This window comes from Pogoniulus pusillus, chromosome 17, assembly GCF_015220805.1.
Source record: "Pogoniulus pusillus isolate bPogPus1 chromosome 17, bPogPus1.pri, whole genome shotgun sequence".
Lineage (NCBI taxonomy): Eukaryota > Metazoa > Chordata > Aves > Piciformes > Lybiidae > Pogoniulus > Pogoniulus pusillus.
Genome location: NC_087280.1, coordinates 17,632,088 through 17,915,983, shown reverse-complemented (window position 1 = coordinate 17,915,983; position 283,896 = coordinate 17,632,088). Strand labels below are relative to the sequence as shown.

At 48.5% G+C, this 283,896-nt stretch overlaps 5 protein-coding genes and 2 long non-coding RNA genes across 14 annotated transcripts in view; 2 read left to right on the top strand and 5 right to left on the bottom strand.

The window, feature by feature from the left end:
• LRRK1 (leucine rich repeat kinase 1) overlaps positions 1 to 92,781 on the top strand; it is a 94,797-nt gene extending 2,016 nt beyond the window's left edge. Inside the window, exons 1-34 of one of the 7 annotated variants that reach the window (XM_064157987.1) lie at positions 501 to 1,060; positions 1,438 to 1,633; positions 25,748 to 25,911; positions 26,776 to 26,947; positions 30,874 to 31,053; positions 31,646 to 31,794; positions 41,051 to 41,277; positions 41,791 to 41,918; positions 42,183 to 42,346; positions 43,459 to 43,596; positions 49,121 to 49,233; positions 50,671 to 50,747; positions 54,335 to 54,464; positions 54,999 to 55,111; positions 55,978 to 56,192; positions 58,186 to 58,350; positions 60,742 to 60,914; positions 63,152 to 63,272; positions 63,527 to 63,686; positions 64,273 to 64,549; positions 67,603 to 67,774; positions 69,465 to 69,628; positions 70,924 to 71,063; positions 72,546 to 72,795; positions 74,226 to 74,392; positions 75,483 to 75,680; positions 76,362 to 76,639; positions 77,435 to 77,629; positions 78,461 to 78,612; positions 80,168 to 80,285; positions 81,509 to 81,625; positions 88,169 to 89,004; positions 89,561 to 89,662; positions 91,415 to 92,781. In XM_064157987.1, the coding sequence (XP_064014057.1) occupies positions 1,567 to 1,633; positions 25,748 to 25,911; positions 26,776 to 26,947; positions 30,874 to 31,053; positions 31,646 to 31,794; positions 41,051 to 41,277; positions 41,791 to 41,918; positions 42,183 to 42,346; positions 43,459 to 43,596; positions 49,121 to 49,233; positions 50,671 to 50,747; positions 54,335 to 54,464; positions 54,999 to 55,111; positions 55,978 to 56,192; positions 58,186 to 58,350; positions 60,742 to 60,914; positions 63,152 to 63,272; positions 63,527 to 63,686; positions 64,273 to 64,549; positions 67,603 to 67,774; positions 69,465 to 69,628; positions 70,924 to 71,063; positions 72,546 to 72,795; positions 74,226 to 74,392; positions 75,483 to 75,680; positions 76,362 to 76,639; positions 77,435 to 77,629; positions 78,461 to 78,612; positions 80,168 to 80,285; positions 81,509 to 81,625; positions 88,169 to 89,004; positions 89,561 to 89,662; positions 91,415 to 91,592 (6,000 nt within the window). In that variant the 5' untranslated portion in view covers positions 501 to 1,060; positions 1,438 to 1,566 and the 3' untranslated portion in view covers positions 91,593 to 92,781. Of the gene's footprint in view, positions 1 to 500; positions 1,061 to 1,417; positions 1,634 to 2,283; positions 2,661 to 19,267; positions 19,337 to 25,747; positions 25,912 to 26,775; positions 26,948 to 30,873; positions 31,054 to 31,645; positions 31,795 to 41,050; positions 41,278 to 41,790; positions 41,919 to 42,182; positions 42,347 to 43,458; positions 43,597 to 49,120; positions 49,234 to 50,670; positions 50,748 to 54,334; positions 54,465 to 54,998; positions 55,112 to 55,977; positions 56,193 to 58,185; positions 58,351 to 60,741; positions 60,915 to 63,151; positions 63,273 to 63,526; positions 63,687 to 64,272; positions 64,550 to 67,602; positions 67,775 to 69,464; positions 69,629 to 70,923; positions 71,064 to 72,545; positions 72,796 to 74,225; positions 74,393 to 75,482; positions 75,681 to 76,361; positions 76,640 to 77,434; positions 77,630 to 78,460; positions 78,613 to 80,167; positions 80,286 to 81,508; positions 81,626 to 88,168; positions 89,005 to 89,560; positions 89,663 to 91,414 lie in introns of those variants that run through there. The other 6 variants (XM_064157990.1, XM_064157991.1, XM_064157989.1 and 3 more) reach the window with 6 other exon arrangements.
• Positions 92,782 to 101,137: 8,356 nt separating this feature from the next.
• CHSY1 (chondroitin sulfate synthase 1) lies at positions 101,138 to 191,121 on the bottom strand. The gene is made up of 3 exons (XM_064157982.1): positions 190,859 to 191,121; positions 179,725 to 180,220; positions 101,138 to 104,828 (listed from the first exon to the last, which is right to left on the bottom strand). Exons 1-3 carry the CDS (start codon positions 191,119 to 191,121, stop codon positions 103,236 to 103,238), a joined length of 2,352 nt encoding a protein of 783 aa, XP_064014052.1. The 3' UTR covers positions 101,138 to 103,235.
• Positions 190,281 to 194,786, top strand: LOC135183131 (uncharacterized). The gene is made up of 2 exons (XR_010305417.1): positions 190,281 to 190,887; positions 192,144 to 194,786. It is a non-coding gene; the product is annotated as an uncharacterized LOC135183131 (long non-coding RNA).
• Positions 194,787 to 202,336: 7,550 nt separating this feature from the next.
• On the bottom strand, positions 202,337 to 209,506 carry SELENOS (selenoprotein S). The gene is made up of 6 exons (XM_064157984.1): positions 209,385 to 209,506; positions 209,059 to 209,193; positions 206,718 to 206,824; positions 205,309 to 205,398; positions 205,132 to 205,210; positions 202,337 to 203,238 (listed from the first exon to the last, which is right to left on the bottom strand). Exons 1-6 carry the CDS (start codon positions 209,467 to 209,469, stop codon positions 203,159 to 203,161), a joined length of 576 nt encoding a protein of 191 aa, XP_064014054.1. The 5' UTR covers positions 209,470 to 209,506; the 3' UTR covers positions 202,337 to 203,158.
• Positions 209,507 to 209,828: 322 nt separating this feature from the next.
• Positions 209,829 to 215,894, bottom strand: SNRPA1 (small nuclear ribonucleoprotein polypeptide A'). Its single transcript, XM_064157983.1, has 9 exons — positions 215,723 to 215,894; positions 214,925 to 215,072; positions 214,385 to 214,463; positions 213,990 to 214,036; positions 213,278 to 213,380; positions 212,605 to 212,684; positions 211,075 to 211,150; positions 210,567 to 210,660; positions 209,829 to 210,021 (listed from the first exon to the last, which is right to left on the bottom strand). The coding sequence occupies exons 1-9, from the start codon at positions 215,802 to 215,804 to the stop codon at positions 209,963 to 209,965; spliced, it is 768 nt and encodes a 255-aa protein (XP_064014053.1). The 5' UTR covers positions 215,805 to 215,894; the 3' UTR covers positions 209,829 to 209,962.
• Positions 215,895 to 221,444: 5,550 nt separating this feature from the next.
• Positions 221,445 to 264,421, bottom strand: PCSK6 (proprotein convertase subtilisin/kexin type 6). Its single transcript, XM_064157981.1, has 21 exons — positions 264,228 to 264,421; positions 257,509 to 257,613; positions 251,997 to 252,107; positions 250,534 to 250,677; positions 249,787 to 249,863; positions 248,983 to 249,071; positions 245,337 to 245,509; positions 240,407 to 240,619; positions 237,696 to 237,796; positions 236,060 to 236,163; positions 235,489 to 235,606; positions 233,904 to 234,092; positions 233,521 to 233,657; positions 231,129 to 231,308; positions 230,446 to 230,548; positions 229,696 to 229,892; positions 229,172 to 229,259; positions 227,132 to 227,223; positions 225,529 to 225,658; positions 223,558 to 223,670; positions 221,445 to 223,138 (listed from the first exon to the last, which is right to left on the bottom strand). The coding sequence occupies exons 2-21, from the start codon at positions 257,518 to 257,520 to the stop codon at positions 223,041 to 223,043; spliced, it is 2,469 nt and encodes an 822-aa protein (XP_064014051.1). The 5' UTR covers positions 257,521 to 257,613; positions 264,228 to 264,421; the 3' UTR covers positions 221,445 to 223,040.
• A 1,705-nt stretch (positions 264,422 to 266,126) lies between these two features.
• LOC135183125 (uncharacterized) lies at positions 266,127 to 276,845 on the bottom strand. 2 transcript variants are annotated; one of them, XR_010305416.1, is made up of 3 exons: positions 276,812 to 276,845; positions 269,044 to 270,166; positions 266,127 to 267,169 (listed from the first exon to the last, which is right to left on the bottom strand). It is a non-coding gene; the product is annotated as an uncharacterized LOC135183125 (long non-coding RNA). The 2 variants fall into 2 exon arrangements; XR_010305415.1 differs by lacking the exon at positions 276,812 to 276,845 and having other exon boundaries at positions 269,044 to 272,270.
• Positions 276,846 to 283,896: the final 7,051 nt, after the last annotated feature.

The following is a 283,896-nucleotide window of genomic DNA, read 5'->3' as shown; positions in this document are numbered from 1 at the left end:
ATGTGTGGAGGGAGCGATTGAGTGCTCCACAGCTCAGGCACCTGCATCCATCTGGAGCTGTGACCATCCTGCTGCAAAGGGGGTATTTAGCTGTGATGTGCAGGTGAAAGAGCATGCCAGGGTGCCCAGCCCAGGTTTCTCAGCCCATGTTATTATTTGCAATATGGCACCCAAGTTGGTGCCCCGACTGCAGGGTGCAGGGGCATGCGCAGCACTTGGTATGTGAGGTCTTTTCCTGTTGCCAGGCACTATAAAGTAGGGGTCAGCAGCAGCTAAGTTTTGCCTAGAAACAGCTGATGCAGCGTACTGTGGTTATTAAAACTGTTGGCTGCTGGTTAAAACCCTCTGTATAGAGACAGGAGCAGAAAGCTTACTGGAGGGTGGTGATGGATCAACACTTCCCTTGGCCTTTGATCCCAGCTCAGGCAGCCAGCTGTGCTCAGGGAGAGTTAGGGGCATTCTTGGGCCTTGCTGGCTGAAGTGGGAGGTGAGTTACATGCTCTGCTGAATTAAAGCCTCCAATCAAAACTCGACATCAATTACCAGACATGAGAAAAACTAATAGGAGTCAGAGGTGAGGGTCACCGTGTTACATCTGGGAGGCATTAACTGACTGAAACTGAAAGCAGAATGTGAAGGAGGGCTGATGGTGCCGGTTGGGCACATATTGCAAATTCACCCCTAGTTTTAACCTCTCTGGAAGATGCATTAGAGGGGAGAAAATTAGAGCTGTGGAGCTTTGAAGAGGAAAGGAGCTGGAAATGCCGTGAGAGACTCAGCTGTGCAGTTTTCTGCAGGCCATTACGCAAGACAGCTCAGAAGAAGCCAACCTTTAAGAGCTCCTAAGGGCCTGATTTGCCTCCCTGAATATGTTTGAAGAAGCCTGACGCTCCTAGGGTGTTGGAGTTCTCTAAAAGGACTGGGCAAAGGGGAAAGGAGCCAACGTGCTTCTCTCAGCCCTCTTTTCTACAGAGGATTGTCTCAGTAACCCCATCAGTATTCCTCAGTTTCTCACAGTGGAGTCCTACAAGAGCCACAGTCTTCCCGGTGGATGGGAAAGGTTTGAGGCTGCATTTAGGACTTTTCCAGCTGCACTGCATGGTTTCAATGCTCTGCCTTTACACTTGCTTGTGGAGAAGCTGAAACTGCAGCTGTGATCCCCTGCCCACCCCCCACGCCCTCTGCTCAAAGACTGAGCAGCTTTGGTGGCGAGAACTTGGGAACATTCTCTTTCTATAGAGGAGACATTGTTAGTCTCTGTTAATTCACGTTGTGCTCTCATCAAAGCTGTTGTGAAAATAATTGTATTGATGGGATGAGAAGTGAATGTCTGCACAGCAGTGTGGGACTGCAGAGGAATAGGCTGGCCATTTCTCTGTGAGAATAATGACAATTTTTGCTGCTTATTTTTAAACAGAGCAAATGTTGTTTCTTCAGGATGGTGCCCGCTAGCAGTCACCCTGCTCCTGCCTTTGCCTGATGGTGCTCGTTCAGCTTTGACAACGATCTCCGCTTGGAAGTGCTGCAGGAAGTTTGTCTGTTGGAGCTTCACAACTGCCACCCAGAATGTACTGGTGTGTGGGAACTGAGGAATCCGCTGTTTGCAGAGGGAGCAACATGGATCCACAAAATGGTAAAGTGGAGGATTTCTTTCCTTTCCTGCTCAGACTGGGAGCAGAAGGTTTTGAGAGAACTCAGTAGCCAGCTGCCACTGAGCTTTGATGAGGTTTAAATGTATGGAAGCTCTTGGAGTGATTTGAGCCTTAGTCTTTCAAAAATCTGTGGTACAGAACAAGGGATTTTACTTCTAAGGAGAACGGTGTTGAACCAGTCAGATGATAGGAATAGCATTCCTCTGAAGCCCAATTTTCCCCAAAGGCCTCCAGAATTAGTCAATATATGTCTCACATCTCACCAGCTCCTAAATATGGTTTACAAGATCTGCGCTTTTTCGGCGTGTGAATGCAAATATGTTCCCAGCTACTGATGCAGCGTGTGTTCAGGGGATGAAAGCTGCTGAGATCAGAGCATCGTTTCCCAGCCTGCACAGATATTAACCTGCTCCAGTTTCACTGTCAGCTTTGATTCAGTGCCTTGCAGTGATTTATCTCTGGGCTAGATGAGAAGGGCTGTGTTTACGTAACGCAATAAATCCAGAGGTGGAAATTTCTCTCTCAGAAAGGACATATGCTTCAGGTTGCTTCCCCTTAGAGTTGTGTGTGTGGGTTTTGGTTGGTTTTGATTTTTTTTTGTTTGGTTGGTTTGTTTTTTTTTCCTCAACAGCCAAATTATTTTTGGATGTTTTTTATCTCTGAAGCCCTCACCTCCCAGGCACTGCTACGCTTCTCTGAGTCAAACTCCAGTTATGTTTCTGCATCAAGAGAGAGCCTTCTGGTTATTGTATAACGGTATTCCCCCCTTGCAACAAGCAGTTCATTAGGAGGCAGCATCTGCGTTTTCAGTGTGGGATGAAGGTGTGTTTGACGCTTTGTAGTGAGTAAGCAGGCTTCGGTGGAAGCTAATGTTTTTGCAGCCTTATTTTGGGTTTTATCAGCAACTATGAAGCAAAACCTGATAGTTTATTCAGAGGCCACCTTCTCTTGTTTGAAGACATTTCTCATCAGCGTCACAGGGAGCTCTGGGAACTCTTTCCTCTCTCCGTATGTATTCTGCCTGTTCTGTGATACTGATTTTGCTGTTGGTTTTTGCCTTTGTTTCTCAGCATTGTCTCTATCATAATCAGGAGCATTTGGTTCTTGAATGCTCTTGAAATTCTTTAGTTCTGTCTTCTGAGTTTGTCTCTGGAAGAAATTATCTTCACTTGAATACTAGGCTACAAACCACGGGAAGAGTTTTAATCTGTGCTAATGATTTGCAAGTTTTAGGAGCTGCTAAATTTTTTGTCCTGCAATAATGATTTGAGAATCTTTTCTCACTCTTTAAAGATACAGCAAACAAATAAATGTAGTTTAGTAGAAAAGTGGAAAAGATTTGATTTTCTACACTGTGACTTCAGTTTTTCTTCTGAGAACTTTATTGTATGTTTCTGTTATGCACATATATTCAGTTTATTTAGTTAAACAGGTTAACTGGAAGCAGACAAATCTTACTGATGTAACTCATCTGTACTTACATCTAGCATGTTTTATTTGATAAACAACATTGGCAACTGGCAAAGGGATCCTGGGAAAGCTTAAGATCCAGGACTAGTGGATTTGCTCTTTATTAGCAGACTGTACATGTTTTAACTCATTCTTCTTTTGGGCTTGTTTGAATGCTGACAAGAGTAATTGTCATTAGCTAGCTGGTCCACTCCCTGAATCAGGTGGTCCTTGTTCTGTTGCACAGCCCAGGCAGGACCGAGGTGACTCACTCAGCCTCCGCGTTTGAACCCATTGTTTTCATGCATCTATTAACAGCCTGGGTGCAGCCTCCTGCCCCCATTCAGTGGGAACCACTGGGAAGGGAAAGCACAGATCATTTCTTTAATGCCAGTGACCTCATTAGTGCTCGAAGAGCTTGGAGTCTCTTCTTTGGGCTGGAAGGACAGATGTGTGGATGTGAGTGGGTTAGCAAACAGCTCTTGGCTCCCCCATGGGTCACTTCGGCCAGTGCAGCGTTATGGCCAGCACAGTGCTGGAGGCACCTTCCGGGTGTACCCTGTGCACCCAGTGCCTTGATCATTTCAGAGCCTTGAGATTTTCAGGGCTTTGCTTTCCTGACAGCTGTACATTTGGCCAAGTCCTCACATGGAGAGTAGATTCACTGCATCATTGACTCTAGTTAGAGAAGATACGATGCAAGGGCTCACTTTGCTGCTCGTGTCTCCCCTTGGCTGCAGCAGTGATCTTGCCAGGATCCCAGTAGGATGCCCACTTACCCTGAGAGCCGGTGAACTGTTTCAGAACTGGACCCTGTCTGCCCTCCAGGGATGGTGCTGGGCTTGACTCTGTGATGCCAGTGAGTGCTCACAGGTACACAGAAAGGATTTGTCACTGGAGTGCAGAGCAATGCTCCATTCTGGGTGCAGTCAGCATCTCCCCTGCCTCCTCAAACCCTGCTTCTCCTCTCCTAGATTTGCTCAACTTGCCCTAATTAGAAGAAAGAAAACGAGCAGAGATATGGGGGCGGCTGCAGTCTCTCATGAAGCACAGGCTTTGGGGGATTTTCAGCCTGATTAAAGAGCTCTACATAATGCAGTGGAGGTGACAGAATGTGAATCTTGTAGAAAATACAGTGGAAGCCTGAAGATACCACTATATGAATGCCTAGAAGAGAATAGAGATCCCTCTCCTTTCTGTGGGCTTGTTGGTTTATTTGAATCTTAGGAAATTTTACAGCTAGGATTTAATTCTCCTGTGAGTTCCTAGGAGGCAGTTGGGCAAAGACACAGAAGAGCTGTGATTGTCTCTGAAATGTCAGGGTGCTTTTGTTAAAGAGCTTATCTCTCTTTTACTGAGAATGCTGTTCAAAGTCGTTCATCTGCCACTTGTGAGCATCTCGGAGGTGGAATTGGATTATCTTTCAAACATGCCAGAGGAGGTCTCTTCTCTCCTGCTAAATCTAGAAATGAGCACGGAAAAGGGATGTTATCTTGTAATGTATATAATGTTACATAACTAGGCACAATGGCAGTGGTAGTTGTTTGAAATTTTGTAGTAGATATCCACTAAATGAACCTTCACAGCTCTTTTTTTGTGGCAAATCTGTTACAAGCCAGTGAGTTTTAACTGTCCAGGTCTATACCTGTGCAGCATGCCTGGAAATCATAGCATAGTTTGGATTGGAAGGGACCTTAAAGGTCATCTAGTTCCAACTCCCCTGCTGTAGGCAGGGACACCTTCCACTAGACCAAGTTTCTCAAGGCCCCATCCAACCTGGCCTTGAATATTTCTGTGGACAGGGTGAGACCTAACTGTTTAAATAAGGGTGAAACCTAAGTATTAATATAAGGGAGCAAACAAGTAAGCAGAATATAATGATCTGAAGAGCATTTGAAGTGAACCAGATGCTCTTTAAGTTGTGCTTCAGAAGCAGCTTCAGCTGCTGACCCTGCAGTTCACAACATTTTCTGTTCTATCAGAAAGAAGCTACCCGCAACAGTAGTGACCTTTGCAACCCTGTCTGGGCCATGGCTTAGCTCACTACTGAGTCAGAGGGAAAGCTGCTGCCTGCACCACTGCTTCCTGAATCATAGAAGAGCCTCCAGTGCAAGTGCAAGGAGTTTAACTGGGAGAGTTAAAGAGTTGCTTTACCAAGAGGGATTGCTCAGGTGCTGGTGCAGTTTTGCCTGTAGAGTTGCACAGTGGGCTGAATGGTGACAGCCTGAGGACAGCTAATGGCAAATGACACAGCTTATTCTCCTGGGGCATCACTTTGTGCCTCCAGCATCACTCCTCTGTTTGCATAAGGGCAGGACGTTTGCAAACCTGCCCAAAGCCTTGTGGTGTGGCAGTTTGGGCTGGTGACAGGACTGTGGGTGGAGGGATGGAAACTTTCACAGACTCTGCCCTTGCTTCTCTGTGTTGTACTTGCTGGATAAGCCAGGCTGGCAGTTTGGCAGAGTGAAATCCACTTACAAAATGAAAATCCACAGGAAGAATTTGACTTCTTTGTGGCAGTAAAGCAGGCAGAGCGCACTTGCTCCTGCGTGTGCACATACATGGCTTCTGGATGAGGTCTTTGCTGTCCAGGGGTCTTTGGCTGTCCAGGAAGGTGGTGGAGTTGCCATCCCTGAAGGTGTTCAAGAAAAGACTGGATGAGGCACTTAGTGCCATGGTCTAGTTGACTGGCTAGGGCTGGGTGCTAGGTTGGACTGGATGATCTTGGAGGTCTCTTCCAACCTGGTTGATTCTATGATTCTTTCCTTGTAGTCCTGCACAGTTGATTTTGTTGTCTTAAATGTGAAGAATAGCAACTTGGATTTGGTAGTTTGAGTATCTTGTAAATCTTTCCTACTGAATAGAGGAGGAAAGGAAAATCAGCATTGGTAGCACCACAGATATCACTTTGTTCCTTGTGGAATCGCCATGTAAACCTTAGAATCTTTACCTCAGCTGAGCACACAGGGCTGGCAGATGGGTCTTGGGGTGTGTTAGTTCAACCTCATCTGTGCCATGTGTGCTGTATAAGAGGGAAGAATTACTCACAGCCTCTGTCTTGGCTTTTCCATCCACACATTACCCTGTAGCAACATTACCCTGAGTCTGCCGTGACTGTGGCTGGAAGAAGGAAAAGGAAAGCATCTGTGAGCTGATCTGAGCTCACAGAGCTCTGGTGACCTGCACAATGTGATGGTTGCTTGAAGTTCTCTATAATAAGACTAAATGAACCTTGAAGGCTTTCTGGTTTTCATCCTGCTCATTAAGCTGCAAGTTAATTTGAGTCCAAACAGCAAGTTGAAAATACTCTACAAGCAAAACAAAAAGCCCAACAAGAGTGAACGCTAAAGCAGGTACCTTCTATCAGTTAGCCTTGCTGCATAATGCCCTGCAGAAGTAGAAGTAGGAGATGCTAGGCAGGAATAGGAAGTACACTAAAGCAGTAATAGGCTTGTGTTTTTCAACCTATTTAAGTCTGCACTTCATGCAGAAGTGATGCAATCTCACATGGGGCCAGGAGCGAAGGCGGAAGGCTGCTCTGCAGCACAAAACCTGTGCGCCTAAGCCTGCTTCTCCTGCGCACGTACTGCACCGTCCCCCCCGAGCTGAGCCTGCCTGTCCAAAGAGAGCAGTGAAGCTGGGGCAGCCACACAGTTAGGTGTCTGATTTAAGACACTGAATGGGTTTTTCAGTCTGGATGCAAAGTGCTGGGTTTCAGATGGCTCTTGGAGTGACAGGATGAGGGGTAATGGGTTTAAAGTGGCGGAAGGGAGGTTTAAACTAGGTGGTAGGAAGAAGTTCTTTACAGACAGTGAGGGTGGTGCTGGCACAGGTTGCCCAGGGAGGTTGTGGAGCACAGAAGCACAGAATGTGATCAAAGATCACATTCTGTGCTTCTGTGCTCCACAACCTCCCTGGAGGTGTTCAGGACCAGGTTGGATGAGGCCTTGATCAACCTGTTCTGGTGGGAGGTGTCCCTGCTATGGCAGGGGGTTGGAACTAGATGATCTTTGAGGTGACTTCCAATCTAAACCATTCTATGAGTCTGTGATTTTACCACAGAGACAGACAGAAGAACCACTTGGCTTTGCTGGAAGCAGGAGTTCAGCTTGTGGGTGCTGCATCCCTCTGGAATCAAGGTGATACAAAGGTGCAATTGGTTCTTAGTAATGCCAGGACCAGCTTTTTCTTGTGAAATACTATCAGAGCCATCCTGCTCTTGACCTCGAGGACTGTGTCAAGGAGGACAGAGCCACTGGGAGTGCCGGTGGTGCTTTGCAGACCTTGGAAGCTAATTGAGCAGAGTCCAACCTGAGAGGCAGTTTGATTTACGGGCAGCAGTAAACCCCTGATGTGTATCTGAGCTGTACCTGGCCCTATCTGCAGCCATACAGCTTTATTTTTCCACCAGTCAGTTAAAATGTGTTTGTGGTTTATTACATTAAAATGTAACTCATGGCACCTCAAGCCTAGAGAAAGCAAAGAGAAGGTGGTAAAGGAGGTCCTTTGGCCTTAGAACCTATACACAGGGACTCAACACTGGTCAGGCCACACCCTGAGTACTGTGTCCAGTTCTGGGCCCTTCAGTTCAAGAGAGATGTTGAGGTACTGGAATGTGTCCAGAGAAGGGTGACAAAGCTGGTGAGGGGCCTGGAGCACAGCCCTGTGAGGAGAGGCTGAGGGAGCTGGGGGTGTGCAGCCTGCAGAAGAGGAGGCTCAGGGCAGACCTCATTGCTGTCTACAACTACCTGAAGGGAGGCTGTAGCCAGGTGGGGGTGGCCTCTTCTGCCAGGCAAGCAGCAACAGAACAAGGGGACACAGTCTCAAGTTGTGCCAGGGGAGGTCTAGGCTGGATGTTAGGAGGAAGTTCTTCCCAGAGTGATTGGCATTGGAATGGTCTGCCCAGGAAGGTGATGGAGTCGCTGTCCCTGGAGGCGTTGAAGCAAAGCCTGAATGAGGCACTTGGTGCCATGGTCTAGTTGATTGGACAGGGCTGGGTGATAGTTTGGACTGGATGATCTTGGAGGTCTCCTCGAACCTGGTTGATTCTGTGATTCTCTGATTACTAACATGTGCCATGAGGTAGTCCTCAGGTGAGGTCAACACTGTGGTCGTGGAACCATTCTCCTGCATTTCAGTGGGAAGAACAATTGATAGTGTTCACACCAACTCAGTGCTTACCAGGCCTGTAACTGATCTGCTGTTCTCTCAGTCACGTTCCAGGCCGTTTCATACTTGCATTAAAGAATGTGCTATGAATTTACATGGGTTTTTTTTTCCTTCAGTCCTCTCCAAAGCCTACAGGGGCCTTATCCCAAACCCATTAAAGTCTTTGCACTGACAGCACAGGCTTGGGATCAGGTCTTCAGGGATCCTTACAGCATTAAGTCTGTGGTTTGTTTGTTTTTCATTTCTCTGATCGATAAAGGGGCTGCCAGGGCTCTGCTTGGCAGAAGGCAGCTAACTGGGGAGGAAATGTTTGCATTGCAGATGAGGGGGTGGGGGGCTGGATTTTTATACCATTCTGCTCCCAGTCTGATGTATGGGTGAAGTCTGTCACTTAATAGGTTCCCTTTCAGCATTTACATCAAATTAGGCTGATATTTAATTCCTTTCCTTAATCCAAGTCTGTGTGCTAATTAGTGGGTCAGCGATTGCTTATTTGCATGATTATGCATCACCACAGCAGCAGCCCTTTTATGTTAGCTGCTGACAGTTTCACAGCAGAAGTGTGTCCATGCTTTGAATTTGTGCCTCGCTCTTACTTAAAGGGACAACTTACAAAAGAACTCTTTAAGTATTAGGGAAGGGCTCTGGCATTTAGAAAGTCTTCCTGCAGCCAGAGGGGCTCTGGGATCTGCAGCTTTTGCTCTGAGAAAAAACCAAGGGTGCTTTCAGAAATGACAGACTGCCCTTAAAAAATGTACAGCCACATGCAGGCAAACTCAGTGAGTCAGATCATGACTCTGAGATGGAGTCAGGAAGGACATACTCAGCCATGGTAAAATATGACAGTTGAAAAACGTTCTTGCTGAACAGCAGCCAAGTTGATGTAGTGAAATCTCAGAGGTTATGCTGCAGTCCTTGCAAATACCGAGCCCCTCCCAGTATGACACTGAGCATGTTGGAAGAGAAGGTAAAACAAATCACTGAGGCTTTGTAGGTTGAGTATTTTTTGCAGGCTCTTGTGTACCTGCTGGTGAAGATGCCTAAAGAGCCTTCTCTTGACATGGATGGTCATGGAGATGGGATGTGTTGTTCCAGCAGGTCTAGGGATGTTCTTCTCCCCTGCCTTAGTGAGACCACACCTGGAATACTGTGTCTGACTTTGGGCTCCTCATTTCAGAGAGACAGGGAACTGCTGGAGGGAGTCCAGTGAAGAGCCATGAGCATGACTGGGGGACTTGAGCATTTCCCCTGTGAAGAGAGACTGAGCAACCTGAGGCTGTTTAGTCTGGAGAAGACTGAGAGGGGATCTGATCCATGTCTCTAAATATCTGGGGGATGGGTGTCAAGTGGGTTGGGCCAATTTCCTTTTGGTGGTCTGCAGTGATAAAATCAGGAGCAACAAACTGGAACATAGAAGGTTTCACCTCAACATGAGGAGAAACTTCTTTATGGTGAGCATGACACAGCCCTGGAACAGGCTGCCCAGAGAGGCTGTGGAGTCTCCTTCTCTGGAGGCTTTCAAAACCCACCTGGATGCATTCTTGTGTTGACTGCCCTATGTGATCCTGCTTTTGACAAGTAGGTTCGTCTTGATGATCTCTGGAGGCCCCTTCCAACCTTTAACATTCTGTGATGATGTTCCTGAGAGGCAGACAGGACATGCCATGGTGCTGCACAGAGCAGTGGGAATTCTGGTGCAGATCCTCTCTTTTTTGGCTCACTGTCTCCACTTGGGAAAGGCAGCAGATCTGTGGTGAGCTTCAGGACGTTCTCAGCCACAAAGACAAGCTCCGTGTTGTGTCACCCAAGTGTGAGGGAAAGGGTCAGTCTGCTACAGGAAGGGTGGGAGGAAGACCTTTAGAGGGTGAAAGGAGCAGGACCTGAGCTTGGGAGCTGGAAGAGCAGCTTAATTTTTTTAATTTTCTTTTTAAATTGTTCAGGTTGGCAAAGCCCTTCAGGATCAGCAGGTCCAACCTAGACCCCTACTCTACAAATGCACCTTAAACCATAGCCCTAAGCACCACATCCAAACAACCTTTAAACATACCCAGGGCAGGTAACTCCACCATCTCCCTGGGCAGCTCATTCCAGTCCCTGACTACTCTCTCCATGAAAAACGTTTCCCTAATGTCCAATCTAAACCTCCCCAGCCTCAGCTTGAGGCCATTGCCCCTTGTTCTGTCTCTGGCTACCTGTGAGAAGAGCCCAGCAGCAGCCTCTCCACAATGTCCCTTCAGGTAGTTGCAGACAGCAATGAGCTCTCTCCTCAGCCTCCTCTATTTCAAACTAACCATCCCCAGCTCCCTTGGTCGCTCCTCATAAGATTTATTCTCCAGGCTCTTCCCCAGCTTTGTTGCCCTCCTCTGGACCTGCTCCAGCACCTCCACATCTCTTGTATTGTGGTGCCCAAAACTAAACACAACACTTGAGGTGTGGCCTCGCCAAAGTCAAGTCCAAGGGGACAGTCACCTCCCTACTCCTGCTGGACACAGCATTTTTGCCATTGGCCTTCTTGGCCACCTGAGCACACTGCTGGCTCATAGTCAGCTCCTGTCTATTACAGCCCCCAGATCCCTTTCTGCCAGGCAGCTCTCCATCCACACTGCCCCAAGCCTGTTTGGGGTTGCTGTGACTCAAGTGCAGGACCTGGCAGTTAGCCTTGTTGGAACTCATCCCATTAATGTTGGCTCATTGATCTAAGCCTATCCAAGTCCATCTGAAGAGCCTCTCTACCCTCATTTAAATCAACACTGCCACTTCACTTGATGTCATCTGCAAACTTACTGATGACACTCTCTATGCCTAAAATAAAATGCCATTTCTAATAGTCAATATATGGCTCCTACACCTAAATGTTGGCATTTGGGATGCTGCTGAGGAAAGCTCAGTCCCAGGCTCCCCACAGCTCCTTTTCTGTGTGTAGTTGAAACTCATGGAGAAACAACGAACCGAAGCAGTGATTCAAATGAGAGGTCTGGATAAATTTAGCTCAAATATTCTTGGTATGTTTGTGGTCACTGTGGAAATTACATCACTGCTTGCTTTAACGAGCAGAATATTGCTTGGAAAACTGGCATGGCTGCCTGAGAAGAGCTCCACATGCAATCTTTAAAAAGCATGTATGTCTTTGAAATGGCTTCACCTGCAGTGTGATGGTTTGGGTGTTACCCACCCCACCCCCCCACACACTTAAGAAGATCACCCAGACCAGACTCAGCCACTCTGGAGGTTGAAGAATGAGGCTTTAGCTTAGCACAACAGACAAGCAGGTATTTGCAATATCTACAGCTATACACAGACACAGACAAGTTAAAAAGGTAATACAGAAACACAACAGCCCTCTCAGAAACCAGAGTCCCCAGGAGGGGCTCCCAACCACCCTTCCACCTTCTTCCCACCCCTCTACCTTACCCCAGATTTTGCCTGACGTTCAAGGTGAATTTGGAGGGTTGGCCAGTGGGGTTAGGAAGCTGAAGGATTAGTCAGGTTAGAGAGAGAGAGAGAGAAGTGCAGCCCCAAAGCCAGAGAGCAAACTCCCTTATCTATGTTTGTGTTCTTGCTTTTATACATCTCAGCAAGCCTATGAGTGAAGTAGACATCACCATCGTTTCCTTCTCACAGCCTATCATCTAATTCCTGTCACTAAAATATCCCAGCTAGGTTCAAACCAGCATAGCCACCTTTGTTATCTATGTTTGTGGTCTTGTTTTTCTACATCTCAGCAAGCCTATGAGTGAAGTAGACATCAGCATTGTTTCCTTCTCACAGCCTATCATCTAATTCCTCTCACTAAAATATCCCAGCTAGGTTCAAACCAGCATAGCCACCTTTGTTATCTATGTTTGTGTTCTTGTTTTTATACATCTCAGCAAGCCTATGAGTGAAGTAGACATCACCATTGTTTCCTTCTCACAGCCTATCATGTAATTCCTCTCACTAAAATATCCCAGCTAGGCTCAAAGTAGCTCATGCAGTTAGTTAGGTTTAGGGTTGTTTTATTCCCATCTTGGTTAAGGAGTGTTTTTTTTTGAGCAGGGGTTGTTGCTGCTTAATTGAAAAGCCACAAGGTTTAGAGCTGTATCAGCTCTGCACTGTGGTTATCTACTTCACATCAAAATCCTGTCTTGGGAGTGAGCTTTAAGAAGAGTGCTGGTAATTGATGAAGACAAGACCTCCTCCAGAATCTGCCTGCGTGGCTTTCTGTCTTGCACATCAAAGAGCCTTTGTAAATGCTTTTATTTTTGCATCAAGCAGGAGCATTCTTCTTTTTTTTTTTTTAACTAATGGACAGGATCCCTTTTCACATCTCACACTTGGCTTGAAAAACAAAAAATCCCAACTCCTTCAGTGGGCTTGGAGTTATGGTTGTGTTTCTCCAATGCTTTCACACCGTGGCAGGGTGGGGATAAAAGCAATCACAGTGCTTTGTGTGGGTCAAGCCAGGTTCTCAGATGCAGTGGATCAGAGTTCTTCGTAGGCTGGTGGGAAGGGGGTGAAACATGCCTTGCCTGATTTTGCTGCCTACCTTGGGGCAGCTGTCTAAATAAAAGATGCTGTGGGCTGCAGTAGGCTCACAGCATGTTCCTTCAGTTCTATGAGAGCCCTTGTCCTCCCTGCACTGAAATGAATGCTGATATTCCCAGATATCAGGAAGGCAAAAGGGAAATATCTCCTTATTCCCCCTCTCTCCAGTGCAGGCATTTCTGCTGCTTGTAGCTTTTGTCACAAGTTCAGGAGAAGGTTTTCTTTTCTTTGGTAGCCCCCATTAAAGCCTTGGCAGCAGCCTGAATCAGGAGCAGCACTGCTGGCTGACAACAGAGGTCTTCTCATCAGGCTTTTTCTTCTGCTCCAGACACAGCTGTTAAGGTAATTTTCCCTCTGAGATATTTTGTCCCAGAAATCAACATCTTGGAGGATCTGCTCCTACTGGCGTGGAAGCTGGTGGAAGTGCTCACATGGAGTTCAGTAGGAGCTGGAGTGGAGCCTCACTTTCTCCACTGTTTTGATTGTTGTTGTTTTTTTCTTTTCCAGACTTTCACATTCATCTCTTTCCTCAGATGCTCTTTCCCAGCTCTGCACTTCCCTTGGCTGTGCTGTTGCCAGATTTACCCATTCAACTCTCTTGATGCCAGCCATATCCAGTATCTTGATAGCACTTTTTTTCCCTCTGCATGCAACACTTTTACCTAAACTGAGCTGGAGTTATTACTGTCTTGGTGACAGATGAGAAGTGAGGACAGCAAAGGTCAGGCATTTTCATAGGCTGGCAGACACAGCTAAAGCTGCACACTGAACTATGTCTAACATGTCCTAAACTTCGGGGTTTTTGCTTGAGGTGTTTACCCCCTCAAATCCTCCAGAAGCCTTTTTCCCTCAGAAGTGTCTGCTTTTCCCTAGACTATCAGTTTGGTTAATAAAAGGTCTTGTCTCTACAGTCTTCCCTCCAAGCAGCCCAGGAAGCTGGTACTGTCTCATGTTATGACCATTAGTGTGTGGTAACTGGATTAACGTCTGCACACATGTAACATTGGAGCACAGGCTGTGGGACTGGAAGGAGCTTTTGGGTCAGTGTCCTGGTGTCCCACTTCTGAAGCTTATGCAAGGCCAGTTTCAAGTGAGCTGACTTGTCTGTTGCATTTGGTTTTTTCCAGAGGACTGCTCCCAAGCCTCATTTTTCCAATGTTTTAAACTTTCTTCTAATTGGCAGCCAGAATGTGTTCATTCCCTGTACAGAAACAGCTCTTCTCCTCTTGGTGTTTTCATGGTCAGCTCTCCCATCCCTGCCCAGCCTTTATTTCTCCAGCAAGCCAAGCTCTTTCCATCTGTAGCTTGAAATTAGAGCATCCATTTCTTCAATTCATGTTCTCTCCCTCTTCCAGATTGTCCTGCTCTTTCTTGAACGTGATAAACTGGAGTTGTGCAAGGTATTTTACATGCCTTTTTAATGTTGCTTTTCCTTTTTCCCTCCTCTCTGTCCAACCTTTCCAAAATCTTTGTGTGTCCAGGTTCTGTAAGAGACCTGCTGTGCTCCTTGGGGAAGGGAGGAGGGACACTGATGGCCATGAATTGACAGGAGATATGCAAGATACCTTCCATGTGTTGGAGGCACTGAAAACTTTCTGTTGTGGCCCAAGGGGACCTGCTGGAGCAACTCTAAGCTTCATTTTACGACTTTGATGAGCTGTCTCTCAAGCCCCATTGGAACTTGGCTTTCCTGGTAGCATCCATGGAGTTTCAAAGGGCTGGAGAGACAAATGTAGTGTTGGAGTATTATAAATAGTTTTTCCCTTCAGGAGGGTGTTTATATGTGTTGCTGAAGTGAGACATTAGCTTAGGAGCTGCTTCTCTCAACTGAGACAGCTGTAGAACCACTGTGTCTTTGGTGGAGTCAGTAGAAGACCAAAAAGATCTCAACAGAGACCTTGGGCTTGTCCTCCCCTCTTACACACAGGGAGTGCCTCCCTGAACTCTTGCACATGTGGCCTCTTCAACTTGGTGCTGAAAGCATTTAACTTGAACTGCATGTTCAAGAAGGATGTAGCAGAAGGAAGCTGGGCATGAGGCGGTGCTTCCCAGGTGTAATTAATTACTGTTTTTAGAAGAATAATGAGCAAATAATTTCTTTGAGAGAGAAAATTTTGATGCATAGATTTCCTTTTTCCCCTTATGATGAAAGCCTGAACATTAGAGAAAAGGAAGTTTCAGAAGAACCCAATGTTAGCCATGGAATAATATTTTATGAAGTCTCAAATGAAATCCAATCTTGGGATGGTTTCATGGCTATAATATTTGATTCAATTGGACAGGAATGGTCTCAGTGGAGACAGTTTTCATCATTTAATAATCCTCTCTTCTCAGCCATGCCTGAAAATGAACAGGAACAAAATCCCAAAGTGTAGCTGTACTCTGCAAGCTTAATGTATACCTTCCAATTTAACATTTGGAAGCAAGAGTGGCATAGCTGGCCCTGCATGCAAAGGCATATTTCTGAATGAGTCAGGCTGTAGGATTGGAACCAAATCACTGAGGCCAAAAGACAAAAATAGAAATTCTCACATAGAGCTGAGTCATTTGTATTTTCAATACAGCAGTTGGCTCTCTGGCCATTTGGAGCTCTCTTAGATCCCTCAATCCCTTTCCCATGGGGCTGGAAATTAACACCATCAATATTCTCTGTGGCCTTTGCTGCCTCTTTGCACCCTAAAGAGAGAAGGAGGAGATCCAGAGCCTCCTCCTTCACTGTGAGAGCCAGTCTTTGCCCTGTGCTTGATGGAGGTCAGCCCCATCCCATTTCTGTGTCTGCCAGGGTTGATGGTGCCTTCATGAGACAGTCTGGCCACTGAGAAATGTGTTGTGGCCGCTCAGTGCTCTCCCTGCTCTTGCAGATTGAAAGGTATGAACACGTCTAGGTGCAGTTGCTTGAATCTGAGACTTGTGCTCAGGGAAGAGAGTAAAACCAGCACTGTCATCAGCAGCAGCCCAGTTCATCATGCTGGTAAGCTGGGGGTGGCAGTTAGTGAAGGACTGCCTGTTTGTGTTTGGTACCTAGTCACTCAGTGAAAAGCCAGAAGGAGAGGGAAGAGGGAGGCAGCATCTCCCTATCTGTTTTGAGTAGATGCCATCAGTTTGGGATCTGGAGGTTGTCTTGGTGTTAACCTGTTGCAGGTAAGGAAGCTTTATAAATAGAGAAGGTGAAACTGAAGGTGGGGTGTGGAGCAATGGGAGCCTTGTGTGCTGGTGTGCCAGGCCAGAGAGGGATTCTCTGTACACAAGAGGCTGGCTGCAGCCCCCAGAGCCTGTCTGGGAGGAAGGAATGTCCAGACAGGTGCTGGTGAGCTGCCTTTGCTCAGACTCTGCAGTGAGGATTGCAATCCTGCTACCCCTCTCTCAACCAGCATAGCCCAGTGCACTGGACCATCACATGGAGTAGCTCTTGTCCTTTTCTCTTGATAGCTGCAGGTGTCATTAGTGACTCTGAGGCTACTTTCTGTTTTCTCACGTGATTTACCTGCTGGCATGGTGGTGAGGTGAGAGTCAATCTGTTCTCCCAAGGAACAAGTGATAGGACAAGAGGAAATTATCTCAATTGCACTGGGTGAGGCTTAGGCTGGACGTAAGGAGCAATTTCTTCACTTGATAAGGGTTGTCAAGTCTTGGAACAGGCTGCCCAGGGCAGTGGTGGAGTCCCCATCCCTGGAAGATTGAAAAGCTGTGTTGATATGCTGCTGAGGGACATGGTTCAGTGGTGACCTGGCAGTGCTGGGTTAATGGTTGGACTGAATGCTCTTCAAGGTCTTTTCCACTCTAAACAGTTCAGTAGTTCTGAGGTGGGTTTGCTCTGATGGTCATATTCCAGTGTGCATTTCTTTGTGCTCTCTCTAAATTTGTTGCCTTGTAGTAGCTTTGTGTAGCCTCTTTTGTACTAAAGTGAAATAGAAATAACCAGCTTGGGTTCACTGCAACATCTTGGGCAGTGAAAATAGGTTCTATAGTCCCAGGGGTCTGGGAGACACATGCATGGACACAGGAGCCCTCTCAGATCTGGTAGAACTTTTCAGCCCCAGCTCAGTGCTGTGCACATCAAGACAGAGCATTGGGCCAGGCTGCCTGGAGAGGTTATAGAATCTCCTTCTCTGCGGAGGTCCCAAACCAACCTGAACAATCCTGGGCAAGCTGCTGTGGGTGACCCTGCTTTAGCAGGAGAGTTGGACTAGATGATCCCCAGAGGTCCCTTCCAGCCCCTGCCTGATTCTATGACAGACAGACAGACAGCTGTCACGCAGCCATTCAGGCATCCGTGATGCTGCCCACTGAAGGCTGCTGACTCTCAGTGTCACCAGCATTTGAGGCTTTTCTCTTCCCTCATTGTCCTGCATGGTGGAGAAATGATGGTTGTCAATGTGGAGCTGAAGCCTTTGGAGGCCTCTGTTTTTCATAACTCAGTTCCTGGAGCCCCTTAAAAAGGGAGGAATCCAGAGCAGTTTTCCATTTGGGACTTAATATTTTCCTTTCAGGTTTGCATTAGCAAATGTGTTGGGTTTTTTTTTCCCTGCAGGTTCAGTGTGCTTCTAAACAGAAAACTTCCAGTGGCTCTGGTGACAAATGATCACTTTGCATGGCTGTCCCCACAACTGTCAGCCTGGCTTTTAGGAGGTCCTGTTAGCTTGCTGGAAGCTGTTTAATGCAGATCAACACTTTGCGTGCGTGGCACTGGCATGTAATAATTCCAGATTATGCAACAATAATGGAAAAGATCCCTTCAGTCCTGGAGGTTTTGCCTTTGAAGCAGTCTTCTGTGTTTCAGATCTGGTCTTTTGTGGAGTTCTAATTGGGGTAGCAAGCATTGATTAGAAGCCCTGGTGTAGATGCGGCTGTCTTTTGCACTCAATACATCATCTTCTGCACTGCCTTGGCAAGCACATCTTAGTGTTGAGCCACTCCTTTAATTAGCTGCAGTAATGGGTGTTTGGAGGGAAATGGAACCACAAAAATCAGGCAGAAAAAAGTCATGTGGAGGGTCCCCACTGTCCTGTGAAGCTGGCACATTTTGCTTGTTGTGGAGAGATACTAATCGGGGTCAGGGGGACGTGGCCCAGTTCTGGTGCGTTCGCTCCAGTGGGGATGCTGAATGTCCCAGACAAACCATCTCGTCACTTCTCATTTGGATTTGTCGTAGTTTTCTCTTCTTGTCTTCTCACAGCAGGGTTTAAAAGTGGTTTTGATCACTTCTGAATCCTTCTGGGGACATTTTATGGGAGAATCACTTGGCCCCTATGCATTTTGCCTCACCGCGAGGACAAGATGGAACAGGATGTAGGCTTTTTAAGGCCAGGCTGGATGTGGTGCTGGGCAACCTGATCTAGTGTAAGGTGTCCCTGCCCATGGCAGAGGGAGTGGAACCCCCCTTGAAGTCCCTGACAGTTCTGTGATTCTGTGGTTCTATGATTCTTGCTACAGAACTCTGCCTGGTTCTGGGCCAGGTTCTATGGGCTATGGGATTAAATGGAACAATGATATGTAGACAGGCAGGGAGAGGAACTTCCTTTCTAGAGACAGACTTTAGTGTCTTTTAAGGAATGAATGAATGAACAAAATCTTTTAACTTATATAAAGCATAATAATAAAAGAAACCTTGCTTTGAGGTTTCAGAGAGGGAATGCCAAAGGTATCTCTTTCACAAAGCATTCTGACTGATTTTAAAATCTGTGGTTTTTTTTTTTTAAGTGAAGAACAGAGGGAATCATTTTGGTTTTGGGTTTTTTTTTTTTTCCTAGTTTGGGATGGGAATTATTTTTCAGTATCTCAAAGGATTGAAATTCTTTCTTACCCGCCCACGTGGAAAGTGCAATGTAGGACAGATCCATCATCCTTGGAAATCAGAGGCTTCCAGTTGGCTGTTGTGCAGTTCATCAATCTGAAGTTTTTCAGAGCCAGAGAAGGCACAGGAGTCTGGTGCAGAGGCTCAGAAAGAACCTGGCTTTCTCTTAATTTTGCTAACCAGCTTGCCAAGGCATCTGTAGAGTCATAGAGAAAATTGTTCAGCAGCACTCAATGAGTTTTTAAGTTTAGGGAAGGAGCTGGCTTGAAGTGTTCGAGCATATTTTAGAACTCATCTCTGCCCCATTTTTTCTCTTTGCTCTCTGGTAGAGCTCAGCGATCAAAATGGCAAAAGATTAAGCTGGTGAAGGTTAGCTATAGCCATCTGGTGCTGTTGAGGAATTAATATCTGAGCTCAGCCCAGAGAGGCAGCCGCCCTGCCCACCCCCCCTCCCAGCTCCTCTCTGCACCAGAGGCTTGGGTTTCGCTGTAATGGGACATGGAGATGAAATTAAGTGTCAAGGCTCAGATGTAGCAGTTAATCCAGACAAAGAAGCAGCCAGCAAGCCAAAAGCCACCGCATCCAGTGGCTGCTGCCAGAGCTGCTTGTGCTGGAGCAGACAGAGGTGGGTGGCTAGCAGTCCAAGGGATTCATAGCTTGCCTGAGAATTGCTGCATGGGATGCTGTGCTGAAGTCATCATCTCGATTTGCTGCTGGCTCTGCAAGTACCTGTACACATTATGACAAGGTCAGTGGCACTTTTAAGGTCTTATTATTGTTGTATTTTGGTTTGCAGTGACTTACCTTCCTGCCCTGTTTTGTCTCATTTATATCTTTCTCTGCTGAACAAAGATACCCTGGGCAGGTGCTGAACAGCTCCTACCTTATTATCAGGGGTACTGATGTAGCACTTACAAACCTTGTGAGGTTCCATGTCAGAGACAGAGATGCAGTGATTTGGGATAGAAAGATGATGATGATGATGATGGTCTCTACAGTGTGTTCTTTTGTTATGTGGCTGTTTGCTGATTCACAGCATCCACCTGCAGACCCTCACCTTTTTTGCTGATAATGGCCTGCTGTCAGTTTAGACATTTTAGGGTTTTTTTTTGTTTCACCTGCTGTAACAACAAGGCCTGACACAGGGTGTGACCCCACTCACCTCTGAAATTCTCATGGTACCCTTTAATTTACTATTAATAACACAGATGTTTGTTTTGTTTCCCTGAGCTGGCACAGCAGTCTGTTGCAGCTTAAAGGTATTACTCTTACAACCTTTGACAATAGAATATCTCTGCTTGGTTTTATTTTTAATGATAACCTCTGTTTGCATTACAACACTTTGGAAAGGAAAATTGCCTTCAGCCTTTGTGAATGTGCATTGTCAAACAGTGATGTAGAGCCAGCTGTGCAAAGCACAGAAGACAGTTCCTAAATCTGTGCAGTCTAAGAATTAGAATCACTGTTTACAACCAGGCTCCCCATGTTGCATGAGCAAGCCCAAAAATAAAGGTTCAGTATTATTCAGCATCAGCATTGCTCTCATATCCCCAGTTTAAGAGGGACAGGGGTCTGCTGGAGAGAGTCCAACAGAGGGCTACAAGGATGATTAGGGGACTGGAGCACTGCCTGATGAGGAGAGGCTGAGGGACCTGGGGCTGGAGAGACTGAGCGACCTGGGGCTTTTGGACTGGAGAAGAGAAGACTGAGAGGGGTTGGACTTGATGATCTGTGAGGTCTCTTCCAACCTTGGTGATACTGTGAGAGGGGATTTAATCAATGTCTATAAATATCTGAGGGCTGGGGGTCAGTGATGGGGGGACACAGGCTCTGCTCACTTGCTCCCTGGGATAGGACAAGGGGCAATGGACAGAAGCTGCAGCACAGAAGGCTCCGCCTCAACACAAGGGGGAACTTCTTGGCTGTAAAGGTCACAGAGCACTGGAACAGGCTCCCCAGAAAGGCTGTGGAGTCTCCTTCTCTGGAGACTTTCAAGGCCCAGTTGGATGTGTTCCTGTGTGACCTGAGCTAGATTGTGTGGTCCTGCTCTGGCAGGGGAGGACTCATTGGTCTCTTTGGGTGCCTTCGAACCCCTAACATCCTGTGACCATGTGATATCTTGTTGTTCAGGGCTATGTGCAAATGAGGTGATCCTGTTATGGCAGCCACAAATTGCTCAGGTGAAGAGTGTGAGATTTGTAAGATTAGAGCCATAGGCAGAGTCTCTTTGGCTTTTGGCCCAGGTCTTTGCTACGAATGGCTGATGCACGTGTTGGCAAAACTTCATTCCCAGCCTATGTGAATGCCAGTACTGATGATAGTTCAGTCATACATCTTGCAGGAAAAAAACCCAGTCTTTAGTCAGTAGAATGTAGTTCTCCTCATTTATTTTCTCCTTCTGGTGAGTATAAATTAAGCTTATAAAGCATGGTGCTTCTTATTTCCCACTTGCATTTCAAAGCTCAATATATCATTTACTAACCCACAAGGAAGTCTGCTGTGAGTTGGGTGATTAGGTAGGTGAGATGCTTGGCTTTGCCATGGATGGTTTCTGTCTGTATTGAGAACTTAGAGTTGGATGGTTCACCTCCTCTCAGCTTTTGAAAGCTCAAGCTCACTTGGACAGAGTGATTGAGTACAGCTGCTGGTTGAGGGCCTGCTTGTTTTATCACTCTGTATCTCACCAGTTCTGCTCTTCTCAGACTGCAGTTGGTTCAGTTGCTAGGTCTTTTTTATTATGCTTTATTTGGGGAAGACCTAAGGCAGCTTTTTTCTTCAGGTCTGAGGCAGGAGATCCATTTACCCTGCAGACTGCCATAATAGAAATAAAGTTTAATGACAGTTACTTAAGAAACTTGGATGATGAGCAGCATTGTCTTTCTGCCAAGAGTATTTAAGTATCTTGGTAGATTTGCCCTGATTCCTTGCATTCTATTAAGCTTTTATTGATTTCTACTTGATGGATGTTCAGATGTCAAAACTGGGCAGTTTTGGTTAGATTAGCACAAGTTTGCTTAAGATAAGACTAAAATTGAGTTTAAGGACTAAAACTGATTAAACTGCCACTGAACCCTTGAAGCATATAAACTCCATGAAGTCAGCCTTTTGTGGCCTTCCTATTCCTACAGAGCCCAGAAGTCTACACCTAACACCCATGAGCAGACTGGGATGGTTGGTGACCAGCCCATATTCTCCAAAGAGTGGTGAGGGTAGCAGTGCTTGTAACTGAGCCATTGCACTACAGAGAACTTGGAGAAATTTTGAGGGGCCCAAAAATGCAAGAGGAAGAATGACACATTAGCCAAGTGCTTTTGTGAAGTAGGCATTGAGTAAAACACAGAAGTGGTCTTAGGATTAGGGTCTAGCTTGATGACTTCCTCCTTCCCTCAGTTACAACCCTGTGGTTATTCTTGTGCTTGTTGGCCAACTGATTTGGGAGTCCTCCTTGCAGGAAAGCTCCTGCAGGAGAGGTGGAAAAGCCTCCTGTAAGGAGAGCTCTGGTTTGTAGTATTCATGGGAGCTTGGCCAGAGGCCCCTCTGATAGATGAGGAAGTGACACTGAGACCTCCCAGATCCCAAATGAATCTCTGATCATGAGAAACTCATACCTCCACCTTGTGTGGTTGTGATTGATGCAGAAGAAAGGTGACCTCAGTCAGATCTTTGGCAGAAAGGATGTACCTTTACATCTGGAATGGCTGAAGATGTGGGTCTTGAGTGGTAGTCCCCAAAATCAGGGTTGAGGCTGGAAGGAAGTAAAGTTTGTCTCTCCTATCAGCATTTCTTAGGGACTAGATGAAAGTTGCTGTGCTCTGTCAGCCCTGATTTACAGGGCTTCCTGCTCAGCTTTCCAGCTGTTTTGCATCTCTGATGTGAGGCACTTTTTCCTCCAAGGGGAATTCCAGTGCTTCTCTCTCCGTTCAGGATTTCGTCAGAGGGAGGATGCATGTTCCAGTAACTCCAGTGTTTGTTTGGATCTCTACTTTGTTTTACTTAGAATAGAATCACAGAATCCTTTTGGTTGGGAGCACCTTTTAAGATCTTTGAGTCCAACAGTTAACCCAGCACTGCCAGGTCACCACTGAACCATGTCCCTCGGCACCATATCCACACAGCTTGGAAGCCCGTTCAGGGATGGGGACTCCACTAGCTCCTTGGGCAGCCTGTTCCAGATCTTGACAACCCTTTTGGAAAAGAAGTTGTTCTTAGTATCCAATCTAAAGCTTAGTTGTTCAGTTCTGGTTTGTTTAGACTGGAGGAGAACTGCTTTGCTTTAAAGCTCTCTCTTCTATCCCCTTTTGAACTATTACTTTCTTAGGAATAGTTTTAATTTCCTTCCTTGATAATAATACACTGCACCAGTACAGGCTGGGAGGTGATCTGCTGGAGAGCAGCCCTGTGGAGAGGGACCTGGGAGTCCTGTGGATAACATCCATGGCACAGCAATGTGCCCTTGTGGCCAAGAGGACCAATGGGATCCTGGGGTGCATTAGGAAGAGTGTGTCCAACAGATCAAGGGAGGTTCTCCTTCCCCTCTACTCTGCCCTGATGAGACCTCATCTTGAGTACTGCCTTCAGTTTTGGGCTCCCCAGTGTAGGAGGGACAGGGATCTTCTGGAGAGGGTCCAACAGAGGGGCCACAAGGATGATGAGGGGACTGGAGCACTGCCTGATGAGGAGAGGCTGAGGGACCTGGGGCTGTTTAGTCTGGAGAAGAGAAGACTGAGAGGGTTCTAATAAATGTCTATAAATACCTGAGGGCTGGGGGTCAGTGATGGGGGGACACAGGCTCTGCTCACTGCTCCCTGGGATAGGACAAGGAGCAATGGATGGAAGCTGCAGCACAGGAGGTTCCAGCTCAATGCAAGGGGAAACTTCTTTACAGCAAGGGTCACAGAACACTGGAACAGGCTCCTCACAGCGGTCTCCTTCTCTGGAGACTTTCAAGACCCATTTGGATGTGTTCCTGTGTGAGCTGAGCTAGATTATCATCCTGCTCTGGCAGGGGAGTTGGACTTGGTGATCTCTTTGTGCCCCTTCCAACCGCTAACATCCTGTTATCCTTTGGTGTTGTGATGGTTTGGGTGTTACCCACCCCACCTCACTTTGGAAATCACCCAGACTAGACTCAGCCAGCTCTGGAAATTTGAATGAAGCTTATATTTAGAGCTTAGCACAATATACAAGCAGATATTTACAGTATATACAGTTATAGACAGAAATAGACATGGTAAAAGGTAATACAGAAACACAACAGCCCTCCCAGAAACCTGAGTCCCCAGAGGGGCTCCCAACCGCCCTTCCACCTTCTCCCACCCCTCTCAACCTTACCCCAGTCCCAAGGAAGAATGGAGATTCGGCCAGGGGGTTAGAAAGCAAAGTGGATTAATCAGAGAAGGCAGAGAGGCTAGAGCAGCTCAGGCTGCTGTTCTTATACATCTCAGCAAGCCTATGAGTGAAGTAGACATCAGCACTGTTTCTCTTTCACAGCCTGTGATCTAATACTTCTCACCAAAACATTCTAGCTAGCTTCAAACTAGAACAGGTGTCCATTAAAAAGAGACTTAAGTAATATGCAGTATTCTTGGAGATCCCTCACAGGGGAATGGTCTTCTCTAAAAGCCTGGACCAAGTGCTGCATGAATTTCGATTCCCATGTGCCCCCTAACACTGGAGAATTCTGAAGGCACTGCACCTAATGACATGAACTGAGATGCTGCTTATTCTGCTGTAATTTAACACCACATTCATCTGCCTTCATTTCTGCTGCTTGTCCTTCACACGCTGTGCATCATCTGAGGAAGGTTATTGATGGGGGCACGTTTTTAATGGCAGGAATCTCTGGAGCCGTCTCCTGTGTCTGAGTGATTTGAGCTTGATTTAAATAATTGATGAGCAGAATTGGTGATTCAGACTGCATTATTCAACGATGTTTACTGACAGTTATAGACTGGTCCAAATTTCCTTCCTTTTTTCCCAGACTTGCATGTCATAAGTGTCTTGTTAAAAAAATACCTTTCTGAACACCTGTGAAAATCTGTGGGCTGAAGGGCTTTGTTTAGTCAGTGGCAAATAGGCAGTAAGATTAAGTTTAGCAGGAAAACATGAGTGTCAAATGGTCTCATTTTCAAGTGAAAAGTGCTTCTTTTGTCTGCACTGAGTGTTTTCAGGAGTGAGCCTGGGCATCTTTAGGTGCTTGGGGCCCCATCCTTGGAGATATTCAAGGGGAGGCTTGATAGGGCTCTGGGTGACCTGAACTAATTGAGGATGCCCCTGCTGACTGCAGGGTGGGGAGCTGAACTAGAAGACCTTTTGAGGTCCCTTCCAACCCAGACCATTCTGTGATCTTAGTTGTAATTCAGTGGCTTTCCTGCAGCTTTCCCTGTCCTGGTGGTTGGGATGGTGGATGTGAGACTTCATGGCTGCCACTTCATAACCCACCCACCACAGGCATCTTCTCTAATGGTTTGCAGTTTTTAGTCTTTGACATATAAAATCTCTTCTGGCTCCTAACAACATTTAAGAACAGCAAGTCTAGCCTAGGAGGCTCTCCAGGATTGATCAGGGTGGCACCTGGCATGTGGCATTGATCTACTTTTATTCTGTTTTCCCAGACTAAAAATCTTCCTAATTTCCTCTCTTTCATGATTATTGAGGCGTACAAAGCTGTGCTCGAAGGCACTGTAGAAGTGTAGTGGGGCTTTATTGGGCTGTTGCCAGGAGATGAAGTGTGTCTGAAGCAAAGCTAATAATATCAGAATTGCTTTGCAGGTCCTGCAGACTTCTGCTTCTTTGGAAGTACCAGAGGTGCCAGGCTCATGTAGGCACTTCTCTTCGCTGGTTCCTTCTGCAGGAGTTCGAGTGGGGCAGCTGCTGTGCAAGCTCTCACCATCCTTTGGAAACCACCTCTGGGAGCAATTGGGGAACTTGCTGTCCCTTCTAGTTTCATGCCCCTGCTGGAAAGTACTTCAACATGTTATCACTTTCTTTTATTAGCTAACAAACTGTTTCTCCCTCTTTTTTAATTGTGTGCAGTAAATACTCCACTGAAAATGATTCACCTCCTTGTTTTCCTTGCCAGGGTGCACCGATGTTGCAGCTGTGCATGAGTAGTAAACAAACATTTCTTCCTGATGCCTCTTTCCTACTTTTCCTGCAGGAACTGTGGACATGGGTGGCAAACAGTCCACAGTCAGCGAAATCTCCATAATTCAGGCATCTGTGACAGAAAGCGTTCAGGATGCTTACAAATCTGGAGATGCCAGTAAGGCCCAAGAGCTGATTAAGTTATCATGTGAGGAGACTGCACTACAAGTGGAAAAGGTAGGGTTAGGTTAATTCTCTTTCTCCAGTGAAACCAAAATGCCAAGCTGCTGCCTTGCATCGTTCTTCATAGTGAAAATCCGTGCAGTTGTGGTGGTACTCCAGGGTCCCAGCCATGGCTGGCGGTGTGGGGCACTTCAGAAACATGCTCAGGGATGCTGTTTGCTCTTGAAAGCACTGCTCAGAAGGATAGGACTGAGCACAGAGGACTAGGCACAGGAGGCTGTGCAAGGATGGATGCTGGTGCTGTGGTCACCAAAATAGGGAAATATGTTTTCCCCATAAAAAGGAAGCAGTTTGTAGGCTTAGCAGAAAATATATTCCCCCATCAGTGCCAAGATGGTTAGCGGCCCCTTGGAAAGCCTTTGCTGCTCGTGTTTGGACCTGTGTCCTCTGCTCCAGCTTCTACACTGCTCTGCCTTCAGAGCCCTCATTTTAAGCCTGCTTTTTGCACAGAGCTTATCTTGGTGTTTTGGGAAGGTACCTGCACATCATGTCCAGGTGTATCAGCCATCTCCAAATCAGGAAACACCACACCTCAAAGCAGAGCTCGGCAGATGCTTGTTTTGTTTGTTTCTGAGTCCATGAAACGTGGATTTACACTCATCATTCCCTGCCTTGGGCACTTTTGTGGTGAAGCCATACAAACAAACTCTAAAGCAAAAGAACAACAAATTGGTATAATTAATGTATCAACACCAAACATTAAAGTGGCTCCTAGTGTTGGTGACGTTCTCCATTGACCACAGTGACAGTGGGTGTGTGCATTTGCACGGCACAAAGAAATGCTTGGCTCTAGAAACACTCTCTTTCTCTGCCTGCTCCCTTTACAGAGACTTTATTTTGCTGTGTTTTCTTCCCCAGTGTCAGCTTTTAGGCATTGCAGCAGCGTATGGAGATGTGCAGGCAGTGAGGTATTTACTGAAGGAGGCATTAGTGGTGTTACCAACAGAGCCTAATGATGACAATGCAGCTGTGGTGGCTGCTTACTTTGGACATAAGGACGTTGTGAAAGAGCTGCTGGATTCCTTGCATGGTAAGCCTGTTGGGTTTTGTTGATAGAATCATAGAGTTATAGAATGGGTTAGGTTGGAAAGTACCTCAAAGATCATCAAGGGGGCAAGGGTAGAGTTGTGCACCTGGGAAAGAACAATCCAGTGTATCAGTATAGGTTTGGAACTGACCTGGTGGAGAGCAGTGAGGGGAAGAAGGACTTGGGAGTCCTGGTGGATGGAAGTATCACACACACAGAGTATCACAGTATCATCAGGGCTGGAAGAGACCTCACAGATCATCAAGTCCAAGTATGCTCATGAGCCAGCAGTGTGCTCTTGTGGCAAGGAAGGCCAGTGCCATTCTGGGGTGTATGAGAAGGAGTGTGATTAATTGGTTGAGGGAGGTTCTCCTTCCACTCTACTCTGCCCTGGTAAGGCCTCATCTGGAGTATTGTATCCAGTTCTGCCCCCCCGCCCCAGCACAAGAAGGGCAGGGAGCTGCTTGAGAGAGCCCAGTGCAGAGGCACAAAAGTAATTAAGGAAGTTGAACTTAAGAGGAGAGGCTGAGGGAGCTGGGGCTCTTTAGCTTGGAGAAGAGGAGACTGAGAGGTGATCTCATCAATGTTTATAAATATGTAAGGGGTGAGTGCCAGGAGGATGGAGCCAGCCTCTTCTTGGTGCTGCCCAGTGACAGGACAAGGGGCAGTGGGTGGAAGTTGAGCCATAGGAGGTTCCATGTGAAGCTGAGGAAGGACTTTTCTCCCTGTGAGGGTGACAGAGCACGGGAACAGGCTGCCCAGGGAGGATGTGGAGTCTCCCTCTCTGTAGATATTCAAGAACTGTCTGGATGCATTCCAGTGTGATCTGCTCGAGGTGATCCTGCTCTGGCAGGGTTGGTGGATCAGATGAGCTTTTGAGGTCCCTTCCAGCCCCTGACATTCTATGATTCTGTGGTTCCATGATCTAGTTCCTGCCCCCTGCCATAGGCAGGTACATCTCCCACTAGAACAGTGTGTGCTGCAGCTTCAAGCAGGCTTCCTTAGGCTTTTTTCTTTTCTACATTCCGTGAATGTGGCTTCATGCCTGGAAGGATCCCATCCCTGTGTCTGAAGAAAACTACCCCCAGGAGGGGAAAAACACCTCCATAAAAAATACTCCACATTTGCATTTGGAAGTGGAGGAAGATGCCATTGAGGCAATTCATTCTCATCAGCCCTCACAGCTGGGTGACATCCCAGACCCCACAGAGAGATGAGGGGATTTTCAGGCAGCAGCAGCATCCCACTCTGCTGATCCCAGCAGGCACAGTGGTGCTGGGAGTGAGAGTGCAGCATGCCTGTCTGGCGAGTAATGCTTTGGGTGCACAGCTGGCAGCCTGCTCTGTACTCTCTTCTTGTGACAGGGGAATTCCTTCTTAGAATCATTGCTACATTTTAGTTACATTATTATTTTATATCAAAACAGAGGCATTTGTACACCCAGGCACAAGTTTTAATGCAGCTGTGGGGGCGAGGGGAAGAGCATTACTCAGAGTCAGGACCAGGAACTGACTGTGAGTACCCTCTTGCTCTCTTGGTGTACTGTAGGCTTTGGCAGCTGCTTCTCATTGGGTTCCTCTGTGGATTCAGGGTCATAGAATCTCAGAGTTGTTTAGTTTGGAAGAGACCTTTAAGATCATTGAATCCAGCTTTTAACCCAGCACCACCAGTTCATCACTGAATCATGTCCCTCAGCACCACATCTACACAGCTTCTAAATCCTCCACCACTGCCCTGAGCAGCATGTTCAAGAAGAGACTGGATGAGGCACTTAGTGCCACGGTCTAGTTGATTGGACAGGGCTGGGTGATAGGTTGGACTGGATGATCTTGGAAGTCTCTTCCAACCTGGCTGATTCTATGATTCTAACTCTTTTGGGGAAGAAATTGTTCCTTATGTTCAACCTAAACCTCACCTGGTACAACTTGAGGCCATTTCCTCTTGTCCTATCACTTGTTACTAAGGAGAAGAGACTGATCCCCACCTTGCTCCAACCTCATTTCATGGCATTGTAGAGAGTGAGAAGGTCTCTCCTGAGCCTCTTTTTCTCCACACTGAACAACTCCAGTTTCCTCAGATGCCTCTCAGATGCAGTGGTCCTGCTCACCAGCTAAAGCAATCACTGCCTTGACCTCAAAACTGTGCAGTAACCACAACAGCTAAGCTGGGCCACTGCAGTATTTGGCTGGAATATAGCCCTAGGTCCTCACTAAAGCAATGTGCTTGCCAGTGACCTCAGTGAGAACGGGAATAACCTGTTTGGAAACCTGCTTATTTGATGCTCTCTTAAACTGTTAAAACACTACCAAGCCAAGAAAAAAAAGTTCCAGTTTAAGGGAATGCAATTAAAGATAATATTTCTTTCAGCCAGAAAGGAGGCTGACAATGCTGGTTTTGTAAGCTAGGAGTAAAAATTGAATTATATTGATATAATATTCTCAGTAGTGAAAAATGACCTGAGGAGTTTCTGCAAACTTAGTTTAAAAATCACCAAATTGCCTTGTTCTGGGAGGTCAGAGGAGCAGCTTTCAGAAGGGTTTTTTAATGCAGGACTTTAGATTTGTTTTATTTTTCACCCTGGAAATTTTCAGGGAAGCCAATCACAGGGCTCAGGAATAAACTGTGTGAATTTGCAGTTTGGCTAATGCACTGCAGCGATTCTCTCTGGCTCCAGGTGAGCTTCTTGTGGTTTACAACTGAAGTAAAACCTGGGTGGGCTTTTTTGCACCATACAAGGGGATAATAATTCTCTCATGGATATTTTATAGCATGCACAGAGTTATGCAGACCTAGAGAAAAGCACTGATCTGCAGGCAAAACATCAATTCAGGAAAAAAACAACAACCCCAAAACCAACCAACCAAACAAGTTTAGGGATAAGTAAAACATTAGTTAGTAACATCAGAATGTGATATTTTACTTTCTTAAATGACATTTGTCTAACTTCACTTTGAAATTACAGTGAAGGATTCATCCCTAATCAGATATCTCAAGGAGAAGTGAAACTTTTTGTGGGAGACTTCAGGGTGCAGTAAAAACAAAACTAGAACAATTACTTTGTGTTGTCTGAAACCTCTGATTTTGTCTTATTCATCCACTAGCATGAAAAGCCAACTGATTTTTGCTGTTCTTTGTATCCTCTCTCATGAACTTTGAAGTTTCCTGTCTTGGGTGTTTGGATCTGATATCTGTTGGATCAGGCTCATTGCCTCTGGATGCAGAGAGAGGGCTGGTCATCTCTTGCCACCTCTCTTTGGGGTTAGATACTCTGGTAGTGGAGTTGGACTAGATGATCTTTCCAGGTCCCTTGCACAGAATGACAGAAACCTTCAGGTTCAAGATTCACTTTAAACCAAATCCCTAAGCACCACATCCAAACGACTCTTAACCACACCCAGGGTTGGTGACTCCACCACCTCCCTGGGCAGCTCATTCCAGTCCCTGACCACTCTCTCTGGAAAAAAATTTTTCTTAATATCTAATCTACACCTCCCCAGCTTCAGCTTGAGGCCATTCCCCCTTGTTCTGTCTCCAATTACCTGTGAAAAGAGTCCAGCAGGAGCCTCTCCATAATGTCTCTTCAGGTAGTTGTAGACAGGTTGCAACCTCTAAAGTTCTGTGATTCTGTGATTTTTCTGCTGGTTGCCCAGCAGGCGTCCTTAAAGCCTTCCACTGTTCCTACCTTATGCATGCTTAGATTAGGGACAGTCAAAAAAGTTCACCATTTAGCTGGGTAGCTAACAAAAAATAGTTCAGCAAAGCTGAAAGCTGTCTGACCAGCTTTGGGCCCTTCTCTGACACACTCTTGCAGTGTAGTCTGCTGGAGCTTCACCCTGTACCTCCCCTTGATGTAGCCATTATTTGTGATGACTCTTGCACATCACAGCCTGATGGCATTGACTCAATCAAATGTTATATCTTTTCTGTAGGTCCTAGTACTTGCCAGCAGCTCCTGAACTGGATGCTGGCCATAGCTTGCCAGCAGGGACATTTGGACATAGTCAAACTCCTGATTCGTGTGTACAGTGCTGACCCAGAGAGCTGTGCAGTCAGGAAGAACGAGTTTCCAGTGCTTATCCGGTTGCCCCTGTATGCTGCTATAAAGGCAGGTGTGTATCTGCATGCTTCCAAACTCTGCTTGTTCTCTGCAGCCTCTTCTAAAGAACAGGCTGAGTTGCTCATGTCTAGGAAGGTATCGGTGTGAACTGACATGCCTGGAGCTGTCCTGGGTTTCCAGTGAGATGAAATAATGTAAAAGTGACTTTGAGTCCTAATTGGATTTGAAGCCGAATTTAAGTTCAATTATTGTAAATACTGAAGAGCTGAATTGTAAACTCCTAGGGAAAAAAAAAAACCCTTCAAATATTGGAACCTTGCAAGTCAAAGCATTATTGTTATGGACGCTCTGGCACAGAGGCTGAGTAGTTTACACTTCAAAGCACAGCTGTGTGTATAGTTCAATAAGACAGGGGGGAAAAAGCAAGAGCCTGGGCCAGTGCTTTTACATAGTGTCTTTGCTGTTTCAGTTTGAGCAAACTAAACCCTATCACTGGAGGGAACAGTCCTTACACAGTTCAGTTTCTTATTTGCACGCCCCCGTGGGAGTTTTCAGAAGTGGTTGTTTCCCAGGATTTCTTTTCAGCTCCTTGTTGGTTCATTTACATGAGAAGAAGAGAACACAAAATTTGCTTTTCTCTACAGGGAATGAAGAGGTGGCTGTGTTTTTGTTACGGAATGGAGCTTTCTTTTGTTCCTACATCTTGATGGATAGTCCTGAATCCAGCAAGCACCTTCTGAGGAAGTATTTCATTGAGACGAGCCCACTACCAGGTAGTGCTCCAGCAAAACCAGTAAGTAGCCATTTATCTCTCTGAAGAGATGCTCTTTTAAAGGAGCATCATGTTAATAGTTCATACTTGTCTTCACCTACCCTGTAGCTGGTGATTCTTCTTCTCAATGGAGAGCTTTGTGGTTTGCTGCCCATTTAGAGAACAAGCTCTGAATGTGCCCTTACTGCCAGTTGCTGATTTGCAGCATTGGGCATTTGGGTAGCATCGTTGTGAGTGTAGTGGCTTCCACTTGGTGATTTTAACAACAGTGTGTGAACCAGGCACATCACACACAGAATCTCAGCATTGTGGGGGTTGGAAGTGATCTCTAAACATCGTCTAGTCAAATCCTCCTGCTAAAGTAAGGTCACCTAGAGCAGGTTGCCCAGAATTGCAATGTCCAGATGGGTTTGGAATCTCTCCAGAGGAGGAGACTCCACAGCCTCTCTGGACACCCTGCTCCTATGCTCCAGCACCCTCGAAGTAAGGAAGTTTTTACTTATGTTGAGGTGGAACTTCTGTGTTCTAGTTTATGTCCCTTGCCATATATGCTGTGGAAAGGAAACACTGACTTTGTGCTCAAAGTCTTCCAGGAAAATAGGCACTACCACAGGCTTCTTCTGTTACCCCAGGATAATCACTTCATTTAGACTTCCCTTGTGCTTTCTGGTTGCAGGCTAATGCCACAAGCTCTGTGCTGTCCTAGAGTATTAGCATAGTGCATTGCTGAGGATGTAAACCCTTCTCTCCCTCTGCATCTAGCAGCCTAGATACAGCACATGCAAATGGGTTCTTCTGGCTTTTGCTTAATGTGGAGCATTAGTGGAGTGAGCTCACATCTGCTCAAAAAAATTCTTCCCTACTGCAGATCCTCATTAGGAGGTGGTTGGTAGCCTTCACTGGCACTTGCTCAGGACAGGTCTGGCTTTCTGGAGCAGCATGGAAAGTATTGGGTGTGACCAGGTTATGTTAGTTGAGCTGCATTTGTCCCACAGTGTGAGGTTTTGATGGGACACAGAGGCCAGCAAAAAGCCATCAAAGCCTTCTTAGGTTGGTAAGACCTCTTTTCACTATGTAGCCTACTACTTACAACCTTTTGATGATGTTGGTAATTCCTTTCCATCTCTGTCTCTTCCCCTGTAAAATGAAGAGATTTTAACTCCTCACATCTCCCAGCTGTTGGAAGGCTTGATACATGCTGCTGCTGCTTTGAGATCTGCAGATGAATGACATTGTTTTCCTGCAGGGTATTGTTACATTTCATGATTATCACTTATCTTTGTCTAACTAGGCTATATTCTTCATTCTCTCAATCTCTGTTGTCCAAGTCTCCTTCAGTCAGAGCTGAAAAATGTCTCGAGGCACACACTGTTACAGCTTGAGAGGGAAGCATGTAGTATTTTGTAGTATTGCAACTGTTATCCAGGCATTTTTCTCCTCAGTGTATATATTAACCAACACTGAATGCATCAGAACCCTTCCACAGTGACAGTTTTCCTCAGGTCACAAAGATTTTGCAGTGAAAAATGGTGAGGGAAGTATTTTGTTCGAGGCTCTGTCTGCATGAATCCCCTTTGCCAGCTCAGTATCTCTTTGCTCAGCTCAGAACATCACAGGGGGTTGATTCTACTTTGGTGTTAAGTAAAAATAAGCAGAGAGGTTTTCATAGTTTTACAAACTTCTCCATTCTCTGTTTTCTTGCCAATACCCTGTCTCACTGGATTCCCAGTGATGCTTTGAATGCTAGGGGCTGCAGGCCACGTATGCGAGCTTGACTTCATTATGTTCAATCAGCAGATGTAGAGACCTCCCTCTGGGATTCTTAGTTTTATTGGCAGGTAAACAAAATTAAGCTAAATCCTAGATGTTTCTGGATAAAAGCTGATGAAACCACATGGCTTTTAGAGTTAAAAAATCCAAACTGGATAATTCAGCTTGAATAAACTTGGAAGAAGTGCTTGAATTGCAGGGAAGAGGTCTGTTTTCCATGTGAACTTGCTGGCAATATTTAACTTAGCTGCTGTAAAAATGACTCAGCTTTGCTGTTGTCACACCCTGAGTGAGATGTCTTTAAACATCAGCTAATTGCCTGGTTTAAAAGAAGGAAAAATTATAAAAGCACAGACCCAGAAACTTGACCTTAATTCTCTCATAGCTGCTTCTTTTTAATATATTTGCTTAATTAATGCTTTCTCTTGAAATTCATTTTGACAGACTGGGCCAGATTCAGGAAGTTTTGTCCTAGTTTGTCTGCAGAGCTCAAGTCCCTGGGAAGTCTCACAGGGATTCACACCCTGATAGATGTCTCACAGGTCTCACACACTGGTAGTTTTTTTTAAGAGAGAGCTTCATGGCAGCTGCAACCAAGCTGCCCCAGAGCCATTCTCCTATCTCACAAGATTCACCACTGTGAGTCTTCTTGTGTAAGTGCTGTCATGCATTTTGCACTGGGAGGAAGCAAAAGTAAAAAAAAGGGTTGTGTGGAGACCAGCAGCCAGCTGGATGTCAGAGAGTCTCCTCTTGGACAGGGCAGACTGAGCTCTGATCATTTCAGAAGGAGCCCAGAACTTTAAAAGGCTTTGTCCCATCCGTGGGATTCTTAAGTGAAAACACCACACAGTTGATTTCACAGTGGTGAATGCTACCAGCTATGCATAAAGTGTGGTCAGAGAGTTCGGTTTAGCTGCCACACCTTCCAGGCAGCCATCCTGCTGTGTGCAGTGCTGCCTTGTCTGAGACAAGAGGAGCTACATCTCATTTTTCTGATATCTGTTTCTCCTTTTCTGTTTTTTTTCTGGCATAAATGTATCCCCACAGCAAGGCACTGTCGTAGCGAAGCGAGGAAGTGCTCCTGCGTTACAGGAAGAGGTAACGCCAGAAGATCCCCTGCAGTTAAGTGGCTGGGCACAGATTAGAATAGAATCAGAGTGCTAGGAGTTGGAAGGTCTCTGGAGGTCATCAAATCCAATTCCTCTGCCAAAGTAGGATCACCTAAGGCAGGTCTCACAGGAACACATCCAGATGGGTCTTCAAAGTCTCTGGAGAGGGAGACTCCACAGTTATCATAGAATCAACCAGGTTGGAAGAGACCTCCAATCTCATCCAGTCCAACCTATCCCCCAGCCCTATCCAGTCAACTAGACCATGACACTAAGTGCCTTATCCTGTCTCTCTGGTCAGCCTGCTCCAGGGCTCCATAGAATCATAAAATCAACCAGGTTGGAAGAGACCTCCAAGATCATCCAGTCCAACCTATCACCCTGCCCTATCCAATCAACTAGACCATGGCACTAAGTGCCTCATCCAGTCTTTTCTTGAAGACCTCCAGGGACGGTGCCTCCACCACCTCCCTGGGCAGCCCATTCCAATGGGAAATCACTCTCTCTGTGAAGAACTTCTTCCTAATATCCAGCCTATACCTCCCCTGGCACAACTTGAGACTGTGTCCCCTTGTTCTATTGCTGGTTACCTGGGAGAAGAGGCCACCCCCCACCTGGCTACAATGCCCTTTCAGGTAGTTGTAGACAGTAATAAGATCACCCCTGAGCCTCCTCTTCTCCAGGCTAAACAGGGTTTAGCATCCTCACAGTAAAGAATTTTTCCCTCATGTTGAAGTAGAACTTCCTGGGTTCCAGTTTGTGTCCACTGCTCCTTGTCCTGTCACAGGGCATGACTGAAAAGAGCCTGGCACCTTCTTGATGCTTGCCCTTCAGATACTTATAAACATTAGTAACATCTGCTTTCAGTCTTCTCCAGACTCAACAGCCCCAGGTCTCATCCTTTCCTCATCAGACAGATGTTCCAGTGTCTTCGTCATCCTCACAGCCCTCCACTGGACTCCCTTTAGTAAATCCCTGTCCCTCTTGAACTGGGGAGCGCAGAACTGGGCACAATACTCCAAATGTGGTCTCAACAGGGGAAGGTAGAGGGTGAACAGAACCTCCCTTGCCCTGCTGAGCACACTCTTCTTATAGAATTGTACAATAGAATCATAGAATGGTTCAGGTTGGAAGTGACCTCAAAGGTCATCCAGTTCCACCCCACTGCCATAGGCAGAGACACCTCCCACTAGAACAGGTTGCTCAAGCCTCATCCAACCTGGCCTTGAACACCTGCAGGGAGGGAGCAGCCACAACCTCCCTGGGCAACCTGTGCCAGTGTCTCACCACCCTCACTGGAAAGAACTTCTTCCTAAACTTCTTCATGCACTGTCAAGTCTAAACTTTGATAGGTGTAGGCATCATGAAGGTAGATGTTAATGTTCCAGTATGTGCAGTGGGAGATACTCTTATTTTTCCCATTGCAGACCAGAAATGAGCTTAAAGTGCTGCATTTTCCTGTTCTGCCAAGAATTTTGTACAGAAGCATACAAATCTACATGTATGTGTGTGGTTCTCCTCTGATTTCTTTATCCACTGCCTAATCTCAACAGGTAAAGAAATCTGCAGCAGTTCCACTCAAGATTTACAGCAGCATTACTGATGGAGGAGTTAGATCACTGTCCTCAGCATATCCTGGCTGTATGAAGAGCAGGGTTCTGTTTGGGCATGTCATGGCATGTAGGAGAAATAGCCAACAGCCTTTTTTAATCACCTTCCCAAATGGTCTCAAACCTAAGTAAATACTTTTTGTATTCACAGTTCATTTGCCCAAGACCCAGCAGGGTTTCTTGCTTCTGCACAATTTCCAGTCCCTTGCCCTCCTCAGTGCATCCTCTGACATCACTGCAGTAGAAGATTTCCATTTAGTTTTCGAGGCTTGTGTTGAGAAATCCCTTTTTGGCAAGTGAAGGGAGTCTGCAGAGGTTTTCCTTGCCCTTCTGAAGAGCAGTAAGCCTCCCAGAGTCAGGCTGTGCCCAGGAGCTAGCAGCTTCTGAACGCCATGCTGTCGCCTCAGCCCAGAGCTCACCAGCCAGGGGCAAAGGAGCTGACCGCCGGCTCTGTAGAGTTCAGCATCGCAGACCTTTGGCACCAAAGAAATGGGGTTTTTTTGGAAGATAGTGGGGATGATGAAATGTGAGTTGGGGAGGAAATCCCCTCTCTTTGTGGCATCACTGTGGGGCTTTCTTTCACTTAATTACATGCTCAAAGCCAAGTAAATCCCTAAGGTAACTCCACTGACTTTGGTCCACTGTCCCTAAGTCAGATGAAGGGTTTGGCTGATCCCCTAGCTTGCAGCACTCAAGTAGAAGACACATTACCAGTCCCTGGCTCTGGATGAGGAGAATCTCTGAGTGCAAGGATATTCACAAAGCTGCCTGGCTGACAGGGACACCTACCCCACAGCATTCATAGCAGGTTTTGGATTTCACAATCTGGTCTGCTGTTTTAGAAGTCACTATCTGAATACTGCAGGTATCTTTCTATCACATCAAATACCCGGAGGCTGTGGCTCTGCATTTTTGAGGTAAATGATACACAGCATTCTAAATGCAAAGGAGAGATGAATATCAGTCTGAAATGAGAGGCAGCAATGATGCATGGCCTTGCTTGCACCCACTAAAAGCAAGCTGTAGATTCTATTATTACTCCACTGGTTGGTATGCTCAAGGACAAGTACTTTTTTGTACTGGAATGAGAGCCTGGGCCCACTGTAAAGAGAAAAAGAGGAAGAACTGAGAGAGGGAATAAGCACCATCAGTTCTTTTTTTCTCATATTTATTGGGAGCAGTTTAAGCAGGAAGGGAAAAAAGGGAGCTGGAGTCTGTAGTTTGTTTTTAGTCCTGGCTTCCCTGAGAGGAGAGGAAATGTCACTGTCCCATTAAATGGACTAGCAAACAGATTCTGGGTAGCCTGAGATAATGACTGGTGTCATGCAAGAAATTTGGGGCTCTGGAGACTGAATTCAGGATTTCAACAAGAGCCTGCTTTCTCCTGTGAGGAGGGAACCACCTGAGCAAGCCAACCTTCCAGGCCTTTGCTCCCATTACTGCTGGAATTTCCAATCCCTTAATGGTTATATACATCCTCTGTGTGACTGCAGGCCCTCTGGATAGCCTTTTGCTTGGAATGTTTGCCTGGGATTTGGGCTGTACCTCTCCATCTTCTTTCTTCTGTTTCTTTAGGTACAGTACAGTATGTGAATAACTCAAGGAGTTGGATCTCCTGGTCTTGGATGCTTATCTTAGGAAAGGTCTCACTTTAGATCAGATGCTGAAAGATGTTTAAAGAGAAGCAGACAGGAATCAGTAGTACTTGAGGGTTTTGTTGTAGTGTGGAGTTGGTTTCCTGCATTACCTGGAGGTAGGGATCTGGCTCCTGTTAAGTGTCTGGGCACAGATGTGCCTTTCCCCAGTGAGGTTTCCTCATGCTGGGAAGTTCTTCCAATTTCTTGGCATCAGTACCACATCCCTACATCTCTTCTGAAGTGTGGGGTGGAAATGGGAGTCTGGCCTGTGTGTTTATACTCTCTATCACCATAAATGCTAACAGAGTGCTGTCCAGTGATGCCAGCAAGCTCAGTATTGAGCTGTTACATGAGAAAAGGACACTACAGAGAACTACGTAGAGAATGTAAAGGAAGAGTTTGTAAGCAGGAGGGTGGTAACTATACAGACTTGTTCAGGGGCAGTGTGAGTGCTCTGCAGTGTACCTCCCACTAGGTCCTTGTGCATTTTGCAGTAGCAGTGGATACTCTGCCTAATTTGATTTCTTGTTGCTGCTGCCTTGCTGCGTTTTATGGGAGTGCCTTATGGCATGCCAGGGAAGACAGCTTTAGACAAACAACTTGTGCTCTCTGCCTTGGTTTCCCCAAGTGATGCAATGGGCAGAACATTTCCATTCCATTTCTACAAAGTGCCACCGTTTGTGCTTACCTTTTACTCCATTCTCCTAGGCGCTTAAACTGTGTCATCTCCATTACTCAGAGTCCTGAGTCTCAAGTCAGCATTTGAGCTAGACCTTTGCTTCCCTTTTCTTTCTCTCCTTTCCCAAAATACATCCATTTTAATTTTAAATTTGGGGTTAAAAATCCGAAGTGCTAAAAATGCTGGGCAATTGGAAAGCAAATTCAATTTGCTGTCAGGTCCTTGCTGCCTCCTGGTGGAGAACTCACTTCGTTGAGGCTGACTTTGGGATGAGCTATGTCTGAAACACCGAGGTTATGAAAACGTTTTGTGAACAGCAGATTGAAAAAGAAATGCCTGGTTTGGAGCACATCAGAACGCAGTGAGATGATCTTGAAAACGAAGCCTTAGGTTGTTTATTTGCATTGCTGACCATTACACATTCCTGTTTGCTTCTGTCCAAGCTGTAGCCTGAAATAAATAGTCCTGCCTTCCATAAGAGCCTTTTCTTTTCTTCAGAAGAGGATAAAATGACTTCCTCATTTTGCTGTCTAAAGCAGCAGAACGTTTTCTAGAAAGGAGGCAACTGCCAAAATCATGTCTCTCAGAACCAAAAATATCTTCCCCTGTGACGCTGAGCAGATTTCTAGCCTTCAGAAATGCTTTACAAGAGGGCGTTTGCCTTTCCTTGCCTTTCCCAGATGTTCCTTTGCAACATCTCAACCTTCCCCACAACAGTCTGGCTGCTTGTTCTTGGAAGGTTTAAGATGGAAGAGCAGTGCCTGGGCAAATATTAATTATTCCAGCAACAGGTCTCCTCCTAGGAAGCCATTAGTATGCTCAGCAGGTCTGTCCCTGACCTCTCTACAGATGCACAAGCAATGATCGTAAGTATTTCAGAGCTGACTGCTCCACAGGGGTTTATCTGGACCTGCCTGGCCTCTGTGGGTGTTGATAATGCCCTGGAGATCTCAGCAGCCATGTCCAAGAGACAGTGAGATTCTGAAATCTGGACTTAAGATGGTTTTGATGATCTGTGCGTATCATGCTGGTAGTGTGAGATGTGGATGTGTCTTGCAGGGCAGGGAGCCCAGCCCCATAGAGATTCACTTGCTGGATGAACAAACCACTAGGGTCTGTCTGCCCCCCGGGATGGGAATGCTGGGTTTGGGCAAGGCCAGTCAAACCTCTGTGGGGCTCCACTTTCTGCAGCTGGTGTATGGACTGGTAAAGAAACCCAGGTCCTTTGCTTGTACTTGCTCATGGTCTTTGAAGAGAGATCATGGAGCAGCTCTATAGAATCAACCAGGTTGGAAGAGACCTCCAAGATCATCCACTCCAACCTAGCACCCAGCCCTGTCCACTCAATTAGACCATGGCACTAAGTGCCTCATCCAGGCTTTTCTTTAGCACCTTCAGGGACGGTGCCTCCACCACCTCCCTGGGCAGCCCATTCCAATGCCAATCACTCTCTCTGTGAAGAACTTCCCCTAACATCCAGCCTAGACCTCCCCTGGCACAACTTGAGACTGTGTCCCCTTGTTCTGTTGCTGGTTGCCTGGGAGAAGAGACCAACCCCACCTGGCTACAGCCTCCCTTCAGGTAGTTGTAGACAGCAATGAGCTCTGCCCTGAGCCTCCTCTTCTCCAGACTGCACACCCCCAGCTCCCTCAGCCTTTCTTCACAGGGCTGTGCTCCAGGCCTCTCACCAGCCTTGGTGTCCTTCTCTGGACACATTCCAGTACCTCAGCATCTCTCATGAATTGAGAGGCCCAGGACTGGACACAGCACTCAAGGTGTGGCCTAAGCAGCGCTGAGTACAGGGGCAGAATAACCTCCCTTGCCCTACTGGCCACACTGCTCCTGAGCCAGGCCAGGATGCCATTGGCTCTCCTGCCCACCTGGGCTCATCTTCAGCTACTCTCTACCAGTACCCCCAGGTCCCTTTCTTCCTGGCTGCTCTCCAGCCACTTTGCCCCCAGCCTGTAGTGCTGCTTGGGGTTGTTGTGGCCACAATGTAGAACCCTGCACTTGGCCTTGTTTAATCTCATCCCATTGGCCTCTGCCCACTCATCCAGCCTGGCCCTCTGCAGGGCTCTCCTACCCTCCAACAGCTCCACACCTGCTCCTAGCTTGGTATCATCTGCAGACTCACTGATGGTGGACTGAGTCCCCTGGTCCAGATCATCAGTAAAGATATTGAACAGGACTGTGCCCAGCACTGATCCCTGGGACACAGCACTGGTGCCAACTGCCAACTGGATGTGGCACCATTCACCGCCACTCTCTGGGCCTGGCCCTTCAGCCAGTGGGGCTTGCTGATATCCAGGCATGATTTAATCTCTGAGTCAGTTTAATTCCCAGAAGCAGATTGGAAAATGAGCAAAATGTTTATGTGCTCTGGTCTGCCAGATTCCCAGTGGTGTAACTCAGGCTGAGAGCAACTGGGACTCTACCAATGTGGCTTTGTCCTTCTTTCTTTGACACATGCAGGCTTTGTGTGTGAACTGGTCGAACCTCAAACTGCCCTGGGTGGATCTGGACTGGCTGATTGATATCTCCTGTCAGATAACTGAGCTCGATCTTTCTGCCAACTGCCTGGTCTCCCTTCCATCCGTGATCCCATGGGGCCTGATAAACCTCAGGAAGCTGAGCCTGGCTGACAACCAGCTGACAGAGTTACCCAGCGTGCAGTCATCCGACGAAATTATCTGTACAAGGTGTGTGCACCAGGGGTGCCTTCAGCAACCCAACCCCTCTGCAGAGCAGATGAGTCAGTTGTGCCCAGGTGACGCTGCCTAAGAGCACATAGCAGGAGCTGCTTGCTAAATGTTCTGCCTGCTGCAAGGTTTATCTTCAGATTTGCCCTTTTGCCTTCTCTGTGTCTCCGAGTTTGTGGTCAGGGCAGTTGTAGAGATTTTTATTCCTGTATTGTCTCATGTGGCCTCAGTTTTTCTCCACTTCTGGTGAGCCCTCTTACTCTTAAGTCTGAGCCCTAAGCTGATTGATACTGGTGTCAATTATCTGATCTGCTCTCTATGCAGACCACTTCTGACTGCTCCTTGGAAGGGTTCATTTTATAAATATACTCCTTTTTGCTTTGCCTTGTGAGAACACATTCCAGCTGCTGCCAGTTAGATCTAAAGCTGTCCTGCTAAAGGAGATGGCTGTGACAACAGGAGTCTTTGCTAGCATTCTGTTGATGCCTGACTGATTGTCTTCTGTGCTCACAGGTTACTTGAGGTTGACGTATCCAGCAACAGGCTCTCTACTCTCCCTTCTGGATTCCTGCATCTTAAAAACCTTAAAAAACTCATTGCTTCCAAAAACTATATGGAGAAGTTGTTTAATGAGGAAAACAGTAAGTGCAGTCCAGTGTGATACTTCACGATTCAGTGTCTGATCTGTAAATGAGAGCCCCAAACTCTTACAATGATGACTCAGAGACTGTTAGCTACAGATGCTTGGCATCTCTCAGCCTTTTGTCCAACGTACATGAAAAGGCCTGGTTGGTTTTTAGCATTCATTAAATCTTTTGCCTGTTACCTAGCAAGTGTGCAGCACCTTGCTGGGTCAGACCCTTGCCAATCTTAACACCAAGCCTGCAATGTTTTGTGTTTTCTAGCAACTAATTGGATTGGTTTAAGGAAGTTGCAGGAGTTTGACGTCTCTGACAACAGGTTGGTGGAACTCCCAACGGTTTTTCTGTACTGCTTCAAGTCCCTAAACGTACTGAATGTCTCCAGGAATCAACTGAAAGTCTTTCCAGATCCCTGGGCCTGCCCCTTGGTAAGTCAAACTGCTCTGACAGAGTCAGAGGCTGAAAAAGCTGTTGAAAGAATGCAAAAGTTATGGTGTGATGCTTAAAATGCTGTCAGAGGCTGAGGCTGAAAGACTGTTCTGTTCGCATAGGAGTGCTCCTGCCTGATTTCATGTATGGGTTCTGGATCAAGTCTTTCTGAGGTTCTGCTCTGTTCTTACCATGTTGATGACATTGGTGGAAAACATCTAGAACCATGTCTTACATGGATGTCTCAATTTTCTCTCCAGTTCATAGGAATCACAGAAGGGTTTAGGTTGGAAGGAACCTCGAAGATCATCCAGTTCTACCCCCCTGCCATAGGCAGGGACATCTCCCACTAGAACAGGTCTCTCAAGGCCTCATCCTGGTCCTGAACACCTCCAGGGAGGTTGTGGAGCACAGAAGCACAGAATGTGATCTTTGATCACATTCTGTTTTTCCATGCTCCACAGCCTCCCTGGGCAACCTGTGCCAATGTCTCACCACCCTCACTGCAAAGAACTTCTTCCTAACATCCTGTTTAAATCTCCCCTCTGCCAGTTCAAACCCATTACTCCTCACCCCATCATTACACAACCTTGTAAATAGTCCCTCCTCAGCCCTCCCGTAGGCCCCCTTCAGATACTGAAAGGCTACTACAAAGTCTCCTTGAAGTCTTTTCTCCCCCAACCTGAAGAGCAGAAGTGTCTTTGAGATCATTTTACAGAGCACTCAGCCTTCATTCCAAGTTGACTTTGCTCAAACCCATGATTGACTTAGGGCATCTTCATCCACCAATCACTCTTAACTTCATTCCTCATTCTGACAGGAATATCAGTGTACTTTGGTGAAGAGTTAGGTTGTGGTTGATAAAGAAAGGGGAATCAAGGAATTGATCATCAACTGGGGTTGATAAATTACTTGAAATACTTTTTGCCCATCAGAGAATTTGCCCATGAGTTAAAGGCCTGCAGGGACAGTAATTTACCTAGATCAAAACATCTAAAGGGGTCACCTAGAATGAATGTATTACTGCTTCAAATGTGTGACAGCTGATCTACCTCATTACTCAAGGAGATTATTACTGCTTTGTGACTGTTTCTTCTTTCCTGTTTTCCAGAAGTGTTGTAAAGCATCTAGAAACTCACTGGAATCCTTACCTGACACCTTGACTGTTTTCTGGAAGAATCACCTCAGAGAAGTGGATTTTTCTGAGAACTCACTAAAAGAAGTCCCACCAGGACTCTTCCAGCTTGAAGTAAGTGTCATTTCTTCTTACTTCACAGTACTTAATATTTACTCAGACCTCCAAGTCATAGCAGCAGTGGCCTAGTTAAGGTAGGAGACTACCTGCTGCCTTGACCTGATGAACACAGCAATTGCACAGAGCTTCTAAGCAGCCCACAATCCCCTGAACTGATACCCTCATCCTGATTTTATGGTATCTAGCTTTTCACACAGGTCTCCTGAGAACTCTTTGGATGTCTGTGGTTCTCAGATTTTGGAAGCAGAATTAGGAAGACAACCACCCTCTGTAGTAAAGATGTACTTGAGTCTGGCACACAAGTGTTGTATAATAAAAGAGCAGAGTTTCCATGCTGAAAATAGTGTGTCTGAATGCCCTAGACAATGCCAGTTGGCACCTCTCTTATCTTTAAACTGACAGATTAAATGATTCTCACCAGTGGACATCAGGAGTCCATAGTTTCACATCAGAATTCTTCAGAATTTGTGGCTTCTTGTGGTTTTCACGTGTAAGCAAGCAGAACTTGGGAGCTTCCTCCAGGCTTCCCTTCCAGATGATGAAAGTCAGGGTCGTGGAGGTAGAAACAGAGGTGAATCTTTGTGCAGAAGGTTTGTGGTTGTCACTGCTGGCCTCTGCAGGAAGGATGCAGAAGTGATGGTTTATAGCCATGTCCGATTTGGATCTCACGAGTCAGTTGCAAAGGTGTCTCTTGCTCCCTCCTGGAAGAGGAGTGCTGAAGGTCGTTTGCTCTCCCAGTTGTTTTTAATGATGCCTACAATTTTGGCTTTGCTTTCTGGTAACCATTTGGTTTCGGTTGGCATTTCTCCCGGACCAGAAAGAATCCTTTGGACTATTGTCTCTGAAACTTGGTTTTAAAGTGCGTCAAACGTAAGCCCAGTGGGTAGGAGCTACCATGTCAGCTGTTAAACACTAGATGGTGTTCAAGGGCACATTGCCCTGGGTGCTGCTGCTCAGAGGCTGCAGAGGGATGTGAGGGCACCAGTACAGGATCTCAAAGAGCTCAGTGCAGCCTCTGCTGATAGTCTGTTTTCAGCGTTGGCTGCCTCAAATAGTGCCCTTCTTGTCCATATCTCTTCAGCCTTACCTTCACAAAAGAAATAAATACCAAGTATTTTCTGTCTCCCAAGGGATAGAGTGAGGTGAGTTAAAGCCTGTGCCTAGATCAGCCCTAGCTTGGACTACTCCTTGGTTGCAGAGTTTGTGTCAGTGAATAGGGCTGCACTCGTACCCCAGCCCTCTCCAGAAGCAGATGTGGGAAGTGAGGAAATGAGCAGTAATGTGTTCCTACATAAAAGGTTCAGTGAGCTGTCATGAACTGGAGTGAGCTGTCTTCTCCCTGGGAAAAACAGAAAGCAGAGAGGGCCTGTAACTTCAAAGCATGTCTCTGACTTAGGCTCAGAGAACATGTAGCTTATCACTGGCCTTTGCTTGGTTTGTGGAGGCGTCTTAAGACTAGGACCAGCTCACATTGATGAATATGTTGTATATGCTAGAAACGTGGTGTTAAGAGAAGCAGAAGTCTTCTCTGCTGTTCTGTCTGTTGCCTTCTAAAGGAACCAACTGTACATTATGCAAGCCCTGGCTTAGCTCTCTAGACTAGTTTGTTTCTCTTGAGGAGACCTGTCCCTCTCTGGGTTGAAGTGTTCAGGTAGGATTCTGGTCAGCTTTTCCACATCACAAGCTGACTGAGGCAGCCTGATTTGGATGCTGTAGTTCCTTCCTTCTGGTATAATCTAGCTCACCAGAGGCCTTTTTGCATGCTGCAGCAGTAGGTTTGAAGAAGTTGCTTGCTGCTGCCACTGTCTCATTTCTAGAGGCAGCAAAAATGAAGAAGTTAGAGAGGAGAGAGAAGAGACAATTGCAAAAGTACTCATGGCAGGTAGGTTTGAGTAGATGATCTCTAAGGTCCCTTCCAACCTTAACCTTTCTATGATTCTAAGGACTAGTGATGTCCAGAACTACAGTCCTGAAGAGCCAAAGCAGTTGAAAGTCACTAATTTGCCTGCTGTGGAGCAGGCCCATAAGCATTCCACAGAACCTCCCCATGCTCCCAGCTCTCCCAGACAGCAGCCTTTGTCAGTCTTCAGAGGGGGCCATGCAGCGTGGAGACGCTTGGCTGAAAATGAAGCACCCCAGCTAGACCACAGAGAACACTGGTTGTGCTAATTCTGGAACATGTAGCCTCCTCTTTCTTCCTCAGGGATATTTTTGGGGAGAACTTTGAAGCATTGTCCTTGAGCAGCCTCATGCTGATACTTGGATGGAGCCTGACAGCAGGCACTGAGAGAGGATTGGATCTTCCTTCCTAGAGGAGATTCACAGGATGTCAGGAGTTGGAAGGGGCCCAAAGAGATCATTGAGTCCAACCTCCCTGCCAGAGCAGGACCACACAATCTAGCTCAGGTCACACAGGAACACATCCAGCTGGGCCTTGAAAGTCTCCAGAGAATGAGACACCACAACCTCTCGGGGGAGCCTGTGCCAGTGCTCTGTGACCCTTACAGTCAAGAAGTTCCCTCTTGTGTTGAGCTGGAACCTCCTGTGCTGCAGCTTCCATCCATTGCTGCTTGTCCTATCCCAGGGAGCAGTGAGCAGAGCCTGTGTCCCCTCTCCTGACCCCCAGCCCTCAGATATTTATAGATATTTATTAGATCCCCTCTCAGTCTTCTCTTCTCCAGACTAAACAGCCCCAGGTCCCTCAGCCTCTCCTCATCAGGCAGTGCTCCAGTCCCCTCATCATCCTTGTGGCCCCTCTGTTGGACCCTCTCCATCAGATCCCTGTCCCTCCTACACTGGGGAGCCCAAAACTGAAGGCAGTACTCAAGATGAGGTCTCACCAGGGCAGAGTAGAGAGGGAGGAGATCTTCTCTTGATCTGCTGGACACACTCTTCCTAATGCACCCCAGGATCCCACTGGCCCTCCTGGCCACAAGGGCACATTGCTGTGCCATGGATGTTATCCACAGGACTCCCAGGTCCCTCTGCACAGGGCTGCTCTCCAGCAGATCACCTCCCAGCCTGTACTGGTGCAGTTCATTGTTCCTCCCCAGGTGCAGGGCTCTGATGTGTCCTGTTGACCCTCGTTTGGTTCCTCTGTGCCCAGCTCTCAGTCTGTCCAGGTCTCTCTGGATGGCCGCACAGCCTGCAGCTGTGTCAGCCAAGCCTCCCGGTGTGCTGCCATCGTCACACTTGCTGAGCAGACACTCCCTGCCCTTCCACTCGAGCCCGTGGAAGGCTAAAGATGAGCAAAGCGCCCGCCAAGACTGGAGTGGCAGGGAGGGTTGTGTAGCTCGCACGGCTTTCGCACATGTTCCTTGAGCGGGTCCGTGCCTCTGCCTCGCCCGAGTCGCGCCGAGGCGCAGTGCGCCCTGCGCTAGCGCTAGAGGGAGCGTTTGGCACGGCCATGGCCCTCGCCGCAGCCCATCTGCTCCCTCGCCGCTCTCGCACGGACACCTAACCCTAACCCTGTTTTTTCCAGCCTGAGAAAAGGGGGGAAGGCCAACAAAGTGCCTTTGTGGGACATTGTTGGTCCTGCTTGATGAAAAGGGGCATGACAGGGGGCTGCTCGAAAGAGTCCAGTGCAGAGACACAGAAATGACTAAGGACGTTGAACACCTTCCGTATGAGGAGAGCTGGAGGTTGCTGGGGCTCTAGTTGGAGAGGGGAAGACTAAGGGGTGACCTGATTACTAAGTATGCAAGGGGTGAGTGCCAGGAGGATGGAGCCAGCCTCTTCTCGGTGCTGCTCAGTGACAGGACAAGGGGCAGTGGGTGGAAGTTGAGCCATAGGAGGTTCCATGTGCAGCTGAGGAAGAAGTTTTTCCCTGTGAGGGTGACAGAGCACTGGAACAGGCTGCCCAGGGTGGGTTGTGGAGTCTTCCTCTCTGGAGATATTCAAGGACTGTCTGCATGCATTCCAGTGTGATCTGCTCGAGGTGATCCTGCTCTGGCAGGGTTGGTGGATCAGATGAGCTTTCCCTTCCAGCCCCTGACATTCTATCATACTATGGTATTATGTGGAGCACAGAAAACATTTAACACATTTGAAGCCAAAGCCCCAGGCACTCAGTGATGGAACAAGAGGACACAGTCTCAAACTGTGCCAGGGCAGGTTTAGGCTGGACATTGGGAAGAAATTCTTCATGGAAAGAGTGATCACCCATTGGAATGGGCTGCCCGGGGAGGTGGTGGAGTCATCATCCCTGGAGGCATTTAAGAGGAGGCTGGATGAGGCACCTAGTGCCATGGTTTAGTTAATTAGAAGGGTTGGGTGGTAGGTTGGACTGGATGATCCATTGCCATTAACTAAACTTGCCATGGTTTAGTTAATTAGAAGGGTTGGGTGGTAGGTTGGACTGGATGATCCATTGCCATTAACTAAACTTGCCATGGTTTAGTTAATTAGAAGGGTTGGGTGGTAGGTTGGACTGGATGATCCATTGCCATTAACTAAACTTGCCATGGTTTAGTTAATTAGAAGGGTTGGGTGATAGGTTGGACTTGATGATCCTAAAGGTCTTTTCCAACACAGTTAATTCTGTGTTTTCTGTGATTCTTATATGATCACTTTCATTTGGTTGAAAATCCAGACTTCTGTGCAGAGTTTCCAGCCAGGTTTATTCTGCTAGCCTCCCCCCCCATGCAAACTGAGATAAGCAGAATGTCAGCTGGATTACTTAATGCCACAGGTACAGCAGTATTAACGAATTACACCCCACAGAAACCACGTTTGAGCAGCAGAGAATCACAGAATCAATAATTGAGCTGACAATCTGCTTATGATGAAATCTTATCCCTGGATGTTTTCAAGGCCTGGATGTGACTCTGGACAACCTGATTTAGTGGAGGGTCTCTCTACCCATGCCAGGGGGGTTAGAACTAGATAATCCTTGAGATTGATTCCAACCTTCACAATTCTGTGATTCTGTCATCAGCTTCACTTCATGTTCTTAAAATTTCTGTCCAGTATGAAGACAAAAAAAAGCCCCATAGGTAACATGTATAAATCTTGGAAAGGTAATATAAATCCTTGCCATTTTAATAGACAAGTAATAACAGAGCCATTAAGTGTTTTCCTTGTCTTAAATAGTTCACATATTACACACTACTTTTAGGCACCCACAGGTGTAAGCCCACTCTCACAGCAGCTTGCAACCACGTGTAAGACTTCTCATCCCTGTGTGGCATACTGTGTAGGTAAATCATGCTGTTCTTTTCCATTTGGAAAGGTTTCCTCACTAAAGGCAAAATGTCCTTCTGTATGGGTTGTTTCCAATTGCATCTGTCAGCAAGTAGACTAATAATCTCCCAGAACTAATAGTGGTGTTGCTTCGTGCAGAAAATATACTTACTGGAGACAAGAAGGGAATGTTTGCATGCTAGGCAGCACGGACAGGATGTTCTGATGAATAAAATGTACTTTCTTCATGTTCTGTTATTTAATAGCCATGCTAAAAACCCTCTTTCAGTGTGTTTGATGGACTCTGCCTTCTAACTCTGGGCTGTTCCTCTTTTAGGCTTTGGTGTCCCTGAAGCTGCTGGGAAATCAGTTGGTTGCGTTGCCTTCACAAGATAAGTGGAATTGCAAACAACTTAAATCACTGGATCTTTCAAAAAACCAACTTGGGAAGTAAGTGTTTCTTGCAGATTTTGCCTGAGAAAACAAGAGCTGAAGAAATAATAGCAAACCCAGTCCCCCGTGTGGTACAAAGGGTGTCAGCAGTGAATTAATTACCTGCACAGAAGGCATTGATAGCCACATACCACGTCTCTAAGTATATTGTGTGGCTGTGACAGTGATGAATTATCCTTCACCCATTCTTGGGCCATTTAGCTCACTATATCATTTATTAAGTGGATAGATTACTGATAATGGCAGTTTAATTTCAAAGCATGTAGAAATGTCTTTAACCCAGTGTGTGGCTCAGCACTACAAACACCAGTCTGTGGGGAGCAGATCTTAACCATAAACCATCTGGGCTGGGCTGCAGTCTGTAGTTGGTGTGGGAGTATTGTTTTGGGGAAAATGAAAAATCTTTGTTTATTTGTAATGGAAGTGTAACCAGCTGCAAGCTCACAGGCAAGACTGACATTAATAAGGTCCTCCAACAAAAGGCTGATGTTCTTCTATTTAGCAATTGCAATGGAAAGAGTTAAAGGTCCCTTATCTTCTCCAGAACTGCACTGAATTGTGCCACGGTCCCATCTTCTCATTTGAGTGCCCCTCCAGCAAGTTTTCTGGAGTCCTCCTGAGCTGCTTCATCAGTTGCAAAAGACAAATTACTGGGTTTTGAGTGGCTCAGTGCATTTCCAGAGTCATGTTGTTGGGTCATCTTGTCAGAGTCTCTCTGGTGAGCGCAGGGAATGGCAGCAGGTCGGTTCTCCAGCTTGTGACGCTTGTTCAATTTGCTGTTTGACAGTGTACTTAACCTTGACACCCATAAAGCTGGGGGGTCAAGTGCTCTCACCCTGGGAGCTGAAAGTGCTGCCTTGCAGAGATCTGTTAATTGGCCAAAAGAAAACCACTGGGTCAAGACAAGTGTCTGTGGAGCCTAACTCTGCAATTGCACAGCAGGTTTCAATCCCACCTCTCAGAAGCAGGGAGGAACCCGGGCTGTGAATTCTGCAGCCTTGAGTGGGGCCAAACTCAGCACAGCTCTCAAATCATAGATTTAGTCAGGGTTGGAAGGGACCACAAGGATCATCCAGTTCCCTTGCTATGGGCAGGGACACCTCACGCTAGATCAGGCTGTTCTAGACCCTCATCCAGCCTGGCTTTAAACACCTTGAGGGATGGGCCTTCCACCACCTCCCTGGGCAACCCATTCCAGGGTCTCACCACCCTCATGGTGAAGAACTTCTTCCTAACATCCAGTCTGAATCTGAATCTACCCATTTCCAGCTTTGTTCCATTCCCCCCAGTCCTATCACTGCCTGACATCCTAAAAAATCCCTCCCCAGCTTTCTTGTAGGCCCCCTTAAGATACTGAAAGGTCACAGTAAGGTCACCTCGGATGCCATCTCCAAGCTCTTCACTCCACATGTGACCCTTTTGTTTGGCCCACAGGAGTGACGAGGCATTTAAAACGAAGCGGATTCCCTTTTTCCCCACCAAGAGCAGGGCACGCTGCGGCCCAGAGGCAGGTAAGGTGTGGGCAGTGCAGACGCTGGGAAGCAAGTGCTGAGAGTCCCAGGTGAGCTGCGGAGCAGCAGGAGGTCTGTGGAGTTTGGCTGGGGGGAAGTCAGTGTAAATTCATCTGCAATTAAATTGGAGTGGAATTGTGTTTAGATAAAATGTTTCTAAAGAAATGGTGCAGCTGCTTAGGACAATCAGCATGGAAAGCCAAAGAATGAGTTTCTTTCGCTGGGCTTTTGTTCTTTTCATGAAGATTATTCTTCAGAGCCAGAGTAGTAACTGGTATGGTAAAGGGAAATTAACCCATAATTAGTCTTATTATTCTTAGGAGTGTTTCTGTTGCTGAATTTGTAAATTGCATGTTTTCCCTGCCTCTGTGATTTGCACCCACAGTTTGGCACGGAGCAGAAGTGATCTGGGTTAGCGCACATGAAATCTCAGAGAGAACAAAGGACTATCTGAAGATATTTGCACTGCTTCCTTCTCTCTATGGCGTTCATCTGCATCTCTCTTTTTTTTTTGCTTGTTTTGGAGAGCTTTCTCAGTATGGCTGCCTGAAGAATGGCTCCTTCTAAAGCATTCTTTGCCTCTTTGCCAGTCGCAGAGTGGAAGGAGCTGGTGTCTTCTTGATGCAGAAGGGAGAAGCCCTCCTGCAGCAAATGCTTTCCTCAGTTGCCCTGAAAACTGGCCATGATCACAGATCATCATGAATAGGTCAAAGTGGTAAATGCACCAAGTACAGCCATAGCTATAGGTGCAGGACATGCTGATGTTCATCCGTTCCAGATGGGCTCCTCATGTAGGGAGTGACCTACAGTAATGGTGTGGGGAGGCTTCGCACTCGCACCTTTTCTTTCAGCTGCCTTTTCTGGAGGGAGTTTGAGCTGTTACGAATGCATTGAAATGGGAATGTTCCACATGCTCCTTTAGCAGGAGGTGTTCGTTGCCAGGCATGCTGTCTTTAGCAAATGACAGAAAAAGGGAGCAAAGATGTGATGGCCTTAGGTGACATCAGCTCTAACCTAGTCACTGATACTGAGAAGTCAAATCTTAGACTAAAACACGCAGTAAAAATGAGTTATATATCATGCCAACTGACCCTGGAATTTAAACTAGGACTTTCTGGAGGTCCTGGCTGCTCATCTGGAAGGCAGAGGCTCTTTCTGGACCTCCTGGCAAGGCTAATCCTACCTCATTTTCCTCTCTGTGGAAGTGGAGGCTGCTGTGCAGCAAGTCCTGTGTGTGCACTCTAAGGAGGAGAAAGGCTTGCTCTGCACTGCTTAGAAATTCTGTGAAATACCAAACATGGAAGAACTGGGAAAGAAGTCTTAGTCTTGTGAATCTGTGGGGTCTGAAGTGCTAGTGCAGTATTTCCCTGTGGGGGCAGAAGGGCAGGAGCAATGGACAAAGGCAGCTAAAACCATCGCTACAAGGCAATTGTCCTAGTGGCAATTTCTGCGTGCTACAACCAGAACCCTTCTGCGTTAGCACCATTTGAAAAGCCTTGGCACATAGTGCCCTGGTGCAACTTTGAGCTGCTGGAGGTTGCCTCAGGTTGCAGGAGGGCATGGAGTAGCCCACCTGGCTGGTGCCATGGTTGAATAGCCACAGAGAAAGAGTAAAGCCAGCTCATCTTCTTCTCTTTGTTCCTCTGCCAAGTATAGCTTGGTGAGACTAGAGGATGTGGCCAAGAATTTAAGGAACATCAAGAGAAAACAGAAGCTGGAGTACATCAGCTGCTCACAGAAGTCCCCTAGCAAGGTGGGGGGCAGGTTTTCATGCGATTTTACCAACAAAGCTGTTTACTTAAGTCGAGATTGCTTTAAAAAAGAGTAATTTATGGATGCTTACTACACTTGATGGCTAAAGCTCAGAATAACTCCTCGCGCAGGCATGTGGCGTTGCTGGCGTCTGCTCATCCAAAAATGCATATTTCAAGATGGCATTTGTATTAATTTTTTTCTGCACTTCTTTAAAAGAAAATTTGAGCTCGAGCCAGAGAACTCATAAATAACTCATGAATAAATAATTACAATTCATAAACACCTCCAGCTTGCTTCCCAGACAGTGCACTCCTTTCCACCTGGGACTCTTCAGTGAATTGAGAGTATTGCAACTATTTTAGGTGTTTGCTCCTACGTGTCCAGGAGGGACTGAATCTGCCTGTGCCTAGGTACCTACTGAAGAGCAACAATGAAAAGTTCAAGTCCAGCAATGAGCCAGAGAGGAAGTGAATGGAATCCATGAATAAGTCTGCTGTTCTCCTAAAAATAATCCCAAAGATGATTTTTCATTTGAAAACTCAAAGGCGGACTGTGACACCCTGCCCACACCAGGCAGTTCTGTCACGTATGTGAAACGCCCCTGCAGACAGTGGGACTCTCTCTTACTCCTGATCACAGCTCAGGCTTGAAGTGCTGTTAATATTAGAACTGGGGAATTTTCTCCTGAGAAAACCTCTTCCATTTTTTTTCTGTTGTTTTTTTTCTTTCTCATGCCTGTTGTTTTTCTTTCCTTCTGGCTAAATCTAGTTACAGTTCATCAAGTCTTCTCTGTATGGGAAGAAGGTCTTGGTGGAACTGCCACTGTCCTGTCCTTGAGGAAGGGTGTGTCACGCATCTAGGAGAGCAGCCATGGAGGCAGCAGATGGTGCTGGTTGTACTTTTCTAATCAGAGACACAGAATCTGCTTGTCCCTGTGTGGCCTATTTTCCCTTGACTTCAGGATGCTTCTTGGTAGATGCATGTGACACTCTTAAGACAGCAACACAATTCATGGCAGTTCTTCATGCCACTACCCCGGGAGTAATTTGTGGAGTGAAATGATGCTCTTTGGAACCAGCTGAATTTCCCTTTGTTTGAACCTCTCCAGCAGCAGTAATTCAGCCATGCAGTTGTTGCTATTATTGCTTGGGTCGCTCCCAAAATACGCTAGTTGCTGCTCAGACATGTAGGAAGTCTGAAGTGCCCTGGGACCTTGCAGTCTAAAACTGAACAGAGGGGCAAATAGAAGAGGTCTTTTAGAGGCAATAGGTTTAGCAGTCTGTCAGCTGCAGTTTGGGTTTTCTTCTCTGTTGTTATTGACTATGATCCACCATAAATTGCTCCAGGATGCATCGTGGGGGCCTGAACATAAATTCAGACAGACTTCTGGCTTTTCTCAGGCAACAGGGAAAAAAACACATTGAAACCACTCGTGCCCTTGCTGTGCCCTCTCACTGCCAGCTGTTAGACTGGAGTAGGGGCAGTTCCTGAGGTATTGCCAGCTATTCAACAGCAAGAAATATAATGCCACTCATCCTCTGATGTACAGTTGTCTTGGCAGACCTAGAGTTCTTCCCTCAGCCCATCAGAGGTCCTCGAGACTGTAACCTTCAAACAAATGCATCACCCTGATTTTAAAAGCCTGAGGTGTGAGCATTGATGTTTAAGTACCATTGAAGCCTGTTTGCTTTTCTGCTCTTGCTCCGTGGCTGTTCCTGCCAAGGAACTATGACCTTGTGTCCGGCTTACAAAGTGAAGGTGAAGACTCCTGCTTCAGAACCTTGGTGCTTGTTGTGTTTTAAAGGTGCAATTTGTTTCTTGTCTTGTTCCAGGTCCTTTTTTGGAGTTCCCAGCGTTTCTGAGTGATTCTCTGGAAGTCCTTTATCTGAATGACAATCAGCTGGACTCTGTCCCCCAGTCCGTTTGCCTCCTGAAAGGTTTAACAGAACTTTATTTAGGAAAGTAAGTCCATGCCCTGGAAAAGCTCTGCAGTATTATTTCCGTGTTGTTTTAGTGACCAGTCGTCTGTGGAGCCCCACCCCAGATGTCCAGTGCTTTTGAAATCAAAAAGCTGGAAATAGTCAGCCCCTTGTTAGTGCTGTGCCCATCGTTTGCTTTAGATAAGGAGGAGCCTGGTCTTTTGAATTAGGGAAGATGATCTAATGCTTTGAATGCAAGCCTGAGAATCTAACGTGCCTCTGCTTCATTCTGGCTTTTTGCTGTCAGCTTCCATAGCGTTAGAGTCAGTAACTCATCATTTTTGCCTTTATTTCCTCAACTATCCAGTAAAGATGATTACGCTTGTCTGCCTCGGAGGATAAATTGAGGTTATACATCACTTTTAGGATGGAAATTACTATTAAAGTGCTGAGTAGTCTTATTAAAACGTTAATGGAAGATTTCTGCACAGAGAGAATAGTGTAATCTGAGAGTCCGTGAGAGCAGCTACTTACACACAAAGCCTGGTTGTTGGTAGATTTATTTGTTTTCGTACAGTAACCCTGGTATCCGAGAGCTTCCCCCAGAACTTGGACAGCTGGCTAATCTCTGGCAGCTGGATATCGAGGAACTAAACATCAGTAACGTTCCTGCAGAGATCAGAAAAGAGGGTAAGGCTGCTCCTATGTGTTCTTTATTAAATCGACTGAACACAGAATGAACTTCACTTCCTTTCAGTGGTCCTGACAGGGACAGGGCAGGCTGTGCCCAAGCCCTTCTTGTGGGTAACTGGAATTGGCGTAGGGAAACCTCCTACACGTGTTTGCAAATCAGGGCTATGCTCTGGCTGTATGATCAATTTAAGACAGATCCCATCTTAAAACTGTGGCTTCTAAGTGCAGCGTTTCCCTTGCAGTGTGCGTGCTGGAGGAATCCTGTGGCTTGCTTCCTGATTGTGCATATTTTAGAGCATTTAGACGGTCTTTGTCAAGGCTCAAGTGTCTGGGATCAGCAGCCACAGTCACATTGGAGTGACTTTGTTGTAAGCTGCTAGGTTTCTGGATCTGTTACAACACTGTCTTCTTTTTTGTGTATGTTTTAATAAGAAAATCCTGCGGGAACAAAGTTATTAAGAATTATTCCTTCTCCAGCATACTGTTGAAGCCGAAATCTAATTTTAACTGGAAACATAAAAGTAGAAGGAAAAACTGAGTATTTTCCAATACTAAATTAGTATTTTATGTTTCCTTTGAGCTTCTGAAGCATACGAGCCACAGCATTTGTTTCTCCTTACAGTGCTCCATTGTAGAGTCTCAGAGCAGTGACCTTTTTCTGGGGTCTCTGTCTCAGGTTTGTCCATTAGAGGTCTCTTTGTTTATTCTCTGGTTGTCTCAGCCCACAGCAAAACTGCAGGGAAAATATTAACTCAGCTGATGAGTCTGCAGCAGCAAGTTTTGTGCAGTCCTGCTGTAGATGTGTGCATTTGTAACTGCTGACCACAGATAAAGCTTTGCCCTTCGCTTCCCCCCAACCCCAGGCCCTAAAACAGTTCTGGCATACTTACGAGCACAGCTGCGCAAGGCAGAGAAGTGCAAGCTTATGAAGATGATCATCATTGGTCCTCCACGGCAGGGAAAGTCGACCCTGATTGAGATCCTGCAGACAGGAAAAGTCCCTCAGATGATGCACAGCGATGCCACCATACGCACAACAAAATGGGAGCTCCCCAAGCCAGTGGGACACAAGGCAAAGGTGAAAAGCAATCAAAGAACTTGAATCGCAGTGGGATGTCTGAGCCCTGCAGCGTCACTTTTGGGCTGAAACTGTCTGCCTTTTTCACAAAGAGCAGTTTCCACTACCTTTGGGACATGCTTGTTGACCCATCACGATTCCTCTGCTTCATTTCTACTTGGTTCTAGAGGGCAGTTCTTTTTGTATGCTGAGGAGAGAAAGCCATATGCAGACTGCCTAAAATCTGGCCCTCACAGCTCATGTGGTCTTTGGACGCTGCCTCTGTGTGAATGTTTTAAATCAGCATGTCTAAAGCAGATTGTCCTTTCATTTGGGGCCAGAAAATGGGACATCAGTTCCTAAAGCTGTACTCTCTTGGTACCAGAACAGTCCTAGTGAGGCAAGGTGGGTGGAGGGTAGGCTGCCTGGAGTCTTGTATGGTCCAAGCATGTCTAAGGCACACCTTTTAACATCCAAATCTCAGATGGCTCATTCAGGGAGTGTGTCAACCCATACTGAACTCATTTTAGACAGCACTGAATTCATTCACTTGTAGGTGGCCTTGCTCACCACTTGCATAGTCCCACAGGGATTAGGGCATGCAGAGCTGATCCTGAGGTCTTGACAGAGTTGAGGGTATGCAGACAAATGGCTCCCCCTTCCCAGATGAGAGCCATGACCACCAGGCTGTTTTGGAAGGGGTGGAGGAGCCTGCTGAGTTCAGTTATTCTACAGCCAAGAGTGCCAGGCCAGAGGCAGAAAGAAAAAAAACCCTGATTCTCTAAAGACTTTGGTGGGAGAAGGGATTCATGCATTTTGTGTTGGAGGGCAATTGAAGAGAATAAAAACCTAGACACAAACAGAGACCTGGAGTGAGATCAAGATGCTAAACGGGCTTTTGTCCCTACCTCTGAGACTCTGTCTCTCCATACAAGCACCCACAGATTAACATCTTTTGGATGAACAAAGCAGTCCTGCTGCTAGTTAGGACTTGGTTTAAAGAATATGGAAGTTCTTCCAGCTGTTTCTGGGAGACTTCAAACTGGGACTATGCTAGGAGAGCAGAGCCCTGCTGAGGTACTTAACTCCTTGCTGAAATCTCGTGGGGTAACTTGTTGTGGGATCAGTCAGTACTTGGACCCAGACAAATAAACAGAGGCCACTCGGTGTTTTATGATGCTCTGAGGATGATGGCTGGAGCAAGGTTTGGTTTTCTACTCAGTCACAGGCTTCTCTCATCCTCAGGGCCAAGTGAATTAGGGAAAGAGCCTCTGAAGTGCTTCCTATTGCAGCTGGGAGCCTGAACACCGTTCAAGCAGAGAGCTGGTGTGGGGCTGCATGGAGGAACGAACGCCGAGATACTTGGAAGAGAGTCAGAGCTAGAGAGGCCTCCATTTACATGTTCTCTCAAAACCAGTGAGGCTGATTTACCGTGGCTGTAATTCTCACCCTACTCTGATGTCACACACACACACACACACACCCCAGAAGCCTCCGAGCAGCGTGCAGGAGGTGTTTATGAAAGGCTTGAGAAGTTGCCCATCTCCTGAGCATCAATATTCTGCTTGGCTCAGTTAGGGCTGAGCTCAGTGGAAGTGATTTCAGCAGGGGGTTTCCTGTTCCCCAAGAGCAGTGGCAGATAAGTAGCTTCAACGGTCCAGTCGAGCATGGCACAGACAAGGATGAAACAGTTTCTATTCCAGATGCAGTGAAGCACAGGGTTCAGAATGAGACCCTTGTTTGTACCGGAGAATCCACAGCATTAACTGGAGATTTACCAGCATCAAGGGCACCTCTATGGTTTTAGCAGCAAGTAATTAGTCTTGATTTCCTGTGGGGAAGTGGTAGCCATGCTTAACAATTGCTTGTTGATTTGTCTTTCCTGGAGGCACAATTAGGACATTGAAACCCTTCTTGTGTCATACATTATGCAGGCGTAGGTTTATACTTCAGCTATTATCTCCCTGTGATTTACTGCAACGTTTGATTTGAACACTTCTCTTTGTCTAAGTAGGTTGATTCAGTGGAGTTCAATGTCTGGGATATTGGAGGCCCAGCGAGCATGTCTACAGTCAATCAGTGTTTCTTCACAGACAAAGCATTGTACATAGTGGTATGGAACTTGGCACTAGGGGAAGAAGCTGTGGCAAACTTACAGTTCTGGTTGCTGAACATTGAGGTAAGAAGTCACTGGTGGGCTCTGGGGGTGTCTTATTTATCACGTAGGAGCTCAGCACTCAGATGTGTGATATTTCTTTTTCTGGTCTGCTTTAAAATTAAAAAAAAAAAACCCTAACCAAACCCAGCAACTCCACAAGCCATGAATTTTGCATAGCTTTTGGAATTAATTTTCCGGGCCGCTGTGGGCGTATCATTATATTTAACGGTTTAAATTTATCATTTGCTTTGTTCTCCCTCACACACATCAGAGACTGAGACAAAAGCTGATTTATAAACCCTTGCTAAGTAAGGCTGAACATACTTATTTTGGAATTAGTGTTTGACCACACTGTGCTCCGAGGGGGGTTTGAAGCATTTTCTTCCTGGTGTGAGTTAGGCACACATTTGTCTTGAAGTTATATTTTTAACACTTTAGAGTCAGGTAAGCTAGAGAGTATCTCTCAGCTGCACTGAATTGTTGTTGGGTTATTTTTATAGTACCATAATTACCAGATTTTGGGTTTTCTGAATCTTTCTTTCTTGACAGGGAGCTGTGGTGAGGTGGGGGTTGGTCTCTTCTCCCTTGTATCAGCAAATTGGATGAAAGGAAATAGCCTGAACTCGTACCGGGGAGGTTTAGATTGGGTATTAGGAAAACTTTCTTTACTGCAAGAGTGGTCAGGCATTGGAACAGGCTGCCCAGGGAGGTGGTGGAGTCACCATCCCTGGAGGTGTTCAAGAAACATGTGGGCATGGCACCTCAGGAGGTGGTTTCATGGCCCTGGTGGTGTTAGGTTGCACTCAACGATCTGAGAGATCTCTTTTAACCAAAACAATTCTGTCATTGTGTGATATCTGTTTTAACATGACATGCACAAAAATGAGCTCTGAGCTAGTGCCTCTCAAAGAAGGAAAACCTCTCAGTATTACAAAAATGTTAGCTGAATGGTCAGCAGCAATCAAAAAACCAAGGTGGGGAACAAAGCTGAAAGCATAATTACCATGTTTCAAACTGTGTGATGTGTCTTAACACATCCCAGCAAGCACAGAGCAGCTCAGAAAAGATACAGAGAAAGATGAACACGATGGTTAGAAGTATGAAAAAAAGACTCTTGAGTGCATAGCAATTAAATAATTAGATCCCTTCAGCTTAGAAATAGGCAAATGGGGAGGAGTGCTGCATTTAGACTTAGCAGGCTAAGGAGAAAACCACAATGGAGTCTTTGTTCGTGGTCTTTTACAATGGAAGAAATAGGAGGGATCAAATGAAATAGTGTAATGGTAGCTTTGAAACAAACAACAGCAAGCACCCCAAACCCAGCAAATAGCTAACCTGTGGGATTTATTGGCACTGCAACGTGCTGTGGGTGTCAAGAAGTTGAAAAAGCAAAGTGACAGAAGAAAAAAACATCAAGTGCTATTAATTCGGAGATACTGCCTCATGCTGAGGAAGTTGGTGAGCTGCAGGCTGCTGGATACTGGGAGGAGGACGCCCTAGGGAAGATCTGTACATGCTTTCCCTGTGCCTGTGCTCCTTGTTAGCCTCCAGACAGTGCATTGGACCTGTTGGGCCCCTTGGTTTGACCTGAGACATCCATCACTTGTGTTTCTGTGCCGAGATCAACTTTGGTGTCGTTGAGGTTAGGAGATTTCAGTAGGCATCAGGAGAGAGAAATGGATTTACTGCAAACAAGCAAATATTCCTGCATCTGAATATTCTTCTCTGGTCAAAGTCAGCCTGATCCCTGCTTAAGCCTGTGCAATCCCACCCTCTTTGGCAGTGTATTCCCCGAAATCTGGACACATTCCAGCGCTGTAATAGAAGCATGGAAAGGTTAGAAGAAGCCACAAGATCATCTAATCCATTCCTTTCACTGATTCAGGATGAGGGAGATTCAGATATTTATTTTTTTAGCAGTTTATCTCCCCTCTCCACACACCTCCAGTGAAAAAGTTTGTGTAACTTCCCCATGTATCCATTGCAGAGTGTAAGCAGCCTTTCTCAGGATATCAGAGTTAGATCTTCTGGCTAGAGGTGAAGCTAACCTATTTCCCTTTGTCTGAGCAAACTTAGTTCCCATCATTTAGCTGACTGGTAGCAACATAATACCGCATGGCAACTCCTTTTACGTTAAGCCCTGATGTAATAAACCCAAGCTGACAGTTTCCTGCTCTGCAACAGCAGCAGATGATTAAGCCATGTTCTGCAGGAGAGCTTCTGTGATACCCAGAGCACTTGTTGCTGTTGTCAAGCTGCCACAACAGGTTGACTCCATTTGTTTTATGTATATATATATATATATATACATACACATATTCTGTGATTACCCCTCTCTCCAATATTATGCTTCTCCCATATCCTCACTGAGTTTAATCTGGATGACATCACTGTCAGTGTTCTCCCTTGCAGGCCAAAGCTCCAAATTCAGTGGTGTTAGTGGTAGGAACACACCTTGATTTGATTGAAACAAAGTTCCGTGTCGAGAGGATAGCCACGCTGAGGGCCTACGTCTTGGCTCTCTGCCGCTCTCCCTCCGGATCCAGAGCAACTGGCTTCCCAGATATCACCTTCAAGCACCTGCAGTAAGTACTTGTGCCTTTGTGAAGCTCAGTCACTCTCTTTTATGTCACTTTAAACAATTTTGTGATACCGGATCTCCTTGGCAACAGAACAGATTTAAAGACTCATCAGCATTTCATCTGTTTTTGACGAGTGTGATCAGAGAGGAGTTCAGTGTTACTGAGGGGCTGGGTCGTGGCTCTGAAAGTTGGTCTAGTTGGTTGGACAGGGCTGGGTGATAGGTTGGACTGGATGATGTTGGAGGTCTCTTCCAACCTGGTTGATTCTATGAAGCTCTGAAGTCATGACCTTGGCCAGCCTGTTTTAGTGCTCTCTCACCAGTAAGTGCTGGCACAGCTGATTAGTCACAAGGAGAGAAGGTTCATCCATTAATGCTGTGAAACTTGAAAACGTGACTGTTACAGGATGGGTGCTGCAGAGCTTGTTGAGGGGAGGTTGTGTGGGAACCTCTTGCCACCCGATCTGAGAATGCAGCTCACAAAGCAGTGTTGCCAGGGCAGCCCCAAACCTTTGCCAGTTGAGTTCTCTGGCTGTGATAACAGAGGATGGAGCTGTCTGAAAGGTCATGTCAGTCAAGCCATGGAGTCTGCCATCCCTGCCTTCAGCTGATGGAGTTTGCCCTTGGGGAGAGGAGGCTTTGATGGCTGGGAAGGCAGCAGGTCTGATAGCCAAAGGAGTGCACAGCACAGTGGGAGTGTGGATGCAGCAGGCTGACACCAAGCAGTGTGAAATCGTCAGGGCCTGGGGCAAGAGCAGGTGGTAGCTGGCAAGTAAAGAAGGGCACTGCAGTGTCCCCAGCACATTGCATCTGCTGCCTGGCAGAGCCATCAGGAGACCTCCCACACTCTGTTCTGCAAACACAAGTGCTGCGTCGGGCATCCAGCCTGGCTCTTTCCCATTAGGAGGAGTCCCAGGGATCCAAGTGTAAGGCATAGAGACTGACAATGAGAGATGAAGCATTGCATTTCCATCTCCTCAAAACTCTTTTTCCATCACCACAGAGTATCCTAACATGATCCAAATCATTTTCTCTCAAGGGAACTTACTTTCACCCTGCCACATCCCTCACATTCCCTTTACCTTCCTGTTCCCCTGCATATCCTCCCCGTTGAAGTTGAGCTCCTCTTTACAGTGCTCCAGGCAGTTAGAGGAACGTGAGGAGTGTGTGCTGTGAAAGTCTTGTGTGGGTGAGCCCAGACTGCTTTTATCAGCGTCAGTCCTTCAGCATCCCAGTAAGCGTACATTTCCCAGTGCCACTGCTGGCCGAGGTTTGAGAGGGCCTGTTGTGACTAGATAAGGAGTGGTGGTTTGAAATTAGAAGAGGGAAGTTTAGACTAGAGAGAAGGAAGAAATTTTTTATACAAAGGATGGTGAGGCACCAGCTCACTTTGCTTGGAGATGTGGTAGATGCCCCATCCCTGGAACCATTCCAGGTCAGGTCGTTTGGGGCTCTGAACAACCTGCTCTAGTTGCAGATGTCCCTGCTGACTGCACGGGGGTTGTACTAGATGACATTTCAAAGTCCTTTCCAACCCAAACCACTCCAATGCTATGGTAAAGCATACTGCTTCAGAAAAGGATTTCCTGTCTGCCACAGGAGCATGTGTAGGATCGGTCAGAAAGAAGCTTTGTTGGGTAAAGTGGAAGAGAACTGTTCTTATCCAGCCCACAAAAAGGCCAAAAATAGTAGGAGCTGGAGAGAGCAGGCTTTTAGCTGTTAACAAGATGATGAAGGCCAGCTTTTAGGATCTAAGCATCAATTCCCAGATCACAGGATCCAGCTGAGCAAAGGCCAGAATGAGGGTGGGAAAAGGTGTCTGGTAGTCATCATTGTGCCTCTTTGATCTGAGTCAAGGAGAGCTGGACTGGTCTCCAGTGACTGCCAGCACCACAGTGCTTTCCTCCTTCCTGCAGTGCCTTCCAGGATGTGTGCATCCCATCCAAGGGAAAGAGGGTGATGGCTTTGGTTGGCGTGCCAGAAAGTCCCCAGGGGTCGCAGTGCGTAGGGGACAGAGAGCAGTGCACAGCAAGTGAAGGAAGCAGAGCAGAGCTTGGCCTAACAGATCTTTTCCAGGTTCCTCTCTATTTTCTTCCAAAGCTAAAAATGCTCACTGACAGCCTTCCTCCCATTCATCTGACACAGGAAATTTAAAGTCACTGATAAGAGAGAGGGAGCCTGGAAAGGAAGCCAGTGAGCTGATAAGGTTTGATAATCTTCACCCTTGCATGACTTTTGCAGTGAGCTCTCCTGTAAGACTCTGGAAGGCCTCGATGGACTCCGGCAGCTGATTTTTCATGTCACTTGCAACATGAAGGATGTTGGCAGCTCCATTTGCTCGCAGAAACTTGCAGGGAGATTGGTGAGAGCCGCGCTCATAGCAGGGTTGCTTTCCCAAGTGGGGCTTTTGGGGCCTTGGTTTTGGATTGGGAGGTGAACTCTAAGAGCAGCTGTTGATGCAGGAGGCATGTGAAGGATCTGAGATGTCTTATCTGGCTTTGGGAAAAGACACTACCGTGTGATCCCTGTAAAAGGGAGATGACATAGCCAGTTCCTCTCCAGATGAGTGTTTGCTGTCTGATACTGATCCTGCTCTTTTCCTTGTATGGCTCACAGATACCACGAAGTTACCTTAGTCTTCAAGAAGCTGTCCTTGCAGAACAGCACAGAAGAAGTCAGAATGATGATGTGCAGTATTTAACAGACAGACAAATCGAACTGATGATTGAGCAAACGCCAGGAAATGATATCAAAGACTACGAAGACTTGCAAACTGGTAGGTCGAAGCAGACCAGTAGTTTCTTGTCTCGCTCCACTGCATAATTGCTGTGTGAAAAACCAGTTACAGAGTGCTTTACAGATGTGTAGAAGTCACTGCAGAAATTGAGAAGGTATAAAAAGCAGTAGTGGGGCCTTGAGGAGAGGACTGGGCAGGTTCTAGGATGGTTTGAGGTTGATAATCTTAAACTTTCCTTTTAAGAAATCAATCTTTGTCTGATTGTTGTTTCCTGCTCTGTAAAGAATGAGAGATGCCATCGTTTCAAGGTAGTCTTTTCTGTAGGGCCCCAGTCCTGTGATCTTTGCTGTGGAAGAGTCAGGGAGAGCCATGGGGGATGGCAGGAGGAGGATAATGATGGAGCAGTGTTATGGGGGACAGAAATACTGACTGCAAAGCTGCTGTGGGCTTTACAAGTGCCAGGTAGCAGCACTCCTCACATAGATGTTATTCTCTCAGCTTGGCTATGTGCTGTCTCTGTGTGGTGTGCATAAAACTGCACAGGCTGCCTCATAATCTTATTCATCTGTGCTGTGGTTTCCTAGTGCTGCTCTGCTGCTGATCTCCAGTTCTTCATGTTTTGCAGCCATTAATTTCCTCATAGAAACGGGTACACTGCTGCACTTCCCAGACACGAGCCATGGCCTGAGGAACCTTTACTTCCTTGACCCTGTCTGGCTCTCGGAGTGTCTACAGAGGATTTTCAACATCAAGAGCTCCAAGTCTGTAGCTAAGAATGGAGTCATCAGAGCAGAGGATCTCAGGATGCTGCTGGTTGGGACAGGCTTCACTGAGCAAACCGAAGAGCAGTACTTCCAGTTCTTGGCCAAGTTTGAAATTGCACTGCCTGTGGCCAATAACAGGTATGTTGATAATTAGAGGGGCTTAGTCAGGCTGGAGAAAAATGGCCATTTAATTAGTGGATATTAACAGGCTTTGTCACTATAAGCAGTTGTCTTGACAAGGATCTTGCTGTGAGAAAATATTTGAGTGTGTTAACCAGCGTAATGGAAGGCGTCCATTGGGGCTGCATTCCCTGGCATAAGCATCCTTTGCTCCAAACAAGCTAGTTTGAAAACTTTCCAAAGCAGCTCTTTGTCCACTCAGCACACCGAGGCTGATGACAGGCTCAGCCGCCGGCACAGAGGGACAGTAGTGCTGCCGGGGATGTGGCAGTGAGCAGGTGGGAAGCTGCAGGCACTCAGCTGCAGCTGAAAGAGGATGTGAGGGCTCCTGGCCGCAGGGCCTGAAATATGGACAGGCTGGCTGGAGTCATCTGTTCCCAAGGGAAGATCCTCACTCCAGCGTGTGGCAGCAAACTTTGGGTAATCAATGCTTGTCACAGAATCACAGAATTAACCAGGTTGGAAGAGACCCCTAGGATCATTGAGTCCAACCTATCACCTAACCCTTCTCATTAACTGAAGCAAGGCACTTGTCAGCCCTGAAAGTAGCAGTATTTCACTTCTTGTGAGGCTGGGGCAGGGTAGCTTCAGTAGCAATGTGATTTCCTCCTTTCCAGCCGCAGTAGGTGTTGATCAATGGTTTTCCTCCAAAAGGTCTAGGAAACCTCATTCTCTTTAAATGTTAACGAATCCTCCTCCCCTCTGCCCCCCGATCTCTTTTCCTCTGGGCAGAATCCCCTGCTATTTTTCTCTCTCCCATCTGCTTGGCGACAGCCTGTTGTTGCCTTCGCGGTGAAACCGTAGTTGGATTGCACTTTGGAGGTGGCATTTGCATTTCACTTCCTTGCCCTTCCAGGACAGCAGGGCTGCATCGCCCTGAGCCTCTGGGGAGCTCTGAATGCCAGCACAAGTGCAGCATTCTCTGGGCTGTCATTATGCCTGTCACTTATCCAGTCCCGGATGCCAACAAATTTTCTCAGGCTTAACACAGATAAAGCAGCAATGTTTCTGCTTAGTCCAAAATGCCTTTTGGACTCCCTGTCACTATCTGCCATTTTTCTCCAAGGCAATTACATTGTCCGTGCCTGGGGAACAAGGAAACTGCTTTTTCATGGCCTGGCCAATCTTTTTCAGAGTGATCCAAGCCACATTAACAGAATATTCTTCCCACTGACGAACTGTAGCTATAGCAGGTTGGATTAATTTAATGTACTAGCCAGACACAGAGCAGTTATTTGTTGCTGTGCTTATGCAATTATTGTCTGGATTGCCAGATAGGGTTTCTGTGCAGTCAGTAGAGAGAGCAGCTGCCAGTTTCTGTTCTGAAAGGGTGGATGGGGGCATGTTTCACATATTTTCAGAATTTGCATTGGCTGTTGTTCAAGAGCATGGAATCACCATCTGTATTATAATCCACTATAGAGCTGTGGCCCAGAAGGGCCTCACTGGCCTTCTTCTGCTCCTGGACCCTTTCTTGGATGTGCTGAGGAAAGCTTATGGGCTGCCATATGATGCAACCGCTACCTTTTCAGAGCAAGAGCTTTGATGCACTCCACTTTTCTGCCTCAGGTGCATGTAATTTAGCTGTGTCAGGGCTGACAGTGTGACCATTCTTGCTGCAATTTATGAGCAAAGAGGAGCTTTTATTAGTTTTACGTTCCAAAGATGTTTCATGGAACACATAATTCGATCCTATAAAATGTCATCAGATGTTACAGTCTGTGACATATGGAGAGGGCTGTTGTCGAGTGATTGGTGTCTTTTTCTGAGCTGATATTTCAGCTTTTGCAGAGTACTGCAGCTGCTAGGGAGAAAATGCAGTAGGCTTAAAGCATTGGATTTGGACCCAGCTTTAGTTGCGGGTCTAGGCCTTGCCACTGTTTTTTCCATCGAGTCCCTTGGCCATTTGCCTCACTGCTGTCGTTTTGCCTGTCAGTGATGAGCTCCAGGTGCCCACACGTTTTCTCAGGCTCAACACTGATAAAACAGCAGTGTTTCTGCTTATAGGCAAGTCAGGTTTTTGATCCTATGGGCAACTTGGAATACATTTGGTACAGAAGAGCATCGCTGTCAATTATTGACAGCTATCAAAAGCCATAAGCTTATTGTTTTCAAGACAGTTCTAGCCTTTCAAAAGGTCTTTGCTCCCCAGATACTAATCATTGGGACCAATGAATATTCTGTGCTCTCTGGGAGATGTGAAAATAATTTGGAAACCTCTTGGTCCTCTACACCAGGGTAGCTCTCTTACTTCTGTCTCATCAGACTCAGCACTAAGCCTCCTCCACACTTGGGCAAAGAACCTGATAACCTGATTGCAGGAGGAGACTGAGCGAGACAAGCGATACTTCTGCTGGCATCAGTCTGGAAAAGTGAGCTTTTGTCCTGGGAGTTTGTCAGGGACACGGTAGGGAGTCCAGCTGCAGTACGGTGCAGCAGGAAACCCTGTCATGTTGGCCCATAAGATGCTCTCATTCTGGGGCTGGGATGAGAGCCAGCCGATCCAGTCCCCACAGCCTGTAACTGCCTCATTGCCACCTCCCACAACACCTCCTCTTCCCACCTTCTGGGCTTACTGAAGCTGAGCTTCCCTAGATTGTCTTTGCATTTAGGTTCTGTTCCACAGCTGCAATCCTTTGCTTATTACTAGGGCAGGGTAGTGAAGATACCAAACACGAGTCCCAACATCACAGCACTTCTAACGACTCCTATATTTTAATGCATTTAATTTGTGATTACACAAATATCCTGCTCATTAGATGAATTTTAGCCCTGCCCAGTGGCCCTGGCTGGATTATGTAATGTCTGTTTTGCCTCTGCTTGCTTCCATAGTGTAAATGAGTTTCCCCATGCATTGCTGCAGCGCTTTGGTCTAAAAGCTTTTTTATATGCAGTAGGCTGTGCCATTAAAAATCTCTTTGGAGACTGAATCGCCTTATTATCCAGTAACAATGTACTCACTGTTACAAGCTGTAGCTAAAATTCGAGCTGTTGAATTTGATGTGTTTTAGCTACCTCCTCCCTCATCTGCTTCCTACCAAGCCAGCATTAGATATCCACGGGCTCTGCCACCAGACCTCAAACACAGTCCAAAGGGTCTTCAAGATGAGTTTCGTCCCAGTTGGCTTCTGGCAAAGATTCATTGCCCGAATGTTAATTAGCCTGGCAGAGATGGACCTCCAGGTAGGTGACTGTATCTCTCTGCAAGCAGAAGATGACAGCTAAAAGTTGTTATTCACTCTAAGTGTAAGTGGGTGTCTCTTCACATTCAGCTGGCTTCAGTCACAGACTTCAGTAACATTATTTGAGTAAACAGGGTAAGATGAGACCCTGCAATCAAAATCTGATTCTGTTTTCACGGTAGGTGTCATTTAGAACAACAAGTTGGCACTAGGGAAGAAAGGCTGCATTCTCCACAGCCTCTTTATAACATGATCCCCTGGAAGGTCTCAGTACATCCAACATCTTCCAATTACAAGTAATTGGAGTTCTGCCTGCGGCTCTTGTCCATGACTGTTCCACTGGGCCAGACTCTGCTCATGTCATTTGCTAGTGGAGATCTGGAATAGCTCCACCAAAGTCAGCTATCTGAATCTGTATGGCTTTAAATGAGAAGAAAATTACAGGACTGTTGCCTTAATGGGATAATGAGTGCAAGCAGGCACCCTATTAATGCAAGTGGCATGCATCTCATTAAAGTAGTGTTCATAAGGCTCGGAAAGAAAAGTGAATTTCGATGTCGTTACAGACCTGGGTTTGTGGCAGCTTGTATCTGAAAACATAGTCCTGCTGGAAACCCTAATGAATACCTGCCAAGTATTTTTAGTACTAGTGTGGTATCTTCTTAACAGCTATCCATTTAAACTGTGTTCCCTCAGTGAGGTGCAGAACATGGAAAACGTGATACCTGTTTTTGGAAGGTCCTCTGTGTTCCAGGCTTCTTGAGCCGTGTAATAACTTTAACTGTTTCAATGGGCTGTCTTGACAACCCCTTGCTTACATCCTCATGGGCACTGTATAACCCTAGAGCACTTCTGCTAGGGACTTCATCCAGTGCTCAGTGAAGGGAATGGAAAGGAGGCCAGCATCAGACCTGCCTGTAGACAAATAAGCATTAGGGCAGTGACTGCAGTGGAGTTCTGCAGATTAAGTCTTTAGTTTTAAAACAAGAATACATGAATACTTGCTCTAAGTGCTGGATTGAAGCAGCTTGGAGAAAAGCCATCTTACTCCCACTGAGACAGGTGGAGAAGTTAACTCTCTACACTGAGGGCAGGCTTAATCATTCACCAGAACATTCAGCTCTTCTTTAGGTTTGTAAGATTTTGCAAATGCAGGATTCATCTAACAAATGCCACAGTCACAGAATTAACTTTGTTCGCTGATACGAAATTGTTCCTTTTTGACTGGCATGAAAAAATATTTCCATTGCTGCAAACCCAACTTCTACTCTGTGTATTTCCAGTCCATTGCAAATGTGTGAGTACAAGTCACTCTTGAGTGGACAAGGTATCGCAGGATAGCAGCATGGTTAGGGTTGGAAGGGATCTCTGGGTATCATCCAGTCCAACCCCCCTGCTAAGGCAGTCACCCACAGCAGGTTGCCCAGGATCACAATGTCCAGGTGGGTTTGGAATCTCTGCAGAGAAGGAGACTCCAAAAAGTCTCTGGACAGCCTGCTCAGGACTCCTGCACCCTCAAAGTAAAGAAGCTTTTCCTTATGCTTAGGTGGAACTTAGTGTTTTCCTTTTTGTGCCCATTGCCTGTTGCCCTTGTATGGTAGCACCCATGAAGGCCAGAAAGTTACCTTGCTCCTCAAACAGATCAGCATTCCAATAATTTAATGGTTTCCACACTTCTCTGCTTGTTTCAGCTCTTTGAAAACAAGAAGAACACCAAGACGAGAAGCAAAAAGGTGACCATCTACAGCTTCACAGGCACCCAAAGGAACCGCTGCAGCACGTTCCGAGTCAGAAGGACTCACACTGTTTACTGGCAGGAAGGTCTGTTCGTTACCTTTGATGGAGGCTATCTTAGGTAATTTGTGTTCATGATGCAGCATGCGTGACAGGGGACTAAGGGAGTGTGTGAAACACAGCAGCTGAGTGGAGATGAATGGGCTTGACTCGTGCTGTGTGCTCACTCGTCAGGAGGAGAGGAGGCTCTTCTAGTGGGCATAATTCATCTGGTAACAACTGGTGACGAAAATGATGAATAACTGATTGTTTGGCAGCTCTGAATACATCAAACTTATGTGGCATTGCAGCCACAAATTTAGAGAAGCTCAAAACCAGAAATCAGAGCTCTCTGCCAGTGTAAAATCGTGCATTTTCACATGCAAAGGTTTCCTTATGTCCACTGAATCCTAAAAGCTCACCACTGTGCGGCAGCAATCCAGATCAATGGAGGTGCGTTTGTGCTGTCAGACTGTGTATGGCAGGGACTGTGGACAACTGGTTTAAGCTGGCCAAGGCAGAGCGTCTGCTGGCTTTGAGCCTGGAGGAAACCAGCTGTCCACGTTTGTGAAAGAACATTTGAGAGTAGGCAGCCACTTAAGACTTTCATCTTTGCACTGTCTGCAGCGGCATTTGGTCTTGGCAGGACAGGGAGGAACCGTTGGTGCTGTTGCATGGTTGAAAACCAGAAAGGCACTTCCCAGAGTTCATCTACACAGTCTGTGGCCAAGTAAGGTCTTTGGACCCAAACATTGCAAGTCACAGGCTGGAGTCCTGAAATTTGGACTGTTATGATGGTCATGCTCTTTCCTCTCTATGCACTTCAAGGAGGTACAGAACTCAGCTCTTCTTAGTAAAGCTTTTTTAATTGTTATTGGGTTTTTATTTCAGGGAGTTGCACAAAAATTGTCATGTCCATAAACTTCTCCAAGCATTTTTTTTAAGTTGTATTGCCATTACTGATCTCTAAAGGTTCCCTCCAACATAAGCTGTTCTGTGATTATTATTATTACTACTGTTGCTGCTGTATTATTATTATACCACTGAGGTTTTATTCTTGATTTTCAAACCTCCACCATTCTTTATAGGACATTTCTGTCAAAACTCTCCATCATAACCAAGGCCAAGGTTTTCTTTGAGTCTCACCTCTTGTAGCATTTACCCAGTGTGAGCAGCCAGTGTTTTCTGTGCAAGATTTCTCTTCTGAAAGTCACTTGCAAAGCAAATTGAACTGAAAATCATCCTCAAAGCTAGATCGCTTTTTATTTTGATTGCTTGTACCCTATGTGTTGTTAAGTAACTCAGTGAGAAAGAAGGTTTGTTGACACTGATAGCTCTCAGAAGCTTCACACAGTTGTCTTTTGGCTTCCTTAACAGTGTCGAGTCTTCTGATGTAAATTGGAAGAAGAAAAAAAGTGGTGGAATTAAAATAATTTGCCAGTCAGAAGCGAGAGACTTCTCAGCCATGGCATTCATCACAGATCATGTCAACTCTCTGATAGACCAGTGGTTCCCTGGTAAGAGAACTCCTGTGATTTTCTGCACAGTGTTATGTCTTTTTAACAGAAGGTTCTTTGACAGAGCTCTCCAGGTGCACAGTGTTGTGTGTGAACTGAAGACCTCTCAGGCTCTGACAGTCTCAAGCCAATAAAGTTTGAGGGAAGCTGGTAACCTGCAGGCGGAGCAAGATTGTGTCAGTCACTGCAAGCACAGGTGAAGCAGCACAGTTCAAACAAGACCTCCTTCCACAGGAGTTCAGGACACAGGGACAGGATTTGGCCCAAACCTCTTGGCACTGTCCCTTGACAGCAGAGAACTGCTTTTGGCATCAGCTGGGATCAGCATTTGCCCACCATTTCTAACAGTCTATAATTTATAACATCACGATGTGAGAGGCATGAGTGAATATGATACCAAGGACTCTGTGCCAAGGTAACTTCCTTGACTCCAGCAGTTGTTTTTCCTCTGATCAGCACAGATCCTGCTGTTACCCAGCGGGCCGTTTGCAACCCCAATGCACTTTGTTTCAAACCAAAACAAAATCTGAAGTGTTCTTTGTGGTCCCACACTGGTCTAGCAAGCAGTGCCAAAATCTCTTAATTGGAGGCTTTCTGGAGGAAATGGTCCTGCACTCACATATTCATACTCTGCATGTTAGATAAAAGAAGATTTTATTTGCCTTTGGACTAAAATAATAATAAGGTTAAGCATTGAAGCTTGAGGAGAGTCCTGACTTCAAAGGCTGCAGCCTGTATTCACCTTGCCTAATTGTTGGCCTTTATTGGAGCCTGTCACCACAAAATCCCTCTGTAGTCAGTGGGAGTGGTGTGAACCTCCCAAAGGTTCAGTCTTGATAGAATCCATGTTTCCCCCAGAGGGGCTGAAAACCTTACCTGTGAGAGAGAACATGTTCCTGCCTTGGGTGCTGCAGGTGGATGCTTACTGCTAGCTTGCACCTGGAGCACGCAGAGTGCCGTGCCTCCCAGTCCATGTCCATTCCCATTCCCATGCCTGTTCTTTGCCTGAAGCCATCTGGCAGCTCTCAGTCTTGAAGCCAGCATGACTGGGGTTCCTGGACAGCCTCACAGCTGTCATCCTTCTATTACATGGTCACGCTCTTTAGCACATGCAGTGATCCCTGTCTGCAATCCATACAAAGGCACCCAGCAAGTAGGAGGTTCTCTCTAGTGCTTTGTTCATAGACTTCTAATTTTTGCTGATCCTGAATATATTTTCTTCACGAGCCTGTGCATAACCTGTGACCAGAGCAGAGCAGCTATTGCATCAAGAGCCCTGTCTCCTCAGTACTGCTATCTGTGCATTCTTGCCACAAACCTACTTTCTTATTGCAGGCAGCACGCTGCTGTAAGCTGCTGCTCTTGTGAATGTGACTGTTTTGAGCCAGACAGTGGCTGCAGACATTTGAATGCACGAGGAGCTGTGCTCTCTCTCAGTTTGTGTGAGTTATGTTGTTTTCTCTTTGCCTGCTTGCTTTGAAGCACTCACAGCCATGGAGAGTGATGGCACATTGCTGATGGAGCAGTATGTGCCCTGCCATATTTGTGCAGCTTCCAAGCCAGAGGAGAATGAATGTGGTGAGAAGGCAGAGGACGTGCAGTACTTCAACATGGAGGACTGTGTCCTGACTGCCATCGAGCTCGACTACATCACATGTCCTAACCACCCTGACATCCCCGTTTCTCTTCAAGAGCTGGTCCCAGAGCTTTTCATGACCGATTTTCCTGCCAGGTAATGTCACTTGCTAGCCTTTGGTTAAGTTTCAGTGTAGCTATGTAATCGGGTTGGATTTTTTTCTTAAGTCACCTCTGCTAGAGGAACATACTGACCACAGGAAACAGATTCATCCACTCTCCATTCCTGCTCTGGCAATTCATCCCAAACTGCCCTCCAGGTGGTGAGCACACTTGCTTAGACAATTCCTGTGTGCTGACCCAAGTCATCACTTCAAGGGGTCCTTTGAGAAGGCTGTGGCACAATGTGCAAGTCCCTTTATAAAGCCGCAGCTGTCCTGCATTACCCAGCACTCTGACCAGAGCTTTCTCTAGCTGGAGTCTTTCTGTGGAGACCTTAATATGACAAAAGCAAAAGGAAGTGCTGCTGCTTCACAGGCCTGGCATTGAACTCGCTCTTGTGCTGGAGGAGCCTGTAGGAGAGTGAATTTATATGGACACCACTGGAGAATTCACACTGAGTCCAGGCTCCAGCTCGGCTGAGGGCTGTTGGATGTGTTGTAGAAGCGTGGCAGTCCTGAACAGCTGAAACAGCTCTTCCCTGCCCAGAGCAGCACTGCCAAATCTTTAAGCTGCTTAACTGCATTCCCAGATGAGTTCAGCCTTATACCACTTATTACTTCATATGTAGAGCAAGACACCTCCTGACAGCAGGCAGGACAGGAGACCAATGTCTCTTTTGCTTCACAACTGCTCATACATTTCTGTGCCCAGTGCAAAGCCATGAGACTTGTAGACCAAACTGTCTTCTGTTGGCTGGAGTCTGTGCTTTCTGTGCTCCCACTGGCTCCTGTTCCTGGTTTTGGGGTCTTTTCACTGGGCAGATGTCCCATCAGCTTGCCACCACAACCCTCCTCGCAGTGCTATCTCCTAGAGATTTATTGATGGGTGCAAGGCAAGTGGAGATGTTTGAAGTGTGAACAGCTGTAAAAGTAGTCTGTGGAAGAGTGGGGAAATGATGGATTGCAGTCTGGGAACAGTAAGCTGATTTGAATAATCAGGTTTCAGAGTGTGGGGCTGTTCATAAACATCCTGTCCTGCCTCAGCGGAGAAAAGAGGAACAGGAGGTAAATGAAGCAAAAAAAAAAAGTTAATACAGATAAACAGTACAAATCTCTGTACCTGTGTCATCTGCTTGGAAAGGAGCTTATGTGCTTTCCAAATCTGTTTGATTCTTGGGGGGTAAATCAGTCAAAAGTCTTTTTATTTTAGCTTTATTACTCAGGTTACTTTTCCTGCAAGAAACCTGTTGTGCAACATGAGCCAGCTGAGAGTACATTGGGATGACCAAGGTAGTTTAGGGGCTCCAGTCCTCGATAAGACAAGAGCTTAACAGGAATTTCTGGCAATGGAAATCACATGAATAACATGAATTTACAATGTCTTCAGAAACTTTTTAATTAAAAAGCCTCCATCTCTTTTTGGCAGACTCTTTCTGGAAAATAGCAAACTGGAATGCAGTGAAAATGAAAACAACGTTCTTGGCCAGGGTGGAAGTGGGACCGTTATATATCGGGCACGATACCAAGGAAAACCAGTGGCTGTGAAGAGATTTCAGATTAAAAAATGCAAAGGTTCTCCCACTTCAGCTGCAGGTAGGGTACACAGGATCCGTGTTGGGAATCGTCTCGGTGCAGGCCTGCAGCCCCAAGCTAAGACCAAAGAGCCTTCGCTCTCCGAAGTGCTGGCAGCACCTAGTTAAATACAGCTATGAAATGCATGGCAAAATTGATGTGCTTCCTTGGAGGAAGAGGAAGAGTTCTTCACGAAAGGACTTGTAGTGATGAAGGTTCGTTGGCACTGTCCTAAGCTTCTCTCCTGCAGGTCAATGAGTGGACTCAGAATGTGCCAAGGCACAGCCCTTGATTGGGGTGAGAGGCAAGATTTCACCTCCTGTTCCCAAGCTGTTTGGCAATGAGAAGTGGGGATTTGCATGGGTTTGCACTAGGGACTTGTGAGTCTCCACCTTTGAATAAGTCTTTTACTCCATCTGTGCCAGCAGCTACAGAAAGCAAATTGGAAACCCTTCTCAGACTGCCAGCTCCTCCAGGCAGGGACAGGCTCTTGTATTGCACATGCTGTCTGCTGAGCCCAGGTTTCCAGCAGAGCCTCAGTCCCTGAAAGGGGAAAGTGCCTCACTCCTCATTTTAGTCAGGGAAGGAGACTGACTCCCTGAGCTGTGGTGGAGACCAGCTGCTGTCCCAGTGACAAATAACCTTTGGAAGGACCAGACCTGCCTGAGCAGCCTGTGGTCTCCCGTGGCAGACAGACAACTACTGTGAAGGGTCCTTCTTCTGGCAATGCAGCTGAGAAAGGGTAGGAAGAGCCACCAAAGGGTCTGCAGTGTGACAGCCACACCTAGAGAGTCCCTGCTTTAAAAGGCACAGTGCAAGTTTTCCAAAATCACCCAGGTGGTGTGTTTTAGATGAGTGTGTGCCAGATACACTCGAGGTTGGTGCTAAAGGACCAAGGGGACACTTTCTTCCTGAGGCTCCCATACAAATCCTGATTGTAGTCAATGTCTGCTGGTCTCAGGCTTGAGCCTGCCACATATAAGCTTGCTCCTGGTGTAACTCCAAAAGCTGCCTTCCTCCTGCAGCATTTGCTCAGTGATTAGCACTTCTCAGTGAGTTTCTGGTTTGGTTTCTCAGCTGGAGAGTGAGAAGGGGATTGTGTATCTTGCAGATACCATGCTGAAACACCTGAGAGCCATGGATGCCATGAAGAACTTCTCCGAGTTCCGGCAGGAGGCCAGCATGCTCCACTCCCTGCAGCACCCCTGCATCGTCTCCCTCATTGGCATCAGCATCCATCCTCTCTGCTTTGCCCTAGAGCTGGCACCTCTGGGCAGCCTCACCACTGTATTGTCTGAAAACTCCAAAGGTAAGACCAGGGTCTCCCTCCTGGGAGAGCTCGCTCTCTGAGTCATGGCAGTGACAAATGGTCAACCACATTTAAATTGCTGCTTGATTTACAGAGGGGATTTTTGTCCAGACTAAGGGAAGTGGGAGGGATGGAACTGCTCTTAAACTGTGCCTTTGGGAACCTAGTAAAAAATTGATGCTCAGGATTTTCAGAACTACTTTGAAGACCTGGTTTTTCCATTCCTCTGCAAATTAGTAAGTGCATCTCATTTCAGTGCTGCATGGGTAATGCTGTGTTCTTCCCCTGCAGATGGATGTCTGTCTGGCACTCTAAATTATCTCATAATTATCTGCATTTCTGTCACTGTCAAATAAATGACACTAATTCCAAGATAGGTTGAGGCCATCTGACCCTCTTGGCACCTTGGCTTTGTGTCAACTTTCAATCAAGCACTAATTTTCACCAGAAGATTTAGGGTCTAGAAGCGAAAGGGTTTAAAAAAGGAATCTAATAGAACTGTCAGACATGGAGGGTAACACAAACAGCATCACTTCAAATCGTGGCACTGAGTGATGTTTTAAAAGCATTGTCAGTTACTGTGCTGGAGTTTAAAAAGAGACGGAGGAAGGGAGAAGAAGGGGTAAAAAAAGAGGGTGTTACAATTCTGAGAACTGAAGACAAGCTGCTCCTTTGTGCCAGGGTCTTCCTTTGTGCCACTGGGACACATGCTGACACACAAAATAGCCTATCAGATTGTCACGGGCCTCGCCTACCTGCATAAGAAGAACATCATCTTCTGCGACCTGAAGTCAGACAACATCCTGGTGTGGTCTCTGGATGTCAAGGAGCACGTCAATATCAAGCTCTCCGACTACGGCATCTCGCGGCAGTCGTTCCACGAAGGCGCGCTGGGCGTGGAGGGCACACCGGGGTACCAGGCCCCCGAGATACGGCCCCGCATCGTCTACGATGAGAAGGTGCCTCTGCTGTGCCCAGGGCTGCGGGTGGGCAGCTTCATGCATGGGGCTCAGTTCACTTATATATAGTGAACTCCAGGGAGGGAGCAGCCACAACCTGCCTGGGCAACCTGTGCCAGTGTTTCACCACCCTCACTGGAAAGAACTTCTTCCTAACATGTAATTTAAATCTACCCTCTTCCAGTTCAAACCCATTACTCTTCATTCTGTCATTACAAGACCTTGTAAATAGTCCCTCCCCAGCCTTCCTGTAGGCCCCTTCAGATACTGGAAGGCTGTTACAAGGTCTCTTTGAAGCCTTCTCTTCTCCAGGCTGAAGAGCCCTAACTGTTGTAGCCTGTCCTCATAGCAGAGCTGCTCCAGCCCTCTGAGCATCTTCGTGGCCCTCCTCTGGACTCACTCCAACAATTCCATGTCCTGCTTGTGTTGGGGGCTCCAGAACTGCAGACAGTACTCCAGGTGGAGTCTCAGGAGAGCAAAGGGGGAGCTCTTGCTGCAGCCCAGCACACGGTTGCTGTCTGAGCTGCACTCGCACTGCCTGCTCATGTTGAGCTTTTCATCACCCCAGGCCCACAGGTCCTTTTCCTCAGGGCTGCTCTCAGACATTCACCACCCAGCTTGGGTTTGTGCTTGGGATTGTGCCAACCCAGGTGCAGGACCTTACACTTGGCCTTGTTTAATTTGCTGAGGTTGGCCTGGTGTGCAGCTCTGGCTTGCTTACCATGGCCTTCTTTGCTCTTCTTTCTGCTCATCAAGAGAGGTTTGCCCGTTTTCCCCCCCTGTTTCTGGCTCTAGGTCGACATGTTCTCCTATGGGATGGTCCTGTACGAGCTGCTGTCTGGCCAGCGGCCTGTGCTGGGGCAGCACCAGCTCCAGATCGCAAAGAAGCTCTCTAAAGGGATCCGTCCTGTTCTTGGGCAGCCAGAGGAGGTGCAGCTGTATAGGATGCAGGCACTCATGATGGAGTGTTGGGACACTAAGCCAGAAAAGGTACGAGACAGTCCTCGTGACTGGCGTTTCCTGATCATTTAGCTACAGAGATCTGGCAGCCCTCTCCACACAGGATTGCTGGGCTGGCTCTCAGTGCAGCAGAACAGCTCAGTGCTCATTTACCTCCCCTGCTAATATGGCCCAGAGCATCCATTGACCTAAATGAGACTTTTATGAATGAAATGATGACAGATTGGTGGCCTCAGACATCTGCAGTGACATGAAGGTCCCTTGACATCAATGGCAGTTAAGCTATTGATTTCACCAGAGTGAGGCATTGCCCATAACTTCTAGAAACAGCTACAGCATCCTGCTGTGAGTGTAACTACAAAGGCTGCAAAACCTCCAGGGTTATAAAGGCACTGTGAGGAAGAAAAGGGTTCAAAGTACAAGAAAAGGATTAAGCTATATTATGTTTTTCATTAGTTGCAAGTTGGCTTTTCAGAGCTGTTTGTCCTTCCAACAGAGGTCAGCTTGACTCACAGCAGCTGAGCACTGTCCTGACAGTGAATCAGTTTTCAAAATACATAAACCTGGGGAAATTAATCAATAAAATGTGCAAGAGAAGCACAAACCAAACTTCTGTGGAAGTACAGAAGAGGTTTGGCTTCAGTGTCTGGGTTGCTGAGGCTGCTAATCAACAACAATCAGGTGGAGTTCATAAAGAGAACCTGGAGAGGTTTTGAGAAAGCAGCAGAAGCATCTATTAAACAATTCCTGCTTCTTGGCTCTCTGGCTTTCATAAATAATTATTACAATGATTCTCTTGTTTCACCTGGACCCCCAGCTGCTTTGTGTGACATATGTCTTTCTCTCTCCCTTTCCCCACAGCGTCCACTGGCCATTTCTGTGGTAGGACAGATGAAAGATCCTACCTTTGCAACATTTATGTACCTGCTGTCCTGTGGGAAGCAGTCTTCCTTCTTCTGCTCCCAAGGACAGGAGTACACCGTGGTGTTCTGGGATGGGAAAGAAGACACTAGGTGAGACAGTTCGTATTTAAGATTTCTTCCTTTTGTTCTTTTTTACATAAAACCCTTCCGTGTCTTCACTTAACGACTCTGGGAGGGAGGTAAGAGAGGTGAAAGTGAATTTGGGCAAGTGCCAAGGATACGGTGAACACTGTTTTCCCAAACTCTTTTAATTGGGAACAGTGGTTGCTTTATAAAGGATGTTTAATGAGCTTAACTCTGCTTCAGTTAATATGAGGAGAAGATTAGGGCAGTGTAATGATTCACACACACAGGATGAAGCATTTGCACATGAGAACAGACGTGTTCTGCCTTCCCTAATGAGGCCATTTAACACTAAACCTTTCCTAATTGAGACTGCAGTTCCATCCCTGCTCTGCAAAGCAATTAAACACATGCTTAAATCCTATTGAAATCATCAGGAGTTAAGCACATGCCTGAAGCTGTGTGTGCATCAGAGTGTGTGCTGCCAGTAAAATGTGTGCTGTGCTTTAAATGCTATTACATTGTGAGTGAGATGATGGCATTTTGCACAGCCACACATGACCTGTGGCTAGTTAGGTTTATTTTTATGGATGTTACTGATTGTTATAGCCCCAGTCTTATTTGGAAGCATTCACCAACTGATCTGGATTTTATATGAATGTGTTCATTATTTCTGACCATTAACTTGATGGGGGAGGAACGTGAGCTGTTCCTGAACAATTGGTGGTGCCTGGATGGTCGTTGAGTGCAGGCAGCACAACCATTTCTGCTCCAACTGGTGGAACACATGGGACACACAGATGCCTTTTGAATCCGTGGATGCTGTCCAAATGTTTACAGCAATATATCTCGGTGAATCTGCTTCCTGACTGGACAATCCACTTGCTGGAGACTGCTGGATAACAAATTACTTAGATGTGACAGATTACAGGCTGTGTAATTGCTTGTGCCACAGTTGTTGAAACATCTGGGGCTCACAGATGTGGTTGTGCATATCCAGTTATTGCTCAAACACCCAGACCCAGTGCACCATCCCATACCCCAAACAGACAAAATCTCTTTAGTTACAGAAATACTAATTAGTCATGTTTACAGATTATTTCATCAGGTTAAAGATCTTTGCTCCTACTGGGAGAGAATCACGCTCTTCTGTTTATGTACTTGAATAAATAATGAAGCCAGGTAATAGTGAGGCAGTGAACTTGGAGAACCACCACAGATTCTCTTGAGAGCCTAATGGGAAGATGGGCTAGGACCTCCCAGCTATTAATTACTGCTGTTCAGCTGGAGCTGTTTGTCTCACAGCTGAATTACAGTGTCAGACCACGTAAATTCTGCTAATCCATTTCCGCACAAAGTCAGATAGCTGAGCTTAAATCTTCACAGAAGCAAAGGCATATCTGCCTCCTGAGGAGGAGCCGTGGCACATCTGCCTTTCTCTTCCTTTACAAAGACCATTTGGAGTGGTGTAGAACTTTGCAGCATTGTCCACATCTGGACAGCTGTGCTACAGCTTGGCCAACAAGTGCTGAGAACCGTCCCTGAGCGCTGGCTGTAGGAAACTCTTGTTTGCTTCTTTCAGAAACTACACGGTGGTGAACCCAGAGAAGGGAGTCATAGAAGTGGAGAGGATGAGCTGCCCAGGAATGAAGCTCTGCTGCCAACTAAAATTTCAGAATGCCCTCTGGGCTGCCACTGAGGTGAGCGTTGCCTGCACTTCAGTGCCCTGCTCCGAGGGGCCTCCTGAGAAGAGGCAGAAATAACGAGAAGGAGCCTGTTAAATTAGTAAAGCTGAGAGTGCTGGAGACAATGGGCAGCTCAGATGAGCAGCGTGGCTGCATCTGCTGTCTCTAGGTGTGTTGTTTCTACCTGTAACACAGATGATAACTCGATCAAAGTCCTGCCTCCTGCTGCTCAAAGCCACCGTGGGAACCTCAGCTTTCTGAGGTGAAACTCTGCAGACTGTAGCATATCTGCACCCAGGGCTTCGGCTGGGAAATGTCCTTATCTGTAAGCGATAAAGAGCAGCAGTGAAAGAAACCATGCCTTTAAGGGTGGGGTTTTGAAAGAGCCCTGAGGGATTTGAAAGTTGGTGGGAAATGGGTGCCCAAGTTTTGTGTTCACCGTGGAAGACTGCGGCTGGAAAGATAAGAATGAGACAGCCTGGCCGATTGATCCCTGAGCCCCTGTCCACCCATCAAAAAGGGCTGTGCTAAATGTCAGCCGGTTCTGACACAATCATTTGACACAAACCAAATGAAAAATAGCTGAAAGAAATCGAAAAGTTCCTGAAGTTCAGTGTTTCAGAGTGGGGGAAAAAGGCTACACTCACTGAATAAAGAATTTGTGCTGGTGAATTCGCTCTGCCCTAGCATGGGTCCTGGAACTGAGTGAGAGTATTGATACTGTTTTCTCTGTAGGAAAATAATTCGACTTTTTCTATTCCAAATTTGAGGTAAAGTTCATATATTCCTAATCTTTAATAACAAATAGTATGGAAACTTAGGATTCATAAATCTTAAGGCGTTTTCTTTCCACCTTTTTGATCAAAATGAAATGTGCTGGTGTGGAGCAGGTCATCAGGAGCTTTCCTTGAACTGACAGATTAGTGCAAAACGTGGTGTGTTTGGGACTTGTGCAATCAAGGTTGTCAAATGCTGCTCTTAGATGTGGTGATAAAACACCTGTAGTGGTGATTTTGGTGGCTTTTGGGTAGTGCATATATTGCCCACAACATATTTTGCTCTTCGCAGACAGGGCAAATGCTCTCTGTGCAAAACAAAGTGAAACCCAGGCTTTGGATATCAAAAAAAAGCAGAAGTAAAAAGTGGGTTTGGAACCAATTTGATCTTGTTCAGGTATGAAAACTTGAGAGGTGTGCAAGATGAGTGAAATTTGTCAAATGTTATGTGTTCCTTCACAGGACCAGAAGATTTCTGTGTATGGCTTGCAGGGCATGTGTCCTCTAAAGACTCCACAGAAAGGTTTAGACACTCCTGCTACCGTGAGCTGCTTTCTAGTAATGCCTGTTGTCAAAAAGGTAAGGAGGAACCTAAAGGAAAAGGGGCATCAGTGAGACTAATACTGCCGGGCCAAGCTGCCAGAGCTTGCACAGCTTGTTGCTAGCTGGTGTTGACGGACTTTGTGATGCCCAGGAACATTTTGGCAGTGTGAGGAGAAGGTTTCCAGGGTTTTGTGCCTCTGCCAGAAGACAGAGGTGTGGGCAAGGACCTGAGTCAGGGGACCAAAGCTGGAACTTCCAAGCCTGTGGGGAAAATAGTCAAAATAGATCAAATTGCCCTACAAGGAAGTTTTCCAGCTGTGTTTCCACATGACTGGAAAACAGGATTGAGGATGATCAGGCAAAGTAGAGGAGACTTGAAACAATAATTAGAGTAGAGCTTTGTTAAGTGCTAACGGAGGGCTTGGGTACATCCCAGCTCTTGTGCCCGCTCTTCCCCTGGTGCGGGCACATGCTGTCGTCTGTGCCTTTAAATATTATCTAGCCTCAACCACACTGCTTTTTTGGTTTTGAACGAGAACACTTGGATAATACAGCTCCCATGGGTAATAACAAAAGTTATATACTCTCTGCCTAGGCCTGGAATTGCTAACACCCAGTTACTGGCAGGAGAAATCTGACGTGACTGCCTATTGCGGGCAAGTCTTGGGAGATGTATAAAAACTGGTTTGGGGCTAAATTACCTCCGGTTTGCTTACAGCCACCTCAAGTGAAAACATGTAATTATGTCCTAACATTATCGGTAGCTGTGTAGTCTTTGCAAGTGCCAGCAGACTGGTATGTGTCTAAGAGCTCAACATGGAGCAGCTCTGGGAGTGACAGTGGAGCTGTTTTATGCCACATGCCCACTCCGCGTTACTGTCCATTTCTGGCTCCCTCGCTGCGTCCCTGCAGGCTGAATCCGAGACAGATGGTTAGTATAAGGTGTACTGCTGCACTTCCAAACATGGCCTAAGTAGGACTGAAGCAGGGCATAGATCTAAAGTTGGCACAGGAATAAATTTCACCCTCCAGGAGGCTGCATCTGTTGGCTTTCTTTGGCTCCCAGACCTGCAACGTTTCTCTGCTGTGGAGTTTCATTTCTGATGTGCAAAGCAAATTTCTCTTTCGTGCTGCCTGAGGTTTTGTCCAGGACAGTCGAACGACTCTTTCACTTTCAGCTTTTCCACTGTCACACAGCTTGCAAAGCCATTCCTCAGGGGTTATGAGTGGCTTTGTGTCTCCTGGTTTCTATTTTCAGTTTGTGGCTTGCCTAGAAAATGTCATAAATAATGCCAGTCCCTACAATAGTAATACTGAGTCTAGACACCTCCCTTCCTCCCCCCGCCCGACCCAGCCTTCCAGAAATTCACATCCCTCCGGCTCACTCCTTCTTACTTTATTGGACTTACTTTTTTCCTCTCTCCTTTCTATGAATGAGCTTGGCAGTGAAATAGCCAGAGCAGCAGCCTTTAGGGATGTGCAGACCAGGTTGGCAGGAACCAAACCCATATTTTTTTTTGAGCAGCCAGTTCTTCCAACAAAGCTAAGTGGGAAGCTTACACTTGTCCAACTCACTGTACGGCACCGTCAGAGTTATCGAACAGTCCTTATTGTCCAGCAGAGAAGAGAAGAGAACTGCTGGCGTTTCCTTGGGAAGAAAGCCTTTAACTGATGAGAGGTGAGGTAACTTGTAGTCAGAGTGCTGCTGAGGGATGTTGCTGGGAAGGGGAATTCTTTACGACTGCCTTGGGAAGACTAATCCAAAAGAAATAGTTTCCAAAACGTGGCTTCTCATCCAAAGGAAGCATCATGGAAATTTAAAAGCAGCAGAGAGAGGGGCCCAGAATCCAAAACTCACTCGCCAAGGGAAAAGTCTTGTACAGTTTCAGCTTTTCTGTTGCATGCTTTCTGTCACCAGTATCATTTGTTTAACAAACAATAACATTTACAGTGAATTTTCCCCTCGGAAAAAAAACCCAGACCAGCAAATCACAGGATCACAGGACGCTAGGGGTTGGAAGGGACCCAAGGAGATCATCGAGTCCACCCCCCCTGCCAGAGCAGGACAATACTATCTCACACAGATCACAGAGGAACACATCCAGACAGGCCTTGAAAGTCTCCACAACCTCTCTGGGAAGCCTATTCCAGTGCTCTGTGACCCTTACAGTAAAGAAGTTCCCCCTTGAGTTGAGGCAGAATCTCTTTTGCTGCAATTTACACCCATTGCTCCTTGTCCTATCACAGGGAGTAAGTGAGAAGAGCCTGTCCCCCTCCTCCTGGCCAGCCTTTCAGATACTTACAAACATTTGTCAAATCCCCTCTTAAGTCATCTTTTCTCCAGACTAAAAAGCCCCAGGTCCCTCATCCTCTCCTCCTAGGCCATACCCTCCTGTCCCCTCATCAGCCTCGTAGATGTGCAGAGTGTTAGTTAACCTGTTAGTTAACCTGTTCCTTTGCAAATAAGCAAACTAGCAGGTTAGAGCCAAGGTGTTTTCTGAATTGGTTTGCAGCCTTCTTGCAGAGAGGTGTTGAGGGAGAGAGAAATCTGGATGGGTGCAAGCCTCTGGCCTCTTGCAAAAACCTGGACCGCAGGAAAACAAAAGCTGCATTTAAAGGCTGCAGCCTGCCGCGGCGTTTGCTGCCAGCAGTGCCAGAGCGTGCGGGGAGGAGAGGACGACGTGATCAAGGCCATGGTGCTGGGGGCTGTATTTATTTTTTAACCTGCTCTCAGCAGCCATCCCCATGGCTCTGAGCCTTGAGCTGTCTTTACTGCGAGGACAGGACGTCTGGAGCCAGCTCATCTCCTGCACATCTCATACCGTCACAGCCCCGCTCAGAAGCCTTCCTCCCTGGCACGGCAGGGCTTCTGGCAGGACGGAGACTTCAAATGCAGTTTTGTTGCTGTGTGTTTTTGTTGGCTCTTTGTGGAGCCCAAATGTTGAAAATGAATTCTGAGAAAGTTACTTAAGGTTTCTGGAGGCCGCTGCCCTGCCTGCCTTTGGTCACTGCTGTAATACCCTGCTATGGAGAGGTTTGCCTCGCTGCCATGGCACCTAGTACAGTCTGGGGAGTCTGTGGCACTCAGGGACAGGTGGCCTTTGCCCCATGGTCTTATGTGAAATAGGTCAATCCCTCATCTTGATCTGGCAGGGGATGGCAGGTTGAGGGTATTTCTTAGTGTTTAAATTCCTGCTCCTCCAGTACCTGAAGGGGGCCTACAGGAAGGCTGGGAAGGGACTTTTTACAAGAACTTGTAGTGATAGGACAAGAGGGAATGGATTGAAGCTTAAGGAGGGGAGATTTAGACTGGAGATTAGAAAGAAGTTCTTTCCAGTGAGGGTAGTGAGACACTGGAACAGCTTGACTAGGGAGGTCATGGATGCCCCCTCCCTGGAGGTGTTCAAGGCCAGTCTGGATGAGGCCTTGAGCAATCTGGTCTAGTGGAAGGTGTCCCTGTCCATGAATCGCAGAGTGGTGGAGGATGAGAGAGGCCTCTAGTCCACTCCCCCGACTAAAGCAGGGTCACCCAGAGCAGGTTGCCCAGAATCATGTCCAGGCAGGTTTGGAATCTCTCCAGAGAAGGAGACTCCACAACCTCCCTGGGCAGCCCATCAGAGTTCTATCACCTTCTTTTCTTAAACTGAGAGATAACAACAGTGACTGGATAGAAACAGGTCCTGATAGCCAAGGCAGTGAGTAATAAGTGCCCCAAAGCATTAAATACCTTCCAGATTTTGCTTCCACCACCATTGTGCTATTCCAGACAAGCTGGATTTTGGCAGGATGAGTATTACTGGTAAAGCTGAGTGTGGATCATGGACATGGTGCTGATTGCTCAGTGCTGGGGAGATTTGGCCTCTGGAACCTAGAAGGGAATCTGGATTCCATCTGCAGTAGCTGATACTAATCAAAGAAATCAAAACAGTTTTAATAAAGACTATGCTTAGATGATTCAGCATTTTCAAATCAGAGACAAAATTCTAGAGATCTCTGAAGACTTTAATAATGTCACACTAGGAGCAGTTCAGGTTGATGCAGAATCAGTCAGGTTTGAGTTGGAAGAGACCTTACAGATCATCTAGTTCCAACCCTCCTGCCATGGACAGGAATATCTTCCACTTGACCAAGTTGCTCAAAGCTGCTGTCCATCCTGGCCTTGAGCACTTCTAGGGAGGTAGCATAGTGAAGAATTCCTTCTGGATTTCTAATCTAGAGCTCCCCTCTTTCAGCTTGGAACTGTCACCCTATGCCCTTGTGAAAAGTCCCATTTCAGCTTTCTTGTAGACCCCTTTCAGCTACTGGAAGGTTGTTGCAGCTACTGGAAGGTTGTTTCCAGGATTTCAGGTGTTAATTTAAATTACCTGTTTTTTTGTGAGAAATGCCTATTGTGCAGGGTGCCTCAGAATGACAAATCTGGGCTCTCTTCCCCAGAGCAGTGTGGGTTGTTCAGCCTTGTTCTGTTCTGGTTTGAATAATTGAACTCCTTTCCAAGGAAAAAGTAACCCAAACCTCAGCCTGTGCAAAGCATCGTGCCATGTTCCAACCTCTTGATGCAACTCCCTGGCAAACCCCTACCCTCTGCACCAGATCCACATGGCAGCAAGGACACAGCACTGAATGCTTCAGGCCATTTGAATTTCTTTTAATCAGTGATTAGAGATTTGGGACTGGTCTGAGTCGAAGTCCAAGTCCCATTTCACAACTTTCCACTTGCTTCCCTAGTTTTTCCCATTACAGTAAAATTCTGCTGTGATTTGGATTAGTCATAGGGCTCAGCACGCTCATGGCTTTACTCATACTTGGTGTGCAGATAGTGGCTGTTGTCCAACACTCTCAGTGAGCTGTCAGATAAGGTGTAACACCTGCCCCTCTGCTCCCTGCCCTGTGCTACCTGGGAGCTACTCGGGAGGCATTTGGCCTCTGCAGCCTTAAGCAGCCAGTATCATAGAATCAGTCAGGGTTGGAAGGGACCACAAGGATCAGCCAGTTCCAACTCCCCTGCCATGGGCTGGGACACCCTCTACACAGCCTCATCCAGCCTGGCCTTAAACACCTCTAGGGATGGGGCCTCAGCCACCTCCCTGGGCAGCCCATTCCAGGCTCTCACCACTCTCATTCTGAACAACTTCCTCCTCACCTCCAGGCTGAATCTCCCCACCTCCAGCTTTGCTCCATTCCCCCCAGTCCTGTCACTCCCTGATAGCCTAAAAAGTCCCTCCCCAGCTTTTTTGTAGGCCCCCTTCAGATCCTGGAAGGCCACAATAAGGTCACCTGGGAGCCTTCTCTTCTCCAGACTGAACAGCCCCAACTCTTTCAGTCTATCCTTGTTGCGGAGGTGTTCCAACCCTCTGATCATCCTCGTGGCCACTCTCTCCCAGGGCTAGCACAGCGAAGATCCCTGAAGAGCACAGGCTTTCCCTTAATTAGTGAGCACCATGGGATGACACCAAGTCCTTGTCCCCTCTCACAGATGCAGGCAGCATTGCTGGCATGTTGGGTATGCCATGCAGCAGGGATTTCCGCTGTGGCTATGTTGTGGAGGGCAGAGGTTGTGTCAGTTCAGCTGGTGGTGCTCTGACTGGCTCTGTTCATTTTGCTTTCCTTAGCCCAGCCAGGTTGTAAGAGCAGCAAAAAAACAGCCCTGGGCAAGGGCCTTTTTTTAGCATTTATTGCTCCATGGGGAGGAAATAGAAAGGCCTTTGAGGTAGGTATTGTTTTATCTGCTTCACAGATGGAGGAGTTTCTGGTACAGACTCAAGGTCACAGGGAGTTTTGTTCCCAAGAGATCCATTTCCCATTCTGTTTAGCAGCATTTTGCACCACTGTGATGAACTGGAGGAGTCAGAGGCCCGGTGAGCCGTGGCCTTCTCACCAGCTCCCATCCACAGGACGTGGCAGTGCCCCTCGCAGCAGTGCCATGGAGTGCTGCACCGCAGCTCGGCGCTGGCCCTGGCTCCTGTGGCCAGCACAGCTCTGCGTTTGGGGCAGGCGTTGGCAGCCTCTCCTGAACTGCTGCTTCCATGCCTTTCACTGGGATGTCTCTGAGCTGCCAAGGATCCCAGACCCAGAGCACGTCCCTGGGAGGAGCGATGCTGTCACAGCAGCAGGCATGGGATACAGAAGTGATCTCTAAAGACTCCCTTTTGTGGGAGGATTTCCTCCCTCTCTTTCCACTTCTGCTGCTTTTCTTCCATTCCTCTCCTACCTACACTGGTAGCAATAGCTTTAGCCTTTTTGGAAATGAGCTGAGTTTCTACAGCTGGATTCCTAGGATCGTGATGCCTGTCTCTGAACGTACTCCAGCTTGAATTTGTTAACCTTCGGGGCAGGCTGCCAGGTCCATCTGTCCTCCCTTGCCAATAAAGAAAGAGGTAATACTGGGTGAGAGGAGTATGGCTCTGCAGCAGCTTCTGCCTAATGACTTCTTTTTATGTTGCTGTTATCACTGAGCGACTGGGGGAGGTTACCAGCGTGCCTGCAGGCCTGAGAGGGGCAGCCAGAGCCTGGGGGGTTGGAAGCTCTTGTGTTGCAGAGAAGTCAAGAATCTGGATGGGCAATCTGCTGTCTTTCTTGCAGAACTCCTACATGGTGCTAGCCGGATTGTCAGACGGACTCGTCGCAGTGTTCTCAGTGTCCCAGGGCATGCCAGGGGACAGCTGCTCCTACCTGTGCTCCCACACAGCCAACAGGTCCAAATTCAACATTGCTGACGACGACCCCCGGCAGAACCCATACCCCGTGAGGGCCATGGAGATCACCAACAGCGGAGCCGAGGTCTGGTACAGCAACGGCCCCGGCATCCTCATCATAGACTGCACCACCATGGAGATCAGCAGGAGGCTGGAGCCCTTCAGCCCGCCCTCCGTCATCACATCCATCGCCTGCAACTCCGAGTGCCACGGGGAGGAGGTGGTGTGGTGTCTGGATGGTAAGAGCAACTTCCTGGTCATGTACCATGTCACCTCCTACCAGCTCTGTGCACGCTACTTCTGCGGAGACTGCAGCCCCCTCAGGGACATGTTTACAGTCCAGCAGCCTTCGGCAGCCATCCCAGCCACAGCGCCAGTAAACCACAAGGAGATGGAGAGCAACCCAGTGGGGGACATGAGCATTATCTACAGCCCAGAGGTTGGCACCCAGATACTAAACCACCAGGACTCGCTCACAGATTATTGCTCTGTGTCTTCCTACTCCTCATCGCCTCCTAACAGGATAAGCCGATGTCCCTCCAGCCTTCCCAGCTCACCCCTGAGCTCTTCCAGTGCACCACTCTCCACAGACTTTGAGGAGTCTGACAAGTTTCAGGAGCTGAAGCCTTCCCCAGATCATGATGCTATGCCTGTGGGTGACAACACTCAGCATCTCCAAGCTGTCAAGATTCTTCCAGTAAAAGACCTCATATGGATTCCCAGGTGAGTGGGTCACTTACCAAAGTAAGTTCATCAAAATCCCTCCTGGGCTGTGTGCGAGATTAGCTCAGGCAGAGTCAGGAACTTCTGCATTCCCAGTATGATTCACCTGCCCAGAAAGTTAATTTTTCATTAAGTAAGTTTGTTCCCAGTGCAATGGAGCAGGGCTTGTTCTGCTCCCCTTTAAGGATACCTAGCGTTGGGTAGAATGGCCACATCTGCAGTCTTGCAGGATTCATTTCAACAGAAGAGAAGTGTGGGAGGGTAAACAAAGCCCTGAGTAAGCACAGAGCAGGCAGCCTCCTTGCTCAGACACAACCCCAGTAAATCCTGATGTCTGCTGTCAAGCTGATGGAAACCACTGGGAGTTGGATTTTGCCTGGCACGGGGGGCTCTCACTGTAATGGATTTGGGATGCCTCTCAGTGGCATTCCAGTACTTGCCTGCCTGCAAGAGGTCATGTAGCTGCAGGAGGGATTGAAGCAGAGGATGGATATCCAGCACACACCTCTCTCAGCTGTCAGCAGCACTTGTGATGTCTCCCTCCCTTCTCTTGCAGGAGAGGAGGGGATATCATCGTTATTGGACTGGAGAAGGAGTCTGGCACCCAGCGGGGCAGAGTGATCGCCGTGCTGAAGGCTGGGGAGCTGGCTCCCTATGGGTGAGGCTGCCTGGGCAGTGCCCTTAACACCACTCTGCAAGGGCAGAAGGGGCCTGGGTGGCAGAGGGTCGCCCTGCAGGATCCTAGGGCTCTTGGGAGCTTCCTTCTGACTTCCTGACACATCTGCGGAGGTCCCAGCTGCAGGAGCCGTGGTTGCTGGTTGCACAGCAAGATGTGTGCCTGCTCTTGTAGCATGGCAGGTGGCAGGGGGAAGGCACCGTGACCACCATCGGGTCTCCAGAAGCACGGAGACCGAGGGGACAGGCAGGAGCAACTTGCACAAAGTGATAAAGGTCGATCTGATCCTGCCTGGTGCTGCCTCCCAGTGCTCTGAGGGCACCTGGCAGAAGATGGCTGGAGCTGGGCAGAGCCGGGCCCTGCGTGAGGAACAAGAGGTGTATTTATGCAGAGCGCAGCGCTTGTCTGTGGCTGCATTCACGTGGCTCAGGTTGAGGTTCTGGCTCTAAATGAGCACCTTTGTGCTGTCAGCAGTGACGGCCGAGGAGGCTCCTGAGCACAGGAGAGAGCAGCTCTATACATTAGTGTGAAACCTTTCATACAGCCAACGGGAGCCCGAGTAAATAAATAGCTGCTGGAGGGATGGAGGTGTTCCTGCTGATCACTTAAATACCAGCCTGGGATTGTACTATTTATGTCCAAACAAATGGAGGTTAAGCGGCGCTAAGGATTATTAATGATCATTTATTACCACTGGGCAAACACACCGGGAGATCAAAGTGCTCCTGCCACCCCCTCTACCTGCAGGCTGAGAGTCTTTATCGGTTAGCTGGGAGTGGAGAATTCTCTTTAGTGCTCACAGGTACTCCTGGGCTGCTTTTGCCTTCCCCAGATGAAGTGTGGAGTTAAGGCGAGGCAACAGCAGCCACCTCGGGCTGCTCCTGCTCTGCTGCCTTGCAGCTGGCCCAGGTGGCCTTTGGCTCTCTCCGTTTCTTCATCCTAAAGACCAGCCAGTAATGTGCCTGATGCCTCCCAAGCCTCTCCAAGTGCAGAGCAGAGGGGGCAGGTGTGGAAGGGAGGAGGCTTCTTGAGGGCAGTTTGGGATAAAAACCAGATGCTGAGGGCAGCCTTTGTTGCCAGTGCTCCCCATCTAGGGGCCTTTTGGGGAAGCTTCTGGGGGCTGTTTTTCCTCCATCTGCTATCACAGCTCCAGAAAGCACTCAGCAAAGGCTGGTCCCTTGAAACCTGCCAAGACAAAAGCATCATCTGCCTGGCCACCCCTCTCTGGGGAATCTGCAGGGCCTGTTTGGTCAGGTAACGTGCCCAAAGACCATGAAGAGCCACACATGCACCATGGTGCTGTCATGCAAGACTCCTTCTACATCAGCCTTGCGGATCCTTGGGCTGTTGTAGCCATGCCTGCTGGTCTGGACTAGGAGTTCATGTCCTGAGCTGGCAGAGCTGTGCTGCAGCCTGCTTCCAGGCTGCATTTCAGGCTGTGGAGATCCTCAGCAGCCTCTTAGCTGTGGCATGCTGGAGCTGTTTTGAAAATGCCCAGCTGTCAGCAGGTGAAAAAATGTGTGGATTTAACAAATGAGAGGGTTAACAGCAGACCTGGGCACCCACCTGAACCTCTTTAAAACCTTTGCCCACATCACTGAGCCACTTGATTTTACCTTGGCATCGTTCCCCATCCTTTTGTTTGTTACGTTCTCCTTTCTCAAGGCTTCGCTGCAGTGTGAGCAGAGTTGCTCTCCGCTGTGACGCTGTCTCTGCTCTGTTCTCCTTCCCCAGGACGCTGGTGGATGCTGCTCTCGTTGCGAAGGACACAGTTGTGTGCTGCTTTGAGAACGAAAACATGGAGTGGTGCCTGGCTGTCTGGAGGGGCTGGAGCGCCAGAGACTTTGGCATTTTCTACCAGGCCTACGAAGAAATGGGAAGGTTGGAAACCTGCATGAGAAAGAGAAGGTAGTGCTCGTGGTGCTGGGAAGCGAGGCTCGGCCGGAGATGGCAGGGCCTGCTCTGAGCACACCTGGACTCTGAGCACATCTGGACTCTGGAGAGAGGGTTGCATGGGGGAGTGTGGGTCTGGTTTGCTGCTAATGAGCACTGCGGGGTTGCCCTGGCTGGAGCCCCGTCAGGGCTTCTGGGACTGAAGAAACCAGTGTGAGTGGGAGCTGTCATACGCTTGCCTGCGTTAGTTGAGGTAGAGGTGTTTGCAGTTCTGCTCATGCCTCTATTTCCAGTTTCTTCTTCCCCATTTTAAACTCCTTCCTCACCTTCAGCATGCCCTGGCTGCTGCTGCTGCTGCTGCTTTTCTAGCCTCTGTTGTCAGCCAGGAGAGCTCTGTGAGCCCAGGGGGTGCTTTCCTGGCAGCCGGAGCGCATTACAGTCCCCACTGCCTGCTGGAGCAGGTGGCTGGGGGCTCATCTACCCTGTTCCTGGGCAAGTGCATTTGCTGCAGAGCTGCTTCCCACATCCCTGCCACTTCCTTAGAGCCTGGAGAGACACCCAGGTGTAAGAACCAGCAATAAGCATTGGCTGGCCACTGCATTTCTGGTTCCTAAAAGCTGTTGTGGTGCTGTGAGTCAGCCCAGACCAAGCTGGCAGTCACACTGCATGGCCTCAGTGAGGGTTTGACTGCCCCTCTGCAAAGGCAGGTGTAACTAGAGCTGGTCCAAAGCAAAGCCACTGGCTTGGACAGATACTTCCTGATACAGGGGAGCCCTGTGACCAGGAAAGCTCAAAAACTGTCTTTGCTCCTCTCCCCTTGGTGAATGCCCTCTGGGGTACGGGGGACACAATAAGCTTCATTTGCCTGCGTATCTGTGCAGCTTCCGCTCACCACAGCTTTGATTTTATCTTCTTTAGCTGCCTAGGATGATGCACTGGCTCAGAACACAACTGCACTCAGTTATCCCAAGCATGTACAGCAGTGTAAAAAGTGATCCCAGCCAAGTCCCTGTGTAAAAAGCTGTACAGTTTGAATTTTGGAACTTTTTTGGTTTTTCTATCCCAAGAAACTTGTGTGAGCATCGGCAAGGCGGGCCAAGGCCGAACGGGCAGGTTAACCCTCTGGTTCACATTTCTGTTGCAGGCTGCTAAAGTATCCTTCTTCAGAAACAGAGTACAGCTAAAAATAAACTGATTCCTCCCCACAATGGCACTGTGTTGGTGGTACTTCTTTTTATTGGCAGCCTGCATCAGCTGCAGGGCGTTCGCAGCCTCTGATTAAAATACATTCTCCTGCTGAGCAGAGTCTGGATCAGGATTGCAAGTCCGGACTGTCCCCCTACCCGTCCTTACCTGTCCCCATTCCCACTGCGACTCCTCCAGCAGCTCTGGAGCAGGGTGGGCAGCACTGCTGTGCCCTGGTCAGCTCTCACCAGGACAGGCTGTCTTGGCTGCTGACTCAGAGATAAGGAAGAGGTGGCTCAGCCCTTTGCTGCAGTGTCACAAGCGTTTCCACAGATGCCCTGAGAGCTTATCCTGCCCCAAGCCTAGCTGTGAAGTAGCTGTTTCTGTGCCAGGGCTAATGAACTGCATTACCCTGAAACTGTGTCACCTGCCACCCGTCAGGCTGCGTTGTCTGTGTGTACACTCATTGCCTGACCAGCTCCTGGATGCCTTCTCAGGTGCCAGACCCCTTTCACATAGAAGCACTATCTCATGGCCCACCCTCGGACCCCCAGCAGGAGCTATAAGCCAGCTTGTACTTTGATCCAGGCTTGCAGATTTTCTTCATCTGGAGTGGCCACAACTGTTGCTTTTTATCCCTCACTACAAGAAGGACACTGAGGTGCTAGAGCATATGCAGACAAGGGCAACAAAGCTGGTGAAGGGTCTGGAGCACAAGTGTTGTGAGGAGCTGCTGAGAGAACTGAGGTTGTTCATCCTGGAGAAAAGGTGGCCAAGGGGAGACCACCCCTCTCTCTACAACTCCCAGGAAGGAGGTTGGAGCAAGGTGGAGGTCAGGCTCTTCTACCAAGAAACAAGTGGTAGGACAAAAGGATATGGCTTCAAGTTGCTCTGGGGAGGTTTAAGTAGGACATTAGGAACTATTTCCTCCCCAGAAGGGTTGTCAAGCCCTGGAACAGTCTGCCCAGGGCAGTGGTGGAGAGATTCATTTAAAAGCCATGTAGATGTGGTGCTGGTGGACTGGGCAGCGCTGGGTTCACAGTTGGGCTCTTAAAGGCCTTTTCCAACCTAAACTTTTCTATGCTTCTGTGTTCTCCAGCAGGTATCATGGCACTGTGCTGCTTCTGAAACCAGCGTGGGCTGTGCCTCCTGCAGGCTCCCCAGCACCCACAGGGGTCAGCCGGAGCCTCCCCCAAACATTCGGTGGGCACTGGCTGAGGCCCCACCACAAAAGGGGCTTTGTTCTGCTCACCACTGCGCACGCTGAAGCTGTTCCTGCACACACTCCCCCAGCCCACCAAACGGCCTTGCTGCCCAGCCCTTGCTGCCACCTTCACCAGCCAGGCTGGCGTGGGAAGGGAGGTGGGAGAGAAGCCAGTGACACTGCATGGTGGCATGGAAGGTGCCTTCTGCAAGGGTGGGAGTGACTGTGTCCCAAAACCTGAGCTGAGAGCCTGAACACTGCTACCCTGAAGTCAGGACACAAATCCTCCCCTTCAGCCAAGCTGAGCCCTCGTTAGCACAAGGCTGCGCTGAATCAGGCATGCACATGCTGTGGGAATGACTCCCCCGGGGCAAGAATAAACAGGAATCAAAAACAAAGCCCCCAGGCCCCCACCAGTGCTGATACTTTAAGTGAGATTTCAGTGCTCATTCCCAACCCTCCTGCCAGCGAACCCTCGTCTGCTCCTGGCAAGGCTGGCAGCAGGTTTAGGGGTGTGTGTGTGTGGGGGGTCCCATCCAGCTCTGTCATCCATCTCTGGAGAAAGAGACAATGTCAAGGCCAAAGGCAGGAGGAGTCCAGGAGCAAGGGGACTGCCCAAGCCCCAGGCACTGCTTCACATCCCTGTTCCCAGCGCTTGGCTAGGGGGGGGCTTCCTCCAGCACAGTCCTTGCTATTTTATTTCAGCTGCTAAAAATAAGCCAGAGCAGGGGCCTGGTGGTGGTGGTGGTGGTGTTGGAGTTACTCCTTCAGTTGTCCCAGGAGAGAGGAGAAAAGAGATTAGTTTTGTTTTGTCAATGTCAGGTTTTCCCCAGCCGGTCTGGGAGCAGCGGGAGCACATGGGAAGGGCTCGGTGCTGGGAGGGAAGCGGATGCTCTCAAATGAGATTAACCCCCAGCACCAGCAGCAGGAGGGAGGCAATGCTGGGGCCATTAATTACCTGCCAAGGAAGCAGTGAGAGGCTCAAGACCTGCTTTCACCAGGATTAATGGAGCCCAGCTCAGCCAAGACCCCTTTGCCCCCTGCCCAGCTGCCTCCTACAAGCAGGGAGCCCCACACTGCGCTCCTGGGCTTGGCTGCCCCTTACCTGCTTTAAAAGGAATTAAAATCCTTACCATCTGGACACTGAGGCCCAGTTAGGTTGGGTAGTAGGAAAAAATTCTTCCCAGAGAGGGTTCTCGGGCACTGGAACAGGCTGCCCGGGGAGGTGGTGGAGGGCTTTAAAAGCCGTGGATGTGGTGCTGAGGGACATGCTTCAGTGGCAGTAGCTTAGCAGCCTTGCTGGGATGATGAGGGCTAGGTGAGCAGTTGGAGTTGGTGAGCACAAAGGTCTCTTCCAACCTCAACAGTTCTGTGATTTTGTTTCTGGGTTTGGCTGTTTCTTTGCTGGCACTGATGCAGTGAGCACGATGCAGGAACAGGCCCCAGCATGGAGCAGACTGCCAGGACCTGAGGGTCCTGGTGGGGCTCTGGGCACTGCCTGAATGTTTGTTTTTTCTTTTGGGAAGGCAGGCATGAAGGATGCAAATTTCTGGGCATAGTCCATGTCCTGGTGCTTGCTCAGGGTGTTTTGGGTACCTCACTGCCATGGGCACACAGACCCCACCAGCCCAAGGCTGGCCAAAACCATCCAGCTCCTCTGTCTGCAAGAAAACAAGGTGAAGCTAAAGCTATTTCTGCTCGAAAATGAAAGTGGGGTTGGTTCTCCACCCCACTGCTCACTCTGCCCTGGGCAGCAGTGCAAGACTGGGCCCAAACACCTGCAACACCTCCCAGAGCATCCTGCTGCTCACAGACCCAGCTGATGGGGTTACCCCCTGCAGATATCACCACCAGGCACATCTCTCCAGCTAATCCAAGCCTTGCCTGCAAAGAAAACCCTGGAAAGGGCAATTTAACAGCATCAAAGGTTTCTCCAGCCCTGGGCAGATAAAGCACCTTGGCAGAAGATGTGGCCTGCCTGGTGCTGCCCCAGCCGCACCGACTGGCCCCAGCCCAGCATGGGGCTGCAGCTCCTGCAAGAGCAGCCCGGCAGGAGCCAGGGTGCGCTGGAGGTCGGGAGCAGCGGCTGGGCAGCAGGAAGGGCAGCAAGTGCAGCTCTTCTCTAGCCCTGCAGCGTGATTAGACATTAAACATAGGCGGTTATTGCCCAGCCCTTGAACAGGCTCCTCTGCAGCTCCTCTGAGCCGTAGCCAGTGCAAGCAGTGAAGGGTCCAGGGCTGCTGCCCAGGCTGGCTCCTGCTCCACTTCACCCTCACCCTAAGACCATACTGCTACCAAGAAAACCCCAAAGCACAACCATTAAACCACACCACAGCCACCTGCTCTCACCCCTGCCCAACAACCAGGTGGTTCTTTCGAGATTTCAGATGCCCTTTACAGCTTCATTTTTCCAGGAGCTGAGCAACTAAAATGTTTTGGGGGTTGGCTTTGGTTTTTTTTTTTTCCTTTCACAGTTACAATCAACAGACAGAAAGCAATAATCAGCATGTAACAGACAAGAGCAAAGCCACCGCTTGTGCCCCAGTGACAAGCGTGGGGACAGGTGGACATTTACAGCCCAGCTGGGTGCTGCTCTCAGTCCTGCAGCCAGGGCTCAGCTTCAGCACCATGAGAAAAAAAAGCTGATTTCTATGGGCCACGGGGAAAGGGGCAGCATGAGCTGCTTTGTATTCTGCTCCTGAGAGGCCAGAGGAAATTAGTTTTCTTTAAGCAAACTCTGAAGCACAGGAAATATTGGGGCTATTTCGGGCTGCCAGCCTGTCCTCAAGTACCCTGGACCCACGGCGGTGGCTTAGCTGGCCCTGTGCTCCTGGCTTTGTGCTCCTGTAGGCAGGAGAAGGTGGCTGCTCAGACAGGGCTGGTGGCTACCCTTCCTCACCAGCACCTAATGGAATGACCCCAAGATTCTGGAGCACAGGAGATTCCACCTCAACACGGGGAACAAAAACTTCTTAAAGGGTGCTGGAGCCCTAGAGGAGGCTGCCCAGATTATTTGTGGGGTCTCCTTCCCTTCCCTGGAAATGTTCATGACCTGTCTGGATGTGTTCCTGTGTGGTCTACCCTAGGTGACCCTGCTTTGACACAATGATCTTCAGAGGTCTCTTCCAACCTCTAACAATAGCCTCCCCCACCAAAACCTCCAAGGAGGACTTACAGTATCACCAAGGTTGGAAGAGACTCATTCCCAAGGAGCATCTCATCCCTTCCCCTCCCAGCCTGGTGCTGGTGTCCCCTGGAAAACTGTGCCCTTTGTGTGAGCAAAGTCCATAAAGTACAAAAGAATTTGCTTTCTTTTTGTTTTGTCTTCCTCATCCAAAACAGTCAGTGAGAGGTGCAGCAGGACGCAGGCAAAGTCCTCCCTGCACCCCCAGCCTCAAGCCCCCCTCATTTCCAAGCCACTCCAGTCCAGCACACTGGAAATGTTGGAGCCGATTCAGGTCAATTAAAGCTGAGTTTCTTATTGAATTAAAAGTGTGAAAATAAATACAGCCAGCCCAGGCTTTGGGATGTTTTTTTTTTTTTTTTTAATGTTAATTCAGGTTTTGTTTTTTTTTCTCCATGCTCATAAATGTGATTTAAAAGGTGGTAGAGATTCCTGGGCTGAAGGAGAGCCGGGAGATGGGTTCTGGGGCTTGGAAAGGATGCAGACAGGTTTCTTGTATCTGGGAAGGCACTGGAAGATGTTTGGGTATGAGGAATAAAAGTGCTTCTGGCAGCAGCAGCCCACTGGAATCCCATAGAAGAATCAGAGAAGGAAAACTCATGGGATGCAGCTGCACTGCAGCTCAGTGTGCTTGGCTGGGGAGTCCAGGATGTCTCCACAGCTGCCCATGCCCCATGGAGGAGATGGCCTTTGAGTCCATCTGGGACCAAAAAAACCCTGAATTTGCTCCAGTCAGCAGAGTAACTCACATGCAGAGTGCAGAGCTGGGCACAAAAGCATTTAAATAGATATAAAGGTGGGCAGGGTTCCTCCAGCTCAGAAATCTCCACGTCCCAGAGCAGCAAAGGAACTCGGTGGGACCTGGAAGCGAGACAAGGGGACCTGGATGCCAGACAAGGCACTCTCTTGCTCTCTCTTTTCAATGCCTTCCTTCCAGCAGCTCTGGAGCGAGGCTGGCTGGGTATTTTTAGCAAGTACTGATGGGAACTGGCTCGGGCTGATCATTTGCAATGTAAAGTTGAGCTCCAGAAAAACTCAAGGCTCAGCAGATCTGGGGTTAGCAGGACTTTCTTGCTGATCTTGCTGAAAGCAACCTTTAGAGCCAGGTCTGGGGGAGCTGCTGGGCACTGATTTTTCAAAGCAATAAAACCCCAACTGTGCTTGAAGGACCAGAACTGGAAATCTTTCCACAGGCTGTGACTCTGCAAAGGGCCTCAGAACTATTTCATCTCTAAGTAGTCACATTGAGCATGACAGGCACCAAAGCAGCACGCTGCCTCTCCCAGACCCACACCTTCCACCTCTCCTTTGCCTCTTCTCCCCATCACTGATCCTTGAGTAAAAGAATCAGGCTGCTGGAAGTGCTTTCTGAAAACAGGAGCAGTAAATTCAGCTCCCCTCTGCCAGCTCAGTTCCTCTCCATGAGGATGCACCTGCAGTTTAACTCCAGCAGTTGGCGAATGCTGATGAGCAGAGAGCTAAGCACAGACACAAGACTTCTGGCAGTTCCCACCGAGCCACAGGACAATCAGGCTCTCCAAGCCACCCCACAAATGTCCTTTCCAGAAGGAAGAATCAAAGCTGCCTTGCTCACTTCAGCCCCTCCTGTTCATAAGCTTCATCTTCCCCAGGTGATAACCCACCCCAAAGATGAGCAGCTGTCAGGCTGCTGGAGAACAACCTCTGTGGACCACTGCTGCCAGAGATCAGACCCTGAGGAGCAATGGGGTGGAGACATGAGGCCTCTGACAAGCTACACAGGGCCAGGGAGCAAAAATGTCTGAAGGGTGATGGCAACGAGGGGTCACTCCACCTGTGCTTCAAAACGTGGCCCCAAACCTGCCAACCACAAGCCATGGCAAGCAGCACCAACATGGGTGAGAAACCCCAGTGCCAGCCCATCTCTCATCATCAGCCTTGGGAAGACTGGAATGGGAAAGTGTTTCCAACCTCTGACACTCATGGGTGTCCAGAGGTGGAAAGCTTGAACCCCAAGTGCTGGAGTGCTGCAAAGCTCTGCGTGGGCAGGAGTTTTATTGCTGTGGGTATGCCAGTGACCAGCATGGCATCTGACACCAGCTAGCTATGCTGGGAGGGAAAAAAGAGTCTCCCATTTTCAGTTGCTGTAGTTGATCATTTGATAATAGCTTTCAGCAAAACTCTCCATCACCTTCCATCTCAAGATGCCACCATCTCATTTTCTCATTGCTGGACTCTCTCAGTGGACTGGAGGCAAACCCTTCTGGGCTTCTCGATTCCAACCTTCCCAGCATGAACCAAACTTCTCTCCCTGACCCAAACCACCAAACTGCAAGTGAAATGCTCCAGCCCCAGAAGGGCTGGGTTAGCACTTGCCAGCTGACAACTTCCACCTGATGCAAACTCTTCACAACCTGGCTAGCAAATACCCCTTATTTTAGTGTGAAAATGGCTTTATAAGGTTAGACTTTATCACAGAGGGTTATAACTTGAAAATTAACTTCAAGATGGATTACTTTTAAGCTGTGAACCCATAAAACATAGGCTTGGTTAAGATGTGGGGCCTCAAGAGTTTCTTGCAAGCTTGGTGTAAAACTCACTTTTAAAGCTGCCTGCACAGATTTGGGAACTCAGAACTGTGGCAACCAAGCAAAGAAAAACCTCAATGCCAGATGGGGGCTTTTCATTAAACAGCTTATTCCATTTACATGCATCCTGCTCCTACTGACTGTTGGGGGCTAAAAAAAGGTCCTACACCATCACCATATTAATAAACACAGTCTAAGCACAGGGCTTTTACTCCCCTCCTCTTTTGGTACAATTCCTTAGGGTTCAAATTCCTCAAGCTCTTTTCTGCAGCCATAAATCCTAGCTGCTTTTTTTTGTCTTCCCTCCCCCTTGCAACCCCTCAGCTTCTTGCTTTGGGATTTAAAGTCTAGATTAGAACAGCCTCACAGCAAGGATGAACAGCTCTGATAAAACTGGCAGAGCTGTTGGAAAGAAGTGCTCCACGCGCTTCTTAATTGTCTTCACTGGGGTTTCAACACACAAAAGACTAGGAGTGTTAGGAAATGGTTCAGCCTTGTCATCAGCTGCATTGGAAATGTACAGTTAGAGCGTTTCAGGCAGCAAAAACACTTGTAATGCCTTCACAAGGGAAAAGTTAAACCCCTCTGGTGAGGGCTGCCCAGCTGACCGCAGGAATCACACAGCTCACCAGCATGGCACCAATGGGAGTGTGCACCAGGGCCTGAGGAGAGACAGGAAACCACCGGAGAGAGCTCAGTGAAGGCTGCAAAGATGCTGAGGGGCCTGAAGCATCTCTGAGGAGGAAAGGCTGAGAGCCCTGGGGCTGTTTAACTGGGAAAACAGCAGCCAGAGATGGGACGTTCTCAATGCTGCTCAGCAAGAGATAAAGGGTGGGGGCAAGAGGATGGGGCCAGACTCTTCAGTGGTACCCAGTAATGGGACAAGGGCAACAGGCACAAATTGGAACCCAGGAGGTTCCATCTGAACATAAGGAAAATCTTCTTTCCTGTGTGAGTGCTGGAGCCCTGGAACAGGCTGCCCAGAGAGATTGAGCCTCCTTCTCTGGAGAGACTCCAAACCCACCCAGCCACTGTGATCCTGGGCAAGCTGCTTTGGGTGGCCCTGCTTTGGCAGGGGGATTGGACTGGATGATCTCCAGAGGCCTCTCCTGACCCCCACCACACTGGGATGCTCTGATTTGCTTTCCCTTCCCCAGAGCCAAGGTATGTGGCATTCAGTTTACTCTGGGTCAAAACCCTTTGTGAAAGGGAGAACCTTTTACCTGGACTTGAGGCCTTGAGCAGCTGGGTCTAGTTGAGAAGTGTCCCTGCCCATGGCGGGAGGTTGGAGTAGATGACCTCTGAGATGCCTTCCAACCTAAGCCATCCTATGAACCCATGACGATTCTATGACTTACTTCCCAAAACTGCTTCACCTTCATGGCTGTGAGAAGACAGAGACTGAGGCAGATGACACAAGGAGCTCTGATTGCAAATAAAAAAATCTTTATTGCATCTTAGAAGCCAAGTCTTTTAAAAAAAAGAGGAAAAAAAAAAGGGGGGGCAGGGAAGGAAAGAAAGAGAGAAGAGAGATTTTCCATGCACTGAATCCATCCAAGTACCTACATCCTTGGGACTGTCACCAAAAACAACGATGAACATTATAAGACATCGACTCTACGCTAGCTGCAGTTCCTATTCCATAGACGTGTCACCAAAGGTTATTTCTCCCACTGGAATAGCAATTACTCCATAAGATCCCTTCCAACACAGCAATGACCTACGCAGCAGTTTTCCTCCCTTCCTTCACTGGTCTCCACTTCCCAAAGAGTAGGCAAAGTGGAACTGAGAGCAATGAGACGAAATGGTGCTGGAGGGGTTAACGATAGAAAAATAGATCGTTGGCTGGTTCTTCTGGTTTGTGTCTGCTGAGGGAGATATTTACAGGTAGGCAGGTCCCAAAGAGAGCGGCTGCTTCACTCACCATTCGCTGTCTTAAGTCTCAGGGCAAAGGGGTTCCCTTTCTGGCTTTTTAAGGCACTTTAATTTGTGGATTTTCTCTTACCTTGCTAGGTGTTCATTCACAGGGATCAGACTTTCCTTGTGTTCAGCTTCCCCATCCCCACTTCCTTGTAGGATACCAAAAAAAAAAAGTTTCTTAAGCTGATTGATGTCATTGAACCAAAAAGATAAAGTTACAAAGAATTTTTTTGTTGTGGGAGCAGGGGGGTGAGGAGGTGGGGAAGGAAAAAAAGAGATCCATGAAAAAATATTGTAGAAAGTAATCTTTGGAGATCATTTACTGCAGTATGATGTACACTACCTTACCAGTGAGAAGATGCAATACATTCCTAATATATATATATATATTTACACACACATATATATATATATATATATATAAAATATTAAAATGACTAACAGATATTCAAGGAAAGGTTGAGAACCTAAAACAATGGATATTAAATAAATTAAAGGTCTATCAGATACAGGAAAAAAAAAAAAAACCCAAACAACAAACAAACAAAAATCCCAAAACAAAACTACTAATCTGATGTAGTAAATTGTTCCCATGAACCTCACGTCACCGACGCAACAAACTCAACGCCGTTAGGCGCAGGACGCTCAGTGCAGAAGGTTTCTCCAAGTTCTCCTTAGGGATCACACCAATTGTTTGTTGCTGGAAGAGAACCACGTTTCCCATCCTCTTCCCCTTCCTCGTGGTGCTTTGGTGGTCATTGGTGGCATCAGCTCAGCTCTGGACAGGGCAGCACTCGAGGACAACACAAAGAACCCACCATGGGGTTCCTCAAGCATGGCGTCTGCACGTGGACCGAACAGAAAAGACAACAGCTTCTACAAGGAGTAACAAGCGAGCAGGTTGTGCTTACTTCCATCCCTCCCTTGAAGTCCCCTGGCCAGAGAAAGTGGAAGTGTATTTTGAAACTAAAATCATCACCCTTCTGCTAAAACCCTCCTGTGGTTACTGCCCTGATCATCCCCATGCTGACCTGTCCTCTTCTAACACAATTTAAAACACCCTGGGCCACCCTTTAACCAAAGAGGCAGAATCTTTGCGTGGTGACCACCACCACCACCTAACACTCAACACACACCCTGGCTGGCAGGCTCCAGTCCCAGCTTACAGCATTCCAGCAACGAGGACAGCAACGGGGATAGGTAGGGAACAACCTTTTTTTTGTTCGTTAAGGAAATTGTAATTCAAGTCATGTCTCCGCTGATGGGTCAAGACAACTCTTATTTAAACAATTCATCTGTTTTTTCATTTGAAGGCAAATACTGATCACAGTTTTTTGTTCAAAAACCAAGAACACAAGGACAGCGACGACGACAACAAAAGATAAACCCCAAGGGCCTTTGTTCTTCTCAAAAGGAGCGCTTGGTAAGAAAACGACGACGATTCCTAAAATAGATCCTGTCTGGTCTTTTCAAAAGTGAATTATCAAAAAACATTTTCCCAAAAAATAAATTAGATAATTAAAAAAAAAAAAAAAAAGAAAGAAAAGAAAAGACAAGAAAAGAAAAAAGAAAAGAAAAGGTCTTTGCCAGCATGGCTGGACATTAGGCTGTCCTCACTGAGCCATTAGTATTGCTGCTTTTCCCAAAATTGGGGTCGTTTTTTTCAAACCAGATTTCAGCCAACTGCTGCGTGGACCCATAAGTTGAAGCTTTGGACCCCAAGCACATTTTATATTGTTTTGGATCAAGGTTAGGGTCACAAAAGACAGGGTGGTGCACATGGACTACTCCAATCTCTTGGCTTCGGAAAGTTTTTAAGCCAGCTTGAATGACTTTGTTAAATAGGTCGACGTCTTCGAGGCCCCAGCCTTGGATGGAGACGTCAAAGCCGCCGGCTCGAAGGAGATCACCTTTGTAAATACAGGTGATACCAAAGCCATAGTTCCTCCAGAAACCTGTTTTCTGGGTGAAGGCAAAATGATTGTCACTAGGAACTTTTCCACTATAAACAATCTTTGGATCATACTGGCTAAAAATGATGGGGAAGTATACTTGCTGACCCAAAACCGTATTGGCTCTACACCGCTGGAGGAATTCTGTGGTAAACACTAAGTCAACATCACAGAAGAACAGTAAAGATTCATTTTGGAACTGAGAAGATCCAACTTCCAGAGCCAGTGCCCTGGAGAACTCCCCCGACACGGGTAGCACCTGCATGTCAGCCTTGGGGTACTTGGAGCGGTAATCTCTCATCAGCTCGATCTGCTTCGCCTTGTCGGGGTTGGAGTTGGAATTGAAGAGCAGCACCACCAGCTTGACATTCTGGTTTGGGATGAGGCACGTCTTTTCAAAGTTCACCATGAACCTTGCAAACATGTCAAAACGCCCAGAGAGAGGAATCAGGATGTTGATCTTCTTGTCTTTGAGTTCCTTCCTCTCCGCTTTTGATCTGCTAAGCTGGAAGGGCACAAACATCTTCAGCGAGTTGGAGAGGAAAGACAAGGATCCAGACTCCTGGTTGATTCTGCTGGCCAGCTCTTTGGCATCCATCTCTTCGTGCTCCATGAACTGGATCTTGCTGAAGGTCTGCTGCAGGTAGGCGTGCCTCCTGACGGGGACGGTCATCTTCTTCCCCTTATGCTTTTTGTAGAGCAGCAGCAAGTCGAGCACGTACTCGGCGCCGTACATGGGGTTCACTCTGCGGTAGCCGTACTGGATCTCCTTGAAATCGATGATCCTCCCCCGTGTCTTGGCGTTGGCGTTGATCATTTCCATCACCTGCATAACGATGTCGTCCAGCGCCTCGCGCTGAGAAGAGTCCATTCCTCGGCGGGGGGGCTGCCCGTCGGCACCCGAATACAGATACTTCCCGGTCAGAAACTCCCACTCCAAGATTTCCTCCCGGTGGCGGGGCTGGAATCGCATGAAGGAGGGCGGCATCCCCAGCTGCAGGTCATCCTTGTGGATTTCTGTGTTGCTGTACTTGCTCATCAGGACAATTTCCCGGTGCAGCTGCACGGTCCGGTGGCGCAGCTCCGCGATCTTGCGGCTCAACATGTAGCTGTGAAGCCTGTACTGGTAGGGGGGGTTCTTATTGGGGTGCAGGGTTATAGCTCTGTGTATTTTGCTGTTCCTCAGGTCTCGGATGTAACCTTTTTTGTTCTGCTCGTAGTTCTCGTAGAACAGCTGCTGCATCTAGGAGAGAGAAAGGAGAAGTCAGTGTCTCAGCAGTGCCTTCCCCGGGAAAGTTCACCCACGCAAAACCCCTGCTGGGAGCAAATTCCTCCTTGCTCAAGGGGCCAGGCAGCTTTCTGAATAAGCTGTTCTTGGGTTTAGGCACAGGTTGTAGCAAAACCAGCTGCTATTCAAGGAAATTAAGAGGATTATTCCTTGTAAACTGGTGAAAGAAACATCTACCATGGATTTGGGATTACTACAGCCCATTCTGGAGCTATCACCCTCGGCCAAGTAACTGTGCAGTAAGTCGATTGTAAGCTCATTTTTCCACAACAACACAGCCATTGCCAGGGAAGAAACCATGAAGTGTTTGCTACAAAACTCTTACTGTTCACCTCCTTCCCAGGGGCTTTAACAGTAATGACAGAAAACAATACAAAAGGAATGCCATCTCCATACCCAGCAAGTCAGACAACACCTTCCCCATCGCACCTAAACGCTCTTTAGGCACTACAAATCCAGTCTGCTGAATGTTTTAGTCGAGACGCCAAATATCTTCTCTCCAGAGCTGAGATGCAAAGCTAGAGCTTCTCCATCATTTGACAATGTCAGTAGAAAGCAAAACACTGCAGGGATTCCCAGCAGTAGCTCCAGAAGCCAGGTAGAACAGGATGGGTAAGCAGAAGAGAATAAAAGCACCCTTACGGCAGAAATTGCCATTTCCAAACAGGAAGGTAGGGAGCTAGGATGAGATTTACAAGCCCTGTGCAAAGCCAACACCCAGGAAACACAGACAAACAGGCTGTACAGTTTGCAGCAGCTGATATGATGAGAGGCATGTGCAGAGCAAGGTAAGGTGCACAATAAGCTGGGAAAAAACCCAAAACAACCAAGAGCAAAAAGGCCACACACATATATATATATCAGCTTAAACAATGAACGTTAAAAAAGATCAGTGCCTGACTCTGTCACAAGACAAATATCATCAGCCTGGCAGAGGAGCCAGTCTGCCCTACTGGGCGTGGGATCTGCTGTAGGTAAGGCAGTGAAGACAGCACACGGAGATGAAGATCAGCAGAGAGCTAACATCCAAAGGATGAACACAAAAGAGAATGACTCAAACACAACAGCAACCAAACACAGCATTTCAGGATGAAGTCAGAGGCACAAAAAGGAGGAACACAGGCACAAAAGCCTCCCTTTGACAGCGTGAGTGATGCTTCTACCAGCTGTTCCACCCCAGCACAAGTCCTGTTTTATTAGGCCTTCAGTTGCATTTTTCCCATTGTTGTGGACAGACAGAGAATGGTAGGGATGAAGGCACACCTGGCATTCATGGCCTCTGGCTTACCAAACCAGATGTGTGTGGACCGAAGGTCAGCGTACCACTGAGGACAGGCAAGCTGAGTGCACTTGAGATGGCTCGTGGGGGCTTTAATAGGAGCAAATAAATTCACCTCAGAGGAGAGAGGGAGGAATCTCAGCTGGACTGAGAAAGAAAGGCCACATTTTTCATGGGTCACCAACAGGCCCCCACTCCTTCTCCTTTCCTGCTCAAGCTCACTTTCATGCCCATTCTCCCTGCACCAATCCCTCCTGTTTTCATGCTGTCTGTGAGCAGTGCAGGCTCTTATTAGATAGATGCCATGCAGTCAAAGTAGAACATCTTGGTGATGGCCTCCTGGGAAGCTACAGATGAGCTATCTGTCAAGACGTATAACCCTTCAGGAGCCACACAAGATTGAAGAGAGTGCTACAGGCAGAGGTTGATCTAATCCTATGCTGGGCTCAGAGTTAACCAAACTGAATGAGCCTCTTGCTTTCCCAAGAAGCATGTTCTTGCACTCACCCCTGCACTGTTTCCTCTACTTAATAACAGTTGATTTTTGTCTGCTTGAACCTTGCTGCCTCTGTTGAGGGTTCTAGGAGACCTCAAATCACACCCACATAGGGTCAGTCCTGTAAGAACAATTTATTACACTGCAGAGCTCACACAGAAAGAGCTGTAGGACCCACATGGATGATGGTTGGACTCAATGATCTCAAGTTGTGCCAGAGGAGGCACAGGCTGGATGTTAGGAGGAAGTTCTTCACAGAGAGAGTGATTTGCCATTTCCCTCTTGCCCCGGGAGGTGGTGGAGTCGCCATCCCTGGAGATGTTCCAGAAAAGACTGGATGAGGCACTTAGTGCCATGGTCTGGTTGATTGGATAGGGCTGGGTGCTAGGTTGGACTGGATGATCTTGGAGGTCTCTTCCAACCTGGTTGATTCTATGATTCTGTGATCTTAAAGGTCTTTTCCAGCCTAAGCAACTCCATGATTCTGTTATTTTTACCGACTCCACTGATTTATTCTCTCCAACACAAAACAGAGAGAGAAGTAGAAATACTAAATGTGCATAGTAGCAGATTTCACTGACAAGTTACCTGCAACACAACCACATGTACAGGCTTTCCCAGGAGCATTCACAAAAATCAATCACCACGGCTGGAGAAGACCTTTAAGATCATCAAGTCCAACCACTATTTAAATCTACCAGGGCCACTACTACACCGCATCATTGAGAGCTGTACCTAGAGGGCTTTTTATGCATCCAGGGATGGGGATTCAACCACTTCCCTGGGCAGCCTCTTCCAGTCTTTGATAACCCTTTCGGTATAGACATTTCTCCTACCCTCGCTGGATAAAAATTCTTAAGCCACTTCATTAAGCACCAATGATTTAAAGGAGAACTGACAGAAGGACTCGATTTCAAATCTTGTCTGGAATTTAGTAAGCAAACAAAACCAAGGCCACGCAGCCTGGATGAATTTATTTCACAACTGCCATGCGAAGCAGCTACGAGAGGAAAGCATGAGCAGTAGCAGCAGCAGGGCTTTTAGATTACACAACAAAGGCCTAATAGAATACTGATGGGTAGGAAAATGTTACAAAACTTCCCAGCACAAGTAAAGATATGAACCCCTAGCAAATGACCTTCAATAAAACTAATAAGTGGGTTTGGAGGCTCTGGCTTGCCACGCAGGAGTCACCCCTTAGCCAGGCTAGGTAACTTCTGAACTTCTCCTCCTACTACTTCTTGCCTTCTTCCAAAAGCTAACGAACTTTGAAAGCTGGGCTGGAAATCAAAGGTACCTCAGCCAAACTTTACTGCTGCTCCAACACAAAGCAATTTACAACTGAAACGTCTATTAACAGCCACCTTGCTCCAGCCAAGAAGGTGACAACTGTAACAAACCCTGTGCTCCAGCCAGCCCCGCAGAGCAGCTAATGAGAAGCACCACAGTGCCAGGCTTTTATATAATCCTGTTTTGCAGAAGAATGCCTTGCACGGCTGGCACTGGCATTGTTTTTCCTCTGAAGTCTCCCCTCCTCCTACCCCAGCGTCCCTCTCCTCTCCTCGTGTTCAGCAAGCTGCAGCAGGCACGGGAGGTGCCAGTGTCCTGCAGCCCTGATGCCCATCCAGGAACCAGGGTGTACCCCACACCAACAGGACACGCATGGCAGGGTACTGAAGGCGCTATTGGAAGGCCCTAATCAATTCCCTGCAGAGACCATAATGACTTACCAACTATTCTGGCAGTGACGTCAAGTGCTGTAAATGAAGTCCAAGTGCCCAGCCACCAGCAGAGTAATTTAACCCTTCCTGGGCTCAGACACCTGAGGACAGTGACCCAATGGTTCAGCAGCACTTCATGATAAGGAACCCCACGTGGGCTTGTTGACAGGACAAGAAGCTTGAGGAGGGTAGATTTAGACTGGAGATTAGAAAGAAATTCTATCCAGTGAGTGTGGTGAAACACTGGAAGAGGTTGCCCAGGGGGGTCATGAATGCCCCCTCTATGGAGGTGTTCAGGGCCAGGGTGGACGAGACCTTGGGCAATCTGGTCCAGTGGAAGGTGCTGGAACTACAATGATCCTTAAAGTTCCTTTCAACTGAAACCATTCTACATGGATTGTGTTTTCTCACCCAAAATTTGAAAGAACTAAGTCCTCTCCATACAGTTTGGCATGAATTTGCAGAAACAGTGAAGGCAGAGCTAGTCCCAGGCACGGCTCAGCCACCACCAAGAGCAGTGCCTGACAGTCACCCTTCACTGCTGACGTAGTTCCTGCTCCATCTGGGTCCAAACCATTGCACTAAATAATTAGCTCACTTGAGCTTTCAACTGCACACAATACAGGAAAGCCTTCAATCATCATTCCCTCTCGTGTACATCATTAACAGGTGGGTGGGGGAAGACAGCAGAGAAAGTAATACCTGCAATTGATTTGTTCCTCCCACGTAGCAGCCACTGGGCACAGACGTGGGGAAGGATGCAAGGCCAGAACGTGCAGGCTCCTACCAGGCGTTACGTGCAAGCTTCCTACCAGGCTCTTGTGAGCTGAACTCTTGCAAACTCTTCTTTTAGCCAAAGAGGTTTCTCTTTTTGCAAAAAGAACCTTTCATGGATATTAATTTTGCAATGATTATATTCTAAGCATGCTTTATTCTAGTGCAGAGCACTGAGAGCATAGGGATACAAAGAAGAGCTACTCTTCATTGACCACTATTTACTCTAGACCTGTTGAAGCCTTAAAAACCCTAATGTTCCCCAAACCATTAGAGACTGAATGTTTAAACTGTGGTACAGCTGTTGTGGGCACTGCTGGCTCCTGTCCAAAAGGCCAACTGAAAGGAGAGAGTGTTAGGTTCTTCGTTTTAAATGAAGAAGTCTTTTGCAGGCCAAAAAAAGTGTACTGGAGAAAATGGACTTTAAAAATAAGAGCAGTTTATGCAGAAACTGGCCCACAGCCACCCATCAGCCCCCGAGGGCTTTCTCTCACAGCTCCAGATTGTACTGCTGCAGCCCAGAAAACGCAGCCCCACAAGTCTCATGAAAAGCAATCGTGGACAAGACATGTTGCATGGCAGGCCTCGAAATGCCCAAGATGAGCTTTAAGTACAAAGCCAGACTAATTAAAGGCTCAAAAGATGGCTCCTGGAGCCTGAGCACCTCAGCTGGGAGGAGAGGAGCAGGCAGGCCTGCCTCTGCAGCTGGTGCAGAGCACTTCTCCTATGGGACTAACGTGGGTGCGGGGACAGTCCTCACCCTGCGGCCAGAACAGCGCAGTATGCTCATCCCCACCTTCTCCTCACTTCTCCTAGCAGAGATGCAGCTACTGCAGGGCAATGGAGCAGTGTCTGTGGGCTGGCTGAAGTGAAATGAAAGATGTTCTGCACCCTCACCTCAAGTAATTGCATGAAACAGTTGTAGCTGCATGGACACAGCTTTGCCACTTCGGAATGAGCAGCCAAAACAGAGCACTAATTTTCTGGGTTTTAAATCACTGATACAGCTGAACTGATGAAGCATTCTGCCCACAGACTCAATGGAGAGGAGCAGTAGGTCTTTGTTTACTGCTGACTTGCCTATGGCGGAGGGGAGATGACAGTGACCTTCCTGGATACAACTCTGCCTTCAGGGTCCTTATTAACGATGATCTTTGCATTTTCAATCCTGAACTTTCTGTGTGATCCCACAGCTAAGCACTGCCATGACTGAAGTCACTCCTGGGCAGAGTTATTATGGTGGAGACAAGCAGAGGGAAGTGAAGGATAAACACTCATTTCCAGTGAACTTGGCCACTCGTTCATCCCTGCAACCTCCCCAGTTGCTGCTGCAGGAAAGGATGCAGGAAATGCCACTCGGCACTGGGAAATCAGACTTCCCTCACAGCTGACAAGGGAAGCCCTGAGCTCTGGAGCAGGACTAACTGATGTGACCCTTTCAGACTCCCCACACAAATTTCATCCTGCACAGGCTCACATTTGCTTTGTTTCATGAATTAAAGACGGGCAAGAAAATTACCCAGCCAGCCAGGACTCGACAGGCGCAGAGCAGGCTGCTGGAGAAGCAGAGCCAGAGCCAGCTGTGCTCTCCTGTGACCTCTGAGTACTCCAGGCTTGCTCTGAAGCAAGAGGTTTATTCGGTACAACACAACTGCCTCTTCTTGTATGATCCTAAATGAAACAATGCCTGCCTCACTCCAAGCCTTGCAGTGCCTTCTGCACGACTCTCCTCTCCCAAGTGTTCCAGAAAGGAAGCCAAATATCTAAGGCAAGTTTCAAGCACAGCAAACTCAAGGTCATTGAATTCCCATGGAATCTGTGAATTAAAGAGAGTTCAATCTTTCGGTAACAACACCAAGCAGCTGCTTAATTAAACAACTGTCCTCCCAACCTTTTCATGCCTAAGAAAGTAGAAGAGCTTAAGAATTAGTTACTAATTTGCAGTTTCTCAAACTAAGTAGCCTCAAAAGTATTCCCAGCTTGGAAATGGAAAGAAGAAAACCCACAAAAATGAACATATCTTCCAAACTGGCATCATGTAGGTCACCTCTGACCTTGAGTTTGATGATCTCATTACCCAAAACCTACATGTGGGAGCAATCCACAGCACTTGGGAACTGAGATACTGCAGCTATGAAGCAGAGAAGAAATCGTCTCCTTCTGGTCCTGCATTAAACTCCTGGTCTAAATGAGGATGCAAGATCTGGTCTCTTCTTTGCCATGAAGCAAGGACTCCTTCCTATCTTGGATAAGGAGGACAAGCTGAATCAGACTATGTGGGTGAAGGAAACAAAGACCAGTGCAGCTACACAAGACCACAAAAGAAGGTAGATGCCCATTTAGTGAAGCCTCCTTCCCTTGGCTGCCTCTGACATACTATCAGGTGCTGCTGTGAACTCCATAAAGCCTGGAGCTGCTTCTCTAGAGGCAAGGAGCTACGCTTTGAAAGCACAAAGCAGAACACAACCCGAAAGCATTCTATGCCTTACGAGTAACCTATTGACACAGAATGTGCTTTTCTAGGCTATTTAGATTTAGCTGTGCAAACCTCAGGAGAGTGGGATGCAGCTGTGGTGTCTCCCTCGGAGAGGTTCTGATTTAACAGAAACAAAACTAGGCAGAACATGACTAAATATTAACAAATGTTCTCTGCAAGGGCTATTACAGAAGCAGAAGACCATAGGTGCTAATGACTCAATATCAATGCTATTGTCTGAGAAAGTGTGCTCAAAATCTGTTTCCAGCATGATTTCCAAGTTACGGGTCCTGGTGTTCTGCACATGGCTCTCCCTTGCTTGAGTTTAGGCTTTGACCCACAGGGCAAATGATTCAGCCCTGCCTCTCCAACAGAGAGGAACAGGCTCTGTCCCAGATCCAAACACAACCAGGAACACAGCAACTCTCTGCTGATTTGCTCATTTAAAGGCCAGACTCAGGGGTGATGCCAAATTACTTGCCCACCGAATGTACTGTGCCTTGGGACTTCTTTCGCTTGTTGTCAACTTCACACTTTTAGTCTCTGCAGCATAGGCAGGGCAGAAGAAAAACTTGGTTTTCATTGTGAATTTCAACAAGGTCATGAAAGAAAGAGACAGAGCCTTGGAATCTGTATCTGCTCTTTCTCATGTAAAGTGTTAAGATTCCAGAGGAGCAGCACATGACCCTCGGAGGGTATTTTCTTGGAGATGATGAGCAGAAAGCTTCTGACACCCTAGCAAAAGCTTTTTTTGGATGCTGGAAAAAGAATTAGAGTGATGCTGTCTCCTCTGAGACTATGGAAGAGAAGATCTCTTCTGGACTGCTGTGTGATTTTCCACCATGTGTTTCAAGAAGCAGTAATGTAATCATTTAGAAATACTTTTGTCCATGGAACTCCAAGATTCCCATTTGGGAGCTACTTTCCATGTCCAGTGGTTTTGTAGGAGTTGTGATGTGCCTTTTTGGTCGCAAAACACTTGGTGAGGCTACTGCAAGCTTACAGGAGGCTGGAGGAGAAACTCTCCATTTGGAGAAACTTCATCTGCAGCTTAGGCATCCTCACATCATCTCAACATCAGAAGTAAAGACAAAGCAGTGCAGCCTCTCCACCAGATCAGCTGGGGACAGCAGTGATTTTGTAGCACACCCAGACCAGGTCCCCAGGTTTTTAACACCACCCAACTCACAGGGTCCCAGAACTGTTGTGGTTGGGAGATTCCTCTAACATCACCAAGCCCAACCATTAACCCAGCACTGCCAAGTCCATCAGTAAGCCACGTTCTTCAGCACCACATCTGCAAGGTCTTAAACCTCTCCAAGGATGGGGACTCCATCACTTCCTTGGACAGCCTATTCCAGAGCCTGACAAACCTGGGGAACAAACTGTTCCTAATATCCAACATAAACCTCCTGTGGCATGACTTGAGGCCACTTTCTCCTGTCCTGTCACTTGTTCCTTGGGAGAAAAGACCGACCCCCAGCTGGCTCCAACCTCCTTTCAGGGTGGTCTCCCCTGAGCCTCCTTTTCTCCAGGCTGAGCAGCCCCAGCTATCTGAGCTGCTGCTCATAAAATTCTGCAAGAACTGTGGGGACAGGATCTCCCCCAGAGGATCCAGCTGCAGGATCACAGAACCACAGAATTGTCAGGGATGGAAGGGACCTCAAGGATCACCTAGTACCAACCCCCCTGCCATAGGCAAGGCCATCCAGTATCCTCAGCCATGCCCACATCACCAGTACAGCCTTCTTTTCATGCAAGATGATTCAGGAACCCCCAGCCTTGAGTAGGTAGTTGGTGTCCTACATGGAGACAATGTCACAGTAAAAGGTGAAGGCTGAAGGAGTCACAACAGCACAAAGCTCTCAATCTCTCCAAGTCTTCAGAGATTACCATGAAATTAATTAGGCAAAGATTTGGCCTCCTAATAACCACTGCTGCAGCTCTTCCCAGGGTGTAAAAAGGTGGGGGTGTATTTAAAAAAAACAACAGATTAATTCTCAAGACTTTTGGCACTTCCAGCTTGAGCAGCACCATTTTGGATGAAGAGGAACACAGCTTCCTTCTCCATGGCAACAGGCCAAGTTTGCTGCTTCTGATCCTTTGTGAAGTGTTGTGATAGGAAGCTGGGATCATAGAATGCCCTTCAGCAAAAAGGGCATGAAGCACATCTAGTTTGTAGGTGATTTGGAGCAACATGGGAATTCTGATGACTTCTTTCAGTGGACAAGTCCTCCCCACCTGACAGCCAGCTCTGCAGGTACTTCAGCACAGTGTGAGGGCACTAACTTTTGCAGATGTCCTCACTACGCCTCCAGCTCAGCAAGCTCAAGAAGAGCCACTGTGGCTGAGCACAAGGCACTGCAATTAACTATGACTCAGTCCTCCAAAAGCAGAAAGTCTCCCAGTAAGGAGCAGGATCTCCCTCTGCTCACTAGAGCAGGGCTGGCCTGCTGCAAAAGGGAGGGAAGGTGGCAGCAAGAGGCAGCACTGAGTTCCCTGCCCTGGATGGGTGTCAGCAGGAAACCCCTCCATGGCACCCAGCACTGGAGTAGGAATTCACTCCACTTTCCTCTGGCTGCTTGTCCTAACTTAAACCACATTTAAAAGAACATATTCTACTCCTGTTGGGGGAATATCAGAACAAGCTATGGAAGTCCTTACAAACTCCCAGAGAACTGGTGCCCAGTACCGACGCAACACTCGTGACGCAGGCAGGTGGTTTCACTGCTCCTCTTTCACCAGTCTGCGAGCTCAGATTGGTCCTTCATCTTTTAATTTGTCTTTTCAGCCAGAGACACCATTTTTGGGGCTGGTTGAGGACTGTCTACAAGGGCCTGGACTCAATCACCAGCTTGTTTCACACGAGGAAGCAACAGAGGATGACAGCTTCCAGGGTTCACTAAAGCAGCAGCGCATTGTTCCAATGTGCGTTTCAAACACATGCACATTTGGGTTTTGCCAAAAAGCATTGTTTAGTAATTGCTCAGAGGAGGGGAGGGAAATAAAACCACAAACCCTTGTTTTATGTGGAGAAGCCACATGTTTCTGTCAGCCCATGAGGATCCTACAGCCAGGCCCTGGCCCTGGGATAACGCAGCTTGAGAAGGCTGTGATGGCAAAGAGTGCTGCGCAGTAATGCTGCTGCTGCAGAGTTTCCACAGTGAGATGCCACGATTGCAAAAGTGGTTTTCTTGCACTCATATTGTTACCACACAGAGCTTAAAGCTTGCCCAGTATGCTGTGATGAGCTTAAAAACAAAATCTGCCCTTTGTCTCATGGCAGGAGACAAGTACACTAGCCGGTGAAGAGGTGGCACAGCCAAAATCATGCAACGCCTCTGCCTCAAAGAGCCCTGCCATCTAAGCCCCCTGCCTACACAGTAGTTCAGTTACAACAGACACAGCTCCTTGATCAACAGGAGATCAGCAGAGGAAGTCTGCCCATTGAGAGGGCTGCTGATCTCTCAGGAATTTGACTTTCATGCCCTGTATGTCTAAAGTCCCATAAATTGTGCATTCATAGCTCTAACTACAAAGGTCACCTACCTCTGTTACTTGCTCTGCTGAACCATGAGGGATAATACATTTAAAACAAGGCACGTTTTGGAGAAAGCAGCAACTGATAACAAAAAATGGAGCCTCATCTGGATAGGGTTTGCAGGTTGGGTGCAGATTTAACTCCCTGGGAAAAAGATGGAAGCAGCGAGAGAAAAGCAATGAAAGAATGGAAGGACAGCGGAAGAAGGAAGGGAAGCACAGTGGCAGAAGGCAGGGAAGAGAGAAGAAAAAGGAAGGGAAGAGCAGTGGAAGAAGGCAGGGAAGAGGAGGAGAAGGAAGGGAAGCATAGTGGAAGAAGGCAAGAAAGAGCAGAAGAAGGAAGAGCAGCAGAAGAAAGAAAGGAAGAGCAGTGGAAGAAGGCAGGGAAGAGCAGAAGAAGAAGAAGGGGAAGAGCAGTGGAAGAAGACAGGGAAGAGCAGCGGAAGAAGGAAGGGAAGAGCAGCAGAAGAAGGAAGGGAAGAGCAGCAGAAGAAGGAAGGGAAGAGCAGCAGAAGAAGGAAGGGAAGAGCAGTGAAAGAAAGAAGAGCAGAAAAAAAAAGGAAGGGAAGAGTAGTGGAAGAAGGGGAGAGCATGTCTGCACATGCACAGGTTTGGGACCAGCCCATTCCTCTCCATGCACTGAACTAGAAGGAAAGCAACATCTTTCTAGGCAGCCACAGCTTTTATTGTCCCCTTGTCAGTGGAACAAGTTTCTCATTATTCAAACGAGCTGTCAGGCAGACTGGCATTTCCCTCCTGGCAGTGTCCAAGTGAGCCCGTTCGTTCAAATATGGGTAAGGATTTCACACAGTGTTGCTGGCTAACTGTATATGGTCTGAGGTTTTCTGGGAAGTCTGCTGTCTGGCACAGCTTGGAAGAGTAACAAGCAGCATTACTCTGCAGTGCTCTGTAACCAAGTGCTTCTTGCATTACACATGGTCTGCCAACCCAAGGGGCTCGCCTCCGAGCGGGGGTGTTGAAGCTGTGCTGATGCATGCCATCCATCATCTAGCTCTGACAACAAGAATATTCAACTGCTGCTTTTGTAATGTCCTAAATGAAAGCAGGAGATGCAGATACTGATAAATGAAGTTCCGCAAGAGTCTAAATGCATTAGCCACTGTTAGAAATGAAAAGGGAAAAAAAACCAAGCACTGCCTCAACCATTCCCAAGCTTGGTGAAGGATTTGCTATTCAAGCTAAACTCTCTTTTGAATGCCAGCCACAGAAATTAGAGGCTTTGGTCCCTCTGTAGGGTTTTCCTTGCTCCTTTACTTCCATCCTGGATGACACTTCTCTCTGCTAGTTGTGATCAAGCTGCTGCAGGTGCAGTTTTAAGAGAGCCAAAACTGTTCTTTGGTTCCTACATACTTCTAGCACCCAGCTGGGTTTTTCCCTCTCTGGGAGTACTGCAGCCCTTCTAGATCTGGAAACCAGGCAGCTTGGTGGAATTTTAACATAGTCATTCATCATTAGTCTCGAGAAAAGGAGGCTGAAGGGTGACCTCATCGCGCTCTGCTACTACCTGAAGGGAGGCTGGAGTGAGGATGGAGACAATCTCTCCCCCTTGATGGCAAGCAACAGGAGTAGAGGAAATGGTTTCAGGCTGTGCCAAGGGACATTCATGCTAGATGCTAGGAAATACTTCAAACATTGGAATGGTCTTTGCCCAGGACAGTGTTGAAGTCACCATCCCTAGAGATGTTCTAGTGGTGTGTAGACCTGGCACTTAGGGACGTGGTTTAGTGTTGACCCTCCAGTGCTGGGTCAAAGGCTGAACTGGATGATCTTTGAGGTCTCTTCCAGGCAGATATATTCTGGGATTCTGTGACTTTGCCTTACCCCACTGATGCTTTGCAGACATCTAGGAGACTGGGGAAAATGGGAGTCCCTAATCCCAAAACATGGAGATCGCTCGGGTGGGTTTGCTCACTGGGCCAAAGTCCTATTGCTTCAGGGAACCTTGTGGGTGCTCAACACTGCTGAGCAAAACAAAGAAAGGCAGGGAGGGAAAAAAAGCCACTGCTGGGAAGGCAAAAGCAGTTTTAGCCAATGTATGGAGAAGGTTGGTGGGCTCAGAAGCTTCGTTCACCAGACAGCAATGCCTTGTCTTCTTATGACCCATTTTTAGTTGTTCATCAAGGACATTTCAGGGATTCAACTCATGAATAGCAAATGACTTAGGCTGAGTTTGCCAAAAAGCCTTCTCCTTGCTGCAGGAAGGCAGGGCTGCTTTGAAGTACCTCCTGAACCAAGACAATTTACAGCCTGACAGCTTAAAGCTGCATTGAAAGGGGCACAGGTCTCCTCGGGGCGTTATAAACGGCCGCGGTTCAGACGCAGGCGTGCCACCGGCCCAGGAGGGCAGGGTGCATGGATGGGGACTGTGTTCTGCTGTCCCATGAAGGCATGTCCACAAGGGAGCCAGAGCCCTTCAATGGGGCTTTCAGAGGGACACACAAGACTACTTTCTGCTGCATTTTCCTTAGTGCTCTTCTGAGATATACTTGTATCATCTGAACTGCAGGTTGTTCCTGAGCTCGGTGTGGTTTTGAGCTGGAGCTAATAAGGGCTCTGATGTGACCCTGATGAGCAAATAGGTGCACTCCCAACTCACTGCCAGCAGCAGGCTTTCAGACCACTGCCCAAGGCAAGGTTTTCAAAGAGGCTGAGCTGGCAGCAGAGGAAAGTGTTCCCCATTGCTGACTCAGCCCCGGGGGTAGCACTTTGTGTCAGAAGGCAAGGTGGGTGGGCACCGACACACTATTTGCTTCTTAATATAGCAGTTCTATAGCAGTTCCCTTCAACACAGCTCATCTGGCAGGGCCTGGAGGCACCCACAGAGCTCAGGGTGGGAGGTAGGCTCTGACTGTGCTCAAGGACGTCTGTCAAGGACATACTCCACAGCAACAACCTGATTTGGGATGCTCAACCTGGCATTAGCAGTGTTTCCTCTAAAGCCTACAGAAAGAGTCGAGGGTCCTCCTCCCTCATTTCATGGCTCTTCTGTCCATGCTGCTTGGCTTTTTGAAAGCAAAGAGCCCAAGGGTCAGGGTGCAGGGTGCAGGGCCACTCTCCATCACGCTGTGCCTCTGCTGCCTTTAGAAACAAACACCAGAGTCAAATACAATCCACCCACCAGAAACAGATGTTAGAAACCTGTCCTCCGAGGTCTGGCCTCCTCTCCAGTGCCTGAGGGGGTAGCTCTCTTTTTCATTTTTAAGGCAATAAGAATATGTTCAAAGGCTTTTTTTCCGCTTGGAGGAGGCAAATCTACACCTGGTCCAGAACTGCTTCGATGCAAGCCAGCAAATACCAACCCTGTGTCTTGGAGGGAAGTTTGATCACTTGACTCAGTTGTCATTTTCTACCTTTACAGAACCTTTTTACAGCTAATCCAGCAGTGTCACACGAACACTGGTGACAAATTGAGCCTAAGCTATTCAAGTGTACCATATTTTTATTCAGCAGACTGTCAAAAGAGAACTTTTCCCTTCTGGAACGACATTTGTTTCTACAAGTCTTTAAGCCATAAGAATACAGAGATGATCTTGTGGGTTTTTCCTCTCCATGGAAACAAGGCACCATTACATTACTTCCCACAGACCAAAAAAAGAGAGGGAAGCAAAGGATGGGTAAAGAGAAAGGAAGAGAGTGAAAGGGAGAAGGCACAGTGGCAGAGCAGAAGAGATCATTCTGTCCTACAGTCCTTTTTAGGCAAGATGCTCTTTTTGAGTACTTTATGTCCTCAAAAAAAAGTCCTCAAAACAGCAGTGTGTGTTGTGCAAAGATGAAAGATGGTAAGCATTATGCTAAGCTTAAAATGTAGCTCCAGGGCCTGGCACATCAGAGACTGTTTAGTATTAGTGTTATCCAGAAAAGCACCGAGAAATGCATCGCAGGATATTGAAGAAATCTATATCAGGATATTAAAACTAGTATTCAGTAAACTGCTAGGAGTGACTATCACAACATGGTCAGACCACAAGCTTAATGAAGCCTAGGAAATAAAGCACCATGACTAATTTGAAGCACATTAAAAGAAATCACATACAAACTCCACTAAATCCATCCGCTCCGAAAAGCATCCTTGCTGTGCCCTACGTAGGCTGGGTGAGGAGACAGACACATGTGATTTACACATGTTGTGTTGCTCCTTGCATTATGCTGGTTTTCAACACAAGTACTGCCTGTTCTTGAGCTCTGGGATCTCACACAAAGAGGATTTCTAAGAAAAAGGTTTTAAGGCTGGAAACGAAGTGACGTGGCCCAAACCTGAAGACCTGTCATGCTCGGTGCCTGCCTGCCTGCCTGCTGCTGCCTTCCCATTACACAAGGCACCGTCCTCTGGCAGGAAGGAGTAGCAGCCAGGAGCAGCAGAGTAACAGCCTCATCTTAGCAGATGTGTGTGCTGTTTGCAACGAGTCAAGAAGTAGGTCAAAGCATGTCTTCGTGGCTCTGAAAGCCCAGCTTCCCAGGCTCCTGGGAGGTTGGGTTTTGTCTGCAGTATAGCCCTCCTGCCCACTTTGAATGGGAAAGAAACCACCTGACTCATTAAATGCCAGCTTCTCCATCCTCTCAAAGGGCCAAAATACATTGGGAAAGTAAAACAACCTCACAACATCAAAAAGCACAGATCAGAACCCAAGACTATCCAAAACGCCCTTCCCCTCTTCACCCTTCAGAGAGCTCCCACTTGGTGCTGAGAGTGGAAACTGTCCTGGGAGGACATTTACCTGAGCTGGTCTGTTCTGGCTGTGCTTTATGTCCCACAAGAGAGCAACTATAGAGAGGCATCAAACGGTTAATGTGCACTAACAACTGCAGGTGACTTGCTCATGGTGGCGGCTGGAGCTTTATGAGGGGGATTATAGAATTGTTTAGGTTGGGAAAGGCTTTCAAGATCACACAGTTCTGCACAGATACCACCATAGACAGGAAGCTGTGAGATAAACCCCAGCCTGGAAATTTCCTTACAGCAGAAGAGATATATTGAAGACCTGAAGAGAGCAGAAGACAGTAAGAGGTCATAGTTTGAAAGCAGCTGGAACTACTGCTAATCATTTGTGCCCTGGGTGTTGCAAAATGCCAGCAAGAGTGAACTACGTGAACTCACCAAGAGACGCAGGTTTCTAAGAGATGCACTAACTCCTGCCCCTGTTGAATGATGTCAGATTCAAACGTCAAACCCACTCCACTGGTGAGTTAGCCAGCTCTATATTAGGTTTCTTTCTTCACTTGCAAGTTGACAGAAACCATTACCCTGACATAATGGTTAGGGTTTTAACAGCATGAGCCTATTGGTCATAACCATGAAGAAAAACAATAATAATGATGATGATGATAATAATCTGTAAGCCTCAGTGGCAAACAAAATAATGTGATCTTGATTCTCTTGCCCACTAAATAATTATGCTTACATCATGCTAAAATAAAAAGTCTAAGTTGTGTTTTCTGTTATTAAAAATACAAGGAAGAATTCAAACTGTCCATATAGATGGAATTAAAAATCCAAGCCATATATAACCCAGACCAAAGTATGTAATCAGGACATAACAAATGGAGTTTAATACTCAGAGGAAACCACAGCTCTGGAAGACATTTAAAGGAATATTTCCATTTTCCTAGGAACTCTATCAGGTTCTTGGCCAGACATTTTTGATTGCACTGCACTAAAAATATAGTCCTGGTTTCAGAGGACAAAAATTTTAGAAGCATGACGAAATGTGAAAGGTAATTGCAATGCACCACTGAGCTATTTTATTACATTATCTAACATCTTTAAAGAGTAGATTAGCTCACAGTGCAAACATTCTGGTTTCCCTGATGTTTAAGTGCTGGCATCGACACAAGGCAGGAGAAACGACCGTGCCTGAAGACGGGGGAGTGGTGCTAGCGAGCTTCCAGAGCAGGTTTCCTTAGCAGAATGGGCAACACTTTCCATTCAAGAACTATGTGGAAGAGCTACAGCCCCTTTACACATGTAGTCTGAGAAGATGGCTGGGAAAGGTGTGATCACTTGCCAAGCCCTCCTTACCAGGCAAACAATTACCAGCATTGTGAGGGTCCTGCTGCAGATGTAAAACCGGAGGGAGCTGCCAGGAGGGACCGCAGGAGCCCACTGCACCAGAGAGCATATTCACCAGCGGTCACGAACTGCCTCCCCCCTTATCCTTATTTAATCCTAACTTCTTCAGCCTCTCAGCAACAGAATACAGAGTGTCAACGCCACAACATCTCACGAAGAGCCGGTGCCCAAAGAAGCAGGCAAGCCTCAGGCTGCCCAAGATTACTGAGACTCAAAAGAGAAGGCAAAAAGCACAACTGGAAACAGCAAGCGTGGATCCGGCAGAAAGGACTCCCCACACCTGCAACAAATAACACACTTCAGTGGGTGAGATTTGCACTACACAAATCTCTGTTTACCTAGGAAATCCGTATTTACAATGGCTGCAGTTCTGTTTTCCTTCTGCTCCCTTTGCCCTCCCACCTGTCACAACAAGCAGCAGCGGGAGCCCTCCTGCAGCCGCTCTGTTATTCACTGCTGCTTTCCCTCCTCCTTCACCCTCTGGCTGGGGAGCCCAAGGACTGGATCTAGCTATCAGACAAAAAGCAGGGAAATAGGCTTCAGTCTCTGTTTGCCGAGGGAAACAATAATGACTAAACAAACTTCTGTTTCCTTTGTGCGGCCAGGCTTGAAAATTAATTCACTCCTCCCTTCCTCAAGCACAGGGCAACCCCCTTGGGAACCTGCACACAGGTGGGTCTGGCATGGCATGGGATGCAGGGAATAAGAAAGCAAAATGGAGGAGAAACACGAAGGTCTTTAGTTAAAAGTAGGCAGTACCTGTATGTGGCTACCATCTTGCATACGACACTGCAGTTTACCGCTCTATAAAAGGCAGTTTAAATCCCTAGGGCTGTCCTCAAGCAGCAGTTCTGAAGCAGGGCTCCGAAGGTGGCATTAACCTCGTTTTAGACGAGGTGGAATGAATTGCATTTTGAATGTTATTTTCCTGTCAGTGTAGAGTCTGCCATAAAAGGCAGCCAGGGAAGCTACATGCAGAATACGAGGTGTCAAGGGTCCGGCGTAGCCTCATTAGAGGGTGGTCGAGTGACACTTGTTTAAAGCGTTATGCACTATGAATTGAGCATTTATTTTGCATCACCCAGTAAAACATACGAGCCTCACGCTGGCAGCTGTGCAAAGTTTTACCCCGGCTGCACTGATGACTGACTGTACTTCCTTTGACTTTCAGAGCCTCTCCTTCTCCCTTTAACAGGGAAAAAGAAAAGAAGCCTAAAAACTGAGAATGCCAAAAATGCAAAGGCTTGTGTATCAGCCCACAGCCTGCACAAGGAGGGCGAAAGCAGATCACCCCCCAAGACATCATCTTTATTAAGGTCGCAGATGGAATTACAGCATGATAATTAAAGTCTTTGAAGACTTGGCAACCTCATCCTCCGAGAGTGACTCTTCTAGAAGCTCTGGAAGCACACACACTTTCCACTCCTGGGTCGGTGGCTTAAACAGGGACCATATTAAACAGCATCCTGGAGATCTGACCATCGCTTTCTTTTTACCCTAGGGAGAGAAGGAGCCTTGCAGACTTTGGCAAGATACTGCGTGCAGATCCTTCTGATCAAGACAGCTAAAGCTAGAGATGACACCAGGCAAGGAACTCATGTCAGCCTGCTATTAATATTTACCCAGCCTGAGAAGTGTTTTGGCATGGTTTTAACAGCATTGCAAGATTTATTCCATTTCAAACGCGCTCTGGACCATAACGCAGAGCAGCGCTGCTGTCTGTTTTATTGCATCAGCAGTAGGAACATGCCTCTTTTTCCACCTCAGAACAGGCCTGGGGGGCAGAATTAGCCCCCAGTACCCAGGGGACTGTGATGGCAGATGACAAGCTAGTCAATACAAACACTCTAACAAGGAGAAACAGAAGTAGAGGCTGTTGACACATACTTCTCTTGGGCAAAGCAAACACAAAAGGCACGGTAGGACAGACCAGCATTACTTCAGCTTTGTCTGGCACACCAAGGAATCGTCATCACATGTGCTACGCGTTGTAGGGTGGTGGGTTACGAGTAGGAGTAACAGGGTGGGATGTACTTCTAAAGCACGGGAACGGGAAAGAGAAGGTTGCAAGCAAGAGCGCTGGGATTTGCTTTGTTTTCTTTAATTGAATGGGCATTAACTTAAGAAGAAAAGGCAAGGCATAATCTGAAGAGTAAGTGTAGGTGACAACATGGAAATGGAATTTCATTATTGATTTCAAGGCGTAATGAGATCCAACAGCTGAAAACAGAGGCATCACAGTGTCAAAGTGGCTAAACAACTAAGCAGCTTCACCACAATGGAGAAACTGGGCAGGATAATGACTGCCAAACTACTTAAGACTTCAAGAATAGATTAAAAACCTCTTAAAATGAAGTTTCTGGGAAGTGTTGTACAGTCTCTGTGCACAGAACATCCCAGCTGCTTAGATGTGAGTATCCTGTCCGGACCCGAACCTGCTTCATATGGCTTTATGCAATTGTCTTTATCTTGCTCAGCTTGTTCCTACCACTCACATCCTCGTCCTAATAAACCTTTATTACTGCTATTTAAGAGCTCCAGCAATTGTCTGTCAGTATCAGGCAACATTTGTGGGTATTACATATATTTTGGGACAGTAAAAGGTATTGCTGGAGAGGATGGGAGGGGCTATGGGTAATCTGAAAAGTTACTAATCATCTCACATCAGACCAAGCCTGGTAGAAGATACAGTTCTTTTTCCTACAAGGTCTAGCTAGTTAGCTGTGCTGAAGGTCACTGTTGGTCAGTAGAGCTAGTGTCAGGAATAATTCCTACAGCAGGACAGATGGGAGAATAAATCCTTCGCCTGGAGTGCTACTGCATGTTGGGATATAGCTCTCTCTCAGGACCACTTAAATACCTCTCACCTAATCAATCTTCTGTCTGTGGAGAAGATCAGGAATTAACCTCTCTCGTGTCTCTCCCAAGCAAAACTGGATTAGGCTGCAATTCTCAAGTTAATACAGAGATACTTGGGTGAAACTTAACAGCCTGTGATGCATGCAAGATCAAACGAGCAAAGTCCAGGAGAGGACATGACTAAGTGCTCTACAAGCCACAACCCAGCGAGTGCAAGCACCACCGGCTTTTCCGATTGCTTCTGCTCCACACAGAAAAGGTACACTTAGAGCTGTGGGTCCAAGGCTGCAGCGTGGTTGATCGGTGTCAGCTGCAGCACTACTCTGCCTCCCTGCCTGCTATGAGGAGCACAGCTCGGCAGTGCCAAATGCAAGCATCCAGTTTCAAGAGTAAGGGCATGGCAGCAGCCAGCTCCAGGCACTGCCGCACACCGCACCTTGTGGAAAAACCATTGTCGGGCTCTGTGCAAAGCCAGTTGGCTGAAGCCTGCCAAGAATCAGCTGAAAGCAGGCAGTCTCCCCATCAACGTGGACGGGTGACTCCCATGAACCTACATGGCCACAACATTCCTCCAGACACCAGCAAGTCCAGTTGCACATTCTAAGCCGCTTCGGTAATGACATGGGTTTGGAGCCGTCCAACAGGATAAGTGTTTGAGAGCAGGAACTCCAAGTTAAGCTGTGGGCACAAAAAGGGACTTGAGATTCAACAGCATTTTGCCTTGCTGAGACTATTGCCTTGGGTGGAGCACAGGAGCTGGGCCAGATATCCCTGAAAGGCACTTTGGTGTGCGGAACAGCTGTATCCTCCTCTGGGTTCTGTCAATTGCTGGAGACCAAAAAAATCTCCCAGTTTGATTTTAAAAGAGCAGTGGCTAGGGAATGCTGACTTGGGAGCTCAGCTTTTCACACCCCACCACACCCCAGCAGTGCCAGAAACGTGCTGTGTGAACACACACCCAAAGCAAAAGGTGGGCTCTTCCAGCAGACACTCGGTGAGAATCTGCATCAGTGCAATGCACCAAAACTCAGCAAACTGTCAGTCAAATGCAGCCTGATTTATGCCCAGAGAAAACCAGCATTCTCAAACATTTCCTTCCCCACTTGCAAGACCTGCCTTGGCTCCACAGAGTTGTGGAGAACCTTGGCAGGCAAAGGGGTGAGCCTCCACAGATGAGAAGCAGCAGGTTCAGAACGGTGAGGAAGAGAAGGGATGAGAGAAGGATGCAGCTTGTTGGCTGCGGCCAAGGATATACTCATTACATAGAAAGAAGATGAAAGGCTTTGAAGTGCCAGCATCAGTTCAATGTGTTTATAAGGATTCAAACAAGCCCCAGGGGTGCAGAACACAGCCCAAAGGAGCTCTGCTTCACTGTAATTTAATGACTCTGTTCACTGAAGTCAAAAAGCAGAGGTGGATTTCAGGGAGTCCCTGGCCAGGCCCTGCATATCTTCCGAGTCTAAAAGGGATGTGGCTGGAGGATGCACTGAGCTGTGGTGGGGCAGCTTGAGTTAAAAGGGCTGCTGTAAAATAAATCCTCTGATAAGAGCAATTAATGCTATCCTAATTATGCCTTTTCCCACCCTCACCACCATTCCTGCTGGTTGCTGACTGGTGCAGCCACAATGGCACTCCACCTTCCCAGGCCAAAATAAGAAACTACAAGCGAGGTGGGGACTTTCAAGACACACTTTTGCCAATTTCTTTTCAATCCAGCATGCTGCATACAAGATATTAAAAACAAAAACCAAACCAACCCTCTGCAGCCTTTTGTTCTGTGATGTATTTTTGTTACTGGCAAAACCATTAAGCTTGAGGTTTTCTTATTTTATCTTCGTATTCAATTTTTTTGGGCAGGGTAATTTATTTTTTTTGTGGGGGGGAGAGTAATCAAAATGGCAATAGTTTATTATATGCTTTGAGGTTTCCTGCACACAAAAAAGAAAAGAAGGCTATGCTACTATTCCTGTCTCTAATTCATCCCTTTTGCTTGCTCTGCTGTGGGCAAGACATCAAATCATAACCAGCAATTTTGTCTGCCTCCTAGTTACCAAAAATTACTGCTGCACCCACTGGTGATTCACAGGCCAAGAGTGACACATGGGCACACGTGTTGGGTACCAGGGCATCCATCTGAATCACCAGATGCATGGTAGCTAGAGCTTTCCTTTATTAAACTATGAAAGCAAACCAGTCTAAAAAGTCCCCCAGATAAACCAGCAGAACACACACATACACACACTTCTAAAAGGGGTTTAGGCTGATTAGTTGGAATAATATTCTCAAGGCAAAAGGATGTTACTGGAGCATAAAACATCCTTGAGATACATTATCTGGAATGTGCCATCCTTGGTCAACATTGATCTGTGTGAAGGCAAAAAACCCAGGCACTTCCCTAAGAAATTCACTGAATCATAGAATTGTTTCTGTTGGAAAAGACCTCTAAGGTCATTCAGTTCAACAAAAAACCTTCAAACAGGCACTTCCCTAAGCCATTCACTGAATCATAGAACTGTTTCTGTTGGAAAAGACCTCTAAGATCATCCAGTCCATCCATCAGCCTAAGACCACTGTGGCCATAAAACCGCATCCTGAAGTGCCAAGTCCACACGTTTCCAGAGCACCTCCAGATACCTGCCATAACATCTAAGAAAGCCATGGAAAGGTAGAGAAACTCCTTCAGCATCAGTGTGTTCAAATGAAATTCCAGCTCCAGTCAGCCAGGATGTCCCTCAGCCTGCCTGGAGGATGAACCCTGCAGGTAAGATGTGGCTCAGCAGCCCTTTCAGGCACACTGCAAAGCCCTGCTTAACACCCAGCTGTATCATTGCCTCACACCCCACTGCATCACTGCCTCATACCCCACTGCTCCACACCACCTTCCATGCAGCACTTGCAGAAGAACAGGCTCGTTTGCATCCCTTGAACAATAGAGAAATTAACAGAGATGACTGCAATTCACACGGCCTTGTGTCTGCAGTAGTGGAAAGGTCAAACAAATTAAAGCTCTGAATTCTGGGCAGAGATTTCAAGCTGGCTCTCTAACACTTGCAGCACAAGGGAATAATTAGAAAACATCCATCAGCTCCATTTCCCTTGGAAAGCCCTTTTCTGTTAACATGGTGATGAGCTGTCCTCTGCATAGCTAGATCTGCTGTCAGATTATGGTCAATTATTTCTCCTCAAGTATTTCAACTCCCAAACACAGACTTTACTTCCTTCAGTTCTCAGATCTCCACACACAATACCCCTTCACAGAAAGAGTGCTGAAATCCTGCAGAGCCAGCGGACAGGCTGAGCCCTTGAATCAAAGCACCACAGCTCCCAGTGACATCAAGGAGAGGGAAATGGTCCCTGCATTAAAAAAAATTCTCTAGGTGCTTTTAAACCAAAAAAGTCAGAGAGGATTTCCACCTTGAACACGCAATCCCTGCCACACCTCCCTCCTCCTAACTGTGAAGTCTCACTCAAGTGCTCAGTCCTCTTGTACAAAGAAGCATCCTGCTGAGCTCGTAGAATGCTTTTGGATCAGGGGACACAGAAATCCAGGCCAGTGCAGATTTTGTAGGAGCTGCTCCAAGTGAGAGCTTGCACATCTGTACATTTCACTCCTCACAGAGACGGCTCAACCTTATACTTAAGAGACCAAACCAACCTGTCCCCACCCAGGATACTGAAGTCTCCTCAGAAGTGATCTGCTGGTTTGGCTCTTCTACCTCACAGCTGAGAAGAAGGCTGCCAGTTGTGGAAATCTGTGTAGAGATCCATAAGTCTGAGCAATGTCCCCAGCTACACTGTAAGGAAGATGCCAGAGAAGATTCAATGCAGGAGTCTCAGCAGCATGACCTGAAGCAGACAAAATCCTTCAACCAGCCACCCTGACAAGGACAAAAACACGATCTGAAGAGCTGATTTAATATCAAAGCTTCTTCTGCCTCAGGAGAGCTTTCTGAGAAATCATGGCAAAAGAAGAGACAGGAGGAGCCCATGTCAGCAGGAATGATCCCTGCTGTGCTGCTGCCATGCAGGCAGTGACAGGACACATGTAACCTGCTCACTATTGGGATGCTCTGGGGGAGGACCCGAGGTGTTTTCTGCCTGGGCTCTCTGGTCTCTGTGTCAAGCACGAGCTTGCACTGAGCCAGCATCTCCCGTGATGTCCCTCATTCCCTCACACTAAACTTGCTTTCCAGCTGTCAGCAGACACTGGGATCAGCAGCATTTCCCTTCCATGCCAGCAACTCGAGTCCACTTGGAGCACTGAGCAGCGGTTAGGTCCAGAACCCCCTGGACCCCATACTCCCAAGAATGAGCACACCCATTCAACATCTTCCCTATATGCTGAAAGCCACTCTTAAGCCCATTGACTCATTAATACATTCCCTGGCACAGGAAGGCTCACAACTGATGCATTTTTTTTTGCTGTAGCTCAGCTGCCAAAGCTAATATTGATATCTGGCCACAATCCTCCTAACCCCATGGAAGGCTCTGGCAGATCAGCTAGTTACAGCAGTAATGTTTAGAGGGCAATGGGTGCTGCACAAAAAGCATGCCCTTGGAAGTTTTAAAACATGCTTCTTCTCAAACTTCACTATCACACCTCCCACCATGCCCTCTCTGCGCTGGCCAGCTGAGCAACCTTGCCCCTGTCCACCTTCCCAGTTTGCATTTGTGTGCCTTTCCCCTCATTTTTCCCTGTTAACTGTATTTTAAAAGTCTCTAAGTGCTGAAGCTCTCTTACCTAGGGCCATGAGGATGCTTAGAGGGCTGGAGCACCGCTGCTATGAGGACAGACTGAAAGAGTTGGGGCTGTGCAGTCTGCAGAAGAGGAGGCTCCCAGGTGACCTTCTTGTGACCTTCCAGTATCAGGAGGGGGCCGACAAAAAAGCTGGGGAGGGACTTTTTAGGATATCAGGGAGTGACAGGACTGGGGGGAATGGAGCAAAGCTGGAGGTGGGTAGGATCAGACTGGATGTGAGGAGGAAGTTGTTCAGCATGAGAGTGGTGAGAGCCTGGAATGGGTTGCCCAGGGAGGTGGTGGAAGCCTCATCCCTGGAGGTTTTTAAGAGCAGGCTGGATGTGGCTCTGGCCATCCTGGTCTAGGGCAGGGTGTCCCTGGGCATGGCTGGGGGATTGGAACTAGCTGATGCTTGTGGTCCCTTCCAACCCTGACTGATTCTATGATTCTATACCTAGAAAAGGCACCAAAATTATTAAAAAAAAAAAAAAAAAAAAAAAAAGCAGACTTCTCTGCCTTTGGAAGTAAAAATGTTTGGGCTGCCAAAGAAAAGAAAGAGTTACACCCATGTAAAGTTTTCACTTAGGAACAATTAATACAGCCAGCTGCTTTTACATGGGCTGCCAGCTAACTACAGCATTTAAAAGAAGGAAAAAGAAAAGAAGAGGCTCAAGCCCTGCCCTCTCCTGTTAGACTCACTCCAGTTTCTAGCCTCCACTGGGTTCCTTTTCAGAGAGGAATCCTCTGCCACCTCTGTCTAGACTACTCACCTGATTTTCTACTGGAAGAAGTAGTGCTGAAAATTTATACTCTTGAAAAGCTGAGATGCAGCTTCCAAGGCCACAAACCTTCCACACCACACATCCAAGCTGTATTTGGTACACTCAGAGCATCGCAGATACATTGCCTCTCTCACTAGCAACAACCCTAGTGAAATTCCTTTCTGACCATCATTTCAAGTAGTCCCTTCCACAAAATGCTTCAGAAAATGGCCCTTGAAAATAGTTAGAAGCTGCAAGCGCAATTCCTAGCCATGAATTACTCCATGTAGTATGGGATTCTGGTTTGATCTGATGCCTCCCACAGAGCCAGTTAAAGTAAGGATCTGTCCAAAAGGACATGTAATCTGGCATACAATCACTGCTGAACACACAGCCATATCATCACAGCTAAATTCCCAGCCTGGGTAATTAGAGATTTTATTCCTCTATTGTCCAACTGCAGATTTCATTACAGACTCTGCAAATGCCTCTCCTTTAACTTCTCTGATAATCATTAGCCATAATTAAGCAATGATGATGCGGAAGACAGAATTAGAGGCTAATAAGAGGAGAGTGATTTTTTTCCTCTTTTACACGAGTCCATCATGGGTGTGCATACTCAAGCTGATATTTTCACAACTGCCCAGTGCAAAACGTGTGGCAGGGGTGAGGAAACCCTGGAGAAATCAGGCTCTGTTGTCCCCCCTTGGCTTTCACACCGAGAGGGAATGCTGAGCGCACATCTCATTAGCTTGCTTTAGCCTGTGCTATGTAAGAGGATCTACTTCAACACCTCTCCTTCTGTCAACTCACAGTGCAACAGGGACATTCTGTTTGCCACCTCGACACAAATGAGTTGTATTACACCAGGGCTCTGGACAGGCTGTCGGAGGGGCTGACAGCAGCTGAACTTCATGACTCATTTCACGTACAGCACCGAGCATCCCTCACCTTGGCACTGTGAAGGACCTTGCTGCTGCTCTTTCTCCTTGTGCTGCCTTTCTGCTGTCTGCTTGCTCCCCATAAAGACAGCAAGGGGGTTTCAACATGAATTAGCCCCCACTGAACTGGAGCTCCCATTACAAGAAGGATGTGGACGTGCTGGAGCATGTCCAGAGAAGGGCCACGAGGATGATCAGAGGGCTGGAGCACCTCTCCTATGAGGACAGACTGAAAGAGTTGGGGCTGTTCAATCTGGAGAAGAGGAGGCTCCCAGGTGACCTTAATGTGGCCTTCCAGTATCTGAAGGGGGTCTACAAAAAAGCTGGGGAGGGACTTTTTAGGCTATCAGGGAGTGACAAGACTAGGGGGAATGGAGCAAAGCTGGAGGTGGGTAGGTTCAGACTGGACATGGGGAGGAAGCTCTTCAGCATGAGAGTGGTGAGAGCCTGGAATGGGTTGCCCAGGGAGGTGGCTGAGGCTGCACGCCTGGAGGTGTTTAAGGCCAGGCTGGATGAGGCTGTGGGCAGCCTGAGCTAGGGTAGGGTGTCCCAGCCCATGGCAGGGGAGTTGGAACTGGCTGATCCTTGTGGTCCCTTCCAACTCTGACTGATTCTATGATTCTGTGACTCTGATTCTATGATTCTTCAGGACAAAGAGGATTCTCTATACTGGATGCAACTCTCTCCAGCAGCTGGAGCTAGAGGAAGCACATTAGAATGCAGCCCTTGCGACTGAAAGCACACCGACTAGAATTTTTCCACTTAAAAATAGTTTGTAAAAAATCAGCTCCTGGGTATATTTCTTTTCCTTCCTCCCCAGTTTGGAACTTTCAGATTCTGAGTAATCATTATTCTAAATAATTCGCCCACAGGCAGAGCCCTGAGACTCCTCACAAACTAGGACATCTCTGCTAAATTCAAAATTCCCAAGTGCTGCTCCAGCTTGCTTATCAAATGTCTGATTAAGGCAGCAGTGGAGACAATCAGTCTATGCACTGGTTGCTCAAGTATCTCACACAGTTGCTCAATTTCATCCTGGGTTTGGGGTTAGGTGTTTTTTTTTTCCCTTTCCCCCCTAGTTTCCTTCAGAAAAAGGCCAAGCAGCTGTTCCAGCAGACAGCTCCCGGATTTCCCTCCGTGTGCGTCAGCGCTATGATGCATTCTCCTTCTCAATCTGGCTGCCATCCTTCAGACAGAAGGAAGTTAAGATCATGGTCATCTCTAAGCTACTGACAATCTTGGACACAATCTGTAAGCTAAGCCAGACAGACAGCTTTCTGTGCTTGCACTTTCTAAAAATGAATCACAAAAAAGCCACGACACTACGCAGAGCAATTTAAGCCAACCAGTCAGAAATGAAGCCAAAGCAGAACAGCACTGCCAACCTTGCTCCACTATGTCATTTCACATTCAGGAAGGTCTTACAAGCATTTGCAGAGTCTTAAATTAAGCCATCAGTACCAAACCAGACAGCATGTGGACATTGACCAACACTGCTCAGTGAAGCAGCCGTGTGGTGAGCCTGCAAACTTTGCCCTCCTATAGCCATTTTTGCTTCAGTGTCTTCTCATAGTGTATTTTCAAGTACAGCTTCACCTTTAATTACTGAAGGATGTACTAACTGCACAGTAATTCTGTATCCTCTTCTCTCCCCAAAAATATTCAGCCTGAATCATAGAATCAACCAGGTTGGAAGAGACCTCCAAGATCATCCAGTCCAACCTATCACCCAGCCCTATCCAATCAACTAGACCATGGCACTAAGTGCCTCATCCAGGCTTTTCTTGAAGACCCCCAGGACGGTGCCTCCACCACCTCCCTGGGCAGCCCATTCCAATGGGAAATCACTCTCTCTGTGAAGAACTTCTTCGGTTTCATATTGAAAATCCAAAACATAGCCTAGGTGGAACTGAGCTCAGACTTCCTATCTAAGGGGACTGGGCTTTTTGGGCATGCAGTGGCAAAGGTAGAGCCACAGCAAGCATTGGAAAGGCTGCAAAACAGATGTGCACGTCTCTGCTGGAAAATCTCAAGAGAAGCAGTTATCTGTTCTAGGCCCACTTCTTCCCACAGAGTAGGACAAGCTCATGCTGAAGTGAATGAAAGTTTGTCATATCCTGTGAGAGAAGAATTTACCCCCTGAGCCAAAAGGAGAGAAGTAGCTGTCAGGCTGCCCTGACAAGGTGCAGCTGGCCCAGGAAAGAAGCCAGACCCCATATCCCCTAACATCAGCTGATAACCCTCTAAATGATACTATTTTGCCCCAAGCAATATTATGATTGGGCAAAACCCTGTGCTTAGCAGATCCTTTCTTTACCACATGCACTGCTGCTGCGCTGAGATACAGACATGAGTGTTCACCTAAAAACCTGCTAGGTGTTAACCTGACACACAGAAGAGTGTCTGCCTAGTAGTAGTGTGGAGGATCACATCAGATATCTCTCACAAGACAGGAATTTTTGCCAGGACTGCAATGGAGTATCTATGTTGCATGTGAAAACAAGGTCTGCTTCACTTCCTCCCCACCTTCTACCTAAAATATTCAACCCAAACAGCAGCACCCTAAAGCTGTCCCCACTGCAGGCAAGCCCAGAGAAGGTGTCTCACTTCAGTCCCTTGCGCTCTGGTTCCTGCCTGGCATTCTTTCAGATCAGGATTAAAAAGTCCTCCTACCTACTTCCAGAAGGTTCACCACAATTCGTGTTTTAATAGCAGGTAACATTAAACCCACCACAACCAAAGTCACATTAAATAGGTGCAAGTGGCCAAAGAGAATGCCAAGGTTGCAGGCAATTTGGCCACGCAGTGACAACCCAGATGTTCCCCATCCGTCTCTCCCTTCCACCTCCTCACAGCATTAGTCACTCTGCAGAGATCAGAACAAAGCCACATTCAAGCTCACCAGATCAGGTTTTGTGCCTCAAGACCACAGTGGTAGATAGTTGTTGCACACTTCACCCTAAAGTCTGAGTGAGCTCTTTGTAAGATTACAGAAGCTTTGATTATGGTGGACTTCTGAAGGTCTCTTACTTTAGAAGCCTGGCCAACAGGATGAATAATGTTCTTATCTCCTCTGCTTGACACCAGTCAGATACATCTGAAATGTTATCCCCTCAGCTCAAAAAGGTCATGGAGAAACTGCAGAGGGCTTAGCAGAAGGCCACCAAGATGGCCAAAAATCCATGAGTCACAGATGCCCTCCAAGGAGGAGCTGAGGGAGCTGAACTTTGTTTCCTCTGGTGAAGAAGCTAAGGAGTCATCTAACCACCACAACTGTTTGAAGGTCAGATGTGAAAATGACAGAGCCAAACTCAAAGGTAGTGTTTGATGATGGTACAAGGAGCACTGACCAGATAAAATGAAGTAAAGCTGTGCCAATAATCCTGCTTCAAGCACTAGGATGGGCTACAGTGCTTCATAACCAAAGTGCCTGTGATCTCGTGAGAAGCTCAGTCAAACTTCTGGGTAAAATGCACCACAATTGTTGCTTTCTTTGTGATAATTACACTCTGGGCTTGTACTCGACCTAGTGCCCACCATGATCCCTAGGTCATTTTCAGCCAGCACTGACACAGGCTGACATCACTCCATGCTATGTGCAGAACTTCACATTTTTTCCCTCTTAAACCCCACAACACTTCTGTCAGCCCAACCTCGAGTTCAAGGACTGAAATCCCTATGCACGCTCTACATAAGACGAGAACAATTTGCTCCCAAGCACATCCTTTGTATGCTCCCACTCTATCCTTTCTCAGCCTGAAAGGATCACCCCACATACACTAAATCCCCATGTGATACCATCTGACACCAGACTGAAGTGTTTCTCCTCTGCCAACCACTTTCTCCATATGAAAAGAGATAAATGGACGTGCATATCAATCTGGGTAGCCCAGCACCCCCCTTGCCTTGAAGACACAGGTACTGTTAAGCTCACTGGTAGGCAGCCAGTAAAGATGCACTAAGTACCATAACAACATTCACATGTGTGCCTTCCCCAAACTGATGCTGGTTCCTGCTTAAGAAAACTGTGAGGGTATTAAATATTTCTTGTATAAAAACAAAGGTTACAAACAGCTCTGTTTGGAACATCTTTGCTTTCAGCCTGTATACAAATCAGCCTTTATGCAATCAGAGGAAACCCAGGGCAGTTCAATCCATAATGTTTTTCTCTCCTGTAAATAGGCATTTAATCAACAGAAGACAAAACACAGCATTCTGGAAAACCACTTAAACGATCAGATTTGGCAAGTGAAGCTCTGCTCTTCCTTAGGTTCTCCATTACTTGAGGGAAAGAAAGGAAATAAAGCAGCACTGGATTTCTTCTGGCAACAGCTGCTGGCCTTGAGGGGGATGTCAAGAGCTGCTGTTCTACATCACACCTTCAGCACAGTTAGTGGAGGGCTTTGCAATCAGCAGCACAGCCAGGATGCAGGTAACACCTCAGCTCCTTCGCTCTCGTGGGCTGAAAAAGGAGGACACCCCCAAAACTAAACCAGGAAGGGGCTGTGGCCTGCCTTCTGCACCCTACCACACAACTACAGCCATATGCCACAACCTGCATTTCCAGCTCAGTGTTGATGACCCTACAAAGGGCTAGGGAGGAGAGCAGCAGAGACCAGACATACATGTGGATCAGGTCCCTCCAAACCAGGAGAACCCACAATTGCAGAGGAAAGATTAGAGAAGAGATGGAGGTGGGCAGAACACATCTTAGTCACTCCTCCACTGTGCAGAGAGATGCCTGTATGTTCTCTCCAGCTTCTCCTACGCTCTCAGAGCAGGCTCATCTCTGAGTCATGCAGACAGCATGCTGAGAGCCTCAGGCTGGAAACTGATGGCTTTTGAGGTCTATAGCCCTGCTGGCCTGGCATGCATCCTGCCTTCCAGGGAGGGGACATCAGGCCGGGGAGTCACAATGCCAGCGTCAGCTCTGCACAGGAACACCTCCCCAGGCAGGGCAGCACAGTACACATGGTGTTGGTTGCATGTCCCAGAGGGATGTGTTTCACCTCAGAGCTCAACCCAGTGCCCTCAGGATGCCATCTCTGAGGGATCCCATGCACCAGGTCCAGACACTGACTGCCACATCCCAGCACAAGTGCTTTGTTCTCATTTATGGCCTCTTGGACTGACAGCTGTTTAAAACCTCCCTTCCCCTCCCAACTTTTCCCCCTTCTTTAAAAAAAGGAAGATGCTGACACTGCAAGTGACCACCCAGGCTTTCAAAGCACTGCAGGAAGTCAAAAAAGGAAAGTCACCCATCAAGCTGCATCAAGCCCTGATGGCTCTTTACAGGAAAGGCAGTTCCCACAATCAGTCGTATTTACCACAAGCTGGGATTTTGCCTCGACAGCAAGGTGAACTCCTCAGGTACTGCTCAAGTTGTGCACGGATGCTTTGGAGGCAATACTTAATATTAATTGAAGACAGGTTCTGGGTCGCTCCCTGCACATGTTCAGCGTCCATGTGCTGATTGTCAATTTTAACAGACTCACATGATGCTTGTTGGAGCAGGACACACAAATACCCAGCTCCATGGGGAAAAACTGTGTCTGTAGTGGTGCTGAAACAGTGACAGACCTGCAACTTTTAATGTCTCAGCCTCCATCTCAAGAGCACAAGCCCCAAGAACAAGTGCAGTGCAGTTTTACTTGGCACAACAGGGACGACTGACTGGGCAAGACGACGCAGAGCAGGATCTGAAGATCCCTGCCATAGTAAGCCAGTGGCAGGGAGCACATGGCTCAGAGCCACACTGCCTGGTTTAGTGTATTATGCATAGCACAACACATCCAGTAACAAGTGCCTGTTGAGATGTGGCCTCATCAAATGTGCTGAAAACATTTACTGGGCCATTAGCAACGAAAAGTTTCCTGCCCTTGTATTACACAGAGAGAGGTTTACCACATGCAACCCAACTCTGAAGGCACTGCCCAATTTGCAGCCAGCAGCCCCAAGTCTCCAAGGCTTTACAAGCAAGCAGCTTGGACTCCTTCTCTTAGACACACGTGAGCTGTTTCAACTGGCGTGGTGTTCACACATCCAAGAGGCAACGGCCGGTTGCAAAAGGGGTTGCACGTTCCAGTGGTTAACCAAATGGTAAACTGCAGTCCAGAGGCCATTTAAGAAGCTCCAGTCAGTGTAACAGAATAAACGAGGCAAAGACGGACCCCTAGAAAACTCAAGTTGTGTCAAGGGAAGTTTGGATTGATATTAGGAAGAACTTTGTTGCTGAAAGGATTCTCAGGCACTGAAACAGCTTGCCCAGGGCAGTGAGTGAGTTCCAAAGCCTGGAAGTATTTAAGAGGCATGCAGACTGGTGCTTAGAGACATGGTTTAGTCAAGGGCTTGCCAGTGTTAGGTTAATGATTTGACTCGATGATCTTAAAGGTCTTTTCCAGTCTAGGCAACTCTGTGATTCTGGGATCTGGTCCCACCATGCTGCTCAAAGGAGGGCAGCTTTGTCAAGTGGCTCAGGATGCTGCTCAGTTGAGTGCTGTCTCCAAAGATGGAGATTGCACAGCCTGTCTGGACAGCCAGTTCTCATGTCTGATCACCCCAGCAGTACCAGAGCTTTAGCTTACGTTCAAATGCCATTTCCTGCTTGGACCCACTGCCTTGATCACCACCAAGAAGCAGCTGGCTCCACCTTCCTTACCACCCACAGGTATTTATACATGTTGATGGGATGCCCCTGACAACTCATTTCTCTGGGCTGAACAGTCCTAGCTCTCTCCACCTCTCCCCAGACACCAGATGCCGCAGTTCTCACACCTTCTCTGAAACCATCACCGGACTCACTCCACTATTTCTATGTCTCACTGGTACTGGGGAGTCCAGCACTGGACCCAGCACTTCAGATGTGCCTCACCAGGGCAGAGCAGAGGGGAAGGCTCACCTCCCTTGGACTGCTGGCAATGCTCTGCCCAGCACATATGTGGATGCTGTTGGCCACCTTTACAGGGGCCTGTGATGTCTCTCATGCACCTCATGGCCCACCATGACTCCATATGCCTTGTCGCCAATGTTGCTTGCCAGTCAGTTGGTCCCCAACCTATTACCTCTACAAGCTCAGCCAGCAACTGGATTTCTTTCATATGGCCCCACTCATCCTAGTCCTTACCTCACTCACATAACCAGAAGGCGCCAACACAAGCAGCTGACTCACCAAACACACCTGGCAAACGCCAGAGCCTCACTTGTTGAACTGAGTTGTCAGAAAAGGCCACCAGCAAAGACAGCTGAGAGGTCCTCTCTTAGTGTGAGGGAATTACAATGGTCAGATCAGGTATGGATCCAAAAGTCAGCCTAATGTTGTGATCAGTTTAATTAAGTGAACCATTGATGGAAGAGGCTGTGAGGAAACAAGGCTGTAAGACAACAAGCAGTGACAATAGCTGTTTTTAGACTTAAAAAGGAACACCAAGGCAGCAAAGGGCAGGCCATGCAAATCAAAGCTTGAGACAGCAAATTAAAATAACCCTCAAACAACCTTAAAATTGTCTCACTTGAAATTTGCATCCTCTCTCCCAAAGAAGACGATGACAACCTTTTGATCTCTGCAAGCAAGACAAATTACATTACTGTGATTAAAAATTCAGGTCCTTCTGTTGCAGCAGTAAGTAGGACACACATGGTAATGCAACTGCCCTGGCCCCTGCTACAAAGGTGCTGCAGAGCTGGCACAGCACCGTTTCCACCCTGAGAGGTCTCCGTTTCTGGGCACAAAAGAGTTAAAAGTCTTAAGCTGCTCTGACTTAACAGATGCTCAGCTCCTTCACCCGGAGTGCAGGGCTGGCCAATATAGGAAATCTGGAAGCAGCTCTCCCAGAGGTGAAATCGAATTGCAGACACCTATTATTTGATTTCTAGTAGCATGTGTAACAAAATTAAAAGGGGAGGGGGGAAATCAAGTTACTTTTACCAAAACCTAATCGGGGAGGGAAGCCAAACAGAGCACCACATCTCTCTTCTCCCTTTCAATAAAAGCTTCCTCTGTCAAAGCCTTAACATCTTGTAAGTGCATGCCAGCAAACCCATTTAAAGCTCAAACACACAATTTTAGTCCTCTGTGCCCTCACAGCAAAAGAGATCATTCTTCCCTTGTCGTGCTGGAAGGATTTGGGCTGAAAACTGGCAAGAACCAAATCTGAAAGCTGGGTCACTACTTCCCCCCAGCCTTTTCATCCTGGTAGGGTCTCAGTAGCAACCTCCGGTTTCAGTCAAAGGAAATTAGGGAGAGGTTCAGGAGCAGCACAGTGAGAAAACAAGAAGTGGTAGCTTTAATGATTACCAAGGAAGACTTTCACGGTGTTACCATAGGAATTAATCCTCATATTAATATTTGAAGCATGAATAAGGCAAGGACTCGAGAAGGATTGATGATGGGGGGAAAAGTGCTATCAACTCACCACTGCAATGCACTAGGTCTAACTTAAAAAAAGCCTGAGACCAGTATGGAAACTGTGTTGTCTAGATAACAGGGCAACCCCAAAACCAGAACCACTCTCTTCCCATTGGCATCTTCTCAAGAGGGCTGCAAAGCCTGCCTAGATTTTTACAAGTCTCCAGATGTGAACTCCCCCTCCACACATTATTTTGGAAGTACACATCAACAACACAGGACACTCTTCATCAATCCCAGGCAATGAGATGTGCAGCGACGAGTTCCTTTCCAAACTCTGCAGGGGTTCTGACTAAAGACCAGGTTTGGCATCACACCAAGTCCTAAAAAGCCAGAAAGGTGTCCAACCAGATTTTACACCGTATCTTACAAAGATGAGAAATATCAGAGATCCTCTTTGGATCATCGCTTCATAGCAAGTCTGAACAATACCTCCTAAACCGAAGTTGGGTAAACCTCCAACAGCCAGAGCAATCAGACCTTAAAGGGACACCGTTCCCTCTGCAGCAAGGATGGCGAAACACAGCTGAGCGAGCATGCAGCCAGAGCTGTGCCGCTGCTGCAGAGGGCTGCCTGCACATGCTTTTAGGCAGCTCTGTTTCGCTCTGCTCCCTTTTAACCCAGAGACAGGCAAAAGCAAGCAGGGGATTTTGCTGGCAGCAGTGTGGTGTGAACTCAGCTGCTTTCGGTGCACAAGTGCTGTGCCATGGCAAGTGAACTACAGCTATGGACTAGGCAAGATGCACAGCGGTCAGAAAGGTGGGGTCGAAAGTGTCCCTTTAAAAGCCATTACTGCAAGAGAGCTTGCAGATTTCAACACCACTCCATGAAGGAACCCTGAGCTTCAGTCTTCTTTTCCCTGCCAATTTTCCTCAGTCTTTTGTGCTGGCTTTTTTTTTTTTTTTAAAGAAAACTGTAGAGCAAATGCTGCATTTCTAAACATTGCACACTTGTTCCCTGCTCTGCCAGTCTGTTGCAAGGCTTCTTCTCGATTCATTCTTAAACCATTTTAAACATTTGGAATACCTCCCATGTGGGGAAAGAGCACAGACCTCCTGGTCCCTCCACAGGCAGCTCTAAAGTGGAAAAAAAACCTTAAAGCAGCCATTTGGATATTGAAGAACAGGCCAGGGAGCAGAACACTTTATTCCCTTCAGCTCACAACAGAAGGTGAATGCTTGGTTTGCCTTGGCATCCTTGAAACAATTGAATTCTAGAGTTTGTGTGGTGGCTTTGAGATGTAAAAGCAGCTTGCTCAAAGAAAGAAAAAAAGATCTGTAGTGTTTAGGGAGGTAGGTACTCTTAAATCAGCTGCTGCAGTTACAGTGAATAATCAAAAGCCTCAAAGGCTCCTATTACAGAACGCGGAGAAGTTCAGGGGAGCATGCATGGAAAAGACAGGAAGACTAATAGGTAGTAAGAGAGCTCTCCAGTTCCAATTTCCTAAAGCTGATGTCCTGAGTACTGCTACGACAGCAAAAATAACAAGTTTCCCCCCCACCCCCTTTCCCTGTTAGCAACAGCTATAAATGTCATCAACAGTACCAGCAGGAAACCTCCAGAGAGGGTAGGATGTGAAGAAATAAGATGCTTGCTTGTTTTAGAAACCATTAAATTTGCCATTTCCACTGAACTCCTACAGTCGCTTCTTCCTGAGAAGTTCAGGGACTCAACAACTGAAAAGGCCATCCCAGCAGAAAGAAACTGTGCCTGCAGTGGAGGAATGAGCAGCGAGGGTCCCATCCATCTCCTCTGGAGTCTCCCAAGTCTGATGGGATCATGGCTGGCCACAGCGGGCAATGGAAGAGGCCAAATTCCTCTGGGTCAAGAGGTTCAGAAACTGAATACTAAGCCCTCTGTCCTCAACCCAAAAAAAAAAAGCAAGATGGTTTCAGGGGAAAGCCTCCACAGCCCAAAGGACCCTGCTCTCAAACTGCCATGAGAAATCTCCCTGCTCTCTAGACGCCTAAGCGGAAGGGACATCTTGGAAATCTGTTTATCTTCTACTTTCAAACAGACAGCAGCACCACAGAATTCAGCCTACAAGCTTTCTGTTTTCCCTCAGAGATACAGGATAAACTTTACAAACCCCTTCAGATTTAATTTGCAAACTTGTGTGGAAGTAGAAGTCAACGGGACCCAAAACCCAAGCAACAGAAGTGCCTGTGATAGTTTTAATTGTGCCTCTTTAGGATTTGGAAACGGAACAAATGAAGGAAGCACAGGAAAAGCACAATTAAAACCAGCTCTAGCAAATGCCTTTTTGAGGCCAAACCTAGTGCTGGCAAACGGCAGCACTCAAAAGAAGCCTGTACAAGCAGCATGAGAAAAATCAGCTATCCCCAGCTTCTTCAAACGCAATCCCTTTTATATTGACGTTGCTGCACTGGTGTGGTGTTTTTCCCTGATGGTAGGATATAAAGGCTAAGCCAAGCAGACTGGAGAGGGGTATTTACAGCCTAGCAACACCCAGACTGACTTGAAATGTCTCAGGCTCAGAGAAGAAAGCTTATCACAAACGCATGCAAATGCCTGATTGTTTCTTGTGTCTTCCTACTCAGGGCCCTACTTTTACACCGCCCTAGAGATGCCCCCACAGGAGCTATTATTTGCGAGCCTGTAACTGTCCTCGTTTTGGGCAAAATAAATCAATGAATCAGATCAGTCAACGCTGCCAAAGTAGCAACATCATTTTTAAAGACACTAAAGCTGCAGACCACTGCATGCTTGCAAGAGATTGCTACACGTGCCAAGTAGCCAGACTCAGCTAATGCATTCAGTCAGCAGGTTAAAAAAAGTGTGATTAAAAAAGAGATGAGTGGAGCTGCCTCATACACCACAGACTGTGGCACACTGTCACCCTGACAAAGATTGCTTCTTAATACCAAAAAGCAGCACAGCAAGAGCAAGAACCAGCTCCGTGCTGTGTGCTTAATGCTCCTGCAACGAGGGAAGGGAACACACTCAAGGCTGCACCAACCTTTCCTCTTCCTTCCTTCCTTCCTTCCTTCCTTCCTTCCTTCCTTCCTTCCTTCCTTCCTTCCTTCCTTCCTTCCTTCCTTCCTTCCTTCCTTCCTTCCTTCCTTCCTTCCTTCCTTCCTTCCTTCCTTCCTTCCTTCCCCTCTCTCTTTCTTCCTTCCTTCCTCTCTTTCTTCCTTTCTTCCCTTCTCTCTTTCTTCCTCTCTTTCTTCTTTCCTCTCTCTCTTTCTTTCTTCCTCTATTTCTTTCTCTCTTTCCTTCCCAGTGCTTTGCAAATACGACCAAATAGATTTTTTTTGTTGTTGTTTTAGAAGGTCAGCAATTGTCACAAGGTTGTTAATGGCTTCACCATCTCTAAGGTAGCACTTCCAGGCTCACCTGCAGAAAGTACTTGAGAAACAGTGGTCAGGAATGTGATTCCACAGCTAATACTAAAAACTCAATAGCCAAGAATTTCAGCAAATCACAGGATCTGTGTTTGGAAAGAGGAGATCCTTGCTCTCCAGCACAACCCTTCTCCCCACCAGGGACAGAGTGAGTGCACCACAGGCCTGTTGGAGCCTGGTCTCACTTCCCTTGCAATGTAGCTCCTAGTATTTTTGTGACCTATCTTACTGATGTGTCTCTTCTAGAGGTGTTATCAAATCTGCTGGCAGCAAATGTTAAGCAGGGCACACCACCTCATAAAGCAGATGAGGAACTGGTGCTCCACTGCCTTAGGAGCTGCTGGCTAAGACCACATCTCAACTCTTTCAAATGACAGGAATGTGCAGCTATCTAGTGGAAAATCAAGAGTTTGTACAGTTTGATGGATACAGCACTAAACAAAGCAAAGATTTCTGCAGAAATGCATAACAAGAGCTGCAGGTAACACTAGATGATGATGTAGCAGAAGCTCCAGTAACCGAAGAGCCCAGCTGCAATAAAAGGAAGAAAAGCAAAGCAAGTATCTGCCTGAACAGACGCTGCCTAGACTTCAAAATGAGAGGAGATTTCAATAACTGAGACATTAAAGGCTCGTGCACTGGCCATGCTACTTTAAGATCCACTTAGGAAGAGCTGGACAGCATTTCCAAATGCATCTTCATGATTTAAAGGCTGCTCAGAAGTGTTATGGAAACCTGCCTAATTCACCCAGACAGTTCTGACAAATCCAAACCAGTGTGTTTAAAATGTTTAGCAAGGAAACATTTTTCAGGAGATGTAATTCCTTTTATTAGACCAACAGATACAAACAAGGAGCCCAAGAAGCTGGGAGGGCGAAGGGACTGACACGCTTTCGGCATCTAAGTCTTCTTTTCCAGGCTGAAGAAGGGCTGTTGGCCTGAAAGCCTTTCCATTCAGACTAAATAACATTTAAAAGAGGGTTAGAAAACTTGGCTCCCTCTCTAAACCTCACTTCATCTGTATCCTTAAACTGTCAAGGCTTCAACATTACTTCATTAAACAATGAACACACCTTTGGACAGCGCATTTGACCAGAACAAAAGGTTTGCAAATCTCTTCTTTATACAATGAGAAGGCTTAAATCCATGTATGGGAAGTGTATGATGTTATCTCTTGCCAAACTTTGCTTCCTTGTCCCACAAGATAATGTCAGCCCTGATGTCCTTGGTCAGCACATATTAGACTAGATGTGTCCCAAGCCTCGGTCTGTTAAGGTGCTGGACTGCCAACCACTCACTGCTCAGCAACCAGTGAGCGCCAAGAACCTGCATGTTCCTCCACACTTTGTCTTTGAAAGCTTCAGAGAAAGAGTCCTTATTTTGCAGCCTTGTAGCTAGGTTGGGTCTGGGGGGAAGCAATGCTTACAAAAGCTTGTTGCTGCATGCATGACACACTGGAACATGTCACTGTTCCCAAGGAGGATCAAAGAGGGAATGCACAAAAACTCATTTGGAGCTGTGCTGGAAGAAAGACGACCTCAGTGGAACATACCTTTGGAATTTGTTTGCTGCACCTGGGGACTGCAGCATGTGGGAGCAGATGCTGGCCATGTGCCCTTCCCATAGCAAATGCTGCAGGACCACAAGGCCAGCTCAAGGCAGAGAACATTTCAGCTGGCCACCTGGCTTTCTGAATGAGGCCATTCTGCAAAGGACCACGAAGCCTTTGAAAGGAGATAGCTGGCTGGTCACTGGAGACACATGAATTACTGTAATCTGATCACCTCTAAGGACTGCTGGTGGCTGTTTTATGAGCTGTACTAGGGATAGTGATAGACACAAGAAGCTCATGAAGGTCTTTATCAAAGGCCACTTTTAATGGTTTGATATGTTCTGGGAGGGTTTCACTTATGGCCATCACCAAAGGTATGCTAAACATGTAGAAATCCAGATCATACAGGATGTCAGGTGTTGCAAGGGACCTCTGGAGGTCTTCAGGTCCAACAACCTCCTGAATAATTACTCCAAGAATTTGGTCACCTTACCCAAATAAAGCAAGTTATGGTACTGTCAGAAGATCCTTTCCAACAAGTAGGCATGCTTGGACAGCACAAGCAACGAGAAGAGGAAACATCAGCACTGAGACAACTGGCTGCTGTGATTTGTCAGATGAAGGAGCACAGACCACAGCAAGCTATGGCTGAAGGACAGAGAAAGAAACCCAGAACTGTGCCCATCCTTGTGTCTGGTCTCACACCCATGCAGTTCTCAGAAGAGAGTTTGATCTCCCTGCCAAGCAGCCGCGGCTGCTTCCAAGCCCGGACGCAGAGAGGCTGCCCAGCATTATGTGGCCGCTCAGGCACTCAGCCCAAGTGAGTGCCATGCAGAGCCAGCCAGCAGCACAGCACTCCAGTCTGTGCAGAAAGGCAAGGCTGCAGCAGGCAGAGCTCTACGAAACACCTCTCAGGGTCCTCACCCTTCAGAAGGGCCTGAAGAGTGTAAGCTAGCAACAGTGGCAGTCCATGCCAGGTGAAGACAGCCTGCAGTAAGCCTTACCACTGTTAAATGCTTGGAAGACAACCACAAACAAAAGCAGGAGCTATTTTAAACATCAGCTTCACCCACTCCTCCCTTAAAAAATAGGAAGAAAAAAACCAACTCTAAATATGAGAACCTACAGGCTAATCTAGTACCTCACATAGGAGAGGTCTATTTTGCATGTGCCTACTATTTTAATATTGTATTAAATTATATAACAGGTATTTTTTGCTGTACCCCTTAGTAAAATAACCTTAAATAGATGCCTGAGGTCTTCTGGGCTGTTATTAAGAGAAAAGACAAGTCTCTGAAACACACACCCTGCAGGGATCTCTATACACGTATCCAATTACCTATGTTTCTCTTTCCAAAGGGCTGTTTTTTATCCCTGATAAGTGTCTGGAATCATCTGAAATTTCTGCAGCATGCAAAATCTTTTGGGATGAATTTAAATGAGCATCTCCAACATTTTAAGAACAAACCCTTACAAAGAAGAAAACTAAAACACAAGGCCCATTGTCCAAAAGAGAGGTTCTAGGCAAGGTTTGGCTGTAAAATTCCTGTGTGACTTTTGGGAAGTGTCCATTCCACGGAATGGAAATTGGAAATAGAAGTTGGACAGGTACAACAAATTGTTCTCCCATGCATCTAATAAGCCAGCTGAAAGAATAAGTGGTGTAACAGATTGGGCAGAGCCATCTGCGCCTAGTTCTGGAGCCCCGGTTACAAGAGGGATATGGATGTGCTGGAGGATGTCCAGAGAAGGGCCACGGGGATGATCAGAGGGCTGGAGCTGCTCTGCTTTGAGGAGAGACTGAGGGAGTTTGGGCTGTTCAGTCTGGAGGTGACATTATTGTGGCTTTTCAGTATCTTAAGGGGGAAATCTTAAGGAAAGCTGGGGAGGGACTTTTTAGGCTGTCAGGCAGTGATAGGATATGGGGAAATGGAACAAAGCTGGAAATGGGTAGATTCAGACTGGATGTTAGGAAGAAGTTCTTCACCATGGGGGTGGTGAGACCCTAGAATGGGTTGCCCAGGGAGGTAGGCGAACCTCCATCCCTGGAGGTGTTTAAGGCCAGCCTGGATGAGGCTCTTGACAGCCTGATCTAGTGTGAAGTGTCCCACTATGGCAGGGGCTTGGAACTAGACGACCCTTGAAGTCCCTTCCATCCCTGACTGATTCTGTGATTCTGTATCTAACCAGGCATCCTCTCCCTACCCAGCGAGAGCAGAAGATTCAGGGGAGCAATCAGAAATACCCACTACCAGAAGGAAAAAGGCTGCTTAATTGTCATGTAGGCAGGATCAAGATCACGTGCTGGAGTCAGAAAAGGGTGAAATAACAATAAAAACGTTAAGAAAATAAAGAAAGTTTCTAAAAAACAAAACCCCAACAGCTTGTCAAAAGATACTTTATTGCCGTGGATTGCAAGCCAACTGTACAAGAAGGGTTTGCAAGAACCAGACAGCTCTGCCAGACAGCTGTGAGAACTTCACGCTCATCAGGCAACCAACATTGGCTCTGATCACCCCCTCCAATGCTACTCACGAAAGATCTTCTCAAAGTCTGCAACTTAAAGACCACTCTGTTTATAATTTATAGTGTTGGGGTGGCCAAAGGCTCTCTCGCTCTTGCCCTGGATAAGTATCTGTCAGGTTTGGTAACTATGAAAAGGTGGGGGAGGGAAATTCAAGAAAAGACAAACACACCAAAAAAATCCCCAACAGACCTCTCTGTGACCTCCAAACTCAACAAAGCAAAAGTAAAGTGACACACAACAGGCAAGTACAGGCAGAATGGAGAGCAAAAGCTGAGGTAATACCTCTGCATTACAGGGCAGTGGCACCAATAAACCAAGCACATACACCTGGAAAGGCTCTACAGAGGAAACAGGGCTACAGACTGATAAGAAACTGATGATATCCAGTCAAGGAAATACAGATCCTTCCATCCTACTTCATCCTTTCAGGTGGTGGCCTTGCAGGCTGTGTTAAGCACAGACCACATTCACAACACTGCTGTTTGCAGATATGGAGGTCAGGTAAAGATCAAGTGATCTTCCTAAGCTTGATCCCGCAGAGACAGAATTTCACATGCCATTGCCCCAGACTTTGCATTTCAGCCATGGCAAAAATGAATCACAGAATGCTAGGTATTGGAAGGGACTTCAAAAGATCATCCAGTCCAACCTCCCTGCCAGAGCAGGATCACCTAGACCAGATCACACAGGAACATGTCCAGGGAGGTTTTGAGTATCTCCAGAGAGAGAGACTCCACAAGTCCCCTGAGCAGCCTGTTCCAGTGCTCTGTTACCCTCACAGGGAAAACATTTTTCCTCATATTTACATGGAGCTTCCTATGCCAAACTTCCACCCAATGCCCCTTATCCTGTCATTGGGCACCACCCATCAGAGCCAGGCTCCAGCCTCCTGGCACTTTCCCTTTACATACTTCAAACATGAATGAGGTCACCTCTCAGTCTCCTTCTCTCCAAGCTAAACAGCCCCAGCTCCCTCAGTCTCTCCTAAGGAAGATGTTCCACTCCCTCCATCATTTTTGTAGCTCTGTGCTGGACCCTTTCAAGCAGTTCCCTGTCCTTCCTGAAGGACAGAGGACAGGCACCACCTCACATGGGTCCATCTCCTCAGAGAGTTTTGTACGCTGACAGTTTAAGTGATGCATTTGCCCATTACAGCTTACAACTGGCAAACACTTCTGAAATGAGCAGTGTGTTGGTGTGTCTTTATTACCAGCAGTGACATGAGGCTTGTGAGAGCCCTCCCTAGCATTGTGGACATTTGTTTCATTGCATAAGACTTTGTGCTCTGGTTTAGGATTAAACTGTCATAGGGGGATTTACTGAGTTAACTGAATACTTGCTTTCTGAGAGAGAAATTCCAGTTGTCTGCTTCTCAGCTCTATCTAGCCACCAATACAAGCCAATTTCAATTTCAGGTTTTCTGAATGCCTGGATTAAAAGAAAAAAAGGTGAAAATAAAAATCCATCATCCATTTTTACAGGAAGAAATTAAAAAATCAGCTAAGACAACAACAAAATAATCAAGCAACATTCAAAAAAAGCATAGAGGTCTCCCTAGATATACTGAGGAGTATTTTCTGCTCTGTCTTTAGTATTTCCAGCTTCCTCAAACACACAAACTTGTCCAAGTCTTACATGCAGAAGGGACTGTTGCAGGCCTGCCTTTTGTCTGCTGTCCAAACTTGTTCGATCCTCTGAGTGGCTGCAGGATGGGAATGAGGCAGAAGCTTTGGTAGCTCTGCCTCTGCTGCCTGGGGCAGATGAACACCCAGAAAGCAGAGGAAGGCAAACTCCCTTTCAATACAGCTAATCAGATCAACAATCACTTTCCATAGTGTCATCATATTCAAGCATAAACATGCTTATCTTCGTGAATAAGATACAGAAAAGGCAAAGCACTGCCAAAAACAAACCCAACAAAACAAACCAAATCCCTTTTTCATGTCTGATTTTGTTGTAGAAGCCATAATCATGACTAGGGGGGGAAAAAAAAGGATTCAGAACAAGGAATAACTTCATTCTGTCCCTAAAACTCCAGCATTTTGAAAAGCCTATGGGATTGAACATCTCAGTAAAATCTGGGTTTGGGTTGTTGGGGTTTTTTTTTGCTATTTACCTTTTCATAAGGCAAAGTAATAGTGTTTATTTTAAAGGTTGCAGGCAAAGGAAAAATGAAAACATCAAGTCAATGCTATAAAAATGTCAACTTCCATCTACAAAAACCATTACTGACAACGAATTTCTAGGAAATAACTCCCAAGCTTTCCACTTTCCAAAACTGTTTTTCACATACACACTCAAAAAGCCTTCAAATTAAATATTCACTTCTGTAACACCAGTTTAAGGGACATGATGAACTACCAAATCCTCCCCTTATTCCACACAAGAATCACAGAATCTACCAGATTGGAAGAGACATCCAAGATCATCCAATCCAACCTAGCACCCAGCCCTAGCCAATCAACCAGACCATGCCACTAAGTGCCTCATGCAGGCTTTTCTTTAACATCTCCAGGGATGGCAACTCCACCACCTCCCTGGGCAGCCCATTCCAATGCCAATCACTCTCTCTGACAACAACTTCCTCCTAACATCCAGCCTAGACCTCCCCTGCCACAACTTGTGACTGTGTCCCCTTGTTCTCTTGCTCGTAGCCCGGCAGAAGAGACCAACCCCCCACCTGGCTAGAACCTCCCTTCAGGTAGTTGTAGACAGCAATGAGGTCACCTCTGAGCCTCCTCTTCTGCAGGCTGCACACCCCCAGCTCCCTCAGCCTCTCCTCACAGGGCTGTGTTCTAAGCCTCTCAGCAGCTTTGTTGCCCTTCTCTGGACACCTTCCAGCACCTCAACATCTCCCTTGAATTGAGGAGCCCAGAACTGGACACAGCACTCAAGGTGTGTCCTGAGCAGTGTTGAGTACAGGGGAAGAATAACCTCCCTTGTCCTGCTGGCCACACTGTTCCTGATCCAGGCCAGGATGCCATTGGCTCTCCTGACCACCTGGGCACACTGCTGGAAACGGAATCAAACCCACAACACACACAGAATGAGCTGTTCATGGCTGGAATGAACACCAGCTTCACCAGCCCAGAAATGATTATGGCTTTGAAGTCAAGGGAGGATGATTTGAATGGCATCAGAGGTAGAAAAGAGTCAGTGAAGATACATTCCCTACCTTCTGAACTAAGTAACATTCCAGTGTCTACATAATTCTTGGGAAATGAATTAACTGCTACAGGAGTGCTCGAATCACAAAAGCCTCTGCCTCTGTCAAGAGCCTCATTAAATTTCAGCTGGTGGTTTCAAACCAAATACTGACAGAGGTTCATACCAAAGAATTCACTTCCTGAGCAACTGAAAAGGTCAGGGAGCCAGGGTGGCAGTGCCCAGGCCTTGCCAGCACTCAAGGGGTATCCAGTTTTTAATAAGCCACCATTTCAAGTGGGATTGGTTCAGAAGGTCTGGTCCATTGCTGCACTGGGATAAGCTCAGCAGTGGGGAAGTTGCTCAGCTGGGTTAGGCGCAGGCTGAGTCTAATTAAGGCACAGATGCTGCTGCTGGAAGGAGCACATCTTCCTTCTCCTAGCACTGGCACATGAAGCTGTGGGAGCAGCCAACTCAGAGAGCTGATCTGGCTGAAAATGAACCTCTTGGTGTCATAACTACCAACCCTCTTCTCTCACACACCAGGCAGTCACTGCACTCCTCAAGTGCGTCTGCTAATTCAGGAGAGCCTTAACCTGCTAGCGTCTAACATCACTCTTACACAGAGGGAGGCCAATTCATAGGCAAATGAGTTGGTAATGGGTGCAAGAAGGGGGCTTTTCCTCTGGCAGCACCCAGCCAGCTGATGGAAAGTGCCATCCTCCCACACCCACCTTTGTCCATGCTGCCATCAGCTGGGGTTTTCTCACTAACTGCAAAGGTCAAACCCCAGCACTGCAGGCTGGGCACAGTTTAACCAGCTGCATGATTATTCAAAACCTGGAGAGGTTTCCTACAGGAGGGAGAAGAAACAGAAACCTGACAAAAAAAAAACTCTAAGAGCCAGAAACTCCAATTCATCACTATTATTGATCACCAGAGAAATGAACATCCCAGGCAGTCCTTAAACCATTAGACACTAGCAGAAAAAGCAGATGTGTCTCTTTATCTTTCCCACCTGCACAGATCTAGCCCCAGGCCAAATTTCTTAAGAAAGGATATTAACTCAAATTTTAAAAGCTTTTGGCTTCAAGATGCATTATTCAGGTGTTCCCTTTCTACTGCAGTGCCCTTTGGAGTCTTGTAAAGGACAGGGAAGATTTAAGGAGAGGAAAAAAAGGAGAGAACCAGGACACAGAATGAAAATTAAAAGCAATCCAGCTCCATCTATAATCTGAGAAGTCAACTGAACTTTCACTTGGAAGTTCATGCTCCCAGGACACAGGGGAGGAGCAGAAGAATGCCAGATCTGCTGGTGAAAAGGAGGAGACAGCACACACTGAACTTGGTACCAGTTTCCAGCACTCATGCAGAATATTGCTTGCAAAATCTGCCAAAGTCCAGGGGACAGGTATGGGTTACAGCCTCTGACTTGGCATTTCTAGTTAAATCCCTTTGGTCCAGTGTCTCCAAGTAATCTTTTCTCTCAGAGCAGATGAAAGACCATGGCTAATACCTCAGAATGCTTGCAGAAGCTTCAGCTGATACTGTGGAAGTCCTGGTGGATAACAAGTTATCCATGGCACTGCAATGTGCCCTTGTGGCCAGGAGGGCCAGTGGGATCCTGGGGTGCATTAAGAAGAGTGTGTCCAACAGATCAAGGGAAGTTCTCCTCCCTCTCTACTCTGCTCTGGTAAGACCTCATCTTGAGTACTGCATTCAGTTTTGGGCTCCCCAGTGTAGGAGGGACAGGGATCTGCTGGAGAGGGTCCAACAGAGGGGCCACAAAGATGATGAGGGCACTGGAGCACTGCCAGATGAGGAGAGGCTGAGGGACCTGGGGCTGTTTAGTCTGGAGAAGACTGAGAGGGGATTTAATAAATATCTGAGTGCTGGGGGTCACTGATGGGGACACAGGCTCTGCTCACTGCTCCCTGGGACAGGACAAAGAGCAACGGATGTAAGCTGCAGCACAGGAGGTTCCACCTCAACATAAGGGGGAACTTCTTGACTGTAAAGGTCACAGAACACTGGAACAGGCTCCCCAGAGAGGTTGTGGAGTTTCCTCTGGAGACTTTCAAGTCCTGTCTGGATGTGTTCCTGTGTGCCCTGAGCTAGATGGTACAGTTCTGCTCTGGCAGGGGGGTTGGACTCAATGATCTCTTTGGGTTCCTTCCAACCCCTAGCATCCTGTGATGCTATGTGAATACATGCACTCAGACACCCATTTCTCTTCCTAATACCAAAAATAACTCTATACCATGAAATGTCATTAATTGCTACCTTCAACTACAAAGCACTAATTTTTACTAAAGGGTTTTCAGGTACCACAGGAAGGGCAATGTTGAACTTGCACTGAGGAAAAGGGGAAGGAAACACTACAGACAAAACTTTCTCCCACCAGCAACTAAAGAGGCTCTTCACAGAAAAGCTGCTCTTTACAATGTTTGCCCTACTTAGCATTAGCTCTCAATTAGTAAGGGGCAATGCTCCAGAGGATGGGAAGAATCTGAAAGAAAAATATTAACAGGTAGAGAGTGGAGGTTGAAGGCTGTTAAATGAGCTCCTAAGAACCTCCAGGTGGCAACGAGAGAAGGAAAAGGGGTTGGAACAAACCGAGTGCCACTTCTCAGTTCAAAGCACAGAGGTACAGCAGTGCAAATCCACCACAGCCAAAGGGAAAACAGCACACAGGTCAGTTGGCTACAGGGAAAACCTGGAAATCTGTGGAGAAATGGGTACATGGGAGGTGACCCCAAACACAGAGCAGCAGTACAGTTTCTAAAGAGCAATGCTCTTTACCACATCAACGTCTCAAACAGTTTCAACAGCAGCAGTGACACAAACCCACCCAGTGCCGCAGAGAGGCTCAGCTCTTAAATGCAGAAGAGGAAACCAAATGTGACACAGAGCTGGTGACAGCCTTCACTCACATTTCTGATGAAACAGAGAAGCTCACAGTGCTGGGGAAAAAAGGTCACAGGAACAGTTCATGTATTTCATCTTGTTTCATGCCCTTGACGCAGTGAAAGCAGATGACAGGCATCCAGAGTTTACAAGCCAGCTGGCAAACACTTGGGACAACTCAGTAGGACAGAGGTGGCACCAGAAGGAATCTAAGGCTATAAACATACAGCAGCCACGCCGAGCCATGTGAAAGCCCACCTGGCTAACCTCTTGCCTGACAGTGGGCACTCGTGAAGCCCTCCAGGGCTTCCAGCGGCAGGGCAGACATAGGATAGTCCTTGCCTTTATACTGCTTTCCATCAGGAGGGAGCCAAGTAGGAGTTACTAAAATGTTTGGCTACTGAATGTGCAGGGACTGGTTAACGGAGTAAAGCATCGTTCTCTGATTTGAAGACAAGACACTGTTTGGTTAGAATGTAAAGGGAAAAGAAGATCTCCCAGGTGAGCAGTGAAAAAAGTCTCTGAAGAAGTGGCTGGGATGCAGAGACACCTAGAAAATTGCACTTACAGGACCAGCAAGGAGGAAGTCTTGGCTTCTCCTTTGAGATTCCATGGGGTAAGAAAAGTTAACAGACATCCACTCACGTTCCATTACTCTCTTCTATTACAGACAACCTGCCCCATTCCATTTGGGAAATCCCCATTTTACTGCAGAATTACTTTCTCCCATCCGTAGGTGAAAGGCCAAACCAGGTGCTCAGAGCTTTACCAGCAGGAAGCAAACAATTAACCAAGACTCACAACTTGAGCACTTTGGATTTCAATTCACACAACGATGTGCACAAGGCAGCTCTTAATTTCCTCAGTTGTGAATGTACTGAAGCAGTCAGTTGTACAGAATGACTGCATGAACTACAGCTGTCTTTTCACTTACACCTTGTCTGCTAACATCCCAGACATTTAAAAACCTAACCCAATGCTCAAAACCAATCAGATTTATATTGGCTCTACTCAACTGCTACACAAATAATGGGGAAATGACCACTCCTGATCCATTTATTGAAAAACAAATGCAAAAATAGAACCACAGAATCAGCCAGGTTGGAAGAGACCTCCAAGATCATCCAGTCCAACCTAGCACCCAGCCCTAGCCAATCAAATAGACCGTGGCACTAAGTGCCTCATCCAGTCTTTTCTTCAACACCTCTAGGGATGGTGACTCCATCACCTCCTTGCACAGCCCATTCCAATGCCAATCACTCTCTCTGCCAACAACTTCCTCCTAACATCCAGCCTAGACCTCCTCTGGCACAACAGTATCACAGTATCACCAAGGTTGGAAGAGATCTCATAGATCATCAAGTCCAACCTGAGACTGCATCTCCTTGTTCTGTTGATGGTTGCCTGGGAGAAGAGACCGACCCCCACCTGTCTACAGCCTCCCTCCAGGTAGTTGTAGACAGCAATATATAGAAAAAATAATACAAAATAATTGAGCAGAACCAGAAGATTTGTGTTTTGAGCCAGTTTAAGCAGTAAAAAAAGACTGTCAAAGGACAGGTCCATATCCCATACAAGGCTGCCACCAATCAAGGCTGCCTGCCCTTCACAAGATACTTCCTGCACTACAGAAACAAGGTTGTTCAGTCATTATTTGCATGTCTGAACTACTGCATGCCAAACCATGCAGAAAAAGTCAATGTCATTATCTAGGGGCTGTAGGAAAGCATTTCAAATTGGAGTCATCTTGGTGACTTTCATGTTTTATGTGCACTCTGTAAGAAGTGTCATTTATTAATGTATGGAATAACTTCAGTGGTTTTACTTACGTAAGAACATTTCTCACATCAGCAATTTCTCGCTTCTCTCCTCCACTTAATTTAACCTCCAAACATCAAATCTAATATCCTAATATTGCCATGACAGCGCTGATTTCTCCCTCTGCCAAAGGAGACAGCAGGCAAAACAGATAACAACACATAATAAAATTGCTTCTCCAACCCCTCCAAACACAAAACTTGCTGCCTAAGTTCCCATTTCTCTTCAAGTCACAGGATACTCAAGACTTTAGCAACATCTCCTACCAACAGCAGGCCTTAATGTGGTTAATAAAAGTAGACATTTTAGAGCTTGACACCCCCCCCCCCCCCATTTATGAAGGGCTTCATGCATTTCAAAGGGAGATTCCCAGCTCCATAACGGAAGAGCCTAGCCCTGCAGAAGCCCAAGACACTGAGCTCTAATGTCATGCCAAGCTTACGTACAGAACAGCAATTTTGGGTAATTACAGAAGTTATAATAATGCCTTTAGAGTCCCATGAAGCTGAGCTCACTCTAAGATGTGTAGTCTTGCAGGCAAAAGCTTTTTCAAAAGGGATTCAGTTTGCTTTAACAAAACACTGAACTAAAACATCCTTTAGACCTTGCTATTGTTTTTTGTAGTACTTGTATGCAGTCACATACAGAGATTTCTAAGGCTAATTTTTAGCTGATTTAAATCAGCATAACCTTGCCACCTGATTAAGTTACACCCATTTACATCAGAGGAAGATTCAACTTTATGCCAGGTCTTATTTTGAAGCAGCTTACAGCTTCACAGGTTGCATTAGGTTGGAAGGGACCTTCAAAAGTCATCTTGTCCACCCACCCCCCTTCTTGTCACAGAATCACAGAAACATCCAGGTTGGAAGAGGCCCTCACAGCACACCTCTATTTCACTTTAAGGATAAGTAACATTTAAAATAATAGCAATCTGAAATGCTATCCGTGGTAGGGTTAGAACTATCTCCCAAAATAAAATCACCAGACCAGCTCAGAAAGTTCTGGAAGTAAGATAAAGCTGCATGTTTACAGCAGAACTAAAAGCTAAAAGCATATAATACAATGCATGTGTGCCAAATATATTTACAGTTATTTACAATTCAGAAATAACAGAGAGATCTCCCCCTTCACCCTGGACAAACCCAGAAGGGACTAACAGCTACCACCTTCTTCCCCCCCAGAGAGAGAAACCAGGCCCCCGCTGTTATCTACTCAGCCAAGGTTAGTGCAGCCATGCAAGATGGGGAATGAGGAGGAGGCAGGAAGCAGCAGAGAAGAACAGTCTGTGCAGCAGGCTTTATAATAGTCCAACAAACTAATGAAATGGTATAGACTTATCTGTTGTTTTTATTTTATAACCAATCCTCTATTTTATTTACTTTCTATTAAGAAAAGTCCAGAAAGTTCCTGTTTCTTGTTTATAATTTAGAGTTATTAGAGTGTTAACTCTAAACTACCACACTATCTTGCTGATTTGAACTTACTGCACCAGAACAAGATTTCCTAATCTGTATACAATAAATGCAGTTCAAAATCGGTTGAGATGTATCAGAGTCAAGAAAAGCTTTAATGAGGCTCAACAAGTGCAGAGCCCTGCACCTGGGGAGGAATAATAAACTGCACCAGTACAGGCTGGGAGGTGATCTGCTGGAGAGCAGCCCTGTGGAGAGGGACCTGGGAGTGCTGGAGGAGAACATTCATGGCAGCAATGTGCCTCTGTGGCCAGGAGGGCCAATGGGATCCTGGGGTGCATTAGGAAGAGTGTGTCCAACAGATCAAGGAAAGTTCTCCCTCTCTACTCTGCTCTGGTGAGACCTCATCTTGAGTACTGCATTCAGTTTTGGGCTCCCCTGTGTAGGAGGGACAGGGATCTGCTGGAGAGAGTCCAACAGAGGGTCTACAAGGATGATGAGGGCACTGGAGCACTGCCTGATGAGGAGAGGCTGAGGGACCTGGGGCTGTTTAGTCTGGAGAAGAGAAGGCTGAGAGGGGCCTTAATAAATATCTGAGGGCTGGGGGTCAGTGATGGGGGGACACAGGCTCTGCTCACTTGCTCCCTGGGATAGGACAAGGAGCAATGGATGTAAGCTGCAGCATAGGAGGTTCCACCTCAACACAAGCAGGAACTTCTTTACTGTAAGGGTCACAGAGCATTGGAACAGGCTCCCCAGAGAGGTTGTGGAGTCTCCTTCTCTGGAGAGTTTCAAGGCCTGTCTGGATGTGTTCCTGTGTGACCTGAGCTACATGGTATGGTTCTGGTCTGGCAGGGAGGTTGGACTCAATGAGCTCTTTGGGTCCCTTCCAACCCCTAGCATCCTGTGAGTATGAGGCTGGTTTTGCACAGAGAACAAGAGAGCAAAAGAAGCCCTTTTGCAGCAAGACAGATGAAGGACAAAGGCTTTGGTACAGTCCATGAGCACCAAGGACAGACAAAGTGAACCCAAGCTTTTCTTCCTGCTCATTCACATACCAGCTCATGGAACACCTTAACTCTCCAAGCCTACAGAGAGGTTGTGCAGCACCTTTTCAGTTTCTGACAGCAGCACAAGGAGCCACATGCCTCTGCTCACAGGGCTCTCTCTGTGTGTTTTGTGCCTGTATGTGAATGTTCAGACCTGCACTCAAAAGCCCAAAGGATTCACCCTTAGAGCTAGCTGCTGTTCTCCAGAGAGGAGAAGGCTTTGCTCTCTTCCTGGAGGGAAACAGCCTGTTCCTCAAGCAGGCAAAAAGCAGTGAAAGCCAGCAAGGAGTCAAAAGGAAGTGTGATAAAATACTAAAAGCTTGTCAGCTTCTGTGCACCTCGGTTTTCACTGACGTCTTTGGTGCAGCCTCCACGTTTTCAGTCCTTTCTGTTAAGCAGGCATGATTAATTCCCCTTCACTTTTCCAAGCCTGCTTTTGCTTAGAAGCCAATTTAGCAATTAAATTAATCATCAAATATTTCTTGCCAGAGAATAAAACCCGAGTTTCACCTCGCCTGGGCAAAATGCAATTCCCAAAGGACTTGAGAAGTTAATGAGTGGAACAGTTACCAACAAATGTAAAACCTGGCAAATCAGACAGCCAAGAGAGAGACAGGAAGTGACAGATTGAAGAAAATACCTCTAAAGCAGAGGAAATGAATCCTCCTTTAGGAAGAAATCATACACAGAAAGCACATAAGACAGAGTATTCTTTGTAGAGTTGACTGAAGAAGGAAGGGGGTGGAAGAAAAAAGGATTGAAAAAGAGACAGAAAGACAGACACATCCTGAATGGCATTAAAAGCAAGACAGCTTCAGTGGTTAGTCTCATCTGGTTAAGATGGAAGTCTGGATAACTTTAAAAGCACTGGTCCAAATCTATCTGTAAAAGAAGGGGAAAAAAAGAAGAAGAGGGGGGAAAAAGTAAGATTAAAAATAAAAGGCAACTAAATGGACAAAGAGCAGTGACTTGGGTCACTAAGTGGACACACAGCTGGGGACACAAGGTCTTGTGCTGAGAAGTACTTGGAAGAAGTTCTCCACTGAGAAGGTTCTTCAGCAGATTATAAACTGGAGGCCTTTGCTGTAGCAAAGAAGTTGTATAGACAGTGTGGGGAGGACATAAATCATAGGATGGTTTAGGTTGGAAGGCACCTCAAAGATCATCCACTTCCAACCCCCCCACCATAGGCAGGGACACCTCCCACTAGAACAGGTTGCTCAAGTCCTCATCCAACCTGGCCTTGAACACCTCCAGGGAGGGAGCTGCCACAGCCTGCCTGGGCAACCTGTGCCAGTGTCTCACCACCCTCACTGGAAAGAACTTCCTAACATCTAGTCTAAATCTCCCCTCCGCCAGTTTAAATCCATTACTCCTCATCCTGTCATTACAAGACCTTCTCAATAAATACATGATATATAAGATATGATTTTGATCAGATCCCAAACTCAACAGCAAGAGCTGCCTGTCTGCACCCACTGAGCTCACAGCTACTTCGTGTGCCAGGCCAGGTGCATGAGGAAGGTGTTAAGGGGCTTTAAGTGACACTGATGCTTTAAGAAGGAATCACAGAATTGTCCAGGTTGCAAGTGACCTCAAAGATCATCCAGCCCCAACTACCCTTGCCATGGGCAGGGACATCACACACTAGATCGAGCAGCTCAACTTAAATTAGAGCCTTGCTCTAGGTGAGGTTAAGTCTTCCTAAAACAGTTGCTATAATGCAGGAAATAAAAGAGCTTTATCTGAGTGCAAACACCTTACAGAACGTGTATAAACTTCAGGATTGTGTTCATCCCTGCAGAAGAATATTCACTGCCTAGACATGTTCAGCAAGGTTTTGATAGGGTGGTGGTGGGGGGGGGGGGAAGAATGTAAATAGAAGGGGAAAAAAAAAAATCCAACAAACAACTTCACTCCATTTTATGGCTGCAAAAGCCATACCTAAGCCATTTCTGCAGAGCTGAAACAGTTTCTTTTGTTATAATGTTATCTCATTAAATGTACATTTACCTGGGCCTGATTCTTTACTTTTGGAATGATTTAAGACATCTTTCACTAGGTAGAAAAATTAGACCAATTAATAAATGCAAAAGCCTTCTGCCACAAGGATTTCCCCCTGAAAGGGCTTTAACAGCAAATTTAGCATTAAACTGTTTTCAAGCAAGCTCTCTGCCTGGTTTTTCTCTGGCTATAAAGGCAGCAGCAGCAACACCGAGTAACAAGCCTGCTACTGTAATACATCACCCATCACAGCCTAACTGGCATGATAAAGTGTTTGCTTGAGAGGGGATTGTGAGGCCAGTCCAAACAAAGACCACTTCATCTTGTATTTCCTAGAAATGTCTCTCTTTTTTTTTTAAACAAAAAGAAGAAAAAAGCTCACATCCTGTGCTATGCCTGTGAAGAGGGCTGGGAAGCCTGAGACACTTCCCTCCCTTTACTCTTCCCCCACAAAGTTAGAGCTGCTTTCATGCAACTGCTCTGTTGCAGCCGGTCCCTGGGTATTTTGTTCAGTTCTAAATGAAATAAAATTGCAATCACTTGTGGGTTTATTACTGTTACCTGGAGACACTGCCAGCAGCTTCCTCCAGCAGCTCGCTGAGTGGAGGAGATTTGCAGCAGACCTGAATCAATCAAGCCAGCAAGGTCGTCTTCATTGCAGAGCGAGAAATGAAGCCTGGATGAGCCTCACATGTTGTTTCACTCCTCACCCTCCTCTTTTCCCTGCTCCTCCTGATGGCTCCAGCTCACCACAGCTCCCAGGGAGAACTGCTGGGTGAGCACCTCTCTACTGCTGCCTGCAGTGCATCTGTCAGGGAGCAGAGGTCCATCCATCCCACACGTGCAAATCCCTAATCATTCCACCTTTTCCCCACCCATCCCACACGTGCAAACCCCTAATCATTCCAGCTTTTCCCTACAAAGAGAAGACTGAGTGATCTATCAGCTCTCCAAACTACGACTGATAAAGCTTGCTGTGGTTTGGCCAAGCAGGGATTTAGCCACCAGACAGAGCTGCTTTGAAATGTACAGGCTGCAGATGAGTGTGCCCCAACACTCTCTGCAAGCTCTGGTGTTTTCATTCCCCTTCAGATCTTCCCAGAGAGGTTGTGGAGTCTCCTTCTCTGGAGACCTTCAAGGCCCATCTGGATGTGTTCCTCTGACTTGAGGAAGTCACAGAGGTCCTGCTCTGGCAAGGCAGTTGGACTTGATCTCTTTGGGTCCCTTCCAACCCCTAACATCCTGTGATTTGATGAATTTCCTGCTTCCACTGACCATAGCAAAGACTTTCCCAGCCTATCCTGGAAAGACAAGCAGACCTCTCAGCTGTGAGGTTCAAAAAGTGGCAGGGAGCAGGAGGAATGCCCACCTGACACGGATCCTTCCTCCTGCCCTTTCAGGAGGTTGCTGTGACATCTGCTGTGACATCTGCAGTGCCTTATGCCCAGGAGATTTGTCATCCCAGTCTGGTTAACCATGACATTTGAGTCCCCACTCTCAAAAACTAAAGACAGCTGCCATAAGGTGGTAATTTACAGCAAAGGCATGGGACAGAAGGTGCCAGCCTCCCCAGTGCTGCGAGAACTCAAAGACCTTCTTATGTCCAAGAGCCACAAGAGAGTTTATCCCCCCACCTCTGAGACTCTGATGGTCCATCACCTGCTCCTTTCATGGCTGGGGTATCCAGTGAACCTGAGCTCATCTCCAACAGACTTCCAACATGGAACCCATCCCTGATCCCTTGGCCATTCCACAACAGCAGACATGGCAGGCAAATGGGGCAGATGAGAGCTAAGAGGGATCCAAAACAGTCAGCTTGACCAAGAGGGCAGCCAGTGAGCTCTCCTGAGGCACAGACAAGAAGTTCTCTCTTTATCAAGTTGCTGGTGTAAACTGAGTTCAGTTCAAAGTAAGACAGCATTAAAAACAACTGCACCTACTACTCTTGCCCACTTAATGCTGCTCACAGTGCTGTGTGGTGTCCTGCCACTTTGTGTGCCTCTCTTGGCACATGAGCTTTCCAAGGCAAAGGCTGCAGCAGACAGCCTCTGCCCTTTCTGCACAACATGCAGACTCCCAACGGGCACAGAACAACCCTCACAGGATTACAGACTCCATGTCACAGTGGATCAAACAGAGAAAGAACCTCCTCTGCTCCACTCTGTCACCTTCAGCCCAGGACCACTCTTAGGGAATGAAAAACAACCCAAATTGGATCATATATATATAACACCACAGCACCATGGGCCAACGTAGGTACTGCCCTAACAGGATACAATGCCAGCAGCTTCACTGGCAGGATGGGCTCAAATCCACCAGGCAACTGGATCTGGGAAGAATGGACAATCCCATGGTTTGTTTGAAACGTTATAGAAGACACAGGTTGAATGTTAATCAGAAAGAAAAAAGTACTGATCATCAACATATCAATGGGCTCAGTTTAGCTTTCAGTGCTCATTATTGTCTGGTGTGAGATGCAGGACTGAGTCTGTAGGGATATTTCCAAGTTCCAAAGTTATAGCTACGCTCCTGTTCCCAAAGGCTGATGTAGGAAGGGCTGCAGCAACTCCATCAAACACTTGAGGACTTCGAAATAAAAACCCCAAACCTGTGACAGCATCATCCAAGTGGCAACGCTCAGGAACAGAGTGTGGAATATTTTACAGTGATTCTGTTCCACACCAGCACACACAAGGATGTCAGCGTTTCCTTTAGCTAAGCACAGAGTGCATGAGCACACATGGCTCAGGCTGCTGCTTTCCAGTGCGCGGCAATCAGGGCAGACGAACCAGAATATGAAGGAATAGACACATTTTGGCTATGCTTTACCATTGAGGCATCACAAGAACTACTGCAGCTCCTTTCTTCTGCATAGAACCATCATATTGATAGAACTGGCAGCGACCCCAAGCTGGACATGGCTTTTTTGTCCTGGCACACAAAGACAGGCACACATAAAGACAACCGGGTGACGTTATGTGGGCTACAAAGAAAACAAAATCCAAGCCACCCTTCTTCTTCACACACTCTCTGCTCAGACAGGAAGAAAGCATGCTCTCAGAAGTCACTTTTCAACCTTGTTTTTGGATAAAGAGTTGATGTTTCACTGGTAACTAAGCATGAAATTATACCAGCTACAATGCGGGCTGCTCAGCGGTTTTTCTATGCTGGCCATTAGTCAGGGGCATGAGTGCTTCCACTTAGACTTAACTGGGATGCCATGCCAGGACACATCCCTTCAGCATCACACTTGCCACTTTAGGGCCGGATGGGTTTGCTGGCACATCTCAGAGTGCACTGCTTTCTTGGCAGGTATTCCTCCTTGCCTAGGGGAGCCTGGCATAGGGGAGTTCTATGCCCAGAAATAATAAGAATGTTGCAGCCCATCAGATAGGATTTCCGCTTTGAGAGATTAGAACTGTCACAGCAAGAGCCAGGGAAAACAGCAGGGTGGTCCTTATCTTGCACCTTGCAACTTTTTACTGTTTACTTAACTTTTTTTTAATGTTTAATGTTCACATTGGCCTCACACTCCTTAAGGACACAGCTCCAGCAGCAGCTCCAAGGGACTGATTCTCCTGCACTCTCAGCTCTTCTGACCTCAGGTTTTATCACTGTAAAGCCCCCTTGTAACACAGGTGCCTGCCTTTATATACAGGCAGATGGACAGCAAAAAATTGGTTCACATAGAGCAGCAGTTACAAAAGGAGCAACATCTGCTCCCTAAGTGCTGATCTGAGCGTTGCACAAGAGCAGTGACTTCAAGCCAGCCTGATATTGCAAACGCCAAAGGAATTCAGTTCCCTCGTATCTCTGCTCACAGGACCTCTGTTTAGAATATTTGAAATTACTTGGACTCCAACCACACTAATAAGACCCCCTGGGTTTCACTCTGGCTCTCTTGCTTTCGTCACCTTTCACCTTCAGGAGGTTCTTTCCCATTCCTCTGCTCTGCTCCCCTGTGCCTGCAGAGTCTCATCTGTTCCCCTGCTTCTTCAGCTCCCCCCAGCTATATGAGGAAATCATCCTCAGTGAGTGCTCTGGGCCATGGTTCAGAAAGGCTGATGGAAAGCCACAGGTTTGTTTCCAGAGGGTTCTTTGCTTCCAGCTCCATTTGTTCACTCCTTGATGCCCTCTGGAACTGAAACAGACCATGCTGAGCCAGCAGTGTGCACTGATGGCCAAGAGGGGCAATGCCATTCTGGGATGCATTAGAAGGGCTGTGGTTAGCAGGTCGAGAAGGGTTCTTCTGCCCCTCTACTCTGCCCTGGTGAGGCCACACCTGGAACACTGTGTCCAGTTCAAGGGGGTCATAGAACAGCTTGAAAGAGTCCAGCACAGAGCCACAAAGATGATGAAGGGAATGGGACATCTCTGTTAGGAGGAGAGACTGAGGGAGCTGGGGCTGTGCTGCTTGGAGAAGAGGAGACTGAGAGGTGGCCTCATCAATGGTTATAAATATGTAAAGGTGAGAGCCAGCAGGCTGGAGCCAGGCTCTGCTGGGTGATGCCCAACGATGGGACAAGGGACAGTGGGTGGAAGCTGAGGCATAGGAAGTCTCATGTAAACATGAGGAGGATTTTTTTCACTGTGAGGGTGCCAGAACACTGGAACAGGCTGCTCAGGGGGGTTGTGGAGTCTCCCTCTATGGAGGTATTCAAGAGCGATCTGGATGGGTTCCTGTGTGATCTGGTCAAGGTGATCCTGCTGTGGCAGGGGGGTTGGATTGGATCCCTTTCAAGGTCCCTTCCAGCCCCTGACATTCTGTGATCTGTGATTCTATGTGATTGGCATTGGAATGGGCTGCCCAGGGAGGTGGTGGAGTCACTGTCCCTGCAGGTGTTCAAGAAAAGACTGGATGAGGCATTAAGTGCCATGGTCTAGTTGACTGGATAGGGCTGGATGCTAGGTTGGACTGGATGACCTTGGAGGTCTCTTCCAACCTGGTTGATTCTATGATTCTTTTTTCCAATTTCTACCTGTGACTTTTCTGCACCTAACTAGCAGGGAGGGGAGCACTTCCCAAGCCCGCCCTGGAAGAACGCCCATCCCAGCAGAAAATTTGGTTCTCTTTTCCCCTCTGAGAACAAGCCTGCTCCTGCCCCACCTCACTTCAGCTCTGACAGTGGAATTTTAATTGAAGTGACTGGTAAAAGAGGGGAGGGGAAGGTGTGGTTTGGCTGCAGGACACAGAATTAGGACTTCTTACCCTCTACACCTTGCCCTGACGGTACCTCCTCCTGTGCCCCAGGGATAACCCCGTGCCATGCAGGGAGAGCTGTTGTGGAAGGAGCATGGGAAAGGTTTGCAAAGCACTTTGATGCTGAAGTACAAAATTCTAGACCCCAGGTAACAGTTCCCTCAATGTACTGGCAAACCAGGCTCCTCCAAGCTTCCCTGTGAGCAAGGTCAGAAGCACACCACTTCAAGCTTGCTTGAGAATGACAGCTGGTCTAAAATGAAGTTGAAAAGTAACTTCTCACCCTCTTGTGAAAGAGGCCACAAAAAGCCTAAATGCATCTTCAAAGTCTAAACAGAATTTCAACAGAAATACTCCCCAGAGAGAAGAGCAAGCACAGGCAGATGCTCACAAGCCAGAGCTGGGCACTGATGCCAGGCCTCGAGGGACAGGGACTCTGTGGTGGAACATCCCATGGACTTGCCCCAAGTCACCTTTTGCCACACTCAGCTGCCAGATTTCACTATTTGTCCATGCGAGCAGATATGGAGCAAAAGAGAACATCAACGTCAAAGGACAAGAGCTGAACATGAAACAGGGCACATCCCTCTTGTGCTCCTCTTTTATCCCATGGTAATCTGAAGGAAAGTTGTTTTTCCACAAAAGCTCTACTTGGAGTCAAGAAGCCAGCAGTGACAGCATCAGAATGTTATCTGGGAAGGGAACTGAAGAGCTGTCAGATAGCTCTGGGGGGTTAAAAAAAACCCCTAACAAAACCCAACACAAAAAACTAAATACAGGAGTCAGGAGATGGCAAACTTTAAGATGTCTGAAAGTCAAAGGAGACAAACATCAGAGATTCAGAACTCATCAGGAGTTTGTCAGCCTAAAGAGCCACCTCTCACTCCCTCCCCTACATTTCAAAAGCTGAGTGTGCATTTCCGAGCAGGACTGGTTTCAGCAGCCTCTCTGTGAAATGAGCATGAGGACACGTGCAGGAGGAGAAAAAATATCAGAGGAGGGAGGGAGGGAGGGAGAAGATGGGAAAATTACTCCAGAGGCTGCAATAAAGTTCAAAAACTTAATATTAAGTCAGTTTTTTTCCTCCAGCTGCTAAGTGCCCCTTCCCTCTGCGCTGGAGCACACACTGTCTTTCAAGCCAGGTCTCCCTCTGAAGGAGAAATTCAACACACCTTTCCCCAGAGAAAGATCTATTGTCCTGCAGTCCCATTGCCAAATTCAGACACTTAATTCAAAGTGTGAAAAAGAAGGATTCCAGCTCTGCTTTTAAAGGGAAAACCTCCAGGCTGCTGCTCCATCCTGTAACTAACACCAGCTTCGTTCGGGGCAGGACACAGCGCAGCTCCCTGTCCTCAAAAGGAAAGAGAGGCAACATCTAAACAACATATCACTGTACATGACAGCCTCAGAGCCTGCATACCTCAAACAGTAACCAGTGCTAACAGTCTGAGGCACCTCAACAGATGTATAGCCAAGCAGCTATAAAAGGGCCTTTGTGCTGGCCAGAGAGAAAGAAGGCATTTTCTGTAGGGGAGACAGCCTTGCCCACCTAGCAGAATAAACGGGGTTACACATTTCACACTTCCTCTGCACCAGCAACCACCCGGGCAGAGGGCACAAAGCAGAGCCCGTGGGCTGGAGGAATCAACTGCTCGCTTCTGCAGAGCCGCGCCAGGGATCTGGAGGAGCCAGGTTACAACCAGAAGGAAGATGACATTGCCCTCACCTTCCATCTTCCTTGCTTGCACTTCCCATATCAGAACTGCACTGCTTGATGTAAATCTGAGCAGACCTGCAACTCAGCAGAGACTTGCCCCTGCGGTAGAGTCCATGCAAAGATCATCACAAATACCTCTGATTCACCACCCAGAGCTGCAGACAAAGGCTTTTCAGCCTAACGCTTAGGCACTCTGCTCCTATTGTATGTATTCTGAAATATCCTTTTCATCTACAGCCTAGTTTCCAGTGCTGAAATTAGGCTAATTCTTGAAGGCTGCAGGAGCTACGCTGTTATTTTTGGCCTAGAAAAGATAAGAAGCCACGTGGATGGTTCCCCCTCAGTACAAGCACACGCAGCAGCGATGCTGCCATTGGCAAAGTCCAGCATTTGGCTAAACATATTATTCCACGGGATAAGAGGTGGCTTCCAGTTGGGCCCAGTAAAACACAGCAACGTAAAGTGCGACTTCCAAAAGCTGACAGTTAACTACTGTGCACAGTTCAACCCCAAGGAGCTGGAGAGGGGGGGAAAAAATATGGAGAAAGTCAAAGAAAATTGCTCTGCTCAAATCTTGGGAAAGCCACAGCTCACAGACATTCCCAGGGAAGCCAAAGCCCTGCTGCTTTAAGAAGATTAAATCTGCTATTGTCTCTCAGTTGCTGGTTGCTGAAGGATTTAACATACAAAGTTCCCCTTGGCCCAACAAGTTAGGAAGTGTCTTCAATAGAAGAAGGATAGAAAACCAAGTACGTCAGTCAAGTTATTTGTGATATGGTTAAACAAACAAGATAAGGTAAGGGTAAGGTTCCTTGACAAACAATCTGTGATAAGGTTAAACAAATTTCTTTTGTCAGGACAGCAAAGACACACAAGCAAAGGAACAGTATTTCTGCTGATGTGGACAACGAAGTGAGGTGTACATGATGGAGTCACTCCAGTTGGACAAGATTGGGTTTAGTCAAGCTATTGGTTTTTGTTAAACGCTACAGGCTGGGGACAGAGTGGCTGAGAGCAGCCAGGAAGAAAGGGACATGGGGGTACTGGTAGATAGTAGCTACACATGAGCCAGCAGTGTGCCCAGGTGGCCAGGAGAGCCAATGGCATCCTGGCCTGCATCAGGAACAGTGTGGCCAGTAGGACAAGGGAGGTTATTCTTTCCCTGTACTCAACACTGGTCAGGACACACCTTGAGTGCTGTGTCCAGTCCTGGGCTCCTCAATTCAAGAGAGATGTTGAGGTGCTGGAAGGTGTCCAGAGAAGGGCAACAAAGCAGATGAGAGGTCTTGAACACAGCCCTGTGAGGAGAAGCTGAGCGAGCTGGGGGTGTGCAGCCTGGAGAAGAGAAGGCTCAGGGCAGAGCTCATTGCTGTCTACAACTACCTGAAGGGAGGCTGTAGCCAGGTGGGATTGGTCTCTTCTCCCAGGCAACCAGCAACAGAACAAGGGGACACAGCCTCAAGTTGTGGCAGGGGAGGTCTAGGCTGGATGTTAGGAGGAAGTTGTTGGCAGAGAGAGTGATTGGCATTGGAATGGGCTGCCCAGGGAGGTGGTGGAGTTGCTGTCCCTGGAGATGTTCAGGCAAAGCCTGGATGAGGCACTTAGTGCCATGGTCTTGATGACTGGATAGGGCTGGATGCTAGGTTGGACTGGATGATCTTGGAGGTCTCTTCCAACCTGGTTGATTCTATGATCTAGTCTGAAGACTGTACAAAACTATTAAAAACAACGACTCAGGCATTTAACCCACTCTGCACCCAGGCATTGAAGGGGGCTGAAGAAAAATGCTTTATAAAAAGCTCAGACCTAACATACAGAGGAGTAGTTGGGCAAAAATACACAATATTATTTCTCAACACCCACTTAGAACTTTCTCAGTCCTTCCTGAAGACAAAGAACATTGTCCTCATGCAGAGGTGCTGAGGATTGAACTCTGCTGACCCTTGGGCAAATGTTTTCTCTCTCTCTAAGACAGTAACACATATCAATAAGTATGGTTACAGAGGATTAAGGCAGCTCAGTTAATGCAAACTAGCACTCTCTCCTGCATTCCTCACTAATACAGTGGTGACACAACCAGCCAAAACATGTAGCTTTAATTCAAATAAGGTTTAAAGAAGTTACTGCCAAGTAATTACACCCATTGAAGGCCTGTGAGCAGAGGAACCTTCACTAATACTCTGCTGCTATTCTCAGAGCACTTTTCCAACAAGTTGCACCTATCTGAAGTAGCAACCATGCACATGAGCAGGCAATAGGCTGTCCTGAACAGACCTGTGCTTGCCTTTCAGGAAGGACATCAACAGAAGGTCTGAGCAGGGCCAAAGGGACACTGGGCTAAGATGCAGCATCCAAATGCTGGCTGCCTGCTCAGAAAGGCTGAGGCGACCCAAAGGTAGAGGAGCTTCAGATCACACTCTTCTCTGTTTCTCTCATAGCGTGCTTTTCTTTGCAGCTGGAAGGTGACATTAGCACTTCTGGAACTGCAAGCAGCTTTCTACTACCATTTTCTGCTTTCTAATGAACTGCCAGCTGAGTCAAAACTATGGGTTCCCATTTATTTCACTACTAATCCCAGCCTCTAAGAACCTGCGCTTAATCTGGATGCTTCTGAGGGCTGCTTCCAAGAACAAAAATACAGCACTCAGCTGGAGCTCCCTAAGACCATTCAGTGGGAAGAAGGATTAAAACCAGAGACTTGGACAGAGCTTAGATTCAGTGGGCATGACCCTACCTGTGCTCTCTTCATTACACAAGAGCATGTTGTGCCTTTTCCTAAACCTCTTTCTAAGCTAATGACTCTAAAGCTCTAGGAGCCTCATCTCACAGCTTTGCAGTAACTTTTAGGGCTCTCATCCTGTGCTCTCAGCTATAAGCCAGAAAAAAAGCCACTAAATGAAGTTGTTTGCTCTACCCCAACAACACTCTCAGGACATCAGACCACCAAGCACAGAAGCTGATTGCTGGAGCTTCACCTACACTGCAGCCCTGGGAGCAGGTTCCTGCCAGCAGCAGAGGTGAAATGGCCCCAGCAAACTGCAAAGCTTGTCCTGAAGCAGAACAACTGCTGAAAAAGAGAGCTGGCTGTGGTGGTTTTCCTCTCACCAGCAATACTTCACATCAGGGTACAACACTGCAGCATGGACAAAGTATAAATGCATAAACAGACACAGATAAACAGAGTATAGATGGATAAACACTTCGGGTCTAGGAGCCATTTAAATTCCACCAAGGCTTTCACTCCTTTGCCACTACCACACAAGCTGCAACTAAGTGGCAGAAAGTTCAACTGGTTCTCAAGAATCTCTCCTGATAAAATTCAGTCACAGCTTTTACTTTTGCTTCATTACTGTAACAGCACTTTCAACTCGCTCAGAAGACATCTGAAAGAACCACTTACACCCAGCTTGCTTTCACTGTGGATATTCAGTCACAGCTTTTACTTTTGCTTCATTATTGTAACAGCACTTTCAACCCGCTCAGAAGACATCTGAAAGAACCACTTACAACCAACTTGCTTTTGCTGCTGAGGACACTGGCAGAGATTCACATTTAAGAAAGAAACTAATCAGAAATGATCAGAACTCAACTTCCAAGTCTGCAAGGACCCCCAAGTGCTCTTCCAGCTGATACTTCGACATATAAGAAAACAACACCCAGTTAGTTCCCCAAATCCTTCCAATTATGTTCCCAACTCCTCTGCGACACGTAAAGGTCATTTTGGTCCAGGCACACAGGAAGATAATCCCCCATCCTTCAGGCAATCAGGATTTCTGGCAAGATTTTAAGAGGTCTCCAGCTGACAACCATGAAAACTCACACCACCAGGAGTCCAGATAAGCTTTTAACACAGGAAATTAGTGCTAAAATGTTTTAAGCGTGTTAAGGATCAAATAAAGGTGGTGCAACAGTCCAGCAAAGTAGAACTAAGTTCTCTGCTCCAAACCCAGGTGGTTTTAGAATACAAAACACCAACAGCAGCTCCTCAGTCAGGAAGTGTCAGCAGGAAATGAAATGAGACAAATCCTGGACAATTAATCCTCTGTGCAGTCAGATTACATACCCACACCATCCTCAGAGTCCTCAGGCAGCAGTGCAGAACCCCCCAGTCAAACTGCTACCTGTCTGCTGTAGGTGTCACAGGTTGTCATCATGCATCCTCCCTGTTGATCCATGAACCAATGGTTCTCCCACCACAGCCTAAAAAGCCAAGCTCCTTAATCCCACGCCAAGTGCATTTGCGTGCCATGCTTGAGGGGACAGGTGTCGCTAGGAATTGCAGATGCAAGCTATTAAAAAGCAAACCACAGCAGCACACTGGTCAGCACTTTGGGGGCCACGAACTCCATCAATGACAGTGACTTTAGGAGTAGGCAACTGGGAAGGAAAAGAGGAATTGGCAGTTCCTGACGAGTCACCTGGTGTCAACAGCTTTTTTCAGTTTACCTCACAGCATCAGCATCAGAGCAGTGACTGCAAACACGATGTGCTGGCAAAAGAGAGCTGCACAGGCCACAAGGGCATCCTCAGAGCCTGCCCTGGTACCCTGTCAGCCCAGAGAGCACAGGGAGATGCTCACAGAGCAGTGCTCAGTGCTGTGTCGAGACAGAGTTACTCTGCTAGGTACTTGTGCTGCTTTGAGCCCAGCTGGGATATTTTAGTGAGGGGAATTAGATGATAGGTTGTGAAAAGGAAACAATGGTGATGTCTACTTCACTCATAGGCTTGCTGAGATGAATAAAAACAAGAACACAAACACAGATAAGGGAGTTGCTCTCTGCCTCCCTTCTCTCCCTAACCTGCTGTCTGTGTAACTAATCTGTCTGCTTCCTAACCCCCTGGCCAATTGTCCAATCTCACCGTGAACCTAAGGCAAAGTCTGGGGTAAGGTAGAGGGGTGGAAGGGAGGTGGACGAGCGGTTGGGAGCCCCTCCTGGGGACTCTGGTTTCTGGGAGGGCTGTTGTGTTTCTGTATTACTTGTTGTCTATTTCTGTCTATAGCTGTAGATACTGCAAATACCTGCTTGTCTGTTGTGCTAAGCTGTAAATACAAAGCTTCATTCCTTAATTTCCAGCTGCTGAGGGGTGAGTAACACTCAAACCATCACAGTACTACTTTCTCCAGAACCAGTAAGAAAAACCTTCAAAGGTGGCTAGTGCTGCACACTAATACAGTTGGCTGTAACCATCAAAGTAACTCTGGATAGTTAGCGGTGCTCATTCTCTCAAGATTCAGAAGAAAGCAATATTTTACCCTAAGTTGTTCTATGAACTTCACAGATACTGCAACAAAATCCATCACATCTATCCGCTTTTTGTTGCTTCTCTAATAATTCAACTGGTTTCACTTAAAAAAAAAACAATATTTCTCCAAACACCACACTCCAAGCATAATACAGCTGGCACTGAAAGCACTTGAGCTGAATGTGTCTCTGCCACCCCTTCAGTGACCTCAGCTAGTTTATATTAAGCCCCTTCCCCACATCAGCACTTCATTTCTGTTTCCCACCACTGAACAAGTCTGGCTTTTCTCTCCCATGCTTACAGGCTCTGACACATCCAGGCTGCTGGTGCTTTAAGCTGTGCACAGAACTTGGCTCTAATACACCGAGGGGAGAAAAGCAAATATTCTCTCCAAGTTTACACAACTACACCCCATCCTCCCAACCATCCAGGTCACAATTACACCCCCCTCCAACCATCCAGGTCACAATTACACCCCACCATCCCCCTCAAACTTCCAAGTCACAATTTACACCCCATCATCCCCTCCAACCATCCAGGTCACAATTACACCCCACCATCCCCCTCAAACTTCCAAGTCACAATTTACACCCCATCATCCCCTCCAAACCACCCAGGTCACAATTACACCCCACCATCCCCCTCAAACATCCAAGTCACAATTTACACCCCACCCCCCCAAACATTCAGGTCACAATTATACCCCACATGCCCAAACATCCAGGTCATCAGTTACCCTCTACATATAGATCACCTACAGACTTGCATGCTGAGAGCCCCAGCTGAAGACACTTCATGTCCACTTCAGCTGAGAAAGACACTTTTGGGGGTTTTACTGTCTAATCACATGGGACATTTCACAGAGATTCTGCTTATACAGAGGTAGCCATGAAGTGGTTTATTCTTCTGCCCTCATCTTTTATACACAGAGATAAGCACTACACAAAATGGAAAAGGGAACTTGCCAACTTAAAGTCTGGTCAGACACAACCCATAGGAGATCATGGACTACACAGGTATTACTGGGATGTATATTGCCCAAGTATGGATTCTTCCAGGATCTCCAAGAACTTCTTCAGGTATATTAGTGAGAAAAGGAGGACTACAGAGAATGTGGGACCCTTCCAGAATGGAAATAGAGAGCTGGTGACAAAGGATATGGATAAGGCTGAGATGCTCAATGACTTCTTTGCCTCAGTCTTCAATGGCAAGGGCTCCAACCACAATGTCCAAGTCCCAGAAGGCAAAAGTAAGGACTGGGAGAAGGAAGATCTGCCCACTACAATTGAAGATCATGTTCATGAGCACCCGAATCCGAACATGCACAAGTCCATGGAGCCCAATGAGATCCACCCACAGGTCCTGAGGGCACTGGTGGATGAAGTTGCTCAACCACTGTCCATCATATTTGAAAGGTCCTGGCAGACTGGTGAAGCTCTGCTGACTAGAAAAAGGCAAGAGATGGGATTTGGCTACAAGAGGCAGTGAAACACACATCTCTGATGGCAGCACAAAACCATTTTCTCTGAGTACTGAGCCTCACAGCTCCAGCAGCTCTAAAGCAAGATCTATCCTGCAGAGCAGTGAAGGCTTTCCCATCAGTGCCAAAGTGAAAAATACATTTGAAAGCTCCTGCCCTCAGATTTCCGTCCCTCTGCCTATCATCATTGCTGCTCAACAGAATAAACTCAAATCCTTGAGCATCTTCTGTGTGCCTTTAATTAAGAAATTGGGATGCTAGGTTTTTTGTTAGAGTTCTTTGTCCTATCATGCAATGAAGGATTAGCCTCTCCTGACTTGTTCTCGAGGTAACAATTAATCTCAATGGCTCCCTAAACTCAACAGGCTGCATAGATCCTAATTTCTAAATGAACCACTGCACTTCAAGAAGACAATAAAGGGAGGAAAGCAATCCTTCTGTTTGCTGGATTCATGGCTGAAGCTTCCTTAGAGGCTGCATGACACCAAAGTCCCCATTTCAGGAACACTCAGCTTAGGCATTAGATCAAGTCATCCAGCTAACTAGGGGCAGATTAAGCAAGTGCTCACAAAAACTAGGTCAGTCTCAAGCAGTCTCTATAGCCTGAGAAGGCATGTATGTGTGAGCACAAATCATACAGCCTTCCTCTTGGAAATGATGGCCAGCAGAAAGCCAGCCAGACCCAGACTCGAGTAACTTGGGTACAACATCTAGTGCTCCTCATTTCTACAACGAACTTTTACCAGCCTGAGTTCAGAAGTCACTAAAAAATTACTTAATGCTGTTGAGTTTTCCCACTTTGAAATATGTGGCCCTGAAGGGAGGTAAGTCAGGATTTGGGTGCAGATCTGAGATGTCTCTCACAAACCTCTCACACACACCTGGGTCTTACAAACCCAAACTGCAGCCTCTACCCTCTCCTTTGACCTCTCTGCCCTCTTCCTCAGCAAACACTGCTACTAAAATTAGAGCATCATACCACTGCCCTTGCAGACTCCCTCTCACATCAGTCATGTATTTCTGTCTCTCGCTGAGCCCCATGCATCACCTTCCCTGCCCAGATAATGCTCTTCTCTTGTCTTACCTGTTTGTCCTCTGACAAAATGTCATTCCTCATTACCTTCACAAAGCTCAATCTCCATCCATCCCAGAGCGGATGGCCACCCACTTCTGACTTAACTCTGAAGCCAAAAAGACATCTCTGAAGTGTTTCAAAGATAAAATTCAGTTCTTAATAGAAGATAATTTACAAACATTCACCCTGAGCACGTTTGTACCCTCCCTCTCTCTCTCTCACACACACACATATGATTTGTACTGCACATTTCTGGATTGAAGAGATGTAGTGGGCTGCACACACTGCAAGGTAAGGGCTCTGTGTAAGTCTCTCTGCTCTGATTTAAAAAAGCATACAAGTTTTGAAGCAGAAATATATACATATATATATATATGTATATATATTTCTTACAGTGTCTGATTTCAGCTGGATGCTCCCACCAGAAAGACAAGTCAAGTCTTGTATTTGCTGCCTGGAATCCAAGGCAAAGGATCAGAGAGCAAGAGCAACCAAAGGTCACCATCCAATCCCACTGCCTGATAGACTGTGGTAAAGGAAGGTGCTTCAGAGCACCTCACCCAAAGCACCATCCTCACAGCCCCTAGCCTGTACTGCTACAAGATGGAAAGATCATGCTGTGCTATAATGTGTCCAGAGAAGGGCCACGAGGATGATCAGAGGGCTGAAGCACCTCTTCTATGAGAAGAGAGTGAGGGAGTTGAGGCTCTTCAGTCTGGAGAGGAGAAGGTTCTCAGGTGACCTTATTGTGACCTTTCAGTATCTTAAGGGGGCCTACAAGAAAGTTGAGGAGGGACTTTTTAGGATGTCAGGTAGTGACAGGACTGGGGGGAATGGAACAAAGCTAGAAATGGGTAGATTCAGACTACATGTTAGGAAGAAGTTCTCCACCATGAGAATGGCAAGACCCTAGAATGGGTTGCCCAGGGAGGTGGGCAAAGCTCCATCCCTGGAGGTGTTTAAGACCAGGCTGGATGAGGCTGCAGACAGCCTGACCTAGTGTGAGGTGTCCCTGCCCATAGCAGGGGGATTGGAACTAGATGATCCTTGAGGTCCCTTCCTCCAACCCTGACTGATTCTAAGTCACTGTGTGTGGTGTGCTAAACATTAGCCAGCTACAACCCAGCTGAATCTCCTTTCTCATTAACAAAGGGCAGCTCCTCCTCAGAGGATAAAGCAAGGGAACTGAAGGTTAGCCATTAACAGCTGCCTCTCACCCCAGGCTTCCAGTTCTGATCAATCACTGCAGGACCTTCACCTTTTCTTTTCTTTTTTTCCCACTTCTGGCTGCTCTACCAGAACACATAAACTTCAGTTTTCCCCCTGGAAGAGTCCATTCCAGAAATGGTGCAGTCTGGCACCGCCAATGTACTTGGCAGATACGATGTGCACTTTAAGGGCTTTCCTAACTTCAGTGAATTTCAGCACAGCAATTATCTTCAATTACTCCAGATGAAAGGCCACACAAAACATTCATTCAAATCTTCCCTTGCTCCCAGAATCATGGAATGGTTCCTTAAAGACCTTAAAGATCATGTAGTTCCAACCCCCTTGCATCATGGGCAGGGACACCTCCACCAGACCAGGTTGCTCAAGGCCTTGAACAACTCTAGGCAAGAGGCATCCATAACCTCCCTGGGCAACCTGTTCCAGTGCCTCATCACTCCTACTGTGAGGAAGTCCTTTCTAATATGCAGTCTACATCTACTATCCCTAATTGCCACTGCCCTGCTTTTCCCCCTCACCAACATCCAAAAGGTTGGACCTGCTTCTCTTTGACATTCCTGTTACCTGATTTGGACACTGCCTCTGTCACAGCTTCTTTGCCATGATGTATTATGTCTCACTTGGGGACATTTAAGAGTTCTAGTTGCTAGTCTAGAAGACAGCCTTGCCCTCACCATACTTACTGCTTCTTAATTCTCCCACTACCTTAATGGGAACAGAAAGAAAACCAGACAAAACACCTGGGCCTTTGCACCAGCAGTTAGAAGTAGCACAAACTGCTTCACTGGATCCAACAGCAGCACATGGAAGTGGTTAGTGCCACATGAAAGCCACATGTGCCAAAAGGGTTTATTACTGAAGGATGTATATCAGCACTGCCTTGATTTCTAGCAGCTACAAAGAGTTTGTATTAAAGTTACCAGCACTGTAAAGCAAGGACATTAAACCCAAGTTGGAACAACACTCAGCAGCAAGCTACAAAACAAGGCTGCAAGAGCACAGAGCTAACAGAGTGAAGGCTTCACAATTCGGATGCCTTCAGAGGAAACATCAGACTCAAATGGAAAAGTGAGATCAACCAAACACAGGGATTGTTGAAATCACAAATGAGACAGCTTGTCATCAATGCTGAGAGCTGTTCTCCAGCTTCTCATCAACGCTGAGAGCTGTCCTCCAGCTGAACAGCCAAGACAGCGCCCGGCACCGCACGGCCGTGCAGGAGAAAACAGAGCTAGCCCACCTCTGATCCACGCAAGATGGACTAGCACAACTGCTCCTGGGAGGAAACAAAAGGAGGAAGGAGACTTCAGTATGTCAACTTTTTCTCAGAAGAACACCAGTTTAAGACACTAGTATTGACCCCAAAATAACCCCATTTCCTAGCAAGATCAGTAGAAGCCTTTTGTCCCCTTCCAGAGGAAGGTATCACCTCAGCAACTGTCACACTCCCACCTGTAAGCTTCAGAGATTTCACAGCTCCATTCTTTTAATCATAGAATCAACCAGGTTGGAAGAGACCTCCAAGATCATCCAGTCCAACCTAGCACCCAGCCCTAACTAATCAACTAGACCATGGCACTAAGTGCCTCATCCAGGCTTTTCTTGAAGACCCCCAGGGACAGTGCCTCCACCACCTCCCTGGGCAGCCCATTCCAATGGGAAATCACTCTCTCTGTGAAGAACTTCTTCCTAATATCCAGCCTATACCTACCCTGGCACAACTTGAGACTGTGTCCCCTTGTTCTATTGCTGGTTGCCTGGGAGAAGAGGCCAACCCCCACCTGGCTACAATGCCCCTTCAGGTAGTTGTAGACAGTAATAAGATCACCCCTGAGCCTCCTCTTCTCCAGGCTAAACAGGTCCAGCTCCCTCAACCTCTCCTCATAGGATTTGTGCTCCAGGCCCCTCACCAGCTTTGTTGCCCTTCTCTGGACATGTTCCAGCACCTCAACATCTTTCTTGAATTGAGCGGCCCAATGATTCTTTTCTCCCAGTTTGCTGCATAAAATCTGTAGCTTTGGCTGCTCCACCCTGTAGAGGGCTGAGTTTTACAGCTGTTTGTCAAACAGCAGTAGGGGATTTGGGTTTGTTTTAACGATGGTGATAATCCTTGCTGTAGAGGACTTGCATTTTAAGAGGTGTGTGTCTCATCTGTTACTCACTCAATCAGGTCACCCACGCCTAAAAGGTTGCAAACTGCTCCTGGGTGCATCAGATAAAGCTCTCCAGAGCTTCTCCTCCAGTTTACACATACTGTTGCTGCCTCTTTGCTGGGGTGAGATGAAACAGGAAGTCCAAAGAACTGTGGTGTCAATTCCTTTACTGTACTCGCTGAAAAGATTCTGACAGCAGGAAGACCCTGAATAAATCTTTACGAGTCTTGAAATGGGCAATAACTGCTGCCACTAATGAAGTGGTCTAGGAGGCACCGCAGAGAGCGGCAGAGTGACAGGAGCACAGGAAGGGGGTGGAAGAAAGGGTTTTGAGGCAGACTGCTGTGAGCAGAAAAAACCCCAGAGCCAGGCCTGGAGATGCGTTTGGGCACACTACCAGAGCCAGAGCCAGAGAAGATGAGCAGCACAGTAAAGACATTGTAGGATGCTAAAATCAGAGAAAGGGGACAGTGACAGTCGTGGAGATGAGTAAAACGACTCTGGGCACAGGGCCCACCGCAAGAACAGTGCAGAGAAATAAACCACCCACGCTGAGGTCCAGCCCTGGGGACGGCTGCAAAGACCTGAGCTCCTCATTTGTGCTGCCACTCGAGACTCTCCAGAATAAGAAGTGCAGGAAGGAAAGGAGAAGTTTGAGGTTTGAGTTTTCTGAGGCCAACATCATTTTGTTTGCAAAGTCTTGTGCTGTTACTGTTTCCCTTTCGATGGGAAGTGTGAAGAATGTGGTGGCTGTGCCCCAGCAGGGCAGGCGCAGATAAACCTTCTGCTCCATCAGAAGCTTACTGAAACACAGCTCTTTGCAGTTCACTTACAGTGGCCTGTTACTTGATGTCCACCAACGTACAAGACAAGGAAAATGTCACACTTATACCAAGCCTTCCTAATACAGCTGTTGGAACAGCTGTGTTATTTCAAACAGCTATTTCTTGATCTTAAATAAAATATCAGGCACATTTAAGCTAGTTCCCTGAGCCAGGAAAGGACCAGAAGGAAAAATGCAAAAGGTGGCAAATTTTTAAATTTAAAAAGCCTCAACTAAAGGAGATTGAACTCATTCCTTGCAGAAGCTGGGTGCCTTCAGCACTGAAACTCTTCTCTCCAAAACAGCTGAGCCTTAACATCTCACACTCACAGGTTACCTCTGAACATCTCACAGTTGATACGCTTCACACAAATCAATTTCCAGCAATTCACAGCACTTGGGAGAATCCAGCACTAGAGATAATTTAACAGAAGCTGATCAAACAAAACTGATTTTGAGAAAAGCCCAATCTAATTCCGTCAGACAGCACTCCTCCTGAAGCTGTGCGCTGTCCTTAGCTACTTCAAGACAAAATTTGATCATATTGAATTTAGGAGGCCTTTGCCAGTTTCAGCAAGAACAAAATGCTGACCTTGGGTAAGTTATCAAATGCCACATGGTGCAAGCATTCACATCAGGAGTTACTGCAACTCGGAATGTCTAGAGGAAAAATTTTATGCTGCTGAGAACTGTGGAAAAAGTTACTGACTCCTTATGAAGGGCTAACCATTGCTCTGGAAATATATAAACCAGTTCCAGGTCTGTAAACAGGGAGAGGCACTGTTAGCCCACAGTGTCTCCATGCACAGAAGATACTAATGAATTACTGCAGCTGTAAACCTCCTTCCCCTTCCTCAGAGGCTTTCCCATCACTGAACTGCGAACCGAAACAAAGCAAGAGCTTTCAGGGGCAGAAATTCAGTGTCAAAAGTTTAAGACAAGTCTTTGCCAGTCAAAAAGCAGGTCAGCAGCAGCAGCAGCATCTGTCATCATCTGTGACCACAGTTCCTCTGTCACACAGGCAGAAGAATCCCTCTCTACCACATCTTGTAAAAGGACAAAGCAATAGCTGCATACAAGTCATAGATGTTTGTGCAAAGAGACAAGTTTACCCTCTCCTCTGCTCTCAACTTCTCCTTTATTTCCAAGACACAACCACCAGCGTTTTCTTTGCTACTAGAGGAGAAACTACAACTCAGGGCTAGCAGGTGTTTTTGATCAGACAGTCTGTAAACACCCAGGACTCACTTCAAAGAGCACAGCTCACCCTGGCAGGAGAAGCACCCCCTTTGCCCCAGGAGGAGCTGCCAGACCCCAGTATCCAGCAGGAACAGCAGCAGGAAACTCTGCCACAAGCAGGCTGTGACTCTCTTGTTTTTCCCCCTTGACATGCCAAATTTGTAGCCACATCAGTGTGGGCAGACACTGAGTTTTGGTGTAAGAGCGGTGGCTTGTCTCTGCTGACGTCAAGGAGCTGCTGAGCAGGATGAGGCTGCCAATGAGAACCTTGAGCAGCCAGTGGGCTTGGGCTGGGAGGCAGCTCAGCACGCAGGGTGACAGTGCCAGCTACCATGAGACATCTCTGCTGTGGCTGCAGTTTGGGAAAAAAACTGTGACTGTCACGGCAAACATCTGTCAGCCTCACACACTTCAACCGCAGCAAGAAGCACAGCAATTGTGCCCTCTATTTCCCACAGCGACACCAGGACACACAGCTGAAGAAGATAAAAGAGGCCTGGACAGTCGAGACTGCAGGGACCTGTGGCCATTGCTATTTACACTTACTCCCTTTCTGTCTGAACATCTTTGTTATGAACGATGAATGTTCCACCCCTCATCCCAATGTGCCTAACGTCAGGCTCCAGCTCCCTCCTTGCTGTTGCAGGTCCATATTTCCCCAGGCCTTTCCCAGGGTGCCACTTGTAGGAAGCAGTGCAGAAACAGTACAGATGGGTGCTCAGGGAGGTGAGCTCTGGAGGAACTTCTGTGCAGCTGTACGACCACCCCCTGCTGCCAGCCTCTCCCCCCCTCTCCCCCCAGGCACACAGTTCATACTCCGTGCCCTCGTCCTTACCTCGTAGGACCACACACACTGCACTCCCGCAAACCTCCGCACGCATCTTCCCACTTCCACGTCCTCGTGGGTGGTGTACATCTCTCGCAGGCACTCGCCAATGTGGGGCACCATTCTCCTCAGGACTTCCCGGCTCATGATCACTCCTGGTCCCCCCATGCAGAAGTTCTCACCCGGTTCCAGCGCCAGCTTCCCCATCTCCTCCGTGGTGCCGAGGCCAGTCTGCCCGAGAAAGAGGGGCTCGCTGCTGTTCAGGCTCCTGAGGAAGTTCTCCAGTTTGTCCCCTTTGATGTAAACGTCATCATCAGCTCTCATAAACCATTCGTATTTGTCCAAGTAGTGGTCATGCATGTATTTGAGCATCATAAAAGACTTCTTCTGGGGTGGGTAAGTGTCATCTACGCCTGGAAGCGGCACGATGGGGATGGGAATAGAGGTGTCCGAACCCTCGCTGGAGAAGAATTCGACCTTGCCAGGAATGCTTTTGGACCACGTTCTAGATTGGAAAAAAAACCAAACAAACCAACAGTAAGAACAGTTAAGCATGCAAACCAAGGTGGGCAGACAGGGCTACCAGAAACCACCCAAAGCAACCACATCCCACCTGCTTTACTAATGGCTCAAGTGGGAAGAGACCTCAGAGATCACCTACTACCTCCTCACCATAGGCAGGGACACCTCTCAACTAGACTTGGTTGCTCAAGGACTCATCCAAGCTGGCCCTTGAACACACCCATGGAGGGGGAATCCACAACCTCCCTGGGCAGCCTATCCCTGAGTCTCACCACCCTGATATTGAAGAATTTCTTCCTAATATCCTGTCCAAACCTACTCTCTCCCAGCTTCCAACCTCTCCCCATGTCCTATCACTAGACACCCTTATGAAAAGGCCCTCTGCAGCCTTTCTGTAGGACCCTTTCAGTTACTGGAAGGCAGCTATACGGTTGCCCCAGAGTCTTCTCCAGGCTGAACAACACCTCGAAAGGTTATTTCTTTCCATACAAATAAGGACATTCACATGACACACAAAGCAACTTGGTGTAACACATGAAAAAATTCTGACCTGACAAGCATCTGAGCAGCATTTTTGAGTCTCTGACAGAAACACAATTCAGTAGCTGTGGCTGACCAGTGGCAGGCAGGATTTCTTAAACATACTCAGTACAGATACAGAGCAAAGCCAGAGGGAGCTGAGATGGGCAACCACTTCACATGCAACTGGATCTAATACATCCAAAGCTTCCCTGTGAGTTATTCGGAATCATATCCACCTTCAACTCCCTCTAAGTCCCTCAAAACCTCCAGTGTACATTTGGCACTGACATCCAGAGTCAATTTCACAGGAACTTGTGAGAAACCACTGTCTGTTGGGAAACCAACCAACCAACAACTTCTCCAGATGCTCTGACAGAAGTAAAACATGCCTGTTGCATCTCTGGCTGTCACAGAACATCAGCCCCAAATGGGTCTGCCCCTACTAGCAAAGGACTAGCAGGAAAGCAGGCAAAACACATAATCCAAACAGATGACCTGGTGCTACCAGCCCCACACCTCCAGCAGCCCTGAACACATTTCAGACTGGATGGTGTAGAGAGCCATCACAAAAAGGAAGCCTCTTCTGTGCAAAGCAGCCCAGCATCAACATCTGCTCCACACCTTCCATGCTCCCCTCTGCCAAATCCAACCCATCTGCGTGGGCAAACTGGGTCACTTATACTGCAGGAAGAGACGTAGGACGATTCCTCAAGGCAGACTGCAGAACACTTAACCTCCTTCAGGGAGGATTTTCAATCACATAACTGTTACAGTTTTGCCCTAAATAGTATGAATTTTAAGGTTTCAGCACCACTTTCTCAAACCCTACCCAAGAAAAAGCAGAGTTCGTGTATCCTTCACAGAAAACTATTTTCATTGCCATACCAACAAGACTTGCTCCCCCCCCCCCTTTTTTTTTTCACAGGGGGAGTATATTTTGTAATTATGTTTGGCAACTATGCTCAGAATATAATCTATATGCAAAGCAGAATGTGAAAACACAATCTCAAGGTAAAGGACACAGCAGTCCCTCAATGCATCACTGTCATTTCACCAGATGCCTCTCAACACAGGTTGCTTGCCAAAAAGCAGAGCAGATTTCAGGCTGTAGAGACCATCTGAAATGTGCCATCTCCAGAATTAGCTACCATCCAAAGTCTCAAACATAAAAATACTTCAGAAGAATGGTTCCTCAAGTTCCACTGGGAAATGGAAAGGTATTTAATTAGTACTAATTAAACATCAACTCCGACACCTTAGCAGCTACACACCGATTCAGCTCTGCGTAATGAGTATCGCCCAATTACTTTAAAAGCTTTGGCTTCTGGACTTCTCACTGCTATGGATAGTGTTTCCCAGCAAAGTTTAGATCCTAGCTTCCCAGAAGAGCACAGAAGAAAGCCAATGGAAACACTCCTGTAGACAACAGAGGTGATGAGGCCTTTAATCATCAGTGCTGCAATTAATGTCCGGCACTGCTGGGTATAAAAGTCACATCCTGTGAAGCACTGAAACCTGCCTGTTTCAGAAGGAGTCAGCCTCCTACCTTGAACTTTCACTAACTATTAAGGAAGTTCTGTTGTTTATTTTCCTACACTTACAGCCCACATATAAATCATCTGCTCTTGAGTGAAAAGACTACATGGTACATTGCTCTTCCCATACCAACTCCTAAGTTTGAAAGAGTTCTTCATTAAAGGTACTTGATAAAGTCAAATTTTAACCTTGCAGAAGATAAAAAGCACAAGCTGCTACTGAGAAATGCAGCTCATCTCATCCATTCTCTGTGTTCAGTTCCCAGAACAGCTTTGGGCAGACCTGGATACCCCACAATGACCAGGTGAAGTTATAAACTAAAGCCTCATGGATATTTCTGTTCAGGCCTGGACTCAATATCCTGAAAGACCTGGCTCTGTAATGATTACAAACTACAGACAACACAAGATGACTTTCATCACTTTGAACTTTAGCTCCTTTCTGGACTCTTCAGGAGCAGTCTTTGACTCTGCTTTTTTTACACCACTATCCCTTCTGTTGGTTGCCAGTTTAAATATACTCCCTGCTCTCTAACTAGGTACCCTCATCTCATGATCCCCCTAAGTACGGTCATAAGAAGAGTTCCCATTCAGTGGAGAGGCAACAGAACACACACACATCCATAAGCCCTGGCACATTTGATTCCTAGTTTTCATACTGCATTAAACCCCTCAGCTCAAAGCCAGTTTGACCTCATCTTTTCATGGATCTTAGCTATATTCAAGTTTCATACTGAACTAGAAGTAAACCAGACATATTCTTGCATCCATGGGGGACACAACACACACAGAAAGAACATGGCCTAGTGATAGGATGAAGGGCAATGGACACAAACTCAATCACAGGAAATTCCATCTCGACAGGAGAAAAAACTTTTACTGTGAGAGTGATGGAGCACTTGAACAGGCTGTCCAGAAAGGCTGTGGTCTCCTTCTCTTGAGAGCTTCAAAACCCAGCTGGATGCGTTCCTGTGTGACCTGCCCTATGTGGTCCTGCTTCGCGGGGGCGTTGGACTCCATAATCTCTGGAGGTCCCTTCCAAGCCCTGATAGTCTTTGATTCTATGACAGCCACACCCCAAGGATCAGCCTGAGACTTGAGTGGGGACCACAACGTTACTTCAGCCTTGGGTTCTCACGTCGCTGTTGCCCCACCATGGCTTGACTAAGCCTTTGCTCATTTCCTGCAGCCCTGCAATCGCCAGGATGAGACAACTTGACGCGTTACTGGGACTGTGGCTTTGAGTGCTCGTTCAAACTCAGATGGATGAAACATGCTCCCACATCAAAAACTGCCTGAGTGTCTGTGTCAATGCAAACGCTGCTGGGCAGAGGCTGAAACAACGGCAGCCACCATGTGCTGCTCCCTACGCCTAAGCCACAGCTCTTGTGGCCCTTTTCTGGGCAGTTAATTCTGATAGGACAGTTTGCTCAGGAAACAGCGTGTTACACTCAGACAAAGAAGCCAAACCACAAACTGCAAGATCAACTGTGAGTAGATTTTTCTGACCCCAGCTATCAGCAGAGCTAAGGACTGGTAAACACAGGGATGAATTCTGATCAAAGCTACTTTATACTTCTTTTATCCGACATTGCCAAGAATCAGACCCGGCTCAATCACAAGCAATTCTGCAGGCTAGTGTGTTAACAGCTGCATTTCTGGTCTGTTCTTTCATGTCCACTCCAGTTCATCATGTCTGCTTTCAGGTTATGAGCAGCAAGCAGAGCCTTTAGGCACCGAGCTCTTATCTCAACACCTTCCTACTTTTGTGACCCCCAACAGCTGAGATTGCTTTCCTGGCCAAGACTTCCAGACTGTATTTGTAAATTAATTGTTTGTTTGTTTGTTTAATCAAAACCAACCAAGGGAAAATATTTTTTCCCCTCTCCCCCTCCCCCCTCAAAGGGCTGTCTGTCACTCTGTTTAAAGGAAATGTGGTCACAACATTTCTGTCACCAGACTTCTGTACCTACACCTGCAGACCTCCACCGCAACGCTTGCTGGTGGCCTCAGGCCATTCTGACTGCCTAGAGGGAAATATCAGGTTCCAAATACAACTGATACGTGTACTGAGCTGGTCGTTTAAAAACCCAGGAACTGAAGTGCTCTGACAGATCCCGACCTTATCTCCTCCATGTAATCTGAATCTGCTTGGTTAAAGAGAAGGATGTGCACGAATCAGGACAGTGAGGCTCTCCATTACCTTCCCCAGGAGCAGCACTGAAAACAAGCAGGACAGCGTGTGACCTGGTTTCTCTGCACTCAGGGCACACAACCCCAACAAACTAGAAGTCAGTGTTGACAAGGGAATCAAAGTGCAATTCAAACACAAACAGAAAACTCCTCAGAAGAAAACTCTTAAGAGAACATCAGGACTACTCCAGTATAGGTGACTACCATCTCTTAACTGGGTTTGCAGAGTGGATATTCTACATGCACCCTAATCTGAGCAAGTCACCAGCAAACACAGTCAGAGAATTGTCAGGGCTGGAAGGGATCTCAAGGATCATCTAGCTACAACCCCTCACACTAGGTCAGGTTGCTCAGAGCCCCATCCAGCCTGGCCATCTCTCTTATGAGGAAAGGCTGAGAGAGCTGGGTCCCTTCAGCTTGGAGAAGACTAAAGGGGTGACCTCACTAATGTTTTTAAATACATGAAGGGTGAGCATCAGGAGGATGGAGCCAGACTCTACTCAGTGATGCCCACTGATAGGACAAGGGGCAATGGGTGTAAACAGGAGTATAGAAGGTTTACATCTGAACCTTGTGAGGTTGGCAAAACAAAGGAGCAGGCTGCCTAGAGAAGTTGTGGGGTCTCCTTCTCTGTACAGATTCAAATATGCCTGGATGCATTCCTGTGTGACCTACTCTAGGTGATCCTGCCAAGGCAGGGGGGTTGGACTGGATGAGGTCCCTTCCAGCCCCTAACATTCTATGACATTTTGTGAAACTGGGTGCAAAGACTTTGTCACAGCTGGTACAGGTACTCCTGCAGCACAGAAAGCTGTGTGCAGAGAGAGTGCTAATAAAACCCCAGCTAAAAAGTGACTATGACTGTAGCTACTAAACATCATCAGAAGTCATTCCTTTACTTAAAAAGCAGTTGAAAAAGCATAGCTTGGAGCAGGTTGAGCACAGATCTGGAATGTTTTCTCTTTGGTTTCCACCGTTTATTATTTATTTGTATTACCTTGCTTTGTTGTCAGCACAGCAGACTCAGCAGAAGCACAGCCAGCGGTGTTATGCAGACAGTGCTCCTTTTGTAGAGACCCCAACTGGAGATGATTACCAAAAAAATGTGTTTGGTTTTTGTCTGCAGCTTGGGAACTTCCCTTAGAGGAGATCAAAACTCATTTGAAGTTTTGAGAAATAGGCACCTTGTATAATTAAGCTGAAGAAAATCATCATTTGCAAGCAGCTTGGCAAGATAATGGAGCTAAAAGACTGATTTCTTAAATATATGGTTCAGAGGAATTTCATATTGAATTGGGGCTAGTTTTGCATAACTGTTCCTCAAGGTCCCATCTTTCCAGCAACACTTGGTACAGGAGAAGCAATGAAGCACAGCTTAGCCAGGAGAGCTGAGCACAGAAACCAGCACGCTGCTCCTGCACGTGGTACTGCAGACAACCATCCTGGGAGCCCAGAAAAACAAGCTGGCTTTTTACATTTCCAGACAGGTTTAAAAGAGCTTGTCAGCTCAGATCTGCATTACAGAATCCCAGTTTTGATGGAGAGGTCCTTTCAAGCAGGACAGCTTGGTATCTAGCTTTAACAGAGACCTCAAGCAGCTTTCACAGATCCTCAGAGTCCTCTGAGTTAAACTCCTCCAGTTTAAAGTGATGCTATGTTTTCTGCCCATGGATACTCATTCACCTTTCTTGTGGAAGCAGAGACAGAAGCAGAGCAATCATCCATAGATACTCAGCGGGTAAGATCAAGATCAAAGCACAGGTATCTCAGAGCTTTGAGCCATGTGAATATTATGGGGTGTGTAGGTGACTGCTTCTCCCTATCCCACACAGATCACTGCCAGCTGTTCTCACTGTATTCATTTCAGACTGTTCCTTAAACGTTTTTTTGCAGATTTTAGGTAAGAAGAAGCCACAAGGAAAACACAAGGGGCAATGGCTACAAGTTACTCCCAGGGAGATTCCAAATGGATTCCAGGAGAAAACGTTTCACCATGAGAACAGTTGGACTGAACCCCTGGAGATATTCAAGTGAGGCTCAATAGGGCTTTGGGCAGCTTGATCTAGTTGAGGGTGCCCCTCCCTGCTTACTGTAGAGAGGGTTGGACTAGATGACTTTTTCAGGTCCCTTCCAACCCAGACCATTCTATGATTGGAGACATTTCCCAAGGGAAGTGGTGGATATCCCAATAATGGATAGTTTTAAGACTTCGCTTGACCAACTGCTGGGCCATCTCATTTAACCTACACTATCACCTAAAAAAGTTGGACCAAATGACCCTTGGGGTCCCTTCCAACCTGGCATTCTGTGATTCTGTAACTGCATACTGCTTGAAAAGACCAAGTACATCATTCTTCTACTAGAGCATGGAGAAGCAGGCCACACTTGAATTCTCACTGCAGTACCATCCATGTGTCAAGTACACCATACACCACAGTATCATCATGTTCAAAGTCATTTCACTCAGTCTCCTCCTGAGAGGCAAGAGTGCTCCACAATCCATTGTACTATCCCATGAGCGACCAGAGAGGGCCAAAGCCAAATACCACCCACTAGCCTCCACTTAGGCTCTGAGTTTAAAAGGAGCACAAAAATGTGGTTTGTATTACCCTTCTGTAGCAGCTAGCACAAGCACAGACAGACAATGCAAACTCCTTTACACCCTAAATCCTTCTGGCTGCCTTTCACCGACGCTCTTCCAAGCGCTCAGGTATTCGGATTCCAGTGCAGACTGTTTTCCTCTAAACCAAGAACACTGTGGCATCACATCTGAAACAGAGTCCCTGAAAGGGCATCCTTTTCCTACAGGAGCAGAACAGCTTAGTACAAGCATCAGCATCACTCATGCTCCTTGTCGATGTGGCCTCATGGCACTTCGAGGTGACACAGGGACTGTTCCAAACTGAGAAGTGCCACGGCTGCATTCCTGCAGAGAGATGCTGCAAAAGGCCAACCTGACATCTCACCATTAACTGCATTCACAGCAGTCTTCTGTCACTTTTCCCAGGAAATGTAGCTGCTATGCAAATAAATAAATAAATAAATAAATAAATAAATACATAGGTTAACTGCCTGATACTTCTGTTCCTGAGAGAGCACTGAAATCTTCTGGGAGACTTCTTATTCTCATCCTCTCCTTCCTGCAGCACTTTTAGGACAACTCCTCTCAACTGCAAAACCATTAGCACATATTGCTGCACTTTCCCTGAACCCCAGGCGTACCTTAACTCCTTCCTGCATGGCTCTTTCCCTGACTATTTCTTGTCCTTTGATGTGACACCGCAGTTTCTGCTGCTGCACTTCACCCGCCTCCTGGAAGCGAAGCTCTACCAAGCTGGCTGTCAGATGCAATAACTCCTGAAGCTACAAATCTGCCCTCCGAAAACCTGTGGATCTAAAGCTCATTCTCTGCCTTGCAGACTACAAAAGCACGACTGTTTCAAAGAGCCAGCGGCTCCTGAAAATCCAGCAGGCCCGTTTTGCCTTGCAGTGGTCATTTTGCTCATGATTGATGTTCAGGAAGTGGATTGCTTCCCCTCTTGTTAGACCCTATCTGGATTCACGGCAGCAAGGATCAGCAAATGCTTTCCGCTCCGGTCCCTTTGAGCTGTGTCTGTAAATAGCCTTTGAGCCACAGCAATTTGGAGGTATTCAGCCTCTGAATCCCTAATTCCTTTCAGCGCTCTGGCTAGTGCAGTATCAAGGCTCTGCACACGCTGCCACCCCGGGAATGCCTTGCTAGCAGCTTCCCATTTCACTCGCTGTGCCAGCGATTCAGCTCACCAGGATGCTTTGTCAATGTAGTAATCCCAGCAATTGTCTGCCTGAGTACTTCATGGCAATCAAAAGCCATTTAAGATTTCAGGTTTGTCTTCCTCTTCCCCCCTCCCCATCTTCCCCCAAAGATGTCTTCCTGTCACCAAGGCATTAGCTCCTTTCTTTCTACCAACGGAGGTGAGAATGCATTCGGCCCTACCGCAACGTTAGATGGCTTTATTCGTCCTCCCGGAGAGCGGACGTCATCTCTAGAGGTTAAACCAAAATAGCAGGGCAGTAAAAAGCAACACTTAGATCTCCTTCTGAGAGCTTAAAGAACCCAATTCCACTAGATGCGTTTGTTAAGTTGCATCTTAAACCATTGTGTGTGTGTGTGAGCAGGCGTTGCAGATCTGGTTCTGTAAACCCGGCTCTCCGACAGCACAGGACTGCTCAGCAATCACGAACAAAACCAGGCAGGAGAATCCTTCCCACACCAGCAAAGTGAAATGCTCCACAACTAACACCCATCTCTGGACAATACTGGGACAAATGTCCCTTTCTTCAATTCCTGACAAAATCTAGTGGATGCTAGACAAAGCATTCTGCCATGAAACCTGTTACATGATGTCCCAACAGGACTCCAGCCTTTCTCTATGTTACACAGCTTATGAGATTTGCAATCCAAAATGCTCCATCCCACATGGTGAAAATGAATACACAACCCTGAAGAGATTCTTTCGCCCATTTCAAAAGCATCAATCACACACTCGCTGTAACTTAATTACAGGTCTACGCTGAAGAAAGGAACTAAGCTGCCATTACAACCATTGTGACCAGACAATATATTTCAGATTGCCCAAATTAAACAATTTTACTGTATCTGATGGTGATACAAAGAGCTGGGCAGAGAGAGACGGAGTTAGTTCATCATAGGTGGTTTTGCCATCCTGCTCTTACTGGCCAATAGGGCCAAGTACTTTTCAACGTGGGCAGGCAGGGGATGGAGAAGGGTTTGTTCTAGCACAAGACTTGAAAGGATGTTTTATTAGAGAAAGATCTGCCCCGGAGCTCCTGGCTGCTTCTCTGACAGCGCTGGCTGTGTGTACAGCACTCGGTCAGTGCCGGGGTATACCCAAGCTGACATTTTAGCTCTTAACTCTTTCAGATTTCCCAAGCAGGCTTCCAGCGCAGCCTCCCAGCACTGCCTGCTGGCGCAAATGCTGGAGCAATAAGCATATTTCAGCAGAGCAGAGAGTTTCTCCAAAGCCACAGACACGTCTCTCACAGAAGAGATCATTATTCTGACGCTGCCAAGGGTTTGGATAGCCGTCCCGTTAGCACGCGGTGCTCCCGGCTGGACACCACGCTGCAGGCCACGGTCACCAGTGCAAAGCACCACTGCCCCTGCTCCAAAAATAGGTGCGCTCAGGGAACGCACACACGGCTCGGGGACCCCGGGCCCTGCGCTGGCTTCACCGGCCTGTAGTCAGGAGCGCTTCGCCCCTGGTGCCTTTCCCCATTCAAACTGCTTCGCTACCTGGTCCAGCCTTTGCAACGGCTGCGGAGAGCAAGGGCTGCTTTTACTCTTTGTTCCCAGATGCGTTTTCTGAGCCTCATTCCTAAGCACACACTCTCAGCTTTGTGCAGAAGTCTTTTTCCCTCTATCCAGGGGGTTACAGCACTCTTAAAACTTTATCACTATCAAGCTCTGTCTATTTCCAGAAGCAGCAGGCGAGGACTGCACCGGCGCGACGTGGCCATGCCTAACGCAGAAACATTGAGGGAAGCGTTCTGATGACCACATCTCCCCCAGTGACCAGTGGTAGGTGCCCCTTCACTACAGATGAGATGCCAGCGCCTCAGACAAGACCACTGGGTTTGTCTGCCAAGCATCGGCTCAAAGAGACTGTGTGAGAGCATCAACGTCCCTCAATTCGATCCTTCATGTCTCCACCAACCTGTCCACGCAGCTGAGGAGAGCTCAGGGCATCCCTCCCTCCTCACCCCGACCCTGCCAACTGGAAAGCACCTCAGTGCTGCACATCCCGCACCCAGGCTGATTTGGGGAGAGCAGAACCTGAATGTGCCCTGAGGGGAGATCCCGTTGGGGCCGCTCACACCTGCCCCTGTGATGGACGAGCGGTCCCCGAGGCAGAGGGAGGATCCCTCGGGGGCTCTGCCACAGGAGACGTCCTGCCCTGGAGGGTCTTAGCAGGGAGGTCTTTCCCGTTTCATCGGAGAAACGGCCGTGCCGAGCCCAGCCGAACTGAACTGAGCCTAATCGAACCAATCCCAGCGAAGACCACTTAAGCTTAGTCGAACCCATTCGAAAAGACCCCAGCCCAGCCAATCCGAGCTAATCCTAACCCATCCGAACGGAGCGGAGCCCAGCCCAGACGAAGGGAACCCACTCGAACAGATCTCAACTCAGCTGATCCGAACCCATTCAAACAGATCCCAACCCATCCGACCTGAACCCACTCGAGCAGAGCCCAGCCCAGCCGAACCCACTCCAGCTTAGTCGAGCCCATCCGAACAGAGAACCCAGCCGAGCCGCTCCGAAGCCAGCCGAAAGCAGCCGAGCGGAGCCGACCCCGCGCCCGCTCACTCACCGGTGGGCAGCCACGGCGCGACTCCGCAGGTACTTCTGCGCCGTCATGACCCCCACGAAAAGGAAGCTCTGGGCCGGCGGGCCGGGGCGGCGCGGCGGGGCGGCGGCGGGCGGCTGGCGGCAGCCCTGCGGGCGGGCTCGGCGGGGCCGCGCCGCCGCCGCCAGCTCGGAGGCGCGGGGCAGGACGAGGCGCGAGGCGAGCACGAAGCCCAGCACCAGCCCCAGCAGGACGCTGAGCCAGGCGCGGCGGCCGCGGCCCGCCATGCCCGCCCGGCGCCGAGCCGCGCAGGCCCCGCGCTGCTCCTCACAGCGCCGCCGCCGCCCCGCGCTGCGCCGCCGCCGCCAGCCGCGCCGAGTCGCCCAGCGCCGCCATGAGGGGAAGGGGCAGGGACGGGAAGCGAAGGGGAGGGAGAGGAGAGGGGGCCCCCGCCTCCCCGGCCCAGCCCCTCGGCACAGGCGCCGTGTGCGGCCCCCGCCGTCGGTAGCCCCGCCCGGCAGTGGAGGGTCCGGTGCGGAGCGGACACCATCCCCCTCTTATCCCACGACCCCCCACCGATACCGCCATCCTAAGGCACAGAGGATGGCTCCCTCCAGTAGGGGGGACCTAGCGGAGGTCTGCACCCTGGGTTGAAGAGGGGGACCGAACCCCGGGACATGAGCTCCGGACCGGCTCCCAGAGCACCACTCTGGAGTGGGACACCACCTCCTGGGCTGCATCCCCGGCAGCATGTACAGCAGGTAGCGGGGACTGTCCCCGTCTGCTCCGCTGAGACCTTACCTGCAGAGCTGGGTCCGGCTCTGGAGTCCTCAGGACAGGAGAGCGTTGGATCTGCTGGAACAGGTCCAGAGGAGGCCACCAATGTTATCCAAGGGCTGGAACCCCTCTGCTGTGAGGACAGACTCAGAGATGGGGTTGTTCATCCTGGAGAAGAGAAGGCCCCAGGGAAACCTTCTTGCAGCCCATCAGGGTTTAAAGGGGCCAATAAGAAAGACGGGAACAGACTTTTTATGCAGGGCCTGGTATGGCAGGACCGAGGCTGATGGGCTTAAACTAAGGGAAGGAGATTCAGACTAAACAGAAGGAAGAAGTTTTTTACGCTTGAGGGCACTGAGACCCTGAGCCAGGTTGCCTAGAGAGGAGGGAGATGCCTCATCCCTGGAACCATTCCAGGTCAGGTGGTTTTGGCCCCTGAGCAACCTGCTCTAGATGTCCCTACCCACAGCAGGAGGCTTGGACTAGATAACCTTTAAAGGCCTCTTCCAGCCCAAACGGTTTTCTGTGACAGGGGCTGGCACCTTCACCCCGCACAGGGGATGTGGATTCTGACTCAGCAGCCCACACTGGATCCTCCAGAACCTTGTCCCTGCTGCCCAGATCAAGAGGCTGGGAGAGAAGCCTGAGACACCATGGGTCCTCAGATTCTGAGGTAAGGACCCTAGCACCACGCACCAAGGTGCCAAGATAGAACCCTAGCTCAGGAGCCAGGACTGGGACTCTAGCCCAGCCCTTCAGACCAGGATGGGACTGCACTGGGAGACTGGTAGCCCCTACTCAGGACAAGCACCAGGTGTCCATCACCCATCCCAGCAGAAATCCAGCATGCCTCACATTGAGCTTACACAGCCAGAAACACACTGTTCCCATCTCCCCACTGCTGTCCAAAGCCCAGACCTGGCTTGCCTTGACCCGTGGTGTCTGCAGAACGGGAGGGAAGACACCAAGGCACAGCCCTCCAGCCCTGGTCTGGCCTGGCACTGATGCATTGCTGCAAGCACAATTCTTGGACCAGGGAAAGCGAAATCACAGGCAGCTGTGTTTTTTCCCACCTTGCTAATTAAACAGACCAGAAATAGGTCAGTCTATTTCCATGCAGAGGCCATAATGACTGTTTGACAGAGCAAAGATGTTAACTGTACTGGGTGAGGATTGCTTTTTACTTTGTCCACACTCATTCTGCATGTCCATTTCATCTAGTCTGGTTCAGCTTCAATGCTCCAGACCCAAGCCTTCATTTAGAGAAAAAACATTTTACAGAAAAACAAACACACCTTCCAGTCTTTACAGAACAGATCTACTGCAGCCCACTGGCCTCCTGCTTATCACTGTGTTTTCTTCCATTTCCTACTCACTTTTGCATCTCCATTTGCCAGTCTTTCCCATTTTAAAACGTGTTTACATTATGCCATTATCCACAACCAGCAGAGAAGAAAGTCTCAGCATAACAGCAGCCTACTCTTGAGCAAGAACCACTGCAAAAGAAGAGACTACCAAGTTACAGCTGTGCATCAGCAAGACAAAGACAGCCATACCTAACAGATTTTTACAGTGCTTGTACAGTAAATGTTACACTGCTGGGAACTGGCAGGTAATACCCCAATCTGCTTATCTAATGACCACGGTGTGTCTTCAAAAGAATGCTTTTGTGGGAGGTTTATTGCTCTTGTGATGGTGCAATCCTCAGAGATCAGCACTGCTGAACTCTTGTGATACCAGGAGCAACAAGTAACAGGAGGAAAGTACCATCATGATTTATGGTATTAAACACAGGTAAGAATAAATAGGAACTATGGAAGATACACAGGCAATTAACAGCAAAGTGGAGTAGGAGGTCTCCTTTGCATTGCCCATGAGCAGAACAGAGAAGCATTGAGTGAGAGGTATGTTTGTGGGAAAATGAAGAGAAGAACTAGTGAAACAGAGGAAAAGGAAGGAAAGTACAGGCTGGAACTGGTAGGTAAAGCCAGGGAAGGACAAGACCACCAGCACTTGGGAAAAACCAGATGGAAGACTCTGGCTGCATGCCTTGGAGAGCTTCAAAACACATGAAGGGTTGCAAACAAAGCACTAGCTCAGGTGCAGGCAATATTAACAGCTTCCCAACAGCTTCCTGACTAATACCAAGTTGAGAAGAGGCTGATGAAGAGCCCCAAAAGGGCTGGTCAAGTGTTGACCACTCAGGAGGCACAAATGCTTTCCTAACCCTAGACAGGCGCTGGGCATGCCAAGGCTGCTGGGGATAGCTGGAAGCCTTGCATTTGCTCCGACAAAGCCAGCATGAAGTTGTCTTTCCAAGACCTTCCTCTGGCAATGGGAGCCATGATCTGCTTCAGATCTTCCTTAGTAAAGTAATCCCAAACTACTATTTATACCAAGAAGACCTTTTCTGCTCTGCTTCCACCCCTTCCACATGGGGAAATCCACCCCTCAACCACTACTGCAATTCCTTTCTACTTCCCCAGGTTTGCAATTCTTCAGTAGTATTTCTAACTACCAACGCCCTGCTCCCTTTCTGCCAAGTCTGGGGAACTCTGCACACGTGGATCTTTTACTCCACTTTCGAAAGCTTCTCCCCTCTCCCCACAAACCCAATCATCAGATCCTGAAATACAGGACACCAACAGATGTTCAAGCAAAAGTAAAAAGTAAGGGCTCTTGGTTCCAAGAGAGGGGGATGTGGCAAGCCTGTGAGCAGGAACAGGATTACTCTCAACGTGATCCAAATCAGCAGAAAAAAAAATCTCCTGATTCAAGGGAAAGCCACCGTGGCCTATGAATTACAGGAAAAGGCAGAGCTAGCATGGTTAAAAGGCAATAAAAAAGTGAAGAGTTGGGGCTGAGGATCTGTCACTTGGCTTCTTCCCATAAAGAAAAGTTAGTCATCAGAACTGAAGATTTCATGCGACTTTAGCACACATGGAAACAATGAGGTGCAGCAGCACACTCCTGTGTTGGATCTCCTCAGCCTCAAGTTCATTAGATGTGTTTCAACCTTCCTGCACCTCCAGAGCCATTTTGGTCCTTGACCTTGCTACATGCAGGGGATGAGTAGAGAGTCCTTGGGGAAGGGGCAGGAGAAGGAAGAGGTAGAAGGAAGGGGGTTTCTTGGGGCCATATTTAACCTAGAGAGAAGGCCCCTTCAGAGTTCACACTGCTGCCATGTGAAATCACACCACTGCCTATAAGGTCAAGATGTCCAACTCTAAAGAGGGAGTAGCACCTGTGAACACTGCAGTGCTCACACAGCCTCCTTAAGCACATCCAAGCACCTCAGTTTATTTAATTTATTGAGCCAAACTCACATTCTAAAGTGTGACAAATGCTGCTTCCATACCTTTCCCTGTTCTTGCACAGAGCAGCTGATGTTTCCACTACAGGGGAAAAAAAAAAGAGGGTGGGGGGAGGAAAGGCAGATTAAGGGCAAACTTGAAGACCACAACTTAGTTCTTCCAGCTGAATTACAACCCTGCTGTTACCTGCCTAGAGTATGTTTTTAACCCATCTGTCAGAGAAAGGTCATTCTGCATAACCACATTGAAGTGCCTTCTCCTACTTTAGACAGCTCTTAGTCTCAACAGTTGACACTAAATATTCTGGCTCCTGTATTTTAAAAGACATGGTCTTTTTCTCACACAATAGAATCATAGAATCAACCAGGTTGGAAGAGACCTCCAAGATCATCCAGTCCAGCCTAGCACCCAGCCCTGTCCAATCAACCAGACCATGGCACTAAGTGCCTCATCCAGTCTCCTCTTGAACACCTCCAGGCATGGCTACTCCACCACCTCCCTGGGCAGCCCATTCCAATGCCAATCACTCTCTCTGCCAACAACTTCTTCCTAACGTCCAGCCTGTACTTCCCCTGGCACAACTTTGAGACTGTGTCCCTTTGTTCTGTTGCTGGTTGCCTGGCAGAAGAGACCAACCCCACCTGGCTACAACATCCCTTCAGGTAGTTGTAAACAGCAATGAGGTCGCCCCTGAGCCTCCTCAAGGCTGCACACCCCCAGCTCACTCAGCCTCTCCTCATAGGGTTTGTGTTCTCTATACAAGCAGAAACACCTTTTTATGCAGCATGTGTTCTATTCCATGTGGGATTGCTTGAGGAGACATTTGAGGGCTCTCCAAAATCTGAAGAGGATGCAGGTTGTGCGAGCTCCATCTCCCTGCTCCCATCCCACTCATTCCAGTAGGATTAGCACCGGGACCAGCCGGTGGGACCCCACTTGACAGGCCCAGAGAGTTCAGATTCATAATCAGATTAACAACACAGTAATCCTATTTTTAAATGAGGAAGAAGCCAAGTCCTTGAGGCAGTGAGTTGTTTTGTGTGCACACAGAAGAGATGTCATCCTTTGGGAATAACGGAGCTTAATAGCAGCAGAAAAAGAAGTCTCCACACAGGAGACTTTACCCTATAGAGGAAAAGTGGAACTACCTTGCAATTTAACTTCTTTTTCCCATCAGTTTTGATCTGATTTCTTTTCCACAGTGAGGAACCCACCCTAATTCTTCCAAAATATGTATTCTTTAGCATGTTTTAAAATAATAAAGGAGTGAACTTCCCAAGTGCTCCAGAAACTTTAATTATGAATGTTAAAGTACTTAAGATGATACTTGAAGCACTACCCAGGCACTGGAAAATGAGCATACTTCATATATTGAAGGTAACAGGCTCATGGTGGAAAAAATCTAGCTGGGCAACCAGCAGCATTTGTCTCTGTCATGGTATTTCCAGCACCGTTGCATTTTCCCACATGATACAAAAACTCCTTCCAAAGCTCGAGCACCCTTCTTTTTTTTTTTTAACTCCCCATCCTCTTCTGGTCCTGCGCTGAACCCATCCCAACCTTTCCTCTCAGCTGAATCACTCACGAGTTGCCAGTTCAAGGAACAATAAAAGGAACGTCACCCGTAGCTCCTTGCTGGAAAGCCAGACCAACATTGCCATCCTACGGCCTGGCCCCGCAGTGCAGCACAGAGTGCCCTCTGCCCTTCCAAGCCGGAGAACCTGATGTGGGGTTTTGGAGATGTGGGCAGTGGATGAATAATTCTCCTTTTCTCCACACAGTTCCTTCGCTGCCTGCTCAAGCCTCCTGGTCTCGTTGTTGTGCTGGCAGCAGTGCTGCCAGGGAGCTCTGCACCACAGAGGGTAAGGTGATGTGGTTTTAACCACCAGAGCAAATGAACAGCTGAAAAACTCTAGAATGTGTGGTTGAAAAATCAGAGGCTCTGCACAGCAGAGACATCGACCTGTTGGAACAGGTCCAGAGGAGGCCATAAAAATGACCCAAGGGCTGGAACCCCTCTGCTGTGAGGACAGGCTGAGAGGTAGAGTTGTTCAGTCTGGAGAAGGCTTCAGAGAGATCTTGCAGGGGGATAAAAAAGAAAGCTGGGGACAGTCTTTTTAGCAGTATCTGTTGTGACAGGACAAGGGGAGATGGGTTTAAACTAAAAGAGGGAGACTCAGACTACAGAGAAGGAAAAAAAATTACACTAAGGGTGTTGAGACACTGGTCTAGGTTGCCTGGGTAAGTGGGAGATGCCCCATCCCTGGAAACACTCCAGGTCAGGTCAGGGGCTCTGAGCCACCCTGCTCTAATTGGCAGATGTCCCTGCTGGCTGCAGGGGGTTGGACTAAATGACCTTTAAAGGTCCCTTCCAACCCAAACCATTCTGTGACTCTTATAAGATGCAATGCCCCTAAGAAGCAAACAGCTCATCAAAGGGTGATTACATTACCCAAGAAGCAGGAAGTAGAATTTATGGGGAGCATTACCCCCTCCAGCACATGTTAAAGGGCAGTTTCAAGACACAAGTTTGGGCTTGTTTCTTGAGACTGCATCTTGCAGGACAACCTAACAGTAATTCCTTATTTTAATGCACACAACAGAGCATGAAAACTAGACTGGAAGGCCAGATAGCTCAATGTCTCCATTTTCATTCCATTAAAAAGAATTCTCCAAGTTTTCATCCTTGCTATCCCTACATTAACAAGACTCAGGGTACCAGCTCTGAACTGTGCTTGGTAAGCAGCATACAGAGTAAATCTTGATTATTTAAACTATAATAGTCACAAAGGGAGGAATAACGTTCTTAATTTATCAGTGGAGATCTTGCTCTGTGCTGAAAGTGCTTTTTAGCAGGTATGCAATTCAAACCACAAACCATGACAGGAAAAAAAATACCCATCAGAGCAGTGGCTGCATAACTGCCAGCGCCTTACAAAGAGATCTGCAATGAAAACGTGTACATTCTCCACTGCAGCTGAGCTGAGGAGACCTATTCCAGCACAGCCATTGGCTGCTTCAGAAAAAACGATGGAAGTTTTTGAAGTCATTGGCTCTGGAGCTGGGAATATGGGCAGGGTGTGTGTCAGGCATGGAGCAGCTGGCTTGGAAGCTCACACACAAAATCATCTACAACAGTGCAACCAGGCCAGGACACCACCCAGCCAGCAGCCATATGCTGTATGCTTTTCCTTTGTGGTTGCAGAGCTGTTCCAAAAGCTAAGCTTTCATTCCAGAAGAGGGGAAGAAAAAAGTCCAACCTCCAAGTCTTCAGCCCATCCAAGTCTAGACTGGCTTTTTCTACAGTTGGAAATTATACAGGTTCAGTGTTCAGCAATAGTGGAGAATAAAGACCCTGTGTCCTGCTTTTGGATAATCTGATCCCCAAAAGTTGTCACTTTTTAGGGCAGAAATCATCCAAAGGGGGAATCTGATCCAGAGATACAAGCTGATGTGCAGCCAGGCTTGAAAAAACACAGCAGCCAGAGATGGGAACTGCCCTGTTGAATACAGGAGGTAAAAAGGACAGACTGTAGCAGGATGGTTTAAATGCAGCCATTAACCACAGCACTGCTGGAGCAAGATGGTCATGCTGGATGTCCGCCTTGCTCAGAGAGCTCTCTGAATAATAACACTTCTTCATCTACCTAGAGAGGATAAAATGACACAAAGCCCAAAAAAAAAACCACCCCAATCTAATCATATGAGCTGAGCATCAGTCCAAGAAGAAAACCACAGCAACTGCAGAACTGCCTAAGGGCATGAGATCTGAGTACAGAACTGCGCAAACCACCACAGAGTAGAGCCCTGCATTCAGCCCCTGTAGTAAGCAGCTCCTTACAGAACTGGACACAACCAATGTTTTTATTCACACTTATCTTTGATTACACCCAGGTAATTCTGGAACATGCAGGAACAGTTCTGCTGACAGTTTCCCCACATGCCCTCGCTCCCCCAAGAACATCTTCTAATGCTTGTTAATACAAATGTTCAGTGTAAAGAACACTTTAAAAACAACTAAGCATACCACATCACTCTTAGAAGCTCTGTCTCATTTCACAATGTTTTATAAAGCCAAATAAATCTTTTGAGAATGACAATTTTTAGCTCAGTTTCAATCCCAGTGCTCAGTGTCTGCTGATGAATAGTTAAGAGAACTCTGCATGAACTAGAAAGAAAACAAAAGGCGTTGTTCCTCCACTATATTAAACATCTGAAAAGCACTGAAAAATACTTATCTGCATTTCACAGAATCCCAGAATCCTACCATCCTAGAGCACAGCAGGGCTCAGATCATCCAGTCCAACCCACCTGATAAAGCAGGACCACCCACAGCATATTGCCCAGGATCACAATGTCCAGGTGGGTTTGGAATCTCTCCAGAAAAGCAGATTCAACTTCTCTGGGCAGCCTGCTTCAGTTCTCCAGCACATTAAAGAAGTTTTTCCTTATGTTCAAATGGGACCTCCTGGGTTCCAGTTCGTGCCTGTTTCCCCTTGCCCCATTACTGGGCACCACTGAAAGAAGTCTGGTTCCATCCTCTTGCCCCCACATTTTAGGTCTTGCTGAGCACTGAGATCTCCTCTTAGGCTTCTCAAGGTTAAACAGCCCAAGGTCTGTCAGCCCTTCCTCCTCACAGAGATGCCTGTTGCCCCAGCATCTTTGTAGTCTCCACCAGACTCTATCCAGTAGATTTTCTCATGCAACTAACATTTTCAGGATTTCATTTTGTGCCTCTGAATATTTGACTGACTTGAGATTTTTTCAACACCCAAAGCCGATTACTCTTCAGTGGTTAAATACAGCAGTCTAACTGGTTTGATCTCTAGCTTCTTGCAGATAGAGATTAAATGATCTTAAAGGTCTCTTCTGAACAATTCTAGGATTCTAAGGCATTTCCAGAACATCTGCATCAGCAGAATAAAAGGCTTCTTGCATAACTGCTCTAAGTGGGGAAAAATAATTTCCTGAAGACTTTTTAATGTGATCATTCATAATTCAAGTTCTTGGGAATTCAGACCAAAGAAGAAACCATAGATTCACTAAATAGTTCACTTTCACCTAATGCCTTCTACATGCTTCATTCTTAAGCTATAAAGCAACGAGCAACCACTTTTCCATACTTGTCTGTGGTCAAGGGAGAGCTTTCTGTTTGAAGTCAGAGGAAAAAACCCTTCCCTCTGCTTGTGCAGGTTGAGAGCCAAAAGAGAAGTTTTACAAACTGAGGTTCTTCCTCTTACCCTGTTCAATAGCTTAGAAGTTTCTGGTCAAGAAAACCTTTGGGACTTGAGGATTAAAACTAAAAACAATTAAGGGAAAGAGAAGCTTGAAGTTTCCAGAAATATGTATATCACAGTATTCTCACTGGGTATGTCTTTATAAATCTTACAAGTGGGGAAATATCCATATCCGTAGTCCCAGCCAGAAGCAAGTGTTGAGACACAGAAGATTAGCATATGCTCAGCTCAAACCTGCTTATTTCTCTCTTAAAACACTTCTACTGAATTAAAGCAACTCATCCTCACTACTTGATCAACACTAGGAATTCTGCCTCTTTAAAGATAACCTCCCCCAGCTATTTTTGTGAAGACAACGCCTCAGTCTGTTGCCTGTTTCCCCAACACAAGGTGAGTATGTTCCCCAGAGGCATGAGTGAGATAAGAACCTAGTCCTCTTCACTGATGAAAAATCTTCACATCTTTAAAATATCCTCCCTCACCTCTATTTTTTTTCCTGCCTTATGAAAGACTCAAAACTGAAGTTACATATACTGGTCTGTGTTACAATGGCAATTTACGTTTATATAACAAGATGCACAGAATCCAGGAAATGAAAACTAGTTTCCATAGGAACATGACCAACCTTCTCGCTCCATCTTCTACAGACACTTGAGCACACTCTTCATGCATCTAAAGGTTCTTTGCCCTTTCATTAGCTGGCAACTTTGAACCTCAGTGGGAGTACTTTAAATGTATAGTCAAGAGAAAAATAACAGCTCACCAGACAGAGAGAGTAGTATCTATATCCATATATCCAGTGTACTCAAAGTTGGCACTCACACCTACTGATGAACAACAAACATTTCAAACACAAGAGCTCAGGCAGCCCTAAGCTATGCCAGTGAGACACGGATAGGTACTTCAACGCCTAACTATAAGCTCACTAACAGACACAGGGACACTTGTAGGCTGACAGAACTACTTCACTCTTTACCAAGGACAGCCTACACTCTACTTATCTGTTGCATTTCGTTCTGTAGAACACATCAAGACAATGAGATGTTTGGAAAGCTCATTCACAATGCCAGCTCTAACTTTATTTCCTGTCCACAAAAGAATGAAGACTACACATGCTCCAGCCCTTTGCTTCTTACAGTGCCTCACTTGCAGGTTTTACACACGGAGTTGAATCTGCTGCCAGTATTAAACACCATGCTACTGTCATGCCAGCTTCAAAATAGAAGTGCTGGTTGGAGCAAAGTATCATGGGGGTTGAAGTTCAGATTGTAACGTGAGGCTTCCTGTTCCAGTTTCTGAGTTTGAAGTGTTGGTCTTTTCTGGTGGGTGGGCATGTGGGGGGCAGTGGCTGGTTTCTGCTGCTGCCTTTGCATTTTGCTGTGCTTTTCTGCAGAGAGGCCGAGATCATTGTGCATTGGGTCATTTCCAGTAAAGCTCTTTACCTCAACTCTTTCTCTCAACCCAGAGGCATTTTCATGTTATTTTCCCTCCAGTCTGTGTGGGGAAAGAGAGGGGCTTGTGAGAGTGGACTGTGTTAACCCAAGAAACGTGTTTGGTAGTCAGAGGCTCTTTCCAGCATGAACTACCCTCAAGCTCTTGTGCTGCACAAGCTATCAGAACGCACCTTAGTATCGAGCTAGGGTATGTGGGACAGCCATGCAGCTATCACTTTCCAGTCTGAGACACGTTCAAAGCAGAGTAAAGCAAGTTCTTAGTGTCCCTAAGGTGTAACCCTGGCACTGCACTGTGTACAGTCCTGCAGCCCACAACACACATTCCAGCAGTTTGCAGCTTCCTTTTTTACCTTTTGAGTACCTTGCAGTGTCTGAGTTAACCATACTACAAATTCCCTTCTCCTCACACTGTGCTTGCTGACAGTAATTTGTGAAGAAACTTGCTCTGCTCTGTTAGAGCAAAGGCCTTTGCTTTCTTGATTCACACACAGCTGGGGTGCATAACAACCAGTAATGCACTCTGTTCAAGTTCAGGATCACTTACTGGGGGTAGAGGAGAACAGAGCTTATAAATGAAACTTAGCCTTAACCTGAAGGCAACGGTGCTCAAATCATGATTTAAAACACTCAAATTACAACTGTTAAAAGCCAAAACACTGAAACCCCCTCCTTTGTTTATGCTTGTAGTCAAATGAAAATCATTTAATTTGATGCCTCATCTTGTTTATACACATTTACATTTATTACACTAGAACATATACCTTCTATATCAAAAAACATGCTGTAGAAAACCACAAGATTATAAATACTAGATTTATCATTTGTTTGCAATTATATTTAATATTAATAAGTTTTTGTTTTTTACAAAGCATTTGAAATAGGAAAAAATAAAAGGGAAAAAAAAAAGGGAATAGCAAGAAACTCCCCCATCTGCTGTCTAGCATCAGTAATCCTCACTGGTTTGTTACCATTTATAAGGAAAACATCATTCAAGGTAGCTTGTCACAGAGACTCTTCTGTAGCAACTAGCTTTCTGTGGCATTTGTCAGTTCATCTGAAATTCACCTAAAATTCAAAGGTAATAACATCCTTCTCCACTAAATACCTTCCAGCCAAACAGTAAATCTGGTAACACCTGTTTGAGGTTGGTAAGTATCCTCATTTTACAGAGGTAAACCAAGCGTAGATAATTAAATTTGCCTGAAGGCAGTCATTTGACTATCCAGACACACAGCCCAGATCTCACCATCCCAGGTGATTCACCTTGGCTGTAGACTAACACTTCCTCTCTATAGAAGAGTGAAAATTAACTGATTAGGCTGTAATTGTTTCATTCTTCATCCTCTTTAAGAGGATCAGGTATTTTTGTCCTGTAGGATCAGCTTCTGAGTTACTAGTTGGCAATGCTGTAAATCTGGTTTCGGGTTAACACCTGCTCTAAACTCAATCCCAAAGGAGTCACTGTGACATGCAAACTGTAGGCAGTCAGACAGTGGGTAGGATCAAGCCTGCTAGTGCCATGAGACACCAGGGAGGTTACCCTCATCCCCCTGCTGAGGGGCCTCGCCGGCCTGGTCTCCAGGAACAAGTGCCTCCCCCTTCTCCAGACAGCGGGTTATAACCTGGAAGTAAAGAGGAGAAATCCACCATGTGAACATTCACCCTGGAAATGCCTTTGGAACACCAAAAATAAACCTCGTGATTATTTGCACCTTGTGATCATTTGCACTTTGTTTGTACTTACTTCACAGGCAGCAATTAAAGGGAAATCAAAACAGGGAAAATACCCAGGCTTGAGGTAGTTTATTTTTGTAGTACTAGCACTAAAAGCCATTGCAAAGCACTTGTGTTTTGATTTGATTAATTTGGATTAAATGAAATTGAAATTAATTACCATTTAATTTCTCTAAGTCTGCACTAGAGATTTAATGCTGCTCTGCAGAGTAAACAGAGCAGTAACAGTAACTCTCACAGTGAACTCCATAAGAGCATACCTGTTCTCCAGGAGACCTGATAGTCAGGGACTTAAAATAATCTTTTATCCCCATCATGCAAGGGATACTCTGAAGGTCAAGAGGTAAATCCAGTCATTACCACTTCTAAAGCATTTGAAAAGACAAGTATGTACAGTAAGGCAAGAGCTAGCTGAACAGACAGTTCAATGTCCCAATGCCATTAACTACAGGTGACTTTATACTTGGAAAGACACAACTTGGCAAGCATTCTTAGTTTGTTCTCTACAAGGCAAAGAAAAATAAGCTGAAGCCCCCAGCTGAATTGCTAACCAAGCAGGTTTCAAAAGCAGCCTGCCCCACTGAAACTTCAAGCATCACCTCCATCTTTCAAGTCTGCTTTTCTCAGGCTAGCCAAGTTCTGGTTTCTAGCTTAACTCGGCTGCTGAACAGTGCAGATGGTTCTTTCACTTCATGCTCAGGAGAAGACCACCGAATTCTAATTCTGTAATCTGTTACTTAAACTAAGATTTTGCTTGGGATGGAATGAGAACAGGTAGTAGCTGGAAAGGTGTCTCGACCCAGCTGCTCTAATTCTGGTCCTCAGCACAGCTCTTACCCACCCATTTCTCATCCCTCAGAGTGGTGAATAACCCTCACAAGAGCTATAGTGAGTGTCAGGAATTAGACTGGACTCATGTTAAACAACACAGCTCCTTCAGAGGTTGTCAACAGCTGTCAGTAGAAATATTCAAAGAAGAGATTCCACCACTGAGCCATTATTGAGGTTTAATATGTTTATATCGAGAACCTTCAGCCTTCACACATTTAATCAAGTGACTTAGCACTGCAATCAAAGTTTTCTTTTCAGTCTGAGGCTGCCTAGACAATCTCTTCCACTATGGATAGTTTTAACTAGAAATATTACGCCCAAAGTAGTGCTTGCAGGCATGGCACAGGCTGTTTGGCCAGCTAGGAGACAGTGATCCTAACGTGGGCTATGTAAGGCCAGAGAAAGAATTTATCCATCAAGATGATTTCAGTGGTTGACAGTGAATTTAATGCTAAGAGCCTCTGGGGGTTTGTAAGAGCTGTTACAAGTTTGTACATCTGCAGGATTTAAATATTCAGTAAGTCATTACTGTGAGATCTAACAAATAAGGTCATATTTGACATAATTAAGTCTTTCATCTGCCTGAACCTACATAGTATAAAGTAAAATATCCTCTTCCTGCATTTAGATACTACTACAGGTAACTGAAAGACAGACTAGACATTAAGTTATAGGACTTTTACAATAATGGGGGAGAGATCTCAGAAATATTGTAAGAATTATTAATTCTTACAATTATTAATAACCTCAAACTATGGAAAATACACATAAAAGAACACTGTGTTTTTCAGGGAAAAGCCCCACAGAAACTTCCTGCTAGGTTCTGCATGAAGTACAAAGCAAGCCACAATACTCAGAGACAAAGAACTCGTTTTTATGGCACATTTTGTCTCTTCCAGCTGGATAAATACTGTTTCAAGCTCAGAATATCTTAAGGATCTCATACTTACCACCTCCTCGCAAGGGCTTTTTGTTTGGTTTAGATTTTGGGACTGCTGATGAGGCGGAGGCACCAGATTCTACTTCTTGCTGTTCATAAAAGCAGAAGTTACTCACAATGTACCCAACATGAATTTCAGCTAACCTAATCATATAAACAACTGTAAACTAATAAATGTAGCTGTTACCTGATTGAGTTTCAAGTTTCCTTTGTAGCTTTTGCCTTGTTGCATACTTTCCCACATGGCTATCTTCTGCCTTCGCTTCTCCTCTTCAAGCTAAGGAACAAGTCCAGGACACACAAGGCTGAGATTTCAGAACTAACAAACCCACCGGTGGTACAGAAACAGCTACAAGAGGCTCATCAAAGAAACAAATGATCCATCTTTAGCTGATGCAGTATCTCCAGGCCTACAGATGCACTGACTGCTTTAAATACCCATGTCTTCCCAACCACAGGACCACCACCCTTCCTCAATATACACAGCCTGTGTCTGCAGCTTCTCTTCACCACTTAATGCTTTAAAATGGTTTAAAGGAGAACAGAGCAGCAAGCTTAAATCTTGAGTTTATGGAAAGTACTGAAGAAAGAATATTGCATATGACAACGTAAGGCACAGTGTAGGGATCCACAGAAGAAAGCAAATGAACAGGACAGCCAGCTACATATTTACATCCCAATACACATTACTTACAGTCCTCCCAGCTTTCTTCTAAAGCAGTTTATCTACACAAACCAAATAAATTAATAGCCAAGACCAGCTGCCACCTTCTTGACAAATAGAAAGGACACAAGGTAGCTACCCCACCCAGTCCAAGGAAGCAAAGCTTCCCCAGTCTGAGCACACTAGACCCACACATTCTCCCTAGTGGCTATTGTCTTCCACAATACCATTTTTTATTTGCTTTGAACTGAGAACATTTCTCGACAACAAACTGAGGTCTGAACACAGGTGCTTGCAAAAGTAAATCCAGGAGAAGAGATGGGATTAGCGAGCTTGCTCTGCTGATCACATCCACTTTTCCACACTGCCCCATGCAGCAATACACTATCCCTCATTATGTGGTACTGAGACAGTGGCCCAGAATGGTGGGAGATGCCCCATCCCTGGAACCATTCCAGTTTAGATTCTTGGAGGCTCTGAGCAACCTGCTCTAGTTGCAGATATCCCTGCTGACTGCAGGAAGAAATTGGAGTAGACGACCTTGAAGAATTGCTTCCAACCCAAACTGTTCTATGATTCTCTCCAGCTGCATGTCAAACCACTATATTACAGCACCACTAAACTACATCATTAAGAGCCTGTTTTCTCCTTTTAAGAATAGAAGATCCAAACACCAGTAAACCTCCTCAAAGATCTCATCAAATTTTACTGGTTCATATCACTGAAGTCCATTGTCCTACTCCCTGTCACTGCTTCTTTGGGCAAAAGCTGTCCAAGTAAAGCAGGGTAAGGGAAAAGGCACCACCCACATTCCTGCAGAAAGTAGGTTTCCTGTTCTTCTGATATCTAGCAGGGAATGAACTCTTCAACAACAGCTGCAAAGGACTAGATGACAAATTCATGAGTTCAAGAAAGAAATGCTTTCTGGTTACCTGTCTTTGTTTTTCTTTGTATCTTTCTGCTTGTGCATTCAACTCCTCCTGCATCCTGAGGCGAGATGCTGCCAGAGCTTCCTGTCTTCTTACCACCGCGTCAGGTTCTAAGAAATGGGGAAAGAGTTTGCAAAGCTATGCAGAAGAAATTCTAGATGGAACTGTAATAATGACAGGCTCACATATCTCCCTGTGGCTCTTTTGCAGAAAATCACAGAATCTCAGCATGGTAGGGGTTGGGACCCCTGAGGATCATCTAAAGCCAGAGCAGGGTCAGCCAGGGTAGGTTGCTCTGGATCACAATGTCCAGACAGGTATAGAATCTCTCCAAAGAAGGAGACTCCACAACCTCTGGGCAACCTGTGCCAGGGATCCAGCACCCTCATAGCAATGAAGTTTCTCCTTCTGTTCAGATGGAACTACTTGTGTTCCAGCTTCTGCCTGCTGCCCCTGGGCAGCAGTGAAATGAGTCTGGCACCATTCTTTTACCCTCTGCCCCTTAGCTATTGGCAAGCATTGAGAAGATTCCCTCTCAGACTGCATTTCTCCAGGCTAAACAGCTTCAGATCTCAGCCTTTCCTCCTGAATGAGATGCTCCATTTGCCCCAATATCTCTGTAACCTTCTGCTGGACTTTCTCCAGTAGTTCCTTGTCTCTCTTGAACTGGAAAAATCACAGCTCCAGTTCAGTTTCTAGCTAAACTTTTATAGCTATTTATATGCTGATTTAATTTTCATAGCATTTTACTATTTCTTAAGTAATTACTTTAACAGGGTTTTAATAAGGCCACTAACATAACAAACTCACCAAGAATTAAAATTCACACTTGTAGCAGACTTGCTTCTCTTTCTGGAGGATTTGTTTGATACAAAGAATCTCAGAAACATCACCCATGCTTCACAGGGACTCCATTTTTACCTAGAGAACTTCTCTTATGCAGAAGCATGAGGCAACCAACCCACATTCACTCCTACTCCTCCTGGCAACTGGTCATGCACATTTCATTACAGCAGATTTAACACACTCCATTGCTTGCAAATGCCACACATATCTAAGAGAGAAGTGGTAGCATCTGAAAACCTACACTGAGTCACTTCTCTTCATGACTGACCTTTAGGAGAAGTCAAAAGAAAAACTGTATCCAAACAAAGGCAAATATTGCTCTTTTTCTTCCCTGTAGCTGATGAATCTCCACATTTTTTGTCTACTTATATGTTTGCCACCATCCAGTGACAAATGAATGAAAGAAATTACAGTACTTAAAGTAATTTCATTTTACAGGCAGTTCTGGCAGTTGAAATCAAGATTTAATTAGCATTTCAAAAGAACACCAGGAGGATAAGACCACATGAGTAATATTTGCTGGGGCTCCCTGTACTGCCATGCCAACACACCAAAGGAACTGGTGCCAAGCTCTTATTGTTTTGGCAAACACCTAAGCACAGTCTGTGCTTTGTGGCAGCAAATCTGCAAAGCAGGCAGGATCGTGACTGTGTAACATTGAGAGGCTGTGCCACACTTGGGAGGGTAACACAGATGAGAGGCAGTTACACCCCAAATGTACACAATCCTGACAGAGTAGGAACCACGAAGGAGTAACTGGAAAGTGGAATGATAAATATTAACAAGCATCATTAATAAGCACAATATCCCCCCTCCCAGTATTTAGATGTTGGTGTCAGTTTTGTTTGGCAAGTCTAGAAGTTATTTGCTAACTGAGCACAACTCCTTTTAACCACCATTCCCTCAGCTCCTGCACTATCAAAGAGCAGCTATTCCCTTGCTCAGCAATACACCACATTCTTCACTCCCAATCATGTTACTTTGGGACACAATCCTTGATCTCTCAAAAACACTTTTCTTGGTCTAACCTTTCCCTAGTGATCTCTCCAGTAATATGATCTATATGTCTTCATGGCTCTAAACAGTCATCCTGTGTGTACTGACAGGATGAAGGGTAACTGCTTCACAGTGAAAGAAGGAACTTTTACACAGCGAGGGCGGTGAGGCACCGGAACAGGTTGCCCGAAGAGGTTGTGGATACTCCCTTCCTGGAATTGTTCAAGCCCAGGTTGGATGGGGCTTTGAGCACCCTGGTCTTGTGGGAAGTGTCTCTGCCCCTAACACGGGGAGTCAGCAACAGATGATCCTTAAGGTCCCTTCCAACCCAAACCACTCTGTGATTCTATCACTCAGAACTGAATCTCTTTTATTACTAAATAGACTGTGGATCTGAGCAGCTGTTAAGCGTCCCAGCTGTCAGGCATTTGCAAAAACCAAGAAGAGACGAAGAGACATAAACACCATCCTGGAGAGTTCGAGAGAGCAAAGATTCACTCACCCACAGCTGCGTCAGCGGCTCCCGGCTGGCTGCTCGGCCTGCTCGCCAGGCTCTGGGAGACCTTCTGGATGAGGAGATAGATGGCGACAGCGGCCAGGAGGATGTACCAGCCATAGTCGGACAGCAGAGAGCCCACTGCGACGGAGACAAGCCGCAGGTAAGTGCTGACCGCGGGAGAGTGAGCCCATCCAGCCAAGAGGCGAGAAGGGAGAAGCCGCGCCCGGACCGGACCCGGCTCGGCTCCTCTCCTCTCCTCTCCTTCGCCCCGCAGTCTCCACACCCTCTCCTCAGCCCCAAGATCCCAGCATGGCCCAGCGGCCCCTCACCCGTGTGATGCAGCACCTCGAAGCCCCCCCGGCCCAGCGCCGCCGAGCCAGGGCCCGCCGCGGCCCCGCCACCTCCCAGCTCCATCGCCGCCACCGCCTCACGTCCGGGAGCCGCCCCGCGCCCTGGCGGCGCCAATCACCGCCCGCCAATCACCGCCCGCCAATCACCGCCCGCCAATCACCGCCCGCCTCGTTCTGCGCCGCCTCAGGGCCGGAGAGCCAATCAGGAGGCGAAACTCCCCTCCACACGCAGCTGGGAAGGCGGCAGAGTGAACTGGGTAACGCCATGAGTACGTTGACCAATCAGAGGAGAGGAGGGACGCAAGGGAACCAATCAGGAAGAACTTCCCCTCCCGCCGCCAGTCGCGCTGCTGGCCCCATCGCTTCCGCTCCACCGCTCCTCCTGCCCCCTCCCGGCCCGGTTACGGTACGCGGCACCACGGGTTGAAAAAGGAAACGTCCGTTTATTGAACGCCGAAATGTGCAGGGCCGGGGGCCGGAGGGCGGCTACCCGCGGTAGGGCTGGCCGTGACCAGGGGCAGGACTGGGCTCTGGGGTAAAAGCGCTGTGCCCCGGGCCTAGGAGCCATTGGGAGCCGTGTCTTCTTCCATCTCCTCGTCAACGTCCTCCGAGGGACCTGGAAAGCGCACGTCAGAGTTTTAGGACAGATACAGCAAATGTAGCTTTTCTTACCCACAGGGACAATGTTAATTCACAATCCTTTGAAGAGGGGCTGCCCTAACGTGAACTCCAAAAGAAACACGTAGCACCAATATACAGAAACCAGGCAGAACACTGCCAGTCTGCAGTCAGCTCATCCACGCGGAGACCTCAGACGTGCTGAGGCACCAATGCTCAGAGGAGAGTCCAGGTACACTCTGTAATTAACCTCCTCTTCTAAAATAACCGGCATGGACTGTTCGGAGGTGGCCAACACAGCATTTAAGGAACCTTGCTCCAAAGTCCACCGTCTTGAGCTGCACTCGAGAGGCCAGGCCAGGTAACCCACCAATTACAGAGCCATATGGATGTGCTCCACAGTCACTGATGATAGTTAGGCTCACTTTAAACAGTTTTCTCAACTCCCTGTCCCTTCCTTACTAAGAACACCTAAAGCATTAGGAAGCAATGAGGAGAGAGATTCTGTTTTTGGAAACAAAGATGATAGAAGTAAAAAGTGACCTGATTTTCTTTCTCTGCCAGGAATCTGACCAGCCTGTAGCAAGCCTTTCAGTCTCTCCACTTCAGCCAAAGTTGTGGCATTTGCTATAGCAGTCTAAAAAAGACAAAAGGACACAATGAGGCTTTCCATACAGTACATCAGTCTGTTTAGAATAAACATCGGAACAAGATTTTTGTTCCAGTTAAGTGACACTAAGATCTATAAAAAGTTCTACAAAATACCATTTCTAGAAAATTCTACGAATCACAAAGCACAATTTGCTTCTCCTCCTAGTAAAGAAGCTGTTCTATCCTTGAAGAACTCTAAGCTCTGAGAAACATTTCACTTAAGTTTTCAAAACCCAAGTATGTCCTAAAAGAAGAAACGGCACCTAAACTAAAGTTAGGACATAATTTCTACTCATCTAAACAGAATCAGGGGCTGCCAGAAGGAAAGAAATGTTTGTTTAGGTCAGGTCTTTGGCTGGTTTTCTCCTCTACTTGTGTCTACACGTGCTGTCTGACATACCTTAATTGCCTCAACATCCCCTGGGGATGGCCCGGTTTTCTTTTTGTCAGTTGGCAGCCCAGCACCTGGAGTGAAGCTTCAAAGGAAAATAAAGGCTCATTGCATCCTCTGAACAGCACATGCTTCTCTACTTCCAAACTAGGTTTGGAAGCATTTCATTCAATCAAGTGTAGTATCTTATCTTTGTTAACAAACTGATACAGTAAAGAATTGCCTCCTTCAGAAACACCAGCAACTTGTCCTTGCTGCCCCATCTCCCCCCAACCTTTTCATCTCCTCATGAAGAGGGGCAGGCTTTAACTTGAGAAATTATGCTGTTGACCAAAGCTGGTAAATTTGGATGTTGTTGAACACTCAGCTATGAGTTGCCATTACAAAAGTAGGGTGGATAAACACAGAGTATCTGAAACTGGGTTTTGTGGGTTTATACCTCTAACAAAATATTACGATGGGCTAGTTAAGAGCCTATTCTAGACTGGATGCAATTTTACCATTGAAAAGAAAAAAGTTATCTTAAAGCTGCTGCTTTAAGAAAAATCTGTGGTCTCTAAAAATGGCTGCTACTAATTAATCAGCTGGGAAGAACATCCTGTGCTGACCCAGCATCAATGCTGCAACCTCTCCTGCAGCTATGGAAGTATTTTTCTTCCTGGCTGTTTATAGAGCTATTTAGTTCAATCACCCTCTTGTTCTATCACAGACTTGAGCCCCCTTCCACCCATGAATTTGAGCCAGGATCTATCTATTGTGCTTTTCAATGCTGAATATGTTAAAGATATTTTTTATTTAACTATGAATTTGCAAATGCTATTGCCATACATGGTCCAAATTCTGATTCCCAAACAGGCTGGCTGAAGATTAAGCAAAACATATGAGGTACTGTTAGCATATGACATTCCATGTGATATTGGAATAGGTTGCCCAGAGGGTGAGAGATGCCCCCATCCCTGGAACCACTCCAGGTCAAGTTGGATGAGGTTCTGTACAGCGTCTACAACCTGCTGTAGTTGTAGACGCTCATGGAAGGGTGAGGTGGCCTAGGTGGCATTTACAGGTCCCTTCCAACCCAAACCAGTCTATGATTAAAAATCAAGCTAAAAAAAAAAAAAAAAAACAACCCAACTTTTATAATAGCATAACTGAAGATTTTCATTGCATTTCTCTTAACTACAGCAGATTTTACAATTTATAATCCCTGACAAAATATTTTAGTTACCAATGATGGAAAAAAAACTCCATCCCAAAACCAAAATAAACAAGAGCCACCTCTCTGCAGTTAAATAACCAAAAGAAACTATCAAATTAAAGTTTCCTGCTCATTGACTTAAATCAATCCACCCCAAGCACATATTTTCTGAAATGTATTCACCACCATCCAAATCTTGGGCTGCTCGGGTAGCCTTCTGGCTACCAGAGTTTTTAAGGAATCCTGCTGGCCCCTGATGTTTCAGTGGACTGCTTAATCCCACACACAGAGTGGTGTTTCTGGAGGAGGACGCCAAAGTAAATTGGTTTTAATCTTCATCTTACGTTTTTGTTCTCCTGGCAATATCCTTTGCAAGCTGTGCACCCCGTTTGCCCTTGAACATTTTCTCTGCCTCCTGTCGCTCCTACAGCGATACCACACACACAAAGTTAAGTGAGGAACATTGGATTTTGCAAGTGTCTTTGATGAGAAAGACACTTTGGCTCATCTGCATCAGTCAACATTGGTTTGTGGACAGCGGGTTTATCAACAAACACATAAACATTGCCCAAATGCTGGAGCTCAGAGCATATCAAACTGCTGTTCTTAAGAGTATGAACCCTTTCCCTCACTCATCTCCAGTGACAGCAGAAAGCTCTGATACCATTGCTCATTCACAGTATCACCGTATCACAGTATCACCAAGATTGGAAGAGACCTCATAGATCATCAAGTCCAACCCTTTACCACTGAGATCAAGACTAGAGGTCCAGGAAAGAAATGGACCAAACAAAAGTAGTAAAACTTAATTAAATGTAATTAAACAAATCATAGCTATAAAAGAACGAAACCACAAAAGCAAGCAAAGGGAGTGTTTTAGAAGCCACTTGTAATACATAGCTTCAGTAAAATCTACAACTAAGGCAAAAAACTCACTGTTAGTGCTCAGTTTTCAAGGATGTCAGAGAAAAAGGAAAAAAAAAAAGAAAGGAATTAGTTAAGCCAGAAGAAACTTACTTTAAGTTTCACTTTCTGAAAATCCAGCACTCTGACCTGGGGAACTTTGTGGATTACATACAATCTGTAATGCTTCTTGTTTGTTACAGGATTCCTTAAAATGCTACAAAGTAAATAAAAGGTTATAAAGAGACTCCTAATTATACTTTGAAAAACATAGGTACACTTATATTGAAGTATGCTGGTATACATAAAATGCTTTCATGCACCTTCTGCTGTGACAGGCAATAAGTAACACACTAAACAGGTCTCATAACTGTCTTCTGATGTTATGGAAGCTACAGTAAAAACCTGTCCTTTGTTTTATTAATTGATTTTTTAAAAAAGAACAACCTCAAAATCTTTAACAAAGGAAAAAACCCAACAACAATAACACAACTCCCATACCAAGCAAACAAAAAAACTCCTCAACAAATAACTACTCACCCACTAAATACCAACTATTTCTGAAGCACAGGAGAAATTTCAATGTTCAGGCTTAAAGAACCATAGAATTGTCAGGGCTAGAATGGACCTCAAGGATCATCTAGCTTCAGCTCCCCTGCCATAGGCAGGGACACCTCACACTAAATCAGGCTGCACAGAGCCTCATCTAGCCTAGCCTTAAAAAACTCCAGTCACAGTTCACAAAAGTAGAGCATTCAAAAAAAAAGCAAAGAGCCAGGCCAGTAGCACAGCTCAAAAAGCAGCTTTTCTTGTCAGGATTACATACCTCAGGTAAGTCAACGACTTAATAGTTGATAACGGATCCAGTTCACCCTATGTAATAGAAACACAGTAGGAAACCGAGTCCATTTAGTGAAAAAGCAGACATTTGAAAGCCAAATACTGAACTTATGTCTATTTTAGAGACCACTTAACATTACCAATTGGTACAAATTAGAATTACTTCAATCAGTTTAACAGGAAACCCACTAATACTCTGTGATTGCTGTTCCACTGCACGTGATGCACTGCTAACTACCACCTAAGCCGCCTGATATGACTCCAAAGAACCAACTATTACTCAAAGTATGTGACACTGCTCTCAGAAAAAAAAAAAAAGAGAACTAAATTACACACACATCATTTAAGCTTGTTTAGATTTATCTTGCATTGACAGCTTACCAATTCTGCAATATTGTTATTGGTAAGGATGAGCTCTGTCAGGCTGGGCAGAGCCTGTTCAAGGTTTTCACCAATCCGACTGAAAAAAAGAACAAAACCCAAAGGTTTAACTTAGGCCAGAAATTAGCAACGGTGTGAAGACAAAGAAACACACTAACAGAGAGGATCTCCTAGTCTGACCATGGCAGAGGTTTGGGCTAGCATCTCCTGAAACACTTCTTTTAGTCAAGCTGGCAATAAACACCATCCACTGCTGTGACACTTCTAGATGCCGTATGAGATTTACATCCATTTACTTGCAGGTATATCCCTGTTTCCTTGTCTTTATAGGGATGACTACCAGAATCCAAAGCTCTGGCCAAATCCCACTGTCCTGTCTGTAGAATGATGATGGGCTTTTGCACTCAGTGAGGCAGGAAACTCAAACAGCACCTAGACAGTGCCTAAAATAAACACTTCTCCACCTACCCAGCACTGAAAGAAGCACCCATACTTCTATCCCAAGAGCATTTTTCTTTATCCTAGGGCAAAAATCCTTACCAAATCCTATTGTTATTCATCAGGAGAGTTTTCAATCTTCTCAACAGAGGGAACCCATCCAGCTTACGAATCTCATTGTCGGAGAAATCAATTGCATCAAATTGGTCCAGAGTGGCACCCAAGTTCTCAATAACAGGGATTTTATAGCCTAGGGAGCGAATAAAAGGCAAGAATGAGATGGTGCCCACAGGACAGCTGAACAAAACAAGAGATAGAGTATGTCGAGGGTGTAACGGGATGGACTGAGGATGTGACTAAAACTCAAGTCAAAACACCTCTGGAACGACTCTTCTCCACATCCTCGCAGACCAGCCTCTCTCCCTCAAAGCCAAACACTTCTGGTATCTTCTCAAAGTGTCCTTATTCCCCCTGCCTCAGCAAACACCCCAAGTCCCTTCCTGCATGTGTTCCCTCAGCCCAACCCCGTGTTTCTGGCCTTCCCCGTGCACCATACTCCCACCACTGCAGATTCGTCCGACATTTCGCCCCAATTCCTCTTCCATCCCCTTCCCCATCCCACTCGTCCTAGTTCCCCTGTCACCGGTGCCTCCGCAATCTCCTCCCCATTCCCCGACCACTGCAGACCCCGCCAGCGACCTCTTCCCCGACCTCCCCGGCCTCCTACAAACCCTTCTTCCGTTGCAGGCCCCAGACCCCAGCAAAAGTCCCCCCAAGCACCATCACAGCGCCCCCAACTCCCCCGAGACCTCAGCCCTTCCCCTCGCAGGCCCCTTCCCAGTACAGGCCGCATCGCTCCCCGCATGCTGTGACCTCCCCCCACTCGGCCGAGCCGCGCACCGCGCAGGTCGAGCTCTCTGTCGCGGACGGCGTTGGTGTACTGGGCCGCCTGCTCAATCAGCTCTGCCGTCAGCTTCACCATGCCGCCAGACCAAACCGAGCGCCGCAGCAACACCCGCTCCGCTCCGCTCCCTCCGGCCACCGGGCCCCGCCGCCCCGCGCCAGGCCAACCCGCCGAGCTCCGAGTCGTGCCAGACCAGAGCAGCCGAGAGCCGAGACAGCCAGGCGGGGGGGCGCTATGGGTTCGAAATGGCTTCGGTTGGAAAGAGCTTCAAAGTCATCGAGTCCAACTGTTGACCCAGCACTGCCGGGCCACCACGAAACCCTGTCCATCAGCACCACATCTGCATGGCTTCTCGATCCCTCCAGGGATGGGGATTCCACCACTGCCCTGGGCAGCCTTCCAGGGCTTGACAACCCTTTCAGCGAATAAACTGTTCCCAATGTCCAACCTAAACTACCCCTCGCACAACTCGAGTCTGTTTTCTCTTCTTCTGTCGCTTTGTTACTTGGGAGGAGAGACCAATCACCCACCTTGCTACAATCTCTTTGTAACTGTATGAGCTTCAACAAGGCCAAGTGCCAAGTCCTGCGCTTGGGTAACGACTTCACAAACACTCCAGGCTTGGGGCAGAGTGGTTGGAAGCTGCACGGCAGAAAAGGGCCTGAGGGTGCTTAGTTAACAGCTGGCCGGCAGCTGGTTAACAGGTGAGCTAGAGCATGCTCAGGTGGCCCTCTGTACTCAGCACTGCTGAAACCACCCCTCCAATACTGGGCTGAGTTTTGGATCCCTCATATTTAAAACCCATGTAGAGATATGGTTTTGTGATCGAATTGGCAGTGCTAGGACTTGATAATCTTAAAGGTCTTTATCAACCTAAACGATTCAGTGTCACTATGATTCAGGTAGTCGTAGAGATTGAGAGGGTCTCCCATGAGCCTTTTTTTCTCCAGAGTGAACAACCTCGATTTCCTCAGCTGCTCCTCACTAGACCCTTCATCAGCTTCGTTGCCTTTCCCTGAACCCACTCCAGCACCTCAGTGTCCTTGCATAGAAGGCTCAAAACTGAACGCAGTATTCGCTGCCCCAGCCGCTGGCACCCCGGCAGCCGCGGGCTCCTCCCGCCCCGGCCCAGCTCCTCTCTGCTGCCCCCTGGTGCCGAACGGGCCCATGTGCCGCCGGCAGCGGCTCTGCGCCCGCTGCGGCAGCTCGCCAGCAGAGGGACCCGGAGTCCTGCGAATGGCTCTTCCCCCCTCAGAAGCAGTCCCGCGCTCCTAGGAAGCCTCCCCCACACCCCAGTCCCCGATTCCTCCCCCCGGATAGAAGCTCCGTCTCGGGAAACATTGCAGGCCAGGTTGGTTGGGACTCTAAGCGACCTGCTCTACTTGCAGATGTCCCTGCTGACTGCACGGGGTTGGTCTAGGATGACCTTTAAAGGTTCACTTCTAACCTAAACCATTCCATGAATCTCTGGTTCTCTGATTCCAGTCTTCCCTGTCAGCTGCTGGAGTTAGCAGACCCGATCTGCAGCCACCCAGGCAGGGCAGTCCGGGAGCCTGCCGCGCTGTCAGCAGGCGAGCTGCTCGCCTTTGGACAGAGTTGGCTCCCGTGCGCTTGGCCGGGGACTGTGCTTGTTCAAACACATGCTGCTCCCTGGCTGCTGCTCAGCCTCCCCGCAGCAACGACGGCTCTCGGTGCTTTCTCCCCTCCCTCTAGCAGCAGTTCAGCCGTTTCTCCTGGACACGGGGTTGCCCGTAAACACTTTCCCAGAGAGGCAATAGATGCCTCATCCCCGGACACATTCCAGATCACTTTGGGGGTCTGAGCAAGCTGCTCTAGTTGCAGACATCTCTGCTGGCTGTAACAAGGTTGGACAAGACGAGCTTGAAAAGCCCCTTCCAACCCAAATCATTCTATAATTTGGTGCAGGTGCCCTGGCAATTCCATGTGTATTCCTGATCTCTGCGAAGCTGTGAGGGGCTTTACTTGTGAGACAAAACGTGCTTTCAAGTGTCACTACATCCCCTTTTGCCTGCTCTAGGCATTTGGAAAACAGCAAGGAAAGGCTGAGCAAGTGGAGATGGCTCAGCCTGCCATGTCTGGCCAGGCAGCTCCACTCCAGTGTAAAGCAAGTCACTAGATTTGAAGCTTGCCTCCCTTCATAGAATCATAGAATCGACCAGGTTGGAAGATACCTCCAAGATCATCCAGTCCAACCTAGCACCCAGCCCTAGCCAATCAACCAGACCATGGCACTAAGTGCCTCAGCCAGGCTTTGCTTGAACACCTCCAGGGATGGCGACTCCACCACCTCCCTGGGCAGCCCATTCCAATGCCAATCACTCTCTCTTCCTCCTAACATCCAGCCTAGACCTCCACAAGCACAACTCCAGACTGTGTCCCCTTGTTCTGTTGCTGAGTGCATGGCTGGAGAGACCAACCCCACCTGGCTACAGCCTCCCTTCAGGTAGTTTTAGAGAGCAATGGGCTCTGCCCTGAGCCTCCTCTGCTGCAGGCTGCACACCCCCAGCTCCCTCAGCCTTTCCTCACAGGGCTGTGGTCCAGGCCCCTCACCAGCTTTGGCGCCCTCCTGTGGACACGCTCCAGTATCTCAACATCTCTCTTGAACTGAGGAGCCCAGAACTGGACACAGCACTTGAGTGGCGTGACCAGTGCCGAGTACAGTGGCAGAATAACTTCCCTTGTCCTACTGGCCACTGCTTGGCCCTGATGGCAGAGCTCAGCTGGTGGCAGAAGTGGAAGAACCACAGTACATATGACGTAGATTGAAGCTCGCATGTGAAGGGAAGCAGTTCACCATCTGCAGGTCCCAAATCTTGCTGAAGGTCACCAAGCCACCACTTCTATGGCCATGGAGAAATACTTGCCCAGCTCTCAAGGTCTCCATGAGCAAGATGAGCCAGAATTGTTGGAGTGGGTCCAGAGGAGGCCACAAAGGTGATCAAAGGGCTGGAGCACTTCCCCTATGGGTACAGACTTAGAAAGTCAGAGGTGTTCAGCCTGGAGAAGAGAAGGCTCTGGGGAGACCTTATAGGAGCCTTCTAGTAGAGAGAGGGGACTACAGGAGAGCTGAAGAGGGACTTTTTAGAGTGCTTGTTGTGATAGGGTGAGGGTCAGTGGCTTTGAACTGGAAAAGGGGAGATTTAGACTTGGTATTAGGAAGAAATTCTTGACAGTGAGGGTGGTGAGACACTAGAGCAGCTTGGCCAGGGAAGTTGTAGGTGCTCCCTCCCAGGAAGTGTTCAAAGCCAGGCAGGACATGTCCTTGAGCAGCTTGGTGTAGTCAAAGGTGTCTATGCCCATGGCAATAGTATTGAGGCTGAATTATCTTTAAGGTCCCTTCCAGTTCTATGATTCCATGAATGGTTTCAAGATCCACTGCTACTGAGAGGTTTGTGGGGTTTTTTGGTGAGCTGTGCCATTTCTATGAACCCAGGGTATGTGATACTAGATTAAATGTTGCAGTCATATTTGGCACCATGAAGACAGGGCTCATACTTTTCTTCTGGGAGAATCTAGCAGCACTCCCCTGAGTGACACGTGGCTTGCTCCCCAGGACAGCAGCTTCAGAGCTGGCTGTGTGCTGACTGGAGATCCCTGCCGAGGTATCAGCCAGGGTCAGGCAGCCACTTGCTTAAAACAAACAACCAAACACCCCCCCCCCCCCCCAAGCTGTCCAGGAAAGCACGTAGTCATGTTTGTATAACATCTGCATTTGTTTAAAAGCAGCTAGGAGAAAGCAAGAGGAGAGCAAGCTGTCATAAGATAAAATGAAGAATTAGCAGCAGTGTTGTACATGACTCAGGAATCATGCGGTGGCAAAGACAAGAGTCTTCAGTCATCGTAGGCAGCTGTTAAAAAGAGACCCTCTTCAGCCTCCTGGAAAGCATCTCCTGCCTCTGACAAGGCCAAATAAAACGTGGACCTGTCTCCTTAGCATAGTACAGCTGCATGCCTCAGCTCTGCAACCCTAACAGAATCCTAATTGAGAGCAGAGTTTCTTGCTCTGGGATGCTGCACGCAAGCTCTTAAAAGCCTTTTCTTTGCAATGGAAAGTCAGAGCAATGACTTTCAAGACGTGTGTTCCCCACCTGCCAACTACGAAATGGCAGATGGCTGTGAATGCAACCTGACAGCCAAACAGCAAACGAGTCAGCCTTCAAGAAAACAGCTATTATAGGTTTGGGGTTGGTGCCAAGAAACAATAGAGAAACAGGCTTTAATGGATTGCCTAAATATGCATTTATCTTGAAGACGCAGCCGCTTTGATCCTCTGAGCATACCAGTGTCAGACAGACTTTAATAGCTCCAAGCAAGCATTGCAGTAACTTGGATAAATAATCTGAATTTTATTACTTTCCAAGAATGACTTCTGAGGGAGTCAGTGCCCTAGGAAATGCTGGGAGCTGTTCTTGTTGCATGAGCTCGACCTGTAGAATTGGTCTCTCTTGCCCTGGCAGGCTGGAGGGCAGCAGAAAGCGGAATAAAGCTGGGGCTGATGAGGATTGGTCATCTAGAATTGCACTGCTTCACCCAATGTGTATTTTAAGTTAAATCAAGGATGAAAGGGTAAACATATTCCTTTTTTAAAGAAGCATTTCAGCACATCTAAATATACCAGCTTTTAGAGGCAGGCTGCCCTCAGCCAGAGAGCTGAAAGCAGAGCTGGTGCAGTGCTCTCCATTCACCGTTCCTGGGTTGTGACTGTGTGACACAGCAGCAGAAATCAAAGTTTGTTATTTTGCAGCCAAAGGGGTAAAAGCCAGGAGCATTTCATCCCAGTTCTGACCTCTGGTTTGGCCCAAAACCAAAAGGGCAACTCTGGAGCAACAGAAGGAATCACTGTATTGTGATAAATCAGCTGATTTATCGTCTGATAAATGTGAGGCTCTGTAAGACAGCACACAGCAACGCAGCTCTGAGAAAGCATCTTCCCCCATGGGAGGCCTTTGCTTTTTTCTCTTTTTCACACTTAAAATGCTCAGTTCCACATATCCAGGCACTACCCTGGGCACCTGGCCCATGGTTAAACATTGCAAAACCAACATGATAAAAAAAAAGGCTTCATAGCTCCCTGTGCTTCCCAACATGCTGGCAGCTTCTCCTCCTCCCCAGCCAGCTAAAGGTCGCCTTGCAGTTCCCAGCTGCTCTGGGGCACTGAGGCCACAGGATGCTCCTTGTACAGGTGGGAAAAGGGAGCAAACCCTCCTGCCAGCTCCTCAGAGATCCTCCACAACTGGAGAATACTCTGGCAAAGAGAGGTTGTGGAGAGCCCAAAAAACATCTGGATGCAATCTTATGAAGTCTGCTGTGAGTGGTCCTATGGTGATCCTCAGAGGTCCCTTCCAATTCCAACCATCCTGGGATTCTGTAATATACCCAGATGTGCCTAAACACAGCCCCAGTCACCAGCCAGTCAGTCCTGGGTGCACTGCAGATGCCAGTCCAGACTGGCAGGGAACAGATATTCAGGATGAGGTTCCTCTGAAGGTGAAAGACCTTTATGAGAACAAAAGCAGGTCTTGCAGATGCAGGTCATCTGCTCCTGAACCATTTCTCCTACAGGTGCTCTGAGCTGATCTAGAGCTCTGGCCAGGACAGCTGCTTTGTTCAGCAAAATAAAGATGGGTGGTGCATCACTGCTCTGCCCTGCCTGTTGTTGGGGTGGCAGCTGCCTCAATTTGGAAAGACACAGATTCATTTGTCAGGGCGGATCAATAGTTTATTAACTTAAAGGTCAGTTCACCAAAGCTCCATCTTTCCTTAGGTTTGGTCCAGGCAGGTGAGGACTGGTGACAGTGTGGCTCTCCCCTTTCCGCCTGGCTGAGGTAAGCTCTAAGTGGGCAAGCCCAGGCAGGGCAAGTGTCGTTGAAGCTGAAACCAAGCAGGAATCATGCCAGCTCCACCAGGAACTGGTGGCAATCCCTACTGTGAATTTCACTGGCAAAAAGTTATTAGCAACAAAGATCAGAACATGCAGCACTGGAAAGAGTGTTTACATATGACTGGTGCAAAGAGCGGCTCTGCAAGGTCAGAGGGGAGAAAAGGAAGATGTAAGACACACGAAAAAAAAACAAAAAGATTCCCCACTCCCATATAAAAAATAGTCCACAGAGAGGAAAAAAAAATCCACCCAACAAGGATTGTATAAGTTATTTTTTAAAAATCTGTAAAACAACATAGCCAAGGATATTTCAAACACAATTATATAAACACCACATGACTTACTAGTAAGAGAGAGCATGAAAAGATTTCTTTTGGGGAAGGGCTTTGTAGATTTAAAGAGTTTTCCTGGCCAGATCCTTAGAATGCCTCTTCTGGAAACAGATGCCCAAGAACAAATGACTGCCACGAGCAGGAGAATGTTGTGAGAGAGAAGGGTACACCCAGTGAAACAGGGGAAGGATCACAAGGCAAGATGCCAGGAGAGGTTAATTGGGACACCATCTCGTTTAGAGGAAGGATCTAGCTCGTTCCAGTTAATCAGCAACTTACTAGTAGTTCCAGGAGGGAAATTCGCGGTAAGGCTGTGATCCCACAGGCTGGCCCACGTGGGTGAATCCCCTCCCCGAGTCCCTAAGACTCGCTGTAGGCACAAGGGTTTTGCCTGCCTGCGAACGTCCTGCGGACTCGCCGGGCTGACACGGCTCAGAGCCACGGGGATCAGCTCTTGCTTTGGTCCTCAAATCTCCAGTTATTGCCACGGCCAGAGAGAAACAGCTACAGACCGAATCCGAACAGGAGTGCCAGAGCAGGCTGGAGGGCACCGCTCCAAGAACCACCTAATTCATCGTTTCACCTATGTACAGAGCGTGGCGCCGGCCGCGCGCGATGCAAGTTTGGGTCAGCCATCGCCTAGCAGAGAAGAGTACCAAAAGCCAAGCCAGAAACGGCTCTTTCTTCGCAGGGCTGTCAAGTCCTGCACCCCTTGCAGCAAGGGCTCCTGCCAGCCCCCTCGGAGCCGGCAGATCAGTAGGAATTCTGTGAAGAACCAAGTGTGTGTACATGGATCGTGCCTCGGTCCCTGCTCATGAGAAGCGTTTGAGAGTGTTAATATCACCTCGCCTGCTGCCTTTCGGGACCCGATCATTCAGGGTACGAGCCCATCCCTGCTTAGCATACTGCTGTCGAGACGCTGCGCCGACGGTGATATTAAAGCTATCAAACTCACGAGCGAATGCTTGGCAGCACCATGTAAACTCTCCCAAAGCTGAAAAAATAAACTCTTGTCCTAAACATTTGGCAAAACCAGGCTGGCAGTTGGTGGAAGTCCTGGATGGATGCAGCGGCTGAACTTTACCCGGCCATAAGACACGTCTGACAGCAGAACTGCACAAACAGCTTCTTTTCACAGAGCTTGTTTGATTTCACCATCTCACAGAAAGTCTTGTCAGCTGGGAGGCCGAGGCGAGGAACAAGAGAAAATGAGAGCAGATGAACATTTTAAATAAACAAACATTGCACGTAACAGGAGGTGCAATTCGTTCCAGTGTTGGAGGAGTGCAAATTGAAAAGGAGTCGCTTTTTAAGGGCATCTTTCACATGGCTGCAATGAAGGAATAAAGCAGCTTTTGCAGCGAGTGGGAGAATTAGCCCCAAGACTAAACTATAATGAAACCTAAACACTTGGATGGGTTTGAGCAACAGGCAGATATCCAGCAGCTCTGCCAGGTGATCTGCCCATCACAGCTGGAGCCCAGCAAGCCCAGGAGCTTCAACACTTTCAGCTCTCTGCTCTAAAGGGAATCCCCCAAACCCCTCGTTTTGGCTAAGGGGGAAGCACTGTGGTGCCAGTTCTGTCACAACTACTTACCATTGGTGCAGGTTTCGTTTGTCACACAGGAGCCTCCAAGGAGGCTAAAACCTTCTTTACACCTGAGGCAGTTTCCACTGGAGCCCTCACAGGCTGAGCAGTGGTCATCACACCTGGGGACAGAGACCCTGCCGTGAACCAGTGCCAACACCCCAACCTCAACCATCCAGATAATATTTCTGCTGGCACTGGGACTGAACTCGAATACACAGAAGACAGTGAATCTCAGGCTTGAACAAGCTATCAAAGCCCTGGGAAAAAAGAGCTCAGTGGTGCCAGCTCGATGCCTAGTGACAACTAGTGACATCCCAAGAGTACTCGCCTGCTGGGAAGGCTCAGCAGGACATGCATCTCACTTCCCAGCAATCCCAGTTAGAAAAAGGGCTCTGAGGGAAACTAGGGAAAAGGCCCCATCAGCTGTGCCTCCTGCCTGAGGACAGTGGCATACAGAGACCATACCCAGAACCTCTGGGCAGGGAAGCTGTCCCCCTGTTCCTCCCTGCTGGAGCGGAGCCCTGGGCAGGCAGGTGCTGCGCTGCGTGTTCCCAAGTCCCCCTTAATCCTTCCCTTTCATGTCTGTTTTCATGAGGCTGAATCCTCTCCCACTCCCCACTTAAAGCGTGGAGTGCCAGTGAGTGGGAGCAAACTGCTGCCTCCCGGCATCTCCCGGTCTCCTGCACGCAGCCCCATGCTGGGCCAAGGAGCGAAGGCTCCTCCAACACGGCCATAGGGCGAACGGGGCAGGTTTGATTGAAAGCTGGAATATCTGCCTGAACATCGCCATTCCTCCTGCCTCCCACACCTCCTCCAAGCCGCCTGGGGCTGGGGTTGAGCCCCTTCCACTGTAGCCCTAAGACATCTTGGCTGGCTGATTCCAGCGGGGGAGAGCGCGGCTTTGCTGCTCTGAAATCTATAGGGCAGGGACGTGTGGGGTCCAGCCCCACGGCTGCTCTGGCTCCCGGATTCCTGTTTCAATCTCTCTAGTAAACAGCTCCAAGCTCCAGGATGTTTTTGGCATTATAATTTTTCTTTTAATCATAGCTGCCAGCGTTCCCTGTCGGTCCCAGCTGTGCTCCAGACACCATTGGGGAGGTAGAATCAGAAAACAGACTCACAGACAAGACCTCTAAGGTCATTGAGCCCAACTGGTGATCCAGCACTGCCAGGTCACCAGTAACCCATGTCCCTCAGTACTGCATCTACACAGGTTTTCTCAACCCCCCTAGGGATGGGGACTCCACCACTGCCTTAAGCAGCCTGTTCCAGGGTTTGACAACTCTTTTGGGGAAAAAAAAATGTTCCTCATGTCCAACCTAAACCTTCCCTGGTGCAACCTGAGGCCATTTCCTCTTGTCTTATCTCTTGTTCCTTGAAAGAAGAGATTGACCCCTACCTGGCTCCAACCTCCTTTCAGAGTTGTAGGCAGCCAGAGGGTCGCTCCTGAGCCTCCTTTCCCACAGGCTGAATAACTCCAGTTTCCTCAACTGCCCATCAGCAGATTTGTGCTCTATACCCTTCACCAGACTTGTTGCCCTTTTTTGGGCTCACCTCAGCACCTCAATGTCCGTCTTGTAGCAAAGGGCTGGCTCAGAACTGAACTCAGTACTTTAAGTGCTGCTTCATCACTACCAAGTACAGAGGGACAATCACCTCTCTAGTCATGCTGGTCACACCATTTCTGACCCAAGGCAGGATGCTTTTGGCCTTCTTGGGCACCTGGGCACATGCTGGCCCATATTTAGCTGGCTGCTGGCCAACATCCCCAGGTCCTTTTCTGCCAAGCAGTTTCCAGCCACTGTGACCAAAGCCTAAAGCATTCATGAGGTTGTTGAACTTCATTCCACTGGCCTCAGCCCATTGATCCAGCCTCTCCAGGTCCCTCTGCAGAGCCTCCATACCCTCAGGCAGATGAACACTGCCACCCATCTTGGCATCACCTGCCGTTACTGAGAGACCTCTTGCAGACCATACCTCTTGCAGACTTTATTGGGCAGCCCATGGCTGTCAGCAGGGTAGAAGCCCTCACGGCAGGTGTGGACACAGTGCCAGTGTGGTGTGGGGCTCTCGGGGGTGCAGGGTGTGCAGTCCTCCTCACCTGTGCCTGTGGGTACAGAAGTGAGAGCAGATGACATGGGAAGCTTTAGAGATGGGTACCACAACACACCAGTGTGGTCACAGCCTCATATTATATGAGGAGCACCAGCTGGCTCTGCCCCATACATGCCCAGCAGTGAACAAGTTGCCTGTTGTGTCTTGCTTGGCTCCCACTCTTAAAAAAAAATCTTCCATCTCCCCAAAAATCAGCTCCCACTCCCAAAAAACAGCTCCCACCCAAGAAAACTCAGCTCCTGACTAAAAAAATCCATCTCCCACTCCAAAAAACCCAGCTCAAAAACCCAAGTTCCCGCTCCAAAAAACCAAGCTCCTATTCAAGTAAGCCCAAATCCTAGCTCAGGAAGCCCTGCTCCCAGCCCCAAACCCACAACTCCCACCTAAAAAACCCAGCCAGGATCCAGTGTCCTGCCCCTCTCTGAGCCAAGAGCTGGCCACAGAGGCTTGGCAGGGGATGGCACATGAAAGTCCCCTCTGGGACATCAGCCACTGTTCCCAAGTGTGTTCTGGTTTAGCTTTCCCACCCTGTGCAGAGTGAAATGTGGCACAAATGATGCTAAGTTTGGCTGTGGAGGAGCTGGAGGAGGGAAAGGCTTGGAAGAGGAGCTGGAAAATCAGCAGGTCCCACTTTGATGCTGGGACATCGCATCTGGATGGTAAAGCTCAGTGATGGAGGTGGTGTTATCGGAGGTTTTCCATGCAGCAGGCTTGAGAAATGGTTATGCAGGAAAAGGAGACAAGAAAAGGCTTGAAAAATAATTGTGGTGAAGTACATTTACACTGACTGGAATAAGAATTAGAAGGGAAGTAATTTTCTTAAGGGATTAAGAGCCCTTTCTCTTCCACGCTTGCCAGCAAGATCAATAAATATTTGGGATTTAGTCTTAGGAAATTGCCCATTTATGATAGATGAGATTCATGCCACTGAACATGAAGTGTCTAGAGATCATATTATCATCAGATCTATGATGATTTCAGTGGCAGGCACGAGCATTAACAATGGAAAATAATTGGACTTTCAAGAAGCAAAAAATGCAGGATTTAAAGGGAAAGCTGAGCGGCTGTGGGCAGGCAGGGGAAGCCAGCAGCGGGCAGCCTGGCCCCGCGGGATGGCCAGGATAACACACCTCAGCTGCCTGGCATTTTTATACGCTGCAAAGCCATCTTCCATCACTCTGAGAGGGTTTTACAGCCTCCTCCACAACCTTATTAAACTAAAGCACCTGACTCCAGAGGGATCAGGAAATAAAGAATGACTCCAATAAAAATGTAAAAACTCCCCAAAACCCTTTCTAATATGAATATATTCCCAGCACCTCGTGGGATGTGCTGGAGAAATGGGATTGCTTCCGCTCCGTCACCTTGTGCCTGGGCTCAGGGTGGGTGCAGTGGGCATCCCCAGCTCCTGGGGCACAGGAGTTGTGGCACTGCGCATGGGGGTGCTGGATGGCGACAGACCTACCTGTGCTGGCAGGGCAGGCCTCGCACTGGCGGGGCTCCAGGCTGAGGTACATGGCAGGCTGGCACTCTGGCACGCAGCTCTCTCCTGCCAGGCTGCCAGGAAAGATCACAGAACAGTTTGGGTTGCAAGGGACCTTAAGGATCATCTACTTCCCAATGCTCCTACCATGAGCAGGGACACTTTCCACTAGACTGTGTTGCTCAAGACCCTGTCCAGCCTGTCCTTGAACACGTCCAGGGAGGAGCATCCACAACCTCTCTGGGTAACCTGTTTCAGTGTCTCACCACCCTCACTGTCAAAAATTTCTTTCCTAATCTCCAGTCTAAATCTTCCCTCTTCCAGCTCAGAGCCATTGCCCCTTGTCCTGTCTTTACAAGCCCTCATAAAAAGTCCTTCCTTGGTGTTCCTATAGCCCACTTCATGTTATGGAGTGCTGCTATAAGGTCTTCCTGGAGCTGCCTTTTCTCCAGGCTGAGCAGACCAAGCTCTCAGCCTTTTGCAATGGAAGAGGTGCTCCAGCCCTCCGATCATCTTTGTGGCCCAATCATCTCTGGTGGCCCCAGAACTGGAAGCAGTTCTCCAGTTTGGTCTCACCAGAGCAGAGAAGAGAGGCAGGAGCACCTTCCTTTTTCTGCTGGCCACACTTTGTTTGATGCAGCCCAGGCCACAGTTGCCTTCTGGGCTGCAAGCACACATGGCCAGCTCATGCTGACTTTGTCATCAACTGACAGCAAAACCAAGAGCAGCAAAAATAAGCCCTGAAAGCAGAGAGGTCACTTGCACTGGAAACTGCATGCTTTGGGGACTCCACACAGCCCATTCCCATCTCTGCATCCCCCAGTGCCTCACAGCAGCCTCAGCCCACAGCATAGGAAGCGTTGGAAAGCCAGACAGTGCTTCAGGAGAAATTAAAGCTCTGCCTGGACCAAAGAGAGGGCTGCAGGCTCCCTAATTAAGTATCTAGGAGGAAATGGAATTGTTTTTTCCCATGGGCAGCCAGCCAGGCTCTCCCAAAGATCTTTTGCACCGTGAGGCTCCTCGGAATCAAAGGAAATTAGTTCAGCACTGTGGCTGGGCCAGCACAGCTTCAGCGTGGCAGGGATGATTTGAAGTCCCAGCTTAAAAGGATATTGGACAATAAAAAGCAAGCGCCGTGCAGATTATGTCCGACAAGTGCCTCCACTTTTGCTTTTCCAAGGGTGTAGATAATCTTTTGGCAGTGGCAATTTCCTTGTCTGAGAGAGCTCAGCTGCTGCTGTGGCTCTGGGCTGCTTACACCCCCTCAGCAAAGTGTTACAGGATCACAATTCCATGGGAGCTTGGAGGTGGAAAACAATTTCTCCTCAGTGCCATTGCTGCTCACCAGCACTGCTGGGCTCTGCGTCCCACAGGACAGCCAGCAGCAAGAGCACTCAGTGCTCCTAGCAGGGTCAGGGCTGCTCCACTTCACCTGTACCAGCCACTATCCTGTACCAGCCCCACGCAACAGGTACATTGGGTAAAATTTTCCCACATGGATGAAGCAGAGGGAAGGGCTTCTGCACACTCAGGGAGCATTTTCAGCCTGCCTGGAGCAGCTCAGCTAGGTATGGACCCTGCCAGGGGAGCAAAACCAAGTGCCCTGTTTGTCTGGGATGGTTCTGATTGAGTCACCTGAGACCTGGGGAGAAACCTGTGCTTTGCAATGTGTCGTGTAAACATTTTCATTGCTTCCCCCTCCATCTTAGACGCTGTAATGCTGCGATCTGCTCTGCTCTCAGACACCAACTTTGGATGAGCCTTTCTGAACCTGCAGCACAGCACTTACCAATCACCCTGGCAAGAGCTGGAGGAAATTAAATTAAATTTAAATAGCACTTCTCAGCTAAGAAAGGGACATGAATCACCACCTTTGAATTCCCAGACCTCAGCTACAGTACCAGGGAAGCAGGATCTCAAGTCTTTGACTAATTCACTTTCTAATTTCCCACCGGTCCTCCCAAACCGAAGCTGTGGGTAGCAGCACTGCAGGTGTAAACTCCTCCCGAGCTGGTGCTTTACCTGAATCCATCTTTGCAGGCAGTACATCTGTCAGCTTCGCCAACACATTTTTTACAGCTCTGATGACATTTCAGACAGCGTTTCTGACCTTTTGAAAAACAAAGCGAGGCAGGGAGAATAAAATCTGGACAGTGATTTGCAGGCAGCAGTCGGAGCCGCAAAGCCCTGCTGCGCTCCAGCGCCAGCTCCCTGGGGCAGAGAAGCAGGTCCCCCCAGTCCCCGACAGGTCCCTGCTGCTGCTGTTGACCTTATCTGTCATTGCTTGCTAAGAAGAAATATGCTTTGCTAGCAGCTAGGGTCATTAATTACAGTCATCTAATTAAGAGCTGAGCCCAGCGCCTCTGCTTTGCATCACCCTCTGAACACCCAGAGGTTTCCCTCCTCCTTCTACTGTGCAAAGTGGGTGAAGGAGGGAAATCCAAAGCCAATACTCAAAAATCAAGGTGCTTTCCCCACCCACAGCACTCAAGAGCAGAAGTAACCCCCAGCACAGCCTCAGCCTGCAAGCGGCGAAGCAGCCTTACGTTCCTCGGCGTAAAACCCGGGCGGACACAGCACCAGGCAGGTGCCCATCTCCTGGTGGTGGTAGAGGCTCCTTTTGCAGGCCGTGCACTGGGTGGGTCCCCTCCCGACGCAGCGCTCGCAGCCCTTGTAGCACCGGCGGCACCTCCGGGCGCCTTGGTCGCCGAAAAAGCCCGCGGGGCAGGAGCTGACGCACATCCTGGGGAAGGAACCACAGCACCCAGGCTTTGGCGTCAGCACCTGGGCGCCTGCTGGCAGCTAGGCACCTGTCACCAGCCCTTCTCTCACAGCATTTAGGGTGTCCCCCAGCCTTGGCGGCAGTTTGGGTGTGTTGGCTCGTGTTTAAAATGCAGGGTGTCTTGGATGTCGTGGCTCTGTGACAAAGGGCTGGGGACTCTCTTGGACAGCAGCTCCAACTAGAAGAAAACTTCCCCTTTGCCAGCCCAAGAGACTGAAGAATGGAAATCCCAATGCCAGAAGTGATTAACTGTCCCTTGGGCATGGGTGACCCTGGCTGGTGAAGTTGATGCTTCTTCCCCAGCACGGCCATAACCCTCGTGGGCTCTCCAGCTCCATGTCCCCCACTCCATCATGCCCTAGTGCAGGGAAGGGCTCCCCAACACCTCCTGCTTGATGTTTTTCCTCTCATACACTTCTTTCTCTAGCAAACATCACCCATACTGCAGTGTGAGCCCTGAGGAAAGGCGATACCACCACCCAAGGACCCTGCAGGGACAACCCCCAGCCCTCACCTGCCCGTTTTCATGTTGCCTAGGCTGTAGTGGATGCAGTTCAAGCACTGGTCGGCATTGGGACCGTCACAGCCCTGGTCACCACACTCGGGGTGGCATGGACCTGGGGAGATAAAAAACAACTCATCAGGGAGAGAGATTTGGCATTCTCCAGGCCCTGCTGCCAGGATGCTCTGAGTGCACCCTCCCCACTCAGAGGGGCCTGGAAACCCTCCACCTACCTTATCCTTTATCTATTATCCTACAGATCTTCTATATCTCATCCCAGGGAGCTGTGTGGCTCTGGGTGCTCGTTTCTCCTCCAGCCTATCCTCCCAGCACGAATCCCACCCAAGCATCACCCAGCTGAACACCTTGGGGCAGCTTTGAAAGAGGGGGCAGACCCTCTCCTTGGGGAAGGACAGGGATGCCCACCCATGCCCGTGCTGGGGCAGGAGGTGAGCAGAGGAGCTTTTTTTACTCCTCAGACAGCTGCACCACCAATTTGTGGTGGGAGCCCTGGGACGGGGCGTTTTGCTGCCTTCTAATTTCACTGTCCTGCTGCCCTGGGCTGGCCACAGGCAATGCTCCTCCCAGCCCGCCTTAGCCCTGGGCAGGATCAAGCCTCGTGACTCCCCTGGTCAGGGCTGCATTTTCCCAGATACTTTGGAAGGGGACAACGTGGTGGCTCTGCCAGAGCTTACCTGTGTACTCCTCCTCCTCCTCCACCACCTCCACCTGGCTCTGCAGGAAGGCAGCTCTTGATGGCTCCATCTCTGACACTGGCACCTCCAGCATTCTCCCGCGGGACTGTGAGCCTCCCAGTGTGGTGTAGGGGTGCTCAGCTGTCCCATAGAAGAGAAGGCTCCACTCCTTCAGCTTCCCTGTGGGGCAAGCACAATGTCACCCATCCTGCTCTTCCCTGGGTGACCTGACTTTGGGGGAAGCAGGAGGAGGATGGGCCAGATGGTCAGGACTTCACCGCTGGCATTGCAATGCAGAAGCTAACAATGAATGCCCAGAGATGTTCATGAGCCCCTGAGCTCCCAAGCCCACATGAATGCAGCTGTTTTGTGGCACCTACAGGGGATTTTTTATTCTGCAACTCATCTGATGAACCCATGTGTGGAGAGATCCATTACCTTTAAAAGCTCTGCAACGGAGGATTATTCTGTCTGATAAAAGCCACCTGGTGCATGCTGGATTATTTCTTGCTGCTGCTGTTCCAGCTACTACCCTTTCCAATGTAGGAGAGGTCGGAGCCTGGTGTCCCCCAGAACACCACAGGATCAGCAGACCCTTGTGCTGCATCTCAGGGCTGAAGACCCTCACAGCCTTACACCCACCCCAGGGTCTTCCAAACCCATACTACTTTGGAGAGAGCTCCAAAACCCAGTGCTGCCTCTTCCCACTGCTGATCCTCTTTCAATTCCCCATCAATACAAGTCCCTTCATGCCTGCATCGTGCTCAGCTTTAACTGCTAATCCCTGTGTTTCCAGGAAGGGCTTAACATTTCCAACTCCCAAATCCATTGGCTCTCCAAAAGAGCTGAGAGGACCTTGCTGTGGAGCCTGCAAAGGGGTGAGCTCAGGTGGCATCAGCTGGGGAAGAGCTCAGCCCTGCACCTCCAATGGAAGAATTAAATCTGCTTTAAATCTAAAACGTCTTGTGCAAGGAGAGCTGAGGCTGCATGGGGCTGGCGCTGGGGATGTGCCAGCCCCTGGACACTCGTGGTATTTAATTAGGAACAGTTAACCAGTTTAATTGAGTTAATTTAATGGTGTTAACATTTAATACCCGTTTCTGCAACAGGCTGAGAGCATCATCCCTCTTTTTCCTCCCACTTTATCCTCTCTGTCTCAAACCTGGTGCAGACTCTTTGAGGGGGGCAACTTCACCTGAAACAAGGTGGGAGTTGGTCTCTTTTCCCTAGTATCAGGTGATAGAACAAGAGGAAATGGCCTGAAATTGTGCCAAGGGAGGTTTTGGTTGGATATTAGGAAAAAATTCTTTCCTGCAAGAGTGGTCAGGCACTGGAGCAGGCTGCCCAGGGAGGTGCTGGAGTTATCATCCCTGGGGGCGTTCAAGAGGTGTGCAGACACAGCACTCTGGGGCATGGCTCAATGGCCATGGTGGTCTTGATGGTTGGACTCAATCTCAGAGGTCATTTCCAACAGTTCTATGATTCTGTGGTTCTAACATTTTGCTTTGTAAAGCTGCATAAAGCTGAGCCCTGACACCAGCAAGAGGTTCAGAGACAGGCACCTCACACTGGAGCTGCAGGGGGGAAAGCAGCTCCGTGGGCGCTTTGCTGCCACTCGCCGAGTTCAAAAGATTTTGGGTGAAGGCAGCAAACAAACACTTTCTGCACAAGGAGCCCCCACGTGCCCCTCCCACCAGAAAGCTGCGTGGGAGAGGTTTTTAATATACTCCTGGCTTCTTATCAATGAGTTTGTGGATTTTAACACCCCCTCAACACACGCCAGCCCCAGGCAGGGTGCTTCATGCCCCAGCAAAGTGGCTACCCTTTCCCAGTGGGGCCTGATCCCTTCATCTTTGACCCCCTTCCCCCCCGCCCCGCCCTTTGTTGGGAAAGGGTCAGGGAGCAGGCAGCCAAGCCAGGGACAGAAGGACATGGTGGGGTTGGGGCATGCAGGGGATCAGGCTGAGCCCAGCCACCTCCTGGCAGCAGGGTGGCAGCTGGGGGAGGATATCCACCCGTCCATCCGCAGCCCAAGGGGCATTGTCCCCTTGTGCCGTTGCACAACCAGCCCACACGGCCAGATGTCCCAGCAGCAAAGCTAAACAAACAAACAACAATTACAGCTCTTGGGTTTCCTCCTTTTGACTCATTACAGTTTAATTTTGGAAACCTGGGTCTCAGTTGCAAGCAGTTTGCTGGTGAGAGAAAATCCACTCCCAGCTCAGCCAGCCTGGCAGCCTCCTGTGCTCAAGGATGAAGTTTTATTCTTATTTCTTATTCCCCTTTGCTGAAGATCATGAAACTCACAGCCAAAAAGTGACAGCCTGGAGAAGCAGCCTGCAAAGAGCTTTGGGGGTGAGGGGGACCGGGGGTGGTAGTGGGGTACCCTTACCTTGCACCGTGGGGTTGCGCACTTGGGAGGGTGTGTCGTGGATCTCCAGGGTCCACTCCCCAGCTGCTCGTTCCCCCCAGCAGTGGACAGTCATGAACTCCCAGCCCTGGAACCCCTTGTTGGAGTGGTCAAACACCCTGCAATGGCAGTGCTGTGCATCAGGAAGCATCACCTTGAGCATCTTGTTTAATCAGAAAAGGTAGATAGGCAATTGAGGTTTTTTTTGGGATCCTTGCATCCACCTGCCCTTGCACGAAGTCCTCCTGCAGCTGGGGCCCAAACATGCCTTTCACACCCCCCCCCCACCAAAAACAGAAGGAAACTTGCAGCAACCCCCTAAATGAGGATAAACCCTGCCACGTGCTGGCTCCGGCTGCTCTTACCTCCTGGCGAGGAGCTGTGACCTGGTCCCTGCCGGAGAGATGAGGCTGATCTGGAGGTCGCCCCGGCGTGGGTGCGAGATGCTGAGCCTCACCACGACGTGCTCCAGGTAGAGCACGTGCTGATGGCGATGGTCGGCGCAGGCGCTGCTGAGGGTGCTGGTCCGCAGCACGTGGTCGGCGCGGATGTACCTGCCGGGGACGGGGACGGGCACGGCGTCACCCCGCGGGTGGCAGCGCTCCCACTCCCAGCAGGCCGATTTCAACCTGTCTCCTACTGCTTCCCAGCAAGAATTATCTCCTCCTCCATTGCCACGCGGCGTCCTAGCACGGATATTTGCTGAGTTGCTTGATGATGGTAATGAGATGAGCTTGAGCTGCCTCTAAGATCTATGCCTTATGGGCTGCAAGGGCACTGCTTTATTATAATTAACAGTGCAGCGTTCCTCTTTGGGCTGTAATTAGTGTCTATATCAGATAAATAGTTTCATGAACACACTTGGCTCCAAATTCATTCCTACTTTGCATACACGAGTCATTGCGAAGGAACTGCCTCTCTGGTGAGCAACTCTACAGCCAGGCAGAGGTGAAAACCAGGAGGGTCCATCTGGTCAGATCCCTGATCGTGGAATCATAGAATCAGACTGGTTTGTTTTGGAAGGGCCCTTTAAACACCATCTTGTCCAAGACCTCTGCACTCAGCAGGGGCAACTGCAGCTACAGCAGGGGCAACTGCAGCTACAGCAGGGGCAACTGCAGCTACAGCAGGGGCAACTGCAGCTACAGCAGGGGCAACTGCAGCTACAGCAGGTTGCTCAGAGCCACGTCTAACATGACCTGGAATGGAGATATGCTACCTCTCTGGGCAACCTGGGCCAGTGCTTCCCCACCTTCATCATATAAAAGTTCTTTCTTTTTTACAGAAAATGTATATGTGCATATAAAACATCTTCCATATTATAATCTCACCCTTTAACCCAGCAGGGACAGGCTTGCCAAGAATGAGATGCAAGCCTGAGCCTAAGCTGCTTTGAATCTGAAGCCAAATGCAAAGTGACCCCAGACACTGGACATTTGGGAACCCTTGCACCAAAGCACCAGTTTTTGGTGTCTTCCACTAAAGACAAGGTGTTTAATGGAAGGAGGAGGAGAGCCCAACACAAGATGACCTCGACAGGACCCAGCAGGCAAGTTGGTTTTGGTCTCTCACTGTGACTCCTCAAAAATTGCCTCCTGATCACCCACCATGGGAGCAAAAGCATGGAAAGGGTGAAAAAAAAATCACCTGCTGTCAAAGCTAAGTCCTAGAGAGCCCTCACAGGACCTGCTCTGAGCTGCATACAGACAGTAGGTAGATGCTTCTGGGTCAATAAACAGACCTCAGAATGACAGTGAGGGTCACTCTGACTGTAAACCACACGAAAACCTCATCTGAGCATGGGCTTGTCGTAGCTCACCTGGCTCCTAATTCCTCTTTCCATATGCCAGGACAGTAGCTGAGCCTTTGCACTGCAAGAGCTGGCTCCACCAAAGCTCCTTCCAAGCATCCACATGCCCAAAGACAGCTCCCCCACCTCATGATACTCACTTGGCCACCCTGTCCAGGCTTCCCACGCAGACATGCTGAGGAGGGACTGTCTTCCATTTCTTGGCTTCCACCACAATAGCATCTGCATCCACCAGCCCAAAGCCATATAGGTGGCTAACTGGAAAGAGAAAAGACTCAGAAACCCACTGCCTCCCAAGCAGGGGCCAGCATCTCCTTCTCGGAGCTTGGTGGAGCATCCTCCACCCACCATGGAAGCTGTGGAGCTAGTATTGGACATGAGGTGCTCCGATGCACGAAGCTCATCATCCTGCCCAAGTTACACCTCACATCTGCACTGACACCACAGAAACCCCAGCGCTGGGAGCAGCCCAGCAAAAAGCACGCTTCAGGAATGCTCCCCCAAGCCAGGCTTCCCAGCCTCCACCAAGCAAGGCTTTCAGGCATCTCACTCCCACAAACGACTGCCCTCTCCTCCCTTTGCTCAACACCTCGATGGTAGAAGCACTCAAGCCAGCTGAGATTTGACATCCAGGACAAGCACTTCCATGAGTGATGCTTGCATTTTCCCTTTCATGGCCATTTTCACCACCCCACCCCCGTGGCCCCTCACCTTTGTGCCCCGCACCATTGGTCTTCCAGTCAGGTGCTCGCAGGTGCACTGGCCGTGAGGTTTTGACCAGCAGATGCTGGACATCCCTCCAGGTGAGCAGGGGGCTGCAACAACACATGGCTCATGGGATGACTCTGCTACTCCCAGTCATCCCAGCAGCAGCAGATACCCAAATGAGCATGAACCAATTATTTCAATCCTGATTCCTTGCCTTGAGGTGCCCTAGCAGAGAGAAGGGATCCATGAGATCCCCAGGGAGAGATGTCACATGCCTGTGAGCATGGCAGGATGTATTCCTGGCCAAGGGCATTTGGCTTCCACACTCTGGGCTATAACTGGAGCAAATTAGGAAGGCTTTCCCCATTTTCTTGTAGGAGGTTGGGAAGGAAGCACATCCTGAGGCAGAGGATGGTATCACCAGACCACTGATACCTTCCCTCTATAGGAATAACAACAAAAAATGCTGAAAATCCCTCCCTGTGTTGCTCATATAACAGAAAAAATGAAACCCAAGGTGTTTCTAAACCCTCCCAGGCTGGGTTTTTGGCAGGTTTGGGTGTTTCCAGGGTGCTGGACACTAAGCACTGTGTGATTTTGAGCCTCTCCAAGGGATGATGCTGAAGAATTTTCTGTGCTTTTTCCTACAGTTGGGTTCTTCAGCATCTCGAGCTGGGATTTACATTGCTCTCAAGCAACACTTAAGAGCAGAAATTCAATATATTCCTTCTTGTCACAATGGAGTGTCTGAGCACCAAGCTCTGGTACTTAATGTTGTGCTTTATGCCTCAGCTAAACAGTTCAGAAGTTACCTCTAGAGCTCTTAATAAATCTGTAATCAAAAAGGCATCTCTGGAAACATTTCCACCCAACTAGAGGAGAGGGACTGGAGCCAGCATGCCACAGTTGTTGTCCCCAGACATGAGCTCAGTGCTGCCCTGTGGCTTATTCCCAGCTTTAATTTTATTTCCACTCTGTCAAAATAATAATAATAATAATAATAATAATAATAATAGTGAGAAGGTCATGAGGTGCTCCACAGAGCACCACAGAGATGCCCAAGGGGTGAGTCTATTCCCCTGAGGGGCTGCTCCTAGGCTGGAGGATCATGATGGGACCAGGACAGGACTGAGATGAGACAAGACAGGGACTAGAGGCAAAGAGCAGCTCGTTTGAAGCAGAGACTGTGTTACTGCTGGTCAGACCATGTAGCTTTTGCAGAGGTGCTCTTCCCCCCACCCCAGAATCAAAGACTTGCTGGAAGCCATCACTTCTACAGGCATTTTCCATTTCCCATGCTGTTTTCTGACATTTCCCCCCTATTAGAGCCGGCTGTCAGTGGTTTCAACACACCAAACACGAAGCCTGACTTATCTCACCAACCCCAACTTTTCAACAGGTGGCAGCAAGTGAAGAATTAGCTCAACAAAACCCCTGCAGGAAGATGAGATGCAAACCGACACCGCTATCAAACCTTGCCAAAGAGGAATGTGTTACAATAACTTTGCCCTGCTTTGAGTTGCTCCAGAGGACAGGAAAACAAAGGAACAAAATCCCACCTTTTCTCTTTCTGCTTTTGCTTTCCAGCTACTAAATTTGGAAATATGTGCCCACAAGCTGGTGGTGAGGTTACACTTACTTTGCCTCCAATGCCAGGGCAATGATGCCTGCAACCATGGGGGCAGACACGGAGGTGCCGGTGTGCCCATCCGTGCAGCGGTGCCGGAGATCTGTGGTGACCTGCGGGGAGAGAGGCTGCTGGAGATGCTCCTGGCATGGACGCTGCCTCACTGAGCACCCAGCTTTGCCTGGCATGCTTTCAGTGAGGACCCAAGCCTGTGGACACCCAGCTCCTGCCATGACTCCCACGCCATCAGGGTGCCCCCCAAAATGGGCTGCAGCTACATTTGGTGCTTTAGAAAACATCTCTGCGTGCACTTCCCTTTGGTTAAAGATGCAAAAACTGTGTGACAATTGGGGGGGGAAGTCAGTTTTGCTGCAGGTCAGCTGGAGGAGAAACCATGGATGGATTAGTGTTAGCAGGGCAGGCACCCATGGGTGCGTTTTGACCTGTGCCATATTACTTTCCTTAAAGGTTGCAGCTCCTGGTGCTGGGGAAGAATTGACATTTTCTTGGGGAGGGGGAATGGAAAAGGGTCAAAAAAAGGCATTTCCAGCTTTTTTCATTTCAGGGAAGTGCACAATGCTTGGGAACCAAGAGCCTGGAGAGAGAAGGCTGGAAAAGAGATGCTCTGTTGATTACATTTTTGAAAGATCCCTGGTTTGAGTTAATCTTGGAATTTTTTGGGGGGAGAGGGACTTGTGTCACCCTGCTTCTCCCCAGGGTGCTCCTGGAAGATCATTTTTAAGCCAGTGATGCTCCAGCAGCTGGAGCTGGTGCTGCCTTCAGCCTTTTTTATGGGGTCCCCAGTTTAAGAGGGACAGGGAGAGGGTCCAGTGGAGGGCTAGGAGGATGATGAGGGGACTGGAGCACTGCCTGATGAGGAGAGGCTGAGGGACCTGGGGCTGTTTAGTTTGGAGAAGACTCAGAGGGGATTTAATAAATGTCTATAAATATCTGAGGGCTGAGGGTCAGTGATGGGGGGACACAGACTCTGCTCACTGCTCCCTGGATAGGACAAGGAGCAATGGGTATAAGCTGCAGCACAGGAGGATCCACCTCAACACAAGGGGGAACTTTACTGTAAGGGTCCCAGAACACTGGCACAGGCTCCCCAGAGAGGCTGTGGAGTCTCCTTCCCTGGAGACTTTCAAGGCCTGTCTGGATGTGTTCCTGTGTGCTCTGTGTTAGATGGTATGGTTCTGGTCTGGCAGAGGGGTTGGACTCAATGAGCTCTTTGGGTCCCTTCCAACCCCTAATGTCCTGTGATCACACAAACACTCCTGAGTATCATGAAGGTGGAACTTGGATTCTGTGTTGTGTCTGGCAGTGAATGTTTTAAGGGACAAACCAATCACTCACGAATTATAGGGGAAAAAAATCATTTTTTTTTCAACCAAATAAATTGGGTGGAAAATTCCCTCCCAAGTTGGGTAAGGGGTCTTGCTGGTGAGGCATGTTTTACTGCCCGAGGTTCAGATGATGCACAGGGACCTTGGTGATGGAACACTTTGCTGTGACAAGCCCACAGCAGCTCCTGGGACAGGGCAAAGGCAGCCTGGGCAGCAGGCAAGGTGTAGCTGGTACACAAGCTCTCAGGCAATTCCTGCACACCAAAAAGTCTCTACTCCCTCTTTGGGGTTGCCACATCCCTGCTGAACACTTTCAGAATGATCAGAGGACTGTCAGACCTGCCATATGAAGAAAGGCTGAGAGAAGTGGGTTTGCTCAGCCTTGAGAAGAGAGAAGGCTTAGGGGACAGCTTGTTACCATGTATGAGTACATGAGGGGTGGCTGCAGGATGATGGAGACTCCCTTTTTTGTGAGGACTCACGTGGAAAACGCAAGGGGTAATAGGTACAAATTACTGTTGGGGAGATTCCCATTGGAATCTGGAAGGAAATGTTTCCCCATGAAAACAGTTAGACATTGGAGTTCTCTCTCAAGGGAAGTGGTGGGCAGTTTGAAGACTCAGCCTGACAAGGTGCTGATCCAGCTCACTTCAACCACACTATCACCCAGAAAGGTAGGACCAGATGATCCTTGGGGTCCCTTCTGACCTGGCATTCCATGATTTCTTCATCCTCTCTCGTTTTGATCTCTTAGGCTAAAAATCCTCCAAACTCCCTTTATTGTAACCCCAGGACAGTGAGCAGGCACTCTGGGGGACAAATGAATATTTACCCAGGTGTTACTCATCAGTGTTTATAAATATGTGCAGGGTGTGTGCCAGGAGGCTGGAGCCAGGCTCTGCTGGGTGATGCCCAATGACAGGACAAGGGGCAGTGGGTGGAAGCTGAGGCACAGGAAGTTTCATTTAAACACGAAGAGGATTTTTTTCACTGTGAGGGTGAAAGAGCCCTGGAACAGGCTGCCCAGGGGGTTTATGGAGTCTCCTTCTCTGGAGATATTCAAAAGCCACCTGGATGCATTCCTGTGTGATCCAGTATAGGTGCTCCTGCTCTGGCGGGGGGGTGGACTGGGTGAGCTTTCGAGTTCCCTGCCAGCCCCTGACATTGTGTGATTCTGCAAGCCTCCAGCCCTTCCAGCCAGGGAGCAGGGAAAGCACTGCACCCCAGAGCTCTTCCAAAGGACCACAGCAATGCTGGCCTCCACGTCAAAATGCACAAGCAGGGCTGTGGGCTCTTAGAACTGAGCCATCACGCAGCCCAACCACCCAGAGAACACCCAGGGGGTGCTGCCTCACCCAGCACCGGGGCAGAACTTACAATCTTCCGCTCGTAGAAAGCGCCGCTGCTGTAGGTGGTGGCGAGGGTGGAGGCACACTCCTCCAGGTACCAGGGCTTGTAGCCGTTCTCGGTGGTGCTGCTGATGGAGATGGTGTAGATGCTGTTGGTGTAGCCATCACAGGAGCAGTAGTCACCCTCTCTGCCGCCGTTGCCTGATGCCCAGACGAAAATGGACCCCAAACCTCTGCGACCCTGTGGGCAAAGAAGGGGTGGGAGGTGAGAAGAGTTCTTTGTCCAGGTTGAGAGGGCACTGAAAGAGTAGTCAGGCATTGGAGCAGGCTGCTCAGGGAGGTGGTGGAGTCACTGTGCCTTCAAGTGTTGAAAAAACTGTGTAGACATGACACTCTGGGGCATGCTTTGGTGGCCACAGTGGTCTGGGGACTCAACGACCTTAGAGGGCTTTTCCTACTGAAATGATTCTAAGATTCTATGATCTTGGCATGAGGAGGGCACAGCCCTCCCTGGTGCTGGGGTGATGTTGGTAAGCCTGATTTTTGAGCCTGGATGTAGGCTTTGGTGAAGGTAAAAGGGTGAGTCCCATCCTGCCCTGCATTCAGGCAGCCCAGGTTTTACAGGCAGTGTCTCCCTGCAAGGATGGAGGTCCTCTGAAGCAGGGAGTCTGGCACCTTGCATGGGAGTGAAGCCCACAGTCCTTGGACCAGGAGGTAACACCCCTCCTTGTGCCTTCTGGGGTGCAGAGATGGCCCTGCTGGGGGAACTGACAGGGAACCCCCCAAACCCTGCATCTCCTGACCCCCACAAAGCCCCTCATGAACCCATCCAAACCAGCAGAAACCTTTTCCTGGCCTATCTTCCAGGTTGCTTTTGTTTGTTTTTGTGTTTTCTAAACCCCTCCTTTTCTCCCCACTCCCATCACTTGGCAGAAACATCTGATGGAGCCCACTAGGTACATCTGCAGGAGCCCAAGGGGAGCTGGGGGGCAGAAGGGGTGTGCCAACCACCCAGACCTCCCCAGAGCTGGGGGAAAATCCCATCCAGCAGCAGTGGCTGTGATGCCAACAAGGGGCCCCTAAGGAAGCCGATGGTGCAGCTCCATTCAAAACCACTGCTAGGGCACCCAGGCATAACCCAAACCAGGGGGGTGCTGCAGTCCCAGGGAGGATTTTGGTGACCCAAGGGGGTTTGGGGCAGGAAATGAAGTGGCTGGTTCACTTCCCTGCCCAATGGGGCAGGACTCTCTGAGGAGGGTGGCTTGCTGCCAGGCTTGGCAGGCGATGGAAGTGCACGTCAGAGGCAGAGCAGCTCCATTCTCCCCACGGCTACTCCTGCCACAGAGAGATTTCAGCTCTAAGCCTGGGCAGATCTGGTGTTTACCTCCCTCTTACTGCTTTGCAGTGGCTTCCAATAATAATAATACAACAATAAAAATAAAATAATAATAATAATAATAATAAAGCTTTGCTCTGGAGGAATTCAATGGAATTTACTGTGGGTTTGAAGTGCCAGAGGGAGAGGGATGGTTGATTACCTGTCTCGCCCTCCTCCTGGGGTAGAGGCTCTTCCAAGCTGACCCTGCCTCTGGATACAGGAGCTAAGTCAGCCTCCTTCCTTACTTTATGAAAGTTTTCATTATCTGGGCTGCCTTCCAGCCAAACTGGTGGGTATTTCCCTAGCAAAGATTTAATAGAGCTGTCTGGAGCTCTGCAAGGAAGAAAGTGCAATTGCAAAGGGAATTATTGCCCTGCCCCACATCGTGCAGAGCTCAACCCAGCTCACCAGCCCACCAAGCCTGCTTGCTGCCATCTCCAGTCCTGCTCCCCAGGGTTTCCTGGGTCTCTGAGACAGCAGCATCCCAGCCCACATGCTCAGCACAGGCAGTGATCATCATGCACTTCAACTCTAAAATCACAGGATTAGTGAATTATTTTGTCTGAGAACAACCTTTAAAATCATTGAGTCCAACTCTTACCTAACTCTACCAAGTCTAGGGCTAAAGCCACATCCCTCAGCACCACATCTCTGCATCTTTAAAACACCTCCAGGGATGGGGACCCCTTCAGTGAGAAAGTTTCTTCTCATATCCAACCTAAACCTCGTGTAGCCCGAGACCGTTTCCTCTCCTGCTATCACTTGTTACTTGAGAGAAGAGACTAACCTCCACTTTGCTCCAACCTCCTTTCAAGAAGCTGTAGAGAGCCAGAAAGTCTCCCCTCAGCCCCCTTTTCTCCAGACCAAGCAGCCCCAGTTCCCTCAGCCACTCCTCACAAGAGCTGCTCTCCAGACCCTTCACCAGCTTCCACTCATCTCATCAGACAAGCCCCACCTGCATGCGACTCATGCCTTCCTAAGTGGTTAATCAGAGGAATACAACCAGGCACTGAGTGCACAGAACTTACAAAAACGTAGCAGTGATTCCAACTGGGATCAGCAGACAGGGACCCCAAACCTCCCTTACATCCCACACCTCACAAGTGCTGAGAAAAGCTGGTCCAAACTCACATCCCTGGCACGCTTGGGCAGGGCTGAACTGGTGAAAGTGAGTTTGGAGCCAGCACAGTTGCACAAGGACAGAGGCAGGCAGACAAAAAACAGTACAGTGATGCACATCTACCACCTGACAGCGTCTTCTAGCAAAGTAAGAACCCACCACATAGTGCAGCTCCCTCGGGCTGGGCAAAACCACACTTTCCCTTCCCTCTCAAACAAGCAACAACCAACATTTAGAATCATAGAATCAATCAGGTTGGAAGAGACCTCCAAGATCATTCAGTCCAACCTAGCACCCAGCCCTGTCCAGTCAACCAGACCATGGCACTAATTACCTCAGCCAGTGTTTGCTTGAACACCACCAGGGATGGCAACTCCACCACCTCCCTGGGCAGCCCATTCCAATGCCAATCACTCTCTCTGTGAAGAACTTCCTCCTAACATCCAGCCTAGACCTCCCTTGGCACAACTTGAGACTCTGTCCCCTTGTTCTGTTGCTGGTTGCCTGGCAGAAGAGACCAATCCCACCTGGCTACAGCCTCCCTTCAGGTAGTTGTAGACAGCAATGAGGTCACCCCTGAGCCTCCTCTTCTGCAGGCTGCACACCCCCAGCTGCCTCAGCCTCTCCTCATAGGGTTTGAGCTCCAGGCCCCTCACCAGCCTTGTCACCCTTCTCTGGACACGCTCCAGTATCTCAACATCTCTCTTGAACTGAGGAGCCCAGAACTGGACACAGCACTCAAGGTGTGTCCTGAGCAGACCTCAAACCCTCAGCTTGCTTCATTTGCCATCCTTCTCAGCCAATGCCACCCAGTGAGGAGCTTCCTAGCTGCTATAAAACCTGGATCTGGACAACACTTAAAACAAGTAATCACTTAAAAGCAGGGAACCCCTCCCTGGCCAAGGCTGGGGATGATCCAGCTCATTCCAGCAGCATATCAGTTGGATGTGGGAGGCAGAGCATCTCCCTGCTCCTGCAGTTTGGCATAACAAAGATAAATTTCTCCTCGTTAGCTCGGGAATTAATAAGGTGTGGCTGGAAGAGCAAGCAGCAAGATGACAAAGGACCCCAGTGCCGTGCTATCGCTAATAGATAACGGTTGTTTTAATGTTTCCATTAAAAACTCAATTTTAAGGATTTATAACTCAGTTGCAGCTCTTTGCTTGGGCTAGAGGTGGTGGCTAACTCTCTGCTTGCAGCTCCCCTTGTTGTTTACAGACAAGCCAGGAGCTGAGAGCTGTGCCTGCAGGATAGTAGCTGCTGCAAACACGGGTGGCATCCGGGCCATAGAAACAAGCATCCCCAAGCAGCGGGGCCGTGCTGGGCAAGTACCCTGATCCCCACGGGAAAATAAAGTCTGAAAAGCAGCTTGTTCTTGGTGTTTCCACGTTGTGAACTGCCCAGCACTTCAGTGGGTTCCTCAGCAGGCTGACTGCCCTGGCAGGAAATGCAGTAAATAGTGGGAAAGCCACTCCACCCTCTTTGCAGATAACAGGCAGCGTCGCCCTGACCCACGGCCACCCTCGGTCCCAGCCTGTTGCAGGCACAGGCAGGAGAGGCAGGGAAGAAGCAGAGAGCTTTCCAAGCCCAACTTCGGAGTGCTGGTGGCAAAACCTCAAGCCCAAACTGGCCAAAGCACATGGGGGGCACCCCTGCAGAGACCTGAGGCACCAGGACACTTACCCATGGCACTTGCAGAGCTGCCAAGAAAGTGTTGGTTTTTTTTTTTATCCAGTAGCAAATATTGGTTTTCTTTTAAAGCACCCTAAAAGAGAAGGGCTGTGGGAGGGTTGGGGCATCCCCAGCAGGGATTGACAGCTGCCAATCATGTGTGTTGCCAGCTGAACCCTCTCTCTAGAGGACTTCAGGCACAATAATCTGGTTTTTACCTGCACCCCCATGACTCGATCATATGTCACGTGGCCATGACACAGCCACACATTCTGGGAGAAGCTAAATTTGATGTGACAGGATACTGGGAGCTTGGGGAGATCAAAGGAGAGGGAATGGAAATGTCAGGGGGAGTGGCTGCTTGCCTCCACACTAGCACCAGGAGGGGTCTTTTTGAGGTGCAAAGTCACCTCCTAAAACCCACTTTGTGTTTCTCGGTCCAGCAGAGCTTTGCAACACCACCTGGCGACTGCCTGTCCTTGCCAGAGCTCTGCCCAGTGGCCAGCCATGCCAAAGGGTACTGCTAGGGCCAGCCACACTGAGGGGTCTCTCCAGGGCCAAGCCATCACTGAGCACCTCCCTCTGTCACCACCCTCAGCTGTAAAATCCACCAGAGCTCTTAGGGACACTGGGGAAAACTAGGAAAACTTAGAGATGATTCACTCCCCCCCGCCCCCAGCCCTAATGCTGGCATCGCCTCGGGGCCAGCACCGGCTGCGGCCCCGGCATGCGTTCCCCAGGGGGCAGGAGGAGGAGGGCGAGCGCGTCTGGGCGCTGCAGGATGCACACCTTTTTAATGCCATGCTCAAAAGCCTGTTTGGCCAATAGACCAGGTCCATCAACTGTCTTCCCATCATCATCTGGCCCCCAGCTCGCGCTGTAAATGTCAATGTAATCGGGTCTGATGCCAAGCGACTTCGCTTCAACAACATCTGTTACATCGCCATCTAACATACGAATGCCTAAAAGCACAAAAACATCAGACATTAGGGCTCGATGGCTTGGATGGAAGTGTGAGGATTGCAGTCAAGGGGCTTTGTTAGAGGCGGCGCAGAGCGCACAGCTCCGGCAGCCTGCAGTGGCTTCAGCCCACGGCCCCGCGTGCTAAGGAGCCCGGCAGCGGCGTGCTGGGAAGCTGCCTGGGAAGTTCTGGGTGTTGTTGGCTCCAAGGCAAGTGATGGAGAGGGAGGGGTTAAAATTAACATTTGCTAACTTTCCTTCAGTGGGCAGTGGGAGTGGTGCTGTACTCCCTGGCAGCAAAGCCCCCCCCTAAGAACCTTTTTTTGCTCCCTTTTAATTCTTTAGCTAAATTGTTCTCCATCTGGAAGGTATTGGTGTTTCCTGAACACTCGTGGACAGTTTTGGGCACAAAGATGGGGTGAAGCCTCTGGCCATGAATGGGAATAACTGTGACCATTCTGCAACCTCATCGCTACCTAACTGATGCCAGCGGTGCCCAGGATGGGGAGAAGGCCCAGGAGAAGCCCCAGGCCATGATTTGCACAGCCAGAATCCGAGCCAAGACTCCAACCCATGGTGGGCCAATGAGGCCACCTGGGATAATCTCACTCTCTTCCACCTGGGCATGTGTAGATTGGCTGGCCACAGCGGTTCACAGGCAAAGCTCAACAGCTCTCTCGAAGAGACCTGCTCATCCCCAGCCTCCAACTGCTGTAATGAGAGTGGCAACTCCCTCTGCTCCCCATTGCCCTTGTCCTCCTGAATTACCTCCTCCACACGGCAGGCAGAGGCTGCTGGGCACTCCAAGAGGCTGCCCAGAACCAGCCCTTCCAGGAAAAGAGGTGATGGAAATTTCAGCATTGTATTTTGCCAACCAGGGAGAGTCTGGCTTATAAAAATGCACTTCCCCTTCCACATGGATTTTTCTTAAAGCAAACAAATGCAGGCAGATGTCCTTAACAGCTGCACTCTGGACACCAGTCAACTCAAATACCTCTTTCCGACACTGCCCCTTACCAGCCAAAAACAAGCTTAGAAATATAAAGCCAGGGAGCAGAGCAGTTCCCAAAACTTCCTCTCTGTGTCATGTTAACAAGAAAACACGAGGAGAAGGGGTGGAAAGCCAAGCCTGGTGTCTGAGCTGTGCTTGACTGCAGTGCAGCAAGTAAAACCAACCAAGGGATTCTTTTTAGTGCTTGCTAAATGTGGGCATGTTCATCTGTGAGCCCAAAGTCAGATCAAAGTTAGCTCCGAGTCAGGTCTAAATCAGTCCATAGCAAACCCAAATTTATCTTCAAGTCTGCCCTAAACTGCCCACAGCCACCTAAAATCCATCCCAAAGACAACTCAAATTTAGCTCAAAGTCAGCCCAAAGTTAGGTCTAAGTCATCCTAAAGCCAGCCCAAAGTTAGCCCAAAGTCAAGTCTAAGTTAGCCCAAAGCCAATCCAAATTTAGCTCAAAACCAGTCCAAATTTAGGTCAAAGTCAGCCCAAAGCAGCTCAAAGCCAACCCAAATTTAGGTCAAAGTCAGTCAAAAGCTGCTCCAAGCCAACTCAGAGTCAGCCTAGAGTCAACCCAAAGCCAGCCTATAGCCACCTCAAAGCCAGCACAGTGACAACCACCCATGATGCAGGAACTTCTTGATAAATAACAGGGAGCAGAAGGGAGCAGGGAAGGATGCTGCAAAATAAAAGAGCTCTTTGATGAGGAAGGAGCAATTCTGGCCTTTAAAGTGAGTGCTTAAGGAGAGGGGAGAGAAGGAGGAAGAGGAGGAATGGCACGAGCCCTTTTTGTTTCTTGAGCAGCAATGTGTTTTGCTCAGAGCAAATGAAAAGCAATGCAAGAGCAGTGAAGAGCAGCCAGTAAAATTAGATGGTAGCTCTCAGAGTGTGACAAATGGACTTCCCCAGCAAGTTGTGCTCATTAATCGCTACTTTCTTTCTGTAATCCATCTCACATCACTCTCACTGCAGCATTTCCCTCCACCATCCCAAAGTTCATATGCCTATGGACTTTGTTTTCCCTCTTCCTGTTGCAGGAAGCCTATGGCCTTCAGCCCTCTGCCAGGTGCCCTGTCTCACTCAGCACCTCCCCAGCACACCCCCAAGGCAAGGCACTCATTAAAGGGAGCAAATTAAAACGAGACCTCATGGATTGTTATAAAGCCAAGACGTAATGCTTGACTGCACGGCTGCTGCAGAGAAATGGGCTTGAAAAGGAGCATGAAGGCAACTGCCTGATCCTGCAGGATGCAGAACTGCCTGAATTCCCTCTGGGAGCTTTGCCATGCTCTGCTGCTGCTTGGTGTGTGCTTGGAGATGTTTTTTTTATTTTAGAGGCAAGAGGCCATCAGGGATGGGATGCTGCAGCCTTTCCACAGCCCCTGCCACTCCCCCATTCACCCTTCCCAGAGTTATTTCTTCCCTTAGGGGATTTTTCCAGCACGGGGAACCACTGACAGTGCTCAGGCAGGAGCAGGACTCCCCACTGGCACCTATTCCAGAAAGGCAGAACCATAACAAAAGATGCTTCTTGTACAGTCAGGATGAACATTCTGAGAGAAGGAATTTAGCCCTCAAGTCACCCAAAGGTGCTTGGGTCCATGCTCTCGACAGTGGCATCTCCCAGCATGGGGTGGTAGGTTGCAGTAAAATCCTCTGTACTGTTCCAGCTGTCTGTGAGATGGAGCTAAAATGCCCAGCAAGGACCCAGCTCCAGGCATCTTCCCCCTGCTTGGTCCCACCAGCCATGCAGAAGGGACACTGCACTCCTTCCCCTAACCCCTCTTGACATCTCCACCTCCTCAGCAGCACAGAGCAGCCTCAGTTCAGACCAGCCTCCAAAACCAGTTAGGCTAATGGCAATGAGCCCTGTAATGCCAATTGCCATCGGGCTCCAATTTGAAGATAGAGATATGTTTGCTTCCCACATGCTGTGTTGTTGGAGAGACTTGGCAAAGGTCCCTCTACCCCATGCAGCTTCAGACCTCCACCTCCTCAGTGTTTTCCTCATGAAGGTATTTTGGAGTCTCCCCAAAACCCCCACTCTGAGCAAGCTCTTCTGCAGATATCAATCTCATGAATGAGCAATTTCAGTTCTGAAGCCAAATCATCACCTCCAACCACAGCAGCCCCAAGCACAGCCCCACTGAGAGCAGCTGTGGACTTCTAGGATGAAGCCACCACACCTTGATCCTCCTATATCCTCCTGGCAAGCATGTAGTCCAAGCAGAAGGTTTCCACCCCAAAATACATCAAGTGGGAGCCCTCTGCACTCCGTGTCACCCATGCTCCTGCAAGCCCCACTGGAGCTCCCTGCAGCTGTGGCACCAAGGAGGAGATGCTCTCCTGACAATATCTAGGGGGCCAGCATCCCACCACCCACCCCAGGAGCCTGTCAGTAGGACCAGGATGACCACGGTCGCACAGGGGGACAGCAAAGGGCAGGGGAGCTGCAGGCAGGCGCCAGCCTCACCTCCAATGCGCGCGTTGTAGGCGATGCCCACGATGCAGTACGAGTTGTTCGCCGCTGCTGCCACCTCCCCTGCGCAGCGAGTGCCGTGCCTGCAGAGAGAGACTCCCATCAGCCCATGGCAAAGATCCCTCCAGCCACCCAGCACCCAGCAAACAGCCCTGAGGTCAGAGCAGTGGACCAAAGCACTCAAAGAACCACAGAGCCCTTACCCAAAATCCAGAGCAAGGAAACTTAAGGCAGAAAGCAGTTTGCTGTTTGCATCTGGCGCCTAGATGCAACTTGCTCTTTGCACCTAGATGCAACTTCTCTTTGCATCTTGCACCTTGGCCCAACTTACTCTCTGCTTTTTGCACCCAATGAAACTTGCTCTCTGCATCTTTCTGCCAAACACGATTTGCTCTTTGCTTTTATACCTAAATTCAAGCTGCTGTTTGTATTCCCATGCACATGGGAATGTGCCACTGTGTGCCCATCCTGCATTAACTGAAGCCCAGAAAGTGCATCCAAGCTTCAACATCTAAGCCACCCAGCCTCACAGTGTAATCCTCAAACACTGTGAGGAACTCCCTGGTGCATCAATCCCTGGCTTAAAGCTTCATTAGCAACCAGGGTAGTTGCCACAGGCTGGATCTGCATTAGACAACAGCTCTGTGCCAAGCCCATAACCCTGTGTCCTCTTCAGTGCTGGGAGAGGCAAAGGCCAATGGACCTGGAAGTCACCCCATGAGGGCACACTCAGCCCTGGGGGCCCCCACAGACCCTGACCACACAGGCACCATCTCCCTGGCACTCAGCATCACGTACTTATTCTCGTTGCTGGCGTCGTAGCGCGGAGTCGGGTCGTGGTCGTTCCCATTGACATCGTAGCTTGCGAGAGGGTCCTGAAAACGTTGTCACCATTAGATTCATTCACCAGCACAGTGTGGGACAACGTGGCCTTGGCAGTGGTGTGGTCCTGTGTCACCTGCAGCTACTGTGGTGGCCAGTGGAGCCGAGACAGGCAGGACATGCCATTTTCTCCTTAGTTTCTCGCTGTTTGCTCAGGGTGAGTAGATTGGTGCTGCAAGCCTGTCTCTTTCCCAAGGGAAACGTCCTGCTATCGTGGGGACAGTTCCAGCAAACCCCAAATCCTGCTGGCTGCCCAGCGCTGTCCCACCATCACCATGGCCATTTAGGGTTTGAGCTGGAGCTGAGCAGGTTCATGCAGGGTTTTGACTCTGCCCTGGCGAGCCAGAGGGAGGTGGCTGCTTCCCAGGCAGCTGCAAAGGGAGGTTCCCCCCAAACTCCCTCGACTAAAAACCTCATTTCCTTCTTAAAAACATCTCCAGCTTTTTAAAAAAGCCCTTTTCCTTCCAATCTGCCAATGCACAGACCTAAGCTGTGTTTACACACTGAAATTCTCGAGAAATTAATTCACTGTGAGAGCCAGCCCCAGCTCATCCATCTCCAGCCCACCCATCCTCAGCTCATCCATCTCAAGACCACCCATCCCCAGCACATTTATCCTCAGCTTGTCCATCTCCACCCATCCAGCCCCAGCCCCCAGCTCACATAGTTTTGCAGGAGGTCGGGGTGATTCCTCTCTATGCCGTCATCAAGGATGGTGATCACCACGTTTTTGCCAGTGTAGCCCCTCTGCCAGGCTGCCAGGATGTTCATCTCCGACCTGCAGCGACTGTTCTTATCGCTGCAGTGCTACGGGGTGGGAAAAGCACAGCTGCAAAAGGGCTGCAGCCCTCATTTCAGCCCATCTAAGAGAGCAGCCAGGCTGGGAGCCCGTTTAACCAACCAGAAAAATGTATTTACATCCCAGCCCCTGCCATACAGCTCCTAGATTTGTTCTAACTTGGCTCCACTGATCACAGTCAGCCAGCAGCAGTTAATCCAGGCAACGCTATCTCCCTGTTTTTCTTTTCCATTTCAGGAATGGGAATGGAAATACTGCAGGCTCGTCAGTTTTGAAGGGCTCCTTTCCTTTCCGTGCTTAATTTCCAATGAATTTCCCTGTCAAACACAGATCGATGGAGCAGGCAGGAGAAAAATGGTATTGCAACCAAATGGCTGCAGCTCTTGGATGGGTAAAAGGCAGCAGAGCTGCTCCCGAGCCTTTGCTGCGCAGAGCAGAAGGAGGGGCGGCTGATGATGGCGAAACACTTCAAACCAGGCTCTCCTCTCTATCAGTTCCTGGTTTTGAAATCCTGCTGCCACACACATAGAGCCACAGAATGGGAGAGGTTGGAAAGGATCTCCGGAGATCATCCAGCCAAATGCCCTGCATCACCCAGGATCACAGCCAGATAGGTCTTGAAAGTCTTCAGAGAAGAAGACTGCAAGCTCTCTGGGCAGCCTGCTCCAGAGCTCCAGCACCCTTCATGCCAAGATGGAGCTTCTGCATTCCAGTCTGTGTCTGTTGTCCCTTGTCCTACTGCTGGGCACCAGTGAAAACAGACCTGCCCCTTCTCAACACCCAGCTTCAGATATTTGTAAACATTAATGAGATCTCCTCTCAGTCTTCTCCAGACCAAACAGCCCCAGCTCTCTCAGCTTCTCCTCATCCATTCAATGTCCTACTTGCCTCCATTGGTCACTCTCTAGCATGCCTCTGTCCCTCTTCAACTAGGGAGCCCAGAACTGGACACAATACTCCAGATGTGGTCTCACCAGGACACAGCAGAGTGGGGAGGAGAACCTCCTTTGATCTACTGGCCACACTTCTTAATGTACCACAGGAAACTGTGGGCCTTCTTGGCCACAAGGGCACATTGCTGTCCCATGGATGACTTATTGTCCACCAGGACTACAAGGTCCTTTCCCGTGGAGCTGCTTTCCAGCAGGTCACCCCCTAATCTATCCTGGTGCATGGCATTGCTCCTCCCCAGGTGTCCATCTCTGCCATGAAGGTGTTTCATCACTGGCTGTGCTGAGCAAAGGTTGGTGATGTGTTTGATTAAAATACATCAGCCCTCCTTCAAAGCAACAGGTTCCTCCCAGGGCAGCAGTGGAGAGATACCCACCAGGTACCACATGTTGGGCCACACCGGGTCATTGAAGGGCAGAGCGTGCAGCTCGCCCCGGGCCTGCCTCTTCACCCTCCGCTTCACCTCCTGCTGCTGCAGCCAGTCCACCTGCAAGAGAGCTGTGGGTCAGCATCATCCATGGGCACAGAAGTAGGCATCATCTGTAAGCCTAGACCCCAGAATTGCCTGTGGGCACAGAGCCTGGAATTGCCCACAGGCACGAAGCTGGGCACCATCCGTTGATTACAGAACCCAGCATTGCTTGCAGGCAGAGTGCCTGGCATCAGCCCTGGGCACCTGGCACTGCCTATGCATACTGAGACAGGTATTACTAATGGACACAGATCCTAGCATCACTCTTGGACACAGAGCCTGGCACTTCCTGTGGACTCAGAGCTTGGCACTGCCTGTGGACGCAGAGCAAGGTACTACCCATGGGCACAGAGCCCAGCATCGCCCACTGACACGGGAGCAGCCTGAACCGCAGCCTGGAGCCATTCCACGCTCCAGCAGAATCCAGTGTCCTCAGCCAGAGCTGCTGCGGAGAGAGCAGCCACGGCTTAGGGGGGAAGGCTGGGCAGACAGACAGACAGACTGAGCTCAGCTCCCTGTGGGCTCCAAGCCAGGGCTCAGCAAAACCCTTCAGCACAAATAAGGTCACCTCCCAGCACGTGTCTGAGCCCCCCTGGCCCCGGCCAGCCCTGCAGCACGCGCTGGGGTCCCGCTGGACACCAACCACATACTTCAGTGCTTAGGCAAAGCGCTGGAGGAGGCTCAGGTGCTTGGCTTCAGCCCGGGGCCAGTCCTGTCCCTGGCCAGGAGGCAGCAGCCGCAGCTCAGTGCGGTGACTTCAGCGCCCAGCTCTGGAGCTGCTCTTCCTTCCAGCTGCTGGTCAAATCATAAACCTGGGGGCTCCCCCCCAAGCACTACCCCTGTAACCCACAAACATAGGACAGCCACGGCAGCCCTCAGGGGACGTGGCCCACTGCAGAGAGGCTTTTCTGGCACTGGCTGCGGGCAGGGTGGCCTTGGGGCCGACCACTCTGACATTTGTTTGCTTTCTGCTGGGGCATGACACGAGAGGAGATCAAACGGGAAATGAGCCGGAAAAGGCCAGGATTGGGAAACGCTGGTGCGTGCCTGCCAATGGCGATGGTTTGGGAGCAGCCACATCTTGTCCTTGGTCAGTGTTTCCCCCTCCAGACCCTTTACTGCCCACAGCAAGGGCTCTCCTTCCTTCAGCATGGAGGTGAAACCCCAGGTGCTGGAAATAGATTGCAGAAGAGATTTACAGACCAAGCCTTCCCGCACGCTGGTGCTGAGGGCAGAAGGGAAGCATCGGCTGATGAGCTGGCAGGGCTCTGTGACACATCCCTCCCTACCAGGCGCTTTCTTCCCTCTGGCTTGAGGTCTTTAGGGAATGGCTGAGCTGCTCACAGGGATGTGCCTGTTCCTAGGGCTAAGGGTTTTGTAATGAAAAGAATAAAAAATCCCCAATGCAGGTTTCTGTGGGGCTCGTTTATGTGAAGCCATCAGCTGAACCGAGCTCCTCTTGCATGCTTTGTAGCTTGCTGCCTTGGGTGGAAGTGGATGGGGAGCTTTGGAGATCAAAACACCTGACAGTTGCCAGCCTAAACATATATATATTAAAGGGAAAAAAAAAAGCTGCTGAAAGGAAAATAAAATCTATTGCATAGAAAAATGAGTTCCCTTGGCTGACAACAGCAGATTGCTTTGCTCATAAAAGGCTGGATGTGGTGGTTTGGGTGTTACCCACCCCACACCCCCCACACACACAGTTTGGAAATCACCCAGACTAGACTCAGCCAGCTCTGGAAATTTGAGTGAAGCTTATATTTAGAGCTTAGCACAATATACAAGCAGATATTTACAGTATATACAGTTATAGACAGAAATAGACAAGGTAAAAGGTAATACAGAAACACGACAGCCCTCCCAGAAACCTGAGTCCCCAGAGGGGCTCCCAACCACCCTTCCACCTTCTCCCACCCCTCTCAACCTTACCCCAGATGTTGCTTTGTACCCCAAGGAAGAATGGAGGGTCGGCCAGAGGGGTTAGGAAGCAAGTGGATTAATCAGAGATGGAAGGTGAGGTTAGAGAGAAATGCAGCCCACAGCCCAGACAAAGAGTGATTCCCTTATCTATGTTTGGATTCTTGCTCTTATACCTCTCAGCAAGCCTATGAGTGAAGTAGACATCACCACTGTGTCACTTTCACAGCCTGTGATCTAATCCTTCTCACCAAAACATTCTAGCTAGCTTCAAACTAGCACACTGGATGTAAGTGTTGGAAACAAAAACACAACTTAAGGGTGCAGTTAAATAAATAGATAAGCACACACACATCAACTGGAGGATATGGCCCAGATTCCAGCATCTCTTCTCAAACAGCTCTCCCTGGCAGCACTACTGTGGGTCTCTCTGTCTGAGCCACAGCTATTGCCTTGCCCTGGAGCTTTATTAGATGCAGGAACCGTGGAAGATGTGGGATTTTGTGAGGTTTGCCAGGAACTGTGGTGCCTCCTGGGGGGTGTCTGCACCTCAATCAACCTCCCAGTCAACTCTAGCACTGCCAGCTGGGAGCTGGTGGAGGAGTCTTGGGTGGACCCGGAGAACTCAGCTGTTTGATGGCACTGATTTCAAGGAGGGGTTGCTAAATTGATGCGGCTGGTGTGGGATGACAGCAAGTGTGGGGGAAGGAGCCTGGGGCATCCCTTGCAATGGATCCCACAGCTTGTGAAACTGGATCAACTTACATCACACAGCTGGGGTGGGGGAAAACCTCAGAACTAAAAAAAAAAAAATACAAAAAAGAATAAATGAAGTCTTTTAGCTACTAGAAATGGCCAAAAACTGTTGCAAGACAGGCCTGAGCTCCATCCCTCCATACCCTAATTATCTCTTTCACTAGAGAGGTTTGAAGTCCTCCTGGATGTGATCCTGAGCCACCTACTGCAGGTAACCCTGGTTGACTAGGTGATCTCCAGAGGTCCCTTCCAACCCCCACCACGATGGGACTCTCTGATGCTGGAAGAACATGGTGACCTTGCATGGCACCCAAGGACCCTGTGAGGAGGCAGGGAACAGCGACAGCTCTTCATTTCCCCCCTTACTTTGAGGTTTTCAGTAGGTGATGCCCCAGGGTCGCTCCACCAAATCCAGTACCCAGCACAGCAAGGACACAACTCCCTCTGCAGCTCCAGACAAGCAATAGCTTGATTGTTTCCGATGGATGTGCAGGAATTACAACAGAGATGCAGGACCACACACTTGCCAGTGTCGTCTGGCCAAGAGGGGAGGAGTTTGAAGCTACTCATTTCTCTGACGGGACCCAGGTGGTCAGAGAGGTGGAGATGCATTGCAAAAGGATTTGAGGAGCAACAAATTGCAAGGGGAGAAATCCTGAGTATAAAGGAAAGAAGTCTTTGGGTATAGTGATAATGCCTGAGCCTGGGAAGGTGGCACTTTAAGGGCATGGTTTAGAGGTGACCTGGCAGTGGTGGGTTAATGGTTGGACTAGGTAATCTTAAAAGGCTTTTCCAACCTAAACAGTTCTGTGATTTTATGACAAACAAAATGGCTCCAGCATATTTGCCCAGCAGAAATAAGTAAGGTGGAGAGGTGCATGTCCAAAGGAACAGAGGCTGAAGCTGTGACATCCTCTAGTGAGAACTGAGAGACCAGAGTAGCGAGGCTGAAGTAGTAAGCACTGCAAGAACCAACAGGAGCATACCAGCAAGCTATGAAAGTTTATGGTGATGTGAGCTGCAAGGTGAGCCCATATGAGGGGTGGCACAACACAGTGTGACCCCATTCTGCATGCCACTGCCCCTCTAAGACTTGTCATCACGACACGTCCCCAGAATTGCTGGGTTTGCCACATCTCTCCATCACCTGCCACCTTGCTTGGCTCATATCAGCCCCAAGCAGGGGCTGCAGGGGTCTCTTGAGGAAAGAGGGGAGGCAAGAAGACTCCAGGTGCTGCTGTATGTTCACTGGGTCTGCCTCTCCTCAGCCACCCTCAAGACAGAGGACTTGGCCATGAGCCTCTTTTCAGGACCTGGTCTTCACACCACCAACCCCCACAGCAGAGTGAACTGATAAACAACAGCGCTGGGAACAATAGCCCCTGGAAGGCATGAACCACCCAACATCTGCAAAGGATTGGATTTTGCTGGGGCTTGGGGATTTCTGCAAGATTTCTACTCCAGCTGATGGCTCCTGCCTCACAGTGATGTTTTGGCTGTGTCTGGCATGCTAAGCTGCTGCCAGCCAAATGCCCAGACATCTCCAAAACGACTTGCAAAAGCGGATGGGAGAAGGGGGAAACATAACACATGCCAAGAGGTCTCGAACTTTGAGTGATAAGGAAGGATTAGGAGAAGAGGAGCTAATTGCTGTTGCTGGCAGTCCATAGAGCATGGCAAGGTGAATGTTAAAAAGACTAAAGCCAATTGATTTGGTTTGCATTCAAACAAGACTCATTTAAATGGAGGTATTTCAATGGCAGGGCTGAATTCGTCATCTGCTGGGATGCCTGTGCATCTCCCGAGGGCAAACCAGCTTTAGTTTGAGCCTGGTACACTTCCAGGGCACCCTCACCGGCAACTCAGCCACGCATGTGTGCGTCCTCTGGCTGAGCCTCCTCAGACGTGTGCTACCGAGCCCGTCCAAATGTTTAACCGCAAATCCCTCTGAAAGCTGGGCTGGCTGGGGAAAACGGGATGGCTCTCTGCGTCTGGAGGGATGCAGGTGGGAAGGATTGCACTGCCTTGTGAAAGAGCATCCCAAGAGTAGCCAGGCATCAGTACAAGCACCAGCAGCTCGCTGCAGCAGGTGTACCTTCACCAAGACTTTGTCTGCCTCTATTTCCCCCTCTCCCCCTAAAAGTACCCAGACCCTCACCACATTGAACTTTCCCCTGCTCTGCAGAAGGAGCATCTCACAGGGCTCAGATGCCGGCAGGAGCTGAGGGTGGAGGAAAGCCCTTCCTTACCGCCCCAATCCCAGCTCCCCCTTGGTCCCTTCCTTCCCTCCACCTCCCATTACTTTTATCAATTCAGCTGCACTGAAAATCCCTTCGGGTGCTTGCTCTAGGAAAAAGCAATGCAGAGCCACTGCCAAGGATTTCACACATAGCAACCATTGAGGCAGCAAGTGTTGTGGCAACTGGATCAACACCCTAAGCATGCAACAGCCTTTCTATCCCGGAAGGCTTTTCCCCCCTCTTTTCTTCCCTCTGGCTTTCAGGCAGATGTTAACATTTAGCCACTTCTGAGTACTTTTCATGGCCGATCGATGTCCCCGTGTCCAGTGAGTCACCCTGAGCATGCACAGGGCTGTGGTTCAGGGATAACACGCTGCTGCAAGATGCTTGGGCTCATGCTTGACCCAAACCAAGCCAATGGGCTCCTCTGGGATAAAGTCAAGACCTCCATCCCAGCAGTCTCCAAAGAGGCTGGGGGGTGACCCTGGGCTGCCCAGTACCTTGGGGTCCATGCGGAGGAAGTTGTGTGGCCCCCGGCTGCTCAGGGTCGAGCGCTTAAAGGTCTTGCTGTGGTGAAAGTGGTAGTAGTCTTCCAAGCTTCCAATCTGAAAGAAAAAGAGTTGCTTTAAAAAAAACCTGGTGTTTTCCCATGGTTGTCCCCTCTGTGCAGCCATAATCCCAGCCACACAGGATGCTGCCACTACCGTGGCAAACAGTGCGCTGGCACGACACAGCCCAGAAAACATGGCTATGAATTTTCACCCCTGAAATGCAGCCTTGCAAACTGCCTTCCACCAGCTCCAGAGCTGAAATGATGAGCTAAAAATGAGCTCAGCAGCTGCAGAGGAGCCAGAAGAGCTGTGCCTCATCCTGCTGTCTCTCCCCACCCCACACTCCAGAAGCAGGAACAACCCCATTAGGAGAGGTGGATGAGATCCCTCCTAGCCCTGGGATGCTCCGGGGAAGACAGAGACACAAATGTGCTTAGCCTGGAGTCAGGGAGGGCAGCAGGAGTCATTAAAAATAAAATATTTGCAAGGACACCAACCACCCCTCCCAAGGGATGTCCCAGCTTAGAGTCCCTCCCCAGCAGTAAGTGCTGCCTGGGAGCAGAGGCGAGCTGGGGAAGGCTCAGCAAAGCCTCACTCTCCTCTTTTACAAGATTTTGCCCTTTTTTGTCTTGCACGGAGCTGAAACATCCCACATCTGCAGGAAAACACGGTAACAGACACGCCACCCAGCCAAGCCCCAGGGTGGCCGCACTGCCTCCAGCTCTCCCGTCTCAGCATCTGGAGATGCCACAAATCCTCTTTTTCCATCCCAAAAGCACGGATAATGCCCTTGGGCTATGCAACGAGCCGGGCAATCTCTGCCAAGCACCACATGATGAGCATCCCACGGGGATTCACAACCACAGGAATGGAAATGACCCAAAAGCTACAGTCACTGGCACACAACTCCCAGGTCACAGAGTTTTGGTACCATTTAGACCTCTGCTCTAAATTCCTTTTTCCCTGAGGTTGATTTTCTTTCCCCAGAAGCCATGATCTGGATGCTCCAAGAGGCAGTGGCAGTCCCTGTGCCTGCCTCACAGGCTGGGAGGAGCTATGCTCTGAGCCCCCACCTACCACCCAGAAGCCAGGGTGATGTCCCTGAGACCACATGTGACATCCCTGAGGCCAGACCAGAGCTGGCTGTGACAGGACAGCTAGCAAACAGGTTTGTCCAGATGCTGAAGCAGACAATGACAACATCTTTATCACAGGTGAGAGGTGCTAGTCCTTCTTAGCAGCATTAAATACTTCAGTAGTTTTACTCTGCTTTTTTATGCCAGAATGGCATTCCGTCAGCTTTGCTGCCCTTAAGTGTGACTTCTGTCATTTATTTCCACTCAAGTGCTTTTAAATCCACCTCACCTCCCCCTTTTCCTTTGCATTCCAATACAGATGAGCCCTTTAACACCGCTGTGTAACGCGGTTCCTCATTGCTGACTGCATTTGACTTTTGAAACCCACCCCTCAAATCACATTCTTGCTCCAGATGGGGAAGGAGGATGCTCCAACCTCTCCATATTTTAGGGAAGCCCTGTGGAAAGCCACCCTGCCTCTTGCTCAAGGATCCCCCTTGATCAGGGTAATTCCAACCCCACAGCCCAGACGGTTTGGCTCTGTGTCCACCAGCTCAGCCTGGAGTGTGCAGGGTTGTGATATTCAGTTCTCCTCTTTGGTCCCCCCATAACAGGGCCGTACTAAAACACCAGCTGGAGAAGAGCTTCTGTTCTCTGACATGGCAGGCACGGGGCTTTGGGGCAGCAAATGTGAGATTACTACCTAATGCAAATCAGGAAGAAGAAAGGGAAGGAGATAACCCACCCCAGACTCTGGAGATGCTTGGTGAGAGCAGCAGAAGTGCTCTGTGCCCCAGGTTCCCTACTGAAGGAAAAATAGGGAGAATCTTCTCTTGTTTGGGCTAACTTGAAATCCAGCCCTGCTCTGAGCAGCTGTTGGACCCAGTGACCTCCAGAGGCCACTTTTTCATTCAAATAGCTTAGGTGAAAGTAAAAAAAGGCTTTTTCTTTACTTTTTTTTTTTAATGGAAGAGCATTTGTTCTCCAACTTCAGGTCAGGCAGCTCAGGGGGTGGCACGTGTCTGAGAGCTGGGTTTTCTCCTGCATGCAGAACCGGTGAGGCCAGAGCCCTGTGACCACAGCTGTGCAAAACTTAGAATCATAGAATCAACCAGGTCGGAAGAGACCTCCAACATCATCCAGTCCAACCTAGCACCCAGCCCTAGCCAGTCAACTAGACCATGGCACCAAATGCCTCATCCAGTCTTCTCTTGACAGTGACTCCACCACCTCCCTGGGCAGCCCATTCCAATGCAAATCACTCTCTCTGTGAGGAACTTCTTCCTAGCATCCAGCCTATGCTTCCCCCCCCCAGCACAACTTGAGACTGTGTCCCCTTGTTCTGCTGCTGGTTGCCTGGGAGAAAAGATCAATTCCCACCCGGTTACAACCTCCCTTCAGGTTGCTCCACTGTGCTTGGAGAGCACAGTGGAGCACACAAGAGCTATGTAGCAGAACTTCACCAGAGGCTGAGCCTTCCTTGTTACCTAGACAAGCAATCACACCTAAAATCTCCTGACCAGCCAGAGGACAGCTGCCCACAATGAAAGGTCCTAGCTTCACCACAGAGGAGACAGAGGAGGTTGCCACAACTGCAGTTAAAGAGCTCACCCACTCAAAGGCCAGGACCCACACCACACCCACACCAAACAGCAGCTCCAGATACACTCCCTCCCTCCCCAGGCACATTTCAAACTATCAACCCTGATGTTTTTTGACATCTAACTTCTGCCAAGAGCATGCACAGGAGGGTCTCATTTCCACAAGGATCGATTTTAATTTTCCCAATTGATTTGCAGGTTTGGGCTGAAGTTTCAGAGGAAACTCGAGTTTGAGACAGCTTGAATCTGCACCTCAATGAGAATCAGGTGCACTCCTTCCCTGCTATACAAGAAGTCCTGGGTGGTGCTGCCCAGCTCAGCTGGGCTGCAGGTGGAGCAAGCCAGAAGCAAAAGGAACAAGTTTTGCACTCTACAAAGTCATTATCACTACACCAAGGGTGTTGATGGCTTCACTTCCAGAAACCCACATGCTTGCCAATGTCATCTATCCAAACTGGGAAGAGTTTGAAGCTGAAGTTACTCATGACCCCAAGGAGACTTAGATGGTTACAAAGGTGTACAGATACACAGCAAATGAGGTGCAAGGAGAGAAATGCTAACTGGGTGTAAAGAGTGTTTTTTGTGGTAGGATGGTGACACACAGGCTTGGGGAGGTGCTGAGATCTCCATCCTTGGGTAGTTCCAAACCTCACCTGCAGCTCTGTGCAGCCTGCTATAGCCTCAAAGTTAGCTGGGGAGGTTGGAGACCTTCAGAGATCTTTGCCAACAGGAATTGCTCTAGAAATATGATCCTTAACAGAGATGCAATTGCAAGGGGCTTGGCCACCTCCTGATTTCCTTCTTCATTACCCATCCCATTCTTCTCCAAATCCTTGCCACCAGCAAGCCCCCCCCACCCCCCAAGTTGTACCAGGACAGGAAGAGTCACCCAGGAGATGCCCCTTCAATAGCACTCATTTGTCCCCATGCAATGCCAGACAGAGGGGAGCCCAGTGCCTGCCCGGCCTTATTAAGAGCCGTTCGTATTGTAAGCATGTTGAAGAGCTCTTGTAGCACCAAAGGAGACCTTCTAGGGAGCTGGACACCACCAGCACAGCACTAGAGCCAGACAGAAGCCAGACAGGGCATTGCTGAGCCTGTTTCTTCCCACTCCATCACGGCAAAGTCCTCCAGCATGTCACCCAAATCTTCCCATTTCTGCAGGCCACGGCTGCATTTGTACTGGTGCCCTCCAGGAGGATGGATCTGGCTGGGGATTTCCCTCCTGCAGGCAACAACTGTCCTCACTGACGACAGGGGCTCCAGACACTGAGATTCTGCCTTTCAAAATGTCCTCAGATGACCATGGCCAGATTCAGCTCACTCAGGACCAAGCCCGGGGCTGCAATGACACCATGGCTGCAGCATGATGAAAGGAATCCAGGAAATCTCCAGTTCCAATCCCAAACGAATCCTCTCCACCTCTTGCAGGTGAGGATGCTGAGCCTTCCAAAACTTAGTATTGGACACCAGATGAGGAAACTTGTATCAGTCCTATTAATGGGACAGGAACAGGTTCATCATCATCCTGGAACTGTGGCAGAGGCACTGCCTGGAGCACCATCACTGCACAGCCCTTGCAGTGCCCTGGGCCAGGACCTACCCCAGCTTGTCCTGCCACAGTGCACCAACAAAGAGCAGCCTGGGGTGTAAAGGCTTTTCCTTTTGCTTAATTGCTGCTGGAAAGGATTCCTCAGGGGAAATGTCACTCTGCCACGACCCAGAAGGGTTTAAGGGTGTCTGGATGCAGGGGAACATTTGGGAACAGCTAGCTGGTCATGGGGCAGACACCTCTGTGTGCAAAGAGCACTTCAGGAGGCTCCAAGATCATATGGCTGAGGAAAAGAGGCCACCAGCCAGCAAAGCAGGGCTGAGCCTTGCTTGTATCTAGCTGGGTTACTCTTACTGTCACCTCTCCTCCTCCCTCACCATGCTGGGACTCCCAATACTTGTCTACACTCCAACATCTCCCCAGGACAGGGCAGTAGCCCCTTGGCAAGGTTTTCCACCAGGTTTGTGCAGTATCAGTCCACCTGGGAGAGCATCTCAGTAGGGATGGTGTCACCCCTAGCAGCTCCATACGTAGAGGAGACAGTGGCCCTCACGGGGCTTGGCGTCCAATGAAGCACAATGCAGCAAATCTATGCACAAAGGGAAAGAAGTTCCTCAGGGTCTGGCACGGGACAAGCTCCCCTGAGAAAAGTTTGAGGGGCTATGGGGAACCAAAGAGCTGAAGACAAGACGGTGTGAGAAGCTGGGGAAGCCCCAGCAGCACACAAGCTCCCAGCACCCACGGGAAAGGTGGGAGCCAGGAACACTCTGATGCAACCACAGAAGTATTTCCCTTGCTCTCCAGCCTGCACCATGGCGCCCTGAGGAAAAGATTCAGGACAGAGGGAGGGATGGGTTCGATGCTTCAGTGAGGATATGTCATGCCCATGGACCAAAAGTCTCCAGCACTGCAGCACCCAGCTCAGAAAAGGAAGGATGCAGGAGAGCAGCAGATGCTCCAGCAGGAAAGAAACACTGCAGAACTCCAAAGCAGGAGCTGTCGTTGGGCTGATATAAACCAAGTCAGTAGGAAGCACAATCAAGATATTGTCTGGGTGAAATGGGTTAAACGTCGAGAAGCACTTTGAGTTGCACATCTCTATTACTTAGTCCCTTGAGAGAGGCATTTGAATAACAGGAGTGATTTTCTCCAAGGTGAAAGAAGAGCCAAGTGCAGCAGGTAGGAGCCAGAGGGGGGACATGAGGGGCTAGCCCCCACGGGAGTTCACAGACACCAGTGTAGGAAGTGTCCCTGATTCAGCCTCCTTCCCTCCCCCCCCAAAATTTGTTTACACAGCACCCTGTGACTTTAATTATAGTTAAACCCAGGGTTGTGATAGAAAGCAAGGTTGTAATTTATAGTCCAGAAGACACCTTGGCAGGAGAACAACTTGAAGTGCCACCCAGTGCTGAGCAGCCAGGTGACGTGGGACCAACCAGCTCCAGAGGAGAGGCCGAGGACACCAGCCCACACCTGGCTTTGGAGAGAGGGTGAAGAAATTCAGAGGAAAGGGATGCAAGTCGCCTTTAAGCCACCCGTGTGTTGCAGGCGACTGAAAGCAAGAGTTCTCCGTTGTTCCCCAACCTTCCGATAAACCCGGGCCAGGGAGTCCAAAGTTTGTTAAATCCACAAATGCAACTTCCCGGGATGGGAGGAACTTGTGCAATCCCCCTGTGTTGGGCGAGGGCACCTCGAGGAGCGGCCGCCGGGACCCGCCGGCACCGGGGGATGGCACCGCGCCGGGGCCGGGCTGTAAGGAGCAGGACCGAGGCTGCCCGGCCGCCCACCACGGGGCCAAAGCGCTCCGCGGGTATCGCTGCATTGGTCTCTTCCCGATCCCTCGGGAAGGATTCCAGGGCCCAGCTCTTCCTGGGATCCGAGGCAGCACACCCCCACCCCCCCCCATCGCCGGCACATCTCCGGTTCCGAGACCCTCGGCATCCTCCCCAGGGCCAAGACTTTCGGCTGCTCCCCGACTTGGAAACTCCCAGCGTAAGGGCTCCCGAGAGTTCCCCGGCACCACCCATAGGCTGCCGGTGCCGGAACACCCCGGCAGCTCCCCGGGATCGTCCTTAGACGCCCGGGGCCACTGGAATCCCAGGCAGCTCTCTGTGACATTCCGTCGGCGCCCGATGCCGAGACCTCCGACAACTCTTTGGGACCCCTGGCAGCTCTCCGGAACCCCCCGTAGGCTCACGGCAACCGGGACCCCTGGCAGCTCTCCGGAACCCCCCGTAGGCTCACGGCGACCGGGACCCCTGGCAGCTCTCCGGAACCCCCCGTAGGCTCACGGCGACCGGGACCCGCGGCAACTCCGCAGCCCAGGGACACCCCGCAGACTCCCGGTGACGGACCCCCCCCCCGGCAGCTCACCGAGACCCTCCGCAAGCTTCCTGCTCCCCATGCAGCCCCCACTCCCGGTACCCCGGTGCCCCTTACCTGCCCCAGGCTGATGTACCCGTAGGCTGCGGCAAGGCGGGCGGCCTCGGCGGGCCCCCCCCGCACTCTCACGGCCCAGTGGTTGGTGTAGACGGTGCGGGAGGGCTCGGCGGTGGCCCCGCGCCCGGTGAGCGCCAGCAGCAGCGCCAGGGCCAGCAGGCGGAGGCGAACGGGCGGCGGGGCGGCCGCGCTCCCCGGGCCGGGGCCGGCTGCGGCGGGCATGGTGTGCGCTCCGCGGGGCCGGGCTGGGCGGAGCGGGGAGCTGCGCCTTTTAAAGCGGCCCCGGAGCCCGGCGGGGGCGGGGGGATGCTCGATGAAGCGGGGGACGAAGGGGGCGGGGAGGACCCGGACGGGCGCCCGGCGGACGGGGCGGCTCCCGAGAACCCCCGCCCTGCCGCCGGGCATCCCTCCGCTAGCCCTCCTGCAGCCCCACTGCGTGCCCGCTACTGCTCTCTGGAAACCCCCCTGTACACCTCTGCATCCCCCTTGCGTGCCTCGGTGCGGCTCCCCGGACAACTCCTTGCATGTCCCTAGAGAGACCTCTGCCTCCTCTATGCCTCCACTCCCCGACCCTCGCCGGGCTCCGGACAACCTCCTGTGCCCTCCCCTCCCCCCCTCTACATCCTCATGCATGTCCCAGTGCTGCTCCTCGGAAACCTTCCTGCATCATGAAGCACTCCCCACCCTGTATGTCCCTGGACGACCCCTGTACCCGTCTCTATCCCTCCAGGATGTCCTGATGATGGTCCCCGGAAATCTTGCACCTCCCACTCCTCTCCCTTCGATAACCCCTGTACCCCCTCGCATCCCCTGCGTCAATCCGGACAATATCCTGTACCCACATGCATGTTCAGGTTCTGCTCCCCGGAAACCTCCCTGCACACACCTGAATCCTGCTCTCCCAGCATGTCTCAGTGCTGCTCCTTGGAAATTCCTTTGCATGTCAACCTCCTGTAGTCCCTCTGCACTCTCCCACCCTCCCTGCTTGCCCCGGTGCTGCTCCCCTGCACCCTCCTACATGCCCTGGTACTGCTCTCTGGATTTTCACCCCTGCGTGGTCCTTCGTGCTCCCACATCCCCCTCTGGCATCCCCCTGGGCAGTGCTTCCTGAATCCCCTCAGCTCTGCTTCTCAGGTATTCCCCTGCATCCCCACCTCCTCAGGCTCCCCCCCAGCATAGATCTCTCACATTCCCCCTGCTTACCCTCAGTCAGCTCCTCACGCATCCCTTTGGAGCTGCCTGCAGCACGCCCCTGGGCAGCCAACCCGACCTCCCAACCCCCATTCCCACTGCCCCTACCCCCTGCATCCCTCCATATGCCCATGGCATATTCCTTGCATCCTGCCCCCCAACGCTGCTCCATACCCCTGGGCATCCCTCCTGCACCCCCATGGGCTCAGAGGGTAAACACCAGGAGGATCTTGGGGCAGGATTTTGGCTAATAGGAAGGATTTGGGGGCAAACCTGGCCATGGCAGGTGTGGGAGGCACCACGGGGAGCCATGGCCATGGGCAGAAAGGCTGGAGAACTCTCTCTGCCTCCCGTAGACGCCATTTGGGGGACAGCAGAAAGCTCACGAGCTGTTAGAAAAATGGGCTTTGTTGGGGAGAAGGCAGCAGCACATACAAAGGATGGGCTCAGGAGCGGGTCAATGACGCTCTGTTCCACAGCCCTCCCTGCCAGCAGAAAGCTGACAACTGCCTAAACTGAAGCCGTGTTTCACTCGCATCTCATCAGAGCTTCACCTACATCACATCAAAGCTTCACCTGAGCTTCAGAAATGCCCCCACGCAGCCCCTGGGGCTTGCAAGGCCCCAGCTGAGCCGTGCCAGGCATTGTGGTTGCAACCACAGGCTCCAGCCTTGGGGCACCTGCAATTCCTGGAGTGGGTGTCGTCTCTTTTCCAGGTTCACAACAGATTTGGGAGGCATGTGGGGCACAAGCCCCTGCTGGCAATCAAAGCACTTTACAAAATGCCCTGGCAGCTGCCCCCAAACTGCAAACACCTTCTCAAGCTCCGAACAGCTTTGCAAAATCCACCTAAATGCAGCCTCCGGGCAAGGATGCATTCAAAAAGAGATGCCAGCAGGGGAGAGGGAGCATTGTATCGGAGGAGGGGGCATCAAGCACATCCTGCATTCCATCGCCAACGGCGGAGGGCAGAAATCATGGTCTCATCGCCCATCAGTTCGTGGTGACACTTCGAGTTAATAGGAAAGTCCACCCAGCTCAGCAGCAAGATTAAACCAGGGGAAATTTATGGGGAGCATCGGACAGGGCCAAAATCCACCAGCAGCTCCTGCGCTGGGCTGGGTCCGGCCCATTGCAGACAGCAAATTCACGGAGAGGGCTAGACAGAGACGAGCCCCAGAGGTAGCAGCAGCAGCCTGGACCCACACAATTAGAAATATCAGCAAAATGAGGATCTGGAAGGTTTCTGTGTGCCAACAGATAGCTGGCATCAAGGATGGGACAATTTGCTGCCACAGGCAAAGGCAAAGGGGAGTTAAGTGGCTCTGCACCCACCATAAGCTGTTCCTCATGGTAATCACTGCAGGCATCAGTCATGTCATGCCGGGATGCTGGAGCCCAGTGCCCACATCAGAGCTCACCATGCCAGGCATCCTGGCAAGGCCACCCCGTGTGCTGCCCGGGCAGAAGCAATGGGTTTGTGCGTGGCCATTCCTTCTGATTAAGCAGTGAAGGATGGTTTCCATTAGCACAAGCACACTGCGAATCCAATCCTCATTTCCCATCTCCTTTATGGGTTTTTCTTTGAGTTTCCTGCTGGCTAAGGTGTGTGAGATGGATGATCAGGGCTGGAGGGTGCTGGGTGTGCAACACACGTTGAGAGAAACAGAGACAGAGGAAAGGTGAGAAGAGATGAAACAAATCCAATCCCCATCTCCATCCACCTCACTGCCAGAGAAGGTCTGCAGGGGCTGCAAAAGAGGGAAGAAATTTCACCATGGGGAGCAAAGAAGGAGGAATAGGCTACAGCTGTGGTGGGGAGGGTTTAGGGTTTGATGATGGGAAAAGCTTTCTGATGGCAGAGAGTGAAGATGGGAAAGGAGCAGTCTGGAGGCAATGCAAAACTCCATTGCCTCTGCATTAGGTGATTAAAAATGGGCAAATCCCTGGAAGACTGGGCCAGATCTGTGCCCAGGAGCACTCTGCATCCCACAGCAACAGCCCCATGGGCAACAAAGCCCAGCAGCATCTTGCATCCCACACCAAATTGCCACTTCTTATGTATCAGATGGACAGATAGTTACTGGTACCGGTAAAACCCTGTGCCCCATCGTCAGTCTGGCAGCGTTCAGCCCAGCTGGCAGGCGTAGGCGAGTGGCATAAGAGCCTTGCCCCAGCACCGACTGCAGTGCTGGGCTTTACATTTCAGTGTCTCTCCTTGTTCCCACACCACTCCTGCCCCAAATCCCACCGGCATGATTTCAAAATTGCCACATCCTGGATGGCAATTTTCCCAGCCAAGCCCACAGGATTTACCTGGAGCACCAGGAAAACCAGACTTTGGCCCCACATGCTCGGCAATGAACAGGGGCAGGGGCTCCTTCTTTAAGTCTTTTCCTGGGATTATTTGCAAGCCAGGAGAATTACTGCTTGAAGGGGGAGATGCAATAAAATCTGCGAGCCAGGCGGTTAAACAGAAGCCGCTGCAAAGGCAGCACGGGAAGAGGCGCTGCTCAACCAGGAACGTTTAGACCCTGCTGAACAGAATTTATAACAGTCCTGGCGTTTTTATATCTGCCCGTGAGTTACAGTTAGAAATCCCAGCCTGTGCCATGCTCCTGGCTTCCTACGGCAGCGAGAATACGGCTGGGAGCTGCGTGAAGGAGGGAGAAAGCCATTTAAATGCTGTCTCTTTGAAAACTGAGCCCTTCTGTGTCTTTTTAAGGCAAGTTCAGAAAAGGAAAGTGCAAAATAACACGCAAAAGATGCTATTTTTTGCAGAGGAGGGCTGGCAGGGCTGGCACTCAGCTGCCTGCCCTGAGCAGAGGGACTGTCGCCCTGTCCTTGCCTGTGGCTGTGGGGCTGGCAGAGGGAGCCGGGCCGCAGGAGCTCTGCCCCTGTGTGCTGAAGTGCGAGAAGCTGAGCGAACAAAAGCCATTCTGCAAACTCGCACGGCCCAGAGGTGCCCCCAGGGGGGCAGGATGGGATGGCCACTCAGCCCGGGGGACACTGACCGGCCAGACCCCCAGTGTGGCCAGCGGGAACTGCTCGATGAACCCCCACAGGGGGCTGGGCGTGGGAGCTGGGCTTTTATCTTTTGCGTGATGAGTGCCTGGCGACGTGGAGATTACAGCAAGAATCAGGCTAAAACCCATTTATCTGACCCAAGTGGGGCCCGTGTGTGTCCCGGGGACGTGCGGAGGCGGGAGCGGGGCCACGGCAATGCTGGTGGCTGCGAACCTGCCCGGCAGAGCCCAGCCAGGCAGCTGCCTCCCGTGGTTCATATAAAGACTGTGGTGATTAAAGCAGCACACCTGGACATGGCTCTTTCTGTAGCTCCCAGGCTTAACCAAATGAGTGAAATTTGCACTGGCATCACTAAAATGCTGCGGTTCAGGATTCTGGCTGCACCGGGGAGTTCCTCTGCAGCTTGACTCTTCACTCTCCACTGAAAGCCCACGTGGAAAAACCCCATCTGGCTCCGACTCCAGCCTCTGCCTGGCTCCAGCGCTGCCTAACCAGATCTCTTGCCATCATGGTGCCCATTAACATCAGCCCATTAACCAGTTCACTAACATCAGCCCTCAAACCAGTCTGGCAGCCTCCTGTATCCTTCTGCACTCACCCCAGCTTGCTCCCAGCACACATGGTGGTGATGGCAAAGCATGGAGCTCTCCTCCACTGTCACTGTTGCCATCCAGGGGCTTGGAAATCTGGCAAAGGAATCAGTGCTTTTGCATTTGACACCTCTCCAACAATCTCTTTTTGTTCTCTGCTTGTCCATTTAGGTGTTAAAATAACCCCTTGCCAGCGACCAGACAGTTTGGTTTTGGTAAAATCCTGCACACGAATGAGCTGCCCATGAAGCTTGCCAGAAGAAACTCAGATTCAGAGCAGCCACGAAGTAGCACTCCCATGGCTGGTGTGTCACAGGCACTGGCAATGCCACCACTGCTGGCACTGCTTAGCAGCTCTGCAGCTGAGAATTCCTTGGGTGAATTCCCAGGAGATTCATGTTCAATAGCAAAAAAAAAAAATGCCCCTGCTTTTTACTTTCCTTCCTAAATCTGGATTAAGCTGTTTTCAGAGCAAAGAGGTGAAGCCAAATGTGATGGAGGAGGGTCAGGGAGGTGAGGGACAAGCAGCAGCATTTTGCTGGTGCTCAGCCTTGGCAGTGCCAACCCATACATGGGGAAAAGCATCTCAGAATGCCTAAACCACACGGTCTAGAAATCTCCATTCCCTAACACTTACTGGTGAGAAATGGGGAGAGTTATGGAGAAAAAAAGGGCTCCTACCCAGGTGGAAGAGGTTGCCCGGGGAGGTGGTTGAGGCCCCTTCCCTGGAGACATTCAAGGTGAGGCTCGATGGGGCCCTGGGTGCCCTGGTCTAGTGGGGATGTCCCTGCTGACTGCAGGGGGCCCAGGCTGGATGACCTCTAGAGGTCTCTTCTGGCCTTGGCCATTCTGGGATTCTATGAGAGTCATGGGGATGACCAAGGAGGGATGTGCGAATGGTTCACTACCATCCAGCATCAGTCAGAGACTGAAGACAGTGGCGAAAGAGAATTAAACTGCAGATTAGAGAGGCCACCTGGCTGCAATGACACACTCAGGGTATGAGGGCAGAGCATCCCCAGCACCGTAATTAGACCAACATCTGTCCGGCGACAGCCAGGGCTTGCGCAGTCGCTCTGATGCTCCAGGTTAGGTTGGAGATTTCCTGCAGGCTCCTCCTGCTCTGCTTTTCTGCAATTTTAGAGAAATTTGAATATTTTTAACTCCCCCTCCCCCCATCTGATACATTCCTCCTCTTTGGAAAGATTAAATCTTGATTGTCAGGAACCGGAGTAGCAGGCAAGATTTCCCAGACTAGTCAAAATGTCATCCTGGTAAAAATGTTGGCAATAAAAACTAAAAAGGAAAGGCCCACAATGGACAAGGGCCTGTAAAAATATCCAAAAGATGGATCTGGAAGTTTAGAGACAATTGAAGCTCAGCGGCAGAAGGACACTCCAGGGACTGCTGGGCCCAGCACAGACATTCACAGAGGGGGGGGGCAGGGGGTGGTGGTGGTGAAATCGATAAGTTAAAAAAGAATTGCCTCTGTGCTCAGTCTTGAATTAAAAGGGAACAAACCCAGGCTTTTCCAGCCAACTCAAATGGCTTTGGGGGTTTGCAGCCTTTTGGAAATCAGAGCAAGGAAGGAGATGCCCAAGCGAGGGGTGGGGGTATAGTGAGGCATCTAGTGGGGCAGCACCAGGGCTATCCAGACTCCCACCCACTTGTGTTTTGGAATTTTTGGGGTGCAAGATGGATTATCTCTAAGGAGAAGGTGCTGGCATGAAGAGGGATCCCCCAAGGGTACAGCTTGGTGGCACCCATCCCACTTGAAACCATGAATAGGGTAGAAATCCTTCCTCTTCCTTCCCTAGTCCCCACTGCCATCCTGCTTCATCCAAGAGCACTGTACTGGGGAAAAGCACCAGAGCCAAGCAGGAACTGGTAATAAACCCAGGCCAACCCAACCCCACCCTGGACTAGTAGGTCTTGGAAGAGCAGGTTACACCAGCACTGTGCAGGCACTGTGTCATCACCATGTGGGGAGAGCATATTTTGGGTGCCCCCATGAAGGAAGGGCAGCCATTACTGCTAGGGGAGCAGCTCCAGGGCTGGAGCAACTCCTGTGAGGGCTGGGGGGTGCTGGGCAGAGATGATCATTGTCTCCTCTCTGTGTGATGGCTTTGTCAAACCAAATGCAACTCTATTACTTCATCCCAGGGTCAGGTGATGTCCCAAGGACCTGGCTGTGACCAACACAGGATCATTAAAATCATAGAATAAAATCAGATAGTGGTTTAGGTGGGAAGAGACCTTTAAAGGTCATCTAATCCACCCCTCTTCTGCAGTCAGCAGGGACATCTGCAAGCAGAGCAGGTTGCTCAGAGCCCCAAACAACCCGACCTGGAACAGTTCCAGAGATGGGCAACCTGGGCCAGTGTCTCACCACCTTCAGCGCCAAAAATGCCTTCCTTCTGCCTAATCTGAATCTCTCCTCTTTTTGATTAAAACCATCTCCCCTTGTCCTGTCACAACAGGCCTTGATCAAAAGCTTGTCCCCACCAGTCACTGGAGAACCCTGCACTGCACTGTCACTCCCCAGCAAACCCCTTGCACTGGAGCAAGCTCTGGCAACAGGAACACGAAGGGAGCAAGACCAGCCTGGGGGTGGAGAGATGCAAAGATCAAATCAGCAGCGATTTCAAAATAAGCAGCCCAGGGAAAACACAGTGTGGCCTTGCCCAGGCTGTCATTTATGCCAATTAAATGGAAAAAACTTGGCCTGGCACGAGGGAGAGCTGCGTGGTATTTCCTGAAAAGGGCGTGGGGAGCATCCTTGGAAAGCTTTCCCTGCACAATGTGCTTGCTGTTTCCAGAAAACTAAAGTTTGCTGTGACCCACCTGTCCTCGACAAGCAGCTATTTAAGGCCGGAACATGGTCAGCCTGGAGTCAGTGGCTAGGTCTGTCCTGACTGCAGAGCAGCTGGCACCTTTGCCAGGCTCTGGGGTTTGGCTCTCTACCTGCAGCTCTTGAACTGGTGCAAAATGCCTTGGGGAAAAAACCATGCAGGAGAGCTACCCAGGCACCCAGCACTGCCAGCTGAAGGTGTTCCCTGCCCCAGCTTTCGGCTGGTGGCTATTAAATTGCTGTGCCAGCTCCCATAGCTGTGCCTGGCAGCGCCAGAACAAGGCAAGAGGGGGCCAGCAGGGAGTTTTCTTCACCGCCTCAGCTTTTGTGGGTACTTGGGCCCAAGCTGGGAGCCTGGGGAGTCAGAGCCCAGCAGGCAGCAGCTTTGGGAGGAACAGCTGCTGGAGGAACAGCTGCGGGAGTAGCGGGTGAGTGCATCCCCACGGGGCATCGCTGCTGCCGCTCCAGAGGGAAGGGACAGGTTCTGGCAGCGAAGGGGCTGTCCTGTCACCCCTGTCCACACATCCCCCAGCAAGCCAGGGCTCGGAGCCGCTCCGAATCGCAGCGGCAGGGCGTGCTCGGGGTTCACCCAGGCTGTTCCTGGAGGTGTCGGCAGCCTAACGAGCCCTGCCAGAGCTCCGAGAGAGCTCACCTTTGGCACGCCCTTCCGAAGCGCAGGGGGGAGCTGGAAAATAAACATCAGCCCACGGCTTGGGTGGGTTCTCTCCTGCCTGAGCTCTGCTCAGAAGCCGCAGCCAAGCCGTGCTTGGGCGATCAAAGCAGATCCAGCTCCTGGCCGGAGTGAAGAGAAGCAGCTCCACCTAGGCAGGGACTGGTGCTAAAGCAGCGCCGACCTCCGCTCCGCTTCAGGCATCAACCATCATCTGTGACGGCGATCACGTCTCGTCTGCTGTTGAAGCTGGGCTTTCAGCCAACACAGAGGTCTCAGGTTTTTGGGCCAGTTTGAGGTAAGAATTTAAACTTTTTCTTCTCATTTGAAACACACACACACACACACAGAGAGAGAGTATTTATCTTCTTTCCCAATGGAGCTGGAAAATTTGGGGTAAAATCACCTGTTTTCGACAAATCTCTATTTGCATCCTTGAAAGGCACCCGAGACCCACGGAGGGAGGGAATCCTGCAAGAAACTCCACAGCAATAAAAAGCTTTCCAAGGTAGGAAATCACCCTTCAATACAGTCAAGGGTGAAACAGTGTTTTATGAAGCCCTGGGAGGGTCTGGATTAGTCCCATGATAATCAGCATCAGCTGCTGGTGAGGATTTTCAGTTTCATTCCAGGAAAGAGCAGGGAAGATGATTAACCTGGTCTTGTTTTGAAAGCTGCTCATTAGTTCTTCTCAAACACAATCAGACTCCAAACCTAAGTGAGATGTCCAACAGGATTTTGAGTACACACAAAAGTTTCCAAGGTGGGGGGAGAAAAGATCCCAGCCAGGACACTGCTAACAGATCTGCTAAGGGGGCGTCTGGTAAGAAGCTGCAGTTTCTTTTCAGCTTTGTCAGTTAAATGCTTGTTATTGATCAGTTAGGCAGAAATCAATCTGGGTTTAAGTGATATCTGATGAACTGGGTCCTGCAGATTAACCTTGGTTGTTAACCGTGGGAAAGAAACTGCTTCTTCCCCCCCGGCATTCCCCAGGGTGCTTGGTTAAGGCAGGGTTTGTGCCCACCTTGCCAAAGAAAAATCCCCTTTTTCTTTCACCACTGCCACTCTTCTGGAGGAAACACATCCCAAGGACCCACCCAGGCACAGCAAAACCTTTCGGAAATGGGGAGGAAATGAAGGAAAAGGGGGAAATTAGCCACGCACAGAGGGTGGCTTCTTCCCCAGTCCCAGCTCAGGAGGCTGCTGCTGCTGCCCAGCACACACTGGGCCATGCTCATTCACAGGCTTTTCCAAATATTATCCCAATATTTTCTTTCAGTTCCCAGATAAATGGGCCTCTTCAGCAGGCTTTAAGCCCTCTCTGTTCCAGCATTTTCTTTGAGGCAGCAGAGGAAACGGTTGGATTACCGGTTCAGGGCTGAGCTGCTAGGGGGTTTCCACCACAAAATAGGGGCAGTGTTGGTTTTCTCCCTTGTCCCATCAGGAAATATGAAGGAGGCCACTTTGCCCCTTGATCTTCCTTTCTTTCTGCCTTCTCTCCCACGCCACAGTCTGTCTTTCCCATGCTTTCCTGTGGTCTTCACAGATTTCTGAGCATGTTTGCAGCTTTCCAGCTCCATTCAGCAAGGGCACTTCGCAGCCTGACCTAAGATGTGCTTCCTCTGCCTCGCTAATTGGTGTCTGAGGTTGAACAGCACAAATAAACCCTCACCCCAGCCTCCCCCCCCAGTTAATCCAAAGGGTGTTTCCTTGCAATTGCTTTTGTCCTGGCATCTCCAACAAGCTCTGAATTTTCTGAGGTGAGACAGAGGTAATTTTCAAGCCTGGTGGGACATGACTGCCACCAGCCTGCTCCCAGCCCAGTTTGTCATTGCAAGCAGAGCAGATCACTAGCCAGAGGGGCATAGCTGGCCATGATGTCCCACAGCACCCTGTGGGTGAGTGGGAATGTCCCCACCTGCAGACTATCCCCCTGCTGAGCATCCTTTGAGCCATGGGGAAGCTTCAGAGGACCCCATATCCATCCCGTAGGGCTGGGACAGCAAAGCCACAGTACCCAAGGGAGCAGAGGAAGATGTTCATGCAACAGTCTGGGGGGATTGCAGAGCCAGGGGAAAATATAGAATCACAAAATCCTTTGGGCTGGAAAAGACCTTTAAGAACATCCACTCCAAGTGTTAAATACTGCCAAGTCCACCACTAACCCATGCCCCCTCGGCACCACATCTACATGGCTTTTAAATCCTTCCAAGTATGGGGTCTCCACCACTCCCCTGGGCAGCCTGTTCTGGGGATTAACAACTCTTTGGAGGAAAAAATTGTTCCTCGTGTCCAACCTAACCCTCTCCTGGAACAACCTGAGGCAAATCCTCTTGACTTGTTCCTTGGGAGAAAAGACCAATTCCCTCTTGTCTCTAAACTCCTTTTAAGGAGCTGTAGAAAGCCAGAAGGTCTCCCCTCAGCCTCCTTTTTTCCAGGCTAAACAACTCCAGTTCCCTCAGCCACTCTTCACCAGACCTATTTTCCAGACCCTCCATCAGCTTTGTTGCCCTTCTCTGAACATGTTCCAGCACCACAATGTCCTTCTTGTAGTGAAGGCCCCAAAACTGAACCCAATATTTGAGGTGCAGCCTCAACAGTGCTGAGCACAGAGTGATTACCCTGGTCCTGCTGGCCACACTGTGGCTGATATAGGGCAGGGTGCTGCTGGCCTTCTTGGCCGCCTGGGCACATTGAATGACAGGAGAGGACAGGAAAAAGCCACATTTCAGTGCAAAGAGCTACTGCTTTGCAGTGGCCAGACAGGGTGAACAGCCCTTGGCCATGGAAACACACTGGGTGCAAAGCTGTTCATGGCTCTGGGGAGGAACAGGGTGAACAAGTGGAAGGAAACTTAACTGTGGCTCTGGGGATCCTCAATAGGCTGGAGAAGGGCAAAGGGAGACTTGGTATGGGTGGCCATCACTTCAAGCTTTTACTAGCTTCATGCTCTGCCCTAAACATCTCCAGATGGTCCTTACTGTCAAGGGAGATGGTGCTGCCCAGGCACTGAGACACATGGCTCCATGGGAATATATCCTTGGGAAATGCCACCGGTAAGGACCCCAACCCCCTCCTATGCTGAGGGATGGGACAAGCTCAGTCACTGAAGACCAGGATGTGGTCTTGTCCTTCATCCCCAGATGGGCTTCCAGTGCTGGAGGGGGAGGTGTCCCCTTTACCAGAGCCGCGGGATGGGACATGAAGAGGCAAACAACCCCAAGGCACACGAGGTCCGTGGTGGTCCTTGCCCATCCTCCGGAGCTTTTCGAGTGCTGCAGCTCGTTTTCCTTCCATCGTTCATTGACCACTCCGTCGGGCCCAGGGCCGTGCCGCGGGTGCCCGGTGCAGCCTGGGGAGGTCGGGAGGGCAGCCCGGCGGGACCGCAGCCCGCCCGCTCCCCGCCACCCCCGAGCAGCCGGTGCGCAGGGCCGGCACTAGGTGGGGATGGCATCACACAGCCGCGCTCGGCGCCCTGCTCGGCCCGGGAGGAAGGGCAGGGTGTGGGCTGCAGGCTGGGCTGCTGTGGCAGCTCTGCGCGGGCAGCTGCGGTCTCTGGGGGATGCAAAATACCGATGGGCTGGGCTGAAGAGAAAGGCTGCCAGGGAGGGATGAGGTGCGAGATGCGGAGAGCAGTGTGGCAGGGATGTGGGCAGCAGTGTGTAAAGGATGTTGAAGGTAGAACGGCAAGGACGTGGGCAGCAGCGTGGCAGTGCTGTTTGAGGTAGCATGGCAGGCATGTGGGCAGCAGCATGGCAGGGATGCTGGAGGTAAAGCAGCAGGGATGCTGGAGGCAGCTCCGACAAGGCACAACCAGGCAGATTACACCCACATCCCCTATCTCCCCGAGTAATAAACTTGCAGGTTTTCTCCCCAAGCACTCACCAGGGACTCTGATCTCCCCCACTGCAGCCTTTCCCCAGCAGCAGGACCAGCTTGCTGCAGGTTCCAAAGCTATTTCATGATTTCTGGCAAATCTGGAAGTCAGAAAAGAAGCTGGGTTGGAAATGTCAACAATCCTGGGACTCTCCAGAATTTAAGGAAGAAGTTAACTGACCTGCAAACACAAACTTTGCACTTCCTGCCAAATCAACTGTTCTGAGGTGACCTAAACCCAGAACGCTTAGAGGAGCTTTCATTTGTTTTAAAATTAGGTAGTTTCACTTTAATCTGGATCAATTTACCCCTCCCCCACTCTTTCCCTCCCCTTTATATTCTCCAGATGCACCACAAAATGAAAAATCCCCTTTCTCACCTTGCAGGACATAGCCTTCCCAGGCAACTCCATGTGCTCAGCAACAATGCCCCCTGCAAATCCAGCCACAAATACCCACCCACATCCCTGACAAATTTGATTCACCTGCACCAATTTCCAGCTAAGTCCATGATTAGGCATCATCATAATCATCATCAGCTGTCCAGGCCACAGTGGGTTGACCATCCTTAGGTATCACCTCAGATCCATATTCCCTTTGAGATGCATCTGCTCTGATGTACTGCTGCAGGTTTCTTGGTCTGAGAGAGACTTGGGGGTGCTGGTGGATGAGAAGCTCAATGTGAGCCAGCAGTGTGCACTTGCAGCCCAGAGGGCCAACCAGAGCCTGGAATGCATCAGAAGAAGTGTGGCCAGCAGGGTGAGAGAGGTGATTCTTCCCCTCTACTGTGCTCTGGTGAGACCTCACCTGGAGCACTGCATCCAGTTCTGGAGCCCCCATTACAAGAGGGATGTGGAGATGCTGGAGTGTGTCCAGAGAAGGGCCACGAGGATGCTCAGAGGGCTGCAGCAGCTCTGCTATGAGGACAGACTGAAAGAGTTGGGGCTGTTCAGTCTGCAGAAGAGGAGGCTCCCAGGTGACCTTCTTGTGGCCCTCCAGTGCCTGAAGGGTGCCTACAAAAGAGCTGGGGAGGGACTTTTTAGGTTATCAGGGAGTGCCAGGACTGGGGGGAATGGAGCAAAGCTGGAGGTGGGGAGATTCAGAGTGGATGTGAGGAGGAAGTTGTTCAGCATAAGAGTGGTGAGAGCTTGGTATGGGTTGCCCAGGGAGGTGGTTGAGGCCCCATCCCTGGAGGTGTTTAAGGCCAGGCTGGGTGAGGCTTTGTCCAGCCTGATCTAGGGTAGGGTGTCCCTGGCCATGGCAGGGGGGTTGGAACTCGCTGATCCTTGTGGTCCCTTCCAACCCTGACTGATTCTACGATTCTATGGTCCTAGGGCATCACCGCCTAGGTCTGCTCCTCCCTTGGAGCTGACACACCAACTTACTAGCCCAGCTAAAATGAAGCATCCTACAGCCAGAGGTGGGATGGTGCAGCTCAGATCATACATAACCCTAGAATAATAAAATAATAATTACAATGACCACAAACTGTTTGCATTTTGAAATTCAATCTTCCTTTGGTACTTCTGCAAGAGCTCTGAAGGAAGGTTGGGTGATGCTGATGGCCAAGGGCCATTGAGGCTTTGAGTGGCTTGTGTGAAAATGTTTTTTTGCCACAGAGACTTCCCTTGGGTTTTGTTGTTGTTTTGGGTTTGGTTTGGGAATTTTTGGTGACAAGCAGTAGCTTGAACAACTGTATTTGGATGGTACCAGTGGAAAGGCCTCTGTAGTCCTGTATTTGCTTCCAAGAGCCAGGGGTTTTGCATCACTGGTCTCAGGTGACTCCACATGGAGCAGCTTAGCCACTTGCCCTTCAAGCAATGTATCTGCCCAAAACCATGCTCACAACAGAAAGGGTAGCTCAGACTCAGCCACTGGGGTCTGTGCCCTTGAACTAGAGGCAAAGGAAGACAACATCACTAGGACAGGAGCAGAAATCAGAACACTGATCTAAACATAACTGTTAACCCCTTCTGCTCCTTCTTTGTGTTCCCCATGTGCTCATCCAAATGTCAGAGGACAACTCCATGGCTGCTTGCTGTGGAAGTCGTCAGTCCACAGAACCTGTAGGACCCTGCATGCTCAGGGACAGTTGACAGATCCTTGGCTGCTCCCCAGCTAGAGAGCACAGAGGGTACTTGCCAGCTTCAGAAACGGTGCTGGGCACAACCAGGAGCAGAATTTGGCCCCAGGAATCACGCAAGGATGGACATGTAGAGCCCTGAAAGCAAGAGCGTGCTCAGCAGCATCACTTTACTTGGGGTCATCAGTGCTGGATTACACCTATCTGAGGGTTTGCTTCTTGCCATAGCAAAAAAATCAGGTTCTGAGGGATAATTTAATCAATATATTACATAAATATATAATATATATCAGATATATTTATCTCTCTATCTCTATAGGTATATAATATATATACATTTCTATATCTATCTTTATCTCGATCTGTATCTCCAAGCAGCTCCAGAAAACCCCCACTGGCTGCACACATTGCACAGAGGAAAGCTGGTGGCTGTGATGCCCACAGAGATGCTGTCTTCCCTTAAACTCAGCCAGAAAAATCCTCTAGCACATCTGGTGCTGCAGCAGAGGGGTTTTGAGGAGCAACCCTGTCTATATGGAGCAGATAACCAGTGGGAGACTGGGGCTGGGACTTAGGAAGTGATTCCCCCCAAGCTCAGGCCAGTTGAAAGCCCAGCAAGCACTAACATTAACAAACAGTCAGTGTGTTTATATCCCACCTTCCTGCCAGAGTAGCAGAGACAGGGGGGTTATTTTTGGCATATTTTGTCACTGCCAGAGATGTCAGCAAAGGTCAGGAACAGCATAGAACTGGGAAAGCCCAGAGGCAACTGCTTCAGACATGAGGTGATGCAAGGAAGGATGCAGGAACCTACTGCCTATGTCTGCAGGACATGGGGCATGTCCCTGGCTGTGAAGGACCTGGGAATTAAAAGCAGCACGGACTCAAATAGAACTTCCAAACCACCTGCCATACTTTCCTTCACTCCATGCAGCAATGGAGCAGGAGAACCACCCTGAACTCCCACTCACCACGTGCTTCATCTCTTCCCACCCACAGAATCCCAGCATGATGGGGGATGAAAGGGAGCTCTGGAATCATCTAGTCTGTCCCCCTTTGCTAAACCAGGGTCACTCAGAGCAGATTGCCTGGGATGATGGCCAGGAGGGTTTTGAATATTGTCTTGATGGCCACTTCACAGGCACTGGCAGTGATGGTCCATCAGCATCAGACACCTCTTCTATCCCACACCTGCTGCCTCTCAGCAGGATTCACTTGTAATGGTGAGTTGAAACAGAAATGAAGAAGAAAGCACAAAGCTGCATTGCTCATTGCCCACTTGCCATCATGCCACAGGGCCTGGCCACCTTCAGCTAACTCACTGCCGCTTTTAAGGTTATTTAAACCACTCATCTCCCCCATTTTGTCCCAGCAAGTTACCTCCTTGCCCATGGCTTTGGATCTGCTTTGTCCACCTGCGAGCCCAGGCTGGAGTTGCTGACCTGTGGTGGCACATTCAGGTGTCCTCTGCAGCAAGGACTTCTTACACAACCAGCAAGATCAGCAAAGAGAGCACAAGAGTCCTCGCAGGCGCTCCCAGGCTGATGGCTTCAGCAGATAGCTGGGGCTTTTCTTTCAAGCATGTAACTAAACCACAGAGCATGAGTGGCAGGTTTGATTGGGGCAGAAGCTCAGCCTAGTATCAGCCAAGAGGAAAACAGGTAAAACCAGGGCCTGGGCAGGTCAGGAGCTACCCAGCAAAACCCAAGCCAGGCATGTGAACTCCAGCTCCCCCACTGCAGCAGGGAGCATGGCTGGAAGTAGCATCATTTCACATGGCTTGTCCCATAAAACATGAGATTTAAGCCCAGAAGGCAGGCAGGGAGGTGAGGAGAAACATTCTTCCATGCTAATCCACATCTATGATCTACTATCTCCTTCAGCCTTTGCTGCTGCTGATTGCCCACCTCCAATCTCTCACCTAGCAGAAGCAGTTTAGAGGACTGCACTCCACCTGAGAAGTGGTTTATCCCTATAACCATGATGCAGTAGTGAGGAGAAGGTGCTATGAGCTCTAGCTGGCATCGAGAGCCTGAATTCAGCCCTACTTTTAGGCATTCATCCAGACCCAGCACTTTCTCTGGCCCTCTTTATTTTAATTCCAATCCACAAGGTTACATTAAGAGCATCCACATTTGCTGTGCATGTGAAGGGGCTGAGGATTTCTCATCCAGCTGAGGTCAGGTGCCCCATGGCCACCCTGAGCTCTCAGCCTCTCCATCGTGTCCACCTCCTCCTCCATGCTGCTGCGCAGATAACAGCATGGTTGTGATAATGAGCATCTGCCCCTCTAGCCCTGCTCAAAGCACATAATGAAGGCAGGCATTAATGAACTTGGCTTCATGGCGCCCAGAAGATTGGTTACTGCCTTTTGAGGTTGAGGCAAAACAAGGCAGGAGCAAATGGACTGGCTGATGCTGGCCACGAGGTACCTTGGGCTGGATGCAGGAGCCAGAGCTCCCTGCCTGGAGCAGGGAAAGGACGGCAGGTAGACACGAGGGCAACCACAGCTCTCTCATGTGGTGCCTGTGGCTGGAGAGACAGGTTTGCCCACATCTGAGAGGACAGGGGGACTCTCCACCCATCTTGGTCCCAACTCGGCTCCAAGTGACTTCGAGGACGCAGTGTCTCTGCAGACAGAGCTCCTGGCCCCTGCCTCCTGAATTTTGCTGAATCCCAAGCGCAGCCAGCAAGGCACAGAGCAGAAGGCCTCACAGCCCACCCCTGCAGAGGAGCTTCCTCCATTTCGTGACTCACCAGCCCTACTGCCTACCTCTCACGACTCCGTTTCCCTTTGCTGGAGCAGAACTGCACCACCTCTTCTCAATGAAGAAGGCAACGGTCTGGCAACACATCCCACCTCAGCTGCAGCTGCGTGTCTGACAGCTCTCCCCACAGCATTTTTGGACCAGCTTCCATGTTCTGATGCAATGAGCATCCACTTGCAGACACCTGTGTGATGGTCTGGGAGTTACCTGCCCCCCAACTCTCATGAAATCACCCAGACTGGACTCAGCTGAGCTGGAAATTAAGGAATGAAGCTTCATATTTACAGCTTAGCACAATAGCCAAGCAGGTATTTACAATATCTACAGCTACAGACAGAAATAGACAAGTTAAAAAGTAAAACAGAAACACAGCAGCCCTCCCAGAAACCAGAGTCCCCAGGAGGGGCTCCCAACCACCCTTCCACCTCCTTTCCACCCCTCTACCTTACCCCAGACTTTGCCTTACGTTCAAGGTGAGATTGGAGAAATGCTCAGGGGGTTAGGAAGCAGATGGATTAGTTATATAGACAGCAGGTTAGGGAGAGAAGGGAGGCAGCCAGAGCCAGAGAGAGCAGCTGTGTTACCTATGTTTATGTTCTTGTTTTTATACATCTCAGCAAGCCTATGAGTGAAGTAGACACCAGCATTGTTTCCCTTTCACAGCCTATCATCTAATTGCTCTCACTAAAATCAAACCAGCACAACCAGCCCTCCCCACCCTGGCCGTTCTTGCCGATGGGGTCCCAGCGGCTCTCTCTGGGTCTGCCTGCAAGGGTGAGGAGAGCAGTGAGGTGCCGAGGAGGCAGCCTGCAGGTTGTGTGCCGTCACAGCACAGGTGTCCTCACACGCACCTTGGTGCCACACTGAAAACATTCTTCGTTTTCCCACTGATGAGAACTTCCCAGGAAAAGTCGGACCCACAGCCCACACCCTATCTGCCACACCAGAGGTCTCCCCTCACCTCCCACAGCCCTGCCAGGAAAACAGAGAATACTGAGCACCCATGGTACTTTAAGGGCTTTTTTGGTGATTTTAAAAGCCTGGCTAAAATATCATCTTCTCTCAATAATTCATCTTGTGATGGCTGCCACCATCCTGGAGTCGAGCTCAGCCCTGCATGCCCTGCCTTGCTCTCACACACACCCGCCAGAGAAGGCTGGGGTGGAGCTGGGATGCTCCCACTTCCCACCCAAAACCTCGTTTTGATGGCCTGGAAAATTAAACAAAGGAAATGTGTTTTTCAGCCCAGCTCTTAACCTGGTGTTAGGCAGCAGAGAGCTAACCCTAGCTTGGTGACAGCTCTGAATGACAATGGCCAGCCTCAATTTTTTGGTCAAAGCTTTATAGAGTGCCTGTTGTGCACATAAAGGAGAAAGCTGAAGGATGCTCACGAACCCCTGGCCACTGTTCAGGCCCCTCCATGCCACCGCTGGTGCTTGTAGCAGCATTTTCTTTGCCCAGTTTGGCTTTCAACCATGGAGGAGGAGCAGGGGAGGCCACAGAAGATGTTTACACAACACCAGGATCATCTCAGCGAGACCAGAGCTTTTGCCAAACCTGAAGCTAAGCTGATACGAAGGAGATCCCATCAGTGTGCTTTTGCTAATTGCCACTAATAATTATTTGCTTGTAGTTGCTTTTAGGAGCTCTGGTCCTGGCACATCTCCTGCAGATCTTGCAGCCCTGTTCAAGTGGAGCAAACCGGGGAGTTTCATCCCAAAACTCTGTGGGCAGAGTGAGTGTGGGGTTTGGGAAACTGCATCCCCATGGTGGGGGACACCTGAATGTGTTCTCTCACTCTTTACACCAGTGATGGCCACTAAGGACCCCTCTGTCTTCCCTCAGTGCAGCTGGTGCCTCGGCCTCTTGTTGAAACCCAGATTCATCACAACACATCTGCGAGCAGCTTCCTCCCCCCTCAGCCCGGTGCGGGATGTCGTTCTGCTGGCAGGGCAATCACTCTCCTGTCAACGTGCCTTGACAGCACCAAGATTTCTCATTTCCAACCCTAGCATGTCCCAGCTCCTCCATTAACCCCTGGCCCTGCAGGATGGAAGCAGCCAGCCCTGATGGATGCTCTGGTGTTCCTTTCCACCTCTGGTTAGCAGAAGCTCTCTCCTGTTTTTCCTCCCAGCCCTTGCAGTACCTGTGCAGAAGAGCGTTTAACCTGGAGGTAACGGATGTCAACACTTGCCTTCTCCTGTCTTACCTTCTCTGCTGAGAACAATGGAGGCAAGGTTTGCAGAGGGAGGTAACAGCTTTTTATAGCCTGAGTGAAATAATTGGAATTTGAAAACCCAGGCAGGCTGTTTGGTACACGAGCCCTCCAGCAGGCCTGAAATAGCAGCAGAAGTCTGCAAAGCTGAATACCAGTGAAGAACAATAGCTCCGAGCGTGACTGGTTGTGTTAACCAGTTCTGCCACCAAAGACCATTCCCCAGCTGCTTCCCTTGGGCTGCTGCTGAACCACATCAGCCCTCTGTGGAAAGTCCCTCTCCTGAGACCACCCCACTGCCAGAAGCCACTGGCTAAGAGAGCCATGCTGCCACACAGACCTGAGCCCTGCACACTCATCTAGAGGAGATTCGTTGTGCCCAGAGTGCCAAGAGGGCAC

Bases quoted from the DNA above. Each gene is read 5' to 3' on its own strand.
- SELENOS (XM_064157984.1), bottom strand. From the start codon at position 209,469: ATGGAGCTGGGAGGTGGCGGGGCCGCGGCGGGCCCTGGCTCGGCGGCG. The intron at 209,194-209,384 runs GTGAGGGGCCGC...TCTCCGTCGCAG, and splicing joins CGAGGTGCTGCATCACACGG to TGGGCTCTCTGCTGTCCGAC. The intron at 205,399-206,717 runs GTAACCAGAAAG...CTTGTTCCTTAG, and splicing joins ACAAAGAAAAACAAAGACAG to CTTGAAGAGGAGAAGCGAAG.
- CHSY1 (XM_064157982.1), bottom strand. From the start codon at position 191,121: ATGGCGGGCCGCGGCCGCCGCGCCTGGCTCAGCGTCCTGCTGGGGCTG. The intron at 180,221-190,858 runs GTGAGTGAGCGG...TTTCCAATCTAG, and splicing joins CGCGCCGTGGCTGCCCACCG to AACGTGGTCCAAAAGCATTC. The intron at 104,829-179,724 runs GTAAGGACGAGG...TCTCTCTCCTAG, and splicing joins AGTGTGTGTGGTCCTACGAG to ATGCAGCAGCTGTTCTACGA.
- PCSK6 (XM_064157981.1), bottom strand. The intron at 229,893-230,445 runs GTGAGGGCTGGG...TTCCTTCCCCAG, and splicing joins GGCAACATGAAAACGGGCAG to GATGTGCGTCAGCTCCTGCC. The intron at 223,671-225,528 runs GTATGGTCTGCA...CTCTGTCCCCAG, and splicing joins CCCAATAAAGTCTGCAAGAG to GTGTGATGACCACTGCTCAG.
- SNRPA1 (XM_064157983.1), bottom strand. From the start codon at position 215,804: ATGGTGAAGCTGACGGCAGAGCTGATTGAGCAGGCGGCCCAGTACACC. The intron at 214,037-214,384 runs GTAAGCTGTCAA...TCTATTACATAG, and splicing joins ATAACAATATTGCAGAATTG to GGTGAACTGGATCCGTTATC. The intron at 211,151-212,604 runs GTAAGATGAAGA...TTTCCTTTGAAG, and splicing joins ATTGCCAGGAGAACAAAAAC to CTTCACTCCAGGTGCTGGGC.